Source organism: Lepisosteus oculatus, chromosome 1 (assembly GCF_040954835.1).
Source record: "Lepisosteus oculatus isolate fLepOcu1 chromosome 1, fLepOcu1.hap2, whole genome shotgun sequence".
NCBI lineage: Eukaryota > Metazoa > Chordata > Actinopteri > Semionotiformes > Lepisosteidae > Lepisosteus > Lepisosteus oculatus.
Genome location: NC_090696.1, coordinates 25,214,405 through 25,502,762, shown reverse-complemented (window position 1 = coordinate 25,502,762; position 288,358 = coordinate 25,214,405). Strand labels below are relative to the sequence as shown.

The 288,358-nt window shown below is 39.0% G+C and overlaps 1 protein-coding gene and 1 non-coding gene across 2 annotated transcripts; one reads left to right on the top strand and one right to left on the bottom strand.

Moving 5' to 3' along the window:
* Positions 1–66,480: 66,480 nt before the first annotated feature.
* LOC138241701 (U6 spliceosomal RNA) lies at positions 66,481–66,586 on the top strand. Its single transcript, XR_011190964.1, has one exon. It is a non-coding gene; the product is annotated as a U6 spliceosomal RNA (small nuclear RNA).
* A 65,132-nt stretch (positions 66,587–131,718) lies between these two features.
* On the bottom strand, positions 131,719–271,189 carry fbxw7 (F-box and WD repeat domain containing 7). Its single transcript, XM_015344664.2, has 12 exons — positions 271,022–271,189; positions 234,021–234,770; positions 152,965–153,047; positions 150,447–150,588; positions 147,929–148,063; positions 146,850–146,973; positions 145,954–146,090; positions 145,170–145,283; positions 138,708–138,889; positions 137,834–138,059; positions 136,609–136,819; positions 131,719–133,790 (listed from the first exon to the last, which is right to left on the bottom strand). The coding sequence occupies exons 1-12, from the start codon at positions 271,172–271,174 to the stop codon at positions 133,522–133,524; spliced, it is 2,526 nt and encodes an 841-aa protein (XP_015200150.2). The 5' UTR covers positions 271,175–271,189; the 3' UTR covers positions 131,719–133,521.
* Between the last annotated feature and the right edge of the window lie 17,169 nt (positions 271,190–288,358).

Sequence of the window (288,358 nt, the reverse complement as noted above, 5' to 3'; positions counted from 1 at the left end):
GCGGACGTGGGGCGCCCTGGTGCTAGGCGGGTCTCAGGACATCCGAACCTCAATGCTGAGCGAGGACAGAGTGCAAGACCCGGAAATATATAGCCCAAGGGAAAGAGAGGGACAGGAAGGACAGCAGACCGGAAACTAGGGACAGGTCAGAGAAGGAGCGCCCTCTGGCTGCAGAGGGCGTGACAAGAATACGTTTTAAGCTTGATTTAAATGGGATTAGTATTAAAGTTGAAATTGGGTGGTAACTTTATACAGGGCTTCCTGTTCAGTGGCAGTTCTACTAATGTAATTGTATTTTGAACTAGATTGTCAGATTTATCAGTTAACTCAAACTTCTGTTAAAGTTAGGCTTGCTGTGAATGGGGGTCTTAATTAAGCTTTAATGTGAATGTGGACTAGACTGGATCTAGGGTGTGGGTTATGATTAATCCTAGTTAGAGAGCTGGGATGGAGGTTGCAAGATCAGATCCAGGCTTCTAGGGAGTGCCAGGTGTTGCCTGTGCAGTTCTTTCATGGTTGGGATTCAATCTCCCATCTCTCAGGCAGATGCCAGCACCCTGATACTGCACAATGCACAAGTAGATAAAGACTGTCATTGTCAATCCAGAGGTGGACCAAATAGAGTAGGAGGTGTGAAAAACCTTTCAGACTCCATCAACATCATTATACCACCATTGCAGATTTGGACCAAATGAGGCATGTTACAGTGACAGCATGAAAGGCTTTGATTAATACTGGTAAACTAATTCTTCAGACATTTATTTAATCAGAAAAGTCAATTGAGATGAAATTTGCATGTTCAAGGGAGTTCAGACAGCAGGCTAATTTGAGTGAATAAACCTTGCTCAAGGGTACAAGAGTAGCATCCCAGCCAGGATTTGAACCTACAATTCTTTAGGTTGGAGTCCTGAGCCCGAACTACTACTTCACACTACCACCCACTGTGGAAGGAGTAGGTTTAGATAATAATGTGTTTTTTCATCTGAGGTATTTTAGTTTTCAGTGGGGGCCAAGACAGGGTTTAAAAGGATGAGACCCAATTCCGTCATTCATGTGTGCCAGTTTTAAAATAATCTCTGAACCTTCACTAATCCTTTATCCCATTGTTGATTTTTCAGCTGGCAGTTTACTCCCATTCCTTAATATAATCGCTTTATTATTGTTCTTTCACTCTTGAAAATTAAACTTTAGCTCTCAAATGTTTAATGTGGCTGTGAAATGAATAGCAAAAATATTTAATATTGCCAAGGCTGACTTTTCGTACTCCATAAATCTTATGGAAATTTACAGATTAACTCATTTTTGTTTCTTTGTTTAGCTGGGTTTATAGACTCAATCCTAACTAAATCACATTTTATTTTTACAGTCAGTATGCCTGGATGATCTTAAGTAATCACACTCTTCTGTAGTTTGATTTCACAATATCCAGCTGAATTTGGAAATATAATCATTATCATCATTTCTATGATGTCTACTGCTGCACATAGCAATTGCTCTGTTTATGCAGTTCTAGAGGAATTTATTCACATCAAAAAGCAATTAAATTATATATTTTTTCCTCATATGCATTATTTACCTTTATTATGCAGATGCAATTAGAAGGTAATTTAATTCTTAGAATGCTAATGCTTTTCTGTTTTGGACTGCTACAAACAAGCATGGCAATACAATATTTTAGGCTCTATTATTCTGAACCACAGCTGCTACATTCAATAAATCTTGCTGCAAATTATAGGAAAAGAAAAACAAGCAAAAATAGACATCTAAATAGTTGATAATGTTTCTTCTTGCAGACACTTTGGTATTAAAAAAATCACTCATGTAGAGAATTATTACCTGCAGGTGAGACATCTCTAGATCAAATATACTGTAGAGCCGATTCAGTCATTTTTCTGGTCTGGCCAATGTGTACAATGGTACATAAAATGGTACATCATATCTTATATGTCAGTGAGATCAAAACTGAATTGATTGTTTTTAGAATTGGGTTAGTGCAAACCCATTTACAGCTAGAAGGAAAAATCTGATTTGGTTTACAGACTTAAGAAGGGTATGAATGTGGTTACCTTCACCTGAAAGCCCTATTGCAGTTAAAGAGAAAAAAATCTAATCCCTAAATCTGTCAGTTTTCTTAGCTGGATTTCCCAATCTCATTTTTCTGTCATGTGATTTAGTCACAATTCAAAGTGCCCTACAAACTGCATGTGTGAAAAAATCTTGACAAATGTTTCTTTTTATCAATAAACAGTAATAGGAAAGCCTAAAGCGTAGAAAATCAGATCATCTATGCTTTCCTGTGAATGTGTATTTGTTCAAAAACGCTTATCCTTCTCCTTAATAGGATACTAAAAAGTTTATGTCAATCCTTCTATGAATGGTTTGGCACAGTCACTGGCATTCCAAAATCTATTTTTGTTGTGTTCTGTTCAATTTTGTCCATCTGAAAAAATGAGAACCTGAAAATGGAATATTCTTTTCTTCAAAATCAAGTGCACATCTGCTTATGAAAATGCTCCTAAATAGCATCAAAAATCTTGCACAGATCAGGAACCTATGAGGGCCCAGGCAAACCCTGAAATCTTTACTAAGACATTGCCTTTTGCAAGACATTCAAGTATATAATTATTTGGATCATTTTGCCCTTGGACTTTATATCAAAGGTCTATAGCAGCACATGTGGAAAAGGAGAATTCCTTAATGATTTCACATGAAGATCAGTGGAAGATCAATCCCATCATGAATTCTGAAGGTGATCACATGGTGCTGTACTCCAGCAGAGCAGGAGGGCTTTGCCTGGTAGTCTTATTCTTGTCAGAAAGTACACACAGCACTGCGTTTGGAAATGGGATTGCTCTAATACATTTTTATCATGTTTATCACGTAGGCTTTCCCCAACTTGAAGCCTCTTTGACAGAGAAGGTACCTTCCTTGACATTCTCTGGCCCATCAGCCCTCCTTTAACAATGCAATTCAAGACTTTTTCAGAAGGCAAGCTCTGCTGAGAAGATTTTCATAGATCAGAAGCAAAACGTAAAAAAACCCCAGAAGCTCGAAGAGTCTCTAGTGAAATACCACTAGCAACGTTCTTCTGAATGGTGTGGGTGCAGAGTTACGAGGAACGGCACAGCAGATGAAGAGGAATAAAGGCTACTCACCCACACAGACGCCTCCATCCTGGGGGAGGAGAGGAAGGAGAGTGAAAGCACAGTGTATCTCTCCCACACCTTCCTCCTATTCAGTCCAATATTCTCTGAGCCCAGGCCAGGGCAGCTGCACTGTCTGTCTCTGATGGAATTGTAGAACACTGTGCTGGACGTTGTAATGCGACAGAATGATCCTGGTTACAGTTTAAATCAGTATATTGTTTCTTTGAGATACACTATACTGTATATTCTGTAGGTTGAGATTTTTTATCTTTTTTAAATAATTGATAAAAAAGCTGTGCCTGGCACAAATTCTGGCAGTGACAATGTTTGTTTATTTCAGGGAATGTTTTTATTAGATGCACCACAAAGATATGCTACAATAGTACAGTACGTGTTTATAATTTAGTGTATTACTGTTAATATAGTGATAGTAATACAGCTGTAGTAATGCCATGGTATAATAGTTCCATATTAATAGCTTATCCTCAAAGGGGTTTCTCATAAATGTACTGACCAGGTTCTGCCTTGCTTAGCTTCTAAACTCTGTGGAGATCTGGCTAGAGGGTGGCAACACAGCTCTTTTTGTCTGTTCATAATTTTGTATACTGTCTTGTTGCTTGTGATACATGCATAATGTACAGTACAGTATGTTACTAAGGTTAAAATTATTTTAAAAGCACTAGCATATTCTCCCTCACATTAAAGTATGTCTTAGTTCTTTCAGATTCATGTCTTCCTATATAAAATGCTGTTCCCTACGTTTCTAGCATGACACTATGGGGAGGAGAACTAATGTTTTGACTAGATGATAATTACTTAAGTAAGGTGCAGACTAATTACCTACTCAGGCATTGCTGATGTTTATCGATGCCCTTGCGAACATATTACTATAAGGAATACTTGGGAGTGTATAGTTATCTACTGTTCTACTCTTTGTATCAGTCCCTCTAGAAACAATGTATTTTAGAATGTACCTGATGTAAAAATCAATTTTGTACATGTAGCATAAAATCTAGGGATATTATCATGTAATAGACCTGATGTAATACATTTTTTCAGACACCCAAGTGTTCCTTAGAATAGGTACTCTGCTGGGGTTTCCTTAGTGTTTCAACAGTGTGAAAAGGGGCACAAGCCTCAATGGTGTCTATTTTAGAGAGAGGCATGTACTGTTCACATTCTTCTAGGGCTGGTGCAAGAGTCTAGTCTCCTAACAGGACATTGTGCTTAATTTGAAAAGACCTTCACTTTGCATTATATAACACACATACAGATTGTAGTAGTGATCCATCCCCCCCCGCTCCTGAATCTGAATGTTCCCCTCTGGCTCCCCCTTCCAGCCCCTGCTCCCATAAGCAGACTAAGAGGGACTTCATGCGGAGCAGCACCCTGTGTTTCTCTCCCTCTGCCTCCTTGACCTCTGTGACTATCACACCCCAGTTGATAGGGCAATAAACCTTCCCCATGAGCCAGAGCAACAGCCTCCTCATCTCTTTATTTCCACTGCCTGCGTCAAAAACACCTATGGTCACACAATAATAAATAAAACTAGTATTGTCTGCCAGATATCTTATGCTGGACAAAGGAGCAGCTGAGGGTTCTTGCAAACAGGCTGACTGTGGGCTAACTGCAGCAACCAGAACTGGAACTTTGGACTAATTAAGTCATGTAAATAGTCAGTCTTAGAATTGTTGCTATTTTCTGTGTTATGCTGTGTTTCTTACTGCGTCAGCAGTAGCTGTGTGCAACAGCAGTGCTTGTGGCTGGTTTTGTTTATAGGAGCTGCCAATCTAAGTTGGAGAACAGAAGGCTTTGCACAAGCATTGAAATCTATCCTGGACCTCATTGGTAGGATCCTTTCCATCACTCAGACACACCATGGCATGAACGTATTTGGGAGAGTTTCTTTAGTCAGATGTTCCTCCTTACAAATGTACGAGCTCCATAAACGTCAAAATGTCAGTCTTTTCATAAGTGAGCCTTACTACAGGTTGGCCTTGTCAGCATAGCTAGACAAACGGAAAAGAGCTCTGAAGGCCAGGCTTGGCAGTGTGTCAGCTTTACGCCTCAGGCAAGCATTATTCCAGACTGAGGCCTAGCTTCAACTGAGCTACCGATGGGAATGACTAGTACTTTTCTTTATGACTCCTGAAGAAACTCAAATGGAGGTTGTGAAGGTGATAGCTGGGTTCCACCCTTTACCGAATAATTTCGGTTCGATTCTTCAAAACGCTCTTAAGATGTGAAAAGGGAAGAAAAACGTTAAAAAAAGAGTTACAAATTCAAGACCTAAAGTACAGGTTTTAATGTGTGTTCCATGCAATTCAGAACCACCTTTTTCACAAAAATAAAATAAATACTTCTGTTCTGGTCAGCATACATGTGGTATACAATGACTCCATCTATTATATCTGAACCCAGATTAGCTACAAGACTATTGATTGGTAAAGTTATTCATTTTGTTTAAAATTGATTGTTTACATTGTAATAATAGTGCTAAATGAAAAATGTGCATGATGTTTCAGGGAATATCACTGAAAACTAATGAATATAAGTTTAATTAATTTGTTTAATTATAAATAAACTAGTATTGTTTTATTAAATTGTGAGCTATTTGGGGTATTTTTAAAGCTTTTGCTAATAAAAACCAATGGGGTGAAGCGGTGGCTCTGTGGCTAAGGATCTGCTCCCGTGGCTGGAAGGTTGCCGGTTTAAATCCCTCAGCCGACAGACGAATCCTACTCCATTGGACCCCTGCGCAAGGCCCTTAACCCCAACTGCTCCAGGGGCCCTGTACAATGGCTGACCCCGTGCTCTGACCCCAAGCTTCTCTCCGTCTGTGTGTCGGTGTCTCATGGAGAGCAAGTTGGGGTATGCGGAAAAGACAAATTCCTAATGCAAGAAATTGTATAGGGCTAATAAAGTGATCTATTCTATTCATCTATCTATTCTATTCTAAAACCAATGAGATCATAACGTTAATGGACAAAGCCTCTTACATACAGTACTCTCTATACTGTAGGTATTGGGACAGTGCAATCAAAAATGCTATGGCTATTGTAAACTCAAGCAATTCAGACTTGAGATGAAAAGATGAATATAAGGCAAAAGTACGGAATGTAATCTTTTATTTTTGGGCATATTATGTATATATATCTCTTACCTATTTAGAATTATATCACGTTTTGTGTTCAATCCTCCCATTTCAGCTGAGTGTATTAGGACAATTGGCTAAATTTTATAATTTAAATAAAGCAAATGTTCGTTGTTCATATATAATTATTCACTAGCTCGTAATAAAGTTTCATACAATTAAGGAACAACTCTGATGCATGAGAGACTGTGGAGTGATTTACAAACGGATTCTGCGGTATTTGCAAGTGTTTCATAGTGATCAGGTATTTCTCTTCGCACTGATTGTGGACACATAAAAGAGCTGTAAGTGTGTAGTGCTGGATTTAGCCTTTGCTCTTCTCTTTGGAGTCAGTAGGCCTCATACAACATGAAAACTAGAGAACAGTCTGTGATAGAAAACAAGCCATTTGAATGCTGAAAGAAAACAATTCACTCAGAAAAATCAATCAAGCTCTGCATGGCACTCATTCTGGCAGAGACAATGTTGGGGTTTTTTCAGAGATTGTTTTTAGATGCATCACAAAGAAATTCTGCAATTGTAAGTTTTCATCATTAAGTATATTGTTACACTAATAATTGTTAGTACTCAACTATGATTGTTAGCAAAAAACTGGGTATAACAAAATCAACAATTTGGAATATTTTGAAAAAGAAAGAAACCAGCAAAAATATCAAAAATATTTTTACTTTGCTGTCCCAATACTTAACGAGGGAATAGTATTTCTAAGAATTTATCCTGGAATAGTTTAGTGCAGTAACACGTTCTTCAGGAATACAAGCTCTTGTTAGTAATTTACAGAGCTGGAGTTTCTACTTAACCTCAGAATAAAGATAGTAGCAAACTCATTGCTTAGCGTGAGTTACATTTTTATTTTTATTTAACAAATGAAAGCAGAATAATTACCTTTCTATGTTTTCTCTAACGTGATTTGTTCTAACATGATTAAGAAGACACTCACAGCGATATATTGGTGCTTCTTAAATCCAATTTCACACTTAGCATCAGAAAATCGCTGTGCTCAATTCCTCTTATAGCTGCATAGCACCTTGCCTTGCCTAGACATGTTGGCCAGCTTCATGTTGGCATTTGGCTTTTCTCAGAGAGAAATGAAAGCTTTTAATATGCAAGGGGATGAATTTTAACATCATGGGCTCATATGGCACATTTTCATCAGTCAAGAGATGTCTTCCCCTGCAGTGTTTTTTCTCCTGATGGTCAAGGGTTACTACAATTATGACAATGAGTGACTAAGATGCCAAAAGTCACAAAGAAAGTGGTGGTAGGAAAAAGGGTGATATAAATAACCCATAAGTGAATTAAAAACTTGTTCTCAGCTGAATTGTGAACAACCAGAAATTGACAAAAATTGATTTTTTTTGCTAATCAAACATTGGTAGGATGCACAGATCTCTAAGTCCAAATATTCCATTCTGTCCCATTTTTAGAAGTCTGCATTTCTTTTTTTACCTCATTAGTTCACTTAAGCCATTTTAGTGCAGTTTGGTTACACGAGAAGCTTAAGTTTTCCAGAAAATAATTGGCAAGCAAACATCTTCCATGAAAGTTCAGGGGAGCTACAGTAGGCGGGAGATGGAAAGCATATGGCTTGTTATAAGACAAAACTTAAATATTTCTCACTTACTGTAAAAAATAAGTAGAAGTAAAATTATGTCCCGTGATTAAATGCTTGATATAATGCAGCATTATGTCAATGCTTTTGGTGTGATTAATTGAATTGATGGGAGACAGCATGACATGGCACTTAGAACTACGACAGTACTTCTCAGCTCCAGGTTCTGAGAGGTTGATTCTAGCTTTAGGCATCTGTCTTGGTGAAGCTTGAGCGTTCTCCACACATTCACATGCGGCTGCTACCTTGTGCTCCAATTTCTTCCCTCCTCCCAGTGACAAGCTGGCTTGGTTTAATTGGCCTCTCTAAATTGTCACTTTCATCATGGGCATAAAAGGGGCTAGCGAGCTGTCCAGGGTGAGAGCGCCCACATGTGCTGAGTCTGTTTATGCACCTTGTACCTCTGGGATAGGCTCAGTATACCCATGACCCTCACAGGGATATGAGACTTACTAATGATATACTGAGCATCAGAAGAATCATATTACTCTGTTTACGCATGTATTTTTTTTGTTGCATAAACACTAAATCACCTCATTAGTGACAGAGCTGATTGGCTATCAAGAGAACAGTGACCTTGAGATATTAATATATTAGAGACTAGATTATGTCACCTCATGTGAACTCACTAGTGACTTAACAATGGAGCCAAGTCCTCTTTCATTGTGAAGCCCCCCGGCCCACTTATTCACGTCATAAGGCATGCCACACTCACTGCCCATGGTTTGGACAGGAGGTCCAAATGTGCTGGTCTGGACAGGTACCTGGATGTTTACTCACTAGAAACCTCCACTTCTAATGACTGATCAAATGCCACTACATTGAGTAACTGCACTCCCTACCCTAATAAATAGAATGCTGCTTGTTGTGCTGCTTATAATGTGTAACAATGGTTGTCCAGTACAATAGGAATGTCACAGTCATACTGTAGATGTCCTATGCCTTAGACTTGAACCCCACTGAATATCTGTGGACTGAGCTAGGAAATATTGTATATGCTTGTAGAGGTAGTAAGAGAGCCATTATGGATATAGCAGAAAGAAAATCCAAAGCAGGCAATTTCAGCAAACAACATGCCCTTGAACATTCTAATGATTCAGTAACCCAGTTTGGAGCTGAAATGGTAATATGATATAATACAGATACACTATGCATTATTTACTCTATATACTGCCCTCTAAAAATACTCTGATATAAGTGTTATTTTTGCTTTACAGTCAAGCATTTTTGTATTTGTGATGATGAGGTTAATATGAATGATAAGTACAATATAATACAGTACCTGTTTTATTTTTGAGTAATTTCATTAAAAAAATTCACAGTGATTTCATAAGTATTAGGGCACATTCATCAAGGTCTTTGTGTAATCATGTTAAATGCTTTTTCAACCATTTACAGCAGTCGATTTGAATTCTTGCCCAGTTTTGTGAACTTTCAGCATGTTAAATAGAGGTTCAAATTGTTTTAAATTTAGAAATTGACTTAAGATTGAGATTTTCACTGTTTCCTCTCAAAAACGTAATTGCTATTAATCTAATTATCACAAATACAAACTGCTAGACTACAGTAAGAAAATACAACAACAAATTAACAGTTTTGACTTTGCAGTTCCAATACCTTTGGACAGCACTGTACACATCCTTGTTAAAATATTAATATGAATTGTTGTGTATTATGCGCTGGGCTTTATTTAATGTAATTGTCATCATCCACAATGAAAGTATTTGAGACTTTTAATTTCATCTTTAAAGTAAATGGCATTTAGGACATCTAAGAACATGCATTCTGGGTACCTGTGGAACTGTGTGAAATTTGATTTAGATTTACATGCTTGGAATGGGTTAAGTAGCTTTGTCTTACAATTAGTATATAATAATTTTTCTGTAACGTATAGAATACTTACTGAAACAGGTCTAATAACAAGATCTATATCACTTATTCTTTTTACTAAGAGGCATTTGGCAGCAATTCAGTATGGCCTCAAGATGCCTCCTGGCACCTCATGCTGCCTAGGCATTCTCCATGAAACTTTAATAAAGAAAGCCCCATTCAACACACCTCCAAATCACAAAAATACAATCCTACTCATTAACCTTTGTCAAATTAGCATTTGAGCACTAGAGATGACATTCTTCTGCATTTTAAAACATTGTATGGAGAAAAATATCGATCTAAACCATTAAACTGTGAGCCTAAAAACCCTGCATTTTCCTTGTGGGGTGCATGTACCGTATGAATGTCGCATTCTAGTTACACATAGCTTACACCTTTGGTTTTTAGAAAAAAATACCTAATAAGACATTAAACTAATATGCAAGGAAAATGTATATTAGTATTGTGATTGATTATGGATCAATACTGTAGCTTATGTTTACAAATGAAACGTTACCTACAGCATTACACTGACATACAGTGTTATACTGAAATAAACGAGTTGCATGACAAGCAATGAGTACAATACCATTGCTTGTCATGGAACTCATCAGAAAGTGCCTGAAGCCCTACAAATGTAAAGTAATACCTTTTGGCGTTTTAAGTATGAGGTGAACATATGGCCTCTGCGAAGGAAATCTCACCTCTGACCAAAAGGAAATCAAGGTTTTAGCTAATGAATGCTTCAGCTGTCAACAAGTTGCAGTTCCAATTTCATTTTAATAGTTCAGTCAAATCCTAATAAACGTGACATCAAATCAGAAGTGGTGGAAATCTGTTCAACTGAACTCACCTAAGTTGATGGGGGTTGTTGAGGGAACAGCATCCGGGCCACAGGAATGGGGCAGACAGAAGCCCCTTTCTCTGTTGTGAGGAATGAGTCTGCTGACAGGGTGAAGATGACCAAGGGTGTGCTCAGCAGGCAGGATATTTACAGCATGTGTAGGAGAGCAGAAGTGGGAGAGATTAGAATTTGACCTTCTCCAGAATTTTTGTTTAAAAATGTCATATTGATAGAACAAAGATTTCCAAGTAGTTACACAGCTATGGAGACCATTTGGTACTAATTAAATTCTCTTAAATTAATGCTGACAAGGTCCCTAGTGGATCATAATGTAGCTAATGTAATCTCAGGAATCTAACATCACTTTTGGAGACGTTTTCTTTTTCAACCATTTACAGTTGCTGGCAAAAGTATTCACCCACCTTCCAATGTGGCCCCATTTTGCTGAATTACAAATTACATATGCACGTTTTACAAAGAGAGCATTTTTTGAAAATTTGAATGTCCCAACTGAATATTTTTGGGTGAGAGAAGTTCAATAAAGAAATGTCAGCACAAACTGCAAAGAAAAAATAAAAACTAAAATCTGTTGCTTAGGAATGATTCCTTACATGTTAAATGTAATGAAAGATTAACAAAACTGATCATCACAAAACATACTACTTTCCCAAATTAAAAGAAGAGTATTCAGTGATGCAGCAGTTGCAACTGAACTGTTATTGTCATCATACAATGAAGATAAGTCATTTACTACATTGACAGTGAAATAAACTACTACACTTACAGTACATTCACAATCAATAATATCATCATTTATAACTAACGAACTTTAACAGCCTAGCTTAGCACAGCAGCAACAGAAAGAGCCACTGGAGGGAATTTCTGGCTCACATTTGAATATGCCAATTAAAAAAACATTGTGCTGCACATTGAGGGGGCCCCCTTGTGGCCCTAGGCAATCATCTACAGTAGTTCGGCTAAGCTAAGGGTCAGCCCTATCCTTCAGGTAGTGAATTTCAAGCAAAGATCCAACCAGGAAGGCTAAGGAGCTTTCAGATCAACACAGCAATAAATCCGTAGAAATGTACAGATCAGGAGAAAGGTATAAAACATGAAAAAAACACTGAATATTCGTTTGAACACAGTGAATATGATTCTGAACAAAGTGGAAGGTGTTTTGTGTCATGGGATTGTCATAGCCATAGGAAGGAACAAGTAATAGGTTTATTCCATGAAAAGAGAAGAAAGGAACATTTCGGGTGTGAAGCCTTCTTCGGGTATTGCTATAGGTTCCACACAGTCTTCCATTCATCAGTTGCCCTGGAGACAAGATTGGGAAGATTATCAATACCACCAATGTGAAATTAAACCAATACTTAACAGTGCCTCTTCCTGAGTTATTGAGTTTTTCTCACATCTTTGCATTCGTATTTGTGTACTCTGGCTGTGTTACCCCTTGGCTTTGAATCAGTTTTATTTGGATTTTCCCTGTGTTTTGCCTGTTTCTCTGTGTTTTGACCCTGCCTGTACAACCTCATCTTGGACCGACCTCCGTGCTTAGAACTCTGCCTGTCCGTCAACTCCCTTTCTGATCCTCCCTGATGCTATACTCCATTTCTCCTGTCCGGACCCCTGCCTGTCTGATCTTGTATCTGGATTGTGTGTGAAACTGCAGTTTCGCTTTCACCCGCTTGCTACCCACAGAGCCTCCTCCTGGCCTCAGCGTTCACTCTCCTGGCCGCTGTTTCTACCAGGTCAGTGCACTGATCTCACAGGGCCATCATTGGAAGGGAGTGAATACTTTTGCAAGGAGCTGTACATTGTGCATTTTGCCAGATTTAAAAAAAAAAACTCCCTTACACACAGCGTTGGGTAAAATGTGAAGTTGCTTAAAATTCGGCTACATGCTTATATCATATCATAGGTTATGCTTTACAACACTGCATTGCAACAATTTCATTAAATGAGTAGGCTTTGAGGCAGAGTGGCTGTTCCTGATCACCAATATAGTCCTGAATTAGGCAAGACTTTATTTTTACACAAAATAGATTACTTTGCATTATATGAATTTGCATTATATATTCACATATTCCTTTATGCGTGTATTTACAATACTGTATATTTGCTTTGTTTCAAAATTGAACAAATGTTGATATTATACACAGGCTGCAGAGTGGCCTTCATTCATATTGCTACATGATCCTTATAATCTTGGGATGTTCAAGACATCAAGACATATTCCACTAGCTGAATACAGCAAGTCTGGCAGACAGGTGAGTGTCCAAAAACAAATGTAATTTCTGGTCCTCAGACTGCTGCTCAACATCAGCTGTCTCCAGTCCCGTTTTAGGTGCCAACAGAGGCTGCCAGCCCCACATTACTTCAGAGGTGTGTTTGTGTTCACTTCCCTTAGGCTTGCGTAAGACAATAGTGAGACAAGCTGGGCAGCAGTTCAAAATAAGGAACATGACTGCCCATTTCAAATGCATGCATGGCATTAAAATGTTATAAAACTAGCTTGCTTAGAATATAGACAGATTGTTAATTAAGTCAGGCTCAGAGGACAGTGAAATTAAATGTTTCACAAATTTTGAAGCATTTTTATGTCTGATTTAAAAAGGATCCATGGGACTCCTACAGTACATGCCTCAGCCAGTGCTGTAGCTCATTAGCACAGAGGTTCCCAGCCCTGGTCCTGAAGGAACACTGTGTCTGCTGGTTTTCATTCCAGCTGAGCTGCACATCTCCAGTGCTAATTGATGACTTAATTGTTGGTCCAGATAGAAAGCTGAAAGCAATTAGCCTTTAATTAAGAGCTCGTCTGCAGCAAAAACTAGAGGACACAATTTTTCCATCCAGGACCAGGTATGGGAACCACTGCATTACAACAATATCATTAAATGAGTCTGCAAGTACCAGCAGACAACAGGTTGGGGGATTACTGAGCCAGCTAGTTATATTCAGCTAGTTGTACATCAGCAACTCCTGTGTTTCACTGGAACTCTTGCAGTATGAGCAGTGAGAGATGCATCGCTCCTCCTTTCAAAGCCAGTCCTGCTGTGGACACCCTAGTAGACACCATAGATACGGCCATATCACTCTGCAACTCACAACTGGCAGCCCACTGAAGCTTAGCAGGTGTGAGCCTGGTCAGTACCTGGATGGGAAACCTCCTGGGAGAAACTAAGGTTGCTGCCGGAAGAGGTGCTAGTGGGGCCAGCAGGGGGCGCAGAAAAGGTGACCAGTTGAGATTTAGTCCCGGGTACAGTGAGCAAAGGACCAACCTCAACTGAACAGAGTCTATGGGAGGGAGTGTAAAGCCTTCAAGAGGAGTTCAGAAATGTATGATCGAGATTATTTAGAGCCTTGACATCATAAACAAATCTTATATTGAATAAGTGATTTTAATAGGCTACCAATGTAAAAACTTAAGGGTAGGAGTGATATGCTGCCAAGATCTAGTGTGAGTCAGAAGTCTAGCTGCAGGCTTGGACATACTGTCACTTGTTGAGAACAGTGTTAGGGAGCCCACAGAGTGAAGAGTTGCAGAAAACTAGCCTTGATGTTATAAAATGCATGAATCAGGCACTTTGCATCTGACACTGATAGAAATTGCCTAATGCAGGCACTAGCCAGCAGCCATATCACCCTGCAACCCACAACTGGCAACCCACTGAAGCTAAGCAGGTGTGTGCCTGGTCAGTACCTGGATGTGAGACCTCCTGGAGAAAACTAAGGTTGCTGCTGGAAGAGGTGTTAGTGGGGCCAGCAGGGGGCGGGGACACTATACTGTAAACAGGCGCCGTCCTTCGGATGAGACATAAAACCGAGGTCCTGACTCTCTGGTCATTAAAAATCCCAGGGCATTTCTCGAAAAGAGTAGGGGTGTAACCCCGGCGTCCTTGCCAAATTTCCCCATTGGCCTTTACCAATCATGGCCTCCTAATAATCCCCATCTATGAATTGGCTTCATTACTCTGCTCTCCTCCCCACTGATAGCTGATGTGTGGTGAGCGTTCTGGCACACTATGGCTGCCGTCACATCATCCAGGTGGGGCTGCACATTGGTGGTGGTGGAGGGGAGTCCCCATTACCTGTAAAGCGCTTTGAGTGGAGTGTCCAGAAAAGCGCTATATAAGTGTAAGCAATTATTATTATTATTATTATTTCTAAGGTAAAAAAATGTCTTAATCAAAAGAAACATGAATGTGATGAGACTTACTGTAGAAAGTGCAAAATGCAAATCAATTCACAGAAATTACAGTTTACTTTGAAAATGTTTCTTTAATTCCAGAACATGATGCAAAGTATTGATACACTAAACACAAATGGTCTCCGTGGCTATTAGATAATCTAGTTCTCTTATCATTTAGCCAAACACAAAATAGCTATGCATTTTATTTTTATGAAAACATTATTACCATTGTGTAAGTATGTGAGTATTTTGCTGTAGAATTCTTTTTCCCTTAGCTCACAATTCATTTTCATTGTTCAGTCTGTTCTACTTCAAAGATTCCACAGTCATAAAAATGTGCAGAATACTCTAAAATTTAAGGAATTATAGACTTTTTCCTTATATCAGCTATTTGAAAAACCCCATTAGCTAATCATATTCACTTTTATATACTGTATACAGTTAATAGTATACAGTTTGGAAACTCTCTCTAAGGAAGTCCAGAGCTGTATCTACAGTACAGTAGTAAATACAATTCGCAAGTTTCCTTAACAAAGATTAATTATCTTAATTTAATGTTTGACAAAACCATGAAAACCACACTCATCTTTTAAACCATACCTCATACCTTTCATGTAAAATGTTCATTAACTTTTGTTATTTCTTTATGTATTCCTTATGTCCTGTTTCAGTCCTCTTACAGTACAAATTCCTGCTTTACTGCATATTTTCAAATAACCAGCATCAAAGATGATGCAACCTGACAACCATGGGTTTTTACCTTGAGTGTCTTTCATGCAAAAATGTATTATGAAGAAAGCTTCAGAAAGATTTTTTTTGTCCGTTTGCACATACCACCCCCCACCTTTCTCTTAACATACTTGATTTCATGAGGACAAAATGTGTGCTCCTCACAAAATCAAAGCATTTACAGAGAAAAGCTCCAAGGCACAATGGGTATAAAATAAAACCCACAAGGAAACAAAACCTTTTTCTCTTGTTGGCAAAAGTCCCTGCTCCTCAATATTTCTCTGAAGTGTAGACTAGGGTGCATAAAACATGTTCTTTAATCTTTCTGAGTGATTTACCATCTGAGATGTTTTACATCTCATCTGTAACATCTTTTTGATGTTCTGGGTGCTTCTTCTTGATTTTTGTCAGCACTGACTAGAAACGAATACAAATTTAAACTCCCCCATCACAATCCCATAAACTACTGTGAAATTGTGAGTTACCTTCCATTCTCAGTATCTTTAATGTGCCCAGGAGGAAACACACAGGACAGGAATAGGAAAAAACCCACAAGGCAGGTTTCAACAAATGACAGTCTGGGTTTCTCAGTCGGTTAAGGTCTCACACTATTATACATGTTGAATAAATCAAGCTGGTAGGGTGGTGGACTTCTACTTAACATGGGAAGCCAATGTACATTCAGTGAGGAAAGTTACAAAGCACCTACCCTCATCATTGCTTTTGGCTCTCTTTTCCTTTTTTTGGGCAACCCTGTCCAAGCAGGGCTGATCAAGCACACAAGGCCTGCTCAAAGCCCCAGGGTACCACAAAGGACTGGACTTGATGCTGCTCATAGTAGCGCTCTTGACTGAACCATACAAGTTACCAAGTAAAATATCATCATGTGATGTTAGGGAAACTTTTAAGCTTCGATTAACTTATTCTACAATAAATTACGTGACAAAACTCTTGAAGATTGCCAAATATCTCAAGGGATATTTCATGTAAAAATGATGGTTTCTTTACTCCTTTTGCAGATTCAAAGCAAACAGAAGATTTACAAGATTAATCCCAAAGAGAGGAACATTTTTACTAAAATGTTCGCAGCTGACAAAAAACACTCTTTGAAGCTTCAGCGTTTCATTCTAGAGTGTTTTAGAAAAGAACAGACTTTTGTAAAATAACTTGTTTTTTCTCCATTTGTAAAAGAAAATAACTAGACACCATAAAACCGACAAATAATGTAAAATTCATATCCACCTTTTTTCAGTTCATTGGAAAGAATAATGTATTGACCTGTATTTTTTATATATTTTGCTTCTGGCAAAGTGACATCAAGGCATACATAATGTGTCCTGGCTGGTGGTACCAAATTGTAGGATTCTTTTATGTTTTACACTTTGTAACTGATTGCTCCACATAGGAATTTTAAAGGTACAAATATACCTACAGTATACCTTAAAATACCACATTTAAGAGCGCAAATACCTTTATTATTGCTGTTTTTCTTTGTCAAGGGCAGGTTAATATACTGTATACTGCAGAACTGATGATACAAACCAAGCTAAATATTTTAAAACTCATTATGTAGAAGCACCAGACAGGATAGGAATATAATAAAACCTGGTGAATTTTGATTGTCACATTTTTAGGTTCAGGGGTTATATAATCCATTACTTTCTACCTGTATGATGGACATTTGAATGCCAGATTTACTTCCTTTCAAAAGAATTAATAACTACATAATTTTCTGTTGCCAATGTTACATTACAACAGCTCGATTTACCTTTTGAACTAATTGTAGATTACAGCAAAGATGCACGGCAAGTGAAAATCTGTCTTCTCTCAATAACATTCATTTTGAAATTCCTACAAGATGGTCAACATGAAAATGTTTTCTTCACACTACCAAATACCCTAATAATGACATCAACTGTATGGACACAGGTAGAATATTTTCATTGAGATGATAAGAAAGTTACTGTATCAGTCTAGTATATTTCACCTTTTTCTGACCCTGAGAGCAGCCAGTGTCATTTCATTGCTATACAGTGAGTTGTAACAAACAGAAAGGTAGGAAGGAAGAAAACAATTTTTCAAGGCTTTATATAAAAACAAGACAAAGGGCAGCATTTTTCTGTTTCTTCACAGAGTTACATGAACACTTACCTGGGTGAATATGAATGTTCCACTTATGTTACCAGGCAATGCTCTCACTATTCTCCTTTGCTCAAGGCAAACATTGATCACCTGACTGAAAAAAATGGATGGCAACCATTCAGTCATTGAATGGTCTCCCCTACACAGAATAAGAACAAGAGTTAGACATGATAAAAAACATCATGGTATTGTGACAATTCATTACTTTGTGTCAGAGTCAGTGATCTTAACGAAAAATCCCCTGTGCTTAATTACACATACTGCACACCACTGCTAGACTTGTCTGTTCGGGTTGGAGGCACACTTGCTCTCTGTCAGACAAAGCTTGATGAGAGACCACCGATATAAAATCATACTGCCCACTTTGAGCTCTAAATGAGATTTAAACACCAGTCATCTTGCCTTAAATGCACAAGCATTACTGTTCCACCAAAAGCGTTGCCCAGCTTGGCAGGGCTGGACAACATAGGCTGTAGGCAGTATTCATCACATTATCTAAACCCTTTCTCAAATCATGCTTTTTTCATTCTGTGAATTAGATGACCAGATGAACAAAACAAATGCATATGTCACAAAGTGAAAACGTAGGTGTAGGGCACGGATTTGGGGGACTATATTGACTTATGTTAACACAGAATGGTCAGTGCCTCCATAAGGGCTGATGTGTTCTTGCCTTTTGTTCTTTGAGCTTCCCCTAATATCAAAGGTCTTCCTAGTGCACACAACGAGGCTCGTGTCCAGGTGAGGTGTGTGGTGCACGTGCAGACAGGTCCCAGGCCAGAGAGGGACTCAAAGACAAGAGAGGATTGGTTTTAGGCATCAAAACAGCATTTCTTTACTAATTTTCTTTAAGAAACATACATATACAGTATGTCAGATACTAGACATTTTACAATTTTCAAAAAATGTTTTACCAAAAAAAAAAAGATTTCCACAAAGATTTCCTTCTGCCATGAAAGGAGAACTAAGTAATTTGATGTATTGTGGGTTTGTCAGCATTAGTATACTATAGCTGTGCTTAATGTTCCAATTCTTGGTACAAATGATTTAAATAATATTAACCATCAGTATAATGCATTACATTATAAAGTTAATGTCACAGAATGACCAAAGTGGTGGTAGGATGGAAAGAAAGGAGAGACCGAGCTCATGTACTGTGAATTCATTAATCAGCCCCGAGCGATTAGTTCTGCCTGCACCAGGAGACTCTCACCACTCACAATGAGTCCTGAGCCCTGGCTAAGAAGGGTTTTTTAAGCCCCAGTCAAGTGGACTCATAAAAACTGACTTCACAGAGAAGAACTTGGGGGAACACAGATTACAGTACTGGGCACAGGACTTGGACACCTGAGTGCAGTAGAGGAAGACTCCAGCATCGCCCTCTTCCCCTACGTTCCAGTTTTGGACCACATAATGGAGCACATTGTTTGGGTTGACTGAAGAGGATTCTAACTTGAAACCGACTTTGACACTGCGTGACTAACTTAAGGAATTCTTTATTAGTCGTCTACTTTGATAAATCCTTCTGTATAATGTCTATCTTTAAAGTTTGATTAGTGAAAAAGGCTCAGTTTAAGCGTTTTAGCTGTGCTCAAAACCCTTGTTTTGGAAATGTCCTAAATCTATTAGAATTCAACATTTACAGAGCCAATGTGAACAGAGTCCCCCATCTTCCAGAGAGTCAATTGTGAAACTGAATGTTTTCTAACATGTGACCAAGTTACTATTTGATTGATTTCATGTGAGAGGCATTGTAAAAAAAAGGAAGATAAAATGTATTCCTTTAATCATCCTTCTGCACCAGTTTTCGAAAATTCATTCATATTTGTTAACATTTTGATTAGGAGTCCCACGTATGGGAATGCACTCTGGACTCTTAATCAGAATGTCTCTTGTTCAAATACAAAATATCGATGCTACCACTGTACCTTAAACAAGTTAGTTTACAAAAAGTGCTCCAACATACTCAGTTTTATGAATTGGTGCCACATCCTATACATGTAAAAACATGGATACCTGTAAAAAAACATCAACCAAATAAATTCCTGATAATAATAATAATAGATAGGCTCAATGGCCATTCAAACTAGAACAGATAGCAAAGCAAATGAGTGTGAAAGCCACATCACGCGGTCCGTTTTCCAGCGTTTTAAATATAACCAAAATTAAAACACATTTTAAGCTGTACTGCTCTTGTTAATGAAAGCTAAAATGCATAAATTGGCTTGACTTAAATAAAGTTAAGTAATACTACACACATACAGTACATTGGCTGTTTACAGTTATCATGCCATCTGTCCAATCTTACTGAAATACACAGGAATAGGAAGGAATAATCAGAATAAACTACTGTGAGTGGTGTTGACCATCTTAAAAGAAAATACTATACAGAATGGGTTTTATTGGAATTTTGCTGCAAACATTTCATCATAGTAGCACACACTCCAGACTATCTGTGACACACGGAGAGTATTGTCATGTGTTTTTTCCCATTTGTCCTAAAACAAATGTACCCAGTAGCAAGCACACGCTCCTGTCTTCCCAAAGAATTGGTGCTTTTTCTGACTTATGAAGGACATTTTGTCTGGATGTGTGTTTAGGGTCATTATCATACTAAAAGACTTGTGCGTTACTAAAGAGTGATATTTTTCTTTTGAAAACATACCTTAGGTTTCTGCTATTACTTAGCGTCTGTGCACTAGCACAGCACCTTCAACACTTCATGTTATCACCTCTTTCTTTTTGACTTTCGACACCACACACCACAGCGGGTCTCTCCCTTAGTTTTCTTCTTGCCCTTGGTTTCTTCTGAAGGTTGCAACTTAAGATATTCTTTTAAAAAGATCTCGAAGTGCCATACAGAAATGATAGGATAAAATGCAACATAGGTACAATAAATTCTAATCTAAAACAAAAATATTATCATCAAAGTGGCAATGAAAACAAGGACCTTTTAATGCAGGATTTCAAAACAACAGTCTACAGCAATCTACATCAGTAGGCAAATTCCCCATCTGAGCAGCAGCTGCTCATCAGTCCACCAACCTCTCCTGGTTTCTGTGATGTTTAGCAGATGAGAGAGAACATTATGCCATCTGAATGGGACACAGCTGCACGGCACAGATACCCCCAGCAACACTAGTCCCCCATTTATATAGCAGGGTGGATTGGAGCAACTGAGGTGAAGTAGTTCACTCGACATACTGTACAACATCAGGTTTGCAGCAGGGACTTGAACCAACAACTCACTAGTTATAAGACATGAAACATACCCACTACTCTATGCTGCCCCCATCAATAGAGCATCGCATATATGTAGGAACATAATATAACCAGGCACTATCAGTCACAGTTTGGAATTTAGTAGAATAAATAAAGGATCAGAGGCAGAGGACTGGAGAGTGCAAGACTGGTTGTGTACATATGAAATCAGAAATTAGGAGAGATATCTTTAAAGACCAGTTTAGGTATTTTGGATGGCTTCCCTGTCTCAACAAATGTTTTCAAATTGCAGTTTTCCATTCACTCTGGTCTTTTTCCTGGTGTTTTTTTGATATGTGATTTCAAACTGAAATCAGCAGAGGCTTCATCATTGACTGCAAAATGACTAGCCCTGGGCTTTGGAACAGTCATTTTTGTCTTCTTTTTAATTGTGTTTTCTTCGTTCTACCTTGCTGTCTACACTGCTGTCTTGGTAGTTGTGTGTTTTTCTGTGTCTCTCAGTTGTAGTCTGCCCTCTCGGATGCAAAACATTGACATTTCTTGGAATGGAGGGGATAATTGCAGCTAACAAACTAGTACAGTATGTTCTATCACTAACTTGTGCAAATTAAGCTGATTCCCCAGCCTGTCTGACACTGAATTTCTTCAACCTATCTCTAGCATTTTCACATATTTCTATTGTCTCTCAGTTACCTCTAAAGGCCACCTTCAGCCCAAAACCTAAGAAGGAGCTTCTGTCTTGATTTTGAGTGGTTATAGTTTCGAGGGAATAGCCAGTAACACACATCTGCAATTAACTTTCAATTTTTAAAAATTTACATACGGTATTGGTTTAGTATAGTTTTCCCTTCTTGATAAAATGTTGATTAGAATTCTTGGTAGCTGCATAATTTTGCCTCTGTAAACATCCCTATTCTTTAATTAATTTGACACTCAGGGAACAGTCTTCTAAGGTCTCGCAGACACAATTAATTAATCATATTCTAGACCACAGGTAAAAAGACATTACTCATAATTCCTTTCTGTGTCTTCCTGGGTTTCTCTCACACCTTAGCATACCAAAAGAGAACAATTATGTGTGGGTGGATTGTGTGTGTCTTAGCTTAAATTAATGTGGTGGTGATTTAATATTTATTTAAAATTGATTTAAAAGTTTTAGTTTTGCATATTGTATTTGTTTATGAGGTGGCATACCAGGATTTGCCACATCAGCTTCAATGTGGTCAAGGAGGGAAAGTAGAGACGCTAATGTGCGATAAAATATGACGCTTCTGATACCTCACATTATTCAAATATGATTCTGTCTGGGGACCTTCCTGGAAAGGCACACCAAGTGTCTCATCAAAAGAAAAATTACTGTACTTTATTTGTACATGATACAAACTGCAGTGGTAATGCCAATCGTATCACTTATAAGGAAATTAAATGAGTTTAAAGCAGGGAATTTGTATTCTTTCCATGTAGATATCTCTGCTGATTGTAATGACTAAATGGAGCTTTCATACTTCAGTCAAGTAATGACACTCATAATAGCTTTACTATTTTTTTTATAACACTATCATGATCAAGCGTCATTCACGTCATTGTCATTTTTAGAAGCCTGGGACTCAACATTTTGAAGGGCTCCTTTTCAAAAAATTCTATTTCAAAAGCCCAGAATCGATGTACATCTTCATTGAATGTACTTGTTGTACCTTTCTTAAAGGAAGGCCGCCCCCCTTACCGCTCCCCATCGGTAAACGTGAAATGTTTTTAAAGGCCTCACTTAGAGCAATGTGTTGCCCTGGAAACCACTTCCACTTTACCACACAGAACTATGCACTGCTTTTCAGCCTAATTCACAGACTTGTACAAATTATTTTTTCCCCAAAAAACTGATCATCAGCATGTTTAACATAAATTTAAGTGAGTTAAACATTTCATGCTATCATTGTTTCTTTAAATAATACTATATATATTTACTATTGGTGCAACATCTTGTAGGCCTCATTTGTGATTTCTGTTAAAAGACAACAAGAGTAAGTAGGGTCTGTAGCAACACAAAATATTAAGTTAAACATAAAATAGTCACAATGAAAACATTTTTTATTTTGAGATGACTTAAAGGCTATGAATAAACATGGTAATTACAAATCAATATCCAACGTACAGCAATTGTTCAGAGTGCATTGCAATACATATAGAAAACAAAATATGCAGTTTATTCAAGTACAGTAAATAAGGATTTAAATATTCCAGTCTTTGTTACAAATAAGATCCAATTAATGTTTTTGAGTTACAAGGTGACTCTCCTTACACAGTTTTGGAATCCCACAGAAATGTGCATCTTAGATCGGAGTACCATTGCACTTAAAAAATTAAATAACATGATTTTGTCTACGAATGGGTAAAAATTAAACTGATAATAAAACAAACACAGGAATCTCAAGGGCAGAAAAAGTTAACACACAAATGCTTCTGAGATAAATCATACATATTTAAAGACCTTTATATTGAATTTTGTTTATGAACATTTTTGTTTTCATTATTGATTTGTTTGTTTGTTGTAGGACGGCATGTTGCACTACAATTCTTAATTAAAAGATATTTCAACTTCTATCATATCTCATTTTGAATGGAGTGAATTATATATGGCATCATACTCCATCCATCCATTTTCTAATCACTTCTTCCAATTCAGGGTGGAAGGGGGATAGAGCCTAGCCCAGCAACCAACAGGTACAAGGCAGGTACAATGCCAGTCCTTCGCAGGGCACTCACATACACACACACCAGGACCAATTTTCCTAGAGACCCATTAACCTACCAGTATACAGTATCTTTGGACTGTGGGAGGAGCACCTGGAAGAAACCCATGCAAACACTGGGAGAACATCCAGACTCCACACAGATGGCAGCCCAGGTCCAGAATCAAACCCAGGGCCCCAGCTCTATGAGGCAGCAGTACTTACCACTGCATCACCATGCTGCCTGGCATCTTATCCCTTCACTACAATTTCACAATGTGAGCTACTGTACGGATACACATAAGACTTTAGCAGTGTGGAAAAACTGATTTGAACAAAAGTTTTTATTCTTTTATTCTTATGGGTTCTATCTTAACACATCATCTACAAGGGGTCAAATACACTTTAAGAAAGGGTGAGTGGATCATGCAAAGATTTTAAGAGACAAAAATGATATTATTCCAGGAAATAACTTTATCCACGCCATCCAAGTACCTATTCTTTAGGAACTACTGCTAAGGCTTTGGATGAAGCAAGTAATCAAAAAATGTAAATAGAGGAAGACAGTCCATTTCTTTTGTCCCTGAGGTCAAAAAGATTATGCACTGTTGTGGAGGCAAACATTTCCCCCAGGGGATGCCACAGGCACTCATTGCAGAACTGAGACACAAGTACAAACAAGCCAGGAGGCTCATGTTGTCATTGCAAGATCTGTAATGAGTGGAGACCATCTTTATTAAAAATCAGCTAAAATGTGACCATCTATATGGACTATATGGACTTTCATCAAAAGGATGCCAAGATAAGACTATCAGGATTAAGCCAAACAGCGCGATCTCAAAATAAATGAGAGGCACTGAAAGCTTTCCTTTACTTATTAAATTCCAAAATTCTAGAATGAGATATATCCCATTTAACAACTAAAACAAGGAAGCATATTCGTTTTTATTATGTCCCTATGCCTGTGAAGAGAATTGGAAAAATGTGTGCACTTGTTCAAGTCTCTGTCTACCGTTTTTAAAATGTTGTTAAAGTTGTTTACCATCCTGGCATGTTAATACATCTCAATAGCAAGGTATCTGAAGAGTTTGACTTGTGGAAGGCTGGGAGGTTGGTTGGCTTTTTCCACAACAAAAGTTAAAGGCAGCAATGCAGCTCTCTGATAGAGCTACAAAATGATCAGAAATAGTTATCCAAGGAAGCAGATGTAGGGAAATATCATCAGCTCAGAGCACTAAACAACGCAGAGTATTCATACCAAGAAGGAGGCAAAAGTAGTAGGTTGATGCAAAACCTGAGCAAGAAGTTCTAAAGAGAAAGTTAACAGGTGAATAGATGAAAATGGGCATCCGTGACAAGTGTACCTAGAAATACTCCGACTGGCATGAGAGCACTGTAGCATACAGCTTTGTGTCTGAATAAACCAGTGAGATGGTTATTTTTCACATACATTTCTTACATAATTAAACGTAGATACTTTTTTACATCATTGTGTCATCCCTGTATACTGTCCTAACCGCCCACAACATCCCCAAAATACAGGATGCTTGCAAAGGAGCTGCCAGGCTCTACTAGATTCCATGAGCTGTCTGTTGCAACCCTGTGGCTGAAGTGCTTAATTAGTTAATAAGTTCACAAACCAGGTAAATATTGATAAGGTGGTAAAGCAAGTCTTAGGTCCCATCTGCTTTCAGTGAAATTCAAAAATAATTTCAAAATCAGAGAACGTAAAAATGTTAAACTGCAGAAGTCCAAAATTCTCAATGACCTCAGCAGTCTTTTATACATCAGTAAAAGATATGGTCTAGAATATCATCAAATCTACTGTTAGTGCACAGTGAGTAATGCAGTATCTAATAAACTACATGAAAGTAACATAATGTCTTTAAACAGCAATTTCCTTAATCAAACTATCATCCATTTGTATCATTAGTATTAGTAATTAGTATTGTATAGTTGAGTATTTTGTTTGAATACACAGTTTCGTCTGTATCCATGTTATAGTGTTGACAAGAAAGTAATCTGAGGAGTTTGTGCTATTTCTACAATAGGCAGCAGAACAAGGTTTTGGGGTGCAGATTACCAGGTGCATAAATAACAGTGCAAATACCTGCACTTATTATCTCTTTGATTAATCTCTGTGACGCACTCCCACAGCTTAAAAAGGCAGAGACAGCTCAGAGAAACAGCTGCTCCATTATACCCCACCAAAATATCCAAATAAATATGCATGCTGAGATGCACAAACACAATTCATCTTTTCTTTTTAATATACATTTACATGTTGGTATTAGACAACAGGTTCTTGCACATTGGAATGCATTTTGTTTCTCAATAATAACAGTTCTCCTTGGGAATGTGACAAATAAAGCAGACAATAAAGACACAAGAAGCAATTGACCCAACTTCAAAACCACAAACACAAACTGACATGATAACAAATGCATTTCTGTACATGTAGCTGATTGCTGTTGCCAGTTATCTAATGAAAGCAAATTTTAAGATAAGCAGCATTCATACTACATACTACCGTTTTCAGCTCCGTATTTCAGCATCCTTCCTTTGATGAAATGTTCAGGGATATGAGCCCATAAGAAAATAAATGAACAAATTTAGTGTAAACTCATCTGTTGCTTAAACGATCTTGTTCTTCAAATGTAGTTGTTCTCCTTCAAATGTGGGAAGAGGACAGAATTAACGGTAACTAAAGAATCATATTAATTCAGTCACAATGACAAGGAAAGGAAGAGAAATAAAACCTGGACAGAGAGGCTGAATTCTGATCAGCTAAGGGATAAACTGGAGGGATAAATATTGTAAAAGGTATCCTGCTGCTGACAACATTTGTATTCTCTATGCATGAGAGTGTACTGTATATTTAAGACTGTTTGGCTTCTCCATGCTTCTATCTGCTTTCCACAATCCATCTTATTTATAAAGGCTGAAAATCTTTGTTCCCTCCAACAAGTCCATGAGAATACTTTGTTTTCTCTCTATAAAATACTTTTGCGTGAGGCAGTTTCACAGCTGTTGAACGATTCAGTCAGGTAGTGCATATATCTTTGCTAAAAGTAGGCTTTTAAAATCTCTTTAGGTGTAATGCTTGAATGAAACATAAATTACTGTATGTTATAGTCATAAAACATTTTGCTATATGCATAACCAAAAAAGGTTGTATTCATCTCATGTTAAAATGTAGATTAATCTTTGTCTAACTCTGCGATACAGTATTACAGTATTGTGTATATCATTAGATTTTAATGATTCACATGTCTGGTACCACACTTTCAGTTAACTTAGGCAATTGAGAGATGAAGTAAATATTTAAAAGAGACGTGTTAATTATTCTAATTAACATGTATATTTTACCAGGTCTTCTGCAAATTTTTTTTTGTGAATGAATTAAATGTATCTGAGACATCCCAATTTCCAATTTGGTTTGGAATATTTATGAAATATGTGAACATTTTCTTTGATAGCAGGTTAAATTGGAAAGCAAGTTAAAACTGGAGATGTACAGTTAACGTACAGGCAATAGTTATATAAACATCGAAGAAAAAAGAAACAAAAAAGAAAATCAATGAAGCATGTTTTAAAAGTAAAAAAATAAAATAATGAGAATACTTGGTTGGCCCTTTTAAGTTCTGTTCAACTCTAAATCAGAAAAAAGAAAAGGAATCTATGGTGTGTGATAGTAATAAAAAACACGGACACTGGTTTTGTTTTTAAAACATTGGAAAACCATCATATAACAGGAGTGCCTCCAAGCAATAGTACCTAACATTTCACAATATTTTCTAAATTAGTTTCATTGACTGAAACAGACATTCATTTTTTGAGGGCATTCTTTTTGTTAAATGTAATGTGTAAATACGAAATTCCAATTTGACCCATTCAGAGCATAAGCACTTATGAAACAAGTAATGAAAGCATTTCAAGCTTTCTTTAAGACTATATATATCGTTTTTGAATTAATTTGTGCTGGTAACATCTGAAATGAATATAAATCACATACTTTCCAGTACAGGAGTTGTGTTTGGAAATTAATTTAAAAAGCTTCATGATATCAAAAAACCTTTAATATAAACTAATTAAGAGAGAGAATAAATACATCTCTCCAATTAATTTAAATTGTAAATTATTACAAATATAAAAAAGGATGAAAAACAAGGCTCCTACTGCAACTACAGTATGTTGCCAATTCTTTGATGAGATGATGTTTCTGAATCTCCGAAAGAATGCTGCTGATGCAAAAACGGTCAAATGTGAATGTTTTTGGTTTTCACACTTCTTTGATTTTGTACTGTATGCATTCAAACACCTTCACTACCTTTCTTTGTGGCTGTAAGATATGAAGAACAAAGATCAATGCACATCTGGTATGTAATGTTAGAAAGACTACCATACACGCAGCAGACTGGTTTGATTTCTGCTTTAATCATACATTGAAAAACCTCATGAATGTCAGAAATGCTTGTAAGTCACACTTTCTTAATGCTTGTGAAAGAATAAAAACTTTTGGTTTTGGAGTGTGTTGTCTAGTAGGACTTTCTTCTAATGTTCTATGTTGGATGAATTGGATTAATTAAAACAAATAAAAGTTTAATTTCTGAATATGTTCAAGATCAGTGTTTATTAATAACAACTGAATGAGCCAGATGGGTTGAATGGCTTCAAGTTTGGTACCTTTATAATTTTTAATATTTGATAGGTTGTGTATTCCTTATTACATAAGAGATCTTTCACTTTATTAAATAAATTAAGAATATTTTATAGATGTTTCAGAGAACATTAAAACTCAGTACATACAGTAACTTCGCTTACTGTAAAGCTGACCTCGCTTATTCATGAGAAAATATACTTTTACTTCTTTTAATGTCTTATAGTAATGTTACTGTAAATTTACGTGCTGCAAATTTAGGTGTCAGTATTCACTTTAAATGGTGAAGATAGGTTTTGTAGGTTACCTTAGCTTTAGGTGACAGGATTACCATTTTCATAGTTTAATCCAGTCTGAATCTCTGCATGTACAGTATGTTCTGCTGACCCCCAGAAACAGGCTGTACTAAAGGGAGTGTGGGCCTTCTGTGGGGTCATGGTAAACATGTCTTCTTGAGAATATAAAAGCTGCCTCTTCCAAGGATGGAGAAAAAAGGAGAAAGGTTAATTATGCTTCATTGCCAGGTCATACAGGTACAGTGCTGTATGTGCTCTCCTGCTACTAGAATAAACAGTATGAAGATGGGTTTGGTTGAATAGAGCATTCCCCTTTTTTCTTGATGTATTTTATCTGATTTTCTCTGCAGACTGATTGCTTTTAGATAAAAACATCAGTTCTGCCTCCAAACAACAGACAAGCATGTTTTTCGAAGAGAGGAAGCATTGTAAAAACAAAAATAACACAGTACTGGTGACAATGCCATAGACAAAAAAAAACAAGAAAGAGTGAGATGGGTGATACAGTACAGCCGGTGTTATCATTTGTTTATGTTTTATTCATGATGTCCTATAACAAATTCATAGCTGTCTTCTGACCTTTGTTCTATTGATGGATGTAGGCTTCTATAGAAGATCCATTCATATTGCCAGGTTGCAAGTTTAAAAATTTGTATTGTTACCTATACAGAGCACTTTCAACAGCACATCATCGGTGCCTGTTTTTCTGCTCACTACTGGTGTGCTTTTTTACAGCAGATCTGTCAGTAAGATACCCTTGCTACTCATGCTGTTTGTAGGGCTGGTCTACTATAATCTTTCTTGTTTAGGGCTAGTTCCAATTATGCAATAATTTCACAAGAGTTCCTACAAACTACTGTATGTGAGTGTTTGTTACCACTTAGAAATTGAGGCAGGGTTTCTTCCCAGATTAAACCCTGATTCTTACTATTTAGAGTGGGAGTTGCCATTTTCAGTGGGCTACTAAACATTGGCATTAACTAAACATTAGGTCATCGTATGAAACAGGTATAGACATTGCAGATCAGACTGTACATTTTTTCCTGATCTCAGAAGCTCAGTGAGAGACAGCAAATTGTTGCTGTGAGAGAGGATATGAAATGCATAGCATGAAAAAATAACCTCAGTCTTAGCCCAGATAAAAGGGCATGCATTCTACTGTATGTTGCTGAATCTTGTGAAATTTCTCTTCAGTAACGGAAGCGCACCGCGCCTGTTTTTTATTCAGAACCCTATGGAGACAGATTTCATTCTGTACTTAAGCTCATGACACTCAACAATAAAAGTTTTCACACTACCCCTCCCCAACTAGCTGAAGTGCCTGTGGATGAGTCAACCCAAGCTTTGCTGGTTTGGAGCAGGTGCTATAGGCTGCAACATGTTCTACAGATGTTCTGTTGTTGATGTTAAGCACTGTATTTGCATTTCAGGAAAGCATGTTCAAGCTTGCACTTGTAACACTGTAGTGAGAAACTACAGCTTTGCTCATTTTTACTCAATTAATTACTCGAAATTATCAAATTATATGATTATAAAGAATAATAATGCACAATAAACTAACAACAGTCAAAGCTTTCAACCTCATTGCACATCTAATGCTATTTACATTTTAAATATGGAGTGGATAGGCATGTTAATTGAATGTTATTTTACTTTGGGATAAAGTGCTGAGCTCAATTCATATGATTTCACAAAATCTTGAAGTACTCTACTTCTCATTTTTTATCTGAGCTGAGTTAAAATAGTCAAAACTGATTGCGAATAAACAGCTTTTCAAAAAGATTTGATTTTTTATTAAATTAAAAAAGTCTAAATCATGCTCAGTGCAATTACACGTTTTGAAGAAACTTCTTGAGAAGAGCATTATAGTACCGTTTTAGAGGTTTTAAATCTTAACAGAATACAAACCATTTAAATCCCTTTGACATATTATCTTTTTTGTTTCAGTTAAAAAAAACACACTAAACAGACGAGTATGTAAACAATAAAGATATAGTGGTCCATCTAGATAAGCCTAGCTGAGGCAAATTTAATAAAACTGTCATAAATTGTTTATCAGTGTAGACAAATAGCTCCCATTTTAACGGTACTATCTGCAGTAAATCAATGGAAAAATCAGAAGTTTCAGGAAGGAAGAAATGAACAGTGGCTTGCATAAGTATTCAGACCCTTCCTATGGTGTCCCATTATGTAAAATTAGGGAATACTGTTTAAATACTTTAAATATTAACATAAGGCTTTAAATATTATTTTTTTATTCAAAAATCAAACTCAGACTGAAGACTTCTAAAGGTAAGTTACAGTAAATGTAAGAAAAAAATAAAGAGAAAAAATGAATTAAGTTGATTGCTTAAGTATTCAAACCTGTGAACTCAATATTTGGTGGAAGCAACTTTGGCAGTCATTTACAGCTCCATATGTTTTTGGGTAAGTATCTACCAAGTCTGTGCACTGGCTTTGTGCAATTTGATGCACATTCTTCTTGGCAGATTTGCTTATCGACAGAACTTTTTTCACAGATTTTCAGTCAGATTCAGGTTGAGACTGAGGACTTTTAGATTCTTATTCTTTAATCATTCCTGTATAGCTTTTGTTTTGCATCATTGTGCTGCTGAGAGGTGAATTTTCTTCCCAGTTTTAAATCTATAGGATGTTTAAAAAGGTATTCCTCTAGTATTTGTCTGTCTTTTACTCCATCCATTTTCTTATAATCCTTACAAAGTTTCCAGTCCCTGCTAAGGAGCATCATCCCCATAGTATTTTGATGCCAGCATCACGTTTGACTGTAGGGATGGCGATGACTGGGAGATGTGCTGTGTTTGATCTGCATCAAATGTAACAACTGGCATTTAGACCAGATTAGACAGAAACAGAAAGTTTCTGTTTGGTCTCATCTGACCACAACAATTTTTGCAACCTCATGATCACAGTGGTGCTTTGTTGCACAATTCCCCCCATCAAAGCCCTTGAACTTCCTAGCTCTTTCAAGCTGTCATTGGCCTTTCAGTCATTTCTTTCTAGCTTAGCTGGAACAGCCTTAATTAGGCAGTGTCTGTGTGGTACGATGTAACTTTGGTTTTTGAGGACCAGCATTTTTTTACCCTTCTCCTGATCTGTGTTTTTCGTCAATGACTTTTCCCTAACTTACCGTGAAAGCTCCCTAGTCATCATGATCAAGTCTTTGCTTACTTCTATGTACATCAGGGTAACAAATTCCTGGAAAATAGTAAGTTTACATTCCATTAATTCAATAATAATTGATCTAATAATCTGAAGATTTAATAAACTAGCATTATGTAAAAATTGAATATTACTTTGTAAGTCTCGTGTGATGCCACATGAGGTGGCACTTACTAGGGTCATTGATCCAGGCGGGCCCATGCCGACAGACATGCCTATTACAGCCTGTTTGGAAAACTATTTTCAATTTTGCACCTTTTGCCCCATTTCTGCATCGGGAAACCTCTAGGAAATGAGGCAAATTGTGCTCTTCTTAGAGAGCCTCCATATAGTAAGGCCCAACTGAGGAAATCGGATTCCTTCACTTACAGTATCCTAGGCTCAAGCACTTGTGTACACAGTACACCACCTCTGGTGACACGACCTAATCCAGTCACATGCCTCTCATGCCTTCGTCCTATCTTTGATGACCTCCACTACGGTTAAGCTCATGGACCTCGCATTCTTCCAGGCCCATTTCTACCCACATCCCTAACCCCTCACTTGCAGACTCTGGGCAGAATGTCATGAACAGCCACCACACACACACTACTCCCTTTATGGTACCAGTACCTCAACCTCAGACCCCCAGCCTGTCCACTAGCAGCTGCCGGTGCACCTCCCTCATGTCTGACCACCACTGCCTTCACACTCACATCATTGGCGACCACAATCTCAACTGTCTACTGCCTTCCTCTACTGTGTTTTTCACACACACTTTCACTTCTACAGAGACCTTTGACTTCCCCTCAACTATTTCCATTCCCTTGGACATGACAGACAGCTGAGAGGCCTTGCAGCTCAGGCTTGACAGGATGCTCAGGAGAAGCCTTGCAGCACTTGCAGATTCCCCCTGAGTTCCTAGGTCTTACTTTACCCCCCTTCCTGGAGAAGGTGGAATTTCATCAGCCTGCTGACCTCCCAAACAACAACACAATGTAAACCTACTCATACAAGACAGAGAAAGACACAGACTGCATTTTTTCCCCACACACAACAAGATAACTACCGCACCCGCCAACCTCCTACTGTATACGCATCTGCAACACATACAGCCATCTGCTCGCTCACATCACAAACTGGATCACTCATCCTAAAGACTCGCACACACTGACAAATACATGCCTACCTACCCCTAGCTACAACCCGGCCAGTCTCACTGCCGTGTTTCCACATGTGTCAGCCTAAAACAGATCATGCACACGTCGGCACCATACTCTCTCCAGTTACGCCAGATCTGATCTAGGATGCAGCTAATCACCCTGCAACTCGCAACTGGCAGCCCACTGAAGCTAAGCAGGTGTGAGCCTGGTAAGTACCTGGATTGGAGACCTCCTGGGAAAACTAAGGTTGCTGCTGGAAGAAGTGTAAGTGGGACTAGTAGGGGGTGCTCACCCTGCGGTCTCTGTGGGTTCCTCTTTGTTCCGAGTCTTGATCAAACTGACAGCCCTATCTCACTCTCTCCAGGGAAGTAAGCAGTCTGTATAACACCGTCCACTACTGTACCTCATCAGATCACATACTCACGCCAGCTGCAGTCACTTAATGATATCGTCACAATCGTCATCCCTCCTCTTAAGAGCGCTCTGACCCTTTCGTATTTAGTTGATTATGTGCACCTGCCCCGTGTTTAGTCTGCCACTATTAAGCTGCTCTCGTTATTCCTGGCTCAGCATTGGGAGATGGACGCCCAGAAGCCCACCTACCAGCGAGTCCAGGAGAGACCTGACGACATAAACTTCATCACGGCGTCCTGACCATCTGAGTCCGGGGCTCGGATCGCCTGGCCTTGTTCCATTGGTTTTAATCCCTGTCTCTGTTCCGGATCCCCTTCCGGATTTTAACGTTGTTTGTTTCGTCTTGGGTGGATCTTGGGTTTTGGACTTTGGACTGCGCCCCGGATTTTCCCCTTGGACTGCTTGAACTTGTTTGCCAGTGCCATGCCCCTGTCAGTCAACCTGTCCTGATCCTCTTTGTCTCCTCCCTGTTGTCATTCTCCACTTACTTCTGATTATACCATCTGCAAGGGGTCCTGAACTACGCTTCATGCTTTACAGATATATGTTTCTCAAGGAGAAGCTCTGTCCTTCGGCATTCCTGCCTCAGGCAGCATTGTACTCATGATTCACATTTATTGTTAAAACACTCATCCATTCATTTATTAACCAATTAATCCAATTCAGGGTCACGGGAGAGCCAGAGCCTATCCCAGAAAGCAACAGGTGCAAGGCAGATACAGCCTAGAGAGGACATAACAGGACACACACAGACACAAACTCTCATGAACATAATAACTCCACATAGACAGTACCCCAGGTCTGGAATTGAATCTGGATCCTCAACAGTGAGAGGAAGCATTGCTTTCTGCTGCTCCACCATGGCACTACTGTTAAAACATCAGCAGCACAATACCTTAAATATATTGAAATGAGCAAATGTTTCAAACTGAGAACACAATAGAGTAATTGTGAATGAAACCAGAGGACCCATCACCCTTGAGGACATTCTTGGTTGAGCCATTTTAATAATATTACGTTTTTTAAAAGGTAACTAATTTTGCATGGTAATTATGGTCTGAACAGAACCTGGAAAGTAGTTTTGATCACCTGCTGTGTTAGATTAATGTTATTTTTAAAGCAAATTATTAAATCCTCAGGCTAGAGGGGAAACATTCACAGTCACAAAAAATAGTTTTGCAGAATCCACTGATCTTACATTTGGTTCTGGATCATTTCTAAATGTCCATGTAATGTTATTCCTGAATAACATGATAAGATGACAGATGACTCCCAGGATAAGATTCAGGGGACTTACTGTATAGAAAAAAAAGACATTAACAAAACATATTGTTCATTTGTTTCATCTGATGGCTGAAATTTGCATATGCAGCACATCTTCAAATATTCTAAAAAGCTTTCTAACAAAGATGTTTGTTGGCTTTTGCCTACCATTATGCATTTTCATGATGAAAAGCTTTCTATATGTCAAAAACAGAGACACAGAAGACTGTATTTGTTTAATTTGTGTTAGAAGTATACTTTTTTCCTTAGTGGCAAATGAGCTACACCTGAGGGAACAGAAAATTGGATTTGATATGCAATGCTCATTTTGATTTACATTTTCCATTAAAGACAGAAGAAATGGCAGCAGAAAAAAACACCTTCAAAATGTATTCCCACTTCAGTATTAAATGTACTGTATAGTATTGCATTAAGACAAAATATCAAGTACAATCAGAAGAAAGTGTGCCGCTATTGGTTATTTTATTCAGCATGAGCAAGATTAACAAACAGGTGCACAATATAAAGTGAAATGTTGAGGGGTCTCCAGGTTGATTCAACATTGTATGGTGAAGTATACAAACCTTAGGTGTGGGGAGACAAGGAGTGCTCAAGTTCAGGCTTGGTTTCTCCCTTTTTTGCTTTTTGTCTTTTTTTAGCTTGAAGATCGAGGAAATGGGGTCTCATGATCTCCATTTATCCTTAAGTCTGTTTATTCTGTTACTATGAGATACCTCAAGACTCTATTCAAACACGATATATTCCAGTATACTGTACATGTTCTCCAGCAAATGAAGAACATTTAATTCTATTTGGAGGTCTCAATTGTATCTTTTTTTTCTTTTGTTTCATTCGGGTAGGTCATTCAGACAAGGACCTTTTTAAAAGCTACAAACTTCAATAGTTGGGAGAAAATGTCCAGGGGTCACCAACATCCCAGTCACTCCACAAAGGCAGCTTGTACAGAACTGACAAAAACTCCAATCCCATATGGGGTTTGCAACAAAGCACCTGACACAGAAAACATGCGACAAAATGATTTGTGGCCAGACAAGACAAAATGAATTATTTTAGTTTAAATGTAAAATGTTACTTTGGATGCAAACCCAAAATAGTACACTACTCACTAGGGGAACATCATCCCTGCTCAAGCATGGTGCTGATGGCATTATGGTAATAGTTCTGCTTCTATCAGCAGGGACTAGAAAGCTCATTAAGACTGATGAGAGGATAGATAGAGCAAAGTATTGGCTAATCTTAGACAAAGACCTGCTTCAGACCTGAAACAAGGACAAAAAATCAGAAGGACAGTGACCCAAAGCACAAAGCAAAATATGCTCTGGAGTGGCTTAAACAGTGAATTTCCTTGAGTGATTCAGCCAAACACCTGACTTGAACCCTATTGAGAGTCTGTGAGAAGATTTGAAAACTGATGTCTACAAGAGATCCGCAAGTATTTTGAGAGAACTTGAACTTGCAAATTTGCCAAGCTGAAGGGCAAAACGTGACCAAGCCAGTGTGCAAAGTTTATAGAGGCTTACCCAAAAAGATTGGCTGCTATAATTGCTAGCACAGGTGATTCCTCCAAATACTGGGTTTTTGGGTCAGAATATCTATGCAATCAACATAAATTTCATTTAATTAGTTTTGGTTCCTAATAAGTTGGCACCTGACAGCCTCCAACTGATGAATGTACAGAGTAAGGATGTTCCCAAACTGATGCTTCCATATGCAGCAATAGTGGTAGCATTGTCAGGTTAATGTAAACCTATAGCTCCAAGAATAGCAAGGAAATATATAACCAACTGAGCTAAAAGGACACAAACTGGGGGGTCAGAGATACAAATACAAGCAAAAAGAAAATTTCATCTACTGTATAAAGACCCAAAGCCACACTACCTCAAAAACTCACATCTGCAAGCAAGCACAATCCTGCCTGATTTTATCTGAGTCTTTGCTGACATTTATTGTAATGTATCTTACCCTTAGAAGTCTTCAGTTTCAACCTTGAGGTTTTGAATAACATATGTTTAAAAAAATGTGTGCATCATTTCTAAATTCCACAAAATGGGATACTAAAGGAAGGGTCTGAATAATTTGGCCAGGCACTACATATTTTTTTAATTTATATTTTAAGAAAATATTTGAAGGTATGTGAATTTGATTTGATCCAAATATGGGGGGAAAGTAAGGGTGAAGTGATCCTAAAAGAAAGGGAAATTAATGAGGAGTGGGCCAGGGCAAGGAATGGGTGTGGACAGAATCTGGGCTCAAATACTGTATATCTTATTTCTGGGTTTAGCTGACATTCAAAATGCTTTTGTCTTTTGAAGCATCATACTGTACTTTTTAGTTTTCTAAACTACCATAAAGGTTAGATTAACTGAACGGCTTCTTTCCATTTGTAGCCATTCTCATGTTAATAAAATCATGTCAGAAGGGATAAAATTTCTCAATCACCATATACAGTAGTTATTGGTCATATAGTGTTACCAGAGGATTGGGTTCAGCGACATGGCTGTGTAGCTTGTTCCAAACTCCCATAACCCTTTGTTCTCTAGGAACAACAACAAATAAGAATTAAGCATACTGAAAGGTTAATGGAGTGTTTCCATAAACCAAAAAAAAAGGTTGGTTTAACCTGCTCGGCTGAGGGCTAAACTCCTGGGCATAAGACAAGGAGGCTGAGACCCCCATGCAGAGTGAGGAGTGACCAGGGGACAGCAGCAAAGGTGACGGAGGGGTGCAAAATGACACAGGAGAGGGGGAGAAGGTGATTACCTGTATTATTTTTATTGTTTTAGTTGACAAATGACATCAAGAATGATTACAAATTACTGAGCTGAAACTGACTGAACCTGCCTATTGTCATCCCTCCTGAATATTTGTTACAAACTTCATTTGAAAACATGCCTGAGTTTAAAATGCATTTACATATAGTTTCACGTTGGTTCACGTTCCTCTGCTGACATATTCTATATCATGCAAAAATGGAGAATGCAAAAATAAAGAAATGCCACCTGGTGCACTAGACAAGAGTTCCCACAGCCACATTAACAGCTGCCTTAAGCAATGGCACAGAAACGCCTTGGCAGAACGCAATGAGGAAAAGAACACACATGGAATGCTGGCAAGTAAACATTTCTTCTAGGGTAGTTATAAAAATGCCAATAGGGAAGGAACAGTGTTCAATCTTGTTATTTTCCGAGAAGATTATGAAACATGACCTAAACCACAAGAAAGGGAAGGAGTGAGAAAGAGTAACTTGCAGCAGTATGGAAGAATCACCTGAGAGTCTCACAACTGAGGAATGTGCGAATGTGCCCAAACTGACACTTCTGAATGCGGCAACCTTGTCAAGTATTGACAGGTTAATGTAAACCTATAGCTTAGGGCTGGGCGATATGGGCAAAAACATTATCACGATAAAAAGTATCATATCAGTTGATATCGATAATTATCACGATAAATGTCAAATCACTATTTCTTTCAAGTTTAAAGGCCGATTTTTTCTCCTGAGTGAAATTTAAAGAAACCAGACAGTTAATTGGTAAATTAAACAACTCTTTATTTTAAGAACACAACAAACACTTGCCAAACAGCAGAAACATTAAACAAATCTGTTAGCTGCCCGGTCTGCAACAGACACATATCGAACATTTATCGAACTTTTGTTAAAATTATATAGAGGAAAATTATATTGCGATAATTTTCATTATCGAATTATCGCCCAGCTCTACTATATCTCCAAGAAAAGCAAGAAAATGCTTGACCCACTGGGCTAGTAGGTAGTTCTTATAATGGGATTTTACTGGGAATAACAACACCCAAGAATAACCTGTCCTGAAAGAATTATGGAGTGTTTAGTGAAAATTTGGCTTTACCCATTTGGCTGGGGACTAAACTCCTGACCATACAACAAGGTAGTTGCAAAGGTAGAGATGGAGTGGAGGTCGGATGCAAAAGACACATGTGAGGGAGAGAAACGGATCACATACTGTACAGTTCTTACTGTATAGTGTTTTAGAAGAGGAAATGACATCTGGAGTGGTTGCTAATTACCGACAGCCAAGCCTGACGTCACGAAGCGTATTTCAGGACCCTATGCAGACAGCAGGATCCGGAAGGGAGTGAACCAACACGGGGAGGAGGTACTGGGCTGGTAGACAAAATAGACGAACAGGGAAGCGTGACAAGTGTGCACTGGTGCTCGGGGGGACATGGTCCAGGCGAACATATCCGAGGGAGTCCAGGGGAAAAACCAGGACGAAGTCCAAAAGTCCAAACACCAAGAAATCCAGGAGGAGACGAAACAAAACACAGTTAAAAGACGGAACGAGATCCGGTGCAAGGACGGGGAATAAAGACGATTAACAGGACCAGGCGCTCCAAGTCCCGGACTCGGCTGGTTCGGGACACCGATAGGAGGCCTATGCCCTCCAGCCGCAGACGTAGGGTGACCTTATGGTAGACGGACCTCTGGTCCATGTTCCAATGCAGAGCCCGGAACAGAGTGAGCGCTGGAACAGGGAGCAGGGGCACAAGATCAACTAAAATGAAAAAGTGGCGGAGCACCCTTAAGGGGGAGGGATTATAATCGTGACACCTGATTGAACTTGGTTGTAGTCATCCTTCCCGAACTTTCGTTACAAACGAAAGTTATCCCATTTAGGGATAAAAATATAGTTCAGCCCCCAGAGAGGCATAAAGCAAAGGCAAAAAGAAAATTACATATAAAAAAGCCCAAAGTCACACTATGTTAAAAACTCATGTCTTCTATACCACAGTAGGAAAGCATGCACATTCCTGCCTGATGTAGTCTGAGCATTACTGAGCCAATTTGACCCAAGATTAAGATATTAACTCTCAAAAGCCCCCATATACATAGACAGAACAGGACCCTAAATAAATTAAGACTGGCAACAAGGTCTCTTCGGTTTATACCGCAGGGTTATATGTGTCCTCCACGTTTCCATTAAGATATAGATATGAACTACAGTTTCATTAATTAATAGTTTCCATTTAAATTCTGAAATCAGATTAAATGACATAAAGACAGATTCATTTTTAAATCAGTATCAGTATCTAGCTCATAGCATTGGCACAGAATTTGGACACTGTTCAAAATTTGAAATAAATGGGGTTAATTTGGATTAACCTTTCATTCTTAATTAAGGCCAAATTCTAACAAAGCAGTTTTAATAATCAGATTAGTGCTTCCTTATCCACAGTTCCGCTAGCATGCATAATTAATTTGATCTTTGATTTTATAATAATGGAATATGTTCCATCTTATGTCTCTGTTGCTCAAACATGTTCAGTGGAGGAGTTTGTTGGGTGTATGCTTGCAGCTTTAAAAAAAAAGAACATGTGTGTTGTATTTCTTCAGAAGTCAAATATCATTTTATGATGACAATAGCTTCCCCATTTATTGCAATATAATATGTGATCCAATAGACCAAATCATTTATCCTTAGAATACTGCTGTTCGGACAAAGAACACAGACATTATTGACTCGTAACTAAGCAGTTAAGATTTCATATTTGCAGTTATTATTCGGTAGCAATGAAGGGTGTTAAATTGAACCACACCATTCAAGTTTAACTGTCTAAACTAAATCCCTGTAAGACAGAAATGCATTTTAACAGCTATTGAAAAACACTTGGATCTGGATAACGCCGAGTTATTGCAAGATAAATGTTTTCCCAAAGTGCACCAATCTGCAATCCTGCTTAACTGTATTGTTAAAAGTCAGTTACCTATAAGAAGTAAACTGTGCGATGATTTACTTTCGTAATTCTGCTTAGATTTGATTCTCAGGAAATACAAACTTGTAAAGTCTAGGATTTCACTGGATGATTGGGGAAAAAACGTTAAACAAAAAAATCTTCCCTTTCTAAGCAGTATAGAAGTTTCTTCCATTAATCATTATTCATTTCTCCAAAATATGCATCTCTGTCCCTCATCAATACTCACACATGCGTTTGGCTTCAGTTCCCACAAGAAGAAACCCTTCCTGTTTTCCACCATCCCCAGGAAGGCCTGAAAACAGGAGGAAGCCCTGCGTGGGCTTGGTGTGGGAGAAGAAGTCTCAACAGGCTGTCTTGTGATGCATGTCTTCCAGTCTGTACACTTGGCTTTCTAGCACTGACATGAGGTTGAACAACAGGTCCACACAGTTATTGATCTAACAATATCTGTCATTAAAACTAGACTGTATTTCATTTTGTTACAGTTTGAACTGCTTTTGTCAAAGTCCTCACACGGGGTAAAAAAAGGAAAAAGAACAAGCTGATAGATTACTCACCATGAATTGACTAATTTAGAAGACAGTATATAAGACTTCGATTTCTATCTGGAACATAGGGCTGGGCGATATGGCCAAAAACCCGATAAAAATTGTCATATCAGTCGATATCGATAATTATCACGATAAATGTCAAATCATTATTTCTTTCAAGTTTAAAGGCAGATTTTTTCTCCTGAGTGAAAGTTGAAGAAACCAGACAGTTAATTGGTAAATTAAACAACACTTTATTTTAAGAACACAACAAACACTTGCCAAACAGCAGAAACATTAAACAAATCTGAGGTAGAGAGTATTCAAGTCTTTATGTCAAAATATGCATGAGTAGAATTACAAAATAAATATCTTAATAGAAAAATGTAATACTGCAGTGTCATAAAACACACATAGAAGATGGCTCAGACAGACTGCAAAGTTTAAAGTGGTCTGTTTTATGTCTGATCGTAAAAAGCCAAAATATGTCCAAATTACCGAAGTTTAATTACCTTCCTTTGAGCTGGTCGTTGGCAGCACTACATTTGCTTCAGTGTCGCTCATTTCTGCACTCTAACTACAGTCCTGTCAGCCACCACCGTGTGGGTAAACACCACCACGTTAGCTGCCCGGTCTGCAACACACACGCACACTCACGCATAAACGTATATCGAACATTTATCGAACTTTTGTTAAAATTATATCGAGGAAAATTATATCCCGATAATTATCGTTATCGAATTATCGCCCAGCACTACTGGAACATTTTATTACCGGTGTAATTTTCTGTTTCTATCCTTACCTTTGATTTTATACAAACACAAAAGATTAGTTTGACAATCCTTAATCCACATTGTCTGCCAAACATGACTTTGTATAATCTATTGGGGAAAAAGCTGTCTTAAATTCATTATTTTTAGTGAAACTTGCCGTTAAAAAATCCATTATTCTCATACAAATTCAATGGGCCTGTGCAAGAAAAAGAGAATTGCTGTTTATTTTCTAAGAGATTTGTTACTGTTTGTTTACTTCTCTCAGGCAGATGGGTGAGAATACTACAAAGAGGTGTACACATTCTTCCAGCTATTAAAAGAAAAGTTGAAGTGATCAGAATCATTTTGTGAAATAACAAATTCCAAGTTTGCAAGAAGAAACCTAAAATAAGCTTTTATGTTTATGTAAATGTGTGTGACATTTACAGTATAAACACTATTTAAGTAGGAAATGCATATACTGTAATAAGGTGCAGTTTGCTTGGAATGGAAGATTACATAATTAAAAAGTTGTTGTTATTTACACAATCAGCAAAAGTTCCTCTAACACTAAGTTCTGTTAAACTACACACAGGCCTTAATTGAGTTAGGATCGCTGCACCTCCAGCGTAAAGCAGGCTGGCATAAAGCAGGGCCAGCCTGAGACAAGACTATCTGAGGGGATCAGCAGCTGAGCTCCAAGAGCAGGGTCCACCTGAGGTCCCAGACTCTCCATAGGAACTGTCTTAGTGGCTGGGTTCCAGAAGCAAGGGCCGCTCGGAATATCAAACATCCTGGGATCCAGGCAGGAAAGGCAAGCGCAGGAAAAAGAGAGCCGCCAACGGCCAGAGTAGCACAGGGTGGAGGAGTCGCGTGCTGTCAGTGCAGACATGGGAGTTGGACCAAAGACCAGGACAAGAGAGTTATCCGTTGAGGTCCGGTTCCAAAGCGAGCTCCCACCTCAGGTCCACACTTAGCACCCTGAATCCTCTGAATCGCACTGCCGCAGACAGTGTTCCCAGGCAGAGCCCAGGCGAACCTCGGGAACTGGAACCCAGGAACAGAAGGGCTCTGATGGGAGGCTGTAAGGTGGCTCAGAAGTGAGATGAAGTTCACATCAAGGCTGGATCGCTGAGGAGAGGCAAACCAGGGTGAAAACACCCCAGAGCACTTAGTAGTGTGTGACGTTTCACTGAAGCCAGGTGCTCTGCATATCCTGCTTTCTCAGCAATCACTGCAGAGCAGAGGCATGGCCTCAATACTCCCCACATTGATTCCACAGGGCGGGTATAATAGAGTCCTGCTATGATGCAGCTGTGCAACCAGAACAAAAACTAAATCAAGAACTGTGCAGAAATCTGCAAAGAAAAGCCTCTCATATGAATATTTAACTCAGGCACAAGGACAGTAATTTACTTCCAGTAATTTACTTAAGTAATTTACTCTACTTATTACTTTCAGTAATTTATAAAAGTAATTTGCATATAGAAAACATTGCCTTTCTATTTATAGTGTTAACTATTATTTCATGTAGAGTGAAGGCCACAGACAGTTGAATAGATGTATGAAAAGATGGATGGACGAACACGGAACTCCATCGTTTTTTTCCTTGGCTGTTTGCCTGCTGTTTCTCCTGGAAACACTCATATGCCTTGATAAAAAATATTTTTGCCTATCTAATGTTCAAGTCTCGTATTTCAATAGCTTGTTTCCTCTGGTGAAGCGGTTACGTCACAAATGCCATTCAAACAGCAACCTCATCTTTCAATAAAACCTGCCTTTGACAGTTTGCTTTGATGAGCTCTCTCTACCTACGGCCCCTTGCAGTGCTCATCAGTAACAGTCATTATGGATTCAATATTTGCCTGCATTTCAAACCTTTCAATACTTTACGCCTTATCTTCCACACACTGCCACTTTGTGGTGATTGTCATGCTCAGCCGTTACAAACCATTTGGCTTCAATTCAATTTAACTTCTGTTACTTGAATCCTGCTGCTGCAATCGACTCAAATCAGTCAAACTGTACTTCAAAGGATTAAAAGGCTTTCAAATACAAATAACATTGGTGAGGAAGCCTTTAATTATTGACGGAATACAGAGACGGATATAAGACCAGGATGCTTCCCCACCCCAGTGAATATTTCTTACTTGAAACTTTAATCCTTACTACCGTCTTTGATTTCTACAGCACAGGGAAGCCGGGCTAAGCCATTAGTTCCAGTCTATCACAAACCCTCTTGCCAGCAGACAAACAACAAGGTCATTCATTCCATTCACAGAACCAATTAACTCCACACATTATTTAGTTTTCAGGGTGATAATCTTCCTCTTCCATGAATACATATGTAACACTCACACTTATCGTATTCTTCATTTGGAGAAGAGCTAGAGCAGAAGTCTGGGGTAATATATATTGTAGGTGCAACATGTTCTTCCTGCAGCAAACACACCATACACAGTGTGATCCATGTTAACCAAAACATGTGAGCAAATTGCTAACAAACCAGAGGACACAAGCAGGATAGAGTACTGTATGTAAAACTGAAAACACGGGGTAAATTGTACTCAAAGGGTTGTGGAGCTCTGGAACAAATCTGTGCAGCCCGTTTTGTAACTCCTACCCTGGTTTCTTTCAAGAACAGCTGGGTGAGATCTTCAGATCTAAATAATTAGAGCTAGCTTGATAACAAATCTATACTAACAGATGCTTAAGAAATGGTTATAACTATGAACTGGAAAATTGCAAATGTAACATCAATTCCTGAAAAGGATGAAAAGGGCAAACTGAATAATTAGACCAGTAAGTCTTAGTTCAATTGTATACAGGTTTATGGAAAAAATAACTACTGGTATAACTAAACTAGAGGACCACCTGTATGGCATTTGGATTCTAGAGGATAACATGGATTTAGAAACTGTAGGAGTTGCTAACATGTTGGCACTCTTTGAATAAGGAATAGCAGTACTGAATACAAACAGAACAAAAATGATGCTATGTTTAGCTTTCCAGGAGAGTTTTGATAAAGTTCCTCATAAAACATTCAAGATAATGCATGTGCTTGGTTAAAGAAGTGGATATTGCATAGGAAAGAGGGAGTACAGATAAGGAATGAATGCTCAGATTCGGGTGATTAATTAGTAGACATGAGGATCTGCATTTGCACCTCTGCTCTTCCTAATTTCATGAGGAATAATGGCATCCAAGAATCAGAAGCTTTGTGAATTATAATGAATTTTAGGTATCATACGTTTTGGCTTATCCTGTTTAGTTAAAGAAGTGGCCTCCTGGCCATAGGACAAGGAAGCTCAACCTCCCCTTCAATGCACAAAACGCAAGAAGAGGTGTGTGCATAGAGGTGAGAGTTATATATACAGTATAGCGAGAGTCGGTAATGACTGGGATTTAAAACAGCTGGGTGAGATTGTCGTTATCCCTCCTGAACTTCAGTTCAGAACTTCCATTTAAATCAATAATACGAGCGTATTGTGGTAAGTAATTGTAATTCCCATTATGATATCGGGGGTTAAAAAACTTCTTAGAACTTAGAATGTCAAAGTCATTCTGTGAACTAAAAATCAACAGTATCCTAACCCAACCGTATCAGAATCAAGAGTAAAACACATATCAGACGACCTACCTGGAAAATAAGTGGAAGTGCATTTAAAACTGAGAAAGAGAGACATCTTTTTACATAAAGGGCTGGGGGAGTACGAAACAAACTGCTCAGTCATGGTGTTGGAGGCAATAGCCTGGCTTTTTTCAAGAAACAGCTGGATGAACTATTTGGATCAATTAATTACTGACAAATACGCTAGAGAGCCAGAATGGCCTTCGCTTGGTTGTACCTGTTTTGATGTCTTAAAGTTCAATACCTCTTCTTTGCACTGTAAACCAAAACCTGAATTCACCAGTTTCTAGTCATTTGCCAGATGTTGTGAATACCCGTCTATCACTCCCACACGAACTGCAGTCTAAAACATGTACTTGTATAGAGCAAATATGATAATTCTCCTTTAGAGTCTTTTAATCTCTATTAAATATGTTTCTAGGGGGAAAAGAATTGCAGTTCATTAACATGCTGTCTGATGTTGCATTCTCAATGGTGTTTAAGTACCAACATCACAATGCCTGATGTAATGAAAGTCAACTGTTTCTACAAAAACGCAAAAATTTATTTTGATTAAACAATGGGGATTGCCTTTAAGTATACTACAATTAAGTTTTTCTAAAGCAAAATATATTCTATGGGTTTTAATATACTGCATTGTTTTCTTGCTGAGTAAGACAGCAAAACTTTTAATGCTACAGCAAATTCTCTCTTTATGTTACTCTTCCATGCAGGCCATCTTCTTATCTGTTCTTATCTTTTTTTCTTAGAAAGCAAAGAAACAAAAGGTGTCTTTTTAGAAAGAGGAGGAAGTACAGTACAATCCCATGAAGTATAATTGCAATATGACTCATTCAATAGTCATTCCACAAAAGTTTTAAAAAATGTATTCATGTTCACAAATTTAATTTCCTTAGTGCATGAAATAATAATAATAATAATAATAATAAACTTTATTTTATATAGCACCTTTAAAGGTGGCTTCTCAAAGTGCTTTACAGGATGACAATAACAATAAATAAGAAGAGTATAACAATAAATAAGGAGAATACACAAGATAAGACACAATTACAATATATAGAGGAGACCGTGGATGGTGGTACTAAGAAGAGCAGAGGGGTGAAGAATGGAACCAGTTAAGTAAAGGCTTTTCTAAAGAAGAGGGTTTTTGAGTCTCGATTTGAAGGAGTTTAGAGAAGGTGACTCTCTGATATCCTTGGGCAAAGAGTTCCAGAGCTTGGGGGCATAACAGGAGAAGGCCCTGTCACCCATACAATGTAGACGGGCTTGGGGGACAGTAAGGAGGGCAGATATGAATAGGGTAGGTTCCGAGGTGGGGAGTTGGGCGATAATAGTTCAGACAGGTACTCAGGCGCCAAGCCATGCAGAGCCTTATATGTGAGCATGAGGATTTTAAAGTCTACACGGAATTTGACCGGAAGCCAGTGCAAGGACTCCAGGACAGGAGTGATGTGAACACTTGCACTAGAATTGGCTGCTGAATTTTGGACATACTGTACTGCAGTTTGTTCAGAGTAGATTTTGATACCCCTGCAAGTAGAGCATTACAGTAGTCAATTCGAGAGAATACAAATGTGTTGATCAGCATTTTAGCCATAGTTAATGATAGCATAGGGCGTAGTCTTGCGATATTTCTAAGGTGAAAAAAAGATGTTTTGACAGTATGCTGCACATGTGGGTCGAATGTTAAGCCAGAATGGAATATAACCCCAAGGTTTTTCAATATTGATTGAAGCTCAAGTTCAGAGCCATCTACAGAAAGGGTTACAGGACTGGCTTTACGAAGTTGATGGGGGGCACCAATAAGCATGACTTCAGTCGCAGTTGAGACGAAGGAAGTTTTGAGTCATCCAAATTTTTTTGTCAGAGATGCAATTAGATAGAATAGAGACAGCCACATCAGTGTCAGGTCTGGTATGGATGTATATTTGAGTATCGTCAGCGTAAAATTGAAAGCTGAGGCCATGTGCTCTTAAAAGCTGACCAAGCGGGAACATGTAAATGCTGAAGAACAAGGGGCCCAGTATTGAGCCCTGAGGGACACCAGACTTAACAAGACCAATTTCAGACCTATACCCATTAAGAGAGACAAAGTGACAGCAATCAGTGAGGTAAGATTTGAATTATTTGAGGGCAGTGTCAGAAACTCCAAACACGGTCTCAAGACAAGAGAGTAAGTTGTTATGGTCAACAGTGTCAAAGGCAGCACTGAGATCAAGAAGGATGAGTATGGAGAGAGAACCAGAATCAGAAGCTATTAGGAGATCGTTGGTGACTTTGACCAGGGCCGTTTCTTTGCTGTGAAGTTGACAGAAGCCAGATTGGAGGGGTTCGAAAAGGTTGTTTGTCGTGAGGTGGTTAATAATGCAATAATGCAAATGGTATCATTATACTCTTTCATTAATACAATTATATTCTTCTATTTAAGAAGCAAATACAGTACAATACAGAATAGAGTTGATAACTCCACTGTACTAATCAATGTACAGTGATTACAAATACAGTAATCCAAGTACAGTGTACACTAGACAAAAGATAGAAAAAACTGTCTCTCCAAAAGACCTAGACAGATCTTAAATACAATCAATTTACAATACTGTATATGCGTAATACAAGATAAAACAATTTATTTAAAGTTAAGTTATTTTATTTACTATATTTAAAGTTTTTAAAATCTATTTAGCTAATTACCTAGAGGTACCTACTGATGTAACAAATTTGGTGACAAAGCTCGATGTTAAAAACAAGACATTAAGATTGTCATTTAGCAATCTTTAATTCACAATGAGCTGTGGTGATCAAGTTTTTGTTTCTGAATTAAACAAATAAAAACATATTTAGTATACAGACAATGCCTTTAGAAAGTCTACACACCCCTTCCAAAGTAACAGACTAACAGCCTGATATCAAGACACATTAAATCAATATTTATTTTACCTTTCTTTACACATTGTAGCACACAACTACCAAGTGAAAAACAAGACCTCAAACATACTGACAATTACTTACAAATTTGAAGCTTACAAGTAAAGAATTAGCTTGCTTTAAGTATCATGGGATCCAGATGCCATTTCGATAACCTTAGAAGTTCCTGAAATATTTTTACATGAACAGTTGGCCACATGTAAGATATTATCTGTGCTGTTAATTGTTGAAAGTGTCACTGTGTCACCAGTTGCATTTTCTGCTTGATTGATTTGGCCTTCTCTTCTCTTCAGTTTCATGTTGTACTATGAGGTACTGTATATTCATTCATTAGTTAGAAACTATGATTCCTCAACCTAGACTAATTTGAAAAGCATGACTGTTTTCTCCTGTGTCTAGGTGGTGTTGTCTTTATACAGTAAGACAAATTTATATCTGATTTGTCTCACAGAAGTGTATCAGGCATGGGAATATATGGAGGTAGCTGAAGAAGAGAACAAAAGAGAAGATCTTTACCAATAATGCACATTTGTAAGGTTTTTTCATTGCTGGTTATCTTTTATATTATATAGAATATATTTTCTGACAGAAAAATATTTGGCAATGCTGCAACAAGAACAATTCAAAAATTGGGTTATGCTATGATGTCAGTCAGTCATTGATTGCTAATTTGCAGGTGCATCCTGATTTCCAAATTGTATGTGTTGTATTGGTATTGATTTAGTCCATTTTTTCATCCATAGTATTATCAGAGTTGCAGTTTTGTTTCTCATCTGTCATTCACGTGCAGTATCGAGCTACAGGTAACAAAAGATTAGCATCACAATTCCTTCAGCCTGTTTTTACGTCACACCAGTTCATTTCTTGACTGCGAGTTTCATATTCATATTCTTATATCAATCCCTTCTTACCAGAGTTTGGATTCACAATCACCTAGCTACACCATGCCCAACATACTACCTTTTTCTAAATGTAGTATTTTCTATTTTCTTTTTCTATTGCTTTGAAAATCAGATCCCTTTCACACAGAAGGGGAATTGCAATTCTGCAATGAAATGCTGAAAAGCCTAAATTTAATTACCTAGTTCCAGGAATTATCAAAATACAAACCACATTGTACACACAGAATACATGTATATACCATTTGTACATATACAGTTCTGTAGAAAGTGATAGAAATAATTTCCTGATAGAAATAATTCTCTCTTATACTGTACAACAATACTTCTCAACAAATGTATTAATTCCCCAAATTGTCATAATAGTATTGCACAATTGTTGTTTTATACATATTTTTCCAATGCTACAAAAAACATTTTCATAATAGTTCATTTCCATTTTATAACCGTTCAGATACTTTTATATTTCAATAGTTTGGTGAAACTATTGGTTTAGAAAATTACACACTTCACAGACAGTTATGAATTTACCATCAATTAAGTTATACGGGCACTGGGTTTGAAATTAAAGTGCTTGAAATCCCTATTGTACTCAGAAGGACCTTCGATGTGCTAGTAATGAAACAAGGGAGGCACAGATCAAGGAGCAAGACCATTAGAAAAAAAGAAAGTACGAGAAACTTGCATTTACTCTTAGGTTTTTGCTTTCTTTTAATGCATTTAGAGTACATTAGAACCACCCACCAAAGAGCAGGCTTTAATAATCACCTTACTGCCTACTCAAAATCCATTTCGGCACAGAATATTAAAAATGCCATAAGCGCACAGTATGAATACAAGCAAATGGAGTGCTGCTGGGAAAAGAGATCCGGTTCAAAGCAATTCTCCTGTCAAACAGGGAATACAGTTTTTTTCTCCCCTTCAATAGGTAAAAATTCAGGAGGGGGATAGCCTGTGTTTCCTCTGAGACAAAGTACATACAGAATATGACAGGTGGGCTCCAGTCTTTTGCGTGAGCTGAAGTCTTTACGTAACACAGCGGACGCAGTCAATTACGTTGGCTCGAAATGCAGAGGATTCTATTTATAAAGTGCGTTAGGGCCACTGAGTAGCGCATTACTGCCAGATGAGTCTTTCTCAGCTGTTACACCTTCTTCCAGTACCGCTTATTTTCTTCATGGCTTAGGGAAATGGCATGGAACATGAAAATCTGCACCTGCAAATTATGCAGAGCATCTCTTCCTAGCAGAGACTTATCACTCCCACTTAGTAGCATCCATACCGCTCCAGTATTTGTCAGTTTCTTATGCTCCAGCATTTCACTGCTTGGTATGAAATTTCCACCTCTACATTTAGAGGGATGGCATGTGCACTTCTCTGATACCTGACACACTTGATCTGATCGTGTTGTAATTATGCTTGATGACAGCACCCAACTTAGCAATGCATCTTAGATTGTTTGAAATTAAATGTAAAAAAGTATGTAGCTACTATCAATTCAATACATACACCGTGAAACATAAATAATGAAATATAAAACCGTGCAAGATTAAAATTACTTACAGTTCTTATACCTCCTAGTTCTTATTACCTAATATCTCTCTTGCCTTTTTCTCCCTGCAAATTACTGATTTGGTTCACCATCTTGAATGGTTGATTCTGTCTAAAATACAAAGTTCAGAATTAAATTGTTAATTACTTAAAAATGAAAGTACAGAGGAGCGGTGAATGTGTATCAAAATAAATTGATTGTATTCCACAGAGCTGTAAAAGAAGACTGCTTTATAATGAATGAAAAATGATTGTGATGCCTTAGGGATTGGCTGCTGCATCTGAGAAACCAAATATGTATGTTTCATCCACAAAGTTCGTGGAATTACAGGTTTGTATTAGAGTATAAATATACATTTTTATGTTTTAAATTTGTAAACTCAAAGGCAAAAGCTTTTCAGTCATACATTAAATATGAGGGAAACCACATGACTATCGAAAATAGCTGTGAAAATTACTTCTGTCACACTGTTCACCTTAATTATGTATGTTTTTCACGGGTGAGTTACTGGAAAATGTTATACAGTGCACGTCAACATAGACATTCAGATCTTTAATCCAGTATATTGCCCATCCTCAACTGTTGCTCGTAACTCTTTGCCAGTGTAGGGGCAATGGTGTGCCTTTGTAAAGCCCCGATAATGCAACATGACTGGAATTCAAAAGCACACTGTTACATTTTAGAACTGGGCCTTTTATAGAGAGAATATAATTCAATTAACTTTCCAGCTGGAAAAAGGCATTTTGGGCAATAGTATGAGTAATAATATATTATATTTGGTGCAAAGTTATACATAAGTAATGATGTGCTACACCGTACATGATTTGAATTGCATTCTTTGCATTTTTCCTGTTAACTTCTCTCATTGCATGATTGTTCAGGTTAATTTCCCAAGCTAACAGGCAGGTAGGATGGCTCCTTTATTTTTGAATAATACCACTTCCTCTTTATACTCTGCTGTGAGAAAAACACTGATGTAAGGGTCTTCACAAGAGATATGACTATTGGTGCACACGTCTCATGCCTCACCTGTCTGTTGTGTCATTCCAAATAGATTCATGGGTTTACAAACAGTGATTGGCAGACAAAAAACTAAAAAGCAATCGGAAGTGTAATTCTGGCAGGAATAAGTTAGTTAATCAAACATATGGTTTTCCTGTAATACAAGAAATAGGCAGTTCAATCTGATCATACTGGCAGGGACATTACTGTGCCCCTGACAACTCTATGCTGAGTGCTCTGGGAAATACAATGGCATTCAAAGTAGAGTAGCAATCTGCAAAACACTTGAGTCTGAGAAAAAAATGCTTAGTCCACTTAAAGGACTGGAAAGTGAATGGAAATGTTAGAGTATTGACCATTGTTAGTGTATTCTGTGGTTGGATGAATCATGTTCAAATCTGTTTATCACTGACGAGGATAATCATTACTTGCATGTAAATAGCGCTTTTCATCCAGTGAAAAAGTATTTTTCATAAGCATGATCTTCAAGCATAGTGTTTCCCGTTTTGTGTATAGTCTAGTTTAATACTTGCATGTCATACTCTTCACTTACCTACTGTACTTACTTACTCTACTGTCCTTTGGCCAGCAGCCATATCACCCAGCAACTCACAACTGGCCGTCAGCTGAAGCTGGTCAGTACCTGGAAGGGAGAGCTCCTGGGAAAAACTACGGTTGCTGCTGGAAAAGGTGTTAGTGGGGCCAGCAGGAGACGCTCACCCTGCGGTCTGTGTGGGTCCTAATGCCCCAGTATAGTGACGGGGACACTATACTGGAAAAAGGTGCTATCCTTCAGATTAGATATAAAACCAAGGTCCTGACTCTCTGTGGTCACCAAAAATCCCAGGGCATTTCTCGAAAATAGTAGGGGTGTAACCTCAGTGTCCTGGCTATAATTTCCCATTGGCCCTTACTAATCATGGCCTCCTAATAATCCCCATCTATGAATTGGCTTCATCACTCTATTCTCCTCTCCACTGATACCTGATGTGTGGTGAGCGTTCTGGCGCACTATTACTGCCATCGCATCATCCAGGTGGGGCTGCGCATTGGTGGTGGTGGAGGGGAGTTCCCATTACCTGCTTTGAATGCAGTGTCCAGAAGAGTGCCATATAAGTGTAAGGAATTATTATTATTATTATTATTATTGGTTCAGTATTGTTTCATTTCACAATTTTTGTATGAAGGAGAATACATTTTCCAGTCCATGTTTAGTACCCATGTCTTGAGCAGAAGACTCTGCAAATATGTTTTTACTTTAATGTTATTAGTACCTAAAATACTTCTGCTTCTTGTTTGCAATATTGTATATTCTACTGTATATCCTATATTCTATATATAGAAAATGTATATAGAATATACACTATGCAGATATACTACACATTCCATATTTAATATACAGTAGAACTCTGATCTTCAGCATCTTGAAGTATATTAATATTTTTTCATTGGTTAAAACCTGATTGGAATACAGATTTAATACATCAGCCATCTTTAATTGACTAGAAGGTTCCCATTATTATCCTAACTACATTTCATTCTGTACTGTTCTTTATTGTTGGAATGATAAAAGAACCTTTTATTACTTATTTTTGACCTTCAATGCAATATTCAGTTCCATCTCTACCTTTCCAATATCCATTTTCACATGTGTTTCATAACTTTTAAAATACTTTTCTATATATTAATGTTAGGTTTTTTCTAATTTGTTTGTTAAATTATTTGGGTCATAAATCTCCTAGATGCCTCGAGTAGAATCTCTTCAAACTTTTTTCCATCCATTCTTTACTGATTATATATACTGTATATTCTGTACCATTCTTTGTGTCTTAAGATCAGTATCATTCCTTCAAAATGTGCTTTCCTAAAAGTATAAGGTATACGTTTAGGGTATATGTCAAAGCACAACCTATCAAGATCATTAGTTCTCTAATGCTTCTCTCACCTCAGTTTTCCTTACTGTGACTGTTTGAAAAGAATGAATAAATACAAATATTCTCTCAAAGCAACTAAAAAAAACCAAGCAGTCATTAACCATTTCAGTTTCTGCTGCTAACACTCCTGTAGTTGTAGTTTTTCACAATGCAGGGAAAGTTTAAGTATCCAAAGGAAGGTTGGAGTCTTACTGATGACTGCTATTAGCTCAGTGTTCCCAAATGGTACCTCCAAGAAAGCCAGTGTATATACAGTAGTTGAGCTGCTGTCATTGAATGTGCAGCAAAAAAAACTACTGGAGGTGGACTGATGTTTTTTGTTAATGGTACTGTATATATTTACACACATGTAGATAAAGTAAAATAGTCATTTACAAAAGACGTACAATAAAAATAATGCCATGACATTGTGCTAATTCTGGGCTGTAGATGTAATATCTTCATATAAGAGGTGGTCAACACATAACTCGTTTCCGATACAGTACAACAAGGTAGAAATGTACAGAATTTGTGTTTTAACATGATAATGCAATAGGAATTATTCAAATGAACTTAACTTAAACCATTCCTTCAGTAATCTTGCACAATTCTAATGGTGGTAGAATAGGACTGCAATTTTCTGTTTTTTCTTTTCCAAAAACTGAAATGTTTTTATCACTGTTATGTGGGTGTTTCGAGCTCAGTGTATCTTGTATACTCGAGGTTTCCTTTTATTGTAGAACACAATACATTTCAATGCAGTTTGCTGTAGGATTTCAATATACTGTATAAAAGGAACTATTTTATGTAACTGTTTTTCACAAATACAGCCTACAGAATGTCTTTTATTACTGCATGCACACATTTTTTTCTTAGTTGTAATCATCGTTCAGACATTCAAACATTTTGAAAATCATGTTTTTCCCTTTAAATAACACTTTTCTGTTGTATTTTCTCTACATTTAAAGGCACTCATGTGGTTTTAAACGATAATCAGGGAATCATGAATTTTATTATACTAGTGCGGAAAGCACTTTTATCTAGAACAAAGTGTTCACCCCTTTATCGTGGCATATAGTGCTCTAACACAAGGACAATCCAGGGACACGGGTATCCATTTCCTGCTGCCATTGGGTGTGGCTGTGAAAAGCAGATTGCCATTTCCTTTGACTTCAAAATGAGCAATTGACGAGAGTTATCTGCATTGCTGAGAGATAAAAGAGTGGTCACATTCACACTCTATTGCTCTGGAGAGTGGCGAGTCCCAGAAATTGAGTTTGAAGGGACCACATATTGGTACTTAAGATCATAAAAACAGAACAAAGTTTCTCATTAATTCTTAACACTAGTGCAAATAATGAAAAATGACATACATTATTCCTTTCAAAAGAATTCAGATTAGTTTAACCGAATGTATTATTAGGGGTATTTGGCTTAATTCAGCATAGCAGAAATCCAAGAGAACAATAATGTACAGTACATCACAAATGACTGGAATAAAACAACTGTTTATTGCTTTTCAAATTGCCTGTTGAACTTTGCTCCTTTGCCTCAAAAAGGCACTAAATTACCTTGTCTGAAACTGCCAACAAATGGAAGAGCTACAGTTTCAGAATTGCTTTCAGAAAAAAACCCATACAACACCAGATTTAGGAATTTAGAGAATATGAGCCCGAGAGAAGATTCAGTGTTGGGTAACTTCTCTTATCCTTGAGCAAAAGAACATGAGTTATAATGACAAACTAAAAAGACAATATAGTCCCAGAGATATAGTCAAAAGTTGAGTACTACAGTGGCCTTCATGTACTACTCTTCCTATGGTTATATTTATGTCAAAATCATTCTTGCATGTCAGGGACCATAAAACTGGCACAATAGTGCCTGGTTATGTCCAACCTCCATAACAGCTACCACAAGTGATGACATGTCACTGACCTGGTAAATGCCATAGGTGTGATACAAGACTAAGCAATCCAAACGAGAGGTCCAGGTGAAAGCTGGAGATGTGCTGGGCAGACTGTCAGAACAAGGAATGAGCTGGGTAGGCTGGCAAAGCAGGGGATGTGCTGTGCAGAAAAGCAGTGTTGTACACACTGTCATAGGCAGTGCAGCATGTTGAATACAGGAGGGGGTTCCAGTTCCTGGGCAGGTTCACGTGTCAAGTTTAAATAATTAAATATAAGGTGATGAATTCTTAACTATACTTGCCTGGTGTTTATTCATAACAACAGTACAGAAAGGTTATTGCAGTAATAAATGCAATAAATTTAGTGCCAAACCTTGTATAATCTTGTGCGCCCTTATGAAAAAAAAAGATCACTAATTCAAATTCCTTCTCTTTACATTTTTTGAAGATAGTTCATGTAAATAATGTATAGGAAAAAGTAAAGGTTAATTCCATACTGAAAAGTAGAAAGAAGAAAAAATATATTGTTTCAGATGAGATCCCATCTTCAGTTGTGTGAACTTTCTGCGTTTCAAAATGGAACTCAATAATCATACATTTCAATTTCTTCAATAATAAGAATGTAGAAGATCTTTAAAAAAAATTAAATTGTATATAACCCAAAACCACGAACCTTACCATACTCGATGGTTCCATCTCTTTGACATCAGCTCTGAGGGGTCGGGTGAACTGTCCAAGCACAGCCCAGACTCTGTTAATGAAGTAAAGGTTCTCCAGAGGCTTACTCGTTTGTGACCTGCCCACATCTGACCTCTTCTTGCAGGAAAGTGAGATGTAAATGATCCACTGGTACAAAATTCTTTGGGTCTTAACTTCACGTCTGACAGCACAAAAGAGGTGGTGTCGCCAGCTGATGGTTGCCATTTCAATTATGTTTATGTCTGGACCTCTGCAAGTCCACAACCCTTTGATACTAAACCCACTTGACTTTCCATCTATACACTATCCTGTTTTAAATTTCAAGAGGTGTAGCTGTCAATCGAATCACTTCCTCTTAGGGAGAAATGAGAGCCAGACTCTGTATTAAAGAAAGCCCGCAGGTGAGAAAGTAGAGAAAGGGGAGGTCAGCACTCAATCACTAAATCTCTCGGAGTTCTCCTGAGGAAGTGCACAGTTCAGCAGTCTGTGTCTCAGCCTTTCTGAAATCCATTCAAGTTGAACATTCTCAATATATGCTACGTGACAGTAGATTTTTTACTTTTTTAGTCTGTCATTGCTCTATCTAATTGCTCCTTATCTTGAGAATTATCCTATTTGTCACTTATTAGTTAAGGTGTTGACAGTTGATAGCTCCCCCCCCCAACATCAATCAGTACTATTTTTATCTATATCTTCTCCAAGTCTGTGTTGGTATTATCACTAATTTACATTTTGCATGGCATGGCAATTACTTTTATTAATTTTCCAATCATTTTCTTTTTCATTTATGGTTACCAACAGCTTAGCAAAAAAATAAGAACATTAAATATATAATATCTGTTTAAAGGATTATTTAGGATTTGGTGCAGCTAAAGACGAGATTAGTTATTTTGAATACAAAACATTTGCTGGGAAACATAGACTATGTCTAAAAAACATGTGCCACTTTAAACATTAAATTTTAGTAAATATCTTGGTGCAATGTGTCACTGAGCAATCAATGTAATAGTGAGTAGGTGTTTGTTAACCTCAAGCAGATTCGTCATTATTGTACATCTTAAGTGTTTTTTTTTTTACAGTATTGCTATTAATCCCGACCACTGGTGAGTATAAAAGAGGTGATAGGTAAGGAGTTAAAGGAAGCATTTGACCCCCAAAAAGTTATTTTTAGATGGTTTTTTGTTAACCTCCTGATTTGGAATAGCCAATCTTGTGTTTTTCACACCTTGGCACATGGCTCTGAATCTTGCAACGACACATGATGGAGAATTTGGAAGGGTAAGCGGAAACCTCCAAATTAATTTTAAACACAGCACGGGGCACCATTGCCTGCTTTGACAGCCACACAAAACCAGCCATAGCTTGAGTGTTTTCTCCACAGGTCACACAAGGCAAAACACATGCAATTAGGCAATGCTGATGTATAGCTGGAGGCTGTGACTTTTGGTGTTCACTATATTCAGCATGTATGTATACAGTGTTTTTTACACCATTTTAGATTGACAACCACAAGAGAGACAATGGCAAACATGCACCTATAATTCTTTCTTCTCTTCTGTCAGTTCAAGGAGAAAAACACATTTCTGTAGTACTTGTTGTAGTTGGCAGCTTGAGTCCCATTCGTATGTGAATCCAAGCTGTAGAGGTTGTTTGTAGATTTGTGTTTCCCTTTCATATTTCCGTACTGTACCTAAATGTTTTCAGAAGCTGGTGTGTTGGAGTAGTCCGTGTCTACAAAAAACATGATTTACACCTTTTGTTCCCATTTGTTATCTTTTACTTTTTACGGTTCAAGAAATGTGTTAAAGTAACAAAATAAGTATACAGTAGGTCTCCAACATTGGAGATTCCTCAAACATTTTTAACTTGTTAACCATGATGAATTACTGGTATCTGTTTTATGGGTACAGACTTTTACTGGAGGTTTCAAGAGCACTATTTTTGTAAAATCAATAATTAATTTAAAATAATATATACACAGTAAAAGCAGGCAGTTTAAAGCAGAATAATGGAGTGTAAGCACAAATTCATCAGCTATTACATTTGAAACATCCTCCATAAGACAGCTAATTAGTCCAAGATTTACAGTGATTATCACTGTGAAAAATACTGCCCATATTTTACAAAGCAGAACACTGAGAATTTGATAGCAAAATATATGTCCACTTTATTTTGGGGCAAAAGTTTATCACCAAAACATGTACAGTACCACACTGAATAAATCAGGGGAAATACAGGGAAAATATATTTCTTAATATAGTTCATTAACTAGATTACATATATACAGTACTTTATGTTGATGGCAATATTTTATTTGTAGTTTCCTGAGAATATTATCTTATACAGTACCCTCCAGGTGAAACACCAGTACCCAGATGAAATACAACATAATATGGCAGAAGGAAATTTTAAAGTTCCAGGTAAACACTCTAGTCATCTTATACTATAACCATAATAACTTTATACACACTTTTATACACATAAACAAGACTGTCAGATTTATTCATATCTCTAAGTATTACTTCAAATAAAATGCAACAAAAACATGTCCACTGTAATATTCTGCTCTTTGGAAATGCAATGGAATTATATATGTGCCTCCAAAGTTTTCCTGTTTCCCTGGGATATTAAAAGAAAACATCTAGCAGTGGCAAACATCATCACAGTTAAGATTACAGAGCTCTTCAAAGACTACAGGCAAATCGTCCTTCACCTCAGCAAGCTGGGGGATGGCTGTAAAACAAAAAGTTGAATCTCCCACTTTCCAATTGAATATTTGTGATTCTAACTCGAGACGGCAGTTGACTCATGGAAATCAAAGGAAATCAAAGAGCTTAGAGGAATTCTACAGTACACGGAGGAATATTCCAACATCTTCCTTCTGAAGGGACAGAAATTCATAGCACACTAGAGAAGATGTCTAATTCGTGTAATCCCTGCCATAGGAGAATTTACAAAATACAAGTAATCTAGTAGTTCGGTCAAAGTCTAATTACTGCAACAAGACAAAGGAATATATAGGGAATGCATATTAATTTGTGTAATCCCTGCCAAAAGTAACTCGCCTGGCTGAGGAGATGACAGCCTGATGGATGGTAGAGTTCAGGCTATCAAGACCCCCAAAACAGAACTAAGTATCCTCCTGACAGCAATGCAGAGCTGTTCAATAACAGAGGTTTTGATGTAGATTTAATTATGATTTGCAAACGTTTGGCTAATCAGGACAGTTACAATTTATGCAATGCTTAAGGAATACCAGTCTAAGGTCTGACTGGTAGACATCGGGATTCCATGATGGAAGATGCTAAACCAACCCAGAAGGAGTAACTCGAAGCTATTAGTGCCGCAGTCACCTTCAGTTAGCTTGACATGGAACCCAGTTCCAGAGCTGATAATCTCTCGTTCGTGCTTGTGTGCGAGCGAATGGAATAGCAGACTGGGAAAAGTGAGGGGGTAAGAAGAATAAAGAACCTCATAGGGCTAATGGCAGAATCAAGCTTGAAGCACTGAATGTAAGCACCAGCTTAAAGATCAGATCTGCTTGGTACGAGTGAGTGAATGTGGACGTATTCCAGGCAAAACCCCCAAAACATCGGCTAAAGCAATGGTGCTTGAGGGCAAGTAGGAGTTGAGGTGGTTGGGGACCAACACCAATTGGATGCCAGTATGCCAGTGGTGGGGAGAGGGGGGTGGCAGAGGTAACCTGTTTCTTCTGCTGCCTGGGCTGCAGATGAGGTGAACACGGAGTCTGAACCCAGCGCAGAGTGAGCAGCAGCAGCCAGGAGACTCCTATAGGGACAGTAGGAAAGAAGGGAAAAGGACGAACACTTGACATATGATGATGAAATGGGACAGGAAGGGGAGAGAGGGTGAAGCACGGATTGCAGAGAGGGGGCAGAGTCCGTCTGGAGATCCAGGAAGCAGTGGATACATCAGAAGGAGCTGGAATAGAAGAACAGACATCGTGGTGACTGCTGGGGAGTAGTTGATTGAGAAGACCATTCCCCTGCCTCAGCGTGAAGGAGGCAAACAGTAGTCAGGTCACTGGGTCTGAGATGAAATGTTGGGAGTAAAACGACTGTGCGAAATATTTGGGAACTAGCAGGAACAATGGAGGATTCGGTGATGGAGAATCGGAAGGCAACATCTGTCTCTGAAGAGCAAAGGCCAAGCGTAAGGAAAGATGTGCACAAAGGGTGCTGATGTGGCAAGATATTCATGAGTAAGAGTGCAAAATTGGGTGAGATTACAAATTTGACCTCCTCCCACAATTCTGTTTACAAACTATATTTACAGGGATTTGAACATGATACTTTTTGGCTGCACTTAAATTATATATGACAGGTATTAATTGTAGATTACTGTATAACATTGTAAGATAAGTTAAGCAATAAAGTAAATTAGTTCATGCTTACTGTTCCTTTTTCATCAGAGGTACAAAATTGGATGGTAGAGTAAATACCGAACATACTGTAGATCTAAAATACAGTTTGCGTTTTACATACGCAAATTATTTCACTAATAAAAACAATTTGAGAAGTTAATACAGTAAGTTGTTAAACACTTGAAAGAAAAGGGTATAAAAATAAAACAAAAATTCAAATGTAACTCTTTAAATACTTTTGAAATTATGTTTAACGTACAGTATGTTTAATGTAATGTATGATTGATGGGTGTTTCTAGATTCAAAAGAGAGAGTGGGCGAGACAAGAGTAAGTAAACTCCTTATATTACATCAGACTTTATTAAAACTAATGCTACACAGAAAATATGCAGTCTAGTTTAGCCTTTAATTGCCTAGAGGAGAAGAGCAGCATAGGTGCTGGTGAAATCTCCTCCAAGGCCTGCAGTTGATGCCCTCTGCTGATATTCTCGTCTCCCAATGCTTTCCTTGCCTTCTTTCTCTTACCGAAGGCAGTTTTATTATAATTAATAATAATAATTGCTTACACTTATATAGCGCTTTTCTGGACACTCCACTCAAATCACTTTACAGGTAATGGGGACTCCCCTCCACCACCACCAATGTGCAGCATCCACCTGGATGATGCGACGGCAGCCATAGTGCACCAGAACCCTCACCACACACCAGCTATCAGTGGAGGAGAGCAGAGTAATGAAGCCAATTCATAGATGGGGATTATTAGGAGGCCATGATTGGTAAGGGACAATGAGAAGTTTGGCCATGACGCTGGGGTTACACCCCTACTCTTTTCAAGAAACACCCTGGGATTTTTAATGACCACAGAGAGTCAGGACCTTGGTTTTACGTCTCATCCGAAGGACGGCGCCTGTTTACAGTATAGTGTCCCCATCACTATACTGAGGCATGAGGACCCAGATGGACCGCAGGGTGAGCGCCCCCTGCTGGCCACACTAACACCTCTTCCAGCAGCAACCTTAGCTTTCCCGGGACTGACCATTATTAGCCCCAAATGATGTGATCCGAGTCCACCAATCAAAGCCTGGGAGCAGTGCCATGATGTATTAGGCATATGTGGTTTTCAGCACATTATTAGGTGTTGAATGCTCAAACAATGGATTAGAAAGCATGAGCAACAATATGATTGGATAAATAGATAAAAAAAACTAAATACAGTACATGTGAAACAATCAGTAACTTAATAAAAAGATTAAAAGTATAAAAATACAAAGAACTGTAGACAAAATATAATACAAGCATGAAATGAATGATATTTAAGTAAGAAAGATAAATAGAAAGAAATGATATTAGAAATGAAAAAAAAATCTTTGTGTTATAAGTAAAATTATGTATGAGTAATTCCAAATATTGATTATTGGGATTCAGCAAAAATTCTCACAAAAGTTTTTTTTTTTTAATTCATTGTCAAAAACTACAGGGGTTCCATTATTCCATTACATTTTTTGCTTGAAGCACAGAACAGATTTATCCCAAGTGTAAGTAGATTAAAGGCTAGAAAGCTGTGGCCCAAATGGTATGAAAATAAAAAGCATTAAAAAAGAAAGGGAAAAGAATGAATTTCAAGCACATGTTAAGTGAACTAAAAAGTAATACTGAAATGGAGGATAAAACTAACAAAGGATGAAGCAAAATGCACCAATGATAATGATAATAATGGGAAACCTCTATACGATTAAACGGAAATGGATGATTTATTAAATTAATGCTTTACTCAGCTTTTCACCAAGAAAGGAATATACTACATGTCTCAGGTTGAAGAAATACACATTTAACAACTGAAGTGCAGATATGCTACAGGTACTAGAAGGTTTTAATATAAACTAATTACCAGGCGCGAATGGTACATTATTATTTATTCAAAGGCCAGTGACATAACTCTTCTAGGTAAAGAGTACCTGTTTCATTCTAAATCCCTCCTCTATAAAGGCGCTCCTACCCGTTTCCATTATGATGAGTTATTATTATTATTTCCTGGTGCGTCTCGTCTGGTTTTTGGTTAAAAGCCTAGCGTCTCTGCAGTTCCGGGCTTAGTAGTGGAAGATGGATGCCACAAGGCTTGCCCATTTTCCCGTTATCCCGAAGGCAGGCCTTATTCCCCGGCGTCCTGACCTCCTGGGTCCGGGATTCAGAGCGCCTGGTCCTGTTATGAACTAAAACTTCCTGTTCCTGTGCCAGTTCCGACCCGGTTCCTGTTTTTAACCGTTTGTCTTGGATGGATCCCCCGGCCCTTGGATTACGGACTGCGCCCCGACTTCCCTTTTGGAATTCCTTGGACTTGGTTGCTTCCGGATTTCCCCCGTGCGCCTGCTCACTACAGTCACCGCCCCTTGTCAACCCATCCTAACCCCGTTGTACCTTCCTCCGCCATCTTTTACGGATTCTACCACCCGCATAGGGGCTTTAATGACGCACTCCATGGGAGTCAGAACCTCTCTAGAGATGAGGGTTTTACCCACTGATTGGAAGATGGCTGATGCCCGTACATAAAAAGAATGATAAAACTGAACCAAATAATGACCGAAAAGTATTTAGCTAGTGACCAATACGTTTTTGTTACAGTATATGTATATTACATGCAATGTTATGGATACTATAATTAGAAATAAACTACAGGAACAGCTGTTTGTTAGTAGGATTCCAGGTGATGGCTCACATTGATTCAGAAAAAAAAAAGAAATATTTGAACAAGGAACAGGAATAATGTATCCTCATAAAGTTCCTCATTAAATATTTGATTTAACATTGTAGAGTACATGGAGATTAAGAAGTGGATTACAGTATGTGAAGGAAACCAGGAGTGCTTAAACTGGAGTTTAGTTAGGTGAGTGCCACACGTATCTGTATTAGGACTACTGGTATAGTTAGTAAACTAGATATATTGGCAGATGGCACCAAAATAGGAGGTAGCAAACACTGCAGATGTTGTTAAATACATTCAAAAAGATTGAGACAGAATTCAAAACTAGGGACATATCAGGCAGATTACATTTTATGTAAGTGGCAAAATATAAACTGTTATTACTGAATAGGAAATGAAACAACAATCTTGAGCAAACAACATTTTAAAAACACTTAAATGATGTGTCCACATCAACTAACATCTTCTAGACAATGTTGGAAAGCAAAGAAAAATGCAAAAAGAATATTAGGATATCTTCCTTAAAAGATTCTAATTTATGTGACGGAATACTATGTGAAAACTTAGTATATAAATGCACTACTAAGAACTCAGTTTAGAATACTGTGCACATGTTTTTGTCATCATTCAATAAGATATTACTGCTCTTGAGTCACTTTATAGAAAAGGACCCAAATACATTCCCATGTATGAACATGAATGTCCTATATCGGCAGACTAAAATAATTAAAAGCTTGACAGTCTTGATCAGAAAAGAAAATGAGGGCATCTGATTTAAGTACTCAAAATCCTCAAAGACACCTACTTTTCCCATTTATCATGAAAGCTTGGTTCTCCTGCATAGTAAACACCTTGGACCATATTTAGCAAATTCGGTATTTGTTTCATCAGTTTTAAATTCATGCTTTCAGCAACCGAAGGTAGTGATTAAAATCTTTAATCTTCTCTACATGCGTTCCTTTTTCTGTTTTATGGCAGGGCCTTCCATCTTATTGTAAAATAAATGAATTTTGATCAAGCTCTACTGATGAGAACAAAGGCTATAACCCTTTGGCTAGAACTTTGCTGCAATTTCTGTATTTGCTTCCTTGTGTATTATGAAAATTAATTCAAACCTTCTACAGTACTAAACTGCTCCCAATACATTTCTATGTTCAATTGATACTCACTGTTTCTCTAGATTTCCTCTGTTGCCTGTTCATTTTTCACAGCACCTCTCTTTAACTTGGCACACTGTATTCATGCAAAGACTCCTAAATCTGTGTAATTTAAAACAACCTACCTTAAACCATCTCAGTTTAATGATTTCCAGAATATTTGAGCATTCTGCTACCTGCAGTCCTGGACTGTCCCACTTCCCCTTCAAGCTTGACCCTGACTGCACCTTGTTCCTCCAGCATTACCCTGTGCAACGGGGTTCCCCCATGTTCCCCTTCCTCTTTCAAAACGTCTTGCTACGGCAGACTGTGGCTCCCCCCACTCTCAATATTCCCCTTTCTCTCTTCCTCCTAGTGGCCCACTTCTAAACTACAGGCAATAAACCCCCTGTTGTTGGAACTGAGACTGTTGGCTTCAGACTGCTCACTAGGCCATCCAGCTGCTGAACCTAGGGTGTATGACCGTTCTTGGCAGTATACTCTAAGTATTTCTTTCCTGGGTTCCTTATAATGATAGTGACCATTAACACTTCTCTCTCAAAGGTGTTAGAATGCATTGAATTGTTAGATATAAGTCCCCAAAGCCCGTCTACATTGTATGGGCGACAGGGCCTTCTCCTGCTATGCCCCCAAGCTCTGGAACTCTTTGCCCAAGGATATTAGAGAGTCACCTTCTCTTAACTCCTTCAAATCTAGACTCAAAACCTTCTTCTTCAGAAAAGCCTTTACTTAACTGGTTCCATTCTTCACCCCTCTGCTCTTCTTAATACCACCTTCCACGGTCTCCTCTATTGTTATTGTTGTATTGTTGTAATTATAATTGTGTCCAATCTTGTGAAATCTTCTTAATTATTGTTGTAGTCTTCTTATTTATTGTTATTGTCATCCTGTAAAGCACTTTGAGAAGCCAACTTTAAAGGCGCTATATAAAATAAAGTTTATTATTATTATTATAAGTGAAGTTTCTAGTTTCCTTTAAGTCTTTCAATAGTTTTGCAAATTGTGAAATTCAGTCAAGCTGTCAATCACCTGACCCTGGAAGTCACATCCGACATCCTGTCCAGTTCTTTGTGATGTGTCAAAGAATCAATGCAGCAGTTTGATTGGGTGACAGCAAGAACACTGCACATCAGAGCAAGTGATTCTGGTAAAACCTTTGATTTAGAAATGAGAGAAGGGAATTTGGACCATTGGTTATCTTCTTGCTCATTGAGTATTTCTTATAGCCATTCATTTCTTAATGAATCCCAGGCAATATACTCCAACAGTACCGCTGAGCAGCTTATTCCAGACAGCCGCGACCATTTGTGTAAACAAATAGCTGCCGTTGTCAATTATATATACAGTACACATCTTCTTTAATTTCTGTTTGTGTTCTCCACTCCTTATTTTCATAAATGGCCCCGAAGTGTTCATCGAGCTTTATTTTTGTTAACACTTTTCAATACTCCTCTTGAAATATGTAAATTAGCCAGGCACAGGCTCAGTAAGAAATGAATCATGAAAAAGGAATGGATTTGTATTATACAACGTGCTCTCTCATTACACCAGATGTGCAGAAGATTGCACTGAAAACAAGAAGCATGCAAAAATCGTACAAGCCTTGCACAAAATGTCATAAAAGAAAACAAAATCTCATAAAAAAACAAACTGTGATTAATCAGATGGTTGTGTCATTAGAATAAATGCTACATATCTGGCTGTTAAATCCTTGTTTCGGTCATGGTTTCTGAGTACAAAAGAAATCACGAACTCATTTTTTTAGAGATTTACCAACTGTCAAAATGGGACTGCTCATTTACAATTGTAATGAGAAATATGGAGATGAATAAAATCTAATTCCATCTAAATATCCACATAGTTGGACGAGCACAAAAAGTGCAAGGGCCTCTTGACAGTCTAATTTTTGAAGATGACACAGTGCCGTCTAATAACACTACCTGATAACTATTGAGATTTGAGCTTATTAAGATCCCACAATTCATTCAAAGACCTTTTGCTAAACAGTTTGACAAAAAGGAAAAAGAATATGAAATCTGGTGAAAATGTAACAGTTCTTGACACAGAGAATCTAAGATTTTTAAGTCACTCTCCCGGCAGCACATATACTAAAACTGCCATGATATAGAGAAGATTAGCATGACCCTGATCAAGGATGACATGCACATTTGTGAAGCGTTACATATTTGGGGGGTTACAGGTGTCTGGATCACATTACCTAGCGATATTTATGACGCTAATACCCTGAGATCCTTCAATTATTTAGCTACTATCTCAAACAGGTTAGATGGGTCGAATGGCCTCTCATTGTAACTTTTCTTATGTTGAACTCACACTTCTGACAATTAACATCCTTTTTAAGACTTCAGAAATCAAACCCTACATGATTGCAGTCTAGATTATTATACCAACAATTATCAGGATTCCAATACCAAAGCCCTTTTCAACACTGCTTGCAGTTATCAATTACCCAACTTGTGAGTTATCTTTTCTGCTTGTACTTGTCAGTGAGCCTCTGCAAAGTAGAAGAAAATCCAGTCTCAGTCTTATCTTAGTCTTCATGAATAAAGTATTCATTCTTAGCTTTTGTATTTGCCATCTTATTTTTTTTACAAATACTTTCAAAGTACAATGCAATTTTATCCTATAGATACAGAATAATTTCACATACACTTTAATACCTACTGTATACTGTACCTTAAAGCTAAGTATATAATATGTCGTCATTTTGTTATCTTGTATATATGATGCATGCCAGGCTAGAGTAATTGATACTTGTAAGCCTTATATCAAAAGGCTGATTTATACGCTAGTGAAAATCAAAGGGACAGTTTAATGGCAGTGTGTTGCAGCCTAGGCATGTAAATTTAAAGCCTACAATGCCAACTTTATTGGTACCTTTTGAAGGATAACAATTTAAGTCTTAATATTATTTATATTACTGTATCTTAAAATGCTTTTTTTTGAGTAACTCTGAATTTTAATCCGGTAACTATTTTTTTAAAAACTGGATGGGGACAAAAAAGCCTGACGCCCAGGCCTGACGTGGGCAGTGATTACCGATTGTATTCGCAATGTTCCAGTGTTAAAGGAAGACGTTCAAATTAAAATTTAAAACAAGGAGGGCCGAAACCTGTTTCTTACCTACTGTATTACCAATTACCAATCTTCAGCATTGGTTTCAAACAAGTTATTAAATTAATCTTTTAATTAGATACCATCCATCCGTCTTCGAACTGCTTTGTCCAATTCAGGGGCACGGGGGAGCGGGAGCCTACCCCCACCAGCAATGGGCCCAAGGCAGGATACTAATTAGATCCCTCTATATAAAATGTTGTGGTCTTCGGCATTGCTTGTTTCTTTTAATCTTCTGTATGGATATGATTCTGATCCTTTTTAAATATCTTTATCTTTCGGAGAATCACCCCTTCAACCTCCCTAAGGTTCTCTCCACAGGAGGCCCTTGCTTCTGTCTGTGTCTCAATGGCAGATGAAATGTTGGCCTTGTGATAGCTCACTGCATCTCAGTCTCCAGGGAAATTAACACCAAATTGATAGAGCTCGGGCTTCTTTACAGCTTTCATCGTGGACTCTTGGGACCACTGTTATCTTGAAGGTGTGGGATTATTTTATATACGTGTATTTTATTTAAGATCACACATAAACTGTTAATTCCTTGGAGTAATCTAGCACAAAGGATCAATAAAGGTCCTTGAGTCTAGTTTAGCCGTTTCACCCGTGAGGTGTGATCTGCCGCTGAGATCCTTCTGAAACAGTAGGGACACTTGGAACAAAGAGCCTGGATATAACGCTTAATGGTCCATGCTTGGAATATTTTAAAAAGACTGCACACATTCCACCCTTCCAAATATTTCACATCTATTATTCAAATGTTTTGTCTTTTACTATATTCAGTAAGAGATTGGGCTCCTGAGTAATTAGCAGCAGGGTAGAAAAATAATTAATGAACAAGTGTAAACCACTATCAACATGCAGCAAAAATGTTTGTAATGTGGTAAAATATCTTTTTTGGAGTCCGAAAAAATATCAAATGATGTGACTCTAGACAAACAATAAATAATAACTTGAAACAGCTGGTTTCATTCTATTTAATTTTCTTTAAAAAAAAACGGAATACTCAATTATACCTCCCAGTTTGGAACAAATAATTCTGAATCACTTCAGCTCACTGCTACAGCCTCTGAACCAGCATGGAGGAAACCAGGACTGTGTGCACAGCCCTCTGATATGGATTTTGGCATTGAGGATTTTATTAGGACTTATAATTCCACCTCCACTGCAGTTCTAAATTCTTCTTTTTAGACTCCATGATCAACAATAAAAAACACACTGCAAAGTTCTTAATTAACATCCTGTTGTTTTCTTTGGAATTTCAAAATCTAATTAAACAGATCACCGATTTTTAATCAGTATGATATTTTTGTTTTGTTAACACAAAGTTATTCAACAGCCCCATCCCAGTATAATCAATTATTATTTCTAATTCTGAGGGATGAACACAAATGATAGTGACAAGCAAAACAAAATCCATATTTTTTAAACTAATTATGGTATATAAACCACATCTTTCACTTCACCAACATTTGTTCAAATAATAATTTACTTCTGCTCTTTCAAATTAATTTTATTATCTGATATTTCTGCTATTGCTATGGAAATGAAAGAAGCCCTAATTATGAGGTCAGAGGTAACCTACAGTAATTGTTCAGGCAATAGTGTTACTCAAGTGCTATCTTTCTTTTATAATGCAGTGGGAGTTTAGTGCTGGAGATCTAGAGTTTGTATAATGTCACAAGAGAACTCAGTCACTGTTACCTTATATTTCCATGTATACTTAAAAAAACTCTCCAAACAAAGTTTTAAGAAGAAATTGATCAAATCCATACTGTACATTTGCTAGATCCTGTAAAAAATAATTTATAAAGTATGACCAGAGAGAAAAAACATTTTTGAATTAATAAAATATAGATTCTCTCTGCCTGTTTTTAAGAAATGATTCTTGAGTGCCTTTTAAAATTCTGTCTTTCATCAGTTCTATCAGGGTTGGAAATTGAATTGCAAGCCCTCTTGTTTTTCCGCTTGTAACAATGTGAGCTAAGACTCTGGCTTTAAAGTACACAGCACAGGTACTGTCAAAAGGAACAATTGAATATCACCTTGACGTTTCAGGAGGTAGTTAGCAAAAAAAAATCCCATCTTAACATTCATGCAGCAGTTGAGGGGGATAAATGGAGAGATTAATTCTGAAAGGCCACCTGCCTTAAGATAGAGATACTTCTCGTCAGACAGGAACACTGTAATAAAGAGGTGATCATAGACCGATAAGATCAAAGGCACTACATTTGGTTATGTTGGCCCAGAGATTAATAAATCACATTTTGATGCTGTGACTTTTTTAAATACACAAATACCCAAAGCTCTCTCTGTGATGAAAATTGAGACACATATTCAAGAGACACAGTGGTCTTTAAAGGTTATTATAAGTGACTCCGGACTTTGTCCAAACCTTTCATTCCAAAAGGAAATGATAATGTTCTCTCATTAAGTAATATTACATTATAATTAGTGACATTTACTATAAATTGCTTCCTCTTAATGCCTTGCTTTTTAATTTAGTATTTGGATATTGGAGGAAGTGTTCTTTCTGTTCCTAGCATAATACTTACTGATATACAGTACAAGTCCTGGGTCTTTGATGCTTGTAAACACTGTCTGCTGGTATTACAGCAATGTAGAAAAATGTCACCATTGATGTCATCAAATCTTAATTTGCTTGAATCTGTTAGGGATGTCGGAAGAGCAAGCCGTGGAATGGCAGGAGAGCAAAAAGACCCTATGCGATAGTGGCAAAACAGGGATTAACCCAGGCTCAGGAGGTCAGACGATGTCGGGTAGAAACCTATGCCCTCAGGCCACAGAGGAGATGACCTGGTGCTAGGCAGGTCTCGAGACATCCGAACCCTCAATGCTGAGCAAGGAGCAGAGCAGACACAGGAAGTAAATAGGCTACACAACAAGACACACTGGAAAGACATGAGTAATCACAGGGAACTAGGAACAGGACAGAAGAGCAGCGCCCTCTAGGTGTACAGGGCACAACAGAATCGAGAGGATCCTTCATTTCTGCTGCATAAAACTAAATAAAAATAAACAATGCATGTGAAGAATCAGACACGATCCAAAACCTTCCAATCCAAGATGACTGGTTTCATCCACAGGTCTGATATCATTAAGTTAAACTTAGATCCATAGTACATACTCACTATTAGATCTTGTTCCAGCAACACAGTGATTAAATTACAAAAATAAGAGTTTGTACTGTATTGTATTCACAATTTATTTACTCATGAAATTAGAATGTATTAAATTAAGTGAAAGTTGAATTTAACTATACCTATACAGTAGTTTATTCTTATCAAACCCAAAACACTAACTCTCTTTAGATTTAGGAATCTGAAGTTACTGTGCAGGTGACACATAAGCAAAACTATGTTATTTCAGCAATAAACTGAAATGCGATTCATTCAGGCCTTGAAAAAATGTTCACTGCATACATCAGACTGTGTATGTCAGCATAGAATGTGGGAAATATACAGTACAGTACAGTATGTATACTGTATATGTTTATGTATTTAGAAATATATATTTAGATCTATTGGGCAGCTATTAAAATACATATATACAGTACATCCACTGAACATCAAATGTCTTAAATCAAAACAAGAAACAAAATTGGTTTGAGTGTTTTTGAAGGATCTCGAGGAATTCTAAAGGAAAAACAGCTTTTGTGCCTTAACTGTCTTTGACAAATGTATGCTGTCGGTATTGTTCTCACAAATGGATGCAAAACATGTACTGTAGCCTTAATGCATACATATAGTACTGCAGGCAACTCAAAGAAATACAGAACAATGTACTGTATGCCTGGAATATCAAAGAGTAATATCAAAAGAGTGTGTAACATCATTACAACAGTGAAGAGAATAAGATAACAATGGGAGAGACAGAGAGTACAGCAGGTCTCAAAGTGTACGATGAGACCGTTTGAGTGTTGTCACTCCCCAGGGTTCTTAAGAGTGTTCAGATGACCCCACAGTGAGGGCAATCTTTTATCACAGCTGGGCTGATGCATTTCTTGGCTGTGTGTGTCAAGCACTCAAGGACATGTGAAACGGTGTTTAGAATGTAGGTTATGACTGAGCACATTGCCATTGGAAGACAAGTACATCATGGTTGAACCAAGGAAATACTTACTGGGTGCCAATACATGTATATTAGTATAACACAGATAAATACTAGATAGAGCGTCTAGATTTTAATTCCAGAGTCTAGTAGAAACTTACAATAGTGTGAAAAGCCTGGATAAATCTGTTCTGTTCCAGGCATCATAGACTATGACTTGCATATCAAAAAATCCTTCTTCATTACCAAGTTGAACGCTGTCTGACTTTAATTTGAGTATTTAATTGTTAAAACATGATCACATTTCCAGCAAAAGGAATGAAAAGATTAAGAGACGAATTCACTGAAATGTTCAATTTAGATGTATGCAGAGCTTAAACAAAGAACTGTGCCCGATGTCTGAGTTCAATGCCTTTTGTTTATTTGTAAAGGCTTCTTCTAATAATCAAGCTGAAGCAACAGAGGCTCTCCAGTCTCTTTCCCAGCAAGATTAGCAAGGAAATTTACAGCACAATAACCTTCCACAATTGTGTCATGATTTATTTAACAGTTACATCTATATACAGATCATGTACAAATAACAAGCCTTATGCCTGAATGCAGATGGTGTTTCAAAGCCCTCAATAAGAATTGCAATGTACAGAAATCATACTCTACATGCATTTTTGTTTTTTTATAGATGTCTTAAATGCTTCCTTTTGATTGTGTCAATTGCTTATTTTGGATTAAATCCAAATATCTCTTAGAAAGGTTCAGTATTACACAATGAATGCAGCACCTGAACAAAAGCACTCCAGCTTATTAAAGTATAGGAAAAACATAAGAAGGGATGGTCAACAATTAGAAAATCCAATAAGAATTTGCTTAACTGTTTGACTGCTTAATTTAGCTGAGGTGGATCATTTTTAGCAAGAAAATATTAATTTCTTATTTTCTTAGTCTTTGCTCAGTGATGTATCAGCTGAAAGAGGGTGCAGTTTGCTTTTCTATTCACATTCTATTTCCCAGACTGACAGTTACAGGGTGAAAAGCATGCAAACAGATATTTCAGATACTTCTCAGATTCTGTAGACTATCAAGTGTGATAGGGCAGACTTAAGGTTTTAGTTTGTTTATGCATGTTAAATGTGCACCTGAGAAAATTAGCCACAGGTTTATGGATCTTTCATGTGCGTAAGAGCTGTCTTTTTGGCAAATCTGACTTAAGCCTTCACAAGGTGCTGACTGGTAACTACTGTATGACTGTTCTAGCCAAGGGCTTTCAAGGCCGAAAGAATCTTTAAGGGAAGAAGTGTCGGGTCACTATCAAAAACACCTCACAATGTGAATAAAGAAAGCACCTCATGGTGTCAATAATTCTTTAGATTCAGGATTTCAAAGGGCTTTAAAGCTTGTCATTAAATGCCTCGATTAAAACCATTGCTGTGGTTTCCCATACTGTACCAGTTTTCATGACGTGTAGAATTCACAGATACTCAGGAAAGGAAATTTTATTTCCATTAAGTTTCCTGGAAAATGCTGATGAGCAGCAGTTATCAGACTCCAAATGGAATATTCAGGTCACGTTTAGAAAATGCTGATACCCACAGTACAAAATTAGTGAAACAAGTGAGTTTGGGAACAAACTATAACTAGCCCTTGAGAGGTACAGCTCACATTCCAAGGACATTGTTCCTGAAATCATGGAGCTGGTACGGCTGGAATAGATAACTTTTGTTTAATATATTCAGTCCCCTATAGATCAGTGACGCTGTTATGATCTGTCATGCCAAAGCACATTTTGATTCATCACCCTGCCTCGTTCAATATGTTTATAAACACGCTCTCTATATTGTATACGTGCACAAGAGTCCCTGATAAAGATCGATATTGCACTCATCTGCTGTGCTGTCTTTTTCCCAAGGCCCTTGATGGAGGTCTGACTTGATGACTTCACCTGAAAGTCAATAACAGGGAATAAAGAACTCTTACACTATCCCTTAATGCAATTTTCATAGGACCCAGTATAGACCAAACAATACAATTCCCTTTCACTAAGACACTCAGAAAGTTCAGTGAATCTTGCTTATAATTTTTAAACATATAGTTGCATAAAAAATTGAAAACATAATATCTTAAATTGTTTTGTGTGTCTGCCATGCATCCAGCAAAGTATAAAAGGTTAGACATTACCTCCGAGTATACAGCTGTTTGAGCTCTATAGTCTAGAGCAGTGGTTCTCAAACATTATGGACCAAGTACCAACCCTGATCAACCAAAGCATTCAAGTACCACCTACAGTACAAGTCACCTCATAGGAACCACAGGAAATCTCAATGACCAACATGAGCACGCATGCCCACAGACTCATATGATAAAAATAGCACCAAGCACTTACCATTTCAGTGAGAGGGGTGAGCCTGTTTAGTCGATAAAAGCCTTGCAATGTCAGTAAATCCCAAACTTAGATGATTTGGTTCTCAACAGGTGTGAGTGATCTATCGGAGCTGGTGTCAGTACTCTTGGCTTCTATTGCTTTCAGCCATGACATAATACTTGATTTTTGAGAGTTAATTATTGATTAATTGTTCTGTTGGTGAATGTGGCACTGTTGGAGAAACTGTTTCCTCATTTCCATTTAAAAGGAGTCCATCCCAGAAGTTAAAATAAGTTTTTATTTCACGCACACGGGAGCGAAACACACAGAGATGCTCGGTGTACTTTTCTCAAAGTAATTAACCTAGAACAGTCCTTAAATATTTTTCTGTTATCTATCATGCTTTCCTGTGCTTACAAGATTGGCATTGTTCAAAATCACACATATTCTCCTACCTCCCTATTTGCTAAAGATAACTTCTTTTAATACAATTGGTCACTTCGTTTCGTAGCACACATTCCTATTCCTCGTACTGTATATACAGTACTGTACGTAGTAGCCCTTGTGTCCACTCAAGTATTAGTGTGCACTGGATCAACGTGGCTAAGTACATAGGCTGCGTATTTGACACAAACTAATGTTATTAAAATAAAAAATATGAAAACCCATCTCAAGCTTTCTGGAACCAATCAAATAAATTACAGATGAAAAATGTACATGATTTTAAATTATTTAATTTTCCCAATTTTTCCGTGCACACAACAAATTACCAGGGTCACCTGGTGTACCACCTGGGGGGCGCTACTGTGACCGTGACGGTTCCGCTCGGGCTCGTGCCCTCCACCACTCCAACCCGCCCTTTTCGTCCTGCAACACCTGGGGTGCGAACCTGGGTCTCCGGCGTAACGCAACAGGGAGCCAGCCGCATGAGTTAAAGGAGATCTCCCCCAGCCCAGGCAGCTGAGGTCCCCGTTATGTGCAGAGAGGGCGATGACATCACTGCCACAGTTTGAGAACTAGAGTTATGCATTCAATACCGGGTCATGTCGTTAGCAAGCTGTGACCAGGATTCCCCAAGATACAGTGTAAGTACAATATCAGAGAAGTTTCAGGATTAATCAGACAGGGTTCTGTCCGCTTGCGACGATCAAGGTGAGCTGCTGGGTCTCTACAGGCTTTGCAGTGACTGTGAGGAAACTACTGCTTTCCAATCAGTTTTAACTCTCCTGCAATCCACTATGGAGCATGCAGCCTGTCAAAAGATGAACGGCTGTCATAGATTGGTGTGAGAGGAGCATATATGCTCATCTCTTTGTTCTCTGCAAGACTCGTTACTATGAGCCCAGACAGAAATAACTGGTGATATCAAACATGATGGGTATAAAATGAGCAAATACACAAAATTTTAAAAATAATGTGCACTGCAGCATTTCTGTGACTAGAAGAAGTATTGTATTATGAACTGTTAGCAAACACATCTTCTGTTGGTCAATATGTATGACCAAAATGGAGTGGTCTAGCAGTTGTGGTGTGAAACAATATTGTGTCTAGGAGGGAACTTGAAATCCTGTAAAATATGCCATGCATACAGCAAAAAACAATAATTTTGAACTGTAATTTGTTTATGAAACCTTAGACAGTGAAACACTGATTGTACACATTTACAAATCAGTATTGGCTGCAGGAAAACACAAGAAATTCAGTATCCGATTAACTTTTTATCACTTTTACTTTTATGTTAGTTGATAGAGATACAAAGCCTCATTTTCCCTGTTACCGGTTAAATACACTAATAAATACACTTTAATGCCTTTTAAAGATGAAGAGCCATAAAGAGACAATACCATTTTACACAGTAAACAAATCATAGATTGTAAATGCAAAATAATACTTTAAATCACTGTCGTAAACGACTCCGAACAGACGTTGCTTATTCATTGTGTTTCATGCACTATACTGTAAATAGCTTTTTCAATAAACTAATATCCATACACCCCTAAATATGGTACCTTTTTAGAGGACAATTGGGGTCTTATAAGCAGTGAGTGGAGTGCTCCTTGCTTCTCAGCTGTCAGTGTGTTCTTCGCTTATCTCTAGAGGCCTCCCATCAGTGTCCGGCCCATACTAAACTTTAGAAGCTAAGATATTGAAAAGAGAAGATTCAGTTAGGGCTTGTGTGTGGGGAGGGCAGTTAATGCTTGTCTGTATTTAAAACACCCCCGGGATAGCTACACTTCCACTTTATTACAAAGCCTAGGTGGTGGGGGAATGCCTTTATAGCTTCATGAACGGATGCAGCTGGAATTTAACTGGATGATCCTCTATGAAGGGTATAATTAGTCGTGTTGTCTTGGTTCCCCTTAGGGTCTTAAAAACAGGCTCCTCATTGTGAGAGAGAGACAACCAGCAGCGTGTGGAAGTCAGGTCTGTTTTCCCTGGAGTGCTGAACTTTAAGAAAGAAAAATGTTTCAACAAGTCTCATCCTGTATCATCCTCAATCCTAACCCAATTAGTAGCCATTATTGACCTAATTCCAAGATGTCTGGTGCCAGGAAGTGCACTGTTAGACATTTACTGGAAGTGTGCTGTAGAAAAGAGATAATGAGAAGAAAAACTGCATTATGAAGTAGAGGTCTTTTGTTAATTGTCATTAGTCTGTGAACAGTAACCTTGTAGCCTTCTTTCTCCTTTGAAGATATGTTTCTGGACTTTAAATGCACTGTAGTTTATTTTAATCTGAGACATTAAGTTATATTTGTGGAGCCAGATGTAATATCCATGTAGCACATAAACCATAAAAAAGTCAAGTAAATGACTTGAATCTTCTGCCTTAAAATTTTAGTGATTTCTATACAGACATTTTACAATGAACTGCATAATCCTTTCAGAAAACAGATATTGATATAGAAACTGAAAAACAGTGTTCATTATTATTATAGTTTCTGAACTGATCAAATGTCATGATGTCATTTACCAGTGCCTTTGCCTTTGCTTTTCTGTGCTTTGTACAGGTATGTTTCAAATAGTTTCAAACCTGAAGGAACATTATAAAATGTTGCAAAAAAGAGTAGGGCATTCAGTCCATCTGGCCCCTTTGGTAATTAGTATGCTGTTCATCGAAACCATTTCTTAAAGGAAGCCAACCACATCACTGAGTGGCTTGCTTCATACTACCACAACTCTCTGGGTAAAGGGAAGTCTTGGGTTTGGGGTCTTGGGTCTTGGGTTTAAGCCCATATAGTTTCCAATTCTGTCTTTCACAACATGTTTCACATTAATTTTGTCAATGCATTGGAGGATTTTGGATATTTTCATCATGTCTCCTCATAGTTTTATCTCTTCAGGGCTGAAAATGTTCAGTTCTTTCAGTCTTTCATTTTTCATTCTAGAACATTCCAGTAATGACCAGCAGCAGTATCTTATTTGCACACAATGTTCTAAATGAAGCCTAACTAGAGCATTGTACAATTTACAATTGTATCCATTAATTTGACTTCTATACTTTTGTCTATGTACATTTTTTGTCTATGAACATTTTGCTATATTGCTTCCCTACATTTTTCTGGAATGTAGCTTTAGTATTTCTCAATTAGTATCTATAGTTTATGTTTTTACTACCTGCATGCAAACCTGCACTTGTCTACATTAAATTTCATCTGCATTTCAAAATCTAAATCAAAATCTTTATCTAAATACATTTGAATTTCATTTTCTACTTCTACAGTGTTTGATAATCCTCCTTATGTTGCATCAACTGCAAACTTGACTAGTTTACTAACCATACCAGAATAATCAATAATTTGGTATGGTTAGTAAATATAAAATAAAGTTATATAAAATAAAGTTTTTTTATTATTATAATATCAATATTATAAAAATAATAAACGTTATTTTATATAGTGCCTTTAAAGGTGGCTATATAATCCCTGTGGTACTTCAATAATAACACCACCCCAAGCTGAGCATTCACCCTTTATACAGTATATTCTGTTTTCTTATTGCAAATTAAACAATTCTCTGTCTAAATGCACGCATTGCCCTGAATATCAAGAACCTATAATTTGAGAATTAATCTTTTCTGGGAAACTTTATCAAAAACCTTCTGGAAATTTAAATACACCGTATCATGTGCTCTGTGTGTGTCATTACATTACAAAATTACAGTTGTTGTTTTGTTCCAAGACCTCTAACAAGTTACACAGGCAAAACATGTTCTTTTCCAAATCCATGCTGAGTATTCCCTAGGATGTTTCATATATATATAGGTGATCCTCTACTTTAATTCTAATAAATGATTCCATAACCTTATGTGTAACAGCAGTCAAGACTCATTGCTCTATAATTACTTGGGTCAGTGTTGTCATTCTTCTTACGGATGGGAACTACATTAGTTATTCTCCAGTCTATAAGGAATTCTTTGCTACAAATATTTTTAAACGCAAGAGATTCCCATCTAAAAGCAAAGACAATGCTGACTTTTACTGGCGCTTCTCTTTCTTCTCCTCCCATAGAAAAGAGGTGGGTGGGTTAATTCGTCTCTCTAATTGAGAGTGTCCACCCTGCAATGGACTGCTCTCCTTCGTTTCTGGTCGTGGCTCCAGGTTGCCAAGACCCAGGAGTAGGAAGATTTCTGAGAATGGACGGATAAATACTGCTAGCTGGCTCACAATGGGATTAAACTAGTTCTGACAGCTCAAAACATCCTTTGCTAGTATTGCCATGGGAAAATAAAAAACCTGTTTATATCAAACTGGAACCCCTAGCTGTGTACCCACGTAGTTTCTACATGGTTTGTTTTCAGAATCAAGGTGTACAGTATACAAGTGCCTCGCCAGCTCTTCACTAACAGGATGAAGCAGCTAGCAGGGAGCTCTCTGAAGACCATCTGCACTGCAATTTAATTAGTCAATACCAAGCTAATATGAGGACTGAGATCAAAAGCTTTGCCAAGTTTAGTCAATAAATATGGAGGAAGCACAATGCACCTGCTAAAATGAATTCTAAAGGAACCGAGGTTATTATGGCACACTTTGTGCGAGTTACTTCGGTGGCTGAAGCTGAAGTGTTGTTCAGGGTGAAAAAGAAAGAAGCACATTTCTCAGGCAGGTCAGGTACAGTATGCTTGTCTCATGAGAGAGGGGTTGGCCTCAGAGCTGTTAAATTCTACATTTTCAAACTTTCCCAGAATCCTAAGTGGTAGGGATCAAAACAGCATCTGATTGGCATTCCTTTGTCATGCTAGTTCTCATTTCTGTTTACTGTCTCTCCACCAAATGGGAGTGTCCGTGCAACAACCATACTGTCTACTTAGCGGAAGGACATTTATCATTATCATCACTCATATAGTGATACGTTCAAAGTGACAACTGAATGTAAGGTTTCTTCTCTAAATTATTAAAAAGCAAGAAAACAAATCACTGGCATGTAATAAAAAGAAAAGCTAATAAAATAGTGCAATCCATCTTTTTTCTTGTGCACATTAATTTAGAGTATATTAAATACAGTATCTGAAAAAAGTAAGAAATCCCCCTCTGATGCCGTTATCAACAGAAGACATCTTGATAATCTATACAAATATAGCTGAAAGGGGTTCAAAGGGTTGAGAATGCTGATAATTCCAATAAAGGAAAATGAGTGGTGTTATCCCTTAACCTAAGTACTCTTTGAGCAATATGTTTTAATTATGACATTTTCAACTTGTATTAATTGATGATAAAATAAATATTTAATGAACAAATTAAATATATGAGCAGTAATTTAATGGGGGGAAATAATATACACTCTGAGCGTCATGCAAAAAATAATTCTTGGTTATAAATGGATTATAATAAAAGTGACTATGTCTTAATCAAATTTTCTAGGCGTCTCTCTACAGTCACAATAATTTCACCTTAACTAAACAAAACATATTTCACCAGTGGAGGACCTGACAAAGGTTCTTTCCATTTCTAGAAATAAATGGTATTTTTCCTCCAGGGCTTTCTTCTTTAGTATCTGCTTTATATCATTACTGCACATCTTGTATCTCTGGTCTTGTCAAGTATGTGCTTATACGTAAAATAACTGTGATGTGTTTGTAAAAATTCTACTGGTTAATGGTCTCTAAAGCACCTTATCAACAGTAACCCAATCAGGTGATATTAAAGTCAGTGAGCTCAATTCATGTGGATACTGCAACCTTTGAAAAAAATCAATTTTACAACAGCCCATAGTGAACTGAAGAGACTACAGGCTGCGTGGCAACAGCGTGGTTGTTGTTATTACACAGCAAATCGCTGGGGAAATTACAGACTTGTAAGAAGGGGTGAGTCTGTCACAGACCGTGGATGAAAGAGAGGGGATGAACTGCAGCAGGAGAGGCACAAAAAACTGGCAACTGTGCATAAAACAAACAGGAAAACAAAGATGGAGAAAAAGAACATTACAGAGACGTGTGATGAGGGTTAACAGCCTGCCTCCTGTCCATCTCCTAATGGGGTTTCATTGATTTGCACCAGCTCAGTGTTACGATTGATCTCAGCCTAGATTCTCTCCCTCCAGAACTTTCTGATTAAGAGGGTTTTTGGCAGTCTCCCCAAAAGAAAACCGCCGAGCACTGCAACTCTGGCTGGCATTGAGTGACCTGTGCCATCCTCTGAGGGGTCTTCTAATACACTGTAGCTCCTCTGCATGTCATGTCATGTCACATGTTACACGAACGGGCAAAGGCACTGTGTCTGCTAATCATTAGCATCATCTTTATTGCTGCTGCTAATTGGACTTCACTGTGTATTCCTGTGACCTCCACTGGGCACATCTTTGATGGGTTTAAAACAAGCAGGGCATATTGTTTTACCTATTTGTTCTGCATGTCTATATGGATTACATTTTTACAGTCTAAAATTAGATATTTCAATGGAGGGAGAGAGCTATTTTCAGCTTAATTTGTTTTGGGTGTAGGTGTTATTTTTAATTTGGAGATTTCTGAATGGCCTGTGTTGTTCTCAGTCACCTTTTACAAAGGGTTGTGGGAGTCCAGAACAAGCTACCAAGATATGTTGTCAAAGCTGATACCCTGGCTTGTCTCAAGAAAAAACTGTATGGGATCCTCAGATCAATTAAAAATGAACAAACAAAAGGCTTTCTCTTATTTGTAACCTTTCTTAAATACAAAAATGTAGGATTTTTTTTAACAGAGGCTTCAAATTCCATACTTCATCAAGAAATGTTAAATATAATGCTATCATTGTTTAAAAATACAACAAGTATATTAAAAATATTTTACTACAAAATAAACAAACTAATATATTGTTTATCGAGTATGAGGAATAACCCCAAGGGGAAAGCAGCTCAACGATGGCAACATGTCTTTGCACCTTTAACTAAAGGAATAATTATAAAACCTAATATTAAGGTAACCTAACATGTATTTATCAGCTATAAAATACCCGCAATACCAATTTTAATCCAAAGAACATTGCAGATTAATAGAATACAGGCTGCCCAGAAGCACAGTGTGCTTTTCATGGAAAATTAAACCCACAAAGCCCACATTTGCATTACAATGAAACCCCTTGCATGGCAGGCTACATCCTTGATGCACTTTTATGTTCTTGTAAAAACAGGAGGAAATAAACCTTTGCTTTGCACAAAGCAATTATTATCAGTTTTGACATTGTTAATGCAGAGGTCAGATCTCAATTAATAAAACAGTCTTCTTTTCCTTACTGTCTCAAACCTGCCACTGAAGTTATCCTTGACTTCATCCAGCTTTGTTTATATCTTGGACACAACATTAAGCTTCACTGCAGCTTTGTTAAAGGGTTGTAATTGTATCTGAAGTCTTTTGTTATATTTTTTAACCAATTTGAATGGAGAGCTAGTCAATACACTGCACAGCCACACACAGGTGAAGACAACAACAGAAGAATCCTCCACATCGTAAACAAATTCCTATTTTACTTTTCAGCATTAAGTTAGCCTATAGTGTTTTTTGGTAAATCAAAGTATTGAACTCCAGCATGGAGTTTGATCAAGGGCAGATAAGGTATAAACCCTAAACCCTAACCCTAACCCTAACCCTCACCGACACAGAAAGGGTTCCCTTCCTGCCTAAATCCAGTTGGGAACAAAGGGAAAACCAACTGCCACCAGAAATCCAGGAAATAATTCAAGAGGACAACACAATTCTACGAAAACTCCGACCATACAGGGACTCACACAACATAACAAAGGAGGAAACCGTAGCCTTAAAACATTTAAAGGAAAACAAACATATAGTCATAAAACCAGCAGACAAACAATACATTGCAGAAGCACAGAGACAATTAAATAATCAGGAACACTATACTACTTTGGAAGAACCGCTGTACAAACAAACAGCACTAGAAATAGGGCAAATCCTACAAACTCTGGTTGAACTAAAACATCTAACAAAAAAACAGGCATTCTACCTAAGAAGAGAGGAATCACCACGACCGAGGATCTTCTACCTCCTCCCAAAAATTCATAAAGCCCCAGAAACATGGCCACTCCCCTACGAAATTCCACCTGGGAGGCCCATAGTGTCCGACTGCAACAGTGAATCCTACAGAATAGCAGAATATCTAGACCTTTTCCTCAACCCCATTTCTAAACACCACCCAAGTTACATCAAAGACACCTATGACTTTGTAGCCAAAGTAAAAAATGCTACAATACAACAGGAAGCCTTCCTGTTCACCATTGACATTGACAGTTTATACACCAACATTGAAGCTACGGAGGGACTGAAAGCAGTCCGGGAGTGGTTTCTCAAATACCCTGACCGCAACAGACCAGAAACCCAAATTCTGAAGCTATTGGAAATTAGCCTCAACAAAAACGATTTTGAATTTGAAGAGCATCACTACTTACAAATAAAAGGAATTTTATAGCTGACATCTATATGGTTCATTGGGAAGCCACAGTATTCCCAAAATGTACACACAAACCTACACACTACTTCAGGTACCTTGACGACATCTGGGGAACCTGGACGCACGGCCCACAGGCCTTTCAAGAATTCATTAACACCCTCAACACACACCACAGGTCCATTAAACTCAAATACACCAAGCAGGAAAACCAGATAGATTTCCTAGATACCACCACATACAAGGGTTCCTCCTTCAACAACACAGGCAAACTGGACATTAAGGTATATTTCAAAGACACGGACACACACGGCTTACTGCACAAAGACAGCTTCCATCCAAAACATACTTTCAAAGGACTGGTAAAATCACAACTCCTACGCTTCCACAAAATCTGCACACAACAACAAGACTTTGAGGAAGCCAAACACACACTCTTCCAAGCTCTACGCCCGAGAGGATACACACAAGGTTTCCTCAGAAATGTGGCACAAACATTTCTAAACAGAAAAACACCTGATGACATCAAAATAATACCCTCATCACAACATACTCCCAACTCAGCGTAATAACCAACCAAAAACTAAAGTCTACATTCACCACGATATTAGAAAACACAAACCTACTGAGGGAACACAAAATCATATCTGCATATAGAAAAAACAAAAACCTACAGGATTATTTAGTCCAAAGCAAACTAAAACCTGTACAAAACAGATCAAATACACCAAAAGCCAAACACTTCAAACAGAAAACAACGATCCAAAACAACAAAACCAAAGAAATCTTCCAGTTGCAGAGAGCACTCTCAGAAAACACCAATAACGCTGTCTATGGCATCCAGTGCAAAACGTGTGGGGTGACCTATGTGGGGGAAACAGGTAACTCCATCCGAACCCGACTGGCACAACACAGGTACAACATCCGGAACCAGCGGGAAAGGAGGACTCACCTGGTGGCACACTTCCTACAGCACGGGCTGGAAGCGCTGGAGGCCACAGGACTGGAGAGCAACCCCAACTGGACAGAGATGGAAAGAAAGAAAAAGGAAACGGAGTGGATCAAAAGACTTCATACTACCTTTCCACAAGGCCTGAACATCAGAAAATAAACTGGGAGGGTTTCAGTCGTTGGAAGGAGAGTGCAACACTCCTTGTCCCAGATGGTCCCTTTTTAGAGAAAATCTGGGAGAAAGAGCTTTGTTCCCCTACCCTAACCCTAATGATGGGTGACTCGTGATAGGAAATATACATCTGCCTAACTTTTTAACAGATGAACAGATGATTATAATATATTCTGTTTTCGTTTGCCATTGCTAAGTACATAGTGGATGCCCACGTCATCAGTCTCATAAAGGTTTGCTGGATTAATAAAAAGGCTTAGAGTACTGCATTTGAACTCTGGAAGAACATCAACTAGTCTAGACCAAAGAACAGCCCATCAATACCTTTTTGCAAGCCACAAAACAGATCACAAAAATGATTGATTCACCAAATATCTATTAGATTTACTATGCCTATAGCAACAATGTTTTCTCATAAATAAAAGCTTGCCATCTATGAAATATTCATACACTGCAGGGTAACACAGATCCGTGTTATGCTTTTAAAAAGAAATTGAAACGCCGAACTGAGGTTTAATTACCATGACAATGACAGACATCGATTTAGTGGCTAACATCAATGTAAATCGGGGTACTTTAATTTAAAAACAATCGTCTAGCATGAAGATTATTCTTCAGTTTCATCCCTAAAGGTTTACACGGCAGATTGTTTTGTTAACAACACAATCTCTGGTATTTTTGTTTACCCTCACTATTGATTAGTTGACACTGTGTTTTCCTAATTATTACCGAGCACTTGCTGTTTTGGGGGTCGCTAGCACACGACTCAGCCATGTTGAAAAAGCTGACAACCTATTGTAGCTACCTTTGAGAGACGACTGGATGAGACCCATGTAATAACTGGCTACTTTGGGAATGGGAATGTCATTTGCAAACTTTCTTATGTTGTCCTGTTCTAACTGTTTATCCTATCCATTGGAGAAGAGGACATCTACAGTACGTTGGCTGAAATACCTAGCTGAAGGGTACATGGTGGAATTTATTTAAGTCGTCTATAGCAGCATCGGAGCCAAAGATATAATTATTCAGGTGTGTTTTGTTTTATTTCTGTCTTTGTTTTTTAAATGTTGGCATTTGAAACAGCAAGCATGGGCTAGTTGAATAACTGTAAAATAATAATCAAAACTACAAATAATAGTATATGACTCCCAATACAGCTAAGCTTCACTATATTCAGTCCAAATAATATTAATATAATATTATTTTAATGCATCATTAAACATGTGTGTTGATAGTTAATTATCATTAAGTATTAAACAATTAACATCAGAGCCTGGTTGGCCAACCTTTCAAATTCTAAAAGAGTTAAATTTCAGAAGGATTTTATTTTCAAATGTTCAGAATTTTGTTTTCTTTTTGTAATTTAACATGATTTAGCTTTTCCAATGACTTGTTCCAAACTTGTTCTTTTTACACCGTTTTGTCATGATTACATCATGACTGAGTTATAGCAATTAATAATGTCGTACGTATTATGTAACCACAGCATCACATTTAATTATAATTAAATTTTCATTTCAAAATGTGTATTCTATTTATTAGAGCAATAGATAATTAGAGCACTATATTCATTCTTTTTTCTTTACATAATCGGTTGGCAAAAAGGTTTGTTTCAGTAGAATGTATTTATTTCTTATTAAATCAATGCAATTATTACATTTACATTGAAAAATATGAATTAAAGATCATCAGCTCATAATCATTCTCAAATCAATTCATATATTAAGAAAATAAACATTAACTAAATGTATGTATGAAAACTGAGGAGTTGGCACATAATCTTGCAACCTCTTACTTACTGTATGTAACTATACACTTATGTACAGTATGTGAAAACGAAATATGAGTGTTTTGGTTTACTGGTTTTTGTTTTTAAAGTTATCGTGAAGCAAAGTTAAATGAAATCAAAATTTATAAAACAGTCAAATGTCCACTTACCCTTGAATTCAAGTTCTTTGAACAAGCATGACAGAACATAATATATTATCTGATTTAAAGATAAGCTGTGCAAATTATGATATTGCAAGGTGTATTTACAGTGCAAAACTGAGAGAAGAAGAGAAAAACATTTACAGACTGAAAAGATGCTTTTGTTTGCTCCTGGGAATGTTTCTGTTTGTAAGTGTATGTGACATGTCTGCCCTATGAAGACATGCTAGTGTGCTGATGAACAAAAACAGCAACAACAAACAATTTTTGATCACAGGAAAGTCTGTGAGATTGGTTTGCTCGACCTAAAATACATATTTGAAAAGTAAATATAACAGATACTGAGTAACATTCTCTCCCAAACTGTGACCAGCAAATTAATGCAATTGTGAAAAGTGTAAATCTGGAACGGGTAACTTTTTCAATTTTAAAGCTTTCATCATTTGTGGAATAATTATTTAATTCTTCTCTGTGATAACAGTATTAGTTGAGATTTAGTATCACAGTTTAATTTAATTATTTTTTCTGCAGTGACATTTTTGTATTTAAAGCCAACAATATTAATTGGCCAACATTGTTATTGTGTCCCTATGGCAAATTGTATTCTGGGGGCCAGCTTAGTGAACTGAACAGCAATAAGGCAGAATATTAGCTCTACAGTTGCAGTATGCCTGCTGAAATTCCACAGATCTTAGCAAAGTTCTAGACTCTAATGGAGCTGAGGTAAAGGAGTTGAGGACATCCCTGGAATGAAGTAGCTCGCTCACATAGAGACACCATCTTCCACTCGCATCACCTCACTTAGTCTAAGGGTGTCTAAGAGAAGATCCTGCTGAAAGGTACATTACCAGCATGTCCGAAAGGGCTCCCAGAAGGAATTGTCAGTGAGACAGAGTACAGTCCTGCCAAATGATGTTATAATCTCACCACTCTAGCAAAATGAAGGCATCCCATATTGCATTATGTCAGCATTAAAACAAATCACACCTCTGCTTCAGGAAACCTCTAATGGGTTTCATGAATCTGGTGTTGGTGGGTGTTGTTTTTCTTTCTGTCTACAGGAACAGCTAATGAATCCCTAGAGTTGAGCAGCCTGACATTCTTCAATGTACAGCTGCACAGTACTAATATTAATTAATGGGCTAGAATACTTGACAAAAGGTGACACACAGCAGACAGGTGATGACAAACAGCCACTAATTTCTAGAATGGAAATACATACCAAGTCGGATGTTCCAGGCGGCATATATAAAGATTTAAAATTAAAAAGTTTTTTTTCCCTTTGTACCTTCTTTGCAATTGCACAGACATTCTAGGTATATTATTAATATTGCAGCGTGTGGCTTTTTAAAACCTTTGAGCACACTGTTGTGCAGAGAATAGAACTTTTAATGCCGTGACCTATTTACATGGAGGGCCAGGGCTAGGATTAGAGAAACGGTTACGTTCTCTTTTCTCTATCATTCCATATCTTCAAGAGCTTTCTGCGCAAACCCTCCTCTCTTCATTACTTAAAGTACTTTAGCACTCTGCTGTATCACTTTTCCTGTTAGCACTTGCAGTGAAAACATTCACTTCCTCCCCGGGTTGCCCTCATCTCCCATCTGGTATGAACAGTCACGTGGAGGATATGCTGCACTAATTTACTTTATACTTATAAAGTTTATTAGATCATATAAAGTCACAAAACATCTTTGGGCCTAATAGTGTCATAAAAATTAACACACTGTGTTTTCATTTTTTAATGTTCATATGCTACAGTACCTTCCCCATCTAACATTTGGAATACTTCCTCTACTATCTTTTTACTGAAAAACATTGTCTTTTTTCAGCACAGTCTTCAAATAGAACTTCCAATCCAATAGGTCTCAGTGAACATCTCACTCAGTCATAGAGAAGAATGATGAGCATGAAAGTTTGACTCGACTTACCACACAGAACTGCTACTTAATGGCAATGTTCTATTTACCCAATTGACGGGTAGAGTAGGGTTTGATTTGAAGCAAAAATGCAATTTGTTGGGGACGGCACAGTGGTGATGTGGTTAGCTGGTTCTCTAGATTCAGGTCCTGGCTGCTGTTTGCGTGGTTTGTATGGTCTCTATGTGTTCACGTGGGTTTTTGCTGGGTGCTTCGGTTTCCTCCCATAGTCAAAAGACATACTGGTAGGTTAACTGGCTTCTGGGAAAATTGGGCTGGGTGTGAGTGTGAGTGTGTGAGTGTGTGAGTGTGTGAGTGTGTGAGTGTGTGAGTGTGTGTGTGCCTGTGCTTGACCTGCAATGGATTACAATCCCATCCAGGTTGTACTGTATCCTGCCTTGCTCTCTTTTGCCAGGATAAAATCCAGATCCCCCGTGATCCTGTATTGGATAAAGCTGTTAGAAAATAGATGGATAGATTACATTTGTTTTCTGATCATCAGACTCCTACACATTTAATGTACTGTAACGGTCCAAACGTTCCCTGAAGCTATCTGGGCCTACTGTATGTAGAAGGAGGAAGAGCTCTACAGCAGGGCTGCAGTCTCTCAAGGATTTATTGCAGGTATATTGACAAGCATTTCAGGTGCGAGTGGCTCAAAGTGGTGGACAGAGCACAGCATCTGCTCGCACCCCATGAGTCAGAGAGAGACAAGCATAGTCCTCTTTTTTTCTGGGGGGAAATGTAAAGAAAGTGAGCCTGAAAAGAGGGGGCAAAGAGCACACCTGGCAATCCACTGTGCACTTTTTAAAATCCCTTGTTTACTGTAAGTAAAATAAAGGAAATGGGGCGAGTAAAGAATGTAGACTCTACATACCAGAAAAATACAAAAAGATACACCCACTCCCTGATGAACGAAAAGCTCCACTTCACAGGTCTATATTTATCCCAGTATGGTGGAGGCTAATGGTGACTGTATTATGCTTACTCTGCATTACTCATCTGTGGAAGGACCTGGCTGCACTCCTTACTCTCTATGTATCTATTATTGTAAATGTTATATAATGTTACTGAAAGCAAAAAGAGCTCTGCCGACTAATCCCAGCTTTCAATCAGCAGCGCTTAGTCAACTGGAGGAATCCCGGTCACAGCCATCTCGGGACACGATCCAGGCTCAAACCACGATTGCAGAGCTCGGCCTTTACTCCTCAAGCACTCGGGAGACCCCTTCAACCCCTTGCCGTTTGCCGAAAGAGAATTCATTTTTAGTTGTCAGTCCAAGGAATAAAGTCCATATTTAGAAGACTCATTTACGTTGAGCAGAGAGCAGTGTGTGTTTAAGCTGTCAGTGGAACGCGTGGTGTATACTGCTTCACTTGGATGAACAAGATAACTTACTTCATGTGTAACATGGCTCATTTGTCATGAACCTGTTATGATGACATAATCCTCTGGTGTGTCGAAGATAGTAAGTCATTATTACTTGCATTTAGACATCCCTTGTCATCCCAAAGGATAAATAAGGTTTGTATGATAAGGGTACCTACTTTAATTATATATATATCCATTATTATCAGTAAATAGTCAGTGTAGTGAAAATTTAATTTGTCATACTTGGAATGGTGACATCCCCAAACATTTGTACAAGGCTTTATTATCCTATATTTGGTCGGCTCTACTTCATTTCATCTTAATTTTCCCCATTATACGTTTTTGTGGTATGTATAATGGGCATCAGTCTCCTGAAAAACTCCAATTTAATCATATTCGAAGTGAATTAGTTACTTCAGCATTACACATTCTATTCTGATTGCTTGAGAACCCAAAGTCTACAAGAGCTTTTCCTCATTTGTGAACTAATACACCGTGGTTTTTTTTATTATATCCAGCTATTCTTGTTTCAGTGAAGTGCTATTAATTGAACTGCCTCAGTTCATTTGAATGTTTAAAGTCCCCCCATCATCACAGCAGTCCCATCTGGAACGGCACCTCCAGTGCCCTCGTACTCTTTACTGTTTTCTGTTAGAGGTATTGTCAGGGCTATAGCACTCATACTAACTTTTCTCATGGTTTTCACTTAAATGAACTTACAGTACGTTTTCACCTCGGGAAGGTTTGTGTTTGCTCTAAGTATGTTATCACATAAATTGCATCCACTTAAGAATATGATTTTGGCTTTTTTCCATGTTCCCTCTTTTTCCTACTTACAGTATGCAGTCCTCTGTATGACTGTCCTCCTTATATCAGATGTAGTCGGGTTACTCTAATGCCAACAATGCTTTTATTCTCTTTGCTTGTAAAGGTCTACAATTCTGACATCTCGTTCTTATTGCTTCAGCTCTTTAAATATTTACACCTTGATATTTTTCATAGATTTGGTAACTATGGTAGTCTTGGTGCCTATTAGGTAATAAATACTTGATAAGTAAAATTCCATTGTTTCTTATGATCATAATTCATCTATGATTTAATGTTTCAAACTGACCTCCACTGCCACAGCTGCCCAAACCCCCAGTAAAACATTGTATTACACTGATGTCAGTGTATCGAGTATCAGTCCCCTGTGTGCTCAACCTTTCCAAATTGGAAGTCTATAATCTAAAACATCTCTTATCTTCATCAGGAAATTCAGCACATATTAAATTTTCTGCACTCTTCTAGGTGGAGTTTTATTATGACGTGTTGGCCGATAGTATTTCAATGATTCTTCTCCTGATCTTCAACCCTTAAACCTGACTTGCAGACCCACAAAATATATGTGTGGTTTTTTCAACCTGAAAGTGTCATGCAGATACAGTGCATCTAAAACCGCTTTAGGATGTTTAATTATTTGATTAGCCCTGTTTCTTCATACATTCAAGTACCTGAAGGTTTAATCTCTGAAAGGATATTGCAGATGGAGTTGACTTTAGATGTGAAAATGACTCCAATTATGGATCTGTACAGAACTCAGTCATTCTGAAGGTTAGACATTCTGCCGGCAAATATTGCTATTTATAAGCTTCACATTTGCCCTTTGGCGTGGTAATTTGTTTGTTTAGTGTTATGAGAAATAAGATATCAGGATCTACAGTCTATCCTAAAAATCAATAATGTGGCCCAATGCTAATGCACTGTAATGCAAACATAAAGTCCTTGATAGGACCGAGATCCCTGTTGTTAGAGAAACAAGAATATGGACAAATGCACCTACTGTAAAAAAAAGACAACGGAGGACACCTTCAGAGGTAGTGTTATTCAGGGAACGTATAGAAATGAGATGCATAAGTACTGTGTTCTTTGTATTCATAAATGTCTTGTTATGTGGGCACAAATTAATTAACATGCTGTAATTCCAATATGCCATAAGTATATACACCTTAAGATCACTTCCAGTTAAACCTCTCTTAAAACTCTAGCAACTGTTTATCTTTTAATTAAAAGATGACAGATAAGAAGGTAATATTATTCGCACAAATACAGTAGCTGTGCTTCAGAGTTGTCTCAGTTTAATAAAAGCACACTTGTGAAGAACGTTTCAGCTCAAAACAGTGTGATACCCTTGCATCTCTATCTTGGATGTATTTGCCAGTGTGACTGTGCAGAAGTAATCTTGTATGAGTATTTGAATATGAGTGCATAAAAGAATATTGAAAGCCTGTTGGAGTATTTCTGCATACTTTTGTGGTAAACAAGTGCTTATTAGGGTTTTACCATTTCATGACACATGAATTTCTTTTTTTTTTTTCTGGTGGAATATAGACATGAATTATTAAGACTTTAACTTTTACATTACCAAGAGCATTTTAACCCAACTTTAACCCTGTTTTTCAAAAAACATATTTTCCTAATAGAGATAACATGGAACAATGCAGTTCTATGGCCTCATGCAAATGTAGTTGCATTTATATTTTATTTATATATATATTTATTTCCATTCTTTTATTAAGTGTTCCAAACACTGTCCAAATAATATTCTACAAAGTAAGAATGCAATTATATATTTGTCATCTTTTCAAAGTATACTTGAGAATAGTCATTGAGGTTGAAGAGTACCAAGGAGAAGGGTCCATACCCTAAAAGCAGCATGCAATTGGTTTTCTCAGCTGCTTTGAGAAATGGACGAGATGTGGAATGTATGTCCAATTAATTGGTAGATATAGAGAGACTATAGATGTCATCACTGCTTGAATTCAAGATACAAAATGGAAAGGAAGAACTATCAGGACGTTAGGTGAAAAGTTTAAGATACAGTACAAAGTAGATCAATAATTGAGTTGAAAAAACAGAAGTTGGAGTGATTCTCAATCAGACATTGAATTACAAAGTATAGGAAATCAACGTATTTAGTGGTAGATTAATTGCAACAAATGTGCGGATCACTGATGTTATTACTCTAGTATCAGGTTATGTGGCATAAGATGGCAGCAGTAATAAGAGGAAAGAATATACACAGAAAATGAATGACTTGATCACAGGAACTCTGCACAATAAAAGAATATCCACAGGAGCAAATAGAAAGGAACATCTGAGAGAAAAGAGAAAGTATGACAAGACCATGCTACAGGGTTTTATCATGGATATAAAGAAGCATTTACAGGCATGCCAAGAACCTGAAATGTCTCAGATTGCCAGCAAGTAAGGATGATAGTGTTAACAAGTTCCTCCAGAGTGGACATTAACATCCATTTACAGCCAATATACATTTCAATAGCTTTGTACGGCCCATGTACAGTACAAAACATATCCCAAGCAGCGATTTCGCAAAGAGAATAAATAAGTCATTTAACCAGAAAAACTGAGAAGTTGTACATTAACTTCAGCCTGTTACTGGGAGATTAAAGTAAAACAAAACTTCAAAGTGTTACAATTTTCCATGCAATAAAAAATATCAACTTTGCCTCTGAAAAGAAAAGCATATTTTTGAGGTAAACCTGTCCACAATGATATTGAATCTCTTTCTTCTTGGGTACAGTGGGGTCCATCAAGTGAGCACGATTTGAAGTGAATCAGCTGTGCGAGGGACACCAGAGCTGATTTGCATCCTCATATAAATAGATAATTACTTTGAAACACAAGGCATCAAATCATTCTGAAGCTGAAGTTTCACACTGAGATCTGACATGCTTTGCTGAGGTCTGGAGGACAAGCCTCTGCTGCTGTGGGTCAGAGTGTTATGTTGTGTGCAGTTGTTGCACAGCTCTGTGTGACCATGACTGATGTGTGTTGAAAGGATGTTCTTACAGTACAACATCTGCTCTATCTGATGACATATCTGTGTGAAATCAGTCTCAGCTGGGAATGCAATAATAAGAACAAAATACAATGTTGGTACTGTATGGTGTTTTTGTTGGAGAAATGTGTTTCCCTATTTTATGTAATATATGTCAGAAATATTGATACATTTAGTAAAGTTACATTAATACATTTTAAATATTGATTTGAAATCATATGCAAGACCTTTAGTATCTTGTAAAACTACTCATCCCCCCCTCTCAATAACGTCCAATTTTATTGAATTGCAAATTATTCATACACTGTTTTGACATGAATGTTTTAATGAAAACTTGAATACTCAAACTGAACACTTTTTCTGGGTGAAAGAAGTTAAATGTCAGCAAAAACTGCAGAGCGTAATCTGAAACTAAGTTAGCAAATATTGGTTAACATGGAAAAAATGTATGTCTCCATTAAGACCTGACTTCACTTTCTGAAGTAAAATGAAGTAATATTTCTATGTAGACCTTTTTTTGTTGTTTTTCTGTTCTGACCAATAAAATATAGACTTGAATATGAAAGCATATTTCTGTACTTAATCTCCCATCTCTGCTGGCACAATGTAAAAAAGTGCAACTGTCAACTAAAAGAAAAGATGCAAGAAAAAAGCTAAAGATTACAGTATATACATATTTTATACCAAAACAATTTCTTCACTACATAAAAAGTTCAAACAAAGCATTGCTGCCTCACAGTGCTGTGGCCCTGGGTTCAATTCTGTACCAGTCTGCTACCTGTGTGGAGTTTCCAAGTGCATAGGGGTTTCCTCCCACAGTCCAAAAACATACTGGATAAATGGCTCTTGAGAAAACTGGCCGTGAGCGTGTCTGCGTGTCTGCCCCGCAATGGGCTGGAGTCCCACCAAGGGTGCCCACTGCTTGCTCAGGCTCCGGCTCCCCTGTAACTCTGAACTGGAAGAAGCTGTTAAAAATGTGTGGATGCTGATTGCCCAATTTTTCACACACTTGAGTCTATAATCGGTGAAAGCAACGCTGGCAGGGACATCTCTGGGTCATTGTCCTACTGAAAGGTGAAGTGCAGGAGGCCATTGATAACTCTTCTTACAGTCATTAATGAAACGAGTAGCCATAGATTGGCGACAAAACTGACAAATTATAGACCAATAAGCCTGACTTCCATTACATGTAAGATTATGGAAATAATGATGTTGGAATAAAATATACAATATAGTCAATGTGTATTTAGAAAAGGTACAGTAGGTTTTGCCAAACTAACTTCCTGGAGTTCTTTGAACAAGCAAGCAATGGTATACACAGTGTACGTGATATTTAGATGGTGTGTTTAGATTGTCAGAAGGCTTTTGATATAGATCCTTTTAAAAGATTAGTTTTAAAATTACAGACAGTATGGATTCAGGTAAACTTGTCTGGAGTGAGAACTGCTTAATAGAAAACAGACTAGAGAAAAGGGGTGAATGATCTAATAGGGGTGATTAGAATTCCTAATTAGTGCAGTACCACAAGAATCTATACTAGCACCACTGCTCTTTTTAGTTTAGATCAATGATTTAGATTCTGGTAGTTAGTAAACCAATCACATTTGTAGATAATTCCAGAATTGAAGGATCAAGAAATGCTATTAAACATTTTTTGTTGATAAATTAATTTAAGATTGGGCAATTGCATGTCACGAGACATTTAATGTAGACAAGTGTAGGTTTTTACATGCAAGTAGTAAAAACACTATACTGTATATACAAATTGGGAGATACACAACTAAAAGAAAGACTAGTTACCGTACATTGACATTCAGTTTAAATTTTCTACATAATGTGGTAAAGCAATGAAACAAACAAGAGTATAGAATTTAAATCAAGGACTGTAATGCTGATATTTTATAATGTATCAGAAACACCTAAAATGGCTGAAAGAACGTTAGTCTTTAATAAAATAAACTACAAACCATAACATGGTACCAACTTTTCAAACCCTCAAAAGCATTGACAAAGTCAACACAATGGATTTCTTCAAAGAAACAGTGGAAACTACGTGTAAGTGAATTTAAAACTGAGAAAAAGTACATTGTACATTCAGTTACTTTTCTTTACTATGATTCATCTCTTATTCTTCCACATTCTCTTCTCTGTCTGCAGGCTGATCCTGTCTGGACAGGGACACTTCACTATAAGCAACCTTGGAGCCTCTGACACAGCAGCAGCTTTGTTTGCTATTTCCTTCCCTCCATCTCAGATACTGCCCACCCATCTGAAGGTGCTAAATGCAAATGCTGCACTTGAGTCTGAACCTGTTGTATCTAAACTCAACTCTTTTACGTGCAGAAAAAGATATACTGTTACCTTGCCAAGTGATACCCCAATCCTCTAAGTGTTAATACAGTCAGCCTTTGTCCAGTAATGCTAACTATATTCCTTTCCAGTGTACTTCTTCACCATTGGGCCAGGCAAACAAGCTACAATGCAACACAGCCTTGTCTGTATCCTCAGCCTTCCTAGCTTACGGAGTCTCACAGGCATATTAGCCAAACCAATCCAACTCCAACAAGAACTCCAATCTGAAGAGCCCTCTGTCTCCTCCCTGGCTGACACCTAGACATAAACTGTATTCCTTTCTTCCCAACCCTAATTTTCAAGCCTCCTTAATTATCCTTAGAGGAGTGGTTAATTACATAGAGAGCCTATCCTACCAGCTCCTCTACATCTTTTGGAATTCCATTCATATTAAGTGCTAAGGCCTCAATCAGGCTAGCTGTGTCTTATTCTGCTACAGTGCTCAATTATCAGGTGGCCAACTTAGCTCAAGGCCAGACCATTGCGGCTGTGTTTCTAGTCAAGATAGTGGATTCCTCCCAGAACCACCATTCACTGTATCACAGGGTACAAAAATTATACTTTTCAGAACAATATATACTCAATTATTGCATTGAGTTAAGGAATTTCACTGTGTTGAGGAGAAATGATTGCATGCAAACCAAGGGTGAACAGCACAGAAAGCCTTTTATTACCCCAAAGTACTGATTTTTCACTCTGTTTTAAACTTCCTTCAATCAGATTCAAACTCAATCAAGCAAAATGTGACATGCAATGTCAACTGAAATTATGTAGACGTGTTTTCAGCAGAGTAAAAAGCACAGACTACAAGTTTTCTTTGTAACACATTCCTGCTGCTAGATTACAATTTAGCAGAGCAACACCGGTTTAATTAACACAGGTCATTAAAAGAAAACCAATAGCATGTGTTCAAGGACAGTTCAAAAAGAACACAGAGCTTGTAAAGTACCCCATAATGGAAAAGTATAGGTACTGTTAAGCACAAAATATTAATTATTGAAAGCAAATTTATAGAAACCCATATTTTACTGTGTCATATATAAAGTGCTAATCATATTTTCACTTTATATATAACATAGCCAAAGACAAAACAAATGTACAGTTATAAATCAAGTGTTTGAGATCTGAACTTTAATAGAACTTCAGCACTGTAATATCTATGCTTTCTAAGCAAAGGAGAATCTAAAGATGTCAACTGAACAGGTAGGCTTTAAAGATGTGTTGCAAGGTGGTCAGAAACAGAACAGTCTTTCTCTGTTATATTAAATTGATTTATTTCTGATCATTGTTCAAAGGGAAAATTTCCGCCCCCAAACCACTTTTTTTCTAGAGAACAATAATAATTTTTCAAAACGAAGAGAACAGGCACCTTCAAGTGAGGTAGAATAGGTGCTATATTGATCTCAGCTTTTCCAGAATTAATGTTTGTTGCAGAACCTCAACATAACAATAATTAAAAGAAAGGGTGAAAAGAATTGGATTTAGAATTTTCAAGCAATAAATCTTGAAAGTCATTCTTTGGCCTGGATTCTTGGACATTATCCAGTTTTGAAAGGGATTGCTATTGAAGTGGAAAAGAAAGAGAGCAGACGATCATATTTTTTCTTTAATAGTATGGCTTTAGGAGAGAACTGGCTCAATTTTTCTGTAGAGATGGCAGGACAACCTTTCCATACCCATGTGGTAGAATTTACCTTTCAAAGAAAGATTTACTACAGGCCATCTGGTCTTGCACTGATAACCTTACGCTCATTAAGTGTCATGCCTGCAGCCACCCTGTTTTATTACTTGAATATGCTTAATGGAATTAAAGCTTAATGAATACATAGCTGCCTCAGTAGTATTAAGGCTGCTTTAGTTAACATTTCTGGTGTCCAGATGGCAGCAATATTCATTACAAGAACACATAAAAAGTCCCCATGTAGAACTGTTCAGGAGTGGACACTGAATGAAGGGCACCATGTGAAATAAGCTGGAAACTTTTGCAACATTCAAAATAAAAAAAATTACAAAGCCGTTGCAATATGCTGTAGGTGCAACAGTGTACTATATTCACATAATTAATTAGTGCCATTTATGCATTATGTGCTGGATAAATGAGTTTTAATTAAGCTGATGTTTTATTGCTTTGTTGTGCCTGATGCACATTCCTAGTGTAGTTTATGTAAACTGTCATATCGCATTTCATCTGGTATAATGTTTAAAAAACAGAGCTTACATGTACCTCATGCTTTAAGGATGAATGTGTTGTATATACTTGTAATTGTAAGAATATTGTGATGTATATACTAAGAATATTGTTACACATAGGGGGGGAAGGAAAATAGTCATTTTTCACTTAAGAATGGGATAATCAATAAGTAAATTAAATAATCATAACCCCCAAAATGTAAAGATATGCCAAGAATATCCCTGAGAGGGTTGTATAATTAAAGGCAATCTAGATCTTTGTTCTCCGGGACAGCTTTGGAGAAAAAAGTAACAAGTTATTATTAAGGATGACCATGACACATTAAACAACACACAACATAAATATACAACATACAAGTTTCTCTATTTACAAACAAGGCATCACAAAGGCCTACTTCCTAACCATTCCAAGACTAAAATTCCCAGACTGCTACCAAGTATTCAAATCCTATATAACACCTACAGTACAAAGGTCCAAAAGTTAGAATAACCTGCTTTCAAAACTAAACAGAATATGACCTACATTAAATCTCTATTTCAATAAATCAGGTTGCTACAACTTGAATGGGAAACCTATCTCCCTATTCTAAATGTGTATCCACTAACCAGCAGAGATTCTTCATACAGGAAATCAGTGTTTCCTAAAAATAACAGAATGGCAAGCTCTCTTAACAATGCCTAAATACCAAACAAATACCTCTTGCCTGGCACCCATTACAACACCCCATTCCACCTTAAAATGTTAACTTCTTTGTATGCAACTACTTTTTATAAATCAGGATTTAAATACCTACATATTTGTATTTAATTTTATGCAATACATTCTTTAATTTTATGCAATACTTTAGTACTTTTCTTCTCTCTACTTGTGTCATTCTGGCTCTTTGACAGCATTCTTTTTTATTCTCTGTTCCTTGAGTTTTGATCATTCTTGATGTTTTACCAAGACATTAATCCACAAAGCTAAACCAAACAATTCCTTCCATCAATGTTTCTCAGACCCCCATCACTCAGCAAACACCTCATTCATTTTTTGCTTTTAAACTCCCTAGAATTGCAAATGTTGACAATAACTAGGCATTTAACTATTGTCTCTAAATCCTGAGACACCTCAACCATAGCAGTATCCTCAAGGATACATCACTTACACATTCTAGTTCCACACAGTTCTGATGCTACCTAAAGTGTTAACTTGTGTTATTTTTATTTTGAGCTAATTCAATTTATTTAAACAAAAGTCTGAAAGTTTTACCTTTTGTTTATATAAATCTTAAAAAATGAATATGCCACCACCTGACTTGTGAGTCCCATTGTTTCACTGAATTCCTTTCCACAAAATGAACCGAAAAAGAGTCCAATTTTTACATGAAGTCTCAATTCTTTGCACAGCAGCACAACAATCCTAACCTTTTGTCACAGAAGAAAGTTGCCAGAGAGTCCCGGGATCTTTGGAAGCAATTTTATCTTAAATCAGTACTGAGGGAGGTAAAAAAAATCTGTGGTTTATTACAAGCAGCTGTGAAATATGATATTGTCCCTAAACAAACTATTCAAGTTTATAATGATTTATGACTCTTTGACTCTACATAGTACATAGACCTTATCTTATGTCTCAGCTTGTACGTCCATTGGTCTACTTTTAGACCAATTTTTTAATTTTGTTATACAGCTATAGAAAATGATATACATACATCATCCAACACAGATGGCCAGAAAACTAATATAGCATTTCTCCAGCCGATTTGCATGTTTTCCTAAATGCTGATATGCTGTTGCATGATTTAAAAGTTACTCATGACAATTCTCAGTTAAGGTCACCATGAAGTAATCTGTAAAAAGAGAGCAATCAAATGAGACTGAAGTTTTTGCCACCTAGGTTTTCTTTTAAAAAACGTATTAAGTCTATATTAAATGCAAAGAAGAAATAGAAAATGCCAGTCACGATTAACAGAAAGAAGCGCCATTAATGATTCATTGAATGTACAAGTATGATAACATCATACCAAAAGCAAATTCAGTCTTTAAACAGGATGCACACAATCTGTACTCTTCCATGAAAAATGTCCTTTTCTGCAAAGGAGTCTTATGTAAAAATGTGCAGAAATGTTTATTGATTTTTCATTTGAAATGATCACCAGGCTCGTCTGACATGGGCTTCAAATCCAAATTCCAGCTAGCTGTATATTGTGTAACATATGTACAAAGACAATTAATAGAATTTATGACTGAATAAAGTACTGTATATGTGGAGTACAGAACAGCAAAATGTGCTAATCACAGCTTACAAGCCATTAATTTATTCAAATGTAGTGAGTCCTATAGCTTGGAAAGTAAGGCAATATTCCATTCATTAAATTTGACTGGGAACTATGAGCATGGGAATACAAATAGTTGACCACAATTTGAGGTGGGTGCGAGAAAAGTTGCTCTGGGCATCATTTTCCAAGCATCATTTTTGTAACTAAACAGCATTGCTGGGTTTGAGCCTGTCATAGCTAAGTATAGTTTCCATCCTTCCATGCATGTGTTCTAGGACATGAATTTAAAAACATGCGCTGATGACAGACATCTCTGGAGATGCATTCATCTTGCCTTCACCTTGGCTTTGATATTGGTGTCTAAATCAAAATTAACAAAAGATCTGACAATTCAAAGTTCTGTTGTGGGATTTCAGTAAGACACTGTGCATTTTACATCACGTATACATGTCAGTCAACCAGTGAGTCAGAGGATTTGACAGAGTGATGAAGCTATACATGTCAAAGGCAAAGGCCAAACAGCTGGCAGTCTTTATTCAGCCCCCCAAACTGTAGTCCTGTCTTGTTACATAATTTAGCTGTCCATCATAGTTTCGAAACTGAAAATGAAAAGGTTTGGGGAATCATATCCGGTAATAATTTGTTTGTACTTGTAGAAATGTTGCAAATTGTTTTGAATAGTTCTCTTGTGTTGTTTTCGATATTTCAGAATCTGCCTAGAAGTACAGTATATACATTAGTTGGAAAGTTTCTACACAAAATAAACATAATGTAGAATTCATATAGAATATATCATAAACAGTTATAATCGATTTTTGATGGGTTTTACTGATTCATGGTTATATGGATGCGTACTTCTATTAGGAGAACTGGATTACCACTGAAGTATATTATTAACTTTTATGAGATTAATATACTGTACAGTGGGTATAGAAAGTCACCGCCCCTTTTCAAAATGTTCACCACAACAAAAGGTACACCTTTTGAAAGGGGGTGGTGACTTTCTATAGCCACTGTATACATAATATATATTGTAACAATGATGGAGCCCAAAGCTTTTAAAGGAGCTGTTCATAAAGATTCACCCTTTTGCTGATGGTGTTGTGTTTTTGGCTTTCCCTGTCTTGTACCTGTTACCCCTGTCCCGAGGCCCAGATTAACCACTGTGCACTCGTCGACTATGCTAAGAACCCCGAAAAAAAACAGTCCTGTTCCAGGTTCATGTAAATGCTTTACTGTGGGGGTGTGCTTGAGGAGGAAGTGGCCAACGCCAGGTTCTTGCATGGATTCAGGACTGGGCTGGGCTGTAACTGTCCAACGTTCAAACGGGGAAGAGGTAGAGCAGAGTGACCCCTCGAGAGCTGAAGGAGCCTCTGCTGTTGGGGGAGATACAGTAAATAGAGGTGGCCCCCCTTAACTTCAGAGAGATCATGAAAGGAACTAGAGCTGAATGTGTGCACCTGTTTAAGCAATCCTCTGTTGCACACTTGCTATTTCACCTCTACCCTTTGTTATTATGTGCTGTTTAAAACTTAATGCTAGTCATGGACACAAGCGCCTCTGTTCTAAGAAAAACTTGACACAAAAGGAGTATCTCACTTCATCGTTTTACATCACCAAAACTGCAAAACCTTTGCAGGAAACATTTTATCAATCGAAAAAGGTTAAACTAGAGCTTCACAAAACCGTTTTCAGAACCGAAAGAAAAAACATTCATAGAATCTAAGGTGTCCCATGCTTGGCGTAGTCGCAAGTGTCCACGGTGTAAATCAATACCTACTTTTGATTCCTGCATCATATGTAATCATTTACCAACAAAACCACAAAAACGTGTTATCAATCGAAAAAGAACAACTGCTTTAAAAAAACGTTTTTTTTAAAAAGCCAAGACAATCGATCACAAAGTCACTATTTATCTGATGATAGAATTCCAAACTTCCAAAATACATCGATAAATTAATCAATAAGCAAGCAAAATATATATATATATATCCCATGTTTTTACCTTATTCTGAAGCTCTGAAGCACGATAAATATCCACAGAGCCTAGACTAAACCTCCTCCAGACCTGGAGGCTACTGATAGGTTATTGCAAGACCGCCAAAAATAAGGCGATCTGATTAGTAAGAAACGCTGTCATTCATTGTACTTCCAGCCATTCAGAGACCTTAGGGGGTAAGACTTCCTCTAGAAGCCTCAGGCAGCTTTCTAGCTGTCAATCATTGACTCAGAAGAGGTAATCAATCAGTTTCTTATCAGTGCACTTTTTTTCAAACCAGAAGGCAACTCTGAGGTTTTTTTTCAATGCCTAACAGCAGAACAAGGCTCTCTAGCAGTGTCTAAAGGTTTTTATAGCAATTGCAATTGTTTTTATTGTTATTGCTTTCAATATTTTTAGGATTTATTATATGTGAGAAATTTCATTCCAGGTCCAATCATCACAAAACATTATGTAGAATTTTTTCAAATTGATCAATTTGTCCCAGATTTTTATCCAAGCTAGTAGACACCTAGGACAATGTCTACCAAGCCTTTCCAGCTACCTGACAGGCCTATAATTGAACATTCTGACCTCTGAAGACCAAAACAAAATGTCCGCCTGCTGTTTTTTGGGTGTTTTGTTCATATGTTTGTCTGCTGAGTGGACACATTAAGAAATGCAAGCAATTTGACTGTTCACACTCAACGCCAAGGAGGGTAGCTTCAATGTAAGACCTGAACCAGACTCCTGCTATGTTCTGCTGCAGAGATATAACAAAAGGTTTAAGGGGAGGAAATTCCAGGTGGACATTGGCTAAAAGGGTCTTCGCCACTAACAGGTAGTGCTTGCATTTTGTGGTTCATTTACAAAACACTAGTTTCATCACATTGGTGTAGAAGCAGAAGGGATGTGAAAACACTATAATCTGGATACCACATTGGGCACATGAGAGGGCTGGAGACTCAGGTAAAATCAGAGTCAGGAGTCAAGTACAGAAGGAAGACCATGGAGATGCTGAGAATGGCCTCAAGTAACTGAAGAAAAAACAACCATGACACTGACAGCAGAGAGAGAGTCTCTTACCAGCAGAACAGCACCTGAAGGGCATGGAGCAAGGGCTTGAGAAACCTGGTATTGGTGGAAAGGAAAGCCAGCTTGACTGGGAAGTGGAGACAGAACTTGTGCTGCAGAAAATAAAGAATTGAGCAACTTACATCCAAACTGTGGCAGACCTGATTTATGAAGTGGAATACTTTGTGCAGGAATGCCTAGGGCCTAGAGCAGGTGGGCTAGAGACTTGAACAACCTTTATGACTGAAGATTATCTTTTGTGGTAGCAGGTATTCTAGGCTCCGATAGTGATCCTGGTCTCAGAAAGCCTTTAGACAGCGCCGAGAGTACAGCCAGTCTGGCCAGAGATGATGGAGCAGCCAGCACAGCCATTGTTGAGTGAGCATCCAGGACAGAATGTGTCAACAGAGCAGCCAGGGCAGCCACAGGTCACGGATCCAGCATTGCCTGTGAGGAAGAACTCTATGTCACCCAAGGAGTCACCAGCACCACCATTGAGATGCAGCCTAAGGTCCCAGACAAGAAGCATCAGTACTATAGAAGAGGACTACATACTGTACGTATGTCCCCCAAAACAATAGCTGTGGAGTGATACAGTACATAAAACAGTGACTGGAGAGTGCTCAGCTCCAGTTGATAGCCAGGTTCTATATTCTGGGATCAAGCAGTATCCCAGAAGTGTCATGGGCCTGAGGACTACCTCCTCAAAAAATATAACAGCCTTACCAGTGTGTGAGAATGATTAAACATGGCTGAGTTTTACTTAGTGAGCTTATGCTCTCTCAGGATTGAGTATCAGAAACAAAAATCACAACTATGCTATGAGAAGTATAAATGCATTCTGATTACTCTCTATCATGTTCAAAACTTATCATGATTTAGCAAACATAAAAATAAAAAAATATAGAAGCCTGAAAAAATAAAATCTCAGAACTGTAAAATATACTTCTGCTTTTCAATTTTTTCATGCCTGTAAACTCCTTCCAGTCAAAATGTGTGCATCACTGTTCCTTAAGTTTCGGTAACTATGGTCACAGATTGTGCCTGGTAATTGTCAAGCCCATTACTTTTGTACCTGAGCTTCTTTTATGTCATGTTGTTGTTCATTTTCTTGGGAAAAAAAATCAGGAGTAACCATTGGATGTTTGATATTCCTTGGTATTTTGTTTTCAGTGCCAAAATGATGTGTTACTGTGACATTCTAAAAAAATGTACTGAAATGTACTGAACCATATGAATTCTGAGCTGAACAGAAATGGATTTCCTAAGAACCTAGAAATACCATTTTCATCCAGTGCTTTTTTTTGAACAGCATAGACTGACAAGGAATATGTCATCCTGAACACTCAATTGCTTTTATCCAAAAAACAACTGTATAAGTATTTAAAAAAGAAACAAAGTCTGGATAAAAAAAGTCTACTTAATGAGACAAAGTGAGATAGTCCACTTAAAAAGACCATTTCCGTCTGAAAATCTGTATTGGTACATGAAGTCATCCTTTCCCCCTTTCAGTCTTCATTAAGGTGTATACCATATCCCAGTATTAAAGCCCAATTCCTGAGGCTTTGTCTTCCTCTGTTGATGTAACCAGACAACTAGGGCAGTCAAATCCTTCAACAGCTTCAGTCACAGATGAACTCCTGCAAATAACTGAGACTAAGTTAACTACTGCTCCAGAAACTCAATTTTTCTTTCACTTTTCCTTAAAGCTAATAACAGTCATCTGTATTGTGCCTCATATGAACAATCTTCTGTCTATTCTCATGAGAGCTGGTGCATTTGTTTGGCCTGAGAAATTAAGGATTTACCTTGTGCAATGGGAACCCAAATAGAAATTCAAAGGAGAAAGCGGATGGAGTGATTTAAGGAACAGGGAATTAGAATAAAACTTCCCACTTAAGCACAGCACAAACCAATAAACAAGGTTTGCATAATTGGCCCCAGTGATCTTTTAGCTCTAAAGTGGGGCTGCCTCACCCCTGCTCCAATTATCTGCGTCTCAGTGTCCCAAGGGACAACAGCCAAAACTGAGAATGTAGCAGAAGCAGCAGGTGAGAGAGAAAGGGCTTTTCTGACATAATGAGAGCTCTGAAATTAGGACAGCTGTCAAGGCAGGAAACAAACCTCAGCCAACAGGACGCAAATAGCCTCCCTTCCACCGTTAATGGCTTCATTTTTATTCTCCATCTGTGCTTTTAAGAGGAAATCCTTTATGCTCTTCTTACAAAATATACTGTACCTATTGTGGGAAGTCATCAGAAATCCCATGTACTCTTTGGATTGGTAAACTGGGGAGAACAACAAAGATGACAAGTATGAACACGTCAACAAGACAAATAATCACAGAATACTTGGCTTAAATGTTAATTTCTTTAATGTTATATCAATGAGTCTACTGTTTCTCAGTCATCATCAAAAAGTAATATATCTACATATAATACTTCTGCTTCTACTGTATATAGCCTGAAATAGAGACGTGTCTCTGCTTCTGCTGAGTCACTGAGCATCTATCTTATTCAAGATGACTTGTGAAAATCGTATTAGTGAGAGGTACTGCCATTCTCAGTGTCCTTATATTCTATATTAGAAGTAAATTATAATGATCATATGCAATCACACAGGAAGTGATTGCTTAGAAAACCATTAATGAAGTATTTATGAACATTCTTTTTGCTGTTCCTGATTTTACACAGATAAAAACCATATGGACTGGCATCCCAGCAAGAGCTTGGTTCCTGCTGGGTTGGGCTCTGGTTCACCAAAAGCCTCAAAAGATAGAGCAGTTACAGAAACGGATGGATAGGTAAACTGAGCATTAATACAATCTGCCAAACTCAGTACATAGCACACCATGAAAATCCTCTTAGGCAAAGTTAAAGCAGTCCTAGCAAAATCTAAGCAGTTAGATAATATTAGTGTACCCATTCATATTCTACCAAAGGGGACAAAACGCATACTGTACATGCTGTATTTGTAAGACATTTTTTGCAGTACACTAAATTATATGATGAAATAACGTATCCTTTTTTTTACTGCATATACCGAGTACATGCACGTATTGTATATACTGTAACGTAACGGGGGCTCAGGCGGGCGCCCTTGCCGCATCTGGTCGGCCCCATCCCGACTGGAGGCTCGAACCCGGGACTTCCGCGTCTCTCTGCAGCAACCTAGCCCCGTGAGCTAAAGAGAGATCTCTCCACAGCCCAGTAGCTGTGGTCCTGCTATCACAGGGAAGGGCGGTGACGTCACCCGCTCTTGTACGCCGGCTCTTACACACAGTGCTTGGCGGCCGTAAGCGTTACAATACAAACCTACAGGTAGTGGACACGGAAGTGAAAACACCAATGTAAGATCACTTAACAGTGTGTTGGGACACCACCTGTGGCCAGTAGAGCCTGTTTGTGCTGTAGCTTTGAGTTTACTAGCAAAATCATTGATATACCACTCTGCCACATGAAAATCAATCATCTCAATGCCCGGTTAAAGGAAGTGCAAAATGCTGATTGAGGAGTCATTTCAGAATATCCCTTAAATCCTTGTTTGGGTCCAGAATATATGACTGAGGAGGTCGTGACATGTGGATGTCATAGTTTATCAAACTGTGATCACATGTGCTCAGAGGATGGGGGCACCATCATCCTGGAAGATTCCTCCTCCTGGCAGGGAAGATCTGCTGCAACATGTGTGAAGGTGATCACTCAGGACCATTAAGTAGTGATTAGCATTGATCTTGCCTTCTAAAGGAATGAGAGAACCTAAACCTTGCCAGGAAAATTTACCCCTGGCATTACAGAACATTACAGAACCACTGGAACCCATCACTGCTGAACCAGCGCTAAGGGCTGTAGAAGTCTTTAGGTTGGTGATAAACATGAAAAAGACTCCAAAAACCCAGTGTGCCAGCTTCATGGTGCAGAGCTTCTACGATTCCAACGTGCTACGTGCATCTACGTGCTACGTGCATCTAATAGGCTACTCGAAGTACTGTACATTGATATTAATGTTGACAAAAAAGTATTATGCTTATTTACCAAAATTGCTAAACCTTTTGCGCTCGTGTTATTAATATAATATATAATTATACAATAATATGTTATATTAATATGGCATTTAAAATGTAATTTAATAATTAAATCTACCATGTATACCATAGCTTAAGAACTTGTCAGACCCTGGATTGTTACATTGCTTGAATGCAGATGCACAAAATTGCTTTCAGACACCTTTATATTCACTATAAAATTACTCTATATTCAAGTGTTCACCCATTATATATCTATTATATATATTTCAATATGGATGCAAAGACTGATATCGAGAGACTTTGGGAAGGTCTCCTTCCAGCAATGAACTGAAAAGCGGTTGAAGATGATGATGATTGTAATATACATGTGTCTGCATAGATCTTTAACTTTTCAGTAGGCATAACTAATTAATTGTACTATTTTGCAAGAGTACCACAACGAATCATTTCATTGTGTCACAACTGAACTAAAGCAATGTGCTCTGATCCATGATTGAAAATCTCATTATTGAATCTGTTCACATCCACCCCAATGACTCATCACATATTTGACATTTTTTTCTGTGTCCTTGCAGCTTTCATGAAGCAATTACCTGTGGTCAAAAGACACCTAACAAGAGTTTTTCTAAACTCATATTTCTTTGCTGGAGAGCAATTTGAATCCTGTTGAACGACAGCCACATTGCCTTTCTAACAATTTACTGCATGAAAGCACAGTATAAGCTGTGCATAGTGTAGCACAGCACAGCAAAACCAGGGTAAAAAGCGTGATAAAGAATACAAAGATTCAGTAAAACCCAGTTGCAAACTGGAAAGCTTAGTTAAAGCAAAACACACAGAAAATATAAGCTTGGTAAAAATACAAAATACTATGCAAATGTGCTGTGTTAGAATATTTCACACAATGCATGTTTTTGGAATGGGTCAAGGATCTGGGATGCAAAACAACCAAAGACATTGATTACAACAGCATAGTATTGTGTTGTGGGGTGGGAAAATCAGTCTAGTGTGGAGACCCCTATTTCTTTGAGCCTATTCAGTCCTTTCCAAAAAGATTTTATACTCCAGTATACAGAAGCTTCTTAATGGATGTCACCTAAATCCTCGTGGTTTCTCAGACGCTTGCCATCTGAAATAACCTCATCTCGACATCACATTATCCCACTGGAAGAAGGATTGCTGTCAGCACAAAAAGGAGCCTGACCTGTGACCTGTTAGCTTAAAGATACAAACACTTCCCAGCAAGTTGACAGGTTTGGATGTTTTTCTAAAACAACTTCCTGTTTATACCCTTTGTCATGAAAAGCACACCGTGGCTGTGACCTGCTGCACTGACAACAAACACAAACAACTCGATAAGACTTGAAAGGAAGGTTTGCCAGTATCGGATTTGCAGGGGGTGAGCTCTGACTCATGATTTTTAAAAGCAGGACACCCAGGGAAGACATTATGCCTTTGATTTTTACTAAACATTCTTATCTTTAATAATATTGCAGTTCGGTCAATTATAAATTATATCAATCGGAATATATCGTGCTTTAAAATGTTGCATATTTTAGAGATGAAAAGGAAAGGGTTTTGTACCACGCGGCTATCTGGAGTCGACTTTTTCTTCATAATTATTGCGGATAAACGCTAACCTGTTTATCGTTACGGAAAGTTGTATTACAAAATACATTGTACCGCCTTTCATTCATGTAAAGTAAAAATAACAAATCCGTTCACGCTCTAGAGATCTGAGTTTCGGTTCATTTAATTGGCTTTGGTAGCCATGACTGCATTTGTGAGTTTAAACAGATGAAATCACGTGGCATAATTTAATTGTATAAAAACAATATACTGTAAGGGTTTAGAAAGTGCGTGATCCTAGCACAAGGCTGGGTCACACTGCTAAGCGACAGCCATGGCTGTACTTAAAAAGTACTTTTTTACACGCCTCCAGAAGTCTGACAGTCTCACCCTGGGAATATTAACGGATAAAAAGGATTGGATCACGCCACCTTTAATTTTGTTTTTGTATTTTTATGTCATTATATTTGGTAGTTTTCTCTTTTTCTCGACTGGTACATTAGCAGATCAAAACGTCAGATTGTTAAATAATATTTGCAAATGTAAACGATTAAGCTGTGTATTAAATGCTGATAACTGCTTTAAAAGGACTCATCATTTTTCAGTATTTATATATATATATCTTCAGTTTATATTGTGGATTTAAACAGAAAATAAAACTTCTTAAATCCCTCCAGAAATCAGAAATTAATAGGTGTGCGGTTTATAAATAAAACCCTTCCAATTTGCTCTTCCTCTGGCTTTATATTGTTTCGATTAATCGGTTTTCGCTAAAAAATTAACTATCTGGGTTTAATTTAATCAAAAGCGTATGTTTCACGTAAACGTATGGTAACCCCGTTAAGATGTCACGTTTCTTTAAAATTCGCGACCTTGTTTTGGTACTGAAGTGGTACTGAATGCCACTTTTACCTCTCCATAAAATACATCCGAGTTTGTTTTATTTTTAATGCATTACAGTGAAATCAGTTATTTTCGACTGTGGTAATTTGCGAGGTTTAAATATTTTTCGGACTGGTCACTGAGGCTCTGGGTGTCTCACGACTGCGGTGGGGATTATTCGAACAAACAAGGCTTTCTCAAATCATCGGAGAAACTGCGTTCCCTGACTGAGATTGGTGATTCCATAATTGTGTGGACATGTAATAAAAGTTGTAAAAATATTTTGTGAAAATCGTGATATGTATGGAACTTTTTTCAATTTCTGACAACAGTGGGAAGGTCAAGTTATTTTTGCTAGGTGTTTCAGAATGTCAGTGACAAGTTGAAATGACAATAACTCCTTTTCGAGGGAGGTTTTGCAGTCAGGTGTATTATGTCAGCCTGTCCAAACCATTATTTTAAAACTGTCAGTCCAGACAGCATGTTGACTTTGTGGGGTCTGATAGACAAGCTGGTGTTTGTATGAATTAAGCCATGTGTAGAAATTATGTACCCTTGGGCTGCAGACATATAACATTGGAATGTTATTCAAGAGCAGGGATGGTATTTATTAACAAGTTTCAACCTGTGCGGCTAACATCATGAATCACCTCTTGATGTTAAAATATGAGTTTGGAAGAATGGTGGGCCATAAATCAATACTTAATGCAAAATAAATGCAGAAAGCAACAATAACTGTGTCGTGTATAAATGAAATGAGTAAAAGTCACTAGTACATTTTGTATTCTTTAAAGCATAATAATGTAATACATTGCTTTTAATTATGTTTGTTTCATAGTTACAATGTGACATCAGCTGTGGCAAGGAAACCCACTAGTCTGCAAATGATCAGACAGTGTGCTTAACCCCAGACACTGATAAACATGACTAGAGTCGTGGACCATGGGCCAACTGTCAAATATAGTGTTTTTAAAAGAGGCATGAGTGCTGTCATGGAGAAGATATTTGCCACTTTCCTACAATAGATCATGATGATCAACATGGGGTGTCATCACTAATGAGTGCACTAGCCGAATGGATCTGTACCTGGTTTCTGCCATGGCCACAGCATGACTGAGACACAGTGTGTTTTTGCTCATTGCTAGGATGTGTGAGAGTGCAGCCCTGTAAGGACCACATTCCCCAGATTCCTCTGGGGGAATGAGCTGCTGCTCTGTCCAATTGCAGAAAGCCAAAAGATCAGATGACTGTAAAAAACAGGAATGGAAGTCAGTGAGTAGAATTATGCCTGTCTTCTGGAGGACAGAAAGACTGACCAGGAACTGGAGAAACTTTGTGAATTTCTGGAAAAGACACTAATTTTTGTTTTTTGGACATTTTGTGAAGAGTCCTGGAGAGAGACCGTGTTTGAGAATTGTTTGTTTTGTTTCCAGTATGCATTTTAGCTCTTTGGCCTGTGTTATACTTTAGGCAGGAGCTCGACGTGGAGCTTAAGCTGGGGTCACACTACACGACTTTTCCTAGGATTTTCAGTCGTAGCCTTCATTTACATAATTGTAAGAAAATCACAGCAAGTTGGGGAGAGTCACAGCGTGTGCCCGTTACCATCAGTTGTGTAGTGTGACACACCCAGCGACTCAGTTATAGCCATTTTAATAGCCCCTACGACTCTCCGCGACTCACTACGATGATAACGAACAGGTTTGATTATCTGAAAGCGAGTCGCGAGTTATACGGGTGGGCTCTGTGTCTGCGACAGTCACAGCCAATGAGCGCTCAACCGGAAATGCAATAATTACAATGTGGCTGCAAGTAAAGATGGGAAGCGAGTGTTTTGGACTGTGCAAAGGGGGGAGAAGCTCGTTGAACTTTGAAGCCAGCACAGATGTCTGTTCGATCTTTTGTGTTTGTAGTTTTGTGTTGTTTGTTTTGTGCGGTGCTCCTCCTCTTATTCCAGTGTGCTCCGTGTTGATTGGCTGCCAAAATGAGGCGACCTTGTGGTACTTTCGCGACGCAATCCGAGATTTGGAACCATGATGAAAAGTCGTGAGGGAATCATGTAGTCACCCCCTGCCATTCCTAGTCATATAATTTGACACCCCCTAGGACGGAAAAGGTAGCGAGAATCAACAACTGCAGTCATTAAATTTGACATGCTCTCCAACTAGAAGTCGTGTCGAGTCCTGTAGTATGCCAGAGGCTTTAGGCTTACGTTTTGTTGTTTGATTTTGGTGTTTTGAGTTTCCCTTTACTGTAAATAATGACCACTCCGTTCTTGACCAACAATGTCCTTGGACCTTTTTGCCCGAAAATGTTGGAGAAGTTTTCCCAGCTTGTTCCAAACACGTTAGCTGCACCCATTGATATCTCATGTTGTTAAATGAGTTGGGGAGAAGTTCTCAAATTATTACTCGAGTAATAAGTAAAAGAGCACATTGCTGACAAATGAAAGCAATGCGCATGATTCCATTAAATTCACAGCAGAAGGTTTTAAGCACTATTGCCTTTGCATTTTAAACCTGATCTACATAAATATTGTAAGCTGGGTAATTGCCTGCCATTCTGAGCACTTTCTTTTCTTCATATTTTTAAATTACAAATGTCACCTCCCCCTCTGCACAATGAAAGAATTCAGTCTCTTAATTCCGATCAATACATTTGGTGATGGACTTCTACCCACTGTAATTAAATCTAGGCTGGCCTGTGAAGAACAAAAATAGTCTGGAATATTTGTCCTTCCCCCAGAATTTCACACAAGTGATATGTTGCCACTACTGTTGTCATATAAATTGTGTTTCCAAGTGCAGAGCTTCTGTATGTACCCAGATTCCAACCTTGAATTGTGTTTCTGTGTTTTCATAAAACCTGAGTTTGTGGACAGTTCTGCAGTGAGGACCAGTATTTCAGACACTTGTTTGCATTACAGGCTGGCCCTGATTGATTTGGGCAGAAATACACTCAAAATGCCAATAAGCTGTCACTGCCAATTGTGCCTTACTAATAGTGTTACAGTTAGTAATGCAATCCATTACTTATGTCATGAGAGAAATGAATTGTCACCCATATGAACACTTTGAAGCTGGAAATGATACTGATGTCTTTGCCAGATATTTTAATGTTTTGAAATGATGCCTGTAATACCTTTCATAAGTAAATGAAAGTAAGTTACAAAGTTGCTTTGGTTTGATGGATTTAGCTTTCTTAGTTGAATATGCTATAGTTGTAAATGTATTCATTTTAGTTTATTATAACGTTAAACTGGATGTATTACAAAACGTCTTAAATGGTTCTTATTATCTGACATCAATTTAAGCTTCCATAAATTAATGCAGACCCATAACATCTTGCTTAGTACTAAAATTTGCAGAATATTAAAAGGGAAGTGAAATATGTTTCTAAATAAAAAAACCTTCAAAATGAACTGAAAAAATATTAACTATCAAACTAAACTTTTATCATATTTTTGTCAGATTAAGGATATTTCAGTGGCATTTGCCTGATATTTCCATTCACCCATTCATTTTTAACCACTTAATCCAATTCATGGGGACACAGGGGAGCAATCTTCCCAGAAGCCAGTTAACCTACCAGCATGTCTTTGTACTGTGGCAGGAAACTGAAGGACCCAGAAGAAACCAATGCAAACAAGAGAAGATCATAATGTACAAACTCCATGCAGATAGCACTCCTGGAATTGAGCCCAGGGTCCCAGCTCTACAATGCAGCAATGCTAATCACTGTGTCGCCATGCCACACCTTGCCGAATTTGTGGGACTCCAAAATACTTTAAGGTCTGCTTGTGTTTAATATCTATAAAACAACCCATTGAATGCTGTTCTACAACTCAATGTATGCATACAGTAAAAATGCAAAGTAGCAGCTATAGCACTAAATCCTAATCAAAGTTGGCATAGAGCAGTGGTTCCTGGTGGCCCACACACCTGTGGGTTTTTCTTCCTGCCAAGCGGAGCAGAGACCATGTCAAATTCAGATAATTTAAAGAATTGAATTTTTATCTGAAATTGTGCACCACGCTTTTAAATCTATAAGAGGCATCAGCATGGAACAACAGCAGGCTGAATACCGGATATACTCGGAGTCAGAATGGTCAAGCCCCATGCAGTTCAAACATTAAACTTGTCTTAGAAAAATGCGCTCTTGTGCTTGCTTTGCAATCGTTGTTGTGACCTAAAGTCACATTCCTTCTAAAACCCCATTAAAATCTAAAATGAAAACCACTTCAGTCATATTTCCATTTGGAACTAAAACACTCCAAACAAGCAGAAGACAGAATCCAGTATGGATTTCAGATTTTTACATAATGTTTTGAAGCCGATACATTATTAAAGTGATACTACTGCATGCCATTGTGTATTGTAAGTGTGAGATCTGCACCAAATAGTAATGCAGCACATCAAGGCTATAGCATTCGCAAGGCCAGATAAATAAGATAGTTATAGCTGTATCTCTTTTACAGGTGGCTGTTGAGTTTTGATGGATGAATTGCCTATGGCACCCTTAAGAATGTGCCTCATTGTTTCTCAGTTCATTTCTAAATTACATTTTAAAAAATGAATGAAATTTGCTCCAGAAATTTGCATTATTTTAACTAAGGTTGTTTCTTTTTTTTCTAAAGTCACTTCAGCAACAAATACTGTATGAGGCTGCTGGGCTGAAGGAAGCAAAGGGAACATTTCTTCATTTTCAAAAAGCATATGCTAACTGGCTCTTTATTGTCATTACTTAAAATGAGAAAATCTTTCAGGTAGAATAGAGAAAAAAAAAACATCTCAAGTTGTCTTATGGCTCCAAGGAATGAAGCAAGAAAGATAATGATATAGCAATCTTTAGAAGCAATCTCAATAACAGATACTAGCTCTTAAGGATATTCTGAACTATTTTTGTGTTCATATGCCATTACTTTCATATGCTCCTCTGAGCACTTTAGATTAAATGTACTGTAAATGGCTGACTGTTGCTCAGCCCATCTATTGTGGTACTCTATTTCATAGGTTCTAATAACTGTGTTCAGAACGTTCAACACTGAACTACTGTATCTCTTTGAATTTACTATGCCAAATACTTTTGTTTTCAATTGTCATTAGGAGTGACACAGGGCAATGTTTAGGTACCTCATATTGGAACTTTGATTCTCTGAGATTTATGCTACAGGTTTTGGGGAATGTTTTGCACTACTGGAGCTGATGGAATTATAGAATATACTGTATATATACAGTGTTTATACAACAGATGTGTTCAATGGCAGTTTACTACATAATATGATTTGTTTGATATAAAGCAAGGCAAAGTCAGAGGCATGTTACTTACAGTGAAATAAGTGAAGTGTCCTCTTAAACAATGCATAAATATGAACATGTTTTGAAATTATGGTCAAAAACACAAAAATAGGGCATCAGTATCTTAATTGCATATACATTCTCATATAACAGTATATTAGAACATATCATTCTAAGAATGCTAAAAATGCTAAGAAAATGTCCAGATATATTCTTAGTATTAAATGTATTAACCACAAAATAGACTATAAAAAGTAGTAGTTCATAAAACATGAAAAAAATAGTTCATAAAATGAGATATTTTTAGTTATTGAGTACTTTGGGTTTTGCATTATAGGTTTTGTACTGATTCAGTAGTTAGTAAACATGCACTAATTAAACCGTTTCAGGCCTTTGTGTCACAACATGCTGAAGTACACGGCCAAGTCAACAACAGGATTTGTATAACACTGTAAAATCACAACCACCTGACCTGAATCTTACTGAAATTTGAAGCAGTTTCCATTTCGTACAAATCCATTATATATTGGTATAGAAATCAATGCTGCTGGTTACAAAACCAAATAAAAAAGTGTAAAATACTTTTGTTTATATATAATTCTAGCTTTTGCAAAGTAAGTTGTTATATATTGCTACATTGTCCTATTTTTATAATGCAAAAATGTTTCTCTTTTACCGCATATTCCTGCTTTTATTGTTTATGCAGGAGAATGTTCAGTGTTGTCTGCATTCTAAGAGTAAAATTCACTTTTTATTAGGGCCTCAAATACAGTATGTTCCTTCTCTCAGAGAGCTGAAGAGGGGGAAAACTGCTGGAGTTACTGGAGTCGTATTCATCATATTGCATTCAAGATCTCAAATATAGCCTCTACACAGCCATTATCTACTGAGGTTAAAAAATATCAATTTTTCACAATTTTTTTCAAAAATCAAGTTAACATCCTTTACAATCACAAATATACTGTATGTCAATTGTGGTTAACCAAAGATCTGTCTGTAACTCTGAAGAGAAACAGCACACAATGGTTCTAGTTTTTCCTTTATGAGCATCAAGTAGGGCTTTAACTCAATTAGGCATGGAATCAGCTGGCACAGTACAGTGGTTTGTATCGAGGGATGCCTTAATTCGAGAAGACATATTTCTAGTCTTTAGAATAATCTCTCACTATTGTTACACATTAGTCAATTTGGAACACATAAACAGCAAGAACATACTTCCATATGCCATACATTTCACAGACTGGAAATGACAGAATAGCATTCAACTTTCACTATAGCTGGTCCAAACTGCAGTAGAAATCTGCAGACTTTAATCAGCTGCTGTGACTAACACATCCCTGTTTTGCTGATTTGCACACATTGAAGGATAGATAGACATTTCATGTTATCTGTCAAAAAATAAGAAACCGCTTTATTCAAAATAAATACTGCTAATAGTTACAGAACCACACCAAGTGTCTTTTGGTCTAAAGCATATTTTGTGGTAAATTATTTCACATGAGAGTATTAGAAAGGTTACAAGGGAGAGGATGCCATTTGGCCCTTCTAGCTTATTTGTTTACCAAAATTCTTAAATTCTTGATGAAACCTATGCTGGCCAGATACAGTTGTTGTGCTCTTGTCTTCTAGCAATATTTGGTGTATTTTTGTCACCTTATAAGTGCATGAACTTCCCTATGGGCACAATTAAGGTCACGGTGTCAGGCTTGCTCCCATTTAAATGCTGCAGAGCAAACTAGCGTTTGCCGCGTTAGCCTGCCACTCATCCATTCACCTGTCACTCAGTACCAGTTACCATGGAAACATGCTCCAACAGGAAACCTGCATCACCTGCTGGCAATTAACCAGCATCGGGGGTGCAAAACATTTAAGGTCTATGCAGACTATACTCGGGGCTGTGGTATGGTCTGCTGTTTGAGTCTACTTGGAGCCTCCTTGTATTTCTAGTATTAAGATTCTTAGTTTCCTAGTTTTCTTGCTCCCTGCTTTGTGCTCAGTCTTGAATGTTCGACTCCCACTTTGCTCTCTTACTCATCTCTCAGATTATCCCAAGTGCTGGTTACTCTCTGTGGTGTTTATCTCAGTTTTCACCATTGCTTCTTTTGACCTTGAACTCTGGACTCACTGGACCATGCTTTGCCGATTTCCCCAGTCTGCTTCAGCACGATGCCACTGCCTGCTCAGCTCCTCTGTGTGCGCACTGCATACTCTGCTTCCCTGAGTGCATGCTGTTTCCTTGGTTCTCTCTGCTGTCTGGCCCAGCTTGTGTGTTCACTTTATGTAGGCAGTGGGAGCTGACATCGGGTTATTCAGTTCAATGGCTGGATAGGGATTTTAGGCTTGTTGTTGAGGGTTATGGTTACCATAAGCACCGACAAAATTAAAAGTTTGTTGTAACAAAGCAGTGAATTGGAGCATTTAAATTATTTGCAACCTCATAACATTAGAGTAATCATTTAAACATCCAAAGGTCTAGTGCTTACCCTATTCTAGCCAATATGAAAACATGTCTGATAAGAGAAATGGTCTAACAGAATGATTGAAAGCTTTGAAAATACTACTCACAAAAAACGCACAAAGTTCAAATTCATTTTTTAAAAGATCAAAACCTTCCTCCAGTATGAAGTGTGACAAATTCAGAATAATAGTTCCCTGTACTCAGTCTTTCATTGTGAATGTATTACAGTGATATTTCAGAAACTAGATCACAGAAGAATTTGTCAGTTTTATCCATACAACTGAAAATATGCTAAAACATGTTGTGCCCCATGTTTCACACATAGAAATAATCTACAGTAATTCCAGGAAGGGAAGAAATGTTAATAAATTCACATGAAAATTTTCAATTTTAAATATTTGTATTAAATAGTTACACTTACCTTCCTTACCATACATGAATTATAAACTAGTCAATTATAAACTAGACATTTCCGTACTTCAGTGTACAGTATTTGAGTGCATCTGTAAGTGTATTCTAAGTTGTGATTTCTAGATTCTACAAAATTTAGTTTTAGTATGGAAAATCATCAGGCTTTTCTTTTCGAAAGCAATGTCAGGCCAACCTGGGCTTAAAAGCTGAATGGGTTTAAGTTATCTTAGCATATAAAACATGTTATATATTCTATAACCTGAAATTATCCTCTTTTCCACTTTCCCTTCTGGATTAGAGTCTGGTAAATTCCTTTAAGAAGCAGAGGAAGAATTCAATTAAATTCTTTATCACCCACGCTATAATCACTCAGATCTGTCAGACTACTTACTGCTGTCGTTGTGAGCCCAGCTTTGAGTGCTCTCAAAGCTGGGGCTCTTGCATAGTCCTGCTGCAGGAAGCACAGTGTTTTACAATTGACAGAAAATGCTGCTGAGACATGGAGTGACTGTGTGGCCCAGTCTGAGGAGCTGAAGACAGAAGGTCTGTTGCACCCTCTGATTTCTTGCACCTGGTTGCTTTTAATAAGCACTGGTTGTTCTCTTTTTTACTGTGTGGAAAAAGACTTTTAAAAAACATGTAAATACCCTTGCACTTTTGTCCTTCCATACAAAAAGGTATCTACAGTTTTATTACTGTAATGTATTGATAACAGACTTTTAATTTATATTGTAATGCTCATGAGGGAAAGACACACCTCCATGAATCAGGGTTTCTGCAGTTGTTCATGCCTCATTCTCAAAATCTCTTAAAATCTGACATGACAGCAGAATTGCCTCATTAACCTGGTTTTATCAGATTTCAGGAGCTCTGCAAAGTTGGACTTTATCAATGTTAGGTTGCAAGACCTCTGCGGATAATCAGATTGCTACTGTTACTGATGTTGGTGGACCTGGAGGAGGTGCTGTTTTTCTAAAGAAAGTTTAAACCAAAGTCCCAGCAATGTTGTTATTGAAGTCTTAAGGCACTTATCATATGAATAGGGTTGTTAACCTTGAGGTTTCACTTTCGGCATAAAAACAATTTTCCTAACTTAATTTCTCCACCTTAATTCGACTGGTGAATGCAATCTGTATGGAACAAGCTACACAGTCATGTTATTGAAGTCAGTCCCCTGGCTTTCTTCAAGAAATGGTTGGATGAGGTTAGCATTAGCATTTTACCAGAAAACCATTAAGCAATTACTAGAGAGGTTAGATGTGCTGAATGGCCTCCTCTTGTCTGTACTGTTTCTAATGTTCTAAAATAAAATCCTAAAGGAATATGTGATAAAGCAGTACAGCCCCTAAAAAATTATGCAGAACAAAGATGATTTTGATAATGAAAGATTCTGGCATTCTTGGTACTGTAAGTCACAAACATCATTATGTTCAATGCCAGTGTGACAGCTTTTAAAAACTCAATTTCCATATTTTGCTAAATTTCAACAGCTATCATGCCCTGTACCTCAATTGCAGAGGCAAATGGAAGACCTGTCAAAGAATGCAATTTGGTGATGGCGATGTTTTCATTAGTTTGAGCGTCATTATCTGGGCTAGGGTCTAACTGGCTCAAGCCATCCAGTTGCACAACAAGCTCTTTAAATTAACTGACATTAACACAGTTGCACTTTGATAACTCAGGTAAGGCAATCATTGGGCTGCTGAAGAGAAAATCAATTTACATTTTTAGATGGTTAAAGTAGAGTGCAAGACTTTTCAAATCAGAGCTGAAAAAAACTAAATGAAATCATTCTGATTAGAACAAAACATGAAAATGAAAAAAAAAACTATTACAATATTATGACTAAAATAAGTTTATCTTACTGCAGAAGCTAAGTTGTATTGCACATTTCTGGCTGCATGGAAAAAACAGTTTGCTCATTGTCATGGTCTGTACCGGTTTTACAATCCTCTACCAATAATTAAATAATTAATTAAGAACAAAATAATCTTATTTTCTTGCTTAGTTTATAGCAAGTGTCTTCGTTGTCTAAGATAGTTCAGAATTTACATTCTGAAAATAATTATTCACAGTATATATAATATAAATTAAATTGTTTAAATGATCTACTATCCATCCATTTTCTAGCTGCTTCATCCAATTTAGGGTCACAGGGGAGCTGTAGCCTATCCCAGCAAGTGGGGGTACACCCTGGACTCAATACAGACACAGACACAAACTCACACACAGTCATACCAGGGTCAGTTTTCACAGAGGCCAATTCAATGACTAGTATGTTTTTGGTCCGTGCAAACCCATGCGAAAGGAGGGGCAATATTAAAAACTCCACACAGATTCCACCCCAGGTCCACAATTGTACCCAGGGACCCCAGTATGGTGAGGCAGCAATGCTAACCATTGTGCCACCATGGCACCAAAAGTAGACGTGGGATTTAAACTTATGCTCCTGGAAGCCTTTCAAGACAAGACAGCAGTTTAACCCATGGAGTTATCTGTGCTTCATATACATATATGTTATATTAAATACCAAAGTAATTATGCGAGTTTGTGCATGTCTGTGTGTTTCAGCCTGCCCTGCACTGGACTGTCACCCCAAACAGAGTGTATCCTGCCTTAAACCCCTTGCTTGCTGAGATATGCTCATGCTCTCCCATGACCCTGAATCGGTAGAAGAGGTTAGAAGACTGATGGATGGATAAAGTGACTACTTTATTTATGAAACACAAATACAAAAAATGTATAGTGTATGCTAACATCTTCATATTTAACAGAGCACAAAGTATGCCTCAAGGACTGGTGCAGTTTTCACAATGATGCTAAATCTGAAAGATTAAATTGAAACAAAGCCTACCATTCACTCCCTCAGAAAATGTCTATTCAGGTTCAGCACCATCCATAGCCCCTCTTTTGTCAGAATCACAAAGAAGACATCGGGACAAGATGGACACTTGGCCTCTTTTGATTGTTTGGTTTCTGGGAACCATATCCTGTTGTAAATGAACAGTTTGGTTCCAGTCCATTCCCTTCTGTAGAGGTGTTTTGCGGGATTATTCTAAACTAGGTCACTGTGACCTAAACCTTAGTGTTCTGGCTGGGACCCGCCATCACATCATTTAGGCATTGTTGATGCAGACAAACAGAAATGCCCCCTTTCCCGTTGTGCCAACAAACCTGCAGCAGATATTGCAGGTTCTTTTTATTCTCTGATAAAATTCTGAGGCTCTGAGGATTGTTAACTTCTGTGATTAGCCATGCTTGGCATTTCAACTTTTGGAATAAGCAGGAGGGGAAACTTGGGATGAATATTAATGAATTCAAGCCGTTTAACACAATTGTTGCCTTAAAACCTGATAACAGGCTCATTCCAAACTAATCCAGAGAAACGAATGGTGAATCCTGTTTTGCAGATAAGATCAAGGTTACCTCCAAGAACAATAAAAACACAGGAGTACTCAGAATTCCTGTTATACACCCGGGCATGTGTTTTAGATATTGTCTCACAATATATATTTTGTTGAAAAGCCAGTAGAAATAATTACGGACGCTGGCTGGGTGGATGAGGGGAACCACCCTGGCAGTAATGGCAGGCTAGTCAGACCTCCTCACATGACGCGAGTCAAGGGCAGCTGCAAAGGTTCTGACACAAGAGGAGCAGGGTTGAGAAGGAGGGGCTTCCTGTCTGTATTTAGAAGAGAAAAGAAAATTCCAGACGGTCTATGACACTCTACACTTCTAGGCTGTTTTTACCGATGACTGACAGGTGTTGGATATTTTATGTTGACCAACATAAATCTCCCAAACCCCTTTTGTTTGTACTGTAAGCTGGACAAGGTGCAATCCTTGTCCGTTAACTGCATTATTGATGTAGTACGTAAGCGCTCTCTTTTCTGTGTGTATCTGTACCTGGAACAGTGAACCTCGCTGCTCTGCAGACAATGGTTCCCGAGATGTTTACATGATGCCAGTCCCTTCAGCAATCACTGTCTGCTTACTTCAGGAGCTTTGTTGCCCTGGTTAACAAATACCATACATAATTTACTGTGTCACCAGCTATTCAGCAGAAGAGCTGGGCACCAGAAAAGCCCCTCAGGACTACTCTGAGCCTGATTTTCAATTGGAATTCAGATACTTTGGATAAGGCAGAGGATTATTTATGATGACCAGCTTGTAGCCCCTTGCATATCCTCTGGCCATGTACCAGCAGAGGAGCACTGCTCCTGGGTAGGATTATAGAACAAAGGAGGAGCATATTGGGATTTCAGCCCAGAGTCTGTGAAATTAACCCTTAAGTGCCTCCCTGTGATAATGACTAGCTACTTAAGATAACGTCCATCATTCATATCAGTCCATCACTAGTACTTTCTTATTATTTATTGTAACAGTAATATTAATTTTATTATTTTCTTGTATTGTTTTCCAGTGAAACAGTAGTATTACTGTGAACAATGTACATCAATTAACGAAAGCCACAGAAACAAAATGCAAACTGATGTAATAACTCTTAAAATACCTTAGGACAAGGAGAGTGGATGGATTAAACAATTTAGCAGCTTAGTGTAAAGTAATCTAAAGGAACCATCTGAATAATTCATCAGCAGTAACTCCCAATGGTATTCAAGAATTTTTAACAACACCTGCATCACTTTCAAAAAAGGAAATTCACTAAAAAGCAGGACATTACTTTTTTTTACTAAAAAGTAGTACACTGAGCCAGCTCTATGTTTCTGTGTTTACACTTTTTTCTGTGTTAACACTTTAGTAGTACAGTAGAACCTTTATCATGTTGTCTGGACCAAGTTATCCAAGTCCTTGTTTTATTTCAGCTGATCCAATGACAATGTTGAAAATCCAGAATTGCTGTATGTTGGCCATTAACACTGCTTTACATGGTCATGTCATGATGGTGTTTCTCCCAGTGCAGAGAAGCAGACATAACCTGGTTTGTGTGGTCTGCTTCTACAGCAAATAGAAACAATTGTGTTACCTAAAACTCCATCAGGCATCTGATTATATATTTATCTGCTGGAAAGATGATGTCATATTGTTACAACACTGACACATCAAACACAAATGGAGACTTTATTGTGTTCCTATGCGGGCTTTTATATCATTTTAGCAGAGCACCTACAAGAGGGAATGCCTTTTTCAAATAACGAATGAAGAAAACAAAGGTGAGATAACAGTTAGGCGACTGTGATCAGAATATAGCAAATATTTCAAATGTATCTGTAAAGAGTCCACAACAAAGCTCTACAATTCCTGGAACCCAACGGACAAAAAGGACAAAAAAGTACAGTTAATAGTAAAAGAAAAAATAAACAAAAACATACAGGATACAAAGTAGGGCAATCAGACATAGGCCCTAGAGAAAAAGTGAACCTTTTAGTTTAGATTTAAAAAGAGTCAAAGAATTTGTCCCTTAATGTGTTGGAGGAAGGGCATTCTATAGCAAATGAGCTGTGACAGAAAAAACTCCAAAAAATCTTCAGAAGTCTGAGTTTAAGTCATAGGTATGGTAAGCAAAGGACTGACCTCAACTAAACTGAGCCTATGGGAAAAAAACGAAGGAGTTCAGAGATATATGATGGAGCCAGATAAGAGCCTTAAAAGTCGGTCAACAAGATCTTATATTAAATATGTAACTCTATAGGAAACCAATGTGGAAACTTACAGTGTACATAAGCTGCCAAAGGTCTGGTGTGAGTTAGAAGTCTACTTGCAGAGTTGTGGACATACAGTATTGCAACTTGCTATAAGAAGGGTGTTATGGAGTCCATAGAGTAAACAGTTGTATAAATCAAGCTTTGATGTTGTAAATACATAAATCAGACGCTCAGCATTGGACATTGACAGAAATTCCCAAATGCAGGCAATATTTTTAAGGTGTTTTAATCAATTTTTTCACCAAGGGCTCAACAGACAGGAGATGATCAAGTGTGAATGAGGAAGCCATTCACCATTACTGTGAAGCTCTCCAGCTTTTCCAGCTGATGTGCTGCCCATCAGCAAAATTTCTGATTTGTTGCTATTTACAGTACCTTCTGGCAATTTGATGTCAACAAGATCTTGATGTCACGCAAACAAGAAATAAGTGATGTAGGCAGGAGATCAGAGGGGGATGAGGTTTTAACGTAAATCTGAGTATCATCTGCATAACAATGAAACTGAAGACCATGTTTGAGTATAATCTGACTGAGAGGAAGCACACAAATAATAGAAAGTAATGGGTCCAGGACTGAACCCTGAGGCACACCATGATTGACTGGGGACATGGAGGATTTATGAGGACCAAGAGAAACAAAATACTGCCTGCCAGTCAGATACGAGCAGAAACAGTTCACGACAGTACCACTCATAGAAATAATGTTTGGATTATTGAAGACAATAATGAGAAAATGTATACAATGAAAGGGAAATGGCTTAAATATAACAGGAATAAGTAAAGGTTTATTCCATGCTGAAAAGAGAAGAAAAGAAACACAATGTTTTGGCTGTGGAGCCTTCTTCGTGTGTCTAAGATAACATTTAATCTAGGAAGATATCAGTTCTATTATCTATCAAAGATGAGACTGAAATTTTACATGTATAAGAAGTACTTAAGATCCACAGATATCCATGTTCTGATGGTCTTCTACCAGTTCTCTTTAAGGAATCAAGAAACATTATTAATAGACCATTAACAAAACTCTTCTAACAGTTTATACTAGGGCTGGACAATATGACCTCAAATCAATATCATGATAATTTCACACATTTACCTCGATGATGATAAATTAACGATAGTTTTTTTTTAAAACATTGAAATTATATGATTACATGATACGCTGAAAGCTTGTTTTAAATATGTGAAACTAATACTACTATTAAAGCTTTGTAAATGTCAGGCACCGCAATTTAAGAAAAATATATCTCTTCCATCTCTTGTCAAGGGTTTGAACGAGTCTTTTGAAACCACTGTGTTCCAATGTAGCCATGGGGACCATGTCCTTCGCTATGTAGTATGTAATGGCGTTAGTTATTTCGTTACAAATGCATGAATCTTTTTCGTATTGAGTGGCATTGGTGACTTGTGTTGGAGACAACTGTTTGGGGGAGTCACTTCGGCCACGAGTGCGCTTGTCAGTCTCTCTCTCTTTTTTTTTGGCCATGCACTCTTCGTATTCCACGGCATGGTTGTGTTTCAAGTGATAATACAAGTTGCTCGTGTTCCATTTGGACGCAGAAACGGTTTTCAGACAGTTTACATCTGACTTATCTTTGTTCAGTATCCTGTTTGCTGAAGCCAAAATATGACCAAACGATCGACACTGCATCTTTTTTAGATACCAGCTCGTCTTCATTTGTACTTGAGTCATCCCTGCCTGACTGGGGTTCAGGAGAACCGGTCGTGTTGTCTCATGCCCGGCACGCTTCTTGGTGTTTTGAATGAAGAACGACGGTTGGACGAGGCAGAAGCATGTGACTGGGTATGATGACTGGGTGTTGTAGTTTTTTAAGGGGACCGCTCATGAAAGCGCACAGTGGGGAAAGCTTTTACCGAACATACCGTACCGACATAAGCAAAATTAGGTCGGTGAGAGATTTGTAACGTCGGTATCGATAAAGTTTCGATATATTGCGCAAGCCTAGTTAATACCCAATTGACTGGAAAATTGGTAATACATCACTCATCCATAAAAAGGGTGAAAAAATAACCAATGATTCTTATTTGTAATACCTGTAAGAATATGGAAATAATGAAAAAACTACTGTCACCTGCATGGAAATATAATTTTATGTGCTAGTCAGAAAAGGCAGGTCTAGCTTGACTAACCTGTTACACTTCGAACAGCAACAAGACTCATGAACATGAACAGAGCAGTAAAAATGGAACTGTATATGTACAGTTGTGGGAAAAAGTTTGTGAACCCTTTGGAATTATCTGGATTTCTGCATGCATGGCTCCTAAAATGTGATCTGATCTTCATGTAAGTCATAATAACAAATAAAGAGAGTCTTATTTAACAAACAACACACACATTACATTGTCATATCTTTATTGAACAAATGGTTTAAACAATCAAGGTCATTGATGGAAAACGTATGTGAACCTCTAGGATAGTGACATCTTGAAAAGAGGGTAACTGGAGTCAGGTGTTCCAATCAAATGGGGTGTGGGTTTGACCTGCCCTGCCATAGAAAAAAATCACACAATTTTGGTTTCCTGCTCTTCACAAAAGAATTCTGTTGAAGTGCAATATGGCCCGCTCAAAAGAGATTTCAGAGGACCCCAGAAGACTGGAAAGGGTCACAAAAGAATTTCTAAAGGCCTCTATCAGTCCACAGTCAGGCAGATATTTTACAAATGGAAGAATTTCAGCACCGTTGCTACTCTTCCTAGGAATGGGCGTCCTACAAAGATCTGTGCAAGGGCACACCGTACAATCTTCAAACAGGTGACAAAGAAGGATCAGCAGGCATCTCTTGCACTTAATAACATCTGTGTTCATGAGTCTACCATAAGAAAAACACTGAACAAGAGTGGTGTTCATGGGAGGTTACCACGGAGGAAAGCAGGCCATTCAACCGAGACATCCCAAACATACACATGAACTGAAACAGTTTTGTATAGAGGCATGGGCCAAAATACCTCCTAACTGCTGAGCAGGTCTAATCAGCAGATACAGAAAGCATTTGGTTGAGGTTATTGCCAATAAAGGAGGTTCCACTAGTTACTAAATATAAGGGTTCACATACTTTTTCCATCAATGACCTTGATTGTTTAAACCATTTGTTCAATAAAGATATGGCAATTTGAAATGTTCGGTGTGTTGTTTGTTAAATAAGACTGTCATTATTTATTATTACGATTTAGATGAAGATCAGATCACATTTTAGGAGCCATTCATGCAGAAATCCATATAATTCCTAAGGGTCCCCAACCTTTTTTCACAACTGTACATTTTCAGAAGGCTGTTTGTGTTAGGGATTTTGAGTATCGCATAAAGCCATATTCGAATATATTCAAATGTTATACCATAAACCTTATTTAAAAAAGTATTAATCTCTTACAGTAATTAAAGATATCAAATATTAGTGTAAAACAACAAATAAAAGTAAGTAAGACAACTGTATAGGCTTGCTTTATATATTTTTTAATATTTCTTGAACCAATCCCAAAAGGCCGAGACCGTGTAAGTTGCGAATCGACTGTATAGGCTCAGATTTCGAAGACAATTCTTTTGAAATTAAGAATTAAATGTATGTGTACAACTGTAGTGCAATCAACTCTGAGGAGGAGAGCTCTAATGACTCACCTGATTTACATGAAATTCACTGTCAGATTAAGAAATTGTGAAACAGGAAGGCTACAATGATATATTTCTTAGAGGATAAGGTCTCACAGCATCGTAGGTTCAGTACATGAGTCATATCTCATTAATTGTAACCCCCGTAACTTTGTCGAAAAAGTAAAAGATAAACTAAAATCAAGAAGCGCACAGTTATTTTTTAAGTACAGCACTTGCCATTTCAGTAAAGCTGTGCTGATGTAATGTAACTCGCTGTTGAGGCTCATGGGGTAGGCAATAATACATGTACAGATGCAACTAAAAAAATCAATTATACGTTGGGGAATGTACCACACATGGATTTAAAAATGTAAACCAATCCTACTCATGACTTTTTCCAATTTGTATTGAGAAATGATTATGGAAGACACTAACTGTGAAAGTCTATTGAAAAGAAAAGCTAATGTATGCTCATGTTTTTTTCTGGAGTAATAGTTTTTTTTTTTGGTTTTAGGCATGTAGCACAATCATTTTATTGTTATAATACTTTAAAAAGAACTGCAACATTTATATTAGACTGATGTTTGTTTTCAGATTCTGACATGTTTGTCTGAAACAATGTAAACTGCTTTGAACTTGCAACAGCATAACAGGCTGTACAGTCGGTGACTACATTAATATATTTTTTAGCAAAGGAGGAGAGACAGAAAATAGACATTAAGTGTCAGGACACAGCTATGTCCCGTCAGCAGGATTTCCAAACAGGATAGCTATTTATCTGTATGACAACTCATTAAGTGGCTATGGCCTGCTAGTGTGAAACGAACAAGTGTTTCTGAGTAATAGTACTGCACATTGGTAAAGGAGAGAAATCAAAAGGCTTGTTACCCATCTAAGAACCAAATTCAAAGTAATTCAAACTGAATTACCTTACTGACAGTGAATAATGTGCATTTAAAAAAAACACATCAAATGACTGTAATAAACATATTAATGTAATTCCTATTTTGTACAATTTGACATTGACTTTTAAAAAATATATATTTGGGCACACGATGTTTCAAGGCTACAATCTTTAAAATGGATGGGCAGCAGCTATCTCACTAATTCACTCCCCAGGGGCAGCCATTTCTAGAGCATTGTTCACTCTGTCAGGCACTCTTCACTATTACTTACAATCCTCATGGCTGTACTGAGTAGGCAAGGTAAGCTCTGGCTTTTAAAATTGGTCAGCTGTACCATGATTATTGCAGGTCTGGTCGTTTGTTCTGAAGCCCGGCAGCCAAATCTCCAGTTAAAAGGCCTGACTCCTACATGTCCTCCTATTTCCTTCTCCTCTCAAACTCTGCTGGTCAAGGTGGAATGTTTCAAAACACACAGCACTAGAGGAAAGATTCAGAGGAGTCTTCTGCTATCCAGTCTACCCAACAAGTACAATACTGTTAATAATAAAAAAAACACTACTCGTTTAAGATAATTTTTACAATCCCTAATGTAAACCTGGTAAAATGCTTTGCAAACGGATTTAAAAAATGATAAAAACCTGTATATATAGCCTGCTTTGTCATTCTAAGGATTTTTAAAAAGCCTTCACAATGGAATGTGGCAAATATGAACACACAGTAATGCACTTTGGATGCTGTACAAGTTGAACATGGATTTTTAAAGCTTGGATTGGGATAGCATGTTATTTACAAAGCAGTAAGTGACTTCAAAGCTCAAAGTGGATGTACAACATTGTGTTACTGCAAATGGCACAACATCACTCAAAAAACAGTTTTTGAAGGCACAGAACACAGTAAGGGGACAGATGTACTATTTTGTCTTGTTCTAGAGCCAAAAAACCTAGAGACCGGATAAAAATGGAATTCATTCTAAATCAAATCAGAACACAAAACCAAATGCAAGTTACCTTACACAAATTAAAAAAATTAAAAAACACTAAACCCACAGAACACTCCTACCAAATACTCCCATCTTGTTTCTCATTCTATTCTTTAGTTTCATATCAATACGGAAAATCATAATAAAATATCAATACTATCTTCTATGGGTCTGGAGCTTTTGGAGCTCTACTTTAAATGTCTCACAGAAGTCTGTGAACAGCAGTGAGGAACCATACTTTGTTGTGTCAGTGCTTCTTAGAGTGGAATGCAGAATTATATTGTTGAAGCTCTTCGGCAATTCAAAATGTTCTGCTCCAGGATATACTCTTAGAAAGCTCAAGAATCTGTTTATATAGCATATTGTAGAATGTTTTAAGAAATTGACATTTAGTAGGGAAAAATTACTGTTTTGAAAGCAGTGGACACATTCCAACAACAGAACAGTTGGATATGTTTTATCAAGAGGGAAAAAACAATTCCAATGCTGACGCTGTAAACACTAAAGAGATAACCTAATACCTGTTGAGGATTTGGATTTAATGAAAAAATTCCTGCTTGTTTCGTTAATGGGTCACTTGTTTACTATACAAAGTAAAGATCACTAAGCAACAGTTTGATCTTCAACAGCCTTTTTCCACTTCTAGCATGAAATAAACAGTATATTTTAAAATGGCCTTCCTTCAATTTTGTATCAAAGATTAAAACATTATCATTGTTTATATAAGGAATGCTGATACCACAGGTAGGATAAATATAGTGGCTATCAAAAGTATTCACCACCTTTTTCACATTAACTGTTACAATACAGAATCAAAATGCATTCATTTGGGATTTTATGCAACAAAGAGTGTAACAAAACACTCTATAATGTCAAAGTAAGAACAAAATTCTATAGATCTTCCTAAATTAATTAGAAATATAAAACAAGTGATTGCATATGTATTCACCCCCTTTAATAAGACACACCTACTGTAAATAGGCTCTGGTGCAACCAAATATCTTTAAAAGTCACAATCTGTTGAATGGAGTCCACCTGTGTGCATTTAGTGTTTCAGATGAGGTCAAGATACTGTCCGATCTCTGGGAGGTTTCAAAGTTGATTAGTACAGCTCCCAACAAAAACTGCATCATGAAGACAAAGAATCTTTCAAAGTACACCTGGGATAGGGTTATTAAAACAACACCAATCAGGGGAAGGGTATAAGAAAATTCCCAAGGCATTACAAAGCACAAAACACAGTAAGGCTCATTACAAAGAAATGTACAACAATATGGCACAATTGTGAAAGTGTGAAGAACATGTTGTCCTCAAGAACTTTTCAGGTGAGAAAAAAAAAAGTATTCAGATGAGAAGAGCAGTCAGGGATGCCACCGAGAAGCCTGTGACAACTCTAAAGGAATTACAGTGTTCATGGCTGAGATGGGAGAAACTGTGCATATGACAATTGTCTGAATGCTTCACAAATTTGGGCTTCATGGAAGAGTGACACAAAAATCAAATCTCAACTACATTTTGCCAGAAGGCCTCTGGGAGACTCCGAGACCAAGTGGAAGAAGACTATTGTCTGACAAGTCCAAAATTGACCCTTTTGACTTCAATAGTATGCATTATGTTATGTTTTCCCCCCAACATCATCCTGAGTACACCACCCCTACCGTGAATATGGCATGACAGTATCATGCTGTGGTTCACTGCATCAGGGCCTGGAAGACTTGCAAAGAAAGAAAAACTGATTCAGCATACAGAGCAGAGAAAATCCTAGAGGAAAACCTGCTGGAGTCTGCAAGAGACCCGGGACTTGGGACAAGATTCATCTTCCAGTAGGACAATAACCCAAAACATACAGCCAAAGCCACACTGGAGTTATTTAAAAAGAAAAACAAGTCAATGTTCTGGAGTGTCCAAGTCAAAGCCCATGCCTCAATCCAATCAAGAATCTGTGGCAGGAGTTGAAAATTGTTGTTCACCAATTTTTCCCAGCCAACCTGAGGAAATTTGCAAACAGCAACTGAGCACTTTTGCAAAGAAGAATGGGCAAAAAGTTCAGTGTCCAAATGTGAAAAGCTGGTAGAACCTTATCATGACCCGTAATTTCTGCAAAACTTGCCTCCACCAAATTTTGACTAAGGGGGGTGAATACTTATGCAATCAGTTATTTTCTGTTTTATATTTATTATTAATTTATGAGGATCTGTAGATTTTGTTTGTGTGAGTGTTTTCTATCAGTCAATGGCAAAAACTCCCAGTTAATACATTATGATTCCATATTGTAACACAAAACATAAAAAGTCCAAGGGGGTGAATACTTGACACAAACTGTACACACAACTGCACATGAAGGAGAATGAGGAGTAGGGAAGTGAAGGGTGATTCCTCCGACCCACCTGAAAGCTGGTTGTCTTTCACGATGTGAGCGAAAGTTCACAGGGTATGCAACGCCCTGCAGGACGTTCAGCCGACTGGATGAAAAGTCCAACGCAAATTTGCTGACTGCACCACACCATGGTGTAACTGCAAGTGCCCTGGAACCTGAAGGGTATCACTTGTTCTCTGAATTAATGGAGGGCCAACTATTCCCATCCTACCCTTAGGGGCACCACCACCCTGGAGAATTCTGGTCCTTGTTGGCTAGTGACATGGCCAAGGCATAAACTGGTCATCACACGACCCAGCCTGCTTTTGTGACTCTCTGCCACTCCACCCCGCCGATTCATCCTGCAACACCTGGGCGCGAACCCGGGTCTCCGGCGTAACGCACCCAAACTAGCCCCGCTACACCTTGCACATTGAGCCATCCAAGGGCCAATGTGCACACCCAAAACAAACTGAGTGAAGAAGTGTTTCGAGGTGTACCCCAGAGACTAGCAGCAATACAAAAACAGAGAAGACCTCTATTTCAGTATAGTCAGGACAATGTGTAAGTCAGGGTTAAGATACTGAATAAGAAGACAAGCTTGCTACAAATTGCTAAGGACTCGAGCAGATGCTTTACTGCAACATTTTGCAGCTAGACACACTCTGACAAACGCAAGGACAACAGAAATGCTTGAAATGAAAAAAAAACCCACATTTTATTGCACTTAAGTTATAAGAAAATAAAAATTCTAAGTGAATCAAACGATAGACACAATCCCTTTAAGGTTTTTCAGTCTGTTACGTCAGGCAGTTACATGAACTGAAAAATAAAAACACCTGCAACATCTGATTTCTCAAACCAGACTATAAATTAACAGGAAAAAATAAGAGAGAGAAGAGAAAGAACAAGATTGTTTAATATACAGTGTTATACCACTTTCACAGTTCAGCTTGAGTTGTGTGGCTCTTGGAGAATGAGGCAAATCTTTTGGCTACTTTACTTATTTTTGCCTGTGGTGCTTTTCCATTCACAAACTGTAACTGTTTAGCCAAGTCAGTTCACGGCAAAAAACTAATGTTAAAGTCTCAACACTAAGACTGACTCGCACTTATATGCAATTTTCGTCTTCTTATTTTTTGTCAGTTTATAATTTGTAATATATGTATATATACACACATATATACATATATATTCAAATGTGTATATTCTATATGTTCATTCCATTTCACCACAGTCCTCAAAACATATACGTTCCCCACAGAACAGGCTGAAAAGAGCTTTGTCCTAAGGAATGTGTTTACAATTTGCCCAGAAACACACGCACACGAAAAATCTGCTCAACCATTTTTGTTTCTTCCTCGCAGGCAAACCCATCTTTGTCTGTCCAACACTTTCCTACACTCAGCCTCTTAGAGGCACATTTGGCTCAAGTTTCAGTGGCAAAAAAAAAAATTAGGTTGTTTTTCATGTTTCTCTTTTAAAAAGTCCAAACTAGAGTAAATTTGGAATTTAGTCTGGGACTAAAACGTCGCAGCAATAAAAGTTCCACCTTTCTTTTCTTTTAGCAGCATAAATATAGTTTGGCCACTGGGAATACAGTACAGGGATGGGACGCTATTCCCATTAGCTCACAGAGACCCCTCCCCCCACATAGCACCAGCATTGAGGAACTAAACCAGCCGGACTTCTTGAAAACTCAGGACAGCTTGCCTTTCCAGAGCAATAAACCCAGATTCAGCTTTAAAAAAGAACACAACAAAAAGTGGAGAGACAAAGAGAGCAAAAGAGAGAGAAACGGAGGTTAATACTGTGACTGATTGTTGTTGGCAACATTAGGCAAAAGTCTTGTTGAATTGATCACATGTACAAAATAACTAAAATTCACAGTACGTTTGCTTTTTTTGTAGTATTCAAACCAGGAAACAACAGACGGAAAAACAACAGCAACAGAAATGGTACAGAACTGAGGCAAGTGCCTCCTGGTTTGAAAGTCGATCAGTTCTTGGCTTAAACTTTTTCCCCCGATAAGAAGCTCTTTTTTTTAGATTTTATGCTTTTTCTTTACACTATTTAACATTTCTTACAAGACAACTTCTCTTTCCTTTTGACTTATGTACACAGCGGTGACTCCATAAATCAGTTGGCTGTTTATGTGGAAAAAAAAAAAGAAACTATACATATATATTTATACATGTTAACGGTTGCATCAGGCTTGAGTGACCAAGTCTGTCTGTGCTGAGCTGCCCCGAGCCAAAAAGGGAGGTCACTCATGCGCTATGATAGCATGTTTGCCTTCTGTCAGTTAGCGTTCTTCTCCCCTTCCCAGCAGTCTACACCGGTGCTTCTCACTGCCCCGAACCAGGCTTGGTTTCCACCAGCAGCTCAAGGGTGGGGGTGTCTAAGGTCAGAACTGGAGTGGCGGTGATGGTGGAAGGAGGGGTGAAGTGTTTTGACGTAACATGTTCAGACGCGTTGAAACCTTGTCTTGCTCTTCCTCCTTCATTTCATATCCACGTCGAAGTCCAGAACCAGCAGCTTGGTCTCCTCTGTGCCGTTCCGGCTGCCCACCGCACACACCAGCTTGGTGTTGGAGGCCCGGATGCGCCACACCACACCGCCGCTGCCTCCGCTCTCCAGTGTCACCAGGTTGCGGATGAATTCGCCCGTCTTCAGGTCCCACAGTTTCACAGTCCCATCGTCCGAGCTGGTTATTACAAAGTTCTTGTTAAACTGTAGGCAAGTCACGGCGCTCTGGTGTTTATGAGGACCTGGGAAGAGAGAGAGGGGAAAAATGATCAAAACCACGTTTGCAATACATTTGAAGGCAATGAAATGTATGAGGCGGCCGTGAAGAGAAGATGTTAAGCTCTACATTCATTTTATTTGATACAGAACCTTTTTTTTTTCTTCTCCCATTTAAACTATTCTCCAACAAATTGTCCCCTTCTTGCCCTAGCTGTATTCAAAATCATTACAGCTTGAGGGAATGCAAAATGGATTAAACTCAGTGGGTTGAACAGGTTTGTCACTGCATGGTTATCATGCAGGGTTTTTCACCTGTGACTAATCTTCTGTGATAGAAGCAGGACTTGGTCCCAGAACATGCGTGACAATGTTGTTAGTAAGACCGTTCAGTGCCTGGCAGCCTCATGCTCCTCCTGTGTGTGGAGTGGCTGCCCAGAGCTGGCTGTGCTCTCCAAAGCCTTGCTCATGAAGGGCTCACGTGCACATGGGCTGTCCCAGGTTACATTTCACAAGGCTACCCTTTATTTCTTCACTTTGCATACCCATAGGAATTCAAGCCTAAGCTTAAAAAAAAAAGCTTTTTAATAATTTTGACGTTATCAAATGGTTTTCATTGGAAAAAAAGGGTATACAGGACACACTTTGATGATATTAAACAGCCTTACCAAAACGTACCACATCAAAACTGTTTAAGAATTTGAAATAAAATGTATAGAAAGTGAACACTGGTATTCTTACCTAAATATACATAGATATTTACAAGGCAAGAATATGTTCTATGCTGCATTTTTTCCATTACCTCTTATCTAAACGTATTGAGGCTGGAATACTGCACTATGCAAGAAGTAATGCTTCATTAAGATTTCACATTCCTTAAATGACGACTATTTAGAAAAATGAGCTAATGTATCTTAAACCAACGACACTAAAAGCAGGGGCCAAACAAATGACGTATGGCTTTTTGCTCAGAAAGAAGAGAACAGATATGGTTTTAAATAGTTTTCGAATTAAATATGCCAGCAAGGCAGTTCTTTAAGTATAATTAAGTCTTCAACATGACAGAAGACTTGCAAATTAATAACCTTTTAAACAGGTTGAGCAATGTTCCTCAGCATGAAATCGCAGGCACTACCACTGAAGTGACACGCAGGTTAAGTCTTTGTTATTCTTCAAGTGGTCTTTCTAAAGACCATTTCTTTTTTATTAATTAGCACACTACGCTATTCATTATACTTTAAACACTCGCTTCACAGAGACACAAAACTACTTTGCATACATGTAAGCAAGTTAATCCAAAACAAAGCACAATTTCCACTTCAAAGTGAAAAATCACTTATTGTGGATTAAAAATTTAAGCATTGTATATTTCTGCATTTGAAAATTATGTTATTTAAATACTTTTCTAACCCACTGTGCTCCTCTGCTGTTTATTTTCATCATTTTTAATTCAAATGAAGAGACCTGCTTAACGTTCTCAGCTGTAGTCCCCCAATCTCATAGCAGGCATCTCTGGCCTTTTGTTTGCTCTCAGTATGACTAGCATGACTAGCTCTAGTCAGTTCTTGTTCCATTTCTCCCCATTTAAAATGCACCCGAGTGTCTGTCACCATGTTTCCTTGATTTCTGTTAATGAACAGCTGTGATTGCCTACTGACCCAATTAGTTAACTGACCTCTAGCAATCTAGCTGACCTCGGGGGAGTCTCCCTACCCCCTTCACCCACTTACAATCCTGTTCCTCAGACCTGCTCTCCGAAATGTGCACTGAGACACATCTTTGCTCCACAGATGACAAAGTGCAGTATTAATAGTATGAGCCCATTAAAAAAGCCTTAATGTTAGTCATGTTTATTGTTTACGTCCCTGAAATGTGCACAGTGTAACTGCTTTCAGATATTAGCACCCTTCTGCATAATATCCCTCCAGGTTTCAGCCATTCCATTATCGCTGTATTTAATGTGATGCATTCTCTTGCAAATGATCATTTTTGTATTTCCATCATGCTGTTAGAGCAGCACATGAACAGTATTATTCCCATTAAAACTTGGAAGGAGGTTTTAAATGTATTCTTCAGCTTTTCAGATATTCTCAAAACCACTGGTATTCTTACGGTAGCTTGCCTCCTTTACTTCAAGTTCCTTATTTCTTCCATTGCTGCTCAAAGCATACCAGCAAAGCTGTCCTGTCTCAGGGCATTACAAACTGTTTCAATAACTTTTTGGCTTTTGCAGTCATTATTACCCCTGTAACTGCAAACATTATAAAATACTTTCTTTCAAATGGTGAACAAACAGAAGCACCTACTGCTCAAGGTAACGCCAACAGTGCATTGCAGGGGATGTAATTAATAGACTTTCATGACAATTCCACACCCATTTCATTACAGAAAAGAACAGTGCGGAATAAATAATTACACCTGCTCAGTGCAAGTAGGTCATGTGGCTTTGCAAAAATGATAATTTCTCTAAATAAAAACAATAGTAAAATAATATGGGGAACACTGTATTATTTTATTTTCTAATGTCCAGGATATAAACATTCATTTTCAGTAAAAATCCTTACCTACCAAATTATGCATCTAAAAGCATCTAGCATTTTTTTTTGTTTCCAAATGAGGTTTTGAACAGTGAAACTACAATGCTATGATTTCATTCAGAAAAAGCAACATTTTCTAAAAGAAACTGTTTTGCTTTGACATTTTATTTCTGTAAAACATGCATGCAGTCAATGAAAAATACTATAAAAAGCATTCCTTTGGTGTGGTACTGTGTAGTAACGTTTTTATCTTACATAGGAAGCTCACTGGATGCTTATTGAAGTGCAGTAAACCTGTAAAGCTCACCTTGCAATGTCTGCAAACACTGTCCTGTTTTGATGTCCCAGATTTTGACAGTCGAGTCAGCATTGCCAGAGACCAGTATGTTGTCTTTGAGTTCCATCCCACTCGTTAATGACTGATGTCCCGTTAACGTATGAATGCAGTTCCCTGTCTCCACATCCCAAACACGGATTGAGGTGTCGAGAGAACCACTGACTACATGGATACCATCAAACTGAAAGGGATACGACAGTATATAAGCAAACAACAAAGCTTAACAGCTCTGCAAATGTCTCTGTGCCAATGATATATTACATTGTAAAATAAATATTTTGTACTTAAATTAGAATAGTACTGAGATATACCTCCAGGATACCCTGAAAGAAAACCGGATTCTACTGCTTACAGCCCACAAAAGACACTTTTCTGTTTAATGCTGGTTTGTGTACTATACTGCACTATTGCAAAAGTTTATCACCTTTGTATTACAGTAAAAAGGAATCAAGACTTTACTCCAATAATGATGCTAGTTCTGCTAGGAGAGGTTTCTTCAGTTGGTTTAACAAAATATGACTGTGAATCTGCATGAGAAAAGTAGGCTGTTATTCTGGGAGTTTATCTCTATTCAGACATTTTGAAGATGTACAGATCTTTACCATTTATAGATCAATTTGTTATTATTCTTGCTTCCTCCTGCAGAGTCACGAACATTGGCAGTTACAAGTGCAAAAACATTGCTGGGTTTGCAAGAGAGAGAATGTCTGCAGCATTAGAAGCATTCCAAATGTTTTAAAAAGGAAATGTAGATTTTAACAACAGCAGGGGCCTAATTCAAAAACGAATCTTCTTACTATAGAAATAATGCCAATTTTGTTAAAAAGTCTTGATTTGTTAGCAGATACACCGTTTAGCTACATTCACTGCAGCTCAATGGCAGATCAGAAATTTGTACTTCATGTTTAAGAAGCTCTAGCAAGTTCCGGTCAATGTTACTGTGTGTAGGCAGAGAAGGGGATCAGTGAAGTGCTTCTGCTTCATGTAAAATCCTGGCCGGGGAGTGCTGCTCTAGGGTGTATAGGTGTTTACTATATAGGGGCATACCATATAGGGGTACACCGTATAGGGGTACACCGTATAGGGGTACACCGTACAGGGGTATAGGTGTATACAGGTATACTGTGTAGGTATGTATAGGGGTGTACTGTATATTCAGCAGGGAGGACAGAGGGAGACAATCTGCGCTGCCTACCTGTAAAGAGTAGACCCTGTTGGTGTGTCCCTGAAGTGTGTGCAGGCAGGTTTCCGTCTCGGGGTCCCACACTTTCACCATGAAGTCGTAGGCTCCGCTCACCACTCTCCTGCCGTCGTACTGAACACAGCGCACTGCCGCCACGTGGCCCATGAGGACGTGTAAACACTGGCCCGTCTCAATGTCCCACACGCGCAGCGTGGCGTCCCGAGAGCCACTCACCACCCTGCCCAGACAGAGACGCGGTCAGGGACTGCTGCTTTGAGCCCAGGCATCCCACAATAGAATCAGTGCAGCTTCATTAACAAAAGGTGTTTATTTGCAAAAAAGGAATTAATCAAAGAATAAAAAAAAAACATGTATTGCTTTCCATTTTACATCAAGAGTAATTAGTGTTAGCTGCTCTCTTACCTGAACATACTGTATAACCTTTTTACAAATGATACTCTCCCACCTGCCTTCTGGCTAAATGTTTAAATACTATATGTATAATGAAGTCCTCTCTTAATTTGCAGAATGCCTTCCAGCAAAACAAGAATGGATATTACATTGTTATGGAGCGAGGATGTGTTTGCCTCCTTGTCCTCTTTCTGTGTCATTAAATATTAGAACAAAAGTGAAATGTCTGGGGGCAGAAACAGCACTGCTGCTGTATGCACATGAACAATAGCTTTTCTTTAGACTGGTATTCCAGAGCAGAATGCATTCTCTATTGAGCTAAGAAAACATTCCGGAAAAGAATTTTGTTCTATAATCCTAGAATAGTTTTTTAGCTACCTATTAACATTGCCCCTCTGAACAAAAACGTTTAAAAAAAATCTTTACCCATTAAAAAACACAATAATAGGGAGGAATATATAACTGAAGGGTGTACCTTTTTTCATGAAGGTGCATGCAGCGGACAGTAGACGTATGGCCATACAGCGTGTGAATACATTCCCCGGTCTCTGCATTCCATACTTTGAGAGTCCGGTCTGTTGAACCACTAATGATAATGTTGTCCCTCATTTGAGATGACCAGACACCACCCGTATGCCCGACTAACGTTCTTAAACACTGGGGAAAAAAAAGAGGAAAAAGAAGAATTGTAGTGTGCATTCAGGTTTTAAACAGCATTGTAAAGAAAGAGGTCTTTCTAAAGAATATAAACATTAAGAATGTTTAAACTTGAAAACTAAAAACATTAATAAAAACGTAACACTTCAAATCCTTAGTGTTTATTTGCCAATATATAATTATCACTTGCTTTATAAACACGGATTTCGTTTGGAATGCAGAATTTCAGCTGTAGTTCATTTTGGTGATCACCAATTACTTTTTCATTTTTTAATCTTTGTGAACGTTACATATTTTGTGACACCCATGAATGAACTATGTTGCCAGAGAATTCACCAGTAATTTTTATAGAGGGTAAAATTAATGATCTCACAACTAAAGAAAAACAAGCATAGAACAACACAAAGCCTCATAAAAAGAGAAAAATATGAACCAAGGCTTCTGTAATGGGCGCTGCTTGTACCTCTCTATCAATATCAGTCTTTCTTTCGTCAACATTTTAAACTAAAACCAAATGACTTTTGGTTCTTTAACTATCCAGAAAATTACTATTTTTGTCTGGCCTAGTCTTGACTCTCTCTCTCTGTTTTAAGAGAGACATGAAGATGTACAGTATGTTAAACCTGTTCCTTGCCTCACTTGAAAAGGGAGGACTCCTCTGAGACCAGTACCAGGAACATGGAGATCCTGCCTCGCCTAAGCACACGAGCTGACTGTGGAAACCCATGAGCTGCTGAAAGATCCTCCTCACTCCTTCCTCCAGCGGATTTCGCTCAATCACTAAAACCGCTCCGTTATCATTAGTACAGTGTGCTAATGGCACGACAACCTGCTTCAGGCAATTGAGACTAACAGCAAAGTAAAGCCTTTTCAGCAGCCTGGGAGATTAGAGCTTATTCTGTAGCAAACAATCTTCGCTCCTCATACTGCTATTAATCATCTCATCTCGCTGACTGCACTGATCACATCATTCCACAGGTAGTGCCTTCCAGAATTGCCTTCCCTGAGTATTCTCCTGTATACTACTGATTAAAGCTTATTTACATACTGCCTTGGAAAAGATCGCAGATTCACCTTGCAAACAGAGGGGCTTAGGTGTCTGTTTATCTGGTGTTGGAACAGATACAAAAGCTGAACTTCTGGCAGGGATTTCTGTTTTGAAGGATGAAGGGTGTGGACAAATCCCACATTCCCCCTTCATTAAATGCAAATTCATTAAACGTACTCAGATACAAACAGTGAACAGTGATACCGGTAACGATTTCTGGAGAATGTCAATTGCATTCACTATTGAAGATTTTAATTAAACAGGTACTGTATTTCTTCATCCCTCTACTTCTATACATGACAGCTACAGCAACGCTGCAGCCATCCAAAGTTGGGTTTCTGAAGTTTGACTTCTAGTTTGCTTAAGAGGCTTAGTGGCACTTGTTATAAATCTTTTATTTATTTCTATTTTGAAATTAAATTTAGTACTCTCTCCTCCCTTCTCATTTCACAATGTGTTGCCTTTGCTTAAAAAAAGAATCCCTTCTTATGGTCACCTCAGTGTGTTGCTAGTAACATTGCTCATGACAGAAGATGTAATACTGCAGTAAATGTAAGTAAAGGCTGCCGGTTCCACAGAAAATAATGGCTCCATTATTTCTTACGAAGGCAGAATACAATTACATGAACCTACTTCAATTTCATCCCTGTGAACACTGCCCAGACCACAGCCTCCTCAATAGGTTTTTATCACTGGTCCTGGTCCAGAAAAACATTCGATGTTTAGTTATGAAGAATGCTTTAACCACTTTTGCTGAAGCCTGTGTTTTAAAAGCACCAGTTGCTGCCAAGTTCATTTTAAATGGTAGCAGGAAAAAACAGTCATTACAAGACTGCTGCTGAATCAGTAACCACTTTAAGAGATTATGTCTAAGCTATAGTTACCTGGTAAAGGGTGTATGTATATTAAGGGGAGTTTGTCTTACGACACACTCCAGTTTCAGGTTTAAAGAGCAGTATTTGACCAGTGTTTTCCATTACAATGAAACGAAAAATAAATGTTAAATGCAGGTCTGTACAGCAAAGGAAATGGCTGAATTCTAGGGAGTGGCCCTAAAATTCAGTCATATTTCATACCTGAGTAATGGTTCAATCATGCCAAACTGACAATTTCTAAATTGGATATTAACGTGTAGCATTACAGTTTCTGCTTTCCTCCATAAACATTTTCATAATATTTTTGATAAATACATAATTCACCAGTATCCCTTGCTTAAAAGGCTTTAGTTTCAACTAATGATCAGAAGATCCAAAAAAACAGATTGTCTGACAGGAAATTGAGAACAACCTGGTTTAACCCTTCAAACAATGTACTAGCAGTTAAACACTATTAAAGATTTTAAAGATTTGCAAATTACAGTACAAATAAACCTTGCCATTACAATCTTATTTTTATTTAATAATGTTAAAACTGCCAAATGCTGAGATTTGGACGTGTACCATATGGACTACTTATTTTGTGATTTAAACAAGCTTATAATTAGAACTACTGTCTTTACATTAATTCGTATATCATCCATTTTTCATGAACATTCCTTTGTAAACCAGAGGCTTTCCTTTGAGGTTCTCTTATCTTTTCCACCCTCTTCCCCTCACAGAGAATGTGAAAGAGGGTCAGGGTGTGGCTGCTCTCTGTATATTGCCAATCCAATTCCAAATGCTGCCTTTCGTCACAGAAACTCTGGGACATGTCCAGACAGACACAGGTGACTCAACAGTGAAACTAGTGTAGTGGTTTCAAATTTTTTTGAAGATTCTTTTAATGAAAAAGGAACATGACCTCTTGAGGGGAAAAAAAACACAGAACATCACGATGGAAGAAAGAACAGACCAAAATCCCAACTCGGGGCTCAATCTATATATAGCAAAAAGAAAATTAAAGGCATCTTCACAAAAACCATCCCCCACCCTGGTCTTAATTCCCAGAATTAGGATGGCATTCTTTTATATCGCAGAATGATTATACATAAGCCGAGTCCTATAATCTTCTTAAACACTCACATCAACAAAATTGCATCCCAATTCAAAGTAGAACAGTGAGTTTCAGAATAAATCTTTTTTGTCATTTCTTCATTACATAGAGGATGTTTTTTATTCGTTAGGCACTGGAAGGATGTCCACATATCAAATGGGTCTTTAAATATGCAAATAAAAACATTTTAATCTACTCGTGCTGCTTAAAGTGAGGAATACTAATAAAAATCCCATCTATAACAGGTCTCATGGAGAGTGAGTCACTTCAACAGAGAAGTTATAAACACAGGCCACAACAAAACATCGCCTACAAAAGTAAATCTGTAGGTTGCTCAAAAGTTCAAGTCTGAACAATCATATAAGTAATATTCTGAAAAGACAAAGAAGCTGCATTTAAAAAAATCATATTTACTGCATAAAACAAACCACCTCACTTGTGTCAATCTCTCCAACTGAACACCATGCTGTTGAACACATGGATAAATGATCATTTCTAGCCTATACTACAAGGACAAACGCACTGCTTATCTAAGTTATGACTATCACCTGCAATTTCAGATTAACCCAAAAGGCTATGGGTTTTAGGGGTGAAAAAGGTTTTTGTGCTCCCATTGTGCGCCCCTAGGTTTAACACCCTGAAACACCCTGTTCCATGATTTAAACAAAAAAACCTGATGGAGTCTGGACTGTTGAGGACAGAATGTGGGATCCCTGTTATATACATATAGCAACCAGTAGTTGTATGGTTCCAATGTGCTTGTAGCAAAAAGGGTAAGCCATCATAAAAGTGAATTTTATTTAATAATAAGAGTACATTTAGAGTAACGTAGTATGTTGCTTTTTGTAAATAAAAAAAAAACTTCTTAAAAATAGAGAACAGCAAAACAATTTGAAGCACTTATTTAAATAACAAATCACTTAAAACCAAAAACAGTTTTTAAGCAAAATCTAAGCCAGCAAGCAGAGTGATTATATTACAGAGAGCATCCATCTGCAATCAATTTGTCAACATTTATTTCAATTTAAAACAACACACATGAACAGATCGTGTCTGGACGTTACCAATTAGCCATATTTTCAAAACCACACAGCTGTCAGTCCCAATTAACATGGTTGCTCAAAGTTAGGCTGCATATTTTTTTTTCTGATAATCTTTGTTGGATAAACATAAAACCTGGGGGGCACATGGGGGTCACACAGTGGAAAAACGTCTATGATGGGAAGCACCATTTGCCATGCAGGGAGATGTTCAACAAAGTCCATATTTAAACAAAGGCACAAAAAAAAAGAAATTCCTGGTAAAATATCTTATTTTCAGTAAAACCCCCATGGTTTTTGTCAAGAGCATTTAGCAAGCAAGTCATTGATACCAATGCATCTGAAACTTCTACAATATATTACCTTTGGTCAGGACAATCACATTGCCAACCGAGAGCTTTACCTCTCAGTAAAACGCAAAAAACTTTAGAGATTTAAAGCGTGTTACTACAGAGGCCACAGAAACGGGTTCTTGACTAGCACTTGTCCATTGTTGTTTAACAACAGCCCAACCGGAAATCCACCCAGAAGCACACAGAATGTCACTAGTGATGGAAGGATGATTAATGGGACAAGCATGCAGCTACCTGCATTCAGTGGGAAAAAATGAGGCTGTTATAAAGCTGGGAGCTTTCCTACACTCTACTGGCCTGTTTCTGTTCTTCACGAATGGTGTTCAGAACAAACAGGACGTTATGCAATAAACGAACATTTTTCTTTTTGACTTTCTTCACAAAATTGCTTTTAGCACTCAAGTAACACTGTTAACATTTGCTCACAAGTAGAGGACTAGGACCAGCTGCATATGCTATGTTTGTTGAATGCTACAGTTTCAGAAGTGCAAACGCTAGAATGTAGGTTGTGATTATTCAAGGTGTTTGATTTGAAAAAAGAACTGTTAGAGTCCATGGAAGAGAATACAGGGACCTCCTGCAGCATTATGTCACATCTGAAATTTGTCACAAAACAGTAAAGAGAAAAACTGCTCGACTTTTAACCTCTCTAGTGTTCACAACACTGACAACATCGCATGCATTTCCTCTGCACAAATTTCTGTATTTACATTTACAGTATGTATTAGTGAGGAAACAATATCTTCCCCTTTGTTAGTTTCTTTGGAAACGCTCTACCGAGGACTCAGTGGTGCCTATTTATGCTTATAAAGCCTCATCAACACAAATACCATGGCAAGAGGAAGGGACAGTAATTGAATAAATAGGTATAAAAACTCATGTGTTAACATCTTGCAAGACAGATTTGAGAGTTCCTGCATTTCTTTGGTGTAGAAAAACGTCAACTTTCATTAGAGACTACGGGTAAATGGACTTACAGGATTCTTAGAGAAACAGTATTGATTTACAACAGAATCTGCAATCTCATTCAAAAACCAGGGATCAAAAGCCACTTTTAAGAGCTGCCATAAAACATACACACGAGGCTCTTGTCACAGAATTAGCTCAAGACACTAATCCTTAAAAAGCTTAGAAAAATACAGGACGGGATGCCAAGATGAAGGTAATGATTTGCTGAATTATCACAACATTTATATAAAGCCATTAATTTCTGAAGACCACACAATGTATCATTATAGTCACAATTAAGAAAAAATTAAAAAGAAAATTAAAAGATGTTTTAACTCTGGCACAACAGTGGTATAGCAGTGAGCTCTGCTGCCCCTGGGGTCAGCTCCACTGCTTGGAAGGCTTAGGGTGCCTCCTGTGTAGGTTTCCCATCACCACCAAAACACAAGCTGTCTAGTTTAAATGGTGTCTCCAAATCATCTTTTCTTTATGAAAGATAATAGGCCAAAAGTTATAACCATCTCTGCAACAACATACAAAATTCCTGTAAACACGCTGAACTGACAGATAAACCACATTAATCACAGCCAGAAAATTTCACAGTCTTGGGTGTCCACCACCACATCATCAAAACTAAACTTACAAAATATTATTCTTTTTGTGGAGGTGTGGTCATTTAGCAGCATCAATTGCTATTTTCATACTGAAATTAAATCAAGAAGAGTTAAGGTTGAGAAGGTAAAACAAACTGAAATACAGGAATGGAGCAAATACATGCAGCTTTCCTCTACTCACAGCAGAGCGTCTCAGAGTCGATCTGGTGGTTACTTGGGAAGAAAAATAGAAGTTAATCCTTTGCCTTGACAGGGAAAAGGGGATTTACAAAAGGAAAAAAATCTGTAGCTCCTATAACAACCCACCTTTCCTGTGACTGCCGACCAGACCTTAAGCGTGTTGTCATCTGAACCACTAACAATTCGATTGCCACAGAACTGAAGGCAAGTGATCACATGATCATCATGACCTTTAAGCACCTGAGAAGGAACAGAAAAAGTGGTATAAGAACGGGTGTCAACTATTAGCGACTTTAAAACAAGGCCCCTACATACACATTTGCAATCCTAAACAGAAATGTTATGGAACAACCTTATGCTGGCAAACTTTAAACTAATAGTCATAGACGTTTGCTTCCAAAATATTTGATCATGAAAGCTGTGATCCATTAAATGACAAACTATTTTTAAACACTGTGTGACTGAATGGTGTTAAGAATATAGAGACTTGTTACACAACTGACAGTCTATAAGAGCTTGCGGGCATTTTTTGAATAACTGGAACCAGTTAATAGGCTTAGAGAATTAAGTTGCTGGTCCTGCGCAGTTCATTTATCAAGAAAAGAAAATAACAAGAGATGACATAGCATAAGTTTAGGCATCTTCAAAAGTGGGTACAAAAAAAACTGAACAGCAGGACCCCACAAATTAGAAGGCACATTTTAATCACTGTCCTTGATTGATCAGGATCCAGAGTTCAGTGAACACTGGAACAGCTTGGCTCTTTCAATCAACTTGACGGTGAAAGGGATAATTTACTCTGAGGGGGTTTTCTATCTCCAAGATGCGTGATGCTCTAATCCAAGCTGCCAGGGATCCGCCTGCACATAAAACATATTAGGGGATTTCAGCTAGAAAGGAAGATGCATGCCTTGGGTGACTTCAGTTCCCCTCTTCTCCAGTTCGTGTCTATTCTGTGCTGCCTGATGTATGCGCTTTTCCAGGGACTGTGTGTGAAGCCCGGTTTGATCACTTTCCTCCTCTTGACATGCAGGGGTTCGTCAATACCTATGAACCAAAAAATGTTTTTACATGCTCTGGCAAACAACAAAATTAGCCATGTCTTCACATTTAAATCCATTGATATGTTTTAAATTTATTTTCCTGTTGACACACTTTCAGCCTGCTTTTATCTAGTTTCATTAATTTGTATACAAAGTTTGCATTTCAGTATATGCAAAATGAACAATGTTTTTTAGGGATCACTGCTTTCTTAATGCTGCAAAATCACTCATTAACACTTTGACCTAAAATGTTCTTGCCTATACAGTATATAGGTTTGTAAACCTTTAAAAAACCCAACAGAAAACACAGAACCTGAAGTAATTATTTTTAATTCTTTTTAAAGTACTATGAAAAACAGGGTGAACAAAAATGGCTAGACTAAAGGATGCCTATTTAAAAAAATGCCATTCCTCATTTCTAAACTGATTGACGAGGGATTTTCAAACTTTTCCAGCTCTTTTGCCTCCCGGTGCTACCCACTGCTACTCTAGGAGTAAAGCCACAACTGGATGGTTATTTAATGTCACTCACAAATGGCATTATGGAGGAAAATAAACTGGGCAGCATAAGAGCTTGCTCTCAAAGTATCATGAGCCAACACTATTGAGAAACCAACGCCTACACGTTGATCACAGCTGCAGAGGCACCAGTTGTAAACCCATGGTTAATTGGCGTTTGATTAGTGCAAATCCTTTCCTCACTCCCTTAAACCTCTCTTGGCATTCATGGCACAGGGCTGTGTATCTGGCTTGCAGCCCTCACCTTCCTCCCTGCATTTCTCCCTCCACAGCAGGTTGTCCTCGGCCAGGATTCGCCAGTAGCGGCAGGTCTGCGCTGCCTGCAGCAGGTCCTTGGGTTCCAGGAACGAGAGCACGTAGAGGGCCAGCTGAAAGACACAGAGGGAGACGTGGTAGTCGTTAGCTTCTATACACGAAGACAGGTCCAGACATTGTGTAGAAGACTACTAATACTGCAGTATTCTATCAGCCTTTCATTGACTCTTTACTGCTTAGGTAACAGTGTACGTCTGTGATGATGAAGGGACATTATAGCATTATACAGGTAGCAGTCAGGAACAGCAGTTCATGTGGGTAGCTGCTGGTTCCCTGTTAAGTGATGCTGGAGGCCCGGGTTCGATCCACCTAAGCACATCTCAACACTTCCAAAAGACAAGCAGTGTTGGGTGCATACCCACGTGAGCCCTAAAGTGCTACATTATTAATAACATCTTCCATGTTGCATTAACATTGTCAGGTACAGTATATATGAAAGAAAGAACTGGATTAGCTATTCAGTCATACGGAAAATGTCACCACAGAAGTGTTTGTAAAATCTTTTTATCTTTATGCTAAATAACTATACCACTGTTATAACAGTCAAGAGAAAGAAATCAACTATGCAAAAATAATGCATACATGCTATTACTGAAATACCAATCCATATTGTAACACCTGCTGAAGATTGTGCTTGCATGCTGTGGTGAAGAGGGACATCAATAGCCCAGAAGACAGCTGTGTGACAATAAGCACATCTCAACACTTCCAAAAGACAAGTCAGGTTCAAACCGCCTTCAGTTTATACACACATACATTCAAAATTTAAAGTTATTTAACAAAAACAAATCTATGAATATTTTGTTTAATTCCATCCCAACTGCACACTTTTATTTCCCCCACTCAAGGTGCACCGGGACTGTTTTGCAATGATTAACTGTACATTCATCTCTGATGTGGACACTCAAAGCAGAGCTACTGTAAGAGGAGGGGGTAAAATCAAAAAGAAAATGTGCTAAGGATTGCCAAGAGCAGACACTTCTGCAGCAATGACAGCGTAGCCCTCACCTCTTTGGGCAGAAGGGAGATGAAATCTCGCTGGAACTGCGGCTCGATCACTTGCATCATGTGCTTGACCTGCGTCGGCTCGCAGCTGTCTATGAGCTCGTCCAATGCGAGCAGCTTCTCTGGTCCACTCCAGCTCTGCAGGACAAAGAAAGGAATGCCTTTAACACAGCAGGAGGCGGCAGACTAATGTCTAGCCATGCTTATGCATTCAGTGTGTTTGTGAAAAGGGACATGCAAAATGCTTGTCTGACATGATAGCAAACTTTTAATAAAAATCAGAAAGGGTCACCCAATTATCTCTTTTGTGGGCAGAAAGACAATTCCTTACAATCTACAAAGCATCCAATCTCCTTGACTTAAGTCTAAAGCTTTTTAAAGCCAATGTGTGTTCCGTTATATTTCAACATTTTAAGAATGTGAGTGAAAACAGGTTATGTATTTTGTAAGACAACACCTCCAATTTGCTGTGTTGTTCTTTAGCTGACTAGAAAATCAGCAGAAGAGTTCAAAGCAACTGCAGCTCTAAACATGCAGCCTAGATTTTTCAGATACTGCACTTTGGATTGCATTCAAGTTAATTGCCCATGAACATAAAGAGTCTTTAAAACTCTCATCAGAAAGCCCCAGAGAGTCCCCTGGAATGTACAGCCATCTTCTTGGAATAGCGATCAACCTTTGCATTTAAATAAAGAGAATAAAATAATGCTTTCATCTTTTCCCTTGTGTTTTTTTTTTTACTTTTAGGGATTTGGACCTTCCCCTCCTACTTCAAATCTCAGTGTTCAATGCAATGCCTAAAAGGAGAGATGCATGGGCTTGGACTAGAAGATTTAAATTAATCTTAAATTCTGAAAGGATGCCTCATTCCCTGTGGATGGGCTGATAAAATGGAGAGAGGTGGAAGTTATTACTCTTACAGCATGACTTGGCAATGATACACAAAGGTATTTTTTATGCTGTATAATAAATAAAAAAGGCTGTGAATGCGGCGAGAACACACTGTGGACCAAAAATAAAAACAACAGTTTTCAATGTTGTAATTTGTCATGCAGTTGCCTTCATGTTTTACTTTACTGACATCAAATAATGCCATTTCTCCTTTTACACACCAGGCAGCAGGCATGGCTTTGGGAAGCTGATGTCATTAGCGAGAAACCAGTGCCAAAAAGCAAACATGTAAACAATTCTACCTCAGCTAGCAATGCCCAGCAATTGTTAATGGCCGGCTAAAATAGATTCCTGGGCTTTGTCATTAAAGAAATGGATTAAATCCATTCTCCCTAAAAGAGGATATGCAAGGAGAAGACACTATTACTTTGAGGCCAGGGGTGAGCATGGATAGGCATAATTACTGCTTTAAGAGCTGCCTGTTAAAGAATGGCACAGAATTGAAGCAAGTGCACAATAAAAGCCCCCCTTCACAAAACAATGTGCAATGATTTACAGCACCTGGATGAAACTCATTCACTGAACCTTAAATGACTTTGTCAAGCTATGGACGACAACAGATCTGGTCCTGACAATAAAAGACACCACAATCCACAATAGAGTTTTACTCTCACTTGTCTGAGAGTGACAGTCTTCACCTGAATCCAATTGTTTTGTAAGAAAAAAGAATGAAAAGACTTGAAGAATTAATTCCACCCCTTGTTCCTTTTGTGTTCTAACAAAAACCCTGACAAATACAGTGTTCAATATAAATATTGGCAACCCCCGTTTATATTACAAATGAATGAAACTGATGAAAAAGAAGTGGCAAAAAAATGTTTAAGAAATCAGTCCAATATGCAAAACTGTAAACGAACATTAAAATGCTCTGAGCTGAAGCAAAACACCCCAGGTAATACTAATGTTGGTTAAACAAGACAAAACCTGCTACTACTAGTGTCTAGCTAGAGCCTTTGGGCCTGCTAATAGTAAGGTAACAAAACTACAATGGGTGTGGATTACATAGAGCTGTCATTAACTCTTCCAGACTAGCAAGCACTTAGGACACACCATATACAAACATCCTGCAGCAACCTGTACTTCCTGAAATACCGGAGGCTTCAGCAGATTATGAAACAGAAATCAATAAACACTCTTGTGGACAGACATTACAACTCCTCCTGCAAAGCATGATAGGAGATCAACCTGGATACAAACTGTATTCCAGAATCACCTAATTTTACATCGACTGTCAGAGCAGCTCCTTCCATGCATAAACATAATAATAAGGAAGGGCTTGTAACAAACCTGCAATTATCACCAGTCTTAGGGAACACTGATTAAATAGAAAATCTGTGAAGTGTTGATAAACTTTGGGTTCTCACCAAGAGGAAAAAAAGACACGTTGTGGTGTGCAGTTTGAATCTACATGCACCTGCAATACATGAATTAATAAAAAAAACAAAGAACAAAAACTGCCCAGATGTGGATGAAGAGGCCAGAATGCAGGTGCAAAGAAGCTAGCTCCAGGAGTTTGGGAGCCTCTTCCCAAGCTGAACTGAGTGATTTTCCAGGCTGCTGGCTGACTCACCTGAAACGTCCTGAGCCATTCCTGCAGGCCGGTGGGGGGCTGGATGGATGTAATCCGGCGCCGCTGCTGCCCCTGTCCGTTGGCTGCCCTCAAGTCCCCGAACGTGGTGGGTGTGGCTGGGTACGGAACAAGCCCTGTAGGGCTACGGGAAAACACAGACAAGGCTTTCAGCTGTGACCTCCTTCCTCTTTTTCCCCCCAAAAAACTCACTTCCCAAACAAAGACGCAGGTTAGCTTCTCATCCTAGCGACTTCAGGCACGGCGAGAAAGAAAAAAAAAGATATGGCAATATTCAAAGGTTATGTTTATCTTCCTACATACCTGGATTGCTCTGCTGATTATTATTAGTGCTTAACAACAAAAGAAAGAAGACATTTAAAAGGAATTTTCTCTGGCGATATCAAAACAAAATGCTCCTGTGAGGCTGATGGGAGGTGCTTCCCCAGAAATGTCTGCACAGATTATGAGAGAACCATAAGGTAGCTTTTCTAGCACACGAGGAGCCATGCAATATTATTAATGAGGTAAACATATTGTTTCTGGATCTCCCACAGACAATGTGACTTTTAAAGCCTATTTTAAAAGATAGTAGTTTTGTAAACACCTAAAAGACATAGAAAAGTTTTAACACAGAAAGATCAGGACAGGTCTTGGGCAAGGACTTTTCAAAGAGCACAAAGATCACGTTAAACCGAATGTCAAGTCTCCTTCCCAGGAGTCAGACCACTGGCTACACAGGAGTTCATCTAACACTCAACCCTAATAATGCAAAAATGTCCAAAAGACACAATTCAGCACCCCTGCAAGGTGAAAGCATCCCCGAGAGTCAAACATTTTCGTGAGCTAAGAGTGAAGACCGCTTCATAATAATAGATGAATTTTTAATAGGATTTAAAGTAGTGCTGAGCCAAGGTACAGCAATTACAATAAAGCGCTGCCAATAAGGCAGCTGTCTTGAAGACTGAGGTATTATTGGTATAAAACACTCAGCACTGCCAAGAACAGCAAAGTGGAAAAAAGCAAGAATTAAATAACGATATAAATCATGTACCTCAGATATAATTCTATAAATAGTATTTCCTCTGCAACATTAAGATCTTACAATTCGAAGAATGAATTGGTGCAGATTTTAAAATGGGCTATCTGTAGTGGAAAAACTGTAGAGACTGTCTTACAAAAATTAGCACAGAGAAAAGCTGCAAAGAGAGAAAAGGATGGTTTGCGGAGGGCCATTTGTACATTCACTGTGAAGTCCTGTTTTTAACACTGCTCCATATTACACTAAAGCAGACCGGCATATACAGTATCACACACGACTTGGAAACCCATCTAATGGAAAACACACACAGCAACAAATTAGGAGTGGCTCACAATGTACTGTAAGTGGATTCATTTCCAAAAAAGCATACCAGACTGACTATCCATGAGCGCAATTTTCACATTTATTACAGTAAAACCTGACCCACCCCTTCCCTGTCTGTGCTGTCATTTTGCTGAAGACATGCTTGGCGAGTGGAATATCACTGCAACAGTATGACTTTTTAAAAATCAGGCTGGAAGGCGATAGCCATGTAATACCTTCGAGATACTCGGAAAGTCTGCTGACAGACTTGGCCACGTCACCGGTGGCGCCTCACTCAACCCTCTGGCCTGTGCTGATGAATAACAATTTGGAAAAATTTGTCCAATTTCTATGCCACAGATTCGCGCAGTGCAGAGCTCGCTGCAAAGTGCCTCCGCTGCTAACACCCACGCGAGCGCCAAAACCTGAAACAGAAGGCCCTTTCTCCTTCACATACCAAACAACCACTAAGCTTGCTAGCACAGTGACAACCTGTCTGCCTCGTGATGGTTATTCCATTGTTTTTAAATATAACCTTTGGTGCCTATGCACAGTTCAGAGATAAAGATATTCAGCTGCACTGCTAACAGATGTGAGATGAATGCAAGATGCAGATACACCCTCTCTTTCAACTGGGAATCATGCACAGCACCTTGTTAGCCATGTATTCTTTAATGTATACAGGATACCCACTGCTGTCCATAATGAATAAATCAGAGCAGCTTATTACAACTAAAAAATCATGACTATGAGGTGATGCTAAATTTACATTTACTGATTTTATTTGTCCTAATATGCTCTTTGTACACGAAAAGTACAAAATACAGAGGTATGCATTTTTTGAAAGACCACATGGGTGCCATATATTTTTGTTCATTATAGAATACACAGAGGATGACTGGTTTTCACACAGTTCTCTCTTGTACTCTCCTGTGCCCAGATGGGAAGCAGGTCATATCAGCAGTCCAGTAAGCTCAAGTACCGGGGACAAAGATATTATCTCCAAATATCCTGACCCACTCCTACATCACCTGCAGGACCCTTTTAAGAAAAATCAGGCAGCAATAAACACCTTAAGGGTTGGGCGGAAAAGCCTATAAAACAGCTCCAGTGTTCAGATTTAAAACATCTGGCGTTCTGAGATCACTGCCCTAGGGCCAGGGCTCGGTCTTTTACCTTGGGTACTCGGAGCCCTTGCAGGGCTTTTTTCCTGAAGGGAAAGATCGGACCTCGGGGCCGTGGTCCAACTTTCTCTTCATCTGCAAGACAAAGGAGAGAAGAAAAACAGGGCAGGGGTTAGACAAAAATGAACAGAACGTACCACCACAGAAACTGTCAGGAGATTTACAATCAACCACAGAAGCACAAAAATAACACGGAGCTCAGCATGCAAACATTCCACCTCTTCATTAAGCAAATAATGACAAGGCCCGAAACCTGCTTTATACTGTACCACTTAAGGTGAATGACAAGGTCCTGGGAGTTTCAGCTGCAGGTTGCCTTGTTCTTAGTAGTGGGATTTTGCAAACTGAACAAACCCTAAATATATGCACTAAAGCAGATGTTACATGTTTATAGCTGCAGAAACCAGAGACATCTTGAGATTCCCCCACAAAAAAAGCAATTTGTAAAAAAAACAAACATAGCAAAAAGGGGGTCACAAAATACAGAACCTTAACTTAAACCCTTTTATTTTCTGAAGTCTACTTTTGAGATCCTTGTATTATTTCGTTCAGGAAGAAGAAGGATTTTGACTTTTTACTTAAAGCTATATGTTGGACAAGCAGGAAAAATACTAAACATAATGAACCTTGAAAACAGGTTATTCTAAGGGTTATTCGAGATTATTTTTCAAAGATCTCAAACAGGGATGAGTAACTAGTTGAATTGGCTCATATGCTTTTTAAATTAAACCAATGTCTGACCCAGAGTGGATAGGGTGCTTTTCGATTTGAAGTTACGGTTGTCCTCCACTACTCCAATGCTCCTAAATCAGTTGCATTTCTGAGAGAGAAGGTCAAAACAGAAACCTTGTTTTCTTTAGGGGTGCTGTATAAAATGGATGTGTTTTACACTGGCGGTTTGTGGTGGAAAGACTCACAAAGGGCGCGAGAAACACAGTAGCTTCGATCTGCTGGTTCCCATCGGGCTGTGAACTGCTTCCCTATCATGACACATTGTCTTGATTTATAATGCCGCCTGAGATGGAAAACAAAACAACCCCATTCCCTTTTTATCAGCTCCTCTTTCTTCTCTCTTGCATTCAACTAAACACTCCTGCTTCTGCACACAGTGTGGCCTTGAAACAACAAAAATGAGAAAAAAAGAAACAATAGGCATGCTGTCCAACTACACAACAGTGCAAACTAAACTCCTGAGATATATTCTCAGTAAGAGGATGGATTGCATATACTTGTACTACAGAGATGAAAAACCATTTCATTTCCTTGATTGGATCACAGAAAGTGGGTGGACTAATCTATTTATCCCATCTCCACAGGGCACTAGAAACAGGTTTAGAATGAAATAATATACAATACAACCTCAAGCAAACAACTAATTACAAAAGATGCAACCAAATTCTGGGACCTAAAAATACAAGATTTTTGCATTCCTTTCTTAAGAATCACTTATTTCTTAGGGATTTAGTTTTTTAATAGTGATTGCCGATGGACCACGAATGGCATATACAAAATTACCAAGATTTAGATGTTTCCAACTAAATAAGAGCTTGTGGATATTTTATAATGAAAACCACATTCACACAACACTTTTTTGTTCAACATCAGGGAGCATGGGGCTGAATGCAAGAAAAAAAAGGATAAATCAATGAGAAACACGACTGTTTTCAATATTTCAAAAGATTTTTTTGTTGTTTTTCTTCAAAATGTCGTCTCCAATTAAGGAAGTGGTTTCTGTTTCAAACAGCGGTTTTATTGGTCAGGATCCATCCTCACAAACTCATCCCTGTTCCCAAAGAAATGATCTCACTGCAATGGCAGTTCAAGCTTCAGGGAGAGGGAGAGACCAGAAGACAGACCTTGACTTAAGCCACTGGGAACCTTGGGTTTACCCAGTTTCTCACATTTCGGCCTGGGAAAAGGTAACCTAAGACAAGGGGAAACAGCAATGTTTGTAAACCTTTCCTAATCTGTCACCGTATGCTTGTGGGGCCCCCTGCAACTTCCCACTCGGATGGGAGGGAGCGGGCTGGAATGCAGAGGGGTCGAACCAGGATCCAGTCAGGGAATTTCAAAGGCAGGGAGAGGCACTGAGGCAGGGAGCACATCAGGAGAGTGCCACAAGTGAAAGAAGCACTATCAGAACCAATCTGGTCTGTTTGTCATCGGGGTCACAAATCAGTCAGCCCTCTTTCTTCATTTACTGAACAAAGACCAGCTATGTGTTGGATTTGTACTAGGAAAAAATATATATACACGCACAACTTCCGTTTGCATCAGATAATGGAAGCCAAAGATCCTGATCTACAGAGAGGAAAGCAACTATTACTGGAGATCTCAAATTACAGTATACAAATGTATATTCAGTAAAATATTTCCTTTTTTTTTACCAGACATAAGCAACATTATCCACTGCAATAAGTTTAAAATGGCAAAAACATAGGCTTAAACAAGGTCTAAGAAAGCACTTTAATCAAGGTCTTCTAGCAAGCATAGTACCGCCAGCATAAGCAATAGCATAAAAACAAGCAAAAATAAATATTAGTTTTTTTCTCTTGTTGGCATGTGTAAAACCTCAATGTGATGCAGGTCCTGTAATGACACAAACAAGACCTTCAGACATCAGGGAAAGGGTTAAGCCTATTCGTCTGAGAAAAATATGCCAAGAATGAAAAGAAAAGCAGCCTTTAATCTATGTGTTAATGATGACTTGTGTTTAAGCCTCTTATCAATTCTAAAACAAAGAGGTTTACATTTTTCCTTCAGGTTATCATTTAGTCTGTGCGCTACAGTACAGAAAATAGCAGTTAACTAATGCCTTCAGAGCATGCTTGGTCAGACGCAGTTAAAGGTTTAATCATACTCTGACAATGAAAGGTTCTCTGCTGCCTTCTGAAGTACAGAAGTAAAAACAGAGGGCACGTATATGTGTAATTAAACGTGTGTGTACATTTAACATGAATGGCATTAAAGTCACCTGGGTTTTACAAGGTGGGGCTGGACTGCCTGAATCAAAAGATTTTTTTTACTGAAGCCTTAAACTACAGGCTTTTAAGAGCCACGTTCTCTCAATGGTACTACTTTCGTCTGAAAAGGATACCTGTTTCAACTGCTCAGTTTTGTTTCTTGAATATGGGGCTCTGCTAATGAATTGTAAGTGATCATCCAATTTGTTTACATAATAAGATAAACATAATTACTAACAGCTGCAGTCTCGGAAACGTATTTTGGTCATGGACGTGCAAAAACTACATTAACACTGAGAAGTAGCGAAGGGCGGGGAGCCCAGTGCTGTTAACTACCTCTCGTTCCTGATTCCTGCATTCACAGAAGAAGGCTGAGCAGTTTTATAGGTTTCACTTCTTTAGAACCAAATGATTAACCTGAATGTGTGGAACATTTGTCAGTGTCACAGCTGCATTAAAATTTTACAGTGTGCTCACGCTAGATGCAGCAAAAGCCTTTAATCTTTTTACTTGGATATTAAGTCCATTAAATTCTTCCTCAGATTCCATCAATGAGACAGTCTTGAAGAGGTCTGTTTAATTTGTTGTTGCTTAAAAGTCCCTACAAACTTTTAAATGATATTGGAACTATTAAGAGGGTAGATGCCATATCTTCACAGGATTCATACACGGTTGTCCTTGTGCATTTAGAAATAGACATTTGCAAGACTGTCCATTTGGCAGATCTTCATGGGGCGGCGAAGGGGACGAGTCTCTAAATGGGTTTGCTTAGGCGGTGGACCTGAGCAGTTTCATACTTTAAAAAAAACACTGAAGCTATATAATCAGTTTTTCCAAATGTAGCAGGTGCGGCAGTCTTCTTTAAAGTAATCGTATAGAATGAAAAGGACTGGAATTAAAGTACTTCTCGATACCGGCACACACTCTACACACAATATACTCTCTACCTAACATTATTTAACTGATGCCTACAGATAAACACGGACAAACATCAGCGGCAAAACCACAATCAATCAAATCCAGGAAGAAAGCATTGTACCTAATGAATACATAAATATCACAATCACATCTACACAGCAGGCTTGAAGCTGCCAGGTAGCTTTGATTGACTGGTACTGTACACATCGTATAACCATGGAATACAAATGTGCAGCGGCTCACGGTCGTTTTCCCACTTTGTAAAGGTGTGTTAAATTCACGTTAAACATATAAATTGTTCGAAATCTTCCAAAAGGTCGGAGTCCAGGCATTTAAGCTTACAAGACTACCGTGTAGAATGGGACGCTGCGCACTTTACTTCATATGCCTTGCAGGTGCAGTTGCATTCAGTACGTTTAACCGGGGATTTGGACTAAAAGCCTTTTATCGTTGCTCTCACGAAGTGCTGAGAAAATTACAGATCTCAATAAAGCTGTAGGAAAATGCACTACAGGTTTACAGCTTAAGTATCTGATAGGAGAAAAAAATGTTTTTTTGCGAAGGTGTTTTAGCATCAATCAATACCTTTGATTTACAGGATTCAATTACCTAGAGCCTAGCAGCGTTCTTTACAATACCGGGCACGATAAACGAATCCTAAGCAAAGCAAACTTGTGAATATACGCATATAAAGAAAGCATTTTACGATACGATTCAAATTTAAACGGCGTTTTTCATTTTGTTTCTCCTGCGGTAAGAGTATAAGGTAGCGCGCCACGTCTGCCATTAAAATTAATATTTGCCGTCATTCAATTCTCGGGCAGTGAAGTAAACACGTCAAAAACGGTTTAAAGTAGAGGAATAATATACGAGTGGCTGCAAATTGCCAACTACCAGCACGAAGAAACCCGAAAAATAAGAGCAAGCAGGTTACACTCAAAAACGACAAGACACAGAAACACTACTCACTTTATAAAAAATCATCTTTAAAGTGCCGTAGAACCCCATCGTTATAATCCTGTGGTGTTTCTTCACTGCCAGTTGATGAAGCCCCAGTATCCCTGCCTGGTGGGTATTCTCTGACAACGCGCTGGCAGCTCACTCTCAGGTAGATCCGACACTATCTCTGATGTGGACATGCTCAGGCACGTCAGAGAAGGAGCGTGCATGTAGCAGAACCGGCAACGAAACCCTCGCCGTGTCACACCAAACGAGGCTCGCTAACAATTCGGCTCGGCGGTGCTCTCCCAACTGCCGGCCCCAGAGGACTGCGAGAGGATAATGAGGGGGAAGAGACGCCGAGAAGAAAAGTGGAGGTGGCTGTAGTGTTTGCGGTGGGAGGAGGGAGGGAGGGCTGAGGAGAGAGGGGAGGACCGTGCCCCCTTTTTTCCAGCCTGTGCTACACTGGCTCCTGCTCAGGGATCGGATTACATCTTCCCCGGTGGTGAGGAGGCGAATGGTGCAGTCCGGGCTTCAACAGTATGCGCTGCACATCAATTAGATGAGCCGGGCGCCGGGGAGCGATGTACAGGAGAGGGGAAACGGGACAGGGGGGAGGAAACAAGAATTCTGCAGTCTGATCTTAACCAAACACAGTCTCTCTCTCTCTCACTTGTTGCTTTCCGCCCTCCCCCAACTGATGCACACCCAAGCTACCCCCCTCGGTCCTCTTTCCTTTCCTCATCACTGGGCAGGTGGAATTTTCACAAGACGGTCTGTCTTCTGTATCCGCTGCGTTATCTAAAGCTTATTCAGTCGTGGCCCGGAAAGACATTTTTAATAATTGTAATAATCCTGAAGTGCAGCTGGGATACGGGGTTAAATGTTTCGCATAATAAATTTGTTTCGAGAGGCATCTTTTACGACTCAACTAAGGCAGTTCTCGGTGTTGCTTTTAAAAGTCCAATAGCAGCCACCCGCATCCGGCTTCCATAAATGTATTACATTATCAATAGCTCGCGTCAATTAAAATTACCCATTTATTTATTTTACAACATGAACGCGGCGGGAATAAAAAAAATCCAATGCTTTGAAAACAATGCAGCCTACGGATGGATGCTTGTTATCACAGTCATGTATCAATACAAAGGCAGCAGTGTGGCACTTTCTACTCGAAGCTTTCCGTACACTGTCACGGTACAGTATTCAGTTAATCAGCGAGACTGTACAGACTGCATTAGAAATTCGTCTCCGTGAACTTATTTTACAGGTTTTACTTAACTGTCATGAGAGCTGTGGCTGAAAGTCTGTTTAATGCAAATGAGGGTCGAAAAGAGAAAAACAACTCTTAATGGCTTCTGCGCTTTTGCTAGGGGGAACAAAGTTAAAAAAATCATCTGAAACCTTGCTTAATGGGCAGCGCCTGCAACTCGCTTATTAGTCGTCTCGTATTTTTTCAAAGAAATACGGAAAAGATTATTTACTGAAAAACAAACCTGCTGTATCGGGTGACTGTTCATTTACGAAAGCCCAGAAAAAAAAGCTTACCAGACTCTTTCATCTCTACACCAAAACAATGGATCCTGAATTTTGAGAACAGCAGCCCTGCAATAAACAATGACTGCCTCCAGTCAAGCCATTTGCTTGACATGTACAAACTTGTCATTAACGTTTCGCTTCCAGGCACTCATTGTGATTTTTAACTGATCTAACTGCCAGAGCAGTTGAACTATTGCACATTCATTGTGAAAATGACCAAATGTCAGGAAAGCTATGCTACCTTTCACAGAGATGGGCCAGATGGTAGGGAAACACCGAGGACAGACCCAAGTCCAGACTGACACGTACTGTAATAACAGATCACTTCTAGCCCCGATGGCTCTGTCCTTAACTTCATCTCAGATCCAAGGATCCTTCGTACGCAAGCCCTTCCCTTCATTCAGCACATTTCATCAAGAATTTCCATTAGTGTTAGTGTTGAGAGAGTATCTGCATGACAAAGAACAACTGATGGGGCAGAGCCAAGAACAAAAGCATGAAAGAATCTGGTGGGACAAAACTCTTCTTCAGGTGACATCCTCAGGACATTCATTTCAGAGGGCTTTGTGCCACACTCCAACACTAGCTCTAATTACACTATTTTGCAATTACCAGTAGATAGCCGAGGTAAACAAACCATGCTGACCGTGAAGCAGTGGGATACATGTCCAGATGGACCCTGAGTTGTTTCAGTAATGTTAGTCTTACTACAAAATGGTATGCTTTAAAATAAAAGAGTAACTTTTTTCAGGCAGCCTTGTGTTATCGGTCTTCATAATTAATGTTTTTTTTAATTCTAGTGAGCATCAACAGACAACACTTCACAGATTTGGTATCCTGTCTATTCTAAATACAGCCGTACAAGAAGAAACCAACATTTTTATTTTAATCATTCATTAAAAAGGGAAGGAGATCTTACGTAGTGATGAAAATCTTTAAAAATCTGCTGCGCAAATGCCAAATTGTAAAATTAGTCTATTTTCTACACCATTTTGACCTTTCACATAATACACATGTAAATACTATCAGCACTTTTTATAGATGTTCAGGCCTGCAGAGCTCAGTAGTAGCATCTTTGTATAATTTCAGACTGTAATTAGTTTGACTAGTGAAGTATCTACAGAACTGCACACAAACATTTTATTAAACTTTGCATGGGTATTCATTAAATGAAATGGCTCCGCATATCAACATAGCTATCAGCGATTTTAAATTCCCACAAATCCAACTGCATAAAAACAGCTAGAAGCATCCAGTACTTGGGGAAAGCTGATGGCTGAGGTACTGAAGCCTGAATTGTGAAACTTAGCTGCCAAAATTTTATAAATGTTATATTAACTGCAAATATAATGTCTTTCTCTAAATAACAGCCTCTTAAAATCTATATGCAGAATCTATGGATGGTATCTATTGAAATGGGCTGCTGTATTTCTGCTAATGCAGAAAACACAAATACAATCGGTAAATACAAGTAAAGGTTCAGGTCAACTTTCATGAGAGTTTCAGTAGACAGTAAGCCACAATCACACATGGGGTAACAAAGTATTCTTTATAGTGTGGCGGAAGTACACTAGATTCTATACAGCCTGTATCCTGGTTTCTTTCAGGAAACAGATGGATGAGACCCTTGGATCAATCAGATGCTATCAAATGTGCTAAACAGGCTGAACAGCAGCCTCTTGTTTGTAAACTTTTTTATGTTCTTATCTTAAATAACTGTGCCGTAGCATTTTTACAATACATTTTTAAGTTCCATGCTCATCAAATTTTTAAGAATTACAATAAATTGAATTTAAGAGTTTAAGAATAAATTGAACTTTTCCCCATTCACACAGAATTGAATAATTAATTGTTTACATTTGCATAGTGCTTTCATCCTAGAGGATTTTAAAGACCTTCAAATACAGTAGGGAGCCCACTTCAAACACCGTGGAAGTACAGCACCAATTTGGTTGACTGGTGGCAGTGATCACATGCTACACAGATCATGTACAAAAGTGAGTAATTACTACACCGACTAGTCTTTGGGGAGGCCAGATTGTGTAAGGCCAAATTTAATTTTGTCAATACACCGGGGTTAACAGTCCTACTCTGATAAGCAGTGTCATGGGACCTTGAATGATAAAGTAGTCAGGACCTCCATTTTAAATCTCAATCTCAATCCAACTGCATAAAACCAGCTAGAAGCATCCAGTACATGGGGAAGGCTGATGGCTGAGGTACTGAAGTCTGAATCGTGAAAATTAGCTGCCAAAATTTTATGAATGTTATATTAACTGAAAATATAATGTCTTTCGGCACAGGATCCATGGTCCCCACACTTAGACATTGTTTTGTTTTTGAAACTCTAGTACAGTGGAAGGAGTGCCAACTACAAGTCCATTAACACCACCTTCAGGAGCAACTTGGTTATCCTTAGAGGTCTGGAATCCCAGTCCACTCCAAGCCTACCATTGCTAAGCTTCTGAAATCTGACCAGATCAGGCCACAAGGTGGTAAAACGTTTGGAAAACTAGCATGAGGGGAACTCAGTTGATACTATAGCTGTACAAGGCTGGCCTCAGGGAATGCACTGCAATGCAAGATGGCAAAATACAGCAGCAGTGAGAAGTCTGACAAAGCAGTTACCAAACATCCCTTCACACAGTCTAAGAATATGTAATGAGTTGCCTTTTCAGGGTGACAGCTCTCCTCCGCCCAATCCTGACAAACTTCGGGATCATCACCGGTGACTTCCAGATCTTTACAGGCACAAGCTCCATTGCTTTGTTTTAAAAATTTTGTTTCAAACCTCTTGCTGATTAAAGTGAAATGTCCTTTCATATCTTTATTTTAATGTTACCCTGGGTTTTGGTTTCCATGGTAATTTTCTGACTTTAAAATGAGCTGAGGTTACTGTAGCATGTTCCATTTTATGATTTCACTGCCAAATCTTACTACTTCACAAAATCAGAACTCATATCTAGGCTGAGAGGCGTGATCCAGATGGCACGAGTTCAAGCCCAGGTCATGTCACTAGCTGACTGTGACTGGGATTCCCTAAGGTGGCAGAGAATGATGACTGGTTCAGTGCCATTGAGGGTCAGCCAGGGTTGTTGGCGGTTAGCGTTACAGTGACCTCCCCAGATGCCCGTGATCGTGCGGCGACATCAGCCAGGAGCACGCCTCTCTTCTCACGGGCATTGAGCCTCCTGTACGTCACAGCAGAGTTGGTGGAGAAAGCCCATCAACGATGGGCATGTCAGGGAGTCTGTTCGCACCTCCTCCTCCTCATGAAGGAACAGGGGTCAGTGCATTGAGCCGAGACACAACTTGCATTTCCATATTGGGTACAGAAAAAACATCTAAAAATGATTTCTGAAACATGGTTCGCTTACCATGGAAAGTGTTCGGTACTTCTTAGAAACAGAACGCAGGCATTTCATTAATGAACATACATGGACCCAGGTTTCATTTAATTGTTTTGTCAATTACATATTTCTGAAGGTCTGGAAGACAGCCACAGTCCTCATAGTAAAGTGAAGTATATATGTAAATCACACACCAGACCAAACTAGCATGCTCACACGCATGCATAGCCAAGTCAAGATACACTCCAGATTAGTGCTGTATTAATGCAGCTGAATCAATGGTAAGAGGTATGCCTGGTATTTCATAATCTTATCTAAACAGCACAGCCTCTGTGGTAAACAATGTGAGATTAAACTGTCAGTACAGTGTCAAGAAACATCCTGAAAGTGATGGAAATGTAGTCCTACAGTTAAATACAGCTACAACTGCTGGATTGTTAAGTAACAGAAAAAATGCTAAATAAAATTTTCAGAGAATTCTGAACATTTATCAGAAGAATATGGGGAAGTTATATGACAATCTTACAAGGCAACTTAGCACTACAGGATTTACAGATTTTACTGAGATGAAATACTCATTTAGAAAACTCTCAGAGGTCTTGTGGTAGTGCACTGGCAGTTATTGGATTTCTCAAGTAGTTAAAAGCATCTGGATGTTATCAGCTAGGCTGGCTGCTCTGTGTCTCTTTTGACAAGTAAATATTTGTATGGAAAAGAAAAAAAAACACTGGATGCTGTTGGTGTGTCACAAAATCTTGCCCCCCCTTAACGAACACAACGAAAGAGTATGGTGGCAGGTGCTGTTGTATGTAGATGATCTCTAGCTTCTCCATATGCCAGTGATCTTTTCTCTCCTCCATTGCCATGGCAACCAAACTCGGCACAGACACACTGGAGCAGAGCAGAACGGGCCGGCCATCTCCCCAGGACGGGGAGTTCTTTTTTTTTTCGGGAGCACTCACGCTGCGCCCCTCCAGAGACGACTCCCAACCTTTACACAGCCGATTGGAATTCTCGGCATGCAGAGGGGTCAAGCTAGACGCTTTGAAGAATCCGTAACCCATTGTCGTTAACCTTCTGTTGCGCACAGTTCCTTATTAACTGAGGCCAAGCCCAGAGCTGGCAGGCTACTAAACCCCGTGAGCCAGACAGGGGCTTTTACAAAACAGGTGTCTGTGGGACCAAATCAATTTCACTCTACATTTTTTTTACATATAAAAAATATATGCCAGGAGGTAGTTAAAGACATAAAATGAGAGTAGAGATGTTAAGTCCTTGATGTGTTACAGTTTTGTGTTGAGGGGTTAAAGATTTTAAATCCAGAAAGGTGCAGCTGTCAGAAATGGTACTGGGACAATTACAGCCTCTTGAGAGCAGGCTACAGTCTTGCACACAAACCATCATTAGGATGCACTCCCAACCCAATGATTTTGAGAGAAACAAAATATCCTGCCAAACCTATAAACCTATGAATAGTTACACTGTGAGAGAAACAGCCTGGGGCCTGAAGGTACAAACTAAAAAGAAAGAGAGACATCTATTACACTGTCAGATGTAATTCTGAAAACAATATACTGATAAAACATAAGGTCTCTCTTCCGTTGTGCATTTGTAAATGCAAGAAACACTATTTATTTAAATAAAAGGACATGCCACTTTTACAAAAAGTCCATTTTCCTTTGCATCTGATAACGAGAACAGAACACTGTTAAAAAAGGCAAAAAGTAAGCTAATTTCTTTGTCTAACACTCTATACAGTACATATTGTGAATGACACTGGCTGAACTTGGAAAGAAAATGATACAGTTCTCTTATGAGATTAAACTAGCCTTTTGCATCCAACACGATGAGACTGTTTTGTCTGAGGCAAGTGAATGAGGGTGTTCTTAAAAAGTCATTCAGATGTTTTAAAAGGAAACTGTTCAAAGTAGGTTCTCTTATCAGAGGTCTGATCTGCAGTCACAATAGCTTTGGTCAATCTCTAGGCCTGGAGATCCGCCATAACTCCTGAGCTCTGTGGGCAGCGACTGCAATGCTGCACTTGGCTGATAAAAACCTGATACAACTAGGCTGAAAAGGGACTTGTAATAATATTGCTATAAATTACTGCTACTGTGACAAGAACTAATACTGTTCTGCGTTTGTTGTTTATCTTCCAGTGGAATCAAGATGGTCTCTTTTTTTCCCCCACAATATGAAGTCTGTGAAGGTCAGGATTTTAAAGATTCATTTTTAGTTTCCTCTTCCCAGAGGATAAACAGAAGGTCCACGAAGGATATAGAAACAGTAGTAAATGTGGCAAGCAAAACTGCTAGTAAACTGGTTGTTAAACAGGGCCTTCAACAGAAATACAATTCTGTACAAAGTTTAGGGAAACTATAATATTGAGAAATTAGTCATTTCTAATTAAGTAAATGGTGAGATCAGTGTGACCTGTTTTAATAACTTGGAAATTCTAATAGAAAGGAACGAAGGCAAGAAATTCCACTTACAAGGCTGTAGGATAAGAGCTGGCCACTCTTTATAATCAAACAGATAAACCTGAAGAACTGTAGCAACTGCTTCTTTTCTGCCCCTGTGGGAAAATTATTGTGTGCTGTTTGCATAGCTGTCAGTGTCCAGCAGTGCAGAAAGGGGTCCAATGACAGACGCCCTGGGACACGGAATGCTCTCTCCCCAGGGGCTTTTTGAGAACAGATACTGGAGCCTGGAAGACCAGGCTGGACAGTGGGTATCTCTCAGAAACCAAAGCCTTCCCAGGATTCTCTTGTGGTGGACAGCCAGAGCCCAGCCATTTAATAAGCAAATGTCATAAATAACTAATGACGTCAGTAAAAACCGTCCCCCTCAGTTGCCGTCTTTCTTTCTTCATTAAGTATTCCTTGGCTTCAAAAGGGACATGGCATAAAGGCTTAATTTTGTATACATTTTAGGGCATAAACCCAGAGGAAAACAAATTTAAAAAGAAACCTTGAAAATCAACAAACTTGCCAATGAAGGCTGTTATTGGGCACTGCGAATTAACTCCTTTTCCTCTTTATTTACATCCAGGCCTAGAGAACTGGTCATGGACGTGGCAGACATTAAAATCCAGCAAGCCGGTTTTCCCTTGACCTTCCCCAGGCAGTGAAAGGCTAGATTCTTCAAAGCTGATGACCTTTAGTATAACAAATTCATAGTGAAATCTTTCCTGGTCAATTTCACCAGAGGTTTTTCTGAAAAGTCAATGTGTGTTTACAACAGTTCAATAAACAGGTTTCCTTTCCTGCTCCTTAGTGCAGGAAAAAAAAAACATCACAGAAGCTGTCAGTTTTATACACATATAAGCCAAACCTGGGCCATGAACAATGTTGGACTGCAAGATGTTGTTTGATTTAAGAGTAATAAATTATGGATATTTGATTAATTATATAAACAATACTATTATATAATGTACAATATATAATTATATAGTCAATAATATTAACTTTTATTAAGGATAGTAATGCTTATACTTTATAATGATAATAGTGAACAAATGAAACAGTGATTCTGTTGTGCCCAGTGATTTTAAAATGCACACCACTCTGTATAATTGAGCTGGAAACCAAGCATTTTTTTTCTTCAAATTTTGTGTAGAGCTAATGTAAATGTAAAACACAATACTACTGGGAAAAACAGTTAAACCTACTGCCTGAACTATGGCAGCATGTTAAACAGACAACTTTTTTAACCATTGGAATTACTGGATTCTGTATATGCATAATGCATACAAATGCTAGGAGTGCGCTCAAAATATTTCTGTTGTTAATTCAGTGTTAATGCTCAACTTGGGATGAGTGGATGACCACATCAACTGTAATAACTGTATGACTTCAATCTATACAACATATTGTACTGTACATACTTGCCCAAAGCCCAATGTTCAGCGCATATGTGCAACTTCAAAAGATTAAAAGCACAAAATGCTAATTGTAATATTCTATAACTTACTAAATTCCTCAATCATAATACCAGTTAAATGGGATATCCGTAAATAAAAACATTTGGCAAAACATAAAGGAAACTATAGTGATATCCAGATTCTGCACACATCCTTAAGAAATACTCATAGAAAAACCCAAACAGCTGAGTAGCGAATACTGCTGTTTTCAATCAAAGTATTGCAAACAGCATTAACCTATGATCACTGAAGCTGTGGGAAGTGAATAATGCCAAGCATTACATATATCCCAGAAATGCTCTTTGAAGATGCGCAAAAAAATGAAAATGTGCCAATTATAAGCCGAAGAGGCTCAAGAGCTAAACCCAGCCTTTGCTTGAAGGCTTGTTTTTGTAAAAGGACTGTCAAGGGCCATTTGCTCTGTGCTGAGCTGAAACGGCCCCAGGTCAGCTCAGGAGATGATAGTAAGAATGCTTCACCAAAAAATGACCTCCTATATCAGGGTCACAACTTCTTTCACAAGGGTCTAATGGACTGCTCTGAGGAGCCTTAAGATTGGCAGCTTTGAAAGACCTTCACTTGACAATTCTTGCACTGATTGCAGTCCAACAAACCAACGCTTGTCAAGTCTGGTGTATCAATTTGAGTCCATGGCTTGTGTGTGAATGCTGTCACCCTGCTGTTTCTTGCTGAATAACGTCAAGGCAAACAAGATGCTTCATCTCTGTGGGCTTTACTCTATACATAATTTAAAGAGGGTTTTTAATCCTTATTGGATCAGAAAGCTAGGTTTTTTTGGTTATCTGCATGAATCAGAATCCTTTTAGCCGTGTGGTTAAAAGCCTTAAGATTGGATAAGCTTGAAAATGCCGAACAACCTGTTTTAGCCCACTGAATTTCGTCAACCTTCAAAGTAAGTTGATATTTCTTTATTATCTTGTTTTAACTTTATACAAAACTCTTGTAATCACCATAACAATCTACACTGTTTTCTTGTATCTTTAATCTGTTTAGGCCCTAATTTTATCTGGGTAATCCATCAATCTAAAAATCGCTTTAACCAATTAACCTTACAGATCATTTGCATTTTGAAAAATAACTTCTAAATACTAAAGCTCAGAGAGAAAGTACTTTGTTTTTTTTTTTTTTAATGCCAACAGACTAAATAACTTAGCTCATTATAATGTGACATTTTATCCTGTCTGGTATGCACCTTATTAAAATGAGTCACTTTAATTGAGTTTCAACACAAATATGTATATCTTCAGTACATACAGAACACAGTATGTATTTACACACTCCCACACACTTGCACTTGGAGAAGATGAGCTCCAGTTTTCCTTAAAAATAGCACATAATTATAGCTTTTAAATTCTCCACTAGGAAAGCGGTTCTGTAGATTCTCATGGTTTTATGTGCTCCGTGGGATGGAGGGAAGGAGGCATGAAGGATAAACCTAAAAACATGGATCAATAATCTCATCCACTCGGTTTTCAATGCACTTTTCCTAAAATGTCACTCAGGTTGATCTCTCTGCCCCCTAACTTAAGACTGAGAATTAACAAAGAACCTATTTTAGCCATAGAAAAAAGCCAGTTTAAAATAAACATAAATAAAAGACATAGAAAGTACCATTAATTGTGTAATTTCGGGACAACACTAAATGCATGAGGTGCCTATTTATCAGGCTGAGATGTTCCGGTCACTGAGAGAGTAACTGTAAGTGGTTTAGGCATAGATGAAGAAGAAGAGTACCTCATATTTAACTGAAGAAACATAAAAAATGCAGTGGTTGGACAATCATTCATTTCAAAATGCAGGGCATGAGGCCGGGACCAAATTTCTAGCCGAAAAACGGAAATGTGAACAGGTGGGTTTGAATCATGTCTTGACTTGGAAGGAGCAAAGAATGCAGGTGAAAGAACATCTTTTAGCATATTTTGGAATCAAAACCGCTATTGTGCGGCACACCTGCCTTCAAACATCACAATGAAGCCCTCATTCTCTGTTGCTGCACCCCATAACTTTGTCGTAAGCAGAGACTAATAAAGGATGTAGCACAAAAACTGCTTTCACTCTACTGTGGCCGACATGAGGACCTCGGCTGACCTGTACACAAAGAGGAATGTCTAGAAATTCATGAAAGCTTTGGCCCATCTCTTTAACAAACAGTGCACATGTCCATTTGTTAACGTGAAGAGGGTACAGTACGCATTGGTTTTGGTTACTGCTCCAACAGAGATTTGTTCATGTGCACAAGACTATCTCTGGTTGTCGGAAGCTGAATGGGATAGACCGGGCAGAAACTGCTTTCATGAACAAAGTGTCCGCTGGGGTAATAAAAAAGAGCCTCTGTAGAAAAAGTCTGAGTTGAGTATCAAACACCAAAATGCATATCTGAGTGCAGGCCTGCTTCCAGAAATATGAAACATTCACTGATAGCAAAATCCTGCTGAGAGACAGCTTGAATATTGTTAGGAAAAATATAATAAATGTCACAAATGAGTTGAGGCCATTTGGTCAATCAAGACAGTTTGGCTGTAATAGCTAATTGATCTCTAAAGGATGTCACCCAGCATTTTCTTGAAATGAGTCTTGGTTTCAGCTTTAACAACATGGCTGGTAGCTTGTTCTATATGGAACATACTACCTAGACGCTAATATGTGTCTTTCTAATGTAGAATATACCATTCCAAGGTATGTTCCTTTCTGTGAAGGAATTCATTTGGTCTTTCTCAGGATTCATTAATTTCAAGGAGGACACAATTATTGTGCACCCATCAAATACTGTAAGTGTGATGACTGTTTTTCTTTCAGTATTTATTCCACCCCATCAAAAGATTTGGTGGTAAAACCAGGAAAACCTGATTTGCTCAAGCATTAATTACATGTGCCTCTTCCAGACAGACAGGAAGAACACTGGGCTTATATACTTTGTGCAACAGTTCACAAGTGAGAAAATCAGCCCCCAGGTCTAGAAAAAAAGTCTGCCATCGCACTTCTAAAACAACTGAGTCTGCTTGTGCGCAGACAAACTGACAACCCAGCCTTAGGCAAAACAGCTTTGAAACTCAGGGAAGATTTAGCAAACAGATTTAAACACCACCACAGATGCAAATAACAATAACAGATGGCATTTTAGTCCAAATATTTCAGAATCCAAAGACCTGAGAGCAAGAAACGAGAACAGTTCTCGATATATTAATCTTAAAATGAATGGATGCAATCAGAGAGGCTTGAGGAGTATCTCAAGAGGGAAGGAGGGGTTGCTCACTGACATCAGAGTGGATTGAACAAACAGGCTCAGGAAATCACATGAGAGCTACAGTGATCAATGTCCAGCTTCATTTTTGTTTCTGGGTTTAAAGTCGTCTTAAAAACAACACAAAAATGTAAGGATCATTGGGATGTATTTGACAAAATATAACCATTCCATCAAGCACTGTTGCTACTGTAGAAACAGATTCAGGTTTTTTGTCACCTGAATACCATCTCACCAGCATAAGGAAGGTCACTAGACAGTAGTACAATTCACAAAACATAGTCTTTACACTATTTAATTGTTGCACTGTGTAATTTTACATTGTTGAGTTGAACACTTCTCACCAGAACACCACACAGTTCCCCTTCTACTTTTCAGTCCAGGATATGTTTTTACCCATCTTTTACTTGCAGATAAAGCGCAAAGATGGTGTCGCCAAATCACAGTAGAATTCAGTGGTAGATCACAGAGATGTACTGATTGTCAGGATCTACTCAGCTATCCACTGCTATACCTGGCTATATCAATGAAGTGCATGTCTGAACCAGATTTAAAGCAGGGAATAGCTAGAAAAAACCCTGTTATTTGTTATTTTGCTAGAGAATGTACGATCCTAAAATGCTTACACTAAACAGAATTCAATCAGCTGAGAAATACAACTTAGAACCAATGGCTCTTTCATGCAAATATGCATAAATGGCATGAAAAAATATATTTTCCATTTACTCCAAATACAGCAAACCTCCCCTCTTTATACGCACACTTGAACTGCTCCTAGTTACCAATGTATGCAGCACAGACCACCAAGGAGTTCGGATTTCTTTCGGGTCTGTCAATGGAGCCCTAGGAAGCTGGACAGATCCATTTTTCCTCTGCCATGCAAGACATGCTCTTATTGCACTCACAGGGGATGCAAGTCCTAGCACCACAATTAAACACAGAAGGCAATCAGGGAGGTACTTTGCATAAGGACTGGGCTCCTACACTACATCAGCAGCCACTGCCAAGAGGAAACAGATACACTGAAATGGGAGGGCAGGCTGCACAAGCTTCGTTTAGAGACTAAAGAGCTTGTGAAAGGCTCCATAGTGGCTCCTATTCCCAAATTCACCTGCATAACACATCTTTGAACTCCGTTTGCCTGCACTAGGGGAAAAAGGACAACAGGTGCAGAGCCCTCTTGCGTGTGGAGATCAAGATCATGGCGTGTGGTCTGTCTCCGGTAAATTAAAAACCCTCCTCTAACTTCTTCAAAACTCCTTTAAGAAAAGTTTTAAGTGGAAGGCATCTATCTTTGTCAAGTCTGCTGAAAAATAAAAATGTGTTACTTTTATTTCCCCATTATAAAGCAGCTTTTGATATATCGCTAACAAGCAATACACGGTGATAATCTTGGATTTATAAGAGCTAAATAAATCATATGAAGGCTGTCTTATGGTATAAGGGGGTACTATTTTTGCATCCTCTTTATCTACAGCAATCTTACTGTTAATGGCTTCACTCTCTTTCAGGGAATTACCCAATACTGGTACCTTTCCCTTCATTTTCTCATATCTAGAAATATGGCTATGTAAGTTATGACATGAAAGATAAGGAATTTCTTGCGCATAATTCTCAAGTTATTTGTTAATGTGCTATCAAAGTTCTCCTTGCAATGAAGCCCTAAGGCAAAAGTTTCAGCCTGTGTCATGCCAGAAAACCTCTTCTGTCAGCAGCTCTTCTTAAAACGTTTGACTTCCGCGCTGGGGCTGACTGCACGGTGCCACGCTGCCTTGAGGACAGACCCACCGGGCAACTGGGAACAGGAAACGCTTTGTAATATTTAAAGGGGAAATCTGCTGGGCATCAATAATACATGGGGGCAACAGATTCAGGAAGTTAAGTGCTCATGTATACTTAAAGGAAACGCGGTAAACTACATCGCGCTCTAAACGGGCCTCCTCTGGGGCTTGCAGTCGTATGTCCACGTTATCTCGCATGATTTACGCACACTGCAGATGCAACCCATCATCATCTCTGCTGACGGCAAATCGCCCTTCAAGTCCTCTCCAGATCCACCCGTGTGCACTGGGGACAGCTCTGGTGTGGCGTCAAGGTGGCTCACACTGGCCCAAGTTTCACCACAAATAAAAACAACTATTCAAGGCCCTGCGAGATTCCAGCTCTTTCCTCTCTCTACATTTTCCTGCTCTGTGTTCTCCTCTCAGCTCTGACAGCTCTCTTAAGCCCCATTGTCCAGAGGACATTTTATTATCTGAAGGGCTGTTGCCATGAACGCCGGTGTCACGAGAAGTGCACCCATGGCAGAGGCACCCCGGTCTCCAGAAGCAGCAGCAAGAAAAAGAAAAACAAAAACAAACAGCAGCCTGAAATGTCCGCATAGAGATTTAATAAAGCTCTTTCAGTTAATTAACTCGTTTCATGATCATAGGACTGTCACCCCCCCAAAATCGTGACTAAATTACAAATGTGCAGCCCCCTCTCCTCCTTTCCCTACACTAAAACCACGCTGCTGAGTCCTCTCCACTTCCTGTTTTATTACACATTTAGGCTGGAGCTGCTGCGTTTTTATCACAAGCACCAGAAAGGAACCACATTCACCAAGCGACAGTTGCCTGGCAAACTTTTAATAACCACTGACAGTCGGCTGTTCAATCTGCTCTAGGTCCGATTGCCCTTTCCCTTCAGATGCAGTGAATGATGCCTCTGAAATGAATCTGCGCTGGTTCTTAATGATCATGACTAATCATGCCCGTACGTAGTGCTTCCTTTGATCGTTCCTGGGATTGGTTTTCATTAACAAAAATGCCCTTTTAAATCAAGACCTAAATATTAAGGTTTGAAGTCAAATTATTTTGCACACTATAAATATACAGTATTGTATTTGATAGGCATACAGACACATTAGGTGGAAGAAGTGAATAAAATAGAGCTGCTAGTTACTTTGACACTTCCCAGCTCCAATATGAGATTGCAGCTCAATCGGACTGGCTACATTCTCTTAAACCCTGTGGACTTCGGAATGACAAAAGGCCTTTTACTTGTATTCTCCGAGTAAAACATGCAGTCATCCCTTGGCGCTTAAGAACATAAGACTTACCCATTCAGCCTATCTAGCCCATTGGGTACTTAATAGTCACTGACTCAAGGATCTCATCCAGCTGTTGTTTGAAAGAAGCTAGGGTATTGGATGCTTTCAAGCTTCTGAAAGCTTCAGTCAGGTCTGTGCAATGCTCATTTAAAATACCTAGCTTTTCTGTACAGTTTTAATTCTAAATTTAAGTTTTGTTGTATTGAAACTAATGATCTAATGAACAATCGGTTTCTCACAATCCCTGTTACAATCTCCCACAAAGACGTTACAGGTAGAAAGCGATAGGACCATGCTGCACAAACAGACAAAATTACATTTGCTGATTGAAATTTAGTGTTTAATGATACTACCACTTTGACATCTCACGGAGTATGCAGAAAGAAAACTTCCCTAAAAGAGGAAAAAGTAAAGAACAATCTATTCTGTCCCTTCATTAGAATTCATCCAATGACATAGTTGGAATGTTATAGCACAACATTAGCAGCTGAAACATACACTCCTCTCAAACCCTTCTCATTAATTTATGATAATATATGGAGGATAAAATGATGGCACCGGGACAAATAAATTATCTAATACCAATCAATCTACTATTAAGTTTACGGCTAACACAGTAGTTATTATATTCTTGAGTCCTTAGTTCAAAGAAGAGGTTAATAATGTCATTCTTGACAAAACCTCTTGAAAGAGCCTAAAGGGGTAAATCAGGTAAATAAAATATGGACAGTGTACAAAGTGGCATGCAGCAGGGTAAAAAAAAACATCTTTGGACATGCAGCCAAGCAAATTGCTGGAATCTCCCTTGTCTCAGCTCTTACAAAGGGAAGGATTGTCCCTAATGAGCTCTGGAGATACTGTACTGGAAAAAAAGGTACACTTAACAGGAGATAATGAGGAGAGACGCACCTTTCAACTGAACACAAAAAGAGACCTTTTCAGGAAAACAAAAGATGCACTTTGTCTTCTGACAGGAACTTCACAGGGCTGGGAATAAGTGTCGCTCCAGCGCAGTTTGTTAAACTAATCTCTTCTGATTTGCTATCCTAATTGCCATTGAAACAGCAAGTCGTCGTGCTACACCATGTGTGCCAGCTGGCCACAATTCTCCACACAAAACAACTTCCAAAAAAATAAAATAAGGATAGCTAGGATAATCCTGTTGCCGGACTCCAAAACGGAAATTCCCAAATGGACGTAATTCAAAGAAACACCTAAATATTTTTTCCTCCTTATTCTGTATTTTCTCTTCTGTGGATGCAATCTTTTAACTGCAAAATGTCACGTATTCTTAGTCATTTTTAATTAAAAAAACCTACAGCTTTGTTGACAACACAGGGCCCATCTAAAATCTGTTTCTAAATTCTGTATTTGGAAGTTACACAGAACCTTCCAGAATGTTCTTAGTAAGAGTTTGTGGGGCCCGTTTCATTTTCATTCTGTTTACTGTCGAGTTCACTGATAGTACATATTGACTACAGGTTGGAAAGTACAATGCAAATGCATTCACTGACTGAAATGAAAATGACTGCAACACCTGCTACACCATGAGGTGTTTAACTTCAGGGTATCTTGTGTACAGATTTTTTGTTCATAAGTTGGCTATGTCTGAGTTGTCATTCTTCTGCTGGTTCACATATGAAGCAAGGAACTGCAGAGACTCTAACCATGTGCTCCAACCTGTGGGCTAGTTTTCTCCTTATTGTATTATTTCACAGAAGAAAAGAAAATCTGCACAGTTCAACAGGTCCAATAAGAACAATAAGAATGTAAAGGCCTGTAGGTGATTTTTTGTTGTTGATTTTCATGAGTCAACCACCATTCTTGGCTGAGCATTCCTGGGGCCGACCTCTAATTTCTCAAAGGCTGATTTTTAATGCAGTCTGCTATCGGTCTAATCACTTTCAACCACAGAGCCCATCTGCCACTGTCCCAGTATGCATAAAAAAAGCTCCTTATCCAAGGACAGCAAATGCAGCTCCTGCTTGAAACTCATCTCTCTTGCTCCCCCTCTTTCTGTGTCTCTTTGCTCTAGGGGCCAGCTGTATGGAAATGAGCGCCAGCAGCTGAAACAAACTCCACTGTAACAAGCCAGGCCTGCAGTGGCAAGAACAAGGCCTCCACTCAGCGAAGCAGTTGTAGCATGAACTTCGCAGATTAGCCATTCAGGAAGCAAATAAGGGCTCCATACAGGCAGGCCCGAAAGAACAAAACAACAAAATGACCAAGATGAGGGACGAGGAACTGCCACGAAAAGCTGGGCTTTCTAAAGCTCATTGTTTAAATGTGTGAACCCACTGCCTGCCATTCTGTTGTCCGTCTCCTTTTCCATGAAGACCAGACACAGAGATGCATTCTGTGTCCTGCACCAAGTCTGGCAGCTCCTTCTGCGGAAAACCATACCCTCTGTTCATCAGACATTCCGCTCCGCCTGCCAGGAACATCTTCATTTACCCCATCTGGGATATATCTTAATTGATTCCAGCACTGCGCCCCATCCTTTCGCTCTCAATCTGCTTTGGGAGAGGGCTACAGTATGTTCCAATGCAATGCATATGCTGATAAACCCAACACCCTTTTCCAGTGATCCCAAATGGAAACAATGACAATCTCTTTATGGCACTTCAAAACAAGACTTTTACACTTATATTGTGATTTCATGAGGTGTGAACACATCCACACTATGCTTTATTACACTGGAGCATAGCACTGCATTCTGTTCTTTGCCTATATCTAATCGCACAAGACATTCGGAGCTTGAATGATTCATATTATTTACTTGTGAGCTTTTCCTTTCTCAATGGGGAAAATGTGACACTGACTGCATTGAAAAATGCCCCCAATCAGCTGTTTGCATCTGTCAGTCGCTACCGGTGTGTAGCATTTTCATCCGTGCTAGCCCAGTACCTTAATTGCTGTAGATGCAAGAATACAGGCAATAGCAATATTCACTTGGACAACACAAAAAAATGCTGAACATAAAGCATCACACAGAAGTGTATGTTCTGGCAATGTGAAATACCAAAAGAAGAGGCTTGAGAGGCATCAAAGGCTTGAAGAGCAGGAGATCCATGCTGAACCAGCCTGGCTGAGCCTCTGAGGAGTGGAGGCGGCAACAAAGACATCCCCCCTCCAGCTGTTAATAGTTGCATAGCAACAAAGGAGAGGACAGAAGCTGGCTGGTCTGTGGGCTGCTTTGTAAAGCCACTGGACACAGTTATTATAAGAGAACTCTATAGCTTTTTATTTTGTTTTTTAACGGTGCCATTGAGTTCTGGCAAGGCTGCAGGTCTTGGCTTATAGTGACGAACTCCACTGTGCAGCTAATGAATGCTTATCCTCAATTTATCACTTTGTTCCCCAAGGTAAATATACCTACTCATTCAAGTAAACACAGATCCGGAAAACTCTTGTTTAAAACGCTCAGTTCTGCAGATCATCGTATCGTGATCAGTTAAACAAAAGTCCTTTCCCTTGATTTGAAATCCGCCTTGCAGCAGCTCTGTCACGTTTTTGTGTGACTCCTTTTCAAGTTAAAGTACAGTTATTAAAGCCCCTAGAACAGCTAGCACTGCTGTATTCCAAGCACAGGAAGGACTCATTCAGCCATGCTGTGATGGAAAGGCATTTTTCCTTTTACTGAAGCAGAAGCCAAGCTAAAATATTTTTTTGGGGACTGCCATCTGTCTCTGAGTCAGTCCAGAATATGTTGATTACCAATCACAACCCTCAGGCCCTGAGCCATTGTGCAGCAAACATAATACCAAATTGATGCTTATTAAATCATATAACCCAGCCTACAAAAGCCATCGTGATTTTCTTTTGTGACGATTGAAAATGTAAAAAAAAAACACACCAGCAAACGAAAGCACAGTAGAATGGAGAAAAGCTACAAGAGGCCGAGGCAGAACAACAGGAGGGGGGCCGTTGTGGCTGACAGGAGAATAGATGGTGAACGAGGAGCTGGCTGAGTGCTGGGCCACATAATTGCAGGCCTTGTACTGAAGGGCTGTCACTGCCACATTGCCCTGGAAAAGAGGAGGGAAACTCCCGCACATCAGGATCCGACTGGAACAGGGCCCTGTGAGCTCATCCCGACAAGGAAAGTGGGATGCTGCTGCTAAAAATTCCATTACAACAACAGTGCGTCTGTGGAGGCTGCATTCCTGCTGAGCGGGCTCATCGTCTGCATTCCATTCAATCAGCTTTTAGACACCTGGCTGCCCAAAATGGAGAAAACTTTTAGAAGTGTAAAGAATAGATGCTTGGCACAATTATTTATACAGTATAATCACATCAAATGTCTGCCTTAGCTTTCTTTATTTTTCTTTGCAGAACGGAGGAATGCTGGTGTGCTCTGTTAGTGGGCTCGGTAGTAATCCTTGTTGTTATTCTCAGAATAAGATGGGCAAGCAATAAGCAATGAGTGAAACATTACATTGTGCTGCATGTAAGTGGTATCTTCTAGTCACATGGTCTTTCATTAGTGGTGAAGTTTTTTTTTTGCCAGGACACTCTTGAAACTTATTATAATTCAGCAGCGTTTTGCTGAAACAGGAGAGTCTCTAGAGGACAAACTGAACCCCCTTTTTAATTAAAACGTATCCTAATCTTCACAGCTCTTAGCTCCAGCTTCAATGCTCTGAACTCTGAAGTTCCAAACATATTAATTGTGCTTTAAGTCACCACAATGAGCCACTTTATTTAATCCCTTAGTTGTGCACCATCCTACATTAATTAAAAGAAATGTACCACGTACAGTACCACAACTACAACTAATTCACAAAGTTATCTGGAAAAGAACCTATTAAGTAGCAGGTACACTGACATTTTATTTAACAGACTTGAGGTATGTAAATACATTATGCTGGTTAACACATTTGTCATTTACAAGGGGTTTAGTGTCAAACTCACAGGCTCATAGTATGTGTGGCAACTGCTGGAAGTAAACAAGCTGTATATCTGCAACACAGGCTTTGCACCGGCTTGCAGATGAGGCTTTGTGGGGTTCTGCCCATTAATTCTCATGTAGCCTTTTCACTGGTCCCTGAATTCAAGCAGCCATGTTGTCACAACTCATCACACAAATGTTCTGTGGGGCTCAATCCTCTGAACACTGTCATATTTGGACCTTCTTGTCAATTGGTATCATACGCAATAACTAATGTACCGTATAGTTCTGCACATCAGTGCCACAGTCAACTCACTGCTACAGTGGGCTTGCCCTACAGCTGGCAAGGTTGCTCACACCATCGCCTTCTGTTGTGATGAACACTGATCTAGTGACATAGCCTAGTTTCGTCTGCTCTCAGCTGAACTGCTCTGCTCAGGCCATTGTGACCTGGTGTCTCTGATGAGGTGGAACTGGCAGCGTACAAATGATCAAAAAGATGGAGCATGTTGATCTTGGCAAAGTGTTATGACCCACTCCCAGTTCGTGGCCTGTAGTGGTTCATATGTTTGGCCGGAAGGTCTTGCCAGAAATTGCTGGCTGTGAGAAAAGGCCATACTGTTTTTCTGTATTTTTCTCTTTTATTTTTCACTAGGCTGGAAATTCAACAGGTTAAAATCAACATCACCTGTACCCAATGAACTCTCACTGATGAGGTGATTTAGTACATAATCATTTGAGTACAATCATGAATGATCAATGCATCAAAATGATACTGAAAACAAAACAAATCTCCAAAACCTGAGTACTTACTTTCTTTGGAAAAAAAGTTTAGAACTTTGCATTGAGAGCAAAGTTTCTTTTGACCCTTCTTATATACTGCCTTTGTTACAATGTCACTGCACAATAACATTTATTTTTAATATGAATTGAATGTATTTATATTTTAATCAAATGTATAGATGTAGCCACATATTAGCCGATCATACCCAGGATAATCTGAATGCAACTAGCACAAAACAAGTTTTATTACGTATATCTACACTTACATATCAATAAAACTTCTTTAATTTCTAACTTTAGATTTAAATAAGACAGTTTTCTGTCTTATTTAGTAAAATGTCAGATTAAGGTGCTAAAATCTTTTACCTCCATTCTCAAATCACTCCGACCTCAATGCTGTCATCACCCAAGGGCAAGGAATGGCATTGTCCTTTTTGTCCTTTTGAGAGGAACTTTCAGATTACATTTTTAATAAAAATGGCCACAAAAGCGCAACCTACAGAGGGGTTAAACAGACTGAAGTAAAGCAACATTTGGTGCTCATACTGACAATTCTCACTTGGCATTCCTTAAAGCACATGAGGTTACTGCACTAAGCTTGCTTCCACCAGCACACTGGGATCCAGGGTCTGCTTAATTAACAAATATCTCTGTTATTTAGTTTTCTGTGCGTCTTTATCCTTGAGCCGCAGATGGAAAAGAAGGAAGGAATGGCACTCAATAATTCTCCAGCGAAGATCTGGATTTATCAATTTATTTTGGTACCTAGAGGAGCCTAAAACCTGTGCTCGGCAGAATTCAACTTTCCAGAATACTGACTATGGGGAATACACAAAAGTGATTCTGCTGACTCCTGTACGAAAATAAGAAATAAAAATCAAACAAGGACAATGCTCAGGACATTGCATATATGGTGTCTGTTCTATTCCTGTGTCTCTCTTTGTTTGAAGAAACGGGCCTCGGAACAGACTGAAAGCCTACGTGTTCTCAGGGAAAACTCAGCCTCCAAAGCATAAACATATGAAAATTAAAAGAGCAAAGCTAAGTATAGCTTCCACCCACCTAATTACCCTGGTGCCACGGCAGGTCTGAGGAGAACTACTCTAATTAGCAGAATGGAAATGAATTTCCTCTTCGTGGGTGAAAGCCACGCTACTAGGAGGGCTCGTGCAACACTGGGGGGGTTTCTCTGGTGCTTCTGTGGGCAGTCTGAACTGCCCACCAGGGCAACAAAACAATTACCACCAACTGCATCTTCATTTTCCTTCAACCTTCAATGGGTTCATTTATTTCCAATGCCCTGATTCTCAGTTCAAGCAAAAAAGGTTAGAAGGTGCCTATGAAGTTCTCTATGGTTGCTTTTATGGGACGTTCTTTTTCGTTTTTAGGACCAAGAAGGGATACTCAGAGGCATCCTGCGGTTCACCCTTAAAAACCTTCAAACAAACTCGGACTGCGCTAAAGGTCTGCTGCAAAACCGAGGCTCTGAAGTGTGAGTAATCCAACAAGCTGCCCTGTTTTTAATGAGCCTTTTCTGCAGCGGTTGTCCCTGTGCGTCTGCTGAGCTGAGAGCGCAGCGGATGCGACGCAGCTGGAGAGGGGACGCAGGGAGCGGGGCCTGAGTGGCTGTGTAAGAGCAGTTGACTCACCGTGTGCACGCCAGAGAGCTGCTTTTAGCTCCTGCCATGACACGGGGGCACAGACCATAGCTACTGTAGCTACCTCCATTGCCAGAGCAGTATTTCAGAACGCCCCTGCTCATCGTTAATTAAAAAAGGGCAATTTATCGGTCTTGCTCCTGCCTACACTTTGTAAAGTTATTGCGGTGCTAAAGGGAGGCGGTACACACGGATGGCTGAGAGTAAGGAGAGAGACGGTCTTTGAGGCCAAAGTTCATCTGTCAGTCCCAGGCACTTTCACACCCTCTGTCCAGCCTGAAGACCTTTGCAGCCACAAGGCAGCCTGGCAGCGCATAATATTTACAGCTCCATTCTGCTCTTTTCTCTGTTTGATTTAATCTCTTCTTTCATTACATTCATTGTCAGAGAACAAGCGAGGCTCTGCAGACCTCTATAAACCACCTGATTGAAACAAAATAAGTGTAGCGCTAAAAAAAACATGAAATCTCATTATGGAATAATGATAATTAACGTTCAGGCAGTCACAGCACGAAAGAAACTCGGGTATCACTGGATGTCAGGTAGCATTGGGCTTGCCAGCAGGAAAAATGTCAACTTCTCCTCCTAGTGCTGCTGTCTCAAAGCCAACTTGTACACAACCTGCTAAAAAGAACTGCAGGTATCCCAAGACATAACCCAGGTAAATAAAGAGGACCTGAACAGAACAGTCATGAGGAAATATTTTGTACCATAGAAAAGCCTAATATTATTATTAATGGGAAACATTAATGTCAAGATTAAGAAAAAGAAAGGGTACATTAATATGAAACTATAGCACCATGCTTATATTATATTCTGTGTTTTCTGATAAGGAGAAAAGTTTAGAAACTGGGGAAGGATGAGTAAAAGTTTGTCAATAACTTGGTTGTTTTAGCTGACCTTTCTACATTTTTAATCTCAAATTCTAACACCTAAAACACCGTTATAACATTATAGCAAAAAGAGACAACACATTAGATGCTTCAGCTTGGCGTTCAACTGCAAAGGTTTTGAAATACGGTAGCCCTTTTTTTTAACTCTAAACCAAAGAATAAATAAGACCATGTGCAGTAATGAGGAGAGTAATGAAGCCCTGATAATCACACTACACCCGAGACTGATGGAGACAGGAAATGAAAGCGTATCTAAACATTGCTCATTTTCCAGCTTGCAGTATCTCCTGTGCCTCAGCTGTGACGGTAGGAGTAAAATTCAGTGTAGTCTTGATTTCCCTTAAATCCTTCTCCATCAAATTAAACCAATACTGCACTTTGTCTCCACATTACCATATTCTCAGGTGAGTGTTAACGATATTTATTAGCATTATGACCTTAAAAGGAACAATCAGGAATCTTTAAGAACAATCCCTCTTCTACCTTCATAAACTCACCCTTAGTAGAATCACATTTCTAAACATTTATGCAGTGATGGATCTATTTATATTCTATTATATTCTAAATAAAATCACTGGTACACAAAGCTAAAAAAAAAACAAGACTATGATTAGGTATCTGCATCCACAGATGAAATAGCCAGCATTTGAAATTGCAAGGAAATAGGGTTGCTAAGGCAAAACTGAAGAGCATGTTTACAGCTACTGCAAAATGTACTTAACTTTGTGTCCTCTATTTTAAAGGAATGGTTTCACCTGTTATCTGAAATCTGTGGTAGAGAATGTGGACAAACACAAATGGAGGAGAAACTCTATGGAATGACCTATAACTTTTCCTTCTTGCTTGTAAAACCCAGTCTAACACACAGCGCCTACCATTGGATCAGAAGATTTTGGCCACAATTTCCACTTAATTAGTTTGACGTTGCTCAGCACCTCTCTATTGCCCACTCTCTTTTAAATCACCGTTTGAACAAAATAACAAAAAAAGCTCATTAGGAAATCCAAATCTCTTAACGACTGGCAGGCGATCTGAAAACAAAGACCGAACCCACTCATAAAAGCGCGTCAAAGAACCATTATTTTTCTTTTTCTCTGTTTAATGATCAGAAAAGGGAATAGCAGTCAGGGCTTTATTGAAGCCTCTGATAGTCCTTTCGAATTCAGCTAAGGTAGGTTAAAGCACTGAGGGAGATTCATCTGCTTTAATGGGTATTGGCAACAAAGAAAAAGAAAGAAAGAGTACACAGGTCAATCTTCAGAGACAGAGAAGGGGGGTACAGCAGAACACTGTTCACACAAAACAGGAACTAATAAATTTTTCTCTCCTTTTCTGATTAATACTGGACCCCTGACAACTCAAACTGAGATGTCTTTCATCAGCCTTTCACCAAATCTGAAAGAGGCCGAGAGCTGCAGTGGTCTCTCTCTCTCCATGCCCCGCAGGCCCTAATTCTGAGCAATAATACTGAGGTGATGAGAATCTGGCAGCACCGTTGTGTTTTTCCTTCCATAAAAGAGTTCCTCTCACAGGAAGTCTCAGATTCAGGTCTTGCTGCTCTTCCTGAGAGCTAAAAGCACAGACTAGAGGTCTTAACGGAAGTAGACAACATACAGATGTGTTGCTCCGGCTCCTGATAAGAGCAAGCGTGGTGCAGGCTTCACCTTTTTATCCCACGGCAAAGCTCTAAATGATGTAGGACATCCCCCTCCTCCCCTCCTCCTCCTTTCCACAGGAGCTGATGACAGTGACAGAACAGCTGAGTCATTGAAGCCTACAGCACAGACTCTGCAGGTCTGCTAGTTGCCGACATTACAGGGATAAATCCCAGGCTGATGTAACTAGAACTGCCTTTTGCCTTCTAACCTAATCGCAACAGGGCAAAACACAGAAAGTGTGATGACAGCTTCTTGCCCAATTTCAAGAAGAAAGTGACAACTGCCATTTTGATTTGTTTCTAAAGCTCTCCCTCTCCCCACACAAAGCATCTTGTAGTTAAGCAAAGAACTGTGAATTATTTTGACTTTCATAGGTTTTAAATGGATTTGAAACCTCGTGCATGTTTGCAGGTATGTATACGCTTAACTGCTGCCTTCTTCACTCTGTCCCCATGTTCCTCCTCCGACCCCCTCATGTCCTCTCCACTTCTCTCCCCTCTCCCACCTCGGGCACTGCTGGACCTCCCTCCCTGGGCCTCGGGAGTGGAAACACAACTGGAAGCATCAGGGCTGCACCAGCTCTGGTGACTCACCTGTTCAGACTCTTTCCCTTGTGAGATTCATCACTGGGATTTCTGGCCCTTTTTGTGTGGTTCTTACACCTTTAAGATTTTGTATTTGTTTTTTGTCTTCGTGGATTGAGTGTTATTTGAAAATTGTGCTTTCCCTCTTTGCCCCCATTCTGCATTATACATTTTGCACTGCTAGTATTTGCCAGTTTGTTGAATTTAGGTTGCTTATAAAGGATAAATAACTTTTGTGATTGTATGTTTACACTGATGTCATTAAAGAATTAATTCTAATTACCTCCTAATTATTATTCTGTATTAGGCAAATGCTTTTATCCAAAGTGACTTACATTTGGACCCATTTATACAGCTGGGTATTTTACTGGAAAAGTCTAGATTGACTACCTTGCTCAAGGATACAACAGCAGTGTCTCCTCTGGGATTCGAACTTACTGCCTTCTCATAGGAGTCCAGAAGCCTAACCAAGCTATAATCTGCTTTTTTATGATGTCTTCAACGTTTTCATGTCAGTTTGTGTATTTCAGTTGCTCAAACAACCCCTTGCAATATTTTCAAATGGCACTAATGTAATTGGAAACAGATGTGAATTCTTTTAAGACAGTAAGTGTTCTATAATCTCTATGCATAGCAAGAGAACATTAGTAACTTACTTGGTAAATCAAGTCTGGAACCTTCAAAGAGAGTTTATTTATCAGCATTTTACAACAAACAGTAATGATCAACCACTGTTTTGCTTTCTTCTTTTAAAGCATCTGGCATCACTAGTGGGAGCCTCAGTCCAGGATTAACCTCTAGGAACTACGACCTTTTCATGTTTTTTATAGGCACCTGTTTCTCATTGATATTCTTTCCCTCTCTCATTTATTTTAGAAGTTATTTCCTTCATATTCAAAGCAAATGCACTGTAAAGAAGGCTGAAGAACACTATCAAAAGCCAGCAGCACTTAAGTCTGGTAACTTGCAGCTCTTTGACAAGAGGTGTCATTTGAGCCTTGAGCAATTACTTCAGGGCAAGCCAACTGGAGAGTGGAGGTTAAACTTATTATCAGTGAGAAGTTGTGCTGAGCTACATGCCTGGTTTTGCAGTGGTACAAGTACAGGTTTGATATTTAGACATAGGTCAGAGAAGATTGTCTGCTTATTTACAGGGCAGGGGAAAATCCCTTCAGATTTAAACATGCGCTGCTGTAGGGAATGGTTCTTCCGTTTTTATGACTAAAGTAAAAGCAAGTTATATCAGCAATGCTAAGTCCATCCAGGCCTGTATATATATAGTGTACAGTGCTGACAAATATCTGTGAAACCCCTAGGTCCACATCCCTGTATATTTTAGAGCTAAAATGTAATTAGTGTAGATATTCATGAACATCTTAATAAAAGATAATGATACCCTGATTACATGTATAAGAGAAAGACATAAGATATAGTTGGATTTCTTAATTAACAATCCATCAGTAAATATTCTTGTATGAAAATGAACCTTTAGATTCAGTAACTGATGGCACCCCCTTACCAGTAATGACTTCAATTTCTATAATTATGCATCAGTCTCTCAACAGTTTTTAAGAATTGTCCCATTCTTCCATACAGAACTGCTTCAGGTTGGTGGCGTTTGAGGGTTTCTTTGACTGAACAGCTGGCTTCAGGTCCTGCCATGATATTTTATGCGCTTGGTTTAGGTCCAGACTTTGACTTGGCCAAATTAAAAATGCAACATCTTTTTTTCAGCCATTCTGTCGTAAATCTGACCATATGTTTAGGATCATTTTCTTGCTATATGAACCACTTTCAGATCAGTTTCAGCTGATGAATGGAGAGCCTGTCATTCTCCCCCAGTATTTACAGATACGATGCTGAATTCATGGTTTTGTTGATGATGGGAAACCGTCTGGGTTCTGAGGTAGCAAAGTAACCCAAACCATGATAACCCCACCACAATTACTGATGGTCGCAATGAGATTCTTCTGATGGAAGACAGTTTGGTTTTTGCCATACAAATCATTTCTCATTGTGGCCAAAAATGATTCTTAGAGCCCAAAGCATCGTACAATTTGTCAAACTCTCAAAAAATCCTTAAAGCAAACTTGCACAAGTGGAAACAATAATTGCAGTTCTAAAAACAGCAGTTCTAATCAAGATAATCTGCTGATGACTTTAGGAAGAAAAAAATATATACCTGCCCTGAAAACACCTAACGGAGCTTGAAAGATGACATCGACACTTCTCACCAGTACAGTACATCCCCCAGAGCAGTCTCCTGCTTTTAATAGATGACTTCTATAAATAACCAGCTCATCATCCATCACTACAGTGCAATTTTCTTGCCTGGACGTCTGCACTTACATCCTCACATGCATCCACACATTTGACTGTCTAAAATTATTAGGCATGGTGCCCTGACAAAATGTTTAATTCTGCTTGAGCTATAAAGAGCTTGCAGATGTAACTCAGTTCAAGTAACGGAACTATAAGTCTTTTGCTACAGATGCTGCTGTGTTAAGACAATTAAAATCAGTCTTTTGACGCCCACTTAACATTTGAAACCGTACAGACTTCTAATGTACACTTAGTTAAACAACGTGATGAAAGAACTTCCATCCTGACTACTAATTTAAAGGATATCCCAAAAAAAGTCATCTACATTGGATCTTTTTTAAAAATATAATGTACGTGCTTACATAAAATAATCCATGTTATTTACGATATCACCAGAGGCATTCTCACAAGAATTATACAAATAAAAACTATATTCTTTAAAACATGCTTTTCTTAGTACCACCCTGTAGATGATAGTCTCACAAGACTTGAAACACATTCATATTAATTAATGGGAAAGGTTTAGGACAGAGCGACAGGTGGCACAGCGGTATGGAGTTTGTGTTTGCGTGGGTTTCCTCCTGGTGCTCCAGTGTCCTCCCACAATCCAAACACATACTGGTAGTTTAACCTCTGGGTAAATTATCCCTAGGTGTGAGTGTCTGCCCTGCGATGGACTGGCTGCACCCTGCCTCACGCCCATTTCTTGCTGGATGAGCTCTGGCTCCCCTGCGACACTGAATCAGAAGAAGTGGTTAGAAAATGGATGGGTGGACGTTCAGGACAACCAAAGAAGTGAATGCCAACAACTTAAAACCACAGGTGAGGAAAACTTAAATTAAACCAGAACTTCTTAGCTGATGTTTTTGCTGAAGAGCTGCTAAACTGAAACTAACACCAAGAAAAAGAATTAAGATAATTTACTTCCTCTAAACACTTTGATGTCAATATACTGTAGTAAAGCACTGAACTGATATTTTGAAGGGGATAAATGCATCAGAGATCACATGGTGAATGTCAGACAGAAGGCACTCAGTGCCGATACCAGAGCACTCAGGTTAAACACACGCCACTGATTTGGCAATTCGCATGCAGTTGTACAGTAACAATTTAATATCAGAGTATGACTGAAAACCTTTAACAACCTGGTCCTACTACATTATGAGAATGAGCAGTCTCTAAAGACTATCTGTGACTCCAGGAAAAACCCTTAAATGTTCAATGCTGCTCTAATACCTGATATTTTCCAAAGAAAAAAATATACAGAATACATTTGTTTGTCTGCAGATGAGATCTTTCAAAAGGCCGGTTACGCGTGCAGCAAAACGCGCCAGTCTGTTACTGCTGTGGCTACAGCTGTGAAGCGTGCAGCCCAATGTCAGCCAGAGTGCCCTGTAGGGGCTGTTTGAACCCAGGCTCGCCACGCAGGGGGCGAGTTAAAGCAGGTCTGTTAAAAAACAGTCTCAGGTGACACGGATCCCTAACAACCGAGCCGATCAGTGCAAACAATGCTCAGCTCAGAGAACTGCTGCTGCAACGCACCCCTTCACGATCTCCCAGAGGAGAGGAGCACGTGGCGTCGCTTGACGGCGAGAAAGGAAGCAGGGGTCTGATCTGGGACTGGCTCCTCCTGCTGCAATGTGCTGGTAGATTTTTTGCAGGGCTGCTGGCCCATTTCAAACTTATTATTCCATCCTGCCTGTATCTGTTGGACTCCACACAGGCTGGTCTCAAGTCCTGGCCCATCACAGAAACTCCTAATTTTGGTCTATTTTTGGCTTTCTCTATATCCAAGAATGGGCATTGTTCTGAACTTCTGCCCTTATAAGTTACTTACAATTCCCACCATCTGCATAACACACTAATTCAGTGCAAACAAGGACCAGCGTTTACCTCTGTGTAGGCACACACCGTGGTTTAGAACTTGAGAAGTGACCCTATCACTATCACATCTATCTCAACACTGTCTCCTGACACACACCCTGTTAAGAGCACAGGATCCATAACGCCATGTCCTTCTGAACAACAGGTACCTTGGTAACTGCTAAGGAAGGTTTCATGGGGTCTCAGAACAACACGGAATTTTAAACCCCTCAAATGAAGACAAGAAATTCATACAGACTACACAAGCCAATGATGAAAGACAGCTTTTTGAAGCCATCAGCTCTTATCTTTTCCAGATGGCACAAAGCCCTTTAGAATTAGACTTGCCTGCATGTTACTGAGCCCATTAGTCTGCCCTTCCTCATATGTCTCCCAAAACTTAACAATATGGTAAATACAAAAGTTTGACACAAAAACCAGAACTGAGAAGCAGGTTCTTCTGTGATAATTTTTAAAACAAATTTCCAAGAGCTTGTACTGTAATCTAGGAGAAACTTGCAGAAGCACTGTACAGTACATAGGAGAAAAGGTAACTTTAACGAGAGCTTATTTTAAACAAAACTGAAGGTATTATAATAGGTTACAGGATGACTAACTTTTTAGCATTTTTCATGCAATAAAAATGCAGCTTTGTTTTAAGTTTCTTAAAAAGCACTTGTAATGAATGCAGCAAATTAATAAGCATTTCTGTATATAATTCACCTTATAATATCAATAGCCATACTTCACAGCTTCTTCATTAAATGTCTTTAATAGGTGCAACACCAAATGAGTACTCATGAAAGATTTGTTTAAAATCGCTCCGCAGCAAAGAAAAAGTATGCACTTCAAAGTCCTCATCAAGGCGCACAGTGCAGAATTAAGTACTGTACATGGAGAAAATACTGCTGGATTCTGCCATTTGCTGGAGTGTTCTGCAAACATCTTTAATAAATAAATATTACGCTAGGTTAAATAAAGATTTGAGAAGCAAACGTGTCAGTGTGAGTAATGTTCTCTTCATACTGTTGAAGCATAAGGATTAATGACATTAAACTGTACATTTATATTATTAAAACTAACAATAACTCAGAAAAATTAAGCTCAGCCCAGTCAGCTTTGTAATTTTCTATGTAATTAATTACAATTAATCACCATAAATTTCCACTACACTGCAACATACATTGCACATGGAAGCTTCCCAAACTGTGCCTTGATGCAGGATTAATTGCTGCACTTATAGTTGTCATAACAACCATAACATTTTCGAGGCTGTGAGCACCATTCTGCATGAGTGTGTGTTCGCTCGCCTGATGGCAAAGCAGCAACCAAATTCTTTTAACAGCATAGTTGAAAAATAAGAAAAACCAAACGCAGAAAGGATCCATTCAGTAAGATCACAGCCAGAATTGTCTACACTTATTTTATTTACTGTTATTCAGTTGACCACATTTAAAAGTCAAGCGAATATAGACAACAGCTGCCATTACAGTGATTTATCATGAATAAAAGGCAATCACACACAGGCTTCTGTGGGGTGAGAGGTCCACAGCTGCTCTGTGCCAATGTTGACAAGGAGAGACATGCAACTACTTGCTGGCTGCTGCACACATTGCGCATGTGGAGGCACTGCCCCCTGGTGTTGAAACAGGGACAGCACACTGGAACCCCAAAAGCAGGAACAGCAACTGAACTCACTGCAGAAAGATTTTATCTCCCTGCCTTGTCTAGAACAAATTCACAATGTCATAGCCACGCTTTGTGATATTTGCTGTAAAATAATCATCATATCATACCGAGAAGAAAAGCATTTCACACAAGTGTGCTCTGTGATAACCAGTGATGTGTCAACAGAATGGCTAGCATCTTGCAATGATGGCACAAAGGCAGCCATTCTATGAATAAAACCATGTCATTCTAGTTTGTTTTGTACTCTAGATAGGCCATTTGCACTGCAGCTAGACTGGATGTCCTAGTTGCAGTGGGGGTGAGCGGAACAAGGAACAGCAATGAGCCACAACATGGGAGTTTTCTGTGTTTTGCATTGGTAAGAGGAAATTGTTTTTAATGCATAACAAAAGGGAGGTGCTGTAATACATTTCCAAAGTGTTTTTTTCTGGTGGTTTTCCCAGTGCACCGAGACCCAATTAAACCCACAGGCCCTCAATATAAAAAAGAATGAATAACCTGCACCCCCGGTCTGCTTACTGTTATTACAACGTGGGATAAAAGATTACTCTAATCCCTCTCTTGCTCTCTCTGCAAAGGTGCTGCGTGCATTTTTTTCAATGATTTGCAGCTGTTAAAACATTTATCGTACAGTAGCAATTTAGTTTTTTTTCCCCCTTCGATCCATTATTCATTTGGATTACGCTCCTGGGGTTATAAATCGGATTCCAGGCACAACTGGGGTAGGGCTGCTATGTGGGATATTACTCACATGACATGATTTCAGATGAAACCTGGCACGCAGCAATGAGAAGACTGAGCAGAGAGACGCGAGCTACATCCTGGGATGCCTCAGGGGTCTGATACTGGCTTTATCTCTGACCCATATCTAAAGTGATAACACACCTGGCAGCAGAAAGCCGCAATGCTGTAACAGAAGGATTTCCTTTGGCTTTGCTGTCATCATCTTGAATGAGAGGAGGGCACGGCAGAAATCAAGACAGCGGAGTTAAAAATACAGCTTCACACACGGATGTTAGACCTCAAAGATAACACGAAAAATTGCGGGAGCATGACTACATTGAGAGCATGGTCTGAAAGCAAACTAAACTGAACATTAAAAGCCTGAATTCTGAAAGTCCTATATTTCTCACACTTTTTTTTTTACATTGGCATATTAAAAAAGTAATCTTACTTATTTAACTCAGTTTAACTGGGAACATAATGGAGGATGTGTATTTGATGCATTATTAGTGGGGAAAGCTGAAGAATAAAACTAAGAGTAGCAATATAGTAGCTGTGTGCAGTCAAAGAACACAAACGTCCAAGTTGTTTTCTTCAGCACACATGTCCAGCACCTTGAGACGGAGCGAAAGAGGATGAGGTGTGCTGTGGCAGAAAGGCCAGTGTGAGGTCAGTGCGGCGAGATGAAGAGTGTAACCCTACAGCTCTCGAGGGATACCTGTCGGTTCAGCCTGCCACTGCTGCTGACTCTACTGGCCGACACCTGCCTGTGGCTGTAGACTGAATGATCCTGATGTCTTTCCAAAAAGCAGCACAGCCAAAACAGAGTTCTGCAGTGCCACTGCTCTCTTCATATTGCATGCATCATTACAGTCTGAATTCCCTCATTGACCTTCTAATGTCTTTAAGAAAACAGATCCGTGAGGATTTCTGATTAGTCTGATTTAGCCACTAAATCATTGACTCTACGTGGATAAATGGCAGTATTCAGGCAGTATTTCCTCACAAAAATGTATTACGGACATACATCTTTTGAAATATATCTATATTCTCTTACTGTAAAGGAAAACTGTTTGACACTTCACAAAACAGGGAGAAGAATTCTCAGCAGAAACAGACTGAGAATAACGCTTGGCATAGTTTTCTCTGGGAAGAACCACAATGTCTACTAGATTAAATGCATCAACAGTGACCCTTTCCATACAGACTAGATTCACAGACCTCTTTTCTATCAACTTTGACTCACTGTAATAAACTGTTTATTCGCTCTGTGTGAACTTATCTGAAGGAAACCCCGAGGGCACAGAAAAGCCAACACAGTAGCGTCTTTTTATTCATAAGATAAAAGTGCACATAGCTAGGCTCTTCTCCCGCTGCTTCAATGTGCCAACTGCCAACTGTTCTCGAATACAAATTGCAAAAAGCTTATTTATGATAATAACTCTTCATTACATCAAATGACAGCATTGGCTTGGTTAATGCAAACCAATTTTTTCATTATCCCATCAGCTCTTCATCTCTTACAAATTCATTTGTTCGCTGCATAACCCATTCAGAGGTTGCCTTTCAAACATCCCATTAATAACGATATTCCTTCAGTCTCCCTCTCTGAGCCTCTCTATATAATGTCGCTCTCCCACAGAGCGTGGCTTGCACACTTACTATGTCCTGTTAAGTTTGTTTGATAGGAATCTGTATTTCATTGGCAATGAAGAGGGAAGGTCAGAGGAAGTATTCAATTGACAGACACATACTTCCTGTGAGTTATACTTCAATTTAAAAAAAATTAAATTGTTTTTGTTTTATTTTCAAGGTAGTCCATTTAGAAGGCAGAGCATTAAGAAAGCCATTTAAACGCAAATGCAGGTGGATGTGATGATTAAAGACTCATGTAACCATTAATACACTCCTAAAAGCTCTCAGAATGTGTTTGCAAAAGAAAGGGTTTTTTATATTTTCATTTTCCAGTGCAGACCTGAAAATGGAGAAAAGTTGCTAGTACAAATGATTGGAACAAGCAGTATTAAATAAAAAACTCAAGCAGAAAGAAACCACTTAGCCTGCTTTCCCGTCTAACTTTGTGGCATTCAGCGCAGAAGTCCTCAATCAAAGGAACATCCACACTGTCTAAAACTGGTGTGACACGTTCAGCTTTACATCACATAACTGTACTGTACCTTTGAGGTGGGACAGGTAACTGTGGATTAGACAAGAGTTTGTGTAATTCTGTCTGACCTTTTCCAACTCCTCTGCACTAAAATCAATCTAAACTTAAAGGTCGAAAAACAGGTTCAACACATTTGGAGACAGCGGGAGCTGAAAGGAGTGAATAAATACAGATATTATGGATAACAGATGCTATGATTAACTGCTCTACTGAGTTTACAGGGAACCTTCACATGTCAAGTATTAATTAATCTAATTTATTAATTGCAACAAACATTGAAAATCTATTTTTTAGAGCTGCTGTTAACTTCTAACACAGACTTCTTAACTGTGTGAAATGGGCCACCTACGGTTTCAGTATTACAAGGCATGGAGGTAATTGTTAGGACCTGGGCTGAGGATTGCTGAGTTTCTGTGAATATTGTGACTGAAGGTCACAATATAAAATCTAAAGGTTTCTTTTTAATATTGCGCAACAGACTTTGCTGTTCAATGCAGCCTATGGAGTCTGAAAGAAAATGGTAGTTTACAAGAGTTTAGTGTAAGGGGAGTGTAGCAGCTGCTGTACAGTACAGTACAGTAACTCATCTTGTGGCACCGTAGTTACTCACAGATAACATCCGAAGATCAAAAGACTACAGGTTTTGATCATAAGTTGCCAATTTATTTTGTTGCTTTGAAGTTTGTCGTTAAAATTAAAAGCCAAAAAATGTACATACAGACATTAAGCATAAAATATGTACAGTGGCATTTAACAGGTCTTGCGTGACGTCGTTTCATGTTGGTCAATTAATGTTACAGTACCTTTTCATGTCCATCAATTCATGTTAAGTTATGCAACACCTAAAATAAAACTATAAATAATATAACGCAAATGTGTTCAGTGATTTTAGCTAAACACACACTGTTTACTGTATATTCTTCATATTACTATATGTAGAATTATTGGAGATTTGCATTTGGTGGGTTTAGTTTTGCAATCCCAAAAAAAGAAAACACCAAACCATTCTTTAGTGTCTCTTTGAGATACACTTTGAAATTCGATCGGTTTTTACCTAGCCTATAATGGGCTATGTATTGTAAAACTACATAGCCAATTAAAGTGCAAAGATTCAAAACATTTGACAGATTCAGACTCAAAACATGTTGCAACATTTGTCATTATAGATTCTGGAACATACACAAAACTATCAAAGTGAAAAGCTTTTTTTGTTTTCCAAGTCATACAGTATAACCTTAACTGACATTTTCTTAGCGTTTGTTTAATTTTTCATAGAATCAGCTGCCTCTAAACCATGCCAAAAGAAAATAACCACAACTGTTTTATGTGTTGAAGTTTCCTTGTGTTCTACGTCTGCTTTAATAGACAGTTAAATATGCCTTGACAGCAAAAAGTGGCTTTTCCCATTGACTTCTTCACACAATTGCACAATTCTGTCACTATGTATTATGCTACAAGCAGGAAAGACTCAACCCATTTCACAATTAAAATGTCTCTAAGCTTTAATTAAGAATTATTGTAAGACTTAAAGCAATCAGATATGACTTAATGGAGAGGGAAATATACACATTTGTTAATGACTACATCAGAAGAAACACCATAGAAAAAGCCTTGTAAGATAACTATACTGTAACAAATGCCATATGATGTATAAGTATTAATGGATGCAGTACATATATTTTCTATGTGATCTGCACTCACCCTCCCAAGACCAATAAAGTAAAACAGAAAATAATATAAGTATAGATAAAATAATTCACATTTTAATAAGTCTGTTCCATTAAACTTGTTGTTCTTTGCAGTTAAGGAGACATACAATTTTTAAACATATATTCCAGGAGAATCCCTTCACAGCATAGCAGAATTTAGAGGTGTGATCCTAGCTCTATCATCTGGCAGAGCAGACAGCCTAGGCTGTACAAAGGAAGTCAAAGGGCTTACAGTACACTTTGCTGACATTCCCTGCAAAATTCAAAGAGCACGAGAAAGTGAATGCATTGTGATGTCAGCTCTATTCTCAATTATACACCTCTTGCTGCAACACCCATTGTGTTTCCAACAAACAGAAAAGCACCAAGAGACAGGCCACATGAACACTGAACTTGCAAGATTAAGTTAAAAGAATGAACTACACTTCAATTTGTACAGTCATGACCCAGTTTAGTGATAAGCCCAGCTTCTCACTTGGGTGTGTTGCTGGCAGGAAAAAGACTGTTACAGCAGTGTCCAGACTCTGAGATGTACAGCAGAGCACAGCATGGTAAGGATGCAAAAGTATGTGGAGAGGTTTATGAAAAAGCAAATAAACTAAAAACAGTACAATCTTCCTACACACTTTTCTCTGCAATAATGAACATTTCTTCTTAAGACTTTATTAAACATTTGGAGAACAAGAGAGGGATTTGCGACTGTGGAAATGTGGTAATGCAGTGAAGATTCGTTGAATGCAGTTAGGGCCAGGAAACTGTGTATGGACCTGGCGTATGATGATTTTATCACAAATTTTAGCTCAGTGTACTAGATGACCTTGAACAGGAGCATGATCACTTTAACACTTAAGTAACTCTAAATGGTTTTATAGACATGACAAATACATACTATAGTCTCATCATGATGTGAAAATCTTAAGTCACACCAAAGACTTAAAATCATTGGAAACGTGCTACAGGATACAGCTGTGGAATAAGCATTTACGCGATATAAACTGGGCAAACAATTACAGAATTACTGCAAAGATAGTGAAAATTCATCATCTTAAGGTGACCCCTGATGCTTTTCTCCATCACAGAAAAATCTGACGTCCTTAAAGGATCCTAAGAATCTTTGAGGATATCATTTAGAAAGACATCTAGATTATAAAGACCATCATTTTTTAATGAAAAAATGGAAAAAAAAAATAACTTCTGTTGCCGAGGTCTTTTCCATTTAACACGCTGGTTAAGCGGAGTTCCCTTCAGGAAAGACCCCAGTGGAAGTGAAGGGAAGATAGCTGGAGCTGACAGCAATGGCTGGGATTACATTTGGAGGCATTATAGTCTGATTACAGAGAGTTATGCTGCCTACTCCCTGATTTATTCATCACCCTGCTGTTGAGAGATGCAAGGCTAAAGCCATTTCCTAACAAATGACACAGAACACAGGAGAAAAAGCACCATGAGAACGATTCCTCGCTATCACTCAATCGGATATGGTTTTCTGAGCCTGCAATCTTTTAGCGAGGCCAGATAAACACACAACACACCCTGGGATTCTGCCTCTCAAGAGATGTGTGCATCCTGTCCAGAGTTCCTTAATGCATAAGCTCATGTTATGTTGAGATGCATACAATGGGGTTTTGATTTATGACTTCATGAAATGTTTTTTTTTGCTTCAGAACTATATCAAGTGATAGTAATGAACATTTTAGGAACAAAAAACATAAAAAAACTCAAATGTTTTCTCCACAGAAATCATTTGTACAAGGTGAAATACCTAGGTTTCTCTTCAGATCACACAGGAGTACTCAATCGCTGTTCCGAAGTATGAAATGACACAGGAAACTCTCTCCTTCAGTTCTAGCCTCAGTAGATTCTTCATTTAGAAAGGTGTTTTAATGTTGACTAATCTGGGTTGGCTAAAACGATCCCTTTACCATGGCAGCCGGAGACATTCTGATTGCTTCCCTGTTAAACTGTGGTAGGAAACAGATGCTTAGAATAAATATAACAAAGGAAAAGTAAGAGTACGAAAGGCAATTCTTATTCCTATACTTGTGCTGATGTACTACATTAAAAATAATGTCAGCATTACTAATCTGCATTGTAGTTGTTACTGTAGGTAACAACTACAATGCAGATTAGTATTGTAGTTGTTACCTACAGTAACAACACAGGTATCCAAAGTTGTTAAAGATTGTTAAAGCCATTCCTTTAATAGAGAAACCACAGAGCTCAGCAGCAGGGCCTAATTCGCCAGAACAATTTTACAGAACTGAGTATGCTACGGTTATAGCTCTGTTTGTGCTTTTTACTTCCATTTATGCTTTTTTTTGAATACTTCAGCATTAATTGTACCTGTATAGAACATGAGCCCATACAATAACAGAGACAGAACAATCACAGCTCAGGAGGAAAAAGATCAATTCTTTTAGAAGTGATGGATCTGTGACATAAGAGTTTGTCATAATATTTTCGACTGAGGAGAAAATACTAGCATTCAAAAGATGCACAGCTAATTGCAATGGAAGGGAAAGGAAATGTGCTAAGGATGCACACCATGCTTTGTGAATTCTCAGACCTAGGGACATTTATCAACATTTTCACCCATCAGTCATGTGAAAGGTATAGTTCTGTACACAACTGGCAGTAAGGATGATCTTTACAGGCATCACCATGAGCCACAGAATCAGTTTAATACGCGATGCAGGTTGTGGCAGGGGATCAGCTTGTTACCCTCACGACACTTATGCACCATTTAAGTGCACAAAACTGACAGACTGAAAAAGTGACACTATTAATAGCCAGCTGAGTCACTAAGCTACATTAGCGTAGTCCGTTTTACATTAAAAAAATGCATCCATCTTTCAACAGCTCAGGGCCTCAACGCTATGTATAATTAAACATGCAATGTCAAGGAGTGAAAAGAGCCACAATCAGAGAAAGCCCTCTGCTAACAAGTGCACCCTGGTCCTGAAAGTTCTGAAAAGAAACAGAGTATTTAAGAACCCTTTCAGGACGCCAAGCGAGGAAAAAGGGTCCACCGGTGCCCATTATTCATAGTGAATGCATTTGATTTCCACTGCAGGAGAGAAAGTTAACATTCATGTGTTATTTTCCGAGTGCAGAGAAACCGAACAGCAAAACGACTATTTTTGTATGCTGTCGGACCGAATGAGGTTCCTGCTGGTTTATAAATAGGTATGCGCAGGCCTGAAAAGCCTGCATGCCATCTCCACATGACAGTCTTCCAGTCAATCTGAGAACGAAAGAACCAATCAGCTTAGATGCTTTGTAGGGCTTACTCTTAACTCATAAACCGAAAAAAGGAACATTAACCAAAATTTTCTTACTTGCTGATACTGTAAGTTAGGAACATTACATTCATTTTTTGTCTTAAACCACAATTAAATAATGTCTGAAAGGTGTATCGAGAGATATAACAGACAGAAAGGAAAAAAAAGAAAATCCATTGGCCTAGAAATGACTTCTCATCATGCATTTTAAGATCTTTATCCATTTTCAGCAAGCACTTTATCCTGAGAAATTCATGGTGACTTGGAGCCAAATGCAGCAGGCACAGGGCACAAGGCAGGTCTATTTTCTGCAGTCCGTCACCGGGCATCCTATTATTTTTAATGAAACGCCTAATGATCACCTGAATCTGGTCTCTGATGAAACATTACAGCTAATATAAATAGGACATTATTGCTTTGGAAACTGATGGGAATTTAACTTCTAACAGATCAGTATAAAAATTTTCCCTAGAAAGGTTCAATAAGTAGATAAGTAGATTTGCATATTGGACTGAAAACTTAAAATCAAAAGCTTAAATTCTTAATGTACAAATTAGACTTGTAAATATATAATTGTCAGCTAGATTGGGTTTAATATAATCACCAGAGACAAATTCAGCCAGATAAAGGATGTGTTCCTACCGTTTCTGCTTGCTCTGCTAAGCTGGCTGGCCTCTCAGCCACATTGTGCATTTTCCATTTGAGCTAATTTAACAAACATCAAGCCAATTTCTACAAATTGTTTAGGAAAAAATAACCCACAAGAATCAAGAAAAGCAATTTGATTTCTCTGTTCAACTCCATTTCTATTGATCCACTCCTGTGGGGAAATGGAAGTCTCCAGGACAAGGCCGGATGCAGGAAGCAGACTCAAGCAAGCACTGGAGCACTGTGCAAGATTAGAAACATCACGACTGAAGCATACAGTATAGATTAACATTAGAACTTTAGTCCTTATAAAGGCACACACCGCACTGATGAAGAAAAGGTACTGAATATACTGAGTGTTGGCGTAGACCCAAAGAAATATATTTTGAAACCGATCAGCATCTGCTGCTCTTGCTTCTATCATTAATAAGATACAGAGTGAAACGAGTAAGAAGAAACTTCAATGTCAGGTCGAGTTAAACTCGGGCATCAGATCATAAGACATGTTAGGTACAAGAAAAAAAAAGTTTGCTTAGGATTTATTAATGTCCCATCATGATGAGGTTAAATTGATACAGCTCCAAAAAGAACCAGTGTTCAGATTATGGAAAGAGAAAAGTTCCTAAAGGCCACATTAACACCACTTCTATACCTATAATAGCAAATCGAGTGAAAACCTCCCTTTGGATAAACACTGCATGTATTTAAACTCTACATAACAGCAAGCACTGCTCCGTGATCTTTTCCAGTTAGCGCACACTGGAGTCAGCGCTTGCTGCTAGCTCCCTGGATCTTATGACTATTATAATACTGCAAAGCATTCCTTGCATCTGAAGCATTTGGCTAAGAAATATCTGTCTCCTTCGAGCAACCTCTGAGCAGTGCCAACAGGACCACACACGTAGCGGCTTCAGGTTTTATCCACAGATTAAACAAACCATGCAGACAGCCGCATCAATTACAGCTATCTATTCAAGGGCTGCCTTGGACTGTGATGACCCAATTAGAAACTGTTGTGAAGAGTGTCTGGGAAAGGACGGAGCACTGATTGGGTTGGAAGGGAAATCAGGCAGTGCGGAAAAGACTGCCAGCTTAAGACTGGATCCCAGACTAGGGAAAGGAGAAAATAATTATATAAATACATCAATAAAATAAATAAATAAAATAATTTAGAGAAGCTCACTCACACAGAGCCATCAAAGTCAACCAAAGGCGCTGGAAATCGATAAACAGGATTGATTCTATTCAGCCTCCCAGTTTAATACTTTAAACTGTGACTGATGGTGTTTAAGGTGCTGTGACGTGCTGAATTAGTTACTGAAGAACTGTCGATTGCTAAATAAAAGCTGCTTTTTAGGGGTAATGGAGCAGAAGTGAACTTGGAATTTGAGAATTGGGGAACTTGGAGCCAGCTGGAGAGCACCAGATTGAAATTCAAATGCTGTGTCAAGCAACATAAAATTATTTGTGCACTACCTGCTAGAAAACAGAGCAAAATTTAAGAACAGAAACAGATTTAAAATAAAATATGATGGAGACTTTTAATTGTGATCTCACTTCAAAGAAATGAAAGAATATATCTGATCAACACTGAATATGTTTGGTATAAAATGTCTATTTTTGGTCGGGTATGTTTAAACAAATTTAAGAAGACCATCTTAAGATAATTGACATCAGTCTGGCACATATAAAAAAGTGTTCCTGTGAAAAAGTTACTACTTTGAGTCACAGCCTTAACAGAAGAACAGCAAAAACCTGGTTTCTGTCCGATGTCTGGCCTGAAGGGCTCAAGCTTGTTTGTGTCTTACAGTATACCACGTCATACTACATTGTCATTCGATGGGAATCTTTGAAATGATAATCCAGGCTTGGCATTCAGGCTACAGGTCATGTTTTTACATCCTCTAGCAACACAATAAGGCATAATTTAAGGCACAACATGTCAGCTGATGGCCAGAAACCGATATACAAGCTGAAAGACACTGATTGTTGATGAGTAAGGCAGAAAGCAGCAGCTTGGCCTGGTAAACCAAAATGACGTTTCTTGGGTCACTCACATGTCGGATTACAAATTGACAGACTCAGAGATGACAGCAGCTGTGTTTCAGTGTCATTTGCTATTTGAAACATTTTATCCATTCGCTATGTATTTAATAAACAATTCAATTTTACTAGTGACTTGTGTCACCATAACTCTTATGCTGTGGAATTATCCTGAAACTCTCCATGCTTTTCCATTAATAACTTTAAATAATGGTACTTGCAAGATGGAGCTAGGGAAAACTTGTGAAATACCTATATCAATATAAAGAGAGAATTCGGTGTAAGCATGTTCTGTGTTTTCTAATTAAACTTAGAAACTGCATATCTCCAAAACCTAAAATAAAGTTGAACATGAGCTGCCACCAGAAACAGAAGGATGAGAGGTTCACCATTGAGGATTAGTGCTCATCTGTGGTTTCCATTGCAATGAATGCTGTAACATTCCAAGCCTATCCCACATTCTTCTAAAAAGAGAAAGTGTTCTTACAAGTCCTGCCAGACTAACAGGCCAGTGAATGTCAATTCTTAACACAGTCATCTTAAAGCAGGTGTGGGGCACCTAGTGAGAGTGCCAAACAGCTTTTTATCCAGCTTTAAGAACTGGCTCCCGAGAAACCTTTCCCAGGCATATTAGATATGAATACAGGTCTGTTGGGTTTGGCTTGCCAAGGTCTAGAGTCCTAGATTTTATACTTTAATAGACATTTTAATGCAGTAGTGAGGACACAACATTAAAAAATGCAGGTAACAAAACATTGTTACCAGTACCATGTGACCAATACCAGTATCAATTGACCAGTGCCAATTTCCAAGGGAAAAACAAAACTACACTGCACCGAAAATTTGTATTACACCTGAATAAAACAATTTGGTTATGACAACTACATTTTGCAGGTGTTTGGAATAACACTGACAGTTCAGCAGAATGATTCACAATAAAAGCTGAAGCACAGCTATGAGAAACTATATTGACGAATCAGCATGGTGAAAAGAAACAAAAAGAAATATACAAACTGCAATAAAGGAAATACATTTTGCAAAAGACACTCTTTAGGCTTTAAGGCTTTTTTTAGGTAAAATAGTACTTCTCGCTTGACAGCATTACTGGAAGAATGAAGAAATCCAACATATAAACTCCGCCCGATCAAATATTTTATAATCCAATTCGGGCTTTGTTTCTGCAGTCTAACATAACACTGAAATTCAGAACAACCCCAATTCTAACTTTCCTACTGGTTTTTCCATTCATAAAGGTAAATTTGGCTTCACCGAGTTATCTGAACTCCTATAGTATCTGTCAAATCTGATTCCTTGACATTTAGGCCCTGGCTTTAAGTGAACCATCTGCTGGAAGGCCTTTCACCCCTATTAATGGAAGATTATTTGTTTGAAATGAAAGGAAACAACGGTTCCTTCAAACATAGAAAACCCATTAACTTCAGGTCCGCTATCAACCTCGGACTCCGCCTCTTCGTTCAAAGAGAAAAACAGATCAACTGCGACTCTCATGGAGCGCGCCTGGGAACGAGATTCGCTCAGAATAGCTCTCGGCAGATGCCTTTCTGTTTATTTGGAGACCAAGGGCAATTGAGTCCTGTCCATCCTAGGAGCAGTGCTGCCCTCATACGGGTAGAGGGGAAAAAAAAAGTGATCAGCTGTTTGTTCACTCAAATCAGAAGCTGTTCGTGCACAGGAAATAAAAAAGTCAAATTAACTGGCTGGGACGTTCCCTGCACCAACCGTCTCAGAAAAATCACAAGGAGCACACAGGTGATTTCTAGAGGCAATATACCACAATGAAACAAAACCAGAGCTTTTTTCCCTAGGTTTTGCAATGTTTTGCTCAGCTCTGAACATCCAGGCCAGACCGGCAGACTAGCCAGCAGCAAATATTTAAAAATTGTAAGGATTTCTCTCAGCTGCTCAGCTGTATCGTGGGAGATCAGTAATCTCCTAATGTGGTTTATTAATAGAAAGGGCGTATAAGAACAAGAGTGCAGATGGCTTTCGAAATCCACCAGTGTTACACAGACAACAGCTTTCCTCATACCACATTACAGCCTACTGTGCAATATTCACATACTCCACTGCTGCCTGTCCTGCGACATGCCACTCACATTCTGCTGGTGGGCTTCTTCTCACACTGGCTGGGAAGAGAGCAACATATAACTGTCAGGTGTACAGCAAAGCTGGCTTTCAGGCAAATCTATTTTTGTCGCTGTATTTTTTAGGGCTTTCCACTTCACACTGACAGGAATGTACAGATTGAGTAAATCAAGTATACTGTAGTACCTGGATTTGCTCGAAGCCTGCCCAAGCCTTGTGTGGATAACAAAACCACAACAACAGCTCCTTTAAACTGATTTTTTAAAGAAGCCAATTTCGGCCAAGTAAACCAAGGTTTTTTTTTTAAACAATTATCTAGTAAAATCTCGTCTTCGTGATGTTGCTTTTAAATATCCAGAAAGAATAGAAACACAGACTAATTAGAGGCTTACAAAAAGAGTGGGAAAATAATCTAACGGCGCACACAATACCTTTACAGCCATGAGACATTCCTTCTTTGAGGGCCCTTGATTAGAGAAAGAGGGAGACAGCATCATAAACTGATAAATAACTTCAGTGTTACCTTCAGTACCCAGCCTGTGCCCCTCTGCTGACTGGCCTTATTTACATATTGTCCAGAAATAAACCGCAGGGACAGCATGAGACCAAATAATTGTGACTGACGAACACGGCACGCTGCCGTAAGAACGCATAAAGTCCATCTGCTTTTTATTTTGGTATCAGAAATATCTGGTTCATTTTGGCCTCTGTTGATAAATATTGTATGAAAGACATATAAATATTCTATGGAGGACGCAGGAGCTCATGTTCTGAGCTACAGAAAAACAGTTGCAGAAATCTGGTTTTGAAAATTGATACTGCTTTTATGGGAAGGGAGAAAGCGCTCTGAAACTTTTGGGGCGGTGATGGGTGGCAGATGTTTCAGCAGGCTGGCACTGAATTTCCCCCCATTAGTGGGTTAGAAACTGATTTTCATTTCTCTTTACTTGAAACCCGTGATGATTTTGTCCAAAAGCACAATGCTGCATGTCGATGAACTTGATATAGTAACAATGCATGTATCTCTGGGGCTTCATACAGCTTGTACGTGAATGGGAAACAGAAAAGCTGCAGTGTCACATATCAAGATGCAGACTTTTCATTTCCGATAATGAGAACCATAGTGGTTCATAACTAATGCTATAGCGGGAGAAATGCCGGTGTGCATTACAAGCTTTCTAGTAGGAGACATGCTGGTGTGCATTGCAGGCTTTACAGTTTAGAAGGAGAACTGCTGTTGTGCATTTTGGGTTTTATTGCAGGAGACATGAAGAAATACAGCATGATTAGGAATCAAAGACAAGCAAAATGAAAAATAGTTGAGAAACAGAGTCTAATAATTTAGAATGGTAACACACTCTAGTTGGAGACCAGTATAGGAATCATCAGGAGCCCACGAGCTGTAGGAACCCTAAAAAAAAATAACAATTTTATAATAAACCCAGTTCAATCGCTCTCATCCTCTCGGAAATCAGGATGAAGTGTAAGAAGAGAAGTTGTTTTTGAAATGTGATCGAAAGAGACGCATGACTGTGAACTGCACTCACCTCTTGATCCTTTATAGACCGACTGCTTGTCCAGCAAAACTGCTGACACACATTCAAGAACAAGTGCATTCTGCTTGGAAGCCCAACAACATTACATTTCGACACCCCACTGTGATCTCTAAATAAAATTCACTGACTGCAGTACTGTGTGCTACAAGCTTCAGTCTAAATGTGAGCTATGGGTGTACACATACGGCAAAGGTTCGTGTAGGGCAAGACAACACATCATAAAAGGGAGAGAGACATAAAACAACTGAAATTTTCAATTTGGGGTTTTCACAATATTGTGAATTTTTTGCAGTCTCATCCATCTGAGACAAACATACATAATGCTGCATTTCTGGATGAAATCACTGTACTCAGACATGTTTTAGAAATGTACAATACCGTCTTGGTCTTACAATAGTTTTTATAAAACCGACAGTGGACTTCATCTAAAATAATGGATGTAAAACTATAGTACATATGAACTTCATCTACTCTGTTAAGTGTATCAGTTACCTTTACAAGTGTATTAAGTACTTTTACCTTTTTAATATTCAAAGTATTTTTGCTTAGGAATTAACACAAAACATAAGATCCACTCAGACTATAGAAGTTTAAATTACTTAAAATTTCCTGTAAGTTCACACTAGTTAGAAAAATCTTTCAATTACTTAATACAGCGAGACCACATTCCCGAGAAAAAAGGATTGGTGCAAACAGAACTGAATCCAGAAGGACAGATGCACACTTTCAGACTTTTCTGGTACTTAAATCCTAAATCTATAGAAATTATGATAATCTATACGTTAGTTTTATGAAAAAAGTGGAATTCAAGTTCATATAAATGTGCAGTGCAAGTTTTGCATTGCATTTTGAATTGTGATTTTTGCTAGCAGAAGACCTAAGAATTGTCGGCGTGTCCACGTTACTTTGCCTAACAGTGAAAAGATGCATCGAGGGAAACCAATATGATCTCTGCAATGCTCTGCTATGAAATGTACACTTTTCTGATAAGTATCTAGAGAACAGCTGGAATGCTATTTGGGCTTGGGAAAGCATGGCTGAAATTATAAGGTTTCTCTATGACAGGTTTTAATTGGAAACCCAACCCAGGTCCTTGCTATTTATATCAAGGCACTGAATGCGCTGCCAAACAAGTGGCACTTTTGCCTGGGTTTGAATTTGTGGAATTTTGAAAATTACAGAGGATTCCTTTCTGGGACGGGCAAAGACAGAGTGTCTTAATGCTCACTCATTCACAAAAGTACAACCAATCAAAACGTAACATACCCACATAAAATCCAAATGGGGCTACTCTATAATAATGGTAATTTGTAATACTCGCATACCATTCCACATAATGCTATATAGTTTTTTCTCTGCTTTTTATTTTTTAAGGAAATAGTATGTTTCTCCAGCTTTTCCTTCATGTCCAAGAAAAGAACAGCATCAATAACTCATGGAGCAAGAAATAATTTTTACAAATAACCCACAAAAACTACATTGGCAGTCCTTCTCTTTGAACAATCCTAACTAGGTTAATGGGAATAATTTACTTAATCTTCTCATCATCTTCGTATGGCATTGGTTTGATTTGCAACAATCAGGTTATGAGTTGTGCAGCACAGTGACGCAGTGGTTAGCATTACTGTCTCGCAACACTGGGGATCTGGATTCAATTCTGGTCAGCTTCTTGGGGGGAGATTTGTTATGTTCTTCCTACATTCACATAGGTTTTTCCCAGGTACTCCAGTTTCATCCCACATTCCAAGGTCTCTGTAATACTGCGAGTTCTTTCCCAGAACCCATTTCTGGGAAAGCCGGCCCTAGTGCGAGTTTGTGTGTGTTTGTACAGTATCTGTGTGTGCCTTGTGAGGTCCTGGCATCCTGTCCAGGGTATATCCTGCCTTGTATCCATTGCTTGCTAGGATAGGCTTTGGCTCTCATTGACCACAAACTGGACAGTTTATGAGTCAATATCCAGGTCTGAAAGCCAGTAAATTACACGAGGGGGTGTGTTAGACAGCTTAAGGCACCTGTCCACAATAACAATCATTGCTACTCATTTCTCATTGAAAGAGGGTCTGGGCACCTATTCCATGCAATTTTCCCTTGTGGTTAAGTATGTTCCATTCTTTCTGTCATAGGTCAAAGCCTGGCAGCTCTTCAAAAGGGTTTGCATTAGGGCTGCTGTTTGGGACCAATAAGATAGGTGTATCAACCTAAACAGGGAGATTCTGGACATTTGGTAGACGATGAAGAGGAAATAAGGTTTGGGAGTCCTTCTATAGTTCTGGCAGGTGAAACAGGACAGGACAGGGAGTCAGCATATATGTGGAGTTGGAGTTTACAATATTCCTGATATTCTAGATCATAGCAGTGCATTTCACTTGTACTAGTCAGCTATAACCATAAACACAAGCATGAATTAAAAGAACACAACCCCTGAAATGAGGGATTTTCAGTCGGAATTCAGTTTTAAGTCTATTTATTTGGAAAGTGATAGTGTGAGGTGGAGTTTATGCCACTTATCAGAAAAAAAACCCATGAGAATACATGATAAAAGTCAATGCTGCAAAGATGCAAATTTTGGTGGTAATATGTTGAGAATACTGTTTGGTTTTGCATCAAGCAAAATCCAGAAAAGGGCTTTAACACATCTACCTCAGAGTATTTTACATTTTTAAGAAATACAATTTTACAAGAAACATTTTTAAGAAAGTAAGGAGCAATTCTAAAGTTTTTTGGAAGATTTTTATTGTATTGCCTTCTTAGAAGAAGAAAATGCTGAAGGACCTTATGGCAAAGCAAATACATTTGGTGAAAAATATATATGGAAAAAAATAAAGACCCATGATTCACTCAGCAGAGATGAAGAAAATTTGAACACCACTGAAAGTAAGGATTTAAACTAAAGTGTCCACTCGAATGTAATCCTAAATGCAATTCCTGAGTAAGGTCAAGCCCATTACATCTTGTGGTTTCTAGGAGCAGAAATAATCCCTTCCTGAACATTTTGCTGCTTTCTTCAGCCTTCAGCCCTGTGTCACGCCCCGCTAACGCCAGCACTGCTCAGCTCAGCAATCCCATACTCGTGTCTGACAGAGTGGGCAGCGAGTAAACAGAAGCAGGGATTTAAAAAGCCCTGACCTGACTCCAGGATGTTGTAGCTCTGCTCCTGGTCAGGGGATTTCACCGCTTCCTCTCTGCTGATATGAACTAATATGGCATTTTCAAGGTGGGTAGAGTGATGAGTCTAAAAACTAGTTTATGCCACCACGCTCTCTGACCCCAATAAAAATCCATCATGCTGGCTCCCAGGAAATACAATCCAGTGCTTAATAACAGCAGAAAGCACAAGGCCATGGCACAGATCTAAATCAGAGACGGGTCTTGGCTATGCCAAGCCAAAAGCTGTAACAACACGAAGCAAGAGAAATTCTACTTCAAAATTTTACTTCAAAGCAACCATTTGTAATCCTAGGAAGTTCTTATGTTTTCTTTAAATGGTTACAAGTGACTTTGCTAAACAGTCAACACATGCAGTACAGCTTATTATATATCACCCCATTCACTTATGATTTTTCAAATTCACGTGCGCACAGCAGGATAAAGTATTGGTTAATATAAAAAATACTGTACCTGTTTTCGGTCATATAGCCTAATTTGACAAAACCAACATGGGGTTTAGACGGAAGCAAAACATTAAGTCCTTCACTGTACACAGCACTAGTCCTGGTATTCGCTACTTTCCAGCAAGCTAAGCCATGAAACGCTCCACACCCTTAACCCACAACACAACCAGCTCCTTTCGAGATGAAGGAACAAGCCCTGTGGGCACAGCTCCTTGGTTACATATTTAAATGCTATACATCCTTTAGAAGACTACAGTTTGACCTTCACGGGGCACTGAACATGAAATGTTGGAAGGAGTTTGGTTTGGAGTTTGGAGTTAGGAGACGCAAAAAGCCACAGGTATTTTAGGGACAGTTTTTTTCTTCCGTAACAATTCTGTGATGTGGCCTGACCAACAAACTGTCAATAAAACACACTTAACAAAAATTTACTAACATGTAATAACTGATAAACAATACAAATATCAACAGATAAGTTAACAGTATTCTGGTTACAAAAACAAAGAAAAACCCAAAGCACTTAAAATTTCCAAACTGTTATAAAATACATTTGGAATTCAGGAACTGCATATTGAATTGTATTGCTATAAATGAAGAAAATGATTAGACTGATTAAAAACCCAACTACTTTACTGATCACAATAAAAAAGCCAGTAAAATAATTTCACACTCATTAAGAATTGTAAGGACAGGCATGGATTTTAATTCAGGGAATCAGGATACAATCCTTCTTAACACTTTTGATTCCTCTCACAATAGTCCTACCACAGCACTGACCACTCCTCAAGAGTGTGTTGTAAAACCATTTCTGTGCACACCCTGTTGTCTCAGCGTTCTTACACGAGAAACACACCCTGAGCTTCATGAATTACATTCCATTAGTACTTCTACTGCATTCTATGAACTTGAAGTGATTTATTTGATGAAAACACTTACTAGAAATAATTATAATAACTCAATTAGCGGGAGGAATACTAATAATTCTGACCTTCATACTGTATGACACTACTAATTATACATCTTCATATGGATATGCACACAGGGTGGGAATCATGTACTTGAACAACTGGCGTTTTGTGTGACAGGTGCAGATGAAGGCAAGTAGACCGAATGGATGGAAAAGGAGGCTCCTGATCAAAGAGGGAGCTGGGGAAATTACAGAGACTCCCTGCAGCTGCTACAACTAGCTCTGAATGTAGGGCCTGCAGTGAAGAATTCCAATCTTCATGACCCCAAATGCATACATTTCCTCCCCTTCCCACATTGAGCATTAGGAATAAGAAGCAAAAACAACAGTGATGAGAAGACTATGCCTTCTGCAACACAATGGCTCTTTATGAAAGGTAGCTTCCTTTCTTATACTCCTGCAGTATTTTAGAAGGAACCCTAAAACACACAGAGTGGAGACACTGGCAGGCTCTGATTGTCAGTTTTCAATGCTGTGGGCTCTAGACATCACAAGAGGACAGGTAGGTAGGTAGATCCCTTTTCAGGCCTTAAAGGCCCATGGGGGAATGGGGGGCAAGGGCCACCATTTTTCTTGACCACCCAACACTGGAAGTAGAGGTCATGTGGTCAGCATCACACTCCGGCCGGCCTATTACCCCCAGAAGAATTAACCCCCAGTACTCATGTGGGAGGCAGGCTGAGTGGACCTGGAAGCCGTCTGGAAGGAACCTGGGATTGAACCCAGGACCTTCCAGTCAGGAGCTAGACGCCCTTGCCCTCTGACCACGGCTCCTACAAGAGCACATAGGCAGCTCCACAATGCTGAACACCAGTGCTGCCTGGCAGGTAACCACATACAGAGTGTGTGCTCTGAACTCCCAGCAACATACAAACTCCACTAGCAAGAACTGAATTAACATTCGGATCTTTTGGCGGCCTTCAGTTTTATCACCCATGCTCTTTTGATCATAAGATTCAGCAAGAGCTTGTGATGCAATTGCGAAGGTCACTTCATTAAGATCTCTCTCCAGCACCCTCCTTTCTCCTGCATTTCTGGTAAACAACCTGATCAATGGCACTTAAAGAGAAGCAGGTGAAAGATGTGGAATCGCTTTAAAAACAACCTTGAAAGTAAAAGCAGAGAACTTACCAAGTTATGCAAGTGCTGAAAAAGAAATCTCGTTTCTCTCATACCCTGAAATGATCCTTTTGGCAATAGTTTAAAATAAAGTTGAATCCAAAATGGCATTACCTGTTAAGATGAGCTATATATTTCTACTATTAAAGAATACGTGGGGGAAAATGGTATCCATTAAAAGTCCATCTTCAAATTTAGCTAAGTAAATGTGTCTCAAGGAACTTTGTATACTTCAGGATCAGTATAGAAGTAAATTACAGTACCATATAAAAATGACACAGGAAGTATTGTAAAAAGTAGGGTAACTTAGCAGTGAGTCATACAATTTTCACTTCTATTCTGATAAATGGAAATTAGTGTAGAACACTGAAAATGCCTTCACCTTTGTTTTACAGTTAGTTTTCAAGAACCTTACAAATGACAAGACAAAACAAAACAAAAATAAAGCAGGCATTAAGTTTTAAAACCTGCTTAAAGGATTTCTGCACTGAGTGTAGTGGTTGAAAGACAAAAAAATATTCCTTGCTGCAATAAGGGAGGATACAAAGACTGCCTTCAGCTCCTTAAAGGGGAATGGCACTGAAAAAGAAACTAAGTACCTAATTTAATCCGGATCAATCTCAGCTCAGGACGGTAAAAGAACATGATTAATCTCCGCCAGAAGTTTCATGAGTGTGCAACTTTTAAACTTGTTGCCGCACTGCACCACAGACTAGACTAAATATAAAGCTTAGCATGCTTGCGATGAGATATTTATACAACCTTATGAACATCCACCATTTTGGATCTAATGCACCACTAGATTCCTCGCTCCAACAGAAAATGTCAATACGAATACACTATCAATTTGTTATGTTCTCATATCTTAAATGGAGCGTTAAAAAGCATCAAGCCAGTTGCCAGTTGTCATGGTGTAAAATCACAATGTCCAACACGTACCTCGATGCATATGAATATCGAGTTAGCTTAAATACCACTTTAGAAACCTCCACGAACGTTATACTGTATGAGGCAGTGTATCTGGGCAAGATATCTCTATGGACTGTAAGGCTCCCAGGAATTGTCCACTCGGACTGATAAATTCTGCCTGGTACCCCTATATGTGCACTAAAAATAGGCACGGCAGAGTGAGCCTTTTTAAGGTCAGCTCCGGGGTCCCAGACTGCAGTCTGGGAGGGGCCCTGCACATGCCTTCCTGTGAGCAAACGGAAATCCTTGCCATGGCAATAGTGTTACACTGGTGGGACCACATGCGCCACATTACCAGTGTTCCCAGTTCTTTGCGAGGGGTGATATTCACTTTCTACAGTGACAGAATGTACCTCGGGAAGGTAGCAGAAGGTAATGTTACTTTAGGAAAGAGCAGCACATTTTCAGGTATTAGAACAATGTTGCTTACCTATTTTTAGGTACAGAATCATTAAAATGATAAATACATGTAGGGAGAAATCTTCTGAGTCATTATCTTGACTCTGGACAAAAGGCCATGAGTGGAATTGGTATCAGCGCAGTGTTTTATCAGTTTTGATGAAAACTAGAAATATACTTAATGTCTGCTTGAGTTATCAGTTCAGCACAAGCAATGTTAATTTCAGAAGACTATTTCCTACAGAAATAATGATTCAGTGATTTAATGAAAAACAGTCATGTGTAATGACGAACATATCACAAATAGTGCTAAACAAAGTCTATTAAAGCTGTTAGTCTTCGATTCCCACCTTCCTAGAGAAGCTCTTTTCTTCTCTTTGGAGAATTGTAAAACTATTTATGGTTATCAAGAGAAATCAACCAACACAAACACTTCAGAAGCTTTATAAAAGAAGATTTAAGAATGTTCTTACGCATTCCTAAATCATTAGAAGCATTTTAGCAACGCAAGACTAAGAAGTCTATTTTAGTCTGACGCACTTGGAAAAATCTAAATACTGAAAAATAGATGAAACTTTATTATTTAACATTGCTAATGCTCTTGAAGGAAAGCATACCTATGGTTGTATTTGGGTACAGCCCATTCAAAATTGAAATTTACCTTGAACCATGAAACTGCATGCTAAAAGAACTAATGTAACACTGAAAAAGACAGACATTCCAAGCATGGCTAAGGACTTATGCACTTTAACTTTTTTCTTCCCTTGATCTTTAAGGCAGGACAGATAAAATAGGAACTTTATAATAGCCATATATTAGGATTTGAAAGCACTATCATACACTGTATGTCAGCCTACTAGCTCTTAAAGTCTAGAGTTTATTCATCCTTATATGCTCTTTCTTTCCTATTTTCTTGTTTGGCTATCGAGTCAAACAGACTTTTGTTTGCAATAAAATGTCTTCATTTTTTACCTAAATGAAAACAACTTTAAATCCTATAGTATGCTACTATAGACACTGTCAATACTGTTCCTTCAAAGCCAGGACCCGCAGACCCCGCGGGGGAAAGGCTGGGGGTGACCCTTGACATTTCCAGCAGGGCAGGGCGGCAGGAGGAAGCCCCACGGACACTCACCCGCCTGCGGCAGAACGGCAAGCTCTGGGCGATGATGTTGATGCTGAAAATCTTGAGCACGTTCTGGTGCGGCAGGGGCTCCTTGCTCGCCACCTTGGGGTCAGCTAGTACCAAGCCCTGGCCTGCGGGCGCCGTCTCGACTGGCTTGGGCATCTTTCTCCGGTAGCTGGCTGTCGCAAAGCCAGGGATGGGGCAATGCCGAAGCATCGCCGAGCCGGTCTAGTAGGTCATCTCCCGCACAGAAAACTAGGGGCTGGGCGAGGGCGAGGATGAAGAAGGCAAGTGCACCCAAGGCCTGCTGCGGTTTATTTTCGTCTCCCTCGGCCTCCAACCAACTGCGCTGCTCCTGCTGCTCTGCGCTCTCTGTCCACTCTGAGTTCGGGTTCCAGCTAAATACTTCCCCTCTCTGAACTATCCCTGTCACACGCAGCGCCTGCCAATCTGCACAGCTGGTGCCATGCCTTCCGATGGACCTCCCTCGCCGCGTAATTTTGGAATCCACAAAAGAATGTGTCCCACGTGCCACCCTTTCTAATAGGAGAGATCACAAGGATAAGCTACAGGCTACTACACAGTCGCAAAAAAGTGCATTTCTTCTCTGCGTCTTGAAAGAATCCACTTGGAATCTTTTAAGAACACCTGTTTAGAATAAACAACTGCCCCAGTAAAACTGGAAGATATCACTGTCAAGTCTAAAAACTGTTGACTGAAGGTCTACATAGAGTACATATCAATTAAATGCAAATATAAAAACGTATGGACACTTTAAAATATCTGGGTTTTAAAAGCATTGTTAAATTGGATTCAAATCCACATCAGGGATGGGGATATCCTACAGGATCATCTAACACAAATTTGTCTTTTAATTAACATCAGATAAAATAACCCACACATGACCAATATTCTCTTATTCGTTTTCTAAATCCATAAACAGCTACACCAAGACCAGCCATGCAGGTATCACTAAGCAGACAGATACATCTGCTCTTAAAAGAGGGTAATGTGGCTGTGAGCATCACTGCTTTGCAGCTCCACAGTCCTGGTTCTATTTCAATTTGAGGAGCCGGTCATTGTGGGTTTTTGTCAGCTTGGTCCTGCTCCATCCCACCTCCCAAAGGCAATTAGGGCAAGTCTAATGGCTAATTCTGAATTGTCTCATTCCAGGGGCTGCAAGGGAGTCTCATTCTACAGGGGTGCACTCTCAGTCCAACCAGAACCAGCAATGTGAGTGTATAGAGAAAGAGCCAAATAGGCACAAAGAGCCAACTCCTCTGACATCATCATACATCACCCAGCAGTAAGGATAGGTACAGTGTACCTTTATAATAGATGGGTATTTCCAGACAGATGGTCCATAACTTGGGCTTGTCTTGCTAATACACTGACTATCAAATAGTCTTCATCAAAGGAACCTGTGGTTACAGCAGTACTGTCTCATTACTGCACGGTTAATACATTTTTATAAAAGATGTTTTAAAATTGGTGCCTTACCAAAACAACTTACATCCGCGATCTAAAATGTACTTTTTGAGTAAGTCCTTGATCAATCCCAATGAACAATACTGTGAAATAAAGACTCAAATAAAACCGTGTCCTATGAGGGTGTTACAGAATACCTAGGGAAAGCACTTATAATGCAGATGCTGTATTGACTTCGTTAGCGCTGTGGATGCTTACTATAGCAGCTTAACCTCATGTCAGCACTCTATTTTATTTGCAAACCCAAGCACTTTGACAGAAGTTACTGCTCACATTACACACACAACCTTACACACAGCTTTAAACTGCAATAATTAAGTAATTCATCCTTTCTCCTGTACTACAAACTTTGTAGATTTGGCCAATATCTTCAAATGCACAGTTTGAAACTCCATGATGAAGATCACTGTCCTGGTTCAGTCCATTGAACTACATTATTGAACAGTGACTCAGATTAGACTATGCTGTGGATAGTAATTTTGTCCTGCGGTCCAGGTATAAGGTAAAAAACAATTCTGCTTATGAAGTCAACCTATTCTCTACACTTGTAACAATAAATACTGTAGATAAGTACTGAGCTGGTGTTCAGTTAATACATTTATCATCCTTTTGCATTTTCATTAACAGCAGAGTCTTTTCCTTGACTCTTAACATCTTAGGTCCATATTTCAGCACAGAGATTTATTGCAGTGCTGTTCAATATAACATACTATACCTACAAGCACTACAGTATCACTTGTTTCATTTCCTTGCTTTGCAGTGCTAAACAGCTGTACAGGTCTGCAGACATGACAGTGTACATTCAGCACAGTGAACCTGAATGCTCTTTATCATTGCGAGGAATTCTTACCAGAAACATCAGACACTGTGGAGAGCACTTCGACTCAGTAGCACTTCTAACAGGGCTAGTGAGGAAAATTCTTAAAAGCTTACAACGTTTTAAAGAAGGGATAGATTCACAATCCTGACTTACAAACATCTCCCATCACTCTGTTCCTTTTCTTTAGTAACACAAATCTGCTTATTAAGTTCTGTAATAAGTACATTTTCCACATATACAGTATGTAAAGAGAGATTACTGACCTCTCAGGTGCAGACACCTCTGCACAATGGTCACTGCTTTTCTCACAAAATGTTTGTGAATTTTGTTACGACACACAAAAAGAAAAGATTTTTCTTTGTCCGTCAACTTTCAGTCGAAGCATATACACGTCACAAATGATTGCTTGATGTTGTCCCACCCGATTAGCAAAATTGTTGAAGTTCTGCTGGCTCATTGCTTCATGTTGAAATTAATCTTTTGAAATAACTGTTAAGTTTCATACCAATTTCTCCCACAGAAACTAATAAAAAAAAAATATGGTGCTGAATATTGTGTTCCACTGCTCTGAACAGTATAAAATTCACAAAAAATATTCAATCAAAATACCTTGTTCATATTAGCACATATATAAACAAAATCAAATTCAACTTGAATGACAATTTCAACTTTTGCAGCTACTGTAAATACACACCCTTATCTAGGCTGGAAAAGGAACAGCATAGTTCCAAAATACAGTATATCACAGCTCAGAAAAGGCCAGTTTTTATTGGGAGAGACTTGAAATAAAAAACAAAACACATAAGTCTCCTTCTTATTTTACTATGTTTCTATCACATTCTTACTAATCTAAGACTATGAAACAATGTGCCACAGATGCACTAATGAACTCCATATCACAAACTTGATCTGGCCAAGGTAATTGGTAGGAATGCCAGCAATCTCTGGGATTTAACCTTGTGTCCTGCAGAATTTGATACAAAGCCTTATGTTTAAAGGAATCTCCTTTTCCAAATACCAAGCGGTTCCAGCCCTTAAATCTTTCTCCAGCCACTCTTTGCACATACAACTACTAACCCAATAGTCTAATCTGGTCATTTTAAATGATATGGAAGTTGCAGGCTTTAATGGTTTTCTTTAAGGAGGACACTGAATTTGGACAAAATTCGGTGGGATTCCTAATACATAAATTCTAAATAAAATGAAGCTGAACGCTGGAATAAATAGAAGGACAGGCACCACAACACTACAGTACTATGTTTTAAAGGACACAAAAGAGCTACAGGGAAGTAACTGCATACAGACATCAACTTAGGAGTAATTCTGAAATTATAACAGCTGCACACTTGTCTATAATTAGTATGGAGTCTTGGTAGCCATGCTGCAACTGAGGACCCCTTCTTCTGATGCGGTTTGACAGAGAAGCAGCTTTAAATGATCAATAATCATGTGTGCACTTCACCACTATCGTCATTTTGAGAAACCGCTCAAGCAAGATGCGCTTGGCATTCTCTGCCGTCAGGCAATATCAGACGTCACTCCAATTCATTACCCAAGTTTCTGGCACACAATATGTTTAAACTGTAAAAACAAAATGTCTTAATTGTACATTATTTTTGTGTGCGCGTATACCAGATGGTGTTATCAAATGAGATAGAGCTCTGCCTTCACTATTACCGAGACAAAGCTCCTTTTAACCCCAAGACCAAGACTCAAAGCTGTGCTGATCCAGTAAAAACAGCATGAATGTTGGTACTGAATCCCTTTTCACTCCCATTCTGCAATTATGTGAATTATGATAAACCTTACAGAGGTTTAAAAATCCCTCACAGAGGCTCCAAAAAGTTCTGATCCTGCACATCCAGATGAACTACCTACCCTCCCCCAGAAAGGGGCAAGCCACTGAAAAACAGATCCGTTTTAGCACACGGTGAGCCGTCTTTGCTATGTGACGTTCCACGCGTACACAGCACAAAATACCAATGCTTCAGCTCCGATTAATGCCTATCTTTGGAAGTGCATATAAAATAGCAGCTTAGTAACTGGCACCCTCTGCCATATTGGTAGAATAACACCATGCGCAGCAAAGACACAAATGTAGGGTGAACAAAATACCCCAGGGAAGAAGGTTTATTAGTGCGGGTTTCTGTCCCCTCGTGTACTGCTGACGGACCTGCTCAGAGCAATCCTTCAGCTCAGAAGAAGAATGTATAATTAAAACGCTGTTCCAGAGTTCTGGAAGGCTACTCTCGACAGAAATAGCTGTAAAGAGAGCAGAACAAAATGCTCCTTGAGATCATAAAGTTTACTGAGGAGATAAGGTCGGTTTGGCAATTAGTAGCTTATTGATCATGGGATCTCTTCCAGCTGTTTTGTGAAATAAGCCTTGGTGTGAACTACAGGGCTGGGGTCCTCACTCCCACAACCCTTGGCATAAAGATGCACCTGGTTCTCAGTTTTAAATGGCTCTTCCAGGTAGGTTCCTCTTGTGTCCTCTGGCCCGCGTTGCACCGTTCGTTCTGAAGAAGTCCACTGTGCTGACTTTGTCCATGCCTTTGAGAATCTTGAATACTTGGACCGTGTCTCAATGCATCCTCCTTGTTCAGGACTAAAAAGGCTCAGCTCTTTTAGCCTGTCAGCGTAGGACATTCCTTTAAGCCAAGGAATGTATCTGGTTGCTCTTCTCTGGATTGATTCCAGAGCAGCAGCATCTATTTTTTAATGTGGTGACTAAAATTGTACACAATATTCTAAATGAGGTCTTACTAGTGTATTGTATAATTTTAACATAACATCACTTGATTTTAATTTTATGCTTTAACTGCAGATCATAACAATGTTTTATTATTGCTTCTCCACATTGCCTTGATTGCAGTTACATATAGAAAACCAAAAAATGGAACTGGGAGTGATTAAAAAACAAATAAGTGACATTCTCTGAGTGGCAGAGCTAGTCAATGAACAGTTGGTAAACCTTCTGCATTCAACTAAAAATGCAGACACAAGGAACAAATCTGTTCCCATTCACTTAGGCCAATTGAAAAGGTGAAAATGACTTGACACAAGGTGTGCAGGATGAAACAGCTACTTCAAAATAAATTCAGAATCACATTTAATCTTTCACTGTACACAATCTCGCATTCTACCAGTCAATTTGCCCTTTCATTTTTCTCTTTTGGATAAATGTGTGCAACTCCAAATTCCTGTTTTGTAAAGAAAGTCCTTATTTCTGTGAAGACACAAGGCACATGCTTGACAGATGAACAGTTAACACTATTAACAATTCCAAAATAAAAGAACGTAATTAAAGAAATAGATAAACCTCAGAAAGCACAACACCTTCAGACTTCTTAAATGAAAAAAGCCCACAATCTAACCAGCCAGCTGCCTGCTTATCTTTGTGAGGGACTACCTGGCCTTTGCAGCACGGCACACCTACATCAGAATGATCTGACACCAGGATTCGGGTACGAAAACCCTACATTCCCTGCAACTGCCTCAGTTTCTAGAAGGACAAGGCTGTTTGAGAGAGTGGACTAGAAGTCCCCAGGTACTTTACCTTCCTGGTCTTAGAGAAGGCCCTGCAGCAAAAACATCAAGCACCCACATCACAGAGCTCTCAACTGCTGCCCACAGACTGCCAAACACTCCAATGCAAAATGAGGGGAGAGTCTCAATGAGCAAAATCGTACAACAAAACTAATCCTTCTTTCTCTTTCTGCTGGCACGTTTTTAGATCAATGAGGCAGGCAAAGCTGAAACTAACTAAAAAGAATAATACCACGGCCTGCTGACAGCTATGAAAAATTCAAGCAGCTATGAATCTTTTATTTTCTGTATTCAACATAGCTTACTGTAAAGGGGAGGTTTAAAACGCATTTTTAAAGAGACATTTAAAACTTAAAAGTTTAAAAATGCAGATAATGCAACACAAAGTGTGTTCACACAACCACCCTACATAATGCACTACATTACAAGTATAGACTAAATATACCCTATTTGCTCAGCACTGCTACACCAAAATAACACAGACCTCAAGATCATTTGCATAACTCTGAAGCTCAATAATTTTCCTTATACACAGACAAGGCTGACTCCCCAGACAGGGACTCGAGAATACTATGCCAGCTTAATCCCCGGCTGAACATTTGAAAGCTGCAATGTTTGTCTAGGTGATTAAATGAGTCTGCCATGAGGGCAAGAAATACTTAGTCGGAATGGAATCGGGAAAAATCCCAGAGTAAATTTGCTTTGGTTTTGAAAATGGGGAAACAAAACTTCATCGAGCCAATTTTACCTCTCCATTACTCTGCCTACTGAACTGAAACAGAGCAGCTTTATTTTCTCCCTTCCAAACTACTGCATTTGCTGAGATGATAGTAGTGTTTGAAAGATGACAGAAGACGGGGGGGAGAAACAGTCATATCTGCGATGAAGGCAGGGGGTTTTGTATGTGTAGTATGGAGTGTGTAGGCTGTAAGTAGGTAAAACACTGTCACAAGTGATTGCAAAATCCAAAGTTTCCTTTGCCTTGGAATACAGCAGCTTTTATCTTAAAATTGTCAGTTTTATTTCAGTAGCGTATGCATAACACACTGAACAGTGTTCTATACACTACTGTGCAAAAAAAGAGACCGAGATGGGGTCTTGGGAAAGCCAGACCATCTGGTCTCCAAAACAGCTCTCTGCACTGCTACACACTAGACAGGTTTTCACGTACAGCTAATCTGTACAAAAGATCAGTCAAAAATCAAAAAGGTGCATATTTCAATCACAGAGATACAATCCCTCCTGTACGGTTTTGCTAATTGCTTTATAGGTAAACAATAAAGCACCATATTCCCATTTCTGGGATACAGTTTCTGGTACTGTACATTTCTCAAGTTGTCTCACTAAGTGTTACCTTTAAAGGATAGTTCTGGCAAGGCTGATAACTGCAATGGAATGCAGACTGCCAAATTAAAAGAATCCTACCTGCTCCCCTGTGTGATTCTCCATCATCAAGAACCATGTGATCTATTAACCTGATTAGCTCCCAGTGCTTTCTACATCAACCCAGAGGCATGTCCCTTAAGGACATTCACTGCAATAACTTCCAACACTCTTTGCTTTTGGAGGCCTTTTGAGCAGATAACATATTCGTTTGATTAAGCTGGCCCAGGCACAGGACAGAAGGGAAATGGGGCGATTAATTAATAATCCTGGGACTCAGGTAGTTTTAAAGAACTGCAGCAGCTGCTGTATGTTTTGACTCACGGATGGAGGTCACTCAGCTGATGAGATGGTTCCCCCTTGTGGTTGCTTTGGGCTATTACAGGAGAGATCCTGCCATGAGTGCCTGCCATGGTAACCAAGAGAAACCCGCCACATTCATCTTCCTGCAGAGTAAAAGCAGCAGAAGACACTCGCCACTGACCTCTGGAGAATTGTAATCAGACATTACATTTCTTATGAACTGCCTTTTTAGTCCAGCAGGTGCTGAAAGTCACTGAAACCAGTGTGGAAAGGACAGATATGCACAGAAGGCAGACAGCACTGTAGCCATCACCATGGAAGATATTTATTTTCCCTGCAATCCTCCCGGCTGCCGATCTGCATAACAGGATCTCCATAAAGGTGATTCATGCAGCCTGCCTCTCCAACCATTCAAGCCTCTGCAACACTCATTTAGGAAGAAAAACATCAATCAATCAGTTCTGCCGAGTGTCACTGCTGCATTTCTCATTTGAGCCGAAATGACTGTTAAGAAGTTGATTCACATTGAATTAGCTATTAAACGCATGGCAGGTGATTTTAATCAAGCATCTTATGTCAAATCTAAATTATGTTTTTAATTAACGAAAAGAAAACAGTGCACATTAATAAGGGAGCCGATGTCTATTATGGCACTTTCCTTTTTAACCCAGAACACGAAACTCTCATTGTATATACGCAACCATTTAAAAGCCAAGTAAACGCAGATCTGGCCACAACCCCTCTTGCTAAAGTACCAGCTTGAGCGAGGAACACGTGGACTAGTAAAGCAGTCGCGTGGCCCTGCGGTGACAATGAACCCAGTTTATTTACTGTAAACTGGGCTAAAGTCATTCCAGTAAACTGGACACAGTGAATTCGATGATAAGGGAGTGACATCAGGAAGCAGTTTTCTGAAAAGTAAACTAAACATTGCGTTTCTCAGTCTCCTAAAAATGAATCAGGGCATATTTCACTATTAAATAATAATGGCAGGTTATAGATCTTATACCTGGGGTCTGACTTTTCATTTTAATGCTACAGCTACATTTCTAGCGGGATCAAATACCTAATTTGGATGCATTTTGGACTTACAGTACTTTCATATTTGAAATTATGTTGGGTATACAGTTTGCATTGTGATTTCCATAGGCATAATAAAACCAGGGTCTAATTAAAAAAAACTTTCCAGCTACACTGATATACACCATCTCTCACTCTTATTTACAGAAGGCAACACATGTAAAAGCAGATGAGATGTAGCACAGAGCTGCTGGGAGGGAGAGGAATACAGATGGCCCATATAGAGGCTGTACTCAACTGTCCAGTTAGAGGGAAGAGAAGCTGAGCCAACACAAGCAAAGAAACTGACACATAATGTTGCACTGACAAAGGAACCAGCTCCTGTGCTGCATACCAGGACACAGGTGTGAACTGGTGAACAAGGGAAAAGATTGCTTTCGAAGGTCAGACAGGCTCTTAAACAAGCCTCACCAGAAAACAGAGGAAACCCGTCTCCAATTTTCCACCTCATGCTTTTCCATGCAGAGAGTGAAGCAATTTCATCAGTCTCTCGAAATAAAGTGCTTCGTATTGAAGAGGATCCACAGGGACAGGTGATTCAGAGGCAAGCAGAAGTGCATTCTAACACAGGCATCTCAGTCACTGTGTAGCAAAACCTTCAGGGTGTATTGCTATCAATGCAAAACTGTCACTGTGCAGTTTCCAAGTACCACGGAGCCACTGAGCCAACTAATGGAATAACAAGAAAGTACCATGGGATACCCCAACAAATGCTCTGTTTCAGATTTGAGAGAATGGCTGAATTTCTCTGTCGAGATTAAATGTATGTAGCTCCTTCCGGACTGCTGCGATGCAGTGCAAGTAATACAGAATTAAAAGGAGAAATTAAACAACGGGATTTCAAAAAACAGATTACTTAAATAGGCATCAAGACGTGACATGTCTGAGCATCACAGCTGAAGTGAAGCCTTAATGTTTCAGTACAGGCCTTTTAAAAACAAAATAACACGTTTCACAGTCCTGTGCACTGAGCTCCAATTCCCTCAAGAGGCTTGTGCGGATTAGGGAGAAATACCTGCACAAAGACAAGCTTCAGTAACAGAGTCTCCCTCCAAGCCTGGGTCTAACAAGCCTACTGGGGGTGATAAGGTGCAGCTGCTGCTGGCTCCCTCGCCTACCCCAGATGCTGGGGGAGCAGTGGAGAGTAGCAGTTCGTGTGTTCATGTGGGCAATACAGGCAAGCTGCAGTATGAATGTGTTAACATGAAGAAAGGGTAGAGAAATACAAGTGAACTGTTCATATTTAATTCAATAATAAGGGAAAGTCATTGGAAAGCAGTCTTCTGAAAGGTAAAGGAGGACTAAAGTAAACATTGCCACCACAGCCTCCTAAAAATTAATCAGTGCATAATAAGATTTCATTATTAAATAATATAAGCAGATTACAAGGGTATGAAGAGATCCTATATTGGGTGTCTGACTTTTCATTTCAACTTCAATTACCACTTGAAATGTAGCTCTTGCACAATCAAATACCTCATTTGGCTTCAGTGACAAACCCTTCATGATAGGGGTTTTGCCATATTAACGGATACATAGGCATCAGAAGGGGGACGGCCAGTCCAGTGACACCACCGCTAGGTTCCATCTGGAATCAGGAGGACTTTTCTCAAAACCAGCAAGAGAAGCACAGTGAATGCAGAACAGAAAATCCAAACCCTTACACATTAGGATTCATTTTCACGTACCAATTACAGCCATCTGCCTGCCTACTGAATCCCATCTTTCACTCCCATCTGCTGTGTGAGTCTAGCTGCTTCTGCTCTGACCGCATCTCGCATACCTCGCTCCTGAGTCGGCTCTCCTGTATCTTTAAAGTCACGCACTCACACGGGAAACAAGCGACAAGCCACAGGTCTGGGGAGAGTCGGGTGACAAGTAACATGTTAGAAATATGAATTCTCAATTTTACTCGACTGGCAGCAACATTTACCGGCGTTTTGCTAAGTGCGGAGTCATGACTAAGCAATTAAGTATGAACAGGCCCCAGGCACCAGGACTACAAACCTGGTTCATTACAACAGAGACAGAAGCTAATCATGAGGTTGTTTTCATTCACCCTAATGAGGTGCCTGTTCAACTTTAAATTAATTTGCAAGACAGCAAAACTTTTTATTTATCCCAGACCTATTACAATACATCAAGCTTCACAATATTAATAATAAATTAGATTAAAACAAAATTAATATTTCATATGAAAGCCCATTAGGAACCTAAAGGACAGCCTTCAATTAAATATTGCTGCCTAGGATGACAGCGCTCCCATTACCGAAACGGGAAACTAAAAAAGCTATTACATTCTTACCAAACAACAGATCAATCACAAATGTATCCACACAAAGGAAACAAAGGGAAACCTATCTAATAGCTTTGATCCTACACAAGAATTCCACCCTATAGTTTGACCAATAAAATCAAAACACCACAATCCTACAAAAACAGGGCTTCTTTGGGAAGTTCTTTTTTAACCCAAATCAAGTTAAGAAGCCGTTAGAATTTGGTCAAGATAAAAGGATTTGAAATTCCAGCATTAGAGACAAAACAAAATGCCTGGGACTGGAAATGTGTGAAGTGTAAAAATGAGCTTTGTGAATTGTCTTTTTCAAGAGAGGCCACCGAGTATGTAGGGGCTAGAGAAAATAAACTCCACCCTTAAGATGGGAAGATGAGAAATAGGCCATTCTTCACCATTCACCAAGAACTCGGAAGAACAATGCACTCATCACCAAGAGAAAAACACATGACACACATTTCAGCAATATTGGGAAAAAAAGCCACCCATCTACATCGAAGGAGTACAGACACTGCGCTTTTTTGGTGTTCTGTAAAAGCAGGAGCAAACTGGCTGAAGGTCTTGCAATTTGTCGTGCTTTCATGGGACGTGACTGATTCTGAATTCCAGCAGCCCTCGGAAGCTCACTTCTCCAGGTAAGACTCTACAGGCAGGTCAAGGAAATTGCCCTCTCACCCATTTCTATGAGGTATTTCAGCTATGTGCCAGGCAATCTTGAGGCAGGCTGCTGACATTCCTGGGATGTTCAAGTGACCCTTGGCGCTCCGAAGAGCAGCAGTGCCTGCCCCATCCCTCCCCCACCTTAATACACCCAGGCCTGGCGCAGCTGTCCCGCAGGGCGGGCACATTGGCCTGCACCCCACACAAAGACATCTTCTAACTAAGGCATCCATTGCTGCAAATGGGCGGATGTCTAATGAAACATATGAAATTATAAGGCAGAAAAAAAATCAATAACCTAGTTATGAAGATATAAGGAGAACGGCAGGGAGAAGGAACTTCGTGAATTGGTTTGCAGTGTTATTTTGGATGTGAGATTTACTAGTCTATGGTGCTGTTGCCTTTTGATAAATACGATGCCTGAGTCTATACCATTCCGATGAGTCCATCTAATGTCTGATGCTAATTTAAGAATACAGAACACTGGCAGGCTGAGAAAGATGTTGTGCGGTGACGGTTCAACCATTTGAATGTCATGTATAGTTCAGGGGAAGACAGCCATAGGCTATGATCTTGCACTGTTGTGCCATTTTTACTGCGGACTATGCATTTCATACAGTGTATCTTTTAAACACAGGTAATAAGAAACAGACAACAAACACATCGTGGAAATCACCAATGTAAAAGAGAAAACCACGTGGCAGAGAGAATTTGCATTTCAAAAGCTACCTAGGCTCATGTCTCCGGTGAAAGGATGCAGCTCTGCCTGCGGTCTTGGTATTGTCAGGAATGATCAGGACCAGCGGCTGTCACTGCAGTGTACTGTGGGATTGGGATGTGAATTCTCTGAGGATCTTTGCAGTGGCAATAATGTTCAATCAATCAAAACACTCAATTATCATCAAAACGAGACCCTTCCTGGCATGAAGCAAAATCAAACGCAACCCAAGCCCTAGAAGTGCTTCTAAGAACCGGTCAACATCTGTATTTCATTTCCCATTTTGCAAAGCAAGCAAAAAAATTTGGTATGGAGTAACCATTTCTTACTATAGCATTTGATCTGATTGAGCAGTGATATGGCATTTTCACGAGAATAAAATAAAATGTCACAAGATTAATTTAGCAGCGGGGGAGCAGGTTTAGATTTTTTATTTGCTTTCTTCTGTTTGGTAACAAGAGCCAAGAAGCTTTTCAACATGTCACATATACTTCACTTAATCTCAGACATGAAAGATATTAGGCTTGGCATTATTTAATAGCTGCAAGCCAAAAGTATTTTTTTTCCCATTGTCTTAAACCTACCAGTGTGTTACTATATCATTAAAAGCATGGTGGCTAACAAAGAACTGTGGGTAAAACATGCTGCCAACTTTTGATAAGACCCTTCAAGATCTATGATAAAAAAATATACTCGTGAATGCTGCTATATAATAGCAAAAACAGACTGCCTTCTATCTTAACTTGTGAAATTCCAAATTTGGCTGTCAAAAGAAAATAGTTTCATAGAGGGCAGTCACAAACTGTAGAGGATGATAGATTATCTTGCATATTGGATACATCAGGTGCTATATTTACAAAATGTGATTAACATGACAATAAGGCTTATTTTTTATATGTATTTCTAACCCTTGGACAGCAAGACCATTTCCAGCACTTTCCAAACAATTATATTAGATAATGGAGAATTCCCACAATAAAACGGGTTCAAACACGGTTTCAGAATCTCCTTTTTCAAATCGATCTTTTTAAATTGTGGTCTGTTGTAAACTTGATTTTGTTTTGTTTTCCTTGAGAGTTTTCACATAATAGCACATAAGCACCTCAGCTGTTCTACCTCAATGTGAAGTGGATTTTTTATCAATATTTTTGGCTACCTGTTGACTGGTATTCACCGGAGCAGGCAGATAGTGCTGCCATGATTTATAGTGGGATTAGCAATAAATACAACTGAAACGAACTGCCTGACATAGTGTAGGGGGCTACAGCCTAACAGCAATCAACGCAAATGGAGAGCAGCTACTGTTGCTATGCAGTATATCCCTGTAATAGTGCTGGCCCCAGCACAATTGTCATACAGATCACTTCCCTCGCATTCCCTCACATCGGTCAACTTTCACAGAACTGTACCTCCTCACTCCGGCACCACTGATAAATAATGCTCAGTTTTCTAAAACAGCAGCACGCCGTTTCCTTTCTTCTGCATGAAACACCTACTCCTCAGTCTTCACCAGGATCCCTCTGTACTATTACATATCTATATGCATGGCTGCTGAATTGCTGGATCAGTGCAGAAAACACACCTTTGCATTTCGATACTTGCACTCTCGACTGGTTTGAGCAGCATCTTAACATTCGACAAAGACTTATTTAGGTCAATAATTCAAATCCATTAATTCTCGAGAAAGATTTGCCTGCTTTAATGACAACAAACATGAAATCATTATTTATCAACCAATTTTAAACCTCAGATATTTAAAACTAGATATAACAGGAAGAATAAAAAAGGCCCTTTAACCTACAGAAGACATTTTGTAACAGATTCCATGAGGGTATGGGCTATACCTTAGTTCATACAGTATTCACAAAAACATACTTCAGAGATATAGCGAAAGCCTCTTTAAATTGAACACACCTGTATCATTCTTTCCTAATGAAGCAAGTGTTTCTATAAAGATGTTTGTGAAACGGCATTCTTATACTGTGATTAAACTGTCAGCATGTTCACACTCGCACAACACCCAGAATGTATGTGCCTGTGCCTGAAACGTTTACAGGTTCTTTTCGAAACCTTTCCCAGCATGAGAAAAGATGGTTACGCTGTCACACTAATCTGAAGCACAAGGCCCTAAGGAGCTCTAAAAACAAGCTACTTTTGGAAAAACCAGCTCCCAGAAGACGGTACCTTTTTATTTTTATTCTGCATTCCTGAACTCTTGTGTAATATACATTACCTATTTACACTACATACTATAACAAGAGTTCTTGAAAGGTCCCAACTGAAAGCGGGCTGCTCACACCAGTCTGGTGGGTCACCGCTTGGGGAAATAATGGCTGCTGTAACAGGGCCCAGCAGGCCAGATCCTGCAATCCCAAAATACTACTATAACCCAGCACACACAGTGCAGCCGCAAATCAGAGTGCACACCAACACAACTCACAAAGCTTAATTAAGACAGAGAGAAAATGACAATGGAAGCTTCTTGTATTGAGGATTCACAGAAGCACTGGAAAGCCTTGATTTTTCATCTACTTCAAGTGGATCTACGATGGCAGATAGGTACGGATGTGAAAATCACACAGTAATTACGGTAAAAAAATAAAGCTGGAAGCAGTAACCAGTGTCAAAGCAGGGATTTTTTTTTTCTAACAGTTCTGTGGTTGACCTTTAAAAGCTTGCAAATAAGGACATTTCTTGAAAGAGCACGTATGGTTTGCTAAGTGTGATCTATTCTAGACACGACCCAATTTGCACTCCTTAAGGAGTTGTAGGATTTTGCATATAACCTTTAGGAAAGTTCAGAGGTTTTGCAAGGGTAAATACATGAGCTCTTTTCGGGGGCACATAAGGGTCCTATCTGTGTTTGCTAGTAAACGTATCCCTACCCACACTCACTAGGTATATAACTATATTTGTGATTGTAATAAAGCCAATATGGTTTGTATTTTATTACTTAATATTTAAAAACTAAATAAAATCTATTTACTAAATTTACTCTACTAAAATCTATTTCAGGTAGTCCAAGAAAATAGTGCAACTTTAGAACCAGCTTATTAAGTTATCCTGTAAGTGGAAGAACAATAGATATCACCATGTGTGATACATACTTCTGTAAAACAGACGAAAATGTTATTTGGAATTATATACAATATTTGATATATTTGAAATATTCAGAATAATGTTTTGTAATTTTCAGAAAGGTGGTCCAGAGGAAAAAGAACCTAAAACTGAGCCCTCAATGATTATGTTGTCAAAAGAGGGCAATGTTCCATTTCTTCAGGGTCCTTTCAAGGATTCATGACACACTGAAACGCTGGCATTCTATCCCGGTGCTAAAAGAAAAGGGCTTGTTCCCTGTACTTTCTACCTCTCGTGAAGGAGATGGGAATTCTTTTGCAAAGAATGGAACACATAAGCTTCTAAGGGAGGTTTCTAAGATACTTGCCCAAAAACACTGGCAGGCTTCAGTGTATGAAGATGAACAATACTGTCAGACTTGGGTTTCCGGTCTGGCCGAGACAGATACATTAATATCACTGCAAGGTAATTTCAGCATTTAAAACACACAATTTTGTATTGTGGATTTCCTATCTGCTTTTCTTATGGCTTTTCAATTTTGGCGAAGAAAGCTGTAAACAGTATTTTGCGATTCAGAACCATTTTCTGGTGTGAATAGAGTCTATACATTGACTAGACGTACAGCAAGAGATTCTGTATTCCCATTAACATGGTTATCTGTTTTATTCACTTTGGTTTTCTATATTCTTTAACAAAAATTGACACTGTTCCTGAGCAGGCAAATCTGCCATTGTTTTATACTCAGACACAGAAAAGTTTAAGGACCTAGACAACAAAGTGTACTCTGATACAGATACTCTGATATATATATATATCGTGGGCCAAACACTTCACAGTACAAAATGACATACGTAAATAACTGAGAAACAAGACAACACTAAAACAATCATGTCAGTGTATACCTAATATACCAACAGGTATTAAAAACGCAACAAATGAGTTTTGAGACCAAATACATTTACGAATAAACTTGTCCATTTACTGTACAAATCAAAACATAGGCTTTGTCTGCAGGTCAAGGCCTGACCCGGAAAAACAAAAAAGGATGGAATTTAAAGCCGGGATCCCACTAATCTGTAATGTTAGTGACTTCCGTAGGCCCATTTGTGCGGAGACTTGCATCAGCCTGCCGGAGCTCTCTCTTCATATCCAGATGCCCTTTTCTGGGACTAAAAAAAGCCCCACCTCACCTCACCCATGAAGCATCCTGGTGCCAGAAGGACCTTGGCATTCACGGGACTGTAAGCATTGTCTGGAGGGTCTCCAGTTCCAAAATGGAACTCTGACCAACATGCCTGGCATGAGAGATGACACACAAGGCACTGCTTGGATCTTGCCAGTTTTTACACAATCAGAAAAAAACCCCACATAGGATTGTCTGAATCTAAGAGCCTTTATATTTGTGCACAAACGCATCACAGAGGCTCAGGGCTCTTGCCTGTTGCACCCACAACGCGATTCCAAGGATTAGAGAAATTAAGACAGACCAACAGCGGACAAGTGAGAGATATCGGGGTCAGCATCAATGAGACGGCCTCAGTAAGCTGCTTAATCCTACCCAGCTGGTTTATTTGAATTCTTTAGGAGGGCGTGAGGAGACTGATACGAGAGACAATGTGAGGAGAAAAGGCATTCCCCACAGGAATAAAAATACACACAAAACAATAAAACAGGCTCAGCACTGAACTAAACGGTTCGGTTGAGAAGTCAGATGTTGCCAGTTTTCGCTTTGCTTTAAGGACCATATGGTGTCTAACAGTGGAAGTCACGTCTGAAGAGCGCGAGGGAAGGCGAACCGTGTGTTGAGCGCTATTTCACGGCCTGTCTCTGGAGACGGACACGTGTCTTTTTGTACATTTTTCAACAGAGTCGCTGAGGGTGAAAAGAGTAATTGCAACATGAGGCATCAAAAAGCAAAGCTGGAGAAGAGAAACCAAATACTGACTGATTTTTTCAGCTGTCTGATTAACATAAAAATACATCAGCGATACCTTTACTAATCTTTCTTAGCTCTTTTACATGTCCTCAACCTTTCTTTTCCTTTAATGCTATTTGAAAAAGCAAAAGGGAATCTTTCTATTCTTTCCAGCCCTCCTTTTCAAATTTTTTTAATTGGAAAAACTGGAAACATAAAAACCATTCAACAAGCAGAATTTAAGAACTTAACACTAAAGAAGACGTTTTAATTTTTACTGGACATGATCCTGCTGCACAATTGTAAAAAAGTAGCAGTAGCAGCTCTAAAGGCATCAGAATAACAGTCTTGCATTAGAATGCCCAAAGGTGCAGAATATTTCCCCACAAATTCTTTAATAAGTGAGATTTCAAATCAATGGAAAAACTGACGTTGACTGAAGAAAAGTGATGAAAATGGGCTGAAGTGATGAAAAGGCAGTGTCCTCAGCTCGGCTGTTGATGATGAATGTCAATGACTGACACAGCTCAGGAAGGACCTGACAGCTGAGAACACTGACGCCTCTATTACCAGCACTGCAAGCAATACTGCTAGAATACCTACTGCTATTCTTCTGGGAATCATACATGGATCTTAAGATCTAAGATCACTTTATTAGCCATATACAATTTCTTGCATTAAGAATGCCTTGCTCAGGGGCAAAATGGAGTTGGATTCTTCTGCCAACCACAGGATTTGAACATTTGCATTCTTGTCATGAACCACAAAAATCAGGAAATCAGTGCATCTCGCTTTGTCTGCCATTGTCTAGGATTTTTGTTTTCACTATGCGAGTGAAACAGTTTTCAGTTTATAGTCTGAAATGGTCTTTGAAAGGATCCAGTGATGTGTTCAGAAAAACAATGCCAGGTAATCTTTTTCACAGCTTGAAGAACAAAACAAGACAAAGAATGTGCATACAAAATGCCTATATTTCTCTCTCAATATGTGTGCCTGTGTATTTTGGTCTTATAAGTAATATTAGGACGTGGCAAAGGTTTTTAAAGAAATGTCAGCATTCATTCGAGTCCATGAAACAAGAACAAGCAATACTGTAAAAGGGGTAAAATTTTCCTCACAGAAATCCAGCGGGAGGCTGCGTGACTGAAGCCGATGGCTGGAGTGTTATGCTGACGGCAGGGAGGAAGTGTCTAATTCAGGCCCTCACCCTGACCCTCCGCCTGCTGCACCTGTAGCTGTGTCTGACAAAGGGGCTCAGGACTCTGGAATGATCTGCCATCTGCCCCAGAGGAATGCACCAGGCCCACCTCCCTTCCTCCCAAAGTATGTTTCACAGCCATCCATCACCCTCTTAACTAGTCGCATTTTCACATTCCTGCCCTGCCTCCACTTCAAAGCTGTGTCTCACAATGGGGTTTAAAATAAAACTCAGTTTGCCTTTTACACAAACATACACAGGTTTAAAATCACAGTACATGAATACGCACACACAGGTCTATGACTGAAGTAAAAATTTCTTAACAGAAAACAGTCTAGAAAATGGACGTTGGCGATGGACAGAAATCGATACAGAGAACTACAGCTTCAGACAACAGCCTCTTATAGCACACTACCCTCCTCGTACAGTCTAACTCCAATTACAGGGCTAATTCATTCGCCACCCTACACAAAGCCATGTGAGAACTCCGGCTGGATTCTGCAATGGGAAGCTCTTTTACACTCACTCCCCTGAAGGTGAGGTGTGAGAAAAAGCATCAGTGGGAAAGTGGCTTGACCTCAAGGGTCACGCAGTGAGAGTTAAGGGTCAAAGTTGGATGCCAGATAAGAGTTTCAAAGCACTCGCGCCACTTTTAGACAATACCACATTTTCAAAAAAAATCTGCCTATGTATGATGATATCACAACTTTAAAAAAAGACACGGCTTTTGAGACCTGAGTATTAACCAGTCTTGCATGAGATTACATGTTATAATGAAAAGCAGAAATCAAGAGGCAATATATTTGTTAAGTTACATTAATTAAGCCAAAAACTAAGTGAAGCACATTACTGGATAATACTCAAGAATGAGAATGTAGTCACTATAAAACCAAGTAGTGGCAAATATTCTGACTTGTTTTTCAGGAACATTTACAGGACAGTATTTACTTTCTATTAAGTATTTATCATAATACCATCGAGGGTACACAAGGATTTCAAAATTTACAAAGTATTCACATGTTTTCATAAAGAAGTAATTATTCTGTAAAAAAACACTTAAGATTTACAGAAACGAAAAATATGCCAACTTATGTTTAAATTATTCTACAATCACGGTCCATATCATTATGAAATGTATTATGTCTCATACATTGTCTACTCTTTCTCCCAGAAGTTATGAAACAGCTCACTCCTCTCTGTATAACTGAACATCTTGGACAGCCTTTTATCATGAGTCCATCATGAGACATGCATAATCTTCTTTCTCCCGAGTGTCTACGGGACTGACTACATTTTATACAGGACAGCTAAAAACATCTGTAACAGTCAATTCTGAGCACTGGAATAGCACTTAGGAAAAGGTGAAGTCAGGATCTCTACATGAACATTTTGATTCTAGAAATAATTTCATGATTTTCATTTTTTAAAGATAAAAAGAGCCATAGTTCAAGATTTTGGAAATTTGGAAATTCTTCCTTCTGGATTTTTTTCAAGACCAGAACAAACACAGTTCACACTCTCAAACATGATATGCCCATCAGCCTAACAGTCCCAATGGGGAGACAGTAACAGCTCCAGCAGCACAGTCACTCAGTGCCACCAAGCAACTGTTAGAATGTCAGACAGAACGGACGTTAACCAGTATTTCAACAGAGGCATTTAAGTACTTTCATAGCAGGTTAGAAACCTATTTTTAACACAATTAGGGTATAAAATAACTTTGCTGCCCATCAAAGAGGCAATTTTCATTTTTGGAAGTTTGAATAGCACTTAATGGTTGTATTGTAATGCTGTTGGAAGCTACATGTAAGAGACAAGTCTAGTGAGAAAATGTTTTCGTCTAAATAAACAAAACTCCAGCTAGAAGTTTCCAATGTAATAGAAAACATCTACCACAGCACACATTTCTCTGATGTTACCTATCACAAAAGACCAAAAACACTGTAATCACAATAAAGCCTACCACCTAAAGAAAAACTGGTATATAACAGAGTAAGAATATGAAAAACTTATATAGATAGGAGTGCAACTAAATAAAACATCAGCCTGACGAGCTAGCCAAAAATCAGGTATAGCTACAACATAGACTCACCAGTAAGAATGCTACCTTTTTCATTGTTCGATTCCCCATCTTTCTGAGGGGGAGCTGTCCTCCAATACCCAGGATCCACAGAATTACAAAACTTAGACTGCCAGCTGGAGCTCTGAGGAAACCCAGCACACTCGCCTTCTGGGACAACGGTAATGAAGGAGTCGGGCAGCGGAAGTTCGCTGATCTGAAAGGTATCTGCACTGCCTCGATTGCATCTGCCACTCCAACATGCAGAACAAAAACAAATGGCATATTTCGCATTGGTCACAACTTCCATGTGTTCAGAACACATGCATGCTAAAGTGGGCTGAGGACAGGGGAGACATTACTCAGCACTAAAACCACATTCCAGACTCCCTACTCCCTGACCAGCAGAGGTCAGTCCAAAGTAAAAACTATTTGCCTGCTCTTTCAAAGTCAGAGCATAGGACATGCTCACACCTACGAACTGAACTTCAACATACATTTGCTTCACCACTGAAGACGAAGCATTTCATTCAGGCCACGACACAAGATCCACAACTAACAGCCATCACCCTACATGGCATCTTTCATGAGGCCATCGTGACTTGAAAGCGATGGGACAGAAAATGTTTAGCACCAACAGACCTGAATTATGTCAAATGTGATCTGAAAACATCAATTCCACTCATTCCTGCCTTTCAGTGATTGGGACCAGAACTACATACACCAACTGCTAGAAGCTGGCACTGGCTGTCACTGCGCAGAGACACAGAAGAGAGACGGGTGGAAGACATGCCCTTGACAAGCACAGACTGTACTCACCCCTCACCCCCTTTTCAAACTTTTCCCCATAACTGTCACACAGTTATTCTGGACCACTTCCCTTCAAAAAGGGAATGTTCTGTCCTCACGTAATCTGCAAATAGTAACCCACAGTGCACAATAATATATCAGCTCGACTACATGGACACTCCAGCTACTGAGTGTAACTGCTGACAAGGCACAACACTGTTGAATAAATATACTCTTCTTAAAATGTCAAACACAAGACACAGGGCACTGGACGAGGCTCGTGCCAACCCCTCACGTTACTCTCTCTCACAAATTATTTTTCCAACTTCATTTCAGAGCTTTCGTGTAATGTTCCATGGAGAACCTTTAGTGGAAAGACAGCCCCTCGTGCTTAAAATGTATCAAGGCCACACAGAATCCTTTATCAATAGTTGTGGCAAACTTTTGTTTTCCTGTTTGGGTCATTACGTCAAAAAGAATGTTTTATCAAATGACTGCATTGTTGGTAAGTTATATAACCCTAGAACAGAAATGGTATTTTGTACTCTGGGTCAGGGAACGCAGTAAGACTGTTGCAGATTTGAAGTGTAATGTCAGAGGAGCTCCAGAAGAGGGTACCAGTTCTCCAGTTTACAGTAAAATTGGTATCCAAGAACAACACTGTGCTTAAAAATAAAACACAAGAACTTTTCACACCCTGCTCATCCTTCTTTGAAAGCAAGTTTCCATTACTTTTAAAGGCACCAAAATGGCACAACTTCTGCTGGCTCCTAAATGAATTGCGCATTTGCCTCAACACAAAAGCTGTAAATCCTTAAGTTCTGGGTTGAACAGACATGGCCTGACACTTCACAGATGAGCAAGGTGTCTTTCTAGCCATCAGTGAGCAAATTGGACACTGATACCTTTCAAACAGCAGATAAAAAGCATCCCAGCCATCCTACGGCTTGAAAAGCACGAGCTTACCTGCGTCTTGATGAGAGAGGGCGGTGTTTGGTGCTGCTGCTCTGAGGAGATGTCCATGTTGTCATTGGGGTCTGTAACACTGTTCCTTTGCGCCGGTGAGTGGAGGTGACCCCCCTCCTCCTCCCGCCCGCTGTCCTCTGAGCGCTCAAAGTCATCGCTGTCCTGGTCCATCTCCTCCTCCTCCTCCTCCTCTTCCTCCAGCCCCTCCTCTTCCTCCTCCTCCTCGGCCTCCTCTCCCACTTCCTCTCTGACCCCGCGGTTTTCCTGTCGCTCCTCGGGATTGGCCGCCTCCTCCTCGCCGGCGTGCTGGCCGCTGTTGTTGTTCTCCTCCTCCTCGTTCTCCTCATTCTCCTCCTCTTCCGGCGGCTCCTGCCGGCCCTCTGCGTTCCACATCCACGCAGGGCGCTTTCCCTCCCCGTTCACCTCGTTCCCCGCCGCCGCCGCCGCCTCTTCCTCATCGCGGGCCCCCGACTCCCCAGAAGACCACTGCCCCTCGGCCCCTGCCGGCGCTGGCTGCGGCTGCTGCTGCTGCTGCTCTTCCTCCACCACGCGGTCCATGTGCTCCTCCTCCTCCCCCTCTCCGCCCCCTTCGTGGGGCGCCCTGGCCGAGGAGGCGTTACCTCGCACAGAGCCACCCGGCCGCCGCCTCCTGCTGCCCCCAGACAGCAGATCCTGGTTCATTTCCAAAAGCCAGCTTGCTACCTCCTGGACCTTTGCTAGACTGTCTGAGGAGGAGAAGGGCTTGGCATTCTGAAAAGACAAGAGGGAAAAGAGAGCGAGACCATGAATACTTGGAAACTTCTTTCAAAGTAACCTCCAGCTCGTCCTCCACCGTGCCCCCTGTTCAGACATTGTTCGACGGAAGAGGAATTATGAGCCCTTTTTAATTGGTAATTATGACGCATCTTTTATTCATGTCTCTGTAATGCTTTTGAAAAAGGCGTCATTAGCATTTGTGCGAGAAGAGACGCGTGATTTAATTATCTCTGAAACAAAAGGGCGTTTTGATGGCGTAGCTGTGGTAACCAGCCACAGCCCATCCTTTGCAAGTGCTCTCATGAAGCAAGGCAGAGGTTCAATATGGAGAATACGCAACCTGAAACCCATGCAGATGCTGGGATCAGGTTCCTGCTGCCCATCAGGAGGCACTCAGCAAATGTCGAGGGAAAAGTTAAGAAAAGAACAAACTCAACTAATCAGAAGACTCAATTTCTTTCAAGACACCTTGGCCTCATTAGAAGGATTCAGTTGAAGAAAGATTTAAAAAAAACATTAATATAAAACGACACCCATAAGAGTAGAGAATCGGTAGAATAAGATATTCAACAGAGGATTCCTTTCACCGAAGGTTCCTGAAATTTTGGCAATTACAAAATTACAGGCTTTTTAGATTGTAAATGAAACGCTCTGCAGTGATGCATTCCGCAGGCTCTTTTTAAATTGATTTTAACCTCCTCTTTTGGCTGTAGGGAACTCTTGAGAATTCTTATGCAGTAACAAAAGTCTTCTGTTTTCCACAATTAAGTGTGCACAGTAAAAAGGTTCTGCTTCTGAATCTATTCCTGTTTGCATTTCATTGTAATGAGATACTGAAAATCATTTTCTTTCCATTGTCCTTTAGTTTCCAAGAGGTTTCATGATCATCCTGTTGACAGTCAATTTGTTACTTTATATGACTCTACATATTTATACCAACATTTTCAAGATCTTAAAGTAACACCAAACTTACTTTTACATGCTGACTTCACTATGTATTGTATAGGCTGTACAAAGACATTCCCGTTACATAATATTCATGACTGCTCCTAACAACAGATGCATACAACTGACAGTGTGGGATTCGAGACCATGCCTCACATATTTTATGATGCAAAACCACAGCCACCTCACCTTCTCAGGTAGGGAAATGCATAAACATGATCTCTATTTAACAGTCTGTGAACTCTTAACTAAATTAAATGAAAGGTGATGATTTAAAGATTAAAACCTCATAATAGTGAGCACTATTATATTACTTGCTGGGGAATACCAGGTCAACGTTCCAAAGAAGCAACAATTTTCAAATAATATTTAATACATAAAGTTCATCTGTACTCATGACAAGTAATTTACTGCAATAATTCTGCGACTTTTTCATTTATCAACAGCGTCTGTACTGGGCAGAGGTGTCTGAGGATCATACAGGCTGAAAACAGTGGGGGGGGGGGGTGGAGGGGGGGTGTCGGTATCTTGTGATGGATTTGGTGAAAATTCAAGGTGACAGACAGCAATGTGATTGTCTTCAAGAAGTAGCTCGGCTCAAGCAGTCAGAGAGGAAATGTCTTCGAGATTTGAGGAGAACTGTGGGGATCCTAGACTCAGCCTTCCAGAGTATTCTACTCTCCTTCCATGGCCGCAGACAAAACCGAGCAGGGCTGAGTGAGAAAACCCCCATCTAGGAGACTGTGTGGAAGATGTCTCTGCTGCCATTATTCTTTATCTACTCTGTCAGGGATCACCTTAAACTTTTAAACTTCAGCCCCAGCTAAATCAATTCAGATTTTTGTCTCTGGGGCACTCTCTTGAGAATTCTGTTCTCTTAGCCTGACTCCTCTGGCCCCTGCCAGATCAGTTCATCCCTCCTCTTTTATCTCCACTAATCCCCAGCGTTGGGAATCACAAACTGTGTTTCGCCTGCTTTCTGTTCTTTCACATGATTTACTTGTAAAACAGGTGGCTGAGCCACTGAGCACCTTCGACCTGAGTCACACAGACCAGCTCTGCCTTTTTGAAGAGCCGAGTGGTAAAGGAAGATTGCCTGCAGGAGGCACAGGCAAAACAATGCATTCGGAACTACGGGTGGTTTCTCAGGATTGGGCTCTCTTTAGCCAGCCAGTCCGTTTAGGATAGTATATACTGAAAACAGTCGTTGTGACTTTGATGTTCCAAGAGTTTATTGTACATGTGCAATGGAATGCCTGAAACCCTTTCACAGAACATTTATTTTCCAAATAAATGCAAAAGGACGATTCTCCAGTTCCAACATAATTTAGAACTGTTCTCCCCAAGCAGTGTTAAAGTCAAGGAAGCATGGCTCTTATACCAGCTTTTCATTTCTGGGCCCATGGCAGTTTGTTTGCCATGCCACCTCAGTTACAGCAACACAGCCATCTTTACCAATGCTGATTTAGACTTACAAAAACAACCACACACCTCAGGAACGTATGGCCTTTTATCATACTTTAGTCTTCTTCACACAGGATGATGAGCAATGAACATGCTGAGGCAGATCAAGCTTTTCACTCAGTTTCAAAATTATAAATGATTACGCAGCTTTCTGCAGAATAATGAAGTCTCAGTTTGTCCAGAAATATCCATAAATACATTAACCGTATTAAATTAAACATCCATTTTAATCATAAATACCTACGAAAAACATCATAATTGAGGCGTGTGGTTAAAACTGTCTGGTGATACTTCATTTAATTTTGTCTTAATTGGACAAAGTGAAGTTTAGATCTTATGTTTTAGATTTTTTTTTCCAGAAAATGTCTTAGACTATAACACATTCTTAACCCTTGCCTTTTTGTTTGTACTACTTTTGTGGCCAGTGACAAACTGGGATGTTTTTGGTGAGAAACACCTAAAGGATCAGCATTTTCTCTGATTACAAGTAAAAGTAGTAAGGTGTGATATTAAGGAAGTGAAAGAATTCTCAAAGCCAGACATACTAGATTGTTTACAAGGCTCAACTTAAGGGAAATATTGATATGTGTTTATTCTTCTAAGTATTTGATTTCAGGTGAATAAGGTCTTTAAAGAGACAGGAGTTTACAAATCTCAAGATCCAGTTCCACACAACAAAAATCAAGAGATACTGTGGATCATACAAAGACTCAGCTTAATGCACCCTCTAACAAGTTGCCTAATGAAGAATGGCCTTAAACCTCAGGCATAAAAATCCCTATCTTGATAATCTGTGCCGATCAACCACTTCCAGAGCTCCTGCAAAGCACAAAAAATGCCCCTACAGCCATATGCATAGCCAACCTTACACCACATAGCTAAGATTCACTCCACATGAAGAGATTAACAGACTTCTGTTATCAGTTAAGTGTTGTGAAGCAACTATTACTGTGATCTAATGATCTAAAACACATTACACAGTACAGTCACTGTGATACCCATTGATTCACGTGTAGATGTCAAAATGCACACTGGCTTCTCCAAGGTGTGCGGTCTTGAGCTTTGCTTATTTAAGGGTGTAACATCAAAAAGCACATTCACCTTAATTTAATTGAACCTTATTTAAGATACTAGCCAAAAATCTAGTGCACATTAAAATATAAAGTTAAATATGATGGAAAAATATCACATTTTCATTAGCATATAATGATACACATTGATACACATTTTATGCAAATGTATGCAGATAATGTGGAAAGATAACATTAAGTATGCAAATAACACCGGCATGCTATTTATTAAGCAGAGCAAAGTGTAACTATGGTAGTATGAGCTCACCAGCACTGTGGGAAAGGCGGCATTATAAACTCACATGTCTGCGATATCGAGTGACAGCACTGGCCACGGTATAAATGGGCAGCTTAAGCAAAAATGACAGATGAGAAAAGGTAAAAAAAAATATCAGATCTGGGGAGCAGGCCAAGTGTTTTCAATGCCACACAAGCACTCTGACAGAGAAAGATATATTAGGTACAGGCTGAGCACAAACACCAGGTTCTTCTGGCAACACGAATTCATTGGTCATGCCAATACAATTCTTTGAATCTGAATTGGAATCAAAGCAATAATAATGAGTAAAAATATATTAAAATATTAACATTAATTAATTTCTTGAGGGGATGAAACTGTCCTCTCTCGGTAGCCTTTTCTTACAAAGCTAGGAGTAAAGCAAGAAAACCAAGATGTTTATCAGCTGACATCAACAACTGAAGGCAGAAAACTACATCACTATGCATGCACCATTTATAAAATACAGAAGCAGATATACAGTATAGTGGATATCAAGAAGTATTCATTCCCTTGGACTTTATCACTTTTTATTGTGTAACAATATGGAATCATAATGTATTCAATTGTGATTTTTGCCACTGATCGACACAAAACACTCGAAGGATTGTAGTGAAAACAAAATTCTACAGATCCCTCTAAATTATGAATATAAAACAGAAAATAACTGATTGCATACTTCAATTAAAGACGAGCATAAAGAAGCTCATAATGTCATCCTCACAGCCAAAGTACAATAAAAATTAAAAACATTCCAGATCTTAAAAAAAAAGATTCAGAGAAATGATTTAACACCAGCATTTGAAAAAGAAAAGTTTCTGTCAATGTTAGTATGCTGTGGTCCATTAGTTGCCTCAAGTTAATTGCTTGCAAATGCCCGTGCGTGACTTCAGCTGACGTAAACGTTTATGTATGCGTCACCTGTGAGCAGGCAAGCTTGCACCGCGCAGGATTACAAACCAGATCTCTCAGCTGCAGTGGAAACCCTGCTCAAGCAGAGGACAGGGATGTTGCTCATTGCTGAAACCTCGCCATCAATAAGTGATTCATGGCTCATCCTTAGGGAATCACGATTGCCAGCATCCCGCCGGTGAACGTAAAATGTGAAATAATTATCCGGCTCTCACGGCGCAATAATTGAGCCACACGAGCCCCTTCCTCCACACGTCCCCCTGCTGTCTGACACACTACAGGGCAACGGATGGACATGGCAGAGAGCTGTGCAGCCTGGGAGTTCGGGGGAGGGGGGGGGGGATTACACACACAGACACTTTCCACCAGGGCTTTCTCAGCTCGTGCCTGTGACGAGGGGTAGCCGGTGATCCCCAATGAAGACTGAGCTGTCTTGATGGCCCTGGCACACGAGGGAGTTAATTAGAGCTTACTGAGATTATCTGCATCAGTAGATCAGTACAAGTCAGTGGAAACAGAGCCATGTACAGCTCTCGTCACAGAGCACACGGATTTCCCCAGGCTTGTCCTTCCCACGTGAAAAGACATAGTTTACCTACAGGCAGCGAGGCAGAGTGTTCTGACTTTCCTCCGGCTTCAGAGTTTACTTCTGTCCACCACAAGCACAGGGGCAGATATAGAAGGCAAACCCGGAGCAGACCTCCCAAGGCACTCCACTTCAGGCAACTGCAGTACCCAGCTCCAAAGTTCATGATTAATGACAGATTATATGAGTTGGTTGATGGGTGTTTGTGCTGTAATGGAACAGACCGAGGGAAGAGTTGCTGACTTCTCCTACAACTGGGGTAAACCAATCATTTCTGTCATTTGTAGCTGTACAGTTCTGAAGAAAGCATTTAATACCAACACTACCACATCTTGGAAACACTAACAAGCTTCAACATCTCTAACACAATTATTTACAGATTCAGATCTCTTTTCTACTGTGAGTAGCAAAGCACTGTGCTGCGAACAGAGCACTGTGCCACATATGGTGACTTCATCATGATAATATTCTCACTTTTATGGTTTTCCAACTTTTTTTTTTTACAGTTTTATCATGCACAGTTTACCATACTGGCCCAAAGTAATCTATGGCATATGAAAACAAAATATCCTTGGAAATCTCTGCTATGCCACATCGCACCACTTCTTTGGTGCAGTAAAGCCCACAGTAGGCACTGCAGAAACTTGATATTGGTGCAAACAAAACACAAATCCATGGAAAAGAAGGAAAAATCTCCTAACAAAAAAACACGGAAATCCTTCACATGGGGTACATTGGGTTTTTTGAGCTCAGTGATGAATTTGAAATATGATCAAGGTCCTGAAGTGACCACATTAATGCTAAAGAGTGTTCCTTTTCTACGTCTTGTCACCAACGAGGTGAACACAAGCAGCAGGAACTGGGTTTATTAGCGTGTTAGAAAGCTGCTTTCTTCTTTTGTCCTTTCTAATTAGACGGGCTGAATTATAAATGTTATTTCTATCAGGGACCCATACTGTGCGCAACAGTTATTCACTGTAGAAATAACTGAAAAAAAGAAAGACTGAAAAAAAGTTTACTCTCTGGGCCTCACTAACACAAGCACTAAAATTCAGTTTGCAATAAACATAACTGCATAATCTCCAATGGTTATGTAAGGAAAAACTAGGTCCGAAACCTACCACCAACCCCACTGCCTTTACATCCTGCTGTTTACCACTTCACAAGAGGTAGGCCACATATCATAAAAGAAAAACATAGCAATGAGACCAAAACCGGGCAAGAGCAAGATATCCTTACATGTCTATTTCACTGTTATGGCAGAGGAATGTGACTTTGTCAGACCTGACTGGCAACCATAAGCAAAAATACCAATTAACTGATTCAGTTTAATTAAATTTTCTCCTAATCTGCAGGAAGGGAAGACATTCCAGATTATGAGTTCCAGATAGCACTTTTCTGACAGACCCTGACCAAGTCTAGCCTTGTTTGTGTTCAGATGCTTGTGGCATACCTCAGCTTACGAAGAATAATAAAAAAAACGTGATAAATATTATTATGGGGTACATTCGTTAAAAGTCGATGCTGTTTGATTATCATCAGTGAACTGTAACTCCCTGTACAATAAAAACCGAAAATAACTATTAGGCATTCATCAACTCAAAACTGCCTTCATCCTGCGGGCAGCAGACATGACTGAAATGACGAGGGTGTTTAAAGAGCACCACCGCTCAACGGTTCTTCATGATGAGGGTCAAAGGCACTCATTCAGAGAGCAGACGGAGCTCTGTGGGTCAGACTCTGCTGCTTCGAGACTGGACTGTCAAACGGTTAGCTGAAAGCTGCCTGGGAACCCCAAGCAGCAGCACGCAACTGGCCATGGACCGCCATGGACGTACGACTGTCACATATAGCCCCCTGCCCCCCCCACAGCACTCGGCAGCACGGCGGGCCTGCTGTAGCCCTGAGTTAGTGTGCCAGGGCATCCTTGGCAGAACAACAGTGCCCGCAAGCCTGCAGCAATGTCAATTCCAGCCATATCACACTCTGTCTATGCTAACTGATCCACAGACAGGGGGATTCAGTGAGAAATACGGCAAAAGTCTCTGACAAGCGCACAATTCCTCGTTCAGGTGGGCAGGAGATCACAGCACCCCCGTCAGGCCAAGGAGAATAACGAGTGGGTGGGCCTGGGAGTGCCGATCAGGACACCGCTGATCTACCCATTCATTCAAAAGTCCCTCTCTTCAGAGCATTCCTTTCACAGAAAGCTGACCCAGCTTTTAACCTGACCCAGGGACGGGCTCTGGTCCTCTGTGAGCACAAGGTCCTCCAGATTGCATTTGCCTCTGTTAATTAATTCTTTTGGTTTATAAGGCCGAGAGCTCACGTCCCTTTTTATAGCTCTTCATCAGCTGCTAATTAAAAAGTGCATGCAAAAGCTGCTCATATCCCTTGGGTAGGGAAAGTGTTCATCCCTGATCAAGCCAGGGATGAAGGATATAGCCCAGTGTCCCCAACATGCAATCCTGATCACTCTCATCACGACGGGTGTGGAATGCCTCTTGGGTCGATACAGAGCACGAGTAGGAACTAACTCTGGTTACACAGATATTGTGCAGTATTTTGACTAAACAGAACACGTATTAAATGAGACAGGACAACATATTGCCAGAGGAATTCTGCACACAAAAAACGTGCTTCATTTTAATTTAGTTTGCCGAGCTGAACCACAATTTGAGAGAGTCCACCTGGGAACACTTGAGAATAATAAGAATTTGTTTCTTATTACTAGAAAAACACTGCAGCCTATTAAGTCTGGTTTTAATTTTCTGACTGGTAAAAGAAATTTAGTAGCCTAACTATCAGAAGAATTCTGTTTCAATTCTTTTGTCCAGAAAAGGGGAGACGCTAAGAAAAATATTTTTTGTAACGACAAAGGTTATGTGGTAACTAAACTAGTAACAATCCCCCAGCACTGATGCTTAGTTAAATTAAGTTCTGAACAATACTTTCACTAGTCAAGCCAAAGATATGCTTAAAAAAGTAAAAAGCTGCTTTTCTTTTGTCAGTGACTGTTCAGCAGTGTTAAAAAATCTACATAATGTTAAGTGGCTAAATCGGTAACTGTAAATAATCTGCAGAATCCAAACAAAATCATTTTTATCTTCTCTAGATTTTCAAATCAGCAGACATCTTTGCACAATATTTAAAATTCAATAAGAACAGTGTCAATTTCTCTGTTATAAACGTCTATTCCACAATTCAACATAAAGCAGAAAGCTTAAAACAAATTGGAAGTTTGTGACCAATATGAGGATGTTAGGAACCGAATGCAGTTTATCATTTACTTTCTATACACATATACATACAACATCTTAGATGTTCATCCTATATTACTGTTGGACTGCTACTGTATTGATTATGAGGATGCTCAAATCAGGAAACATGAAGCTGGACGATTTAAGTCTTACATCAAAGTAGACTGGCATACATGCTTCATGACTGGACCCAAAAAGGGAGAAAGGTTTCATCTACAGAAAATAAAAATATATAGCTTGTTTAGTTTTTACTCACATCTTCATTAGTATAGGAGTACAGCAATGTAACAATCAGGAATGGAGAAGCCATCTCCCTCCAAATTCGAGCTTGCAATTTGAGAACACCACCACAAGAGGGCAGCACAGGCACACACAAAAACAAAACTGCCATCAAAACGGCAAACCACATGGGCTGTAGAACAGATAATCCTTAAAGAGAAATGTAAAACCCTTTAAAAAAGGTTTGGGCAGAATCCTTTCTTCTTTTCCTTGTGCTGTTTATATTCATTTTCAAAAAGTCTTTATATTTCTGTCTGTTTTGGGAGTACATTTTTCTTACTCGAAATTCAGCTGGATAAATACAGGTTTAATTCATATTCTATTAATGTTTACTGTCAATGGATGTCCTGCAGAATGTCAACATATCATTATGCTTAAGAACATGAGAAAAGTGTCAAAGAGGAGCCCGTCCGCCCATTGAGCTAGAAGCGAACTGGCTCAAGGATGTCAGCTTCAGAGCAGAATGTTTCAGACCGCTACAACTGTTACTGTCAAGAAGTGCCTCTTGTTCTCTGTAGAAAAAACACTTCCAGATAGTTTTTACTTGTGTCTCCCTTGGTTTATGTTTCACTGTTTATCCATTGGCTTGATTTTGTCAACAGCTTGGTGGATTCTAAATACTTGGATCAAGTCTCCTGGATAGCTCATAGCCACAAGACTAAAACAGTGCAGCTTCCTTTAAGCCTGGGAATGTACCAACAGGTCTACTAACAGCATTTACAGCAGAATCTGGTTTTCCTCAGAGGTCTCCCGCCCCAGTGCTGACCAGACTCAGGCCTGCTGAGATCTGAGATCAGGCCACAAGGTGGGAAAGCTGAAAATTATAGTAAAAAAAAATCCTTACACTTAGCAACAATACAATATGTGTCAAATTTCCATTTACCCACCCGAATTTCAAGCACAGTCTTTTTCTTTTACCTGCCATTACGTTCCCACATCAACGCCCGTCAGTGAAGAAGATAAACAACATAATGCAGGATGGGTAACTCTGAGTTGACAGAAGCTACCTATGAAAAAGGCATTTGTGTTGATAGTTTCTCCTTCTGGGTACAATGGACAGAAGCGATAAAAGGACCAAAAGGATGTTAGAATAAAGGTAAAAAACTTAAGTTATATTAGAATTAGACAATACAACAGGAAGATTTCATTTTGAACATCAAACACTTTCTGAAAGATACTGCTGCTCTGGTATGAACTCGGTGCTCATGGGTGTCAAGGAATGTTCCAAAGCCTGATCCAAAAATTCAAAGGCACTGAAAAAGTCACATTTCCAATTTCAATAGTGAAACACCAGAGGACTCAAGTTGAAACTAGGGCACTTAAAACTGAAAACAGGAAACATATCCTTTTATACACAAAGGTTATGGGAATCTAGAATAGGCTACCTAGCCATGTGTTCAAAACCAATACCCCTGCTTCTTTCAAGAAACATGACTCCCTCTGATCAATCAGCTACTAGGAACTAGACTGGCTCAACAACCTGATTGGCCTCCTCTCAGTCTCATGTTATTAACACTGACTGATAATGTAAACTCTTGCAAACAAATTTAAAATAAAGAGAAGACATTCTGCAGACATAAGGGAAGGGTTGGGGACGTGAAAAAAAATGCTTTATTTTAATATGAGGACTATATTTATTTCTTGCTATACACACCCAAAAGTTCAAAATAAAATTACAAAGGCGGGATGAAATTTAAAGATCAGTCATAATCAAAGAAAAGGTCAAAGAGGTAAATGGCTCCATGGGATGAGAGATTCTGGCCCCACAGAAATCAACATTTCGCTGGCGCTCTTCTAGAAGTCCCGAACAACATCTTGGTCAGGGAAGAGCCAGCTGGTGCCCACATACCAGCCACCGAGAACAGCCTGCAGGTCACTCCTCCCTGTAACACTGGGGCGGCCCCATGAAGAACACACCACACTGCTGAAAACGGACTTTGACAACAGGAAAGATACAGGACGTTTCCGTGACTCTTAATTACTGACCAGGGGAAAAGGCGCAGTTTGTGTCTGAGGAGGAATACGTTTGTTTCCTCAACTTCAAAGCACTGCAGGCAAGCCAAGCCACAGCTACTGATGGATTTGCTTTCCTAGCGTAACTGAATGACAGTAGTTGAGCTCTGAACTTCCCAACCCCTATTCAATTTAAAACATTTTATTAGAAAAACACTCAGATGATCCCAAAATAAAATATTTCTTCATATGTACTGTATTTGGAACTAGAAATCCATTTTCACTCGTTTTTCACCACAACAGTTGTTACAAATAGTTATTTCCAGGACCTCAAGAGCTTGTTACTAGCAGCTGCTAGTTCCTTATTTATAATAGACCACAGAGAATTAATTCAGAACACAAAAGGTTTATCTAATGACTCCATTCACTTCGTTTAAAATGTACATGATGCCTTAAAATCAAAGGAAATGAAGTCCACAAATGGTACGGTAATTTTACAAGTGCTGTCTTCTCAGTGCATCTAAATCTAATGTAAATGAGTTACAGGAGGTATAAACATGTCGAGGTTCTCTTCACAACTTCTAACAAAAAACATACCGTACTTTCAATTAAATAAAGGCATATCAGGCCCCACCTTCTTTGAGAGTGCTTTTGAAAACTGCAGTTTCTGAATTGACTGAATTCACTACAATCTCTCTAAATTGTTCACTAGTTTAACAATGCTTACAAAACTTGAACAATAACCACTAATTGTGCAGGGATGCCATCATTTTACAGAGAACCGTTAACCCAAAATTTAACGTTTTAATCTTCTCAATACTGCAGTAAAAGGGTTTTTGTTTCTCAATGCCAGTTTCGGCATTTACCAACAAAGCCAAAACCAATAATATCAAAATAAACTTTAAAATGATTAACATTAGTTTGGATTTCTACCATTTGTACTATTAACTGTGAAGGTCCATGGAGATACAGTGATATGATGTAATGATGTATGCACATCCATCACTGTTCTGGATTGAGTAACTTATTCCTTCCGTCAGCTTGATCCATTTACCAATCCATATTCCTTCTTGGGTTTACCTTTTTACTCAATGTACATTATGTTCCTCCACAGAAATCACTGAAAGTTGTTTTAGTTTTGGCTAGTTATAAAAGCAGGCGTGCATGTGTCATTATAAAACAACCCAAGTCTGGGAGTTTTGATTTTCTGTGAAAAATACACAGGCAAAAAAAGTGGTATCAAATGTTTATAGTGTTATAGTGTTTATAGTGTCTAATACTAATTTAAAATTATTATGACAGCACTTCCTTGAATTCTTCATTTTTTTAATTTTAAAATATTCAAATTAGTAAAATAACAACAGGCTTAACACAGAAAATAACGACAAAATAAAGGCTTTTTTACCAACTAAAAATCAATACACACACCTCTCAACTAGGCTTTATACCATCTGGGTCTATTGTCGGTTTTTGAGCTTATCCAGAACTTAAACTTGAAATGTCTGGAAGTATTTTAATGCTGTAGGGGGGAATGATATAAAAGGCAAAATTTCAAAGGTATTGGGTAATTAAAATGGTGCTAGGTTAAGTCAAAGAATATCCATGCACTGTGGTATGTGTTAAGACACTTTCCATCTTTAAAGTGCACTGTGTGTGGATGTACCGATCTTAAACCTCCGGCACACCGGCACGACTGTTGCACCACGGGCAGCATTAAAATAGTGTTGAGCTCTCCCCTGCGAATGCAGCATGCAGCTGCTTTGTGTGCAATTAATTCTTCAATATGTATCAGGATATGAATGCGTCACCTCCACAGCTCATTTTTCTCAGCTATGAATGACCACTGAATTGAAATTGCAGGGCTTTGCAGCTTGAGCCCGCAGTTCCCCTCTGTGGCTGAGAAAGAGGACCTAAATCAGATAAATCGACAGCCCCAGCACCGAGGGAATAGGTGTGGACAACATGCTTCTGTTTTCAGGAATTTCTGATCAGGCTTGAAGAAAGCGTAGACTCTAACAGCCACGCAGAGCACCACTGATAGAGACCCGCACAGAGACAAAACCTCAGGACCTAGCTCATGAAACAAACGCTCAATAGACATTCATCAAGTTCCCTTCCAGTTCCAATTCATCAAGACTAATCTGCCGAAATCAAACAAGTTTGCATGTTAACAATTATAAAAAAGTGCACTTATGTCTCTTGTACAATAAGAGGAACTAGGCAACCACTGGAACAAGGTTTTCCAAAAAAGTAAGAGAAGATCCAAAAAGGTCTTTAAGATTTCTTAGGAAAATCCGGGTAAAATCATGTTTATTTCTCCATATGTATTCCAACTGATTAAAAAAAATACATACCCAATTTAGCCATTCTGATGACAGCAATAAAACATTACTTTAATCTGCGGGGCTTTTCCTCTGCTTAAATACCTAACATCTGCAGATCAGAGTGCTGGGATTTAAACCGATTTCGATGTTGAGTCTATTGGGAGCCTGAGCTATATGATTTCACATCCTGTTTCCTACTCAATTTCTTCCATGTGGCTTTCAGCCAGATTCTGTGAAGCCACATGCAGCCCCCACTCAACCCCACCAGTCCTTTATAAAGGCATCTTCTCATTAGGGTAGCAGGTCTAATTCCTTTGAACCTAAGTCATAGTTTATGGTAAAGAGTCTTGGTATGTTGTGTCTCACTCAGCTTGTTTTTGTATAACTTTTCACAGACGTCAAAACATCACTGGCCAAGTTCACTTCTACCCAAATTCACAAATTATTTTCATCTTCAAAAAGACTTTTGAAGCCTACACAGATCTCAGTACCTCTTCCACTGCGTATAAAAGCTCTAACAGCTTGAACCTTTTAAACTCCAGTCTGAACACATTTCGGCCTATGTATTACAAATCTTTTCAAATTCTTCTCGGAAGGCAGCTTGTATCGCAGGAAAGAGAGAGAAAACGGACAGCCGCAAGCAGAGACATGATTGTAGCAAACATCATGCCCGGTAAAAGCTCTAGTGATTTCTTTTTTTGCAGCAAATGCCAAACTCCTCTTACTTTGCACTTCTGGCCCAGTCAGGTACCACTTAAAGAAAGTGGAACAGAAGGCTAGAAAGTAGACTAAGATTTAAAAAGGACAAGCAATACTATTTGCATAACACGGTTTCTTTGCAACACACTGCAGACATTTCACCCAGATTGTATGCGAGATTAATGGCATATCCACAGATCTCTACAAATGTGACCATGCATTCACAGACATCAATCTGCTAACCAGCTGCTCCCAATACTGTGACCGTATGATGTGCAGTTTATACTGTGGTTGACGATCACTTTACACTTTTTTGATCATCCGAATCAGGGAGACAGAAAAAAAATGAATCAATGGACCAATTAATTTTTTTTTTTGCTCTCAACTGCTTTTTTAAGAGTCCATGCTGAGCGATTAACACGTCACTCCGTTAATCAGGACTGCAAAAAAAAATTAGCTCCCTGGGACTAATCATGTTTTTTTTTTTTGCTTTTAATGTGACTCAACCTGCTAACAGCACTGTGCCCTATGGGACGCTGCACTGCCCAACTCATTGAACTGGAACAGCTGCTCTCTTAGAATACAGACAGGTTGGAAATAAAAGCTGTGGACGGCCTGTATTTAGAAGTTGACCCCATGTAGGGGACTGTGATGCTTTTTTAAACAGGGAGGGAGGGGTAGTACACACTGATTTCACAGCTGGTATTTAACGCCAGTGCTGGAATAAATATTTTGGGGTTTTGGATCCATTTTTACAGTGTTCGACAACTTACATTCGACAGACACTGTACATAGTACTTCATGCTGTCAGAGCAATTTGTTCGCAGAAAACAACATGCGAGACGCACAACTGTATAAACTCCCACCTCTTGCTAGACATGGCTGTCAGCACTGGAGACGTATTACAACTGCATGCATTACATTTTGCATCCAAACACCTGAAAATAAAAATGAATGACTGTCTTGCTATGTAATGTACCTCCACTTTATCTACCACTCCTGGGGTGACCACTCCAAATAGTGGATGACCAATGCATTTGCAGTTTTCACAGCAAGTCCATTCTTAACCTAAATCATGAGACCACTAAAACCATTTTTGTGTCTCTCAGGTGGTGGTGATTTAAAGATATTTAGAAAACTTGCAGACTCACTATCCCTGCTGATTGAAAACTGGACAAGCTAGCATTCACAATGCTTTTATTGTCTGCTCATTTTACCCTCATCTAAAAGAAAACACTACAACTGAGATCATTTACAGAAGAATTGGGGGAAGTACTGTACATGGAGAGGAGCAGGAAGTATATTTCCACACTCATATCTCATCTCTTGTCTGTGGGAAGCACAGCTTCTGGGGTCTACAGACTAAAGGCAAAACTCGAAAATTATTTTCTAACAGAAGCATTGTAGCTATTTTAATAAGATAAATGATTGATAAAGACAGCACAAAACACAGTCTACACAATTTTCTTTATTCCCCCATTTTGCTGAACACTATTTCTGAACTTATTTTCTGAGGCAATGAAACAACATTAATTTTAAGATTTTTCTCTTTTCATTGAACAGAAATGTCTTCCCTGGATAACGGCTTACATCAGCAATTAGATCCTGTTGCTTTAAATAGAAAAGCAACTAAATAAATTATTGATTACGGAATGATCCAGTGGGACAAATGTAGCAAAACTTAGCTGCCTTCACATGTAGATATTCAAGTTTTGTTGTTTTCGCTTTCAACAGAAGATCTGTATTGAAAACTGACAACCTTTCATGTACAGTACGAGCAACAATGTGTTTACTTACTCATAAAACATCACTGTAAAAAAACACAAATTAGAAGTGAAAATTACCAAAGTTTCACAGTAATCTGAAGGTGACAACAATATGGCTGAATCGTCAAAAGAGAAAACACGTTTGCTCTGTGTGGGTGCCTTGCTTGACTTTAGCTATGAATACAGACATCTTAAGCAGTGTCAGCTCTTGTCAGGAGGTGTGAATGTGTCCCCACTCACGGTTCCTCAGTTACCTGGATTTATGTGGGATTTAGATGGTCCGTGACTGTTACAGTTTCCCAGAGCACATTCTGACCCACTATCCCTAGATCTCAAGCGCCACACTATTTGACACACTTTGCATCCGTTGCAGCACTTTCAGCTTTAGCTGACACCTCTGAAGTGCCTTAAGAACATAAAGGTCACAAACAAGGGGAGGACATTTAGGCCCTCTAGCCCCTTTGGTAATTAGTAGTTCACTGATCCAAGTATCTCATCCAACTGTTTCCTAAAAGAAGCCAGTGCATAAGCAATATTCCTCTCAATCGTCTCTGTTCACAACTAAAAAGGTACAGTTCTTCCAGCTTCTCAGTGTAGGACTCTCTCTTAAGTCCCAGAATATATTTGTTAGTTCTTAATCATTTTTGACTGATTCCAGAGCAGCAATATCTTTTCTAAAATGTAGTGACCACAATTGTCCACAATATTCTAAATGAGGTCTTACTTGTGCATTGCGCAATTCCAACATAACATTACTTGATTAGCATCCTATGTTTTTACCGTCTATATCTTAGCATTTTGTCTTTTAAATTGTTTCACCACATTCCGAAGATAAATAAATGTCAACATAAACATCCAGATATTTTTCTTAAGTAGCAGTGGTCCTAATATAGTTCCCTGTAGCACGCAACTAATTACATCACTGCTTCATTGACATCAATTTCAGCATTCTCCATTTATCTGTACCACATATTTTCTATTAATAACCGGTTCTCAATACAAACACAAGTTACCCAAAAAATAATACTGTCTTGTGTAGGTTGATTTCTTCTCAAATTACCCCCAGTATTATAGATCTCTGTAGTTCAATTTTTAAACTAAGTGCCACTTTATGCAGCTCATATGCCAGTGCCTCAACAGCAGTACTTAGGCCTCTGACCAGACTATATCAGCTACCCTCTTACTGGCGGCCTCCCTCTCAGTCACCCTTAATTTAGACCATCCCACTGGGTCTTACAACTCAAGCTTTCATAAACTCCTTTTATTTGATAGTCCTGTCTCTAGGTTTTAATTTGCCCTGATAACCTAGATACTAATCTCCTCTGGGATTATTGCCTTCATTCCGATACGCCCACTTTAGGAGGTAAGGAAGCTCTTCCTCTTCTGCTCCAAATCAATCTGCGAGCCAGGGTTAGGCAAAGCAGACTGGCTTTACCTAACTACATCTGCAGGTAGACTCCTATCTGTTCCTGGGACTCCTTTCCTCTCCTCATAGCACCAGTCTTCCCTCAAAGGCACTGATGAGGAACCAGACACTAAGGTTCATTCTAAGCAGAGGCTTGGAGCTGACAATCAGTCCCTGTTTCATTCACCTCCCCAGTGGTTATGCTCCTTTGCACTGTTTCCAGTGCCTATTCTTCCTCCACATAATCACCTCCACATTCTCATATTACATACCACGGTGCTGCTTAAATGAGCTGCTCCGCAGGGAGCTGTCACCCCTTGTGGTTCCTCCTGGGACCACCCTCTCTCCCCCATGGACCAGCCTGCTACAGTGCATATAAACTTATGTAAGAGGGGAACTGCCAGCTGTGTCAGATCAAAAAGCCATGTGCTGTGGAACATTCTCAGAGCCTTCTTGGTCTTCAAGTGTTCTTTCTTCTTCCAGGTTTTCAGCAAGACATGAATTCTCTACTTGCACACATGTAGTTTATAAAAATCAACAAAGCCAAATGTGCAATTTTTGGCACATTCCAACAATAATCGCAGTATTTGGAATTTAACAGCACTTCAATACATTAACATTATCTGATCAATTCCCCCCAGAGTTAGTCTCTGTTGCAGTATCATTGAAGACTTCTCAGCCCTTTCTTTATAAGGAAAACTCTGTCTTGATGACAATCGCTATTCTCAAATCAGTCGAACATCAAACACATCTTTTGTTTTGGGATTTAACTGCAGCCACCAATCTTGGTAGAGATCACATTTAAATTGCACATGGTTGCATATTACTGCGCCATGTCTTCCTGTGTAAACATGTATGGCTAGATAACATTTTCCCATTGTCACCTATGACACAAACAGAAGATTTTTGTCATCATTGAGTCTTGTTTAATTCCCTTTCCCCAGCTTTTCGAGCTCAATCTTTGCATTTTTTGGTAACTACAATCCATCCATTTGAAAATGGCATTAAACTCACATTCATACATTGTGGATTAACTGATTTAACACCAAAGGTGCTCTGAAAGGCTGGAGCTGCTAATACTTAAGTTATTGTGACTGCAAGGCTGGCATCCTTAGGCTGCTAAACTGGGCGACTGACCAGCATAAGAATGTAGGTGCCTACTTCGTTCCTCACTGCTTGAGCAGGCAGGCAGTCTATTTGCTAGTTGCTCAGGGGTTTTAAAGGCTGTTAATAGAGCCTCAGAAAGTGACGAATGGAGCGTGAGCTGTGGTGATATGTAATTCTGAGATTAAAGAAAAGGCTATTCTTTGTGAAATTTCTGCCTCTTCACCATTGCATTTCTAATTTCCTGTATTTTTGCTTCTGGACAGAAAAACAATAATTTCAAGAACACATTTGTGCTGACAATATCTAGGGGAAGTGAGATTGAGGGTCAGCCACCAGCTCCATGGAAGAATGATGTCTCCTGGATAATACAGAGCACAAGAGGGAAAAAATATTAAAATTGCATTTTATTGTGCACTAACTGTACTGGCCACTTCAACAGATTGTATGTAACTAAATCGTCAAAAAAACATACAAAACATCCATAAATGGAATATAACAATGATAGACTACACATATTGGTAGTGATCCAAAACCTAAAAACATTAAGCAAAAAAAACATTGAGTCTGGGCTTAACTCTTTTTCATAGAAAAGAATGATCATTTTAATTCAGATAAGGCAACAAATGCTCCTTATGTTTAAACCTAAGCTCAAATCTTTCAAGGTGATTAGAGAGTTACTCTGACACAGTTGTACCTTTCTAAAAATGAAGGTCCTCCTAATACACCAAATATAAGGACTTAAATCCCCTAATCCCTCGTGTGGACGATACCTACGTATCCAACACAGAGGAGCTATGGATCCATTCTTGGAACATTCTTTTATTCCCTAATATTTGCATGTGCTGAGAACAGAATACTTTGTTCACACACCAAAAAACAAAGCAATACATATAGAAGTACACTTTAGAGCTGAGAGCTCTTATGTCAAACATAAATGACCAGGGTAATAACTAAAACCCTTTACCTTACGGTATGGCTTAGGCAGTAGCCTCAAAAAAGCCACATCCATTCATGATCTAGTACAAGATCCATACAAGATCTAGTGTGAGTCAGAAGTCTAGCTGCAGGTTTGGACATACTGTCACTTGTTGAGAACAGTGTTAGGGAGCCCACAGAGTGAAGAGTTGCAGAAAACTAGCCTTGATGTTATAAAATGCATGAATCAGGCACTTTGCATCTGACACTGATAGAAATTGCCTAATGCAGGCACTAGCCAGCAGCCATATCACCCTGCAACCCACAACTGGCAACCCACTGAAGCTAAGCATGTGTGAGCCTGGTCAGTACCTGGATGGGAGACCTCCTGGGAAAAACTAAGGTTGCAGCTGGAAGAGATGTAAGTGGGGCCAGCAGGGGGTGCTCACCCACGGTCTGTGTGGGTCCTAATGCCCCAGTATAGTGACGGGGACACTATACTGTAAACAGGCGCCGTCCTTCGGATGAGATGTAAAAAACCGAGGTCCTGACTCTGTTGTCATTAACAATCCCAGGGCATTTCTCAAAAAGATTAGGGGTGTAACCCCAGCCATTGGCCCTTACCAATCATGGCCTCCTAATAATCCCCATCATTACTCTGCTGTCCTCTCCACACCAGCTGATGTGTGGTGAGCCTTCTGGCACACTGTGGCATTGGTAGAGGGGAGTCCCCATTACCTGTAAAGCGCTTTGAGTGGAGTGTCCAGAAAAGCGCCATATAAGCAATTATTATAATTGCACAAGGGTGGCCTAACTGCCTAACTGACCTTGTTTACACCTTATATGGTATGAAACTGCTACTGACCAATCATAAATGTACGTTTTTGTATGAAAATTGTACACATCTTCAAGAATAAAAGCCTGTTGCTGTTCTTAGAACGTGCCGAGCAACATTCAAATCCCTATTTCAAATATTTTTGCTGTGAAGAGTTCACATGTAACACAGTAAAGACAAACAGAAGTGCCCAATCCCTTTATTTTACACCCAATATCAAACAGAATATATACTAGGTTTACAGAATACCACGGTCCTTAGGGGACACCACAGGCATTCAATCAGACTGTAGACGTAAGTACAAAAAGAAAAAAGAGCCCAGAAGTCATGAATATTTAAGAAGTTAAGAATATTACAATTGCACACGCTAGAATGAGCAAAGGGCATTCTAATTAAAAATATCTATAAGAATGGAGATTCCTTTGTCCTTCTAATGTGGAATAGAGAAAGGAGAATTAACCTTTCTCTAGACAAATAAGACGTTTATGATTGTGAAAAATAGATGAAAGATCATGCTATGATTTCAGTGATTCCAGGAGTCTCTGTTAATTTGAACTTACTAAGAGGTACCCAATGTACAAAAAGATCCAAAACAACAGAACTGAAAAAAGGTTTCAGATTTGGTTAAGCCAGATCCCATGCAGACCTTTTTGCCCCCTGCGAGCGGAAAATTATAACCATGGAACTTCCTGTTCCATTTCAGTGAGATAGCACATTAATTGAGATTATGGAAATGGAAGCTCGTAAAGAATTAGGAAAAAACTAAAAATACCTACAAGTAAAAGAACATGAATAACATATAAAAAGCATATGTTTACACCCATGCATACAAAAATAGTGGGAAAAAATATAAGCCAAGGAAACACTAAACACTTTATAAAAAATATCTGAAATGCTAAAGGTTTTCTGTATAAACATTCTCATAAGCATTCTTTAGATTCACTGTCTAGTCTTTTCTCAAACTATCTTTTAGGAATAATAATAATATTCCTAGGGATAACCACGCCCTCCATTTCCCCAGTTTCTGTACAATTTCATCTCACTGCCTTGGGACTGACACAGTACACTCCTCTCTGCTCTGGCTATGTCACGGTGCCACTTTTTCAAAGTGCCATTTGTAAAATGACCAGTTTCACATGATTCGGTCTGTTTTGGCCTCTGTTTTGGATTCACCGAATCTCTTTCTTAAACATGTGGAAAAACATTTTTGATTTGCTTTCCAGAACTGCCTTCTGACTTTGCAGTGCAAAACAGTCATGACATGCAATCTGATTAGATTACTGCCAGTAAAACACAATTTGAAAACAACCTCTGCATGAAATAACACCAAAATTGATTTAGGAGAATCAAAGCTCTGAATAATGCTAGTTTTAACCGTAAACAAAATCACAGGAATGAAACACTTTGATCACATAAATAAAACCGTGAATTTGAAGTAAATTTTACAGTTTGCTAATCTTGATTTCCAGCCTTTCAGGTGGTTTCAGAATCATTAGCCTCAGAGAACAAAAACGGAGCTCTTCGTGAGCTATAATACAGCGTGCAGCAAGAGCTGCGTGACATCCTAGTGATCACGGGCCTTGTGCAGTGAAGCTGCCATTGTGGTACCAGCAGTGGAACGCGCAGGTTGTCACTCTGTTATTACTGGGGAGAAGGGCTCGATGATTGCCTGAATTATGCATGACCCTGGGACAGCTCTCTCCAGGGCTGCCTACGGATGCTGATTGCAAGCCGCAGTCCTGGCTGGCTTCAGACATGTCACTCTTCTCATCCCCATCATTACACTCCATCGACCAGCAGCCCCACACCCACCACTGCCACACAGCATACCTTGGTCAATAATGAGGCAGACAACTGGGCCCCTGCAGAGTGTCAGGCTCTGTGCATTTCCATAAAGCTCAAATGTGCAACACCTATCCAGTGAGGGATGTGTTTTTTCATGGAATGCATTTGCATTACATGATCTATGTAACTCATTTATAAACATTTGTTAAAAAAGTAATCCTCGAAAATGCAGTGCAAAACAAATATCACGCCAATATGTTTGTGATGTTGTATTAGCAATGTCATTCAAGCTAAACACTTCCATTTCTTTTGTCTATTTCTTGCCAAATACCAAAGAAAATAAGCACTGTCTGTGCTGACTAGACTAATGCCTTTCCTCGAGTTTCTTCATGCCTCTCGTGCTCTTCTCAACATGATTAATTGATCATGCAAGTTAATGGATGTGACCTTTAAACTACTATCCTCAGCAGTTCACCATAGGGCAGCATCCCCCAGCCATCAAACAGACTTACAGTAAGATATCAGTTGTCCTGCTACACAGTGGAATAACTGCTCTTTGATAAGCTGCGATATTCTTAATAGACTGTCTATTACGTGAAACCTATTAAGCTTAAGCAGATAGTCCCCACGGACAAGCCCTGAATATCTGACTTTAAAAAGAGTAAGGAGAAGGAAGACAAACTCACCATATGAAGTGACTGAACTTGACCCATATCTGTGAGCTAACACAGAACAGAGACTCCTGCTGTGCAGAATGCTGTGCTCCTGACCTGAGCCACACCGATCAGCAGCCTCTTGGAGAACATTCAGGGAATTTCAATTAAGCGTTCACCCATTACTCCGCTCCATGAACTGCACATTCAACAACCATACACATGTACCTCCTCATGAGCTGTGCCACTCGACTCCAGCTGCTTCCAGCATGCACTGACTCCAGACGAAATGACTCCCAGGAGCTCATACAATAGTGAAAATATGATAATTCAAGCTTATTTTTAGAGTCACTTCAAATGAAAATAGGGAATAGTGAAAATCACTTTCTTTCACTTCTTTGTGTGCAACAGTGCAACCTTTTGGTAAGGCAGTCACTGAAAGTGGAAACCTTTTCTCAATTTAATATAATTCCAAATGTGAAAAAAAATGAATTAATGTGGAAACGTTCTATGGCAAAATGAGTAGCTTAACAAGTATACCCATCCTTAAATTTAAGAACAAAATTTGTTCCTGTTAAGGTTGAAAGCTCCTAAACCGAAAACAGTTCCATGAATTTTTACGTGTAAGACTTTAAAATTTGGTCAAATGGTCTTGAAAAAAATCTGTTTTACTTCTTTCTACCCTAACAGAGCACCGAACTGTTAAAGAAAGAGCCCTACTGCTTATTTATGATAATTACCCTATTTACCCTAGTACAGCAGTTAACAACATAGACATGATAATTCTGAAAACAGTTCTACAAACGCAGACACTGTATCATCAGTGGTCATGCTATGAGAATGGCGTTCTGTGTTCGGTTATAGAGCACGCACCTTTATTGTAGCAAAAATCTCTTCCTAACTGCAAACAACAGGTATGAAAATGTTCCTTTACTGTGAAATTGTGCAAATGAGGTGGGAGGTGGGTGAAATCCTGAGATTAATGGGCTGCTAACTAAAAACCAGAGAGATGTACTGAATAGCCTCCTCTCATTTGTAATGTTGGCAAAGACCTTATCTGCTGAGCTTATCTCCAGTGATATAAACAAACAAACACTTTTCACTGCAGCTTGTGAACTGTATTGATAAAATAAACTGTAACTACATTTTCAATGTACTTGAGAGGCCATTATCTCCTTAAAATGGTACACAATGACAGATATGAATTAAAAACATACAGTAAAAAATAACCTTTTAAATGTCTTTTAGATTATCTTTTTTCTCAATAAACTTTGGTTCAAAAGCAGTCTTCTCTATGAAAGGTATTGGTACTCAATATGAAAGTTACTCAGCTGGAAGACTGTATGGAGACTGTAGCTGGAGGATAAAACTGGAATCAATTCTCAGTACCCAACAAAAACGTCTCTGCTTACTCGTAAATATGAGCTTAATCCGCAAGCAATGCAACAGGCCACGGTTTTCTGAAACCCAGTTTTGCTGTAACCTTTGCAATGTCCTATCACAGACTAGCAAAGGGAAAAAATGGCCAACTCCACACAGACAGGCTCTCCAGTTCAAAACTGTTCACTAAACCACCATGCGACCCAAGACCCTGTTTTTGTTTTTCTTTTTTTATAAAAGAAACGTACAAATGATTTCAGAATGGGGCTAGTAAATTTGAACTGTTTGTTAAAGAAAACAGAAGTTTGACACTTGCCTCTAAAAGCAAGGTTTTGTCCTTCATTTCGTTCTCTCTGCTAGACAAATCAGGCCTTTATAAGAAACAGTCACTACCTTGTTAATCATGTGTTTTCAGGCAAGCTCTTTGAAATGTTTGCTGAAGAGCTGAGAGTGTTTTTGCCATCAGTAAGAATTGATCTTGATTGTCTTAAAATAAAGGTTTGGACTGATTTGCTGGTGATGGGAAATACAACACAGCAGGTCTGCTGGGAAATCCTGCAATGTCATGCGGACAGGAGCAGTCATTGCCACAGTCTGTCTTCTCCTGGGAGTCTCACTGCACATGACAGAATGTCACAGGTCCAGATCAAGATCATTGCACCTCTACACTGCCACTACTGCATGGGATGTCCTGTCAGTGCTGTTGTCCTCAAGGAAACTGCCAGGGCTGGATTTGCAAACATTTATGCAGAAAGGCAGCAATTCAGAAAGCTAACTTAACTGCAACACACTACAGAGATTCCCATAACTAAAAAAACCCAGACATTGAAAAAATATTCAAACTTTAATAGTATACTAAATGTAAATAATGCACTAACAAGATTAAAAAAACTATTATAAACTACCTGAAAATTCATGAAGTTTTATATTCTATAGGGATTCTGAAATAATTTATTCCTTGAACATTACGATATTCCATAATTTTAATGGACTTTGCATTGATTATAAAAAACAGACTGCCTTCTCACAAGTAAACCAAGCACGAATACAACTGAGGATTTATCTGCCCACTGGAAAAATATTTCTTCACAACTTCACAGACAAGTGTGCTTAAAAATGAATGAATATTAACACAGTCTGACTTAATAAAACAAATAAATAGCAATGTTATTAAAAGTAGAGCTGGGACAAAAAGAGTTCCAAATTAATTACTGCAAAAGCTTAGAAAATGATGAGAGAAGGGAAATTTAACTTTAAATCAATAAAGGTATTAAAGATTTTAAGTGTTAAGTAAACAGGATTGCAAGTATATGCAGATTGTTACATGTTCAGTTGTTTAGTGATGATCTTAAACGGACAGTCCAAACTGATCAATGCATTTCAATTTTCTTTCCATGGCAGACATTGTATTGATCAGAGCAATGCACTCTACTATTAATGTTGTAATGGGTTGCAACTGCCGATCATGACTTTTAAAAGACCCTTCATCAAAATGGGATGTTTATATGCTGGGACAGGTTACTTTGAGTACGTCTACAGCTGGAATCAGAAGTGACATGCTTATTACACATACAGCCCTTTTACTTTATCAGATAGTGAAACGATCCTATCCACAAACTGCAGCTTCTAAACAGTGTCCTATCTACAGGCAGATTTATTGGAAAGAAAATCAGGGCTTTCTTCATTAGCTGAATCCAGCACAATCAGCTTTTCTAGGTGCTGAGTGGAGCAGAGCTGCGAAGTGGGGCTTAACATTATTGGCATAGTTGAATCATGAAAGAGAGGGGGTCTGGCCCGGCAGCCTTCACATACTGTACATCTCCATGTCCATGTTTGCGAGGACCTCTCATCAACCACAAAGCTATTTTTATTATTCTTTTCTCCACCAGAACGGCGTGAAAGCAAACAATACAAATAGCTCTAGAACCTTTTGCTATTTTCACATTGTACACAAACAAAAACGTGCTTAGAAATGAACGAATATTAACACAGTCTGACTTAATAAAACAAATAGCAATGTTATAAAATATGGCTGCTGCACTTCAGTGGTGGGTGAAGTAAGTCCTCTTCTATATGTAAAACACTTTTGGATCCTTTGGGATAAAAAGCACTACATAAATGTAATTAAAGATACAGTTTGGTCTATAAAAAAAGGTAACTGTCTTGTGGGGATTTCCTCACAACACCTGTTTCTTTGAAGATATCTTAACGAGGACATTTTTTCAGATTTGGTCTTCATACTGTATAGCACATACACTCAGCCTACTGCAGCTGTCAAACTACAATGCGAGCTAAATGACAGACAAGAGTCTTCACAACACATCTGCCTAAGAAACAAGCACTAAGTTCACTTTTAGCACTTAAAGATGTGGACTAAATAAATTACCGCTTTATCGGGTACAGGGACATCTAGGACACCAAAGCCAAACCCAGCAAGCAACAGGCGCAAGGCAGGGTGGGAAGGCAACCCATTGCAGGGCACACAGGCACAGACACACACACCAGGGCCAGTTTTCCCAGAATTCAATTAACATACCAGTACATCTTTGGTCTGTGGGAGGAAACTGGAATGCCAGAAGGAAAACCACACATACATGGAGAGAACATACCAACTCCATACAGATAGCACCCCAGGAACTGAACCCAGGACCCCAGCGTTGCGAGACAGCATTAGCTGCACCACCCTGCCGCCCTAAAATAAACAGTTTATCAAAAATAAATTAGGTTTATAAGCTGTAAAAAGACTTTACTAAGTGCTCTACAAGTGGTCTATCCCCTTTAATGGAAATCCATGTGTGATTACATGTCTACATCTGTTTTTTTCAGGACTCAAGGAATTGCTTTAGAAGAGACTGTTATTTTGTATGGATGTTTAAGTCAAATTTTCTTTACATCCATTTTTACCCACATATAGGATAACTTTTAATGGTACTGTAGCACTTCCTCTAAATGCTGCACATCTAAAACGATATCTTTACAGACTATAATGCATATTACTAACTAGTCTGCCGGATATTAAGAAAGCTATATGACTATTCTATATCCACTATGCAGTGCAGTACACATGCTCATATACAAAACATCAAGAAATGTAGTCTTCTTTAAAACTATACAGTGTTTAATTAGTCATGAATACCCATCATCTGTATGAAAAATAGGATAGGAGAATAGTGGAGAAGCATTATAATTATATTTTGATACATGATCTGAAAGGGGTTAGAACGCACAGAGAAATTAACCTTTTTTAAAAACCTCGCCAGTACAGCTCTGAAAGCATTTCCTTAATGCACACAAAAGTTATTGATAAACTGCTGGGGTGATAGCATGGAGGTACGCTTTAGAATATAACTTCTAAATCTCCAGCTTGTCATGTTAGACATAAAGGTGTGTCCTGTAAAAAGAAGTACCTGTAAAAGTTTTCTCTTCTTAAATTTTTAAGTAACACTGCAACAGTGACACTTCATTTTTGTGGACTGAAGCACACAATTCTTAAAGTAGGGGACAAATTATTTCACATCCGGGGCTATGGGTCTTTCAGGGGCACTTGACTCGCATTCCTCAGGGTACACATCCTTCTATTTAAACAGGTCTCCAGGAAATACTGTAGTGTTAGATTCTTATTCAACATGCTTTGGTTTAGTACAACACATAATATAAGCAGAAATAAGTATTCATGTAGAACATTAAAAACACAGATTGAAATTAAATAAACATATGAACTACTCCTATTAGGGTGTTTGGGTATCTAGGGGTTGCATTTTTAAAACAGCATACAAGACTGAAATGTAAAAATAAGTGTTCAGAGTTCACACAGGACTACGAATACAAAACACATGACAGACCTGAGTTTCCATTAAGACTTGCAACACGTTTTCCAACATCAAAGTCTTTAAATATTCATGAATATCAAGTGCCTATTTCAAGGATTCATTTTAGTATAGACAATTCCACGTAAATCAACACACAATTTAGCCCTGCAGAGTATGTGAAAGCTGAGCACATCAGGGCAGACAGATACCTCTATGATACCGTATATATAATTTATCTACTTATCAGGCCAGTACAGTTTTGTAGCACCATTTTTTTTTTGTCTATTGCAATGGGGATTGTGAAGCTATATTATGGTTTGTAGATTCACATTAAAGATTCTGTGATAGATTACTGGCAGAGCAGAGTATTATAAAGGTTCCCCTAAATCAAGTATGTCAAATTCTGGTCTTGAAGGGCCTGCTGGTTTTCTTACAGATCCAGCTGCTTACTGGTTTCACTGGGCCAATTTAAAAACATTCCTCCAATTCTTCACGTGTTGCGGCTTTAACAAGACCTGGAAAACATGGAGACACACTAGCCCTCCAGGACCAGAACTAGACACCTTTGCTGTAATTATTCCCAACATATTTGACAATCTCTTTTATCACTCAGTTCCTCAGTTTGGGACTTTGGTGTAAATATCTCCTTTTTCATGACTTACAGAACGTGGCTGTCTTCATCAGTCACATGTTCAGCGATTTCCCATAAATCTCCATTAAGCAGAAAGTGTAGCAGACCATCCCAAAGCAGAGTTTAAACGAAAATAAATGCAAGTTCATAGTCTTCACAATTCCAGAGAGGTCAGGTAGACACAATCTGCGAGCATCCACCACTGTACTTAATATTCAGCCCACACTATCACTGCACTCCTTACTGTCACAATCTCGTCTCCTCAGGACCTGGGCTTACAATGCACAGTTGAGAAGAACGGACTGTGCTGCAGCCATCTCGTCAAGCAAATACTAGAAATCTCCCCAAGTGCTTAAGCAGAAGAGACTATGTCAAACAATTTCTCTTACATCTTTCAGTACCGGGATGGTCAGCATTACAGCTGACCAGACTCCACAGTGTATTCTAAAAGTCCAAATTCACACAACACCCAGGAATGCTAAAGCATGAACACACCTGTGACACCCAAACATTGCATGATGTCATTCACAGGATCATATTCTTACACAAAAGTGAATAAACATACTGGTTTGTAAATGCAGTGTGAGGCAGGGAGAAAGGCTTTTGAAACAGACAATAAGAAAGCTTCAAGTCCAGCTGAAAGACTAGCAAAATATTTAGAGGTACATACAGTACACTGCACATCCATGGTAAAACCTCTAATAAAGAACGTTAATACTTTCATAAACTTGGTAGCCTGCTACATTATGATCATTTTAATAAACCAACAAGCTCTGTGCGGTTTTATTTTCCTCTTTTGTGTTTAGCTGACAGAACGCAGGAAAGGAAATGTTAAAAACGTTTGTTTCTGCAAATAATCATAACCTTGCCTCAGAAAGGGAATTAGAATCTATGGCTACATCTGCAATGTAAAAATCCAAGGCTTTAAAACAGGTCTCAATTAATTTTAGTGTAAGGTGTAGATGAGTAGATCACAGTGAAAACAAAAGCAAATCTAACAGCTTATACAGCTCTTATAGGAGTAAGGAACGATGACACAACCTCTTCATTTACTTCAAGAAACTGGCAAACAACACCACTTTGAGGCCTTGAGGAAATGTACATTAATAATGCATAAATTACTTCTATTCATATAGAATCAATATCTCACATAAGCATTACAACATATTTCTAATTGCAAGTCTCCTGGAAGGAAACCAGTGTTTCTGGTTAAAAAGCAGCAAAGTGCAATAGTTAACGAAGGAGTTAATACACTTTTAACCTAAAAAACTATGCAAGTTAATACAAAATCTAATTCTTTTTGTTTAAACACCAAGAAACACATAGTATATTTTAAGATTTTCAGCATTAAAAACTTTAACACAGGCAGGAGTTGGGCCATAAAACAGACTCCGAAGCCATCTCCCGATAACATAAGAAAACACTGTCCCTCGGTTCACACTATACGTGTTTGATTGGCAGTCCAGCTGATGGGTTTAACCAAGAACAGCGCATCACATTTCATTCCATGGAGAATGCTGCACTAGCCATTCTACTGTTCTGTTAAAGATCCCAGGTCTGTTTCAGAGAGAGGGGAGCTGCAAAACTGCTGCAGCCCTTGTACTGGCCAAAAAAAAAAGGATTAGCAGTGTTCGTGTTTTGAATTTGAAGGTGTGAAAGGACAACAACAAAATAGCTGCAGGATGTGAACTGGGCAGGTGTGAGCTAGGGTTTCCTGTAAAATAATGACTCTGCGCCTCAAGGGTATAGTGGTATTCCATTCAGAAGAGTGATGTCATGAAATCATAGAATGGGAAATGTGTTTTAGAAGCTTCCCGAACTGTCAGGGCAAATTGCAGCAAGGTGTGGTTCTGCTAATGGAACAAAAAGATAATTTCACAAGGGAATACACACTTCAAGGTCTAGGACAAAAAAACACAAAATCTGAGTTTTAAGTTCTATTTTGCACATTAATATTTTAAATCAATTTTAAGTAGTTTTTTTTTCTTTGAGGACAGAAAAGTGACAGCTATTCCCAAGCTAGCCTTTTCAGTCATTTGTGCTTTTTTCACCTTTTTTTTTTGCTCTCAGTTTTTTTTTTAATACAGAGCCATGTTAGTTTTCTTTTGGAAGACAATCCAAACTGCAGACACTGCAGTGGCTGATAAGAGGTTTTTGGGGGTTTAGCAGCTGCAGTGCCGGCTCCACACTCCAAACACACGAAAGAGCTCTGCACCGCGAGCAGGCTGAACTTCAGGCCACGCTTAAACCCACAGTAGTGAAGCCAAGGTGTTTCCGACTCCCACAGAGCTCGACAGCAACAGAAACAAACACGATAGGCAGGCAGCCAAATTCCTTCAGCACTGCGGCCCTGCTCTCCTGCTGCAAGGCTCGCTGTTCTTCCTGCAAAACAGTCTTTCAGTCTCCTTGCTTCTGAAAGAGGCCAATGACAGCTATTTCGTTATTAGTGTGACTGCAACAAAGCCCACGCCTTCAATAGCGCCAGTGTTTCTTATCCATTTTGTGTCACGCCCTCTGATGATTTCCCACATAACTGAATAAACAGTGCTATGTTCCTATTTGTTCATTCCAAGTTAGGGTGTCATAAAATGCCATTGAGGCTGTTTGTCCTGGCCTCTGTGGTTAAACTATTGGCCACTTTTAATAAGGTCACAATAGCAAATAATGTTGGGATAACAGGCCTTTGATACACATATTAAGCTTAGAGAGGAAGAAAAAGAACTCTTTCACTTGCTGTCTTTATAGGTCAGAGCTGCTAGCTCTGCATACCGTTGTGGACCTAAAGTTCAGGGGGGAAAGTCAGCTCAAGAAAGGTGGCACGCTTTTAAACAAAGTGCCATGGAAGCATGGAACAAGCCACTCGCCCATACTTGAAGTTGAAGCCAATATCCTGGCGTCTTCCAAGAAACAGCTGGATAAGAGCTTTGGATCCTATCAAATCCCATCAGTTAGTTACTACCTCACCAAAGAAGATATGGTACTACTTGAATGGCCTCCTCAAGATCATAACTGTTCTTAACCCCGCTGTAATAAAGCCAGACGTAAATAAAAACAACTACCCCCAAAACACCTGCTGTCCTTCCTGACACTGTTTCACTGCAATACAGCCAAGTAACAATTATCAATGGAATGAATCCAGCTACCATGTTAAATTATTTGTCTTCAGTCTCAAAATCAACATGTGCTGAGAAACTGATTGATGCAACATCAGATATGAGAAAGTACCCCAAAACTACAAAAGGCTAATAGATTTTAAAAGGCAATTAAATAATTTCTGAGTAGGACTTAACATTTTTTTTAGTTCAATTACACCAATGCAAGAAGGTAACTGTGAGCTCTTAAGGACATCTTTCCAAGCACCAGCCTCAATAAATCAGAAAATTGTGGCCTTAATAAAGGAAGGAAGGAGAGAAGCCATGAAGCCATTCCAGTCCTCCCCAGAGAAACAGACTTTCATTTTCAGTGGACGGGAAGGAAAGTAACAAAGGCAGAGCAAAAATAAAATATGAGGTACACTTAACAAGAGCTTACCATAATAAAACAGCTCCACATCAGCGTGCAATGCAAAATAAATGCCAAGTATATTATGGTTACTTTCTTTTAAAGAAATCCTAGAGATTTTAAATCTTCAACTCCTAATTCACTGTGAAATTCCATTATACATTATATCTAAAGTTCATTTAATAACTGCCTGTTGCCGTTACGCCTGTGTTTCACAGGGAATTGGAGTAAGAAGAGAATAAAGGAGGATCACCGGGTCTGTGTGATTTAAAAAATTAAATACAGATGCCTCCTAAGCCATAAACAAAGAAACGGATGAGATTCTTAGACCAGCAGATTTGACTCCAATTTGCAGAGAGCCATACATGATACAAACTGAAATTCTGGTTCTTTAACTTTATTATTAACATGGTCTCAGTATTGAATCAGCTCCTTTAATCACTACTGTATGATTTACATTGCTGTGTCAAAACAGCCCAGTAACTGTCATTCAAGTGCCATTCGTGTTTACTTTATAAATCTGTACTTGATAAAAGAAATGTGATTTCCTAAGGACAGAGGACACCTGCAAAAAATTATGGTAATCACAAAAATAAGATACATGTGTCCTGTTCTTTATTGTGAAACATATTTCAGTTCTTCTAACAATCAGACATTTTATGCTTCCCATTGTTGTGGGTTCTTTGGTGGCTACAGTCTTGTTCAAAAACTTACCTGTGTTCGAAAAATAATATTAAGCTTTTATTTAAACAGACAAATCAGTTGAACACATTCTAATGTGCAACGACAACCCATGGAGTATCAATTTACATGGCATGTTATGAGCTCATAATCACAATCCAACAGCTATGTGTAGTAAACTCCTAGCATCTTCTCTGTCAAAAGCCAATTCGATCGTTATAAATTAGATTAAAGCTATCTCGCAAATGATGGTTTTTTCTCAGATAAATTTAGGAATGATAGTTTAAAAACGTGAGCGAGTTTTAAGTGAGGAATGAGCAAAAACCAACTGTAACCGCCACTGACTGGGAGGCGGGCGCGTCTCACTTTCTTTATGTCTGCTGCTGGCTAGCAAACTTCGACCAACAGCAAGGTGGCAGCCTCACAGAAACATACCGGATTGAAAGAATCCACACAAACATTTGCACTGAACTGTGCAGCATTGCTAGAGGCTCAAAAAGCGGCGGCTACAGGAGACTTTTTATCTTCCTGAATAAACATGCGCAGATATGTATCCGTTTTTAGTTCTCTTACAGAGTGATCATTTTAATGAAGAAAATATATTTTTAGAAGGGTCTAGATAAATTAGCAAAAATGTGGGTTAGTAGTTTTTAACTTTTTAAAAATAATTTCTAGAGTGGAATTTGATTTCCTACTTATTTTGTCTACTTTGACAAAGTACTGTAATATGTTTAAAACTTATTCTTGTTTTTTTTTCCCCCTCACATAGCAGGGTTTGGCGACTACGAACCTGTCACAGAATATGACGCCGCCAACAGAAAACAAGACGCAGTGTTCTGGTGATGCAGAGCGCAGGGGCACAGCTACACCCGTCACACCAGCACACTGTAATCACTATTCTAAATGCGCAATCTCACTTGCAATAGTGACGCAAAAGTAATTTCTCCAATACAATATGATTTGTGCATTGTGCACAGCACTATCATACCGTATGAAACTAAATACAAAGAAAAGCATTAATAACACAACCAACGAGCATTGGAACCAATGCAAGAGCTGCTAACAGTAACATTTTTAATTAAATGATAACATCCTTACACTTATTCCACTACCATTGGTAGCACTGAGCTGTGTTCACCAACGGCGGTGGTGAATCGGACCAACTGTCCAGCCTGGGGAAGTAGAGGGCTTCGGGTTCAAATGGGATACATTTGTACAGTACAGTATGCACTGTGGAGAGGTGATGTCAAATATTTTTCATCAACAAAAACAAAACTAACATCCAAGACTACAGAATCAGAGAAACAAGTTAGCAGTTTAAAATGTAATTTGTTAATACCTTCAGTTTCTTTCACAAATCCGCTGTGTAATCTCCCTTCTGCTTTCTTTGCTTATTCCAGCAGTCAGGTGAGATTCCTCCCTAAGTGCACTGACAGACGCGGAGTTGATTGGCTGGAGTGACACCACAATGCCAATGAGAATGGACAGACTAACTTTCAAATAATATATTTAATATGTATCACAAAGTGATGCAATCTGATGCAGAGTTTTAATACTTAGATGAGTAAACATGACGGGTTCTGTGAAAAAGCCTTTCATTATTTAACTTTTTTTTTCTTCATTCCCTCTGGATGAAGAGCTTTTGTCCCATAAAATGTAAGTTAACACTAAACCTGATTTTCTAAAGGGGCAAAAACAATTTAGTCTACACTTTCTAATTAGAGTTTGCGTCTTTGAATCATTGGGTATCAATCATTTTCAAACATTGGTCATTCATCTTTAGGAGATTTTATGACATCAAAATTAATAAAAATCAGACAAAATCCACTTTTTATTTGAGCTCTTTTGGCTTCATGTTTAAGAATAAGGATGATAAAGAATAAAAAAGAGTGTAGTTTACATTGCCCATTGGATGTATAGTCTTTACCTTTGTGAAATAATGTATGCTGAGCTAGAACATCATCAGGAGAATGACTTGAGGCAATGATACATGACTGAACAGACATGACATGAGTACTGGAAATTCAGTTTACGTTTGTCCTCAACAGGCTTGATCAACAGAGGAGTTACAGTCACATGCAAATAGCGTGTGGACACCACACGAAGCAGTACAAAACTGCAACATTTTTAGAGCCAGGTTGCAGATGCTGTTTTGTGGAATTGTGTTGAGATTCGACAAGTTCACTGATCGCTTGTTCACTGTTCTCTGAACCCTAGATGCCAGGTCACCCCACAAACGTTCAGTGGGGCTACTGTATGGTGAGTAGGGTATCCATGATGCAGCAGGTTGCAGATGCTGTCTTCTGTGATTGTGTCCCATTTCTCTTATACCACCTGGACAAGCACGTGTCCCTTCTCTTGTTTCTGAGCCCTAGTTACCACTCACTATCCCAATTCATCTGAACAAACATTCAATGGGACTCAAGTCTATCAGGTAGGGCATCCATGCCATCACTGTCTCGTTCTTATTTGCACACTAGTAGCATGAGAAGGTGCTTCACCTGGTTACAATCTTGTCATGTCAGGGTGAGCCCACAAGCAGGGCAGCAAGTAAGGAACTTGATCACCACAGCACCGTGCATACACACTGCCAACAATCACTACAAGTGGAGCTCTGTAGTGAACAGTCCTCCTCAGACCATGACAGCTGGACCCCCTGATCCAGATTGTGTTTAGTGGCCTCGAAGATCACGGCTTACTGTTGACAGACTGTGCTTCTCTGTGGTGTTTTGCCAGGTTATAAATGCCCGATAGCAAACACCTCAGACGCTAAGGAATAAGCAAAAACTATGTCACAGTCAATTGTGAACAATCAAAGTAACACCAAAACATTTCGGAAATATCAAACACCCATATGCTTTATGTTTCTAAAAAAAACATAAGTTGATTTCTTTTGGTGCGATTTTTCAGATGGTAGGGTGAGAGGATTGATTCACTGCCAAAGACCCATGTGCCAAATTTTCAAGATTAACACAATTCACATTTTTAAGCTTGAAAAAAAAAAATGAATTCATCTCTTCTGAATTCAGACAGCTAAAGGAAAACGTACAAGTTAAAACACAGTTCTTATGAACTAAGAAATTCAGAAATTCAATTTTGCACTCATTCTAGAACACAAATCCTGGCCACACCCAGGAAGGGGGCAAAAAGTCAATATTCCATATGATAAAACATTTAGAAGCCCTAAACAGAGACTATAAAACCTGAAAATCTATTTTTAAAGTAAACAGAAAGACGTTTAACAGCTCTAAATACTAATTAGCTTATATGTTTCATGTTCACTCCCATATTGCTCTGGTAAGTCTGTTTGGAGCTTTCACTGAATCATGAATGGCAAAGTCAAATCTCTGAATATTTACAATAACAATTCAGAAAGATCAACATACATATGCACACAGACATAAATGTATCATTCATGAAGCACAAGGAGCTGAGTATGCAAACCCCAACACTAACAAGAAGAGCAGTTTCCTAGACATCATGGCTGGTTGATAATTGCCCCTTTTCAGGCTGGTGACCCAAAAAGCAGCAGACAATTATCAAACAACCCCGCTACAAATGGACAGCTTGTTTCATTTCGTCTCTCCCTCTGACAAAAGACTCACTCCTTTCTCTCAATGAGTAGCAGCAGAGAGGCGGCAGACCACTAGAAATCTCAAAGCATCCATTAAGAGCGCTCACCGGTTCAAAGCAAACCTACAGTTGCCAGGACAGCCAGTAAATCACCTGATCCCATTACAAAATCAATTACTGCAGTGCATTTCCATTGCTACGCTGCCTGATGATGGCAAAATGATATTGGATAGTTACTGCAAGGTCAGGCATTAACCGATCATGTATACGTCCTCCCCGATTGCGACCTTATTTTAATATTCGCAGCACAATGGCGAAATGAACAAACTCGTGTCCGAAAACAGCACAACCCCAAAGTTGTTGTTTTTTTTAGCGGGACTCGCGCGATGAGAGCCCTTAGCAACAGTGGCGGACGCTGGCTTGCTGCGGCTTTACCTTGGGCTGTTTGGGACATCCGGTGGCCAGCCGCTGCAGGTGCTCTGAGGTGTGGCTGCAGGAGAGCAGGTCAGAGCAGCACGTGGAGCGGCCCAGCCTCTTCATCAAGGACGAGATAATGCTGCAGCCACAGCCGCACATTGACTTGCTCATCAGGGGCTGTGCTGCTCCAAGGAAAATAGTCAAAGGGATGCTCGCTGCCGAGGCTCCTGCTTCTATTTTTAGTTCTTTTCCTAATTTCTTTTCTTTCTCCTTTAAGCTGCCGATGCCCAGTTCCAAAGCTCGCTTCTCTGCCTCAGCTGCCCCACTTCTGGGAACGGCTCACATCCCCTGCTACAGTCGTCTGGCCCCCAGCCAGCATGCCACACAGCAAGCAAAACACCTGATGCTTCCCAGTGAGAACCTCTCCTTGCCGAGCAGCAGAATTATCCCCTGGGTGAAACTTGGAAGTTCTGAGATCCAAGGTGAGAGGCAGGTTTTGTTTTTCCCCCATAGGCAGGTACCGCTCTGTGGGTTCCCTGTGAGGCCCAGCACACCTCACCTTACTCCTGGCAATCTTCACTCAGCTGCTACTGTACTCCATCCATTCAACCTGTTTCTTCCCCCACACCCCCCCCTCCCCACACACTCCGACTTCCCTTCTTCCTTTCCCAGCACCCAGCCACACCCCTTCTCCTTCTACTCCTCCTCCAGGCTACAGATCCCTCTAAGCCCAGCCAGAGGAGCTACTGATGCTGCTGCCGTTTCCTCTCCTTCCTAGCTGCTGCTGTGTCTGCTGCTACTACATTCTTCTGATGCTGAAAAGCAATAAGGAGCCCCGGATAAATCCTCCGGCTCGCCAATCAAGCCTGCTGCCCTTTTCATGACACTAACGCTCCCAGGGACCCGTCAATCACCCAGCAGCCATAATGACATGCGAGGAAACCAAGCCACTTGACTCCCTCCTGGGCTTCGAAGTGGCAAGCATCAGATGGCTAAAAGCAAGCAGCAAACAAAGAGTTAAATCAAGGCTCCTCTCTGCCGCGGTTTGTCATTATTGCCCGCCACTCTGGCCAAGCGACTCAGCTTGCAGGTGACAAGACAGCAAATGCTACCCCCAATACCGAACTGCCTGCATAGCATCACATGTTCCTTTTAACAGAAAAAGGATTATGCAGCTCAATTTGTAGCCAAAGTAACAATGTCTGCTACTTACAGTAATAACAAGCGCATAACCTCACAACCCAAAGAAAAAGGAAACGGAGTGAACAAGAGCCAAGCTACCCGCAGATCTTAAGCAGAAGCAGATTACTTTAACCACTAAAGTGCTCCGAGCTGCTCCTCCTGCTCCGCATCCTGCTAATTCACCTCAGCAGCCTTGAAAGGCACGGGGCTCACCTTATCAGAGGTCTAACTTGACACTCCAGAGAAAGTCATTTCTTCCAAACTGCGATCTCATGCCCATTTCCATATATTTATACCGACATCAAGGTCACAAAAACAAATAAAGTGATAAAAAGACTTAAAGCACCGAACATAATGACTGGAAATACAGAGAAAATGAGCATCAGCAGGCACAGTAGCTGAAAAATAAGATCGTGGTTCAAGTTGTGGCACTTTGCCAGCGGTCTATAAATAGCAATGTACTCTCATTCAGCAAGGAGCCTGTTTAAAATAGTTTCATGGTAAAAGGACAGATCTAGATGCTGAAGCTAAAAAACACGAGGGCAGCTTTTCACAGGACAGGAGAGCTCACAGGTCTTTCTTTTATCTTTGAATTGAACAGTTGTTCCAACCAGGTAAGCAGTGTTACTACTGACTCCTACAAAGAGGACGTTCTCTCCACACTTGAGGTGTCTGTCTGTCTTTTCCGATTTCAATCTGTCAGAGTTCTTGGTGAAGTCCCAAGAGATTTACACAGCAGCCTACGCCACTCGCAGTAAACAGCAGCCGCAGATTGGGATTTGGACTATAAACAAGTAAACAGCACAGAAAGTCTCTTTCCCGTTTAAATCCAAGATGCTGTCTCGCAGGCTGCACCGAGTCTGACAGGATCGCGTGGAGACTTGAAGGGAGGTGACTTGCGCCAAGAACGATCGCCCCTCTCTGTCTCAATTCCTGCTGTCTTCATTCAGATCCTAGATCCAGCACACGCTTGGCTTTACTGCTAAAAGAGGCAAGACTATCGCTGAAAGCAAGAACTCTCAGAGTGATTTATTACCATAAAACAGAGTGTACAAAAGAAGCTGATGACAGCCTTGTTCAGACATTTAATGAAAAAAGGAAACCGTATATTAACCATTTGAGTGGACTGACAGAGAAATAAAGGTGCTTTAAAGAGATGCTATAGTCCATTTTTAAGAAATGTTTTGAAATTCCCATCAACAAATGTAAAACAGGGATTTGAGATAGGGATGCTGCCTTATGTTCCATCCAGTACTGACACAGGTTACTTAAATTAAAGGTACTGTAGCAGTACCTCGGACAGCTTCTAAAGGCCTGCCCATCTTATTTAAATTAGTACTTTGTGCATGAAAAACCGAATTATTTTTTATCACAGTATGAATTTTCTCTTCAAGATAATAAGGAATTTTAAGGGTTCCACTTAATCTTTTTTTCAAATCCTAAAGCATGAGGATCAGAATCTTTCCAATTTTTAAACTACTGTATAGTGCCAGTATGAGTGTGGTTTAGGCAATAATTACATGACGTGTATCAGTGATGAAATGCATATGTCCATATTACACAAATATGCTTGTACAGATCCCTACCAAACAACCATTTAAACCAACAGTAAACCAACAGTACAGTAAATAGGTTATGCCAGACCACACTGAGAACAAAACTGATCGTACTTGAATAAGGCTGTATCCAGTAATCACACATGCTCTTATTAAAGGATTAAGAGACCATTTGTATTGAAGCATTATAATAAAAGTGAATAAATGTGCTATGTTGCTCGGTGCATTTAAAACGACAGGGGTCTACACCCAGCAAAAAATGGTAACCAGTTTAAGGAATACCTCACAGACACCTTATCCATGATCAATTGGGCATGGGAAATAAAAATCACTGTAACTGAAAAATCCTTTTAAAAAACTGCCTAATTTTAATTTCAAAATTAGTTTAGAATGAACAAGGAATAATTAAAGATAACTGGGAAATGACTGGGACTCGACTGTTACCCCTTTTCACAAAAACATTTGATCACAGATCTGTGAACATATCACATTATTTCAAATCCCATCCATCTAAGAAGCAGCTGATTGAACAGCATTTCCTATTACTAATGTCTCCAAAGCACAAGAAAAAGCAAGCGGTCACTAGTTTAATACACAATGACCCTGAAAAGGTTACCAGTTTCAACCATAGCAGCCTTAAGAAACTGCTGTGTGAAACAGCAATGAATTCTGAACACACAGTTGTGTTCCCACACAGGTCAAAAGAAAGTACAACTTCTCATGCTGTCAACATATTCTGTTTAAACTAGAACACCACTCCAAATTAATCTGAGCACATCACCCATCCTTTAGCAGCTCAATTTTCCCCCCCAACTTTCCTATTCCACAGCCTCGAATGAGAAACAAGGTCAAATGGTCCCTTATTCATTATTTAGAAATATTGTTTTCCATGGTGTCAGCTCTCCAATACATTATCGATCAGCACAGGATGTGTGCTCAGAGCCCGCTGCAATCGCAGGATTTTAATAGCAGGCTGTCCTGCAAGAGTGAGGAATGCATTTCAGGTCTGTGGCGCGGAGAAGGCCGGGGAGACGGTATTAATACCGCCGCACAACAAAGCTACGAGCTCATCAATCACAGGCCGAGCGCGGCAAACAGGATGCCAGCCGAGGTGAGGAGAGGCGCGGACAGAAGGGCGACCTGCCCCCCGGTCACTCCTGCTTCTTCACAAACAGCTTGATTGATCCAAACCTCCACTGCAGCCGCATCGAATCAGTCTCCGAGGTTAGTCTGTGTTTTACCGAGACCACCGCTAGAAGAGAGTAGATCCGTGCAATAGGCTTACACAGAGAAAGGCACCTCTCAAGCTCGCTGACTCATCAGCAGGGTGCAATACCGCACCGGATCGCCCCACATGGCCAGTGACGTTAGGGTCATCAGCTCCTAGACCGCTGTTAACAAGCATGCCTCTGGTATGAAGGTGCTCTTTACATAAGTGTTGAGGTCATGTTACATTACTCAGTTTAGAGATAGCTGCTCAAAAAACATTAACCAAGGTTCATGAATACTGAAATATTTATAGCATGGTGTAATGCAGAAAATAAGAGGATGCAGTGGTGGAAGGTTATAGCAAGAACCCGAGTTTCTCAACCTCAGCAAAATGAGCACAATATTCAGTCAGAATTTATTGCCAGCTCATCTTTCCGTTCTTTGGTCAGCATTCCTCCGTCTGTAACGGTTATTTTTAATTTGAAATATTTATCAGTAATCGAACCCGAGGACGTTTCAGCCAGGCCTAACAGAGTCCAAAGCTGAGGCTGAACCTTTTTCGTTTGCCTCCTTGCTATGGACTGTTGTGCTGATGAGGTTTTGTCTGCACACACAAACAAATAACTGCTTTATAGATGGTGTCACATTGTGTTCTTATAAGTACGTTGAAATGTGTGGGCAGAAAGAAAAGCAACAGGCACAAATTAGTACCAACTGATTAGGATGAGAAGGTAAAGCTTAATGCAGTCAACTTTCAAGAAAGACAGACCTGGTTATTACTTAGTGATGCTTTGTGCCTCAGCTCATTTAAATGTGAACTGTGAACTTTTGTATATTCTTGCATACTGCACAAAATTCAAGAAAATGTGCAAGTCTTTAATAACCATAGAAAATAATAAAACATTTTAACTATGAATACACACATTCAGACTTGAAACCTAGTTTGGTTAAATTCTGGATATTCACAGAACAGCCTTGAAACACAAGTGTGACAGTAAAACTTGTAGTTTTACCAACCAACACCAAAGTTTCCAAAGATCTTTTTACAATTTGGAAAAGAGCCCACTACATGTCCAACTGATTCCTCCACAGGTTGTCTACAGGTAAATCAGAAGACAGAAGCAATATACTATGAAACCTTACTCATGTCTTTCAAACACATTACATGTCTTTTATAAAATACATTCCAAAACAAGAAAAATAAGTAAAACATGGACTGGTGAGATGTAAAAAATGCTTGGTCTGAATGTTAACCTGTTTGTGCAGCTCATTAACATTGTGTTTTGTTAACTGTTAAAACCTTCCTTACCATAAAAAAAAATATTAAAAAGGGACTTTTTTGAAGGAAAGACTACTCCTTTAAACCTGCTATAATTCCTTAAACTAAAACAAATCTTATAACAATGAACTTACAAAAGGATTCACTGCCAAACGACAGCACGATTAAAAAGGATGCTTGTAGCTTGAAACACAAATACCATCAATGTGTATTACTGTTTGGCGTGTCTTATTTGCAAATCTCTCTTTATGAAACCCTTTCAACCATTCAAAAATGCTTTCATAGTAAACTGTACATGCAGTACTAACACAGAGGCTATACAATCCATATATATGTAACTTTGTGCTCCTTCTGGCTCTAAAAGGTTCCACACTCCCCTATGCTACACCTCTGAGTGCACCCATGACTGTCCTATTCATTACGTCATGCAATTAATGAAACACAACAGCCATCTATAACTAGCATTATAGCGTTCATTGTTATACAAGCTTACTGGCCCACCCCATGTGCACTAACCCCACCAGTATGCTACTGTACAACGTTGAATTTTATTTCACACAAGAAAATAGCTACATGATGGGTGATGTTTCTATGCATTGAAATTAAATTCCTCAAGAGGCAACCTCAAGTAACACTACTGAATACTGCAGAGTCATTTCAAGGGTCACAGGCTTACTATTATAAATGTTAGGCATGTCCTTTCACTTTGACGAACAGAAGCCTCTCACTTCGCTATCCACCATTAAAGAACTGGACTAAAAGAATCACTTCATCTTTCTACAAACCTCATTTAAATGACCAGCAAAAGAGAAATTTATAACCGTGAAGGATTGGAATTCTCCAGCCTACAATAAGCTTTAGACTGCCTGTCATATGAAGATGCCAAGTTTTTAACGTATACGCTTAGCGAGAGTTCTTGCAGCATGCTTGACATTGTTTCCTTTTCAAAAGGCCCACCTGCTTGTTACTTGTCTCTTATTTCCAGCTCACAGCACTGTCTTCGACTATTCCAGAAATTCCGCAATGAACAAAAGAGCATTTGCCAATCAGTATGCCCACAGATCATTATCTTAGGAGAACTAGAAGGGCTTTCCGAAAACATTCATTCTGTCTTTTATTTGATTTAGATAAAATATCCATTATAATGCAACTCATTCCATAATGTTATTGCAGTTCTTCAATGTCTTGAAACGCATAAATCAAGATATTTAGAACTACAGAAAATACTATTGAATGCTTACCAGTATTAGTTATGTAACTGTCTGAAACTTTAAAACATTTCTCATTTTAATGTATGATGTTACTTAATTTAATCAGCATGTGACTGAAGTGCATGAAGAATTTTCTGTTTTTGAAAACACTGACTCAGTGTTCATTAATTCATCTTTGTTAGACCAAACTAATTTTAAACAACGTCTGGAGCACAAAGAAACTGTTTAACTGCTCTGTTAAGCAAACCTCCAACACCAAGACAGCCCCCCAGCTTACTGTGCAACAGCAGCCACTGGTTTAACAGACACCTGGGAGCTGGCAAAGTCCCAAATGCGAGCTGTGATCCTTCCTACAGTAAATGCCCTTTTGATTCACGGTGTGAAAAAGAAGGCCTGACAGAGCATGTTTCAAGGGAACTTGTGCAAGTTGTGTTCATCCCCATCGCGCGATGTGAGCCACAATGCTCCGCTAGGCTGAGGGACAACAGACAGTTACAAATTTGTACGTGTATAAAAAAAGACTTAATGTGAGTTCCAGTACTAAAACTTTTTTTAGAAAAACCTATAGATATCCCAATGTGAAATAGGCTTATGGTTTAAAAAATAGCACGTAATAAAATATCTTGGGGGAAAAAAGTGTCCTGTTAAAATGTCAACTTGAAAAGCAGTGATCATTGGCTTCTGATGCTTTTGTAATAACTTACAGAAGATGAAAGAAGAAACAAGTAGAGACAGTCTACCTCTAAACAACAAAAAAGTCAATTCCAGGGCTCATTCACCTGCCAGGGAGAATAAAGACGGACTCTTTCATCATGGGGGCTTGTTTTGTTCAGGACAGGGAAGCAGACATCTTCCATACATCCTGCCTGGCCAGGAGAAAAGCCATCGTTCTCTGGGACAGGACAGATAATCCCATAATGGAGTGGCAAAATAAACAGTACATTAAGCACTTTCTGCAAATTAAACACGTTTTCACCGGAGACCTTTTCCTACTATATATCTCCACAATCGTAAGGAGAATACATTCACAATTTCAGCTCAAGTAGAAAAACGTTTAAAGTAGAAAAACATTATTTTCATAAACTGTTAACCGGTTTCTTGTGAACAACAGAATTTCAGTACATCTGTTCAATTTATTTTTCGTCTCTGTTGTCTTCCAGATGGAACATAATCTCACAATAGCACAGTAAATATCACATGACCCAGTAAACCCAGAACTCACCAGATATCTTTGAATTCCCTTTGACTTCCCTCTGGCTAGTTTTTACCCACATAAATTTAAAAGCAAGTGTTAAAAGATCTAACACTCTAAAAGCCCACGTTTTCCTGTTCAAAGACAATAAAACAGTCTTATTATAGACAATATTTTAGATTTCTCATCTCAGTGTACCTAGAAAGATCACTTAATGCTAGTAAAATACATCCCCATTTAATAAAAAGGCATAATAAAACAAACTTCTAATAAATTGTACTGCCACACAATCAACATCGGGAGCATTAATTACACCAGAAACTTCAATGTCCTGATAATTGTACAATTGGTTTCCTAATGACAACAGGGAACCACAGAAGAGCACTATACTGGTACTAAAGACTTCCAAATAAATATTATTTAAAGACTTCTCTTCTTACTGGAGAGAATAAAAACAGATTAGGATCCTATCAAAGCTTGTGAAACATCTCAGAATTACATTTTAGCCTTGAGCTAAAATAAAATCAAGTAGTCATTAATTTACATCAAGCAGCAGCTACAGACGTGCAGGTGTCAACCTAATGCCCATTTCCCAGTTCACAAAGCCTGCCAGTTAAAATAGTGAAGTACAGCATAATCCTTTCAAGATCACTGCCTACTTCAGCTCAAAGACAGAGGCTGCATGCAGCTAAATATAGACCTTATAGCTTGAAACTAAACTCAATAGGACGTCTTTAGCTATGCTGGAAATCCAATTTTGTACAAGTGCTCATCAAGATTTAATTCTGCATAAAGAAAATTAAATGGCAATTTTTATCAAAAAGAAAAGCAGTACAAAAGGAACACGTTCTTGAGCACGCTGTATTGAGCACAGCAGTAGTTAGGCTGAAGCCCGCAGCACGCGGTAGACCCAGTTCAATTACCGGACGACGGCAGACGGACACCTCACCTGGGTAAAAAACGGAGGGTCCACAAGCCTTATTGCCATTGCCAACATCTAATCATCCCTTAAATGCCAAGTTTCAATTTCATCTCCTGTCTTCACTGGCTTCAAGCACAGAGGCACATCTGTGGGGCTGCGCATTGCTGCCAAGCCAAAAGTGAGAAGCATCTACAGCAGCCATATGGTGCCTCAAGCTTTCTGGGTTCATTAGCTCTCATTTACTGGGGAGCCAGTGCACTACTGAACAGAATGATTCGCACACTACCTGGGAAAAGGGATGCATGAAGCAAATGCAGCGATACTTCATCTTAAGACATGAGTCATTCTAAAACCTTTATCATCATAGTGAACACCCTGCAGGTTTGTGTTCTATCTATTTATAGTGAATTTTAATTAGCAGGTTACATTACCAGTTTTTGAAATGAAAACATTAGCTGAGAGATCGTACGTTCTTCAGTATATACCAAAAGGTGGTAAGCATTCTTACAGGTGGATGCCACACATTGGTGGTGGTGGAGGGGAGTCCCCATTATCTGTAAAGCACTTTGAGTGGAGTCTCCAGAAAAGCGCTATATAAGTGTAAGCAATTATTATTATTATTATTATTATTACTCCTTACGGTGGTTCAATCCACCACAGAGGGGTGACAGTGAGGAATGAACAGTCTCTGGAAGTGGGAGAAAGGAGAGGAGGTACAGAAAACCCAATGGAAAAGAAGCAGAGAGACCAAAGGGAGAGATAAACTGAAGACAGGTAGGGGTAGAGTGGGTGAGACAACAGCAGGCGAGAGCTAGGGCTTACAACTGGATGATTGCAGCAATAAGGAGCCAGCCGACAATGGAGACTGAGAAATGTGGGGAAGAGAAAACCTCCACGGAACACATACCAGAGTCTGTGTAGAAAACTAAGGGAAAGGGTGGATTCTGCAAGGTCTGCTCAAGAAAATTGCCAGAGAATAAATGTATTGGGAGGGGAGTGAAAAGGGATCAACAGTGACACCAAGATTCTTGGCACAAAGGAGTGAGAGGGTGGTGGTGAAGTCAACAGGAAAAGAGAGGGAGAGGTCTGCAGAAGGGGAAGAAGGCCAGACTGACAGGTGGAGGTTACATTGATGGGACCATATGCAGGAAGGGATGAGAGTGAAACAGAGAAGACATGAGTATCACAGCAGAAGGATAACAGGCAAAGATCTGAGGGGACCCAGGACAGAACCATGGGGGATACCTGTAGAGAAAACAAAAGGAACGGAGAGCAGGTCTTCACAGAAGTCATGAATCATGCACTATCATGACAACATCATAACACGTCATCAGTTATCAACCAAGAGGTAAAGAAACAGTGAATTTAGGTAATGTCAAGATTGACATCTAAAATGAAAGTAAAAAAGAAACAGGAAAATTATGCATTTAATTTTTAAGAGTCAGTGCTCACGAACTCTGAAATAAGCAACTGGAAACATCATGGTACAACAAATGAAAGTGAGCTAATATAAATAAGTTAAAATATAATAAAAGTCCAAAAAGAGGGAAAAAGTCAACTTGGCTGATTTAGTTGTGAAAACTTCAAACACTAGCTTTATTACAGACAAGTCATTTCAACAAGAGAAACGGAAAACAGCAGGGATGATTTCGTTTTGGGCGATATTCACAGTGCTAAAATTCACATTAATTTGGTTTAACCATGAAATGAAAATATGTTTAACAAAAGGTTTTACCACCTGACTCTGAATACATGCTCCACAGAGAAAATAAAATCTGCCAAGGACTAAAGAACCCAAACACCTGTCAGATCAGACGTCTTCTATTACACAGCACAGCTGAGTGAAACATGTCAGAGCCAGTGGGTTTATCTGGCTCACTACCTGGGAGTGTTTGCACAAAATGAATGATCCCATTATGGTTGTCAGCTCCCTTGTTTCTCCATCCTCATTTGAGAATGCCGCAAGGATAAAAAAAAAAATACACAATGAACTTCAAAGAGGGTCTATTGGAGAATACTTCACTTTAGCATTCCAAACAAATTTCAGGCTGTATTTTTGTAGAGAAGGCCTTTCTTCTACCAATGGTTTGCCATGTCTTTAGGAATATATTGTACAATGTTTTAACTGGCAACCTATCCATGGTCATTGCACTGTCAAGAAGTGTCTCACGTGCATAACAAACAATAACAATGGATAGTTGTAATAAAAATGGTAACAGGGCAACAATTATTCCATCAGCACATTACTCCATTTTTATTTTTTGTTTTTGATTTTAAGGGAACATTTTGTTTCAAGCAATCTAGAAAGGGAAACTATCCAATTCTAAGCATGCAGAATGTCATTGCAACAAGACAAGCACATTAATACAAAACATTTGAAAGTTTTTTTTGAAAATGCAAGATGGCAGCCAAACCAAATGGCCAATGTACAGTACCCATCCTGAACAAGTCTAGTTTGACTTGGTCTGGACCTTTTTTACTTTCTAAGATCAGGAATTTTCAAAAACACTATAAGAAACCCCCGGAAAATCACTTAGGACAGCACCACATGTAAACAGACCATGTGATCAATAAGCTTCATTTCCACATTTACTGTAGATCCAGGGGAACTCTGGATGACATTTCATGAGTCTGGCACACCGTACTGCCATGATGCCATGCAATACAGTACTCCCCAACTTGCATACATCCATCTTTACATAAATGTTGTGTGTGGCCTCCATCTTGTTCTGCATTGCCTCTTGCATATCTTATATGTGTGCTGTCTGATATAATTTCCTCTGTGTGTTTGCAGTCTTAGGGTTTTAGTCATGGGTGAGCTGAAAAGCAATCTAGTAATGTGAAAAGTGCTAGTGGTACCAAAATTACTGTAGAGAAAACTGCAATATTTGAATAGGGTAATTTTGTATTGTGAATTGTATTTTTTAAATACAAAACCGTAGCAAAAGAATGCACCCGAAGAAGGTTCCACAGTCAAAACACTGTGCCTCTTTTCCTCTCGTATCAGCATGGAATAACCCTTTACCCGTTCCTTAAGTACAAGCGTGTATGGCACAAGAAGATGTGGGGAAATGTCGGCTTACACAAGATTGTGCAAAATGAAACCTTTATGAAGTCAGGGAGTACCTTTATATGCCGATTATCCAGACATTCATCAGGGCTTGTGGCAGTCATGATGTTGTAAGCTCTTTAACAAACACATTACAAACAAATTACATGTTCTTCTTCGTTGGGCCACAGGGTTTCAGGAAAGTAGTTTGCAGTTTTCACCTAATCCAAGATGGTGTGACCAATCACCTCATCATGAACACAGCATAACATGACCCTTTAAGATTCAGGCCTACATTATGTTAAAAACACAAAAAGGTTACAAGAGGAGGTTATTTGGCCCATTTAGCTTCTTTGGTGATTAGTAGTTAATTGATCCAATAATCTAATCAAGTTCCTTGTTGCGGGGCCCCCCAATGTGCAACAAAATGGAAAAGTGCCGTTCTGAATGCCTCTCTTTTCACATAAAGCAGAGGATACAAAAGTTGATCAGGCTATCCTCAGTGCCAGATGCTTTTCTGCAGCTTAACATCCATGCATCTTTGTAATCACGGTAATCAACACAAAAAGTGACGACAAACGTTTTCTGACTTTTAACTGCTCTGCCCGTCTGCCAGTTACAGCTCCCTACAATCTTCCATGTATTAAATAAGATCTCAACAGAACCCAGGAAAACAGCAAAACACAAGCTCAATTTCTTTTCATTAGGCAAGTATATCCGAGACATTCGGAAACCAGCATCTGAACATCACAAGCATCTGTCTCCAATTCACCCTCGCATTTTCTATACACCACCTGTAGAGATGTCTTGTAAAGTTAGTCATAAAAGCTTTTCTTTTATTAAAATCTTAGCCACAAAAATGTGGTTAAAACCCAACAGGCTTTAGCTGGCTTTTAGATTTGATGTAGAAGTCACTTATTTTCCACATATTCACTGTGGGCACATGGAAACATTTTTTTTTAAACTGGTTTCTAATTCTAAGTTAGGGACCAACTACTGCACTATATAAGGACAATAACTAACTATATAGGTAGTCTGTTTTCTATTGTAGGATTCAAAACAAAGAGTATTTCATGTTATTAAACTACCTTCATTTCAGATGGCCATATGTAGAAAACCCAGAACAAGATGGAGTTTTAAATCACACCAGAGCTTTTCAATTAAAATACTGATTTGTTAGCATATTGTTCAATTACCCTTCCTTCTTTCCACACGAACAAAGTTAGGCAGGCTTTTAATTAAAATGTCTGCAGTCTGGCAATCGTTAATCTCTTGCAACTAATTAATGAAAATAAAACGTCACAGGGTTTTCAGATCGTTACATTTACATTGACAAGTAACCTCTCTCCAATTCTGCAGAGTAAAAAAAAAATCAACATGGTGGATTTTACACAAGATGTTAAGAAAAAGAAGTGTTATATGAAAAAGGAAAAGCTCTTGCTCATTTGGGTACATCTTTCTGTTAATACAAATCTGGTGCTTAACTTTGTAAAGGTCTGTAAAAGTACTGGAAGCAAGACTGATGTCATTACTGTCTTTAGTCCTTTTTAAAGGTTTTTGCTCAAATTTGCTGAAAACAAATGTTTATAAAACACATGAATAACTTGTTTCACAAGTACTGAAATATCAGAATTGAACACGATTCCCCAAAGAATTTTCCTATCTTTCGAAACACTTCAGAAAAGGAATTATGCTTATTCATGTTCACGTTGACAACTCTGTACGTAGGTTAAATGTTCCGTCAATCAATATATGTATGATATCATACCACATTTGTCTGTTTGGTTCCCATGAAATACACCGCCCTGTGGGGGCAGTTCTTCCATCTTTCACTACACCCGTTAATGCTCTTAGTTCATGGGAAACACTCTGCCTGAATTGGTTTTCCCCACTTATAATGCTGTTAAGGATGAGACGGATAAATGGGAATAAAATCAGAAAACAAAGTATAGTTCCAGAGCATTCTTCTGGCCACTGTACATTTGCAATTGCATAACTGCCATTAACTCCTAAGGAAATGCTTCCTAACTTTTAAGATTTACTAAGTTGTAGAACACTTTATACGGTGAACCTCATAATCTCATTGTGATTTACACAATGAGAAATAGCACTATTGTGGTACCCACTACCTGACTACATGTCAATGTGGTGCAGCTTAACCAATAGAAGGTTATTTTTCCCCAAGATATACTGTACAACATATATGTATATAGAAGTCTTATGTATGAGAAACACATGTCTGCATGTGTCAGTCCTTTCAATATTTTGCTCAGAAGTTTAACCTCCCTCTGTAGATAAATGGAAAAAGACAGGGTATGACATGTAAGAGAAAGACTAGAACTGCATTAAAAACAACTCTTGAAAATTTTCTAACTCACAAATAAACTCTGAAAATAAAAACTCCAGCAGCTAACATTCCTACTTTAAGAGCTTTTAGTTCTGATTTATGCCAAGATCCAATACCACAAAAGCATCACAATTAAATTAATGCTTTCAAAATCCCAAATGAGACAAAATGTTTGGCGGAAACTAAGTTTTAACCATTTACAAAAACAAAACAATGTTACCAAATTAGATTCAGATGTCATACAGCAGGCTTCAGAGGTACAGTGAAAAGAGAAATATTTTGGTTGGAAGTCTTCGAGCCATGCACCTGCTGGGCCTAGACATTATTATATCAAACATGCTGTATTACCAAGAGGTTCTACGAGGTCAGCATATTACTTTTCTTGGAGAGGAAAACAAAATAATCCTTTCAAGAAATTGTTCAAACTGACTAAGCAGAGCTATTGATTCCTTATGAAAACAAAAGTTGAGACAAAAAAATCCACAACTACATTAGCAAAGCAATGTGGCTAAAAACCAGAAAGCAGCCAACCGACTTTCCAGCAGTGCTGGAACACAAGGGGATTCATGCTCTTGGAAGATTTGCAGAGTCAGTAATACGGCCTTTTCCAAGGAACGTGGTGGTCTATGTACACCTCGGATATAAAACAGCGGAATTCTGCTTCGTCTGCCTGGCTCGTTCCAAAAGGATTCATGCTAATGAAAGAGGAGGCTGCAACAGGAGAAAGTGAGAAGGAGTCTTCCTCCTTCACCTGCCAATTAGAGAAACCATCTGGTGGAAGCCAGAGGAGCTCTTTTCCCTGGAAGGGGAGAAGTCAGAACAGAGCTGCAGATGGCCTCAGCTGTGACTGGGATTTGGAAAGAGGCCCTGGGTCCTGCATGTTTGCAGCATATTCTTGGAGCAGTATTGCGAAAAATCTTCAACAAAATAACTTTGTTTCATAACCCTTTAATGAGCCAACAACAGACAATTTCCTTAGAAAGCTTACGTTCCCTTTGCATCCCTGTGTCCAACAGCAGCGTTCCCCCTTTCAATCACTGAAGAAGGAAGACGATGCTATTTGGCTCCCTGAGCCTAATGTTGCCCAAGATGGCCTTAAGATTGAATTGTACAGTTGTTGGGTTTTTATTTGCGATATGTCTGATAAGAAAATCTAAAAGAAATATAAAAAATTAGACAAATGTGTTTTTATTAAGCAAATCTCACTGTCTGCAGTGACTTTTCTAAACTTTATAAATAAGTCTTATTGCATTTGCATGTACAATTTAAAGCAAAGTACAAAAAATTCAAAATACTGGATAAAACCAAACAATGAAATTGGTCAGATGGAGTAATTGGCCACTGTATTATATTGTGTAAAAAAACTATAGTACACTTGCAAAGAACCGAGAAGGAAAACTGAACTCCGCTGTTGAGGCTGGCCTTTATCAACTCCTATTCGTTTTTTTCACCCTGGCTACAACGCCCTCTAGTGCACACATAGGGAAAGAACAAGCTGCTCAGTACAGCAATCTCTTTTCTTCTATAACCCTGGACGTTTGCTAAACTAGTTTTAGATTCTATCTAGTACCGGAATCAGTTTTAAACAGTAGAACTGCACATTTTTATAAAGCTCACCATTCATCCTTGTCAAGTTTGTCACCTTAGTTGAATCTGAATCCTGCTATTTGGATCGCATTTAATTTGTGTTCTCTCCTGAACAAACTGCTGAGCAATGAATTTCTGTGGTTCAGGTTCTTTCCCAACAATGCAATTTAGCCCAACAACACTTACAATAGGCATAGGCATACCGGTAATAAAGTTATACCGTATACACAAATGGACACAACACAGTTGTGTTGATTAAGCATGCCTTAAGGACGCGCATTAATGATTAAATCAGTTCAAGTCCATCCATCCATTTTCTAACCACTCTATCCAGTACGGGGTCGACGGGGAGCCAGAGACTGTCCCAGCAAGCAACTGGCAGAAGGCAGGATACACACTGGACAGGACGCCAATCCATGCACACGCACGCACGCTAGGGCCGATTTGGATGCCAGGATGTCTTTGGACTGTGGGAGGAAACTGGAGCACCGAGAGGAAACCCAAGCAAACATGGGGTGAACATACGAACTCCGCGCAGATAGCACCCCAGGTTCAGAATTTTACCCAGGGCAGCAGCGCTCACCACTTTGCCACCCTATTACTACATTAATACATATTACATTAACTTTTTATTGTGGTAACATTTCTGTCATGTTACCCACCTGAAGAAGGCTCCATGGCCAAATCGTTGTGTTTTCTTTCTTCTCTTTTCAGCACGGAATAAACCTATTACTTGTTCCTTTGCAGCCTACGCATGCTGACGCAGCTACCCACCTGAACTACAACATTTCTGTCATGTCTGACGACAGACTTATCACACATTTATTGTATGATAAGCCTGTCGGACCTTACATTTTACAGACATTTTGTTTTCATGTTGCTGGAATAGGGATGTAGCAGTTCCTTTCTACAAAGCATTTCATTTCCCCATAACGCACCCGCTACAGTAAAGAGCAACAATAGCTGACAGCCGGAATGTACAGTGGAAACAAATGTTTTGGCAGACAGAAACGTGTGTGGTCACGCTGATGACGCCACTGCTTCCTGCAACCCAAACAGTACAGGGTGGGTTACAACTTCCTGTTTTGGAGGTGGAGGAGCATGAATGGCTTGCACATTCCACCCAGGCTTTCAATGACCAAATAAAAAAGCACCACATGACCCATCGGCCTTTCAAAGCACAATGATGGCAATAACGAGACAAAGAAAGCACAACAGCGTTTCAAAACATAGCCACCCATGTAAATGGGCATTTTCATTAAAAATGCTATCGTGTGTCCGAAAAATATGGGGAAAGGGGTATTAGATTGTATGCTAGCAGGTGAACAATGCATTTTTTCCCCCAAAATAAACAGAGTGGTATTTTCGATTGGGGATGTACTTAAGTAGCTCTGATGCCAGACTTTCATCACTGGTATTCAAACCACACAGCATACACAGTATTAAAAAGCACAGCATAGTTCATCAATTAAATAGTGCAGAGTTGTCTTTACTACCCAAACTAAAACCAGTGCACTTCTTAAAGCAGACAGGATGACAGTGTAGCGAACCTGATTTCCATGCTGGGTCCATCTTTCCGAAAAAACATCTAAAACATCTCAAGAGACAAGCATGCTGGTAATGCAAGACTAATAGAAATTGTATTAACCAAGTTCACTTAAAAACTCCACTTAAAGATGGTCTGCACATGGACCAGTTTAGTTCAAAATAAGGGTTCTTTGCCGAGAACTGAGAATTGTTTTTTGATGACAGTGAAATCACAGAAATACTACCTACATTCTCTATAACAATATATAAAAGACTGAGCAGAAAAAAAGGTTG

What these genes read in the sequence shown, in the direction of transcription:
- fbxw7 (XM_015344664.2), bottom strand. Translation starts at nt 271,174, where the DNA reads ATGAGCAAGTCAATGTGCGGCTGTGGCTGCAGCATTATCTCGTCCTTG. An exon ending in TCTCCCTTCTGCCCAAAGAG is followed by an intron (nt 146,974 to 147,928) that starts GTGAGGGCTACG and finishes TGTGTCTTTCAG; the next exon opens with CTGGCCCTCTACGTGCTCTC. An exon ending in ATGCACCTTCATGAAAAAAG is followed by an intron (nt 138,060 to 138,707) that starts GTACACCCTTCA and finishes CTGTCTGGGCAG; the next exon opens with GGTGGTGAGTGGCTCTCGGG.